This window comes from Numenius arquata, chromosome 8 (assembly GCF_964106895.1).
Source record: "Numenius arquata chromosome 8, bNumArq3.hap1.1, whole genome shotgun sequence".
In the NCBI taxonomy this organism is placed as follows: domain Eukaryota; kingdom Metazoa; phylum Chordata; class Aves; order Charadriiformes; family Scolopacidae; genus Numenius; species Numenius arquata.
In genome coordinates, this window is record NC_133583.1 from 21,661,075 (window position 1) to 21,895,706 (window position 234,632).

General features: G+C 39.5%; 5 protein-coding genes across 15 annotated transcripts; 3 read left to right on the top strand and 2 right to left on the bottom strand.

Moving 5' to 3' along the window:
• Positions 1-227: 227 nt before the first annotated feature.
• PPARG (peroxisome proliferator activated receptor gamma) lies at positions 228-60,293 on the top strand. The gene is made up of 7 exons (XM_074151307.1): positions 228-292; positions 34,129-34,356; positions 35,641-35,810; positions 36,359-36,497; positions 45,710-45,909; positions 49,708-50,158; positions 57,548-60,293. Exons 2-7 carry the CDS (start codon positions 34,137-34,139, stop codon positions 57,793-57,795), a joined length of 1,428 nt encoding a protein of 475 aa, XP_074007408.1. The 5' UTR covers positions 228-292; positions 34,129-34,136; the 3' UTR covers positions 57,796-60,293.
• A 34,339-nt stretch (positions 60,294-94,632) lies between these two features.
• TSEN2 (tRNA splicing endonuclease subunit 2) lies at positions 94,633-104,818 on the top strand. 4 transcript variants are annotated; one of them, XM_074151610.1, is made up of 13 exons: positions 94,643-94,757; positions 95,581-95,776; positions 96,011-96,092; positions 96,810-96,846; positions 98,695-98,995; positions 99,080-99,226; positions 99,344-99,421; positions 99,995-100,045; positions 100,699-100,837; positions 102,616-102,652; positions 103,288-103,399; positions 104,007-104,096; positions 104,523-104,818. In XM_074151610.1, exons 2-13 carry the CDS (start codon positions 95,603-95,605, stop codon positions 104,580-104,582), a joined length of 1,308 nt encoding a protein of 435 aa, XP_074007711.1. In that variant the 5' UTR covers positions 94,643-94,757; positions 95,581-95,602; the 3' UTR covers positions 104,583-104,818. The 4 variants fall into 4 exon arrangements, with proteins under 4 accessions (XP_074007708.1, XP_074007711.1, XP_074007712.1 ...); XM_074151611.1 differs by having other exon boundaries at positions 94,658-94,772; XM_074151607.1 differs by having other exon boundaries at positions 94,633-94,757; positions 98,695-99,226.
• A 2,600-nt stretch (positions 104,819-107,418) lies between these two features.
• MKRN2OS (MKRN2 opposite strand) lies at positions 107,419-112,491 on the bottom strand. 2 transcript variants are annotated; one of them, XM_074152385.1, is made up of 4 exons: positions 112,268-112,491; positions 111,919-111,968; positions 110,774-110,936; positions 107,419-108,115 (listed from the first exon to the last, which is right to left on the bottom strand). In XM_074152385.1, the coding sequence occupies exons 1-4, from the start codon at positions 112,471-112,473 to the stop codon at positions 107,950-107,952; spliced, it is 585 nt and encodes a 194-aa protein (XP_074008486.1). In that variant the 5' UTR covers positions 112,474-112,491; the 3' UTR covers positions 107,419-107,949. The 2 variants fall into 2 exon arrangements, with proteins under 2 accessions (XP_074008486.1, XP_074008485.1); XM_074152384.1 differs by having other exon boundaries at positions 107,419-108,169.
• Positions 112,492-112,550: 59 nt separating this feature from the next.
• Positions 112,551-124,368, top strand: MKRN2 (makorin ring finger protein 2). 2 transcript variants are annotated; one of them, XM_074151571.1, is made up of 8 exons: positions 112,551-112,665; positions 113,683-113,811; positions 115,704-115,882; positions 116,657-116,961; positions 118,428-118,642; positions 120,171-120,281; positions 121,947-122,091; positions 123,217-124,368. In XM_074151571.1, exons 1-8 carry the CDS (start codon positions 112,640-112,642, stop codon positions 123,358-123,360), a joined length of 1,254 nt encoding a protein of 417 aa, XP_074007672.1. In that variant the 5' UTR covers positions 112,551-112,639; the 3' UTR covers positions 123,361-124,368. The 2 variants fall into 2 exon arrangements, with proteins under 2 accessions (XP_074007672.1, XP_074007674.1); XM_074151573.1 differs by lacking the exon at positions 113,683-113,811 and having other exon boundaries at positions 112,640-112,665.
• Positions 124,369-126,316: 1,948 nt separating this feature from the next.
• RAF1 (Raf-1 proto-oncogene, serine/threonine kinase) lies at positions 126,317-206,978 on the bottom strand. 6 transcript variants are annotated; one of them, XM_074151565.1, is made up of 19 exons: positions 206,799-206,978; positions 161,137-161,192; positions 151,165-151,380; positions 150,475-150,587; positions 149,331-149,433; positions 147,698-147,855; positions 146,648-146,746; positions 145,027-145,180; positions 143,731-143,790; positions 141,863-141,890; positions 141,638-141,765; positions 140,697-140,814; positions 137,057-137,141; positions 136,115-136,291; positions 134,031-134,077; positions 132,474-132,592; positions 130,058-130,189; positions 128,478-128,612; positions 126,317-127,531 (listed from the first exon to the last, which is right to left on the bottom strand). In XM_074151565.1, the coding sequence occupies exons 3-19, from the start codon at positions 151,369-151,371 to the stop codon at positions 127,391-127,393; spliced, it is 2,004 nt and encodes a 667-aa protein (XP_074007666.1). In that variant the 5' UTR covers positions 151,372-151,380; positions 161,137-161,192; positions 206,799-206,978; the 3' UTR covers positions 126,317-127,390. The 6 variants fall into 6 exon arrangements, with proteins under 6 accessions (XP_074007666.1, XP_074007667.1, XP_074007668.1 ...); XM_074151566.1 differs by lacking the exons at positions 143,731-143,790; positions 206,799-206,978 and adding an exon at positions 171,729-171,874; XM_074151567.1 differs by lacking the exons at positions 146,648-146,746; positions 206,799-206,978 and adding an exon at positions 171,729-171,862.
• Between the last annotated feature and the right edge of the window lie 27,654 nt (positions 206,979-234,632).

The window sequence follows — 234,632 nt, forward strand, 5'->3', positions numbered from 1 at the left end:
ACCTCAGCGCCGGGTCCCGCCCTCCCCCCCCCCCCTCAAAGCCCGCCAACCGCTGCGGCGCGAGCCCCGCGGCGCGCGGCGCCCCCGACCCCCGGCTCGCGCCGCCCCCGACCCCCGGCTCGCGCCGCCGGTCCGGCTCGCCCCCCTCGGCGCCGGGCCGTGTGGGCCGGCGGGGAGGCGGTGCCCGGGCCGGGGGGGAGGCGGTGCCTGGTGGGGTAGGACGGGCCGAGCCGGGGGAGTTTATCCCACTAGAAGGGAAGAGTTTCTCCCGCTGAGACCTGACAGCGGCCAGGTCAGTGCGGGCTGCGGGGAAAGGCAGGGCGGGGGGGAACGGACCTTCGCCTGAGGTGAGGGGGGGACGCGGGAGGCGTGTGGAGAACAGCGGGCTGAGGGAGACGCGGGTCTGCGTGTGTGAGGGGGCGGTTTGTGAGGGGCGCTTCTGTCGGAGGAGCTCGGGGCTGAGGGGAAGGCTTGGGCGGTCGGGGAGGGCTGAGGTGCCGGGGGTGCTTGTGGGGGTTGGCTCGGCGGGGGCTTTTCCTGCAGCGGAGGGGAGAAGCTCCGGCGGGCGGCTTGTCCTGGCAGACCTCCTCCCCTCAGGGGCCATGCCTCGGTACCGGGCGGCTCGTCCTGGCGGACCTCCTCCCCTCAAGGGCCGTGCCTCGGGTACCGGGGGCATGGCCCTTGAGGGGAGGAGGTCCGCCAGGACGAGCCGCCCGGTGGCCGTGTGGCGAGAATCCCCCCCCTCGGTGAGGGCTGGAGGGCCGGGCAAGCGGCAGGCTGTGCCCGGTAGCCCGCTGGCAGGAGCGTGGGCGCTGTGTCCATGGTGCTGTACTCCGGGGCAGCAGGCCCTTCACAGAGGAGGATGCTGAGGGAGAGAAGGTGCCTACAGGGGTGGTCTCCTCCCCTACAGGAGGTGGAGGTGATGGGGATGGATGTCTCCAGAGGTAGACCTTCCCCCGCGTTAGGGGAAAGGAGCGGAGAGGGAAGCGTTGCTGCTCACCTGGCTAATTCCCTTAATGAATGAACAGACTTTTTTTTTTTTTCTTACGAATTTCTCAACCACAGAAAGTCGGGGAGCCCTTCTGAGCCTGCAACAACTGAGATGCTATGTTGAAATGTATTATGTCTTGATGGCATGCCTCAGGTTTGCAGGGGTGTTTTGTAATCTTCCTGGTGTCATTTCTCTCCAGGGTAGTCTACAACTGGAGAGTGTAAGTTCCTGTGGTGTTGTAACTTTGTGGCACTGTGTACACATGACAACACTATGCTGACTTAACAGTGATGTATTTATTAATATCAGTGACGTAAGCCTGGTATTTATTCTGATGAAAAGCTCAGGACATTATCAATTTCTTCATGTACTGTGGGCTCTAGGTTCCTTTAAATCAGCAGGATCAATTATAATTATCCTTGAAATAACTAGGATGGTGAGCTAGCTAGCCTTGTATTTGTGACTTGCTGCCCCATCTCTGGATAAGATTTGCTGTGGGACAGGATTGTAACATTCCATTTAAGAATCAGTATTCAAAACAACAAAAAAATATTTTTCTGGTACCAATTAGTCTGTAATTTAATCAGTAATTTACCTTTTAAAAGGTTACTATGATTTGTTACTAGTTAACTAAAAATTCCTAGTGTACACAAGTAACTATGGCATATAATACTCTGTGCTGTCCTTTGAAAAGAGGTTTTCTGTGTCGTGCTCCCATTAATATCAGAGTTTGTTGCATGAAGTTGCGTGTTTGACATCATTATTCCCTTTGGCTGTCACCAAAAAAAAAATGCCGCAAAAATTGCTTAGAGATTTAATTATGAGATTATAAGAAATCACTCTTAGTGCGTTAAGGCATGTGTTACAATATAAGACTTGTCAAGGGGAGAGAGAGCTGGAAAAATAGTTGGCATGGACTTTGAATGATAACCAATCAGAAATATAATTTAAAGGTATTTTTACACAGGCAGCTTTTGAATTTGAATATTCTTAGGCATCAGTTTTATAAAATACCTCATTAACAGTTAGTGCTTCAGAGATTATATATCTGTAAACAGCCTTAAGACTGTACATTTCTTAGAAATGCCTCAATGTCAAATTCCTGGATAATACAATTCATTAAATATCAGCATTCAATGAAATCTCCATTACAATATAGAACATACAAATAATTCTTTTTCTCCCGATATAAATTTATGTCATATAATAAATTATCACAAAAAATGAAGGTGGCAAAATATCAGAATTTAATTGAAGAATATGGAAGTATGCCTTTTAACCTTCCTTGTGATACTGATAAAAACCCCCACTGTCAACACTGCTTCTAAATCTGACTTTTCTGTAAACTTTTTTAAGTAACAGTAAGTCCATTTCTAAGTCAAATAAATTTAGGCCCAGCTTCAATTATTATCAGTATAATTTTCTACTTATAGCAATGGCTAGTAAAATGAAATTTGCAAAAAGTTATAATTTAAAAATAAGGAAAAGCTTAAAAGTAGAAGAAAAACTGTCTTGTACGAAGCTGGACTAACTAAATAATGAAAAAAATACTTAATGAGTTTTTTTCACCTTGATTGCTGAAGCCCTCTTTTGGTTTGTTTCATTTTTTTTTTACATATAGTCTCTTCAGAATGATGTTGAATATATTTACTAGCCATTTTTTGTAGCCTAATAGTGAATCGCTAGTCATGCGTAATTGATAGTCAGAATTTTCTTTAGTTTCTTTTACTAGCTTTTGTCACAAGGATTATTCCTGTATTCTCCTCTGGCATGCAGTAAAACAGTTTCCAGTGCAGTTGCTTAAGATAAATTAAAATACAATTGTAAATTATCCATGCTAGGTTCTTTTGAAGTCATGGATACAATACTTCCCGTTAATTATTGCTACTAGTTTCATTTTTTAGTCACTGATAGACTTACTGAACTTAGGATGATACTAGATGGTGAGTTCTAATTATTCCATGCTGTATTTCCATAATGATGTATATTGCTCTAACAGCAGGGATCTGTTTTTCAGGTGCTTCATACCAAATGTTCTCTGTGTGTCAGGTAACTTTTTTGCAAACTAACATAAGAAAAAGTTAGAAATAATCCAAAGCAAGAGAACATTGCTATACTCAAGTCCTACGTACCCATGCCACAAGCAGAAGTTGGGGGGTCCCATTAACAGGTCAGTTCTTAAGGATTTCATTTAACTGTTACAGAGTACTTGGAAAAAATCTCCCCTCACCTTTTTTTTTCCCCCTGTGAAGACCTTTCCAAGGCAGAATTAAAAATGAGCAAGCTATAAGATTTCTCTTCAGATATTTAGATTCCCAGGAATATGAAATGTAAATTGACTCCTGCATTAAGTGATAAATCTCTTACATTTTTTTTTTCTTTGTTCCTCCCCACGTCCCTACTTTTTTTTTTTTTTTTTTTTTTTTTTAATGAAGGATAGTCTGTCTTTTTTCTGTTGTGCTTCCTTTCAGGTTCCAGTGACAAAGTATGTAAAAACCACAGGTGCTAAGCAAATTGTCCCCCTAGTACTAGCACCTGTGGTGAGTGGGGCTTGGGATACCTTCAGATCTTGCAAGTTTAAGGAGATACGAAGGAGAAAATGTATGTGGCAACCATAGGAAAGACTAAGTTTCTACGTCAGCATCAGGTCTTCTACTGCAACATGGACTTCTTTTTTGCCTGTTGCTACAAAGATGTCATCTCTTCTCACACCACAAGGCAAATATACAACTAAATCCTTTGTAGGCTTTTATTCTTTTAATCTGGGAGGAGTGGGGGAAGAGGAGAGGAGAGGGGGGAGCAGCGAGGCCTGGTCTACATATCTGAAGACTTTCACAGAACTTAAATCAATTTGATCCAGCTCACATTTTTCTCCCACTCCACCCACACCTTCCTTTATATTATTTGGCCTGTTTGTCCTCTCCTAAACCACTTTATAGAATTGAACCAAACAGTTACATCATTCTCCAATTAAAATTCATGATATATGAACTATATAGATATTTTTAATTACCTGTATTGCAGTAGTACCTAGCAGCCTAGTCAAAACTGGGGCCATCTTGTTACTCACTCAAATGAAAAGGTTGTCCCTACCCTTAATACTATATGATCTATGGCATAAGAATGCAAATAGTTACTGATTTCCCAAGGGTCTCTTCCAACCTAGACGATTCTATGATTCTATGATTTACAACAGAGACACAATGTAGTAGTGAGATTGATGCAAAAATTTTAAATTAAAATGTCAGTGGTTTTATTTATGCTTACAATAGTAAGTAAAAAAAGTTAGGTGTATGTGTGATAACAAATCCCCAAATTTACAGCAAAAAACCCCCTCAATTTCTAAGCAGCACCCTATTGTCTAAATGCAGCTGATTTTACTTTGCAGTTTCGCTAGCTTTCACTCTAAATAGAAAAAATATCCTGCTTAGAAAGGGGAAGACAAGTAACTACCTCAAAAGCTGGGCTGTGAATTTCTGGAATCGACTAGCAGATGATGCTTTGTGGACTTGCATAAGCCACCCCTTTCCCTCGTGACTAAGCAGATCACCTCCATGCCATGCGGTCTGCACATTCAGGACAAAGTCTATGAATTCAAGTCTATGAATCCCAAAGTCTACTCTGCTGGTTGATAATTAGCAATTTAAAAAACACAAAGCTTACGTAGCTTTGTGTATGTATGTTCAGGCAGAAGTATGCTTGATGAATGCTAAGATGAACATATATGTATGGTTATATACATACTTGTAGGGAATACCTGTGTGTAGGTAATGTATTAACCCTATGTTATAGAATGATTTCCTACTTATTTCAGTAATGTTGAAAGGCTATATATAACATCTGATAACACAATATAATAAATATTGGATAATATCCCAACAGAGGAAGATACGGAACACTCCACGGTATCAAAAAAAGATGATGTTGGTTTATTGGAAGATGCATAGAGTCTAGAAAAAAAAAATCCCAGCTTCGTGCAGGTCAGTGGCGGTTCTGCTGTTTCAGTAGGGTCAGGTTTTCAATCTACATGCAGTGTTAGAAATGTTGTCCTATATACGGCTTGCTTCCACGCAATTACTGTTGAAGTCGGTCTGTGGCTTTAGCATGCTGAAAATATAGGGTCTGACTCTAAGTGAATTGCTGTTTGCTCACTGAGAGTAAATGCCTGCAATTAAACAGCCATGAATATATATTATAGCAAAAGTCCTACATGCTTTTCTTTACGTTATTGAAGAAATGCCAGTGTAACAAGAGTAGTGTATTTATTTGCCTTTTGTTCTGGAATTTATGTGATCAATTTCTTAAAGTATTTTAACTCGAAATGAAATACTAACATTTTGATACAGACATTGCAGTTGGTATTAGTTTATTCTAGACCTTCAAATTAGACACAAATTCTAGTTTTGGTCTTATAACAGCTGTTATGGGAGGAAAATATTATACTTCATGCTGGTTTACGGGTTATTGGAATTTCATGAGCTCCACGGGGACTCATGTCTTTCCTCTTTATCACAAATCCGATTGTGACATGTTTTAGATTCCCTTTTGCCAGAATCCTATACTTTTTTATAGGAGATCTCCAGCTGCAATTCCTCTGACTTACCTGTATGTATGTATAAAATTCTAAAGAAGTTATTTTCATACAAAGACTTTTAGCTGTGATGAAATAGGCATGGAGAATAAGCGAGAGTGGTGGAAGTTTTCTTACTGTGTTTTGTGTTTTTCCGCTGAGTTTAAGCAAATTACTTTCCAGAGAATTTCATATTTGCACAAAGTAGCCCTGCCCAGAATTATGATCTTGTCTTAAACTTTTTACACAACATGTGATTACATTGCATTGCATAAAATAGGATTTTATGTTATAATATTGCATTATAAGTCCATAGTACTTGTGTGTTTGTTTAGATTTATTGAACAGAGATGTTGTGTAACTGCTGTAACTACTCATGGTTGTGTAGCAGCAATTTTGAAGTTTGAGAGGCTTTGAACTTAGGTTGCTATCTATATACAAATAGAATGCTGTATTTTTTCAAAATTTATGCTAAGGGAATATTTTAATATTGCTGTGAAATAAGCTCTCAACCATGGTGGTTTGAAACATATGTCAGACTACCAAAGGAGTCACTCTGTTACACCAAAAAAGGGACTATGAAAAGAAAAATGTTAATTATAGGCCTTAACACTCACACCAAGATCTTCTAGTAGGGGTGGTCAGAAAAACAGGTTTTACTACCTAGACCTGGTGCTTTGTGGTGCTATCTAATATGGGGGCTTGTGGAAAAATGCGGCCACTTCTATTTACTGCCATTCATAATGTACATATTTCCTCATGATAGGTTTAGGTACTGACTTTTTATGTCTACAGTAAATAAAACTGAAGAGTTTATCCTTTCATCTTGAATATGTTTTACTTGGAGTTCACTGTTCCCTACAGTGGTATTTCAGCTACAAAATTTTATGCTGAATCTCAGTTTTTAAGCTTAATAGAAACATGTTATAATGTGGTATATTGCTAAATTAATTTTTAATCCTACATAAGAATGTAAAAAGGAAAAAAAAGTAAAACTTTATTTTCAGTTACACCCAGAGAAATCTGTAGATAAACAAGTACGTGAGGGCAAAAGGTTGCTTTATTTACAGAGAATTTTGTCTGCATTCTCTAACCTTATTCAGGACTGTATTTAATGGAATCTTGAGAAATTTTGAAGAGGCCGCAGGCTGAGGTTCTAATTCCCTCCAGGACAAGGAAAAATCATTTTATCTATTTGCTTTCTAGCTTGTAGTATGTTTGAAACAAAGTTCTTGCACTGACCTAGTGATGTAGCTATTCCTCCCATTCTGCTGAAGTTAACCACTGGTAGTGGATGAATTTACTTTGTTGAGTCACTAAAGTTCTGTGAGGATTTTACTGCATTTCTTCTCTGTCATCACCCCTAGATGCCATCACTTGCCCTTAAACTGCATATCTGAGATGCCTTATTTGTACATCAAGGCATGTTAGCGTATTTGGTTTTTTAAAATGATTAGAAATATTAAGAAAAGCAGGCTAGTGTTTTATTTCTTTTAAATATCCCATAGTAATTGTCAACGTAAGCAGAGTTTGACAAATGACTGTGTTTTGCAAGACACTCATGAAGGTATAGATTTTTTTTCTTTTGCCCAGAACACGATTAAAGAGTGTGGAAACAAAAGTTCTGCAAATATGCTTTCACTTTCAGAATTTCCAGCTGTTGCTGAAGATGGTTTGAGATGATAAACAAGATGAAACTTTAAGCTTTATTTAGAACAAAAGGATTTCACATTAAATCAGTTCTCTGAATGAAACAAGTGCTATTAAAAAGGCTTATTTTCCTGGATTATTTTTTTTACATTTACACTAGAGCTATTGCCGGAATTGCTGAACTGGCCTGCAGTAGGTTATTTAGTAAAGATCTCAGCTAAGTATGAGTAGTTACCATTAACTGCAGAGTAAGTTTCAAAGTTACTACTACAAAAGTTTATTATGACAGGTCCTGAATTTAAAGTAGGAAATAAGCGAACACTGAAGTATCACTTTGCAAGGTTCAGGTTTTTAACTGTGGTTTTAACGTATTTTTTGTTATCAAGGCAATGCAAAATAACTTCCAAAAATCCTATGGAAGCTTAATTAGTAATTCCTAGCTTTCTTTTTTTTTGTTGTTTTTTTTTTTTTTTAAATTATTTGGATGCTTGCACTTAAGAAACACTATTGCAAGCAAATTCTACACTTGCTTTCCATGATTAGCTTGCCAATTGATCTTGGTTCTGTTTTGCAAGCTTCTTGGAGTATTTGCTATGATGTGAGCTTGCCAATTGTCTTGAACTGGTTAATTGTTTTTCTGATGCAGAGAAGAACATTATGGCACGATGAATAAGAGACCCAAGAGGGTTCCTTACAGAGTTTCCTTTGGGCACTGCCCAAAGACTTGTTCTTTGGGTCTGCCTCATGTGATCAGGCTGGCTAACTTTACCCAGTTAAGTTGGGTGCGGCGGATATTTATTATGTTCACAATATCTTGTTTAGTTTGGGGCTTTTTTACAATAATCCAATACCCTATATATGGAATAAAATATACACTTGAAATCATCTCACTGGTTTAGGTTTTACTTGGGCTAGTTAAAATATCAGGTTATGCAAGTTACTTTCTGACATAGGTAGTGACACTTGAGGAATTATTTTCTTAAACCAGGATTACTAATTTATTAAGAAATAGTTATTGCAGCACGGTTAGCGTAGGCAGGAATTCTTGACAGTGCTTGAAGAAGTACTGGAAAACCCTTCAGTATCAAGAACCTATTTTTCCTCCACCAAAGATGTTTCCTTGTAGACATGTTGTCTTGAAAATTTTTGGCAATGAAAATCTTAATCCAGAAATAGAATATGAAAAATACATATTTTCCCACAAACATACCTTCATGTTTTAATTTGTATTAAAAAAACACTCAGCATGCTAATGTAATACTTCACAGTAACTGATCCCATTATGAAATGAGTCTGCGTCTAACGGTCTATCATTGTTTTCATTGTTCTGTGCATTGGAATATGGTATCTGTCAAATTTCTAATGAGTCACAGTTTTCTTAAGGCATTTTTTTTAATGTAAGAAAAGAGTTACAGTACAGCGGCCCTCTGAGTGGTACATAATATGCTGTTTCATCCTTCATGATGTAATACTGAGGATGTGGAAGTCATGTGCATTTCTTTCTATTCTTTTTTGGGTCACCAGGGTGCCAATTCTGAGTAGGTGAGAGATCAAATGAAAACCCAGAAAACTGCTTTCTGTATATTTTATCAATTCTGTTTTTAAAAGATAAAAATATTATCAATAGTGTTCATCATCATCTTTACAAACGAAAATACCCATAAGACAAAATTTGTACCAAATAGGTGGAGTAATGTGTAATGTTAAGATAGGCTCTGGCTTTAAAATATTGTGAAATAGATAGAATATCTTTAATCTTAACAGAGGCTACTGGTGTTCAGTATGATTAGATTAATTGCAGTGGTGGATTAAGACAGGGATCAAAGGCAAATGTGGGACTTTGGAGGCCCAGCAGAGAAGAGAGTTGGGAGAAGTGAAAAAGCTGTCCATAATGAGTATCAGGAAAGGTAATTAATTAATTAAAGGGAATTTCGAAGGAAGGCAGTGGGAAGATTGGCTAAGACTCCGTTGGTTTTCTTTATTTAATTAGCCCTTTTTGTGTTTGCCAAAGAAGATATTAAAAAGCAGGGAAAATCTTTACAAATACAGATGTTTGAATTTCTTTCTCAAAGTTTAAAGTTTATTGTTGGAACCTTCTTGATTTTGAATTCTTCTCTCTGGTCTCTTATGAGATTTTTCAGCTTTTCTTGGTTTAAGATATGCTGACAATGCCATAACGTGGTCTTTCACTGTATTTTGGCATTCCTACTCATTGTTCTTTTTCTGCCCAAGTTTGTTCTGTTTTTTAAATCTAGCCTTATTTATTACTCCTTTGAGAACAGGAACTGTCTGATACGCTAACAACAAGTGACAGCTTTCCTGTCACTAAGGACAGTAGAACAGGCAGTGAATATTGCTGAAGTCTGAGGTAAGTTTAGAATAACAATAACTTGTACATACACTGAATTTGATATACTGTAGTGTGACTACGTTCTCTGACGCAGGCTGTGCAACAGATTCCTGTCTCCTCCCCCGGCCACTAACAGGAAGGCACAGCACAATGTTATGCAGCATGTGGCGATTTTAAATTTCTGCTGAAGCTTGACCCATAGACAGGAGGGTGACTCTTTTGTTGTCACTGATGAAATAACTGTACTGTGAATCTCCTTACAATGTCAGAATGAATAGATTTAAATTAAAAAAACAACAAAACAAAACCACAAGAAATTGGTAGAGAGGAAAACAGTAAGACCATGTCTCCTTTTCCTCCCCAGATCTGCATTTTGAAGGGAAGAATAAAGGAAGGAAAAGGTTTGAGGGGAATAAGGTGAGATACCCAGTGTAAGGGGGAGAGATAAAGTAGAAAGTCTAATTTTCCTGGAAGGAAAGCAAAAAAAAAAAAAAGGCAAGGGGAAAGAAGAAATTGATGCAAGTATGGTTGCTGCTTTCCTGACAATTGCTCCAGGAAGGGCTAATGAATGCAGTAATTATACCTGGCAGTTACTCTGGGGGAGAAAGGAATTCTTTGGAGTTCAAAACAGTAAGAGTGATACGGTGCTTATTTAGTTATGAATATGGAAATCAAATAAAGACAATGTAGGCTAAATACTAAATAGCACTGTTTTCTGTTTCTGGTACACCATATAAACTGTTGTATACTCCTCAAGGAAAGCATCTTCTGAATAAGAATTTCTGAAATGAAATTGGAGAAAAAAAATTGGAATATCTACTGCAGAGATGAGTGCTGTATTGGGAAGAGATATTGAGAAACTCCGTAGGGTTTTCCTCCATCTTCTGTGAGTGGTTACTCAGAACAGGTTCCCTTATGCCCTTTGACACTGTACAGTCCGTCTGAAGAGTAGTCAGTTTTCTTCTACAACCATAGGGCATGTGGATTATTTAGTTCATAGAAGCTGGGAGTGATTTTGAGACACATACTGTATCCAGTATGTTGTTAGCTATTCTCAGAGCAGGAGATGAGGTAAATACTAAGCAAGCAGTTTCCGGTTTGCTATAGTATTGCCATCTTTATATTGTGGGCTTTCCAAGCAGCAAAATATTTCTTTTGTTTTCATATGACACAAAGGTAAGAGAGGTAAATGCCTCTGATAGATGTCAATTACAGGAATTTGATAATTTTACTTGCTTTGTCTGTCTGAGTATCAAGAATGTAACTTGTCTCAGAGTTTTCCATCTCTGGAGTTTCTTTTTGCACAGATACAATATTTCACTGAAATGAAGTGTGAGTTTGGGAAAAATAGTTTAGTACCTTTTGTTAGTGCTTAATAAAACAGTGTACAAAGGAAATGCAGATTTATGAGAGTTCTGGAGTCTTATTCACATTCACAGTGATGCTGAATGCCTTCAGAATTGCATGCTTCCCCTTCCTGAAAGCTAAGAATACCTACTATATGTATTGCCAGCTTGCAGGCAGAAAGTGGGACCACATTTAAGAAAAAAAAGCTGACACATAATTAAATAACTCAGGGAATTTGAAGAAAAACAAAACAAAACCCCAAAGCAATCATATTCCCTAGTCTCAGAGATGTCTAATTGAACTCAAACACTAGATCCATACTAGTAAATTAAAAAGTGCTGTAACTTGGGCACAGGCTCAGGAGCTGGATTGTTAAATGGTTAAATTCTTAGAATTGTCCCTGGTCCAGTTTTAGCTCAGCCAACTAACAGCCATTCACTTCCCAGAAATACTTTGGGAGTTAGCGTGGGCCATGGACCATTTACAACAGGCCATATAGGTATTGCCACCCAGTTCTCATGCCTAAGAGAGTTTGATAACGTGAGTGGAAGAAATACGACCAGAGTGAGAGTCCTCGTACTCTTTAGTTGATTAGTGTAGCTGAAACGGAATTAGTTTAAATGCCTCTCAGATTTGTTATAATTTCCTTTTAAGTTTCTTCCTGCCTACGGACCAAGATGAGCTGTGCTTAATGTTCCATTCGTAGATTTAAAAATCTAAAGCTAAAGCTCAAAAAAATTAATTTATAACTTGGGGATATTTGAAAGCTTGTGGCACACAAGAAAGAAATGGAAAGTGCATGGTTGGCGTTTTCTGAAAAGAAAAATTTGTAAGTCACTTTAGCCTACATTGTCTGTCCATTTGGCTTTCATATAAATAAATAAAAAGACATATAGTGTAAAACCCAAAATCTTTTAAAATATTCCGAATTTTTTTTTTTCTAACATCCGATGAAGGATCACATTGTTAGAAGAGCTTGTTTTCTGTGATGGCAAAATTCTCTGTTTATACATCTGTCCTGAGCAGATGTTAGTAAAATACTTGTATATGACATAGTCATTACTCTGAAAAATATGAAAAATATTTTGAAATTTTTACTGTCCTACTGTCTGTTCCAAGAACAATAGGTAACTGACATTGTAACTCACCTTTAAAGAATACATTACAACTTGTTTGCTCTGAAAATTCCTTTTGGCTCAAGTGAAAGTACACAGTGCAAACAAAGTTATGAAATGTGTACACAAGGTGTGAGAGTAGATGGTTATACTTGTGTATAACTTTACGGTTCTGATCCTTCAGGGTAGTCACTGCTCTCTCACCTTTATGCTCACCATCTCATTGATTTGAATGGGACTACACATGAGTATTAGTGCCAAATCAGGCTGACTGATTTTCCCCAAATAGTGTCAAGAAATAAGTCATGGATTTTTTTTATTTTTTGATTAAATAGAAAGCACAGAATTGTAAAATCTAAACATCTGTTTAGGTGGATGTATATTTTAAGACTTGACTGAAAGATTTGAGAGCTAAAATATTTGACAACGTGGCCACGATTTTAATCCTCATTTCTGTTGTAATGGTTGATAAATATTTTGACTTAAAATCCTTTCAGCTGTGTTACTATCAATTCAATTAAAGGAACAGAAAATACCTTGTTTTGTTAAAACTTAACAAAGATACGGCAAGAACCTACTATAGCTAATTAAACGGATGAAGCATTCAAGAAGAAATCTAGAGTAAGTTATAACATTTTTCAAGAGGGTGAGGTACTAACTAATAAAAATATGACAAAACACAATGTAAGGTGAAAATTTTAACTTCAGGTAATTGATTGGCAATCTCAGAAACAGCAAATAGAGAAGGAAGTTCTGTTTACCTTTGCAAGACATTGTCTTGAATATGGAAAACCAGAGATGGGGGAAAGCACTCCATGAAAATTATTTATACATGAAAAATACCCCAGGGCTCCTCAATCCTTTGCATTATTCTTCATTAAAGACTAATTTTTAAAGTATTTTTTTATAATCAAACCGGTGTCATTTTTAAGCCACCCCAAGCTGGATTAAGTTAGCCCCTTATTCCATGCAGTGTACGTAGCAGCACGACCACAGTCCAACTGGATCAGGAAGAGTAATCCAGAAATGCAAAGTTCCGTAAGATCATTTCCTGTTTTCCAGGCATATTTTTTCAAATTGCTCCACCTTGGAAAATCTTAGCTAAAACAGGAATGAAACCATAAAAAAAATGGATATCTGGTGTGCTTATGTCAAACCAAATCAAAATTTTCAAACCTAAATTGTTTGTAATGAGGGTAAGAGTAGCACAGAAGGACAAATAAAAGAAATAGTGTGTGTGTTATCTTGGCTGTTAAAAGTAATTATTCTGCCTTTATACGAATTGCTCTTTGAACAGTAGAACCAACTAAGTTACTTTCCTATGGATATGTCTCTTAGGAATTTTTCATTTGGATTTTCTGATATTTACTACAGGGTGAGCTCAAACTGTTGCTCTTTCAGTGGTGACACTAACAACAATTCGGGCATATTGTGTTAAAACTCCTCTACACGGTAGTTTGTTCTGGCTGAAACAAGCCAATGTTTTCCAAAGCTCTTGGGGATGAAGAGAAAGAGACCAACAAAGACACATAATAGGAAATAGGAAATATTACAAGCCTTGTTTCTTTAGGATTACATTTATCAAATGAAAAATTAATCTTTTAATGGTCATTGTTTGAATTAATCTGCTAAACAAATATTGATGGAACCATAATACGGTTCAAATTGCATTTGAGTCTGAATTTTAAAGTATTCTGTGTACCTGTGGGATGTACTGGCCATCTTTAGGAGCCACTGATGTATGGGTCTTCTTGGAAAGACCTTTCAGAATTAGGTTATATCTTAGTTCATATTATTACAAGGAACTAGAAGCACCAGAAATCCCACAGGCAAATATGTTCCCTCCTGGCAAATTAATCACAGCTTCCATAGGAGAAGGCACAGAAAAGCATCTAAACATTTTCAGTTTATTCTTAATTACTTTGTCAATCTTTTGAAATTTCCTTTCCTCTGTAGTTGAACCACCAACTGTTACTCAAATTTGTCCCAAATTATAAATTCATATAGCCTAAAACTTTTTCAAGAGAGTAAAAAAGCAGTTTGTGGCCTCCGGGAGAGTAAATTCCAGGGTTAATTTATAACTAAAGCAAATGTATCTATAAAAAGAAGAAAAGCTCCATAAGAAATATGCTAACAAATGACATGAAAAAAAAAAAGGCTTGATAAAGGATATCAGAACTTGTTTGGCACCAGTGATTTTACGACTGAGGAATTCAATTATAGGTGTGTTGGGAGTACCAAATCACAATTCTTTAAATTACTAATGGGAGACAAAGCTCTTTATCATGGTCTGAATGTGAACATGCAATGTTCAGTCCTGCCCTGTGTAAATAAACTTTTAGTGCTCACGGTATGCATCTGCATTGGGAGTCTATGGCACCAGAGTTGAAAATGATACACAATTTCTGTTGAATCACTTTTCAAACATGCCTGCTGATACTCTCTTCTATTAGAAATGCTGGTAGTCAACAGATCACTTCCTGTAAGGTTGTAGCGTTCAGCTTGTAATTTTTTCCTTCTATATCATTATCATTTTTCTAGAATCTTGGTAGATTTGTTTGCAGAAAAGTGAAGTGTATATATGTGTACTCTACAGAGATAGGCAGTAAATCACATCAGTTTGGATTTGTTTACTCCTTTGTTAGACACGTAAGTTTCATAGAGGTCTTTAACCTGTGATGTAGATAATGATTTTGTACTTACCCAAGAGAGGCAGATTAGCCTCTGATCAATTGCAAATTAACTCCTACAGTCAGCCTATAATCTAAATTGGTTTTAAGGCTGTCTGCTGCTTACTTGTTAGAGTAATAAACCCGTATCTTTTGTCAGTCATTGAAAGAGGAAGGGCTGTTTCTGGAAATGCAAATTTAACTAATAGGGACATCCCCCCGTTAACAGCTGTTGCAGGAAAACTTAAAGGACTGTGTTTTGTTTGCATGGCCAAATTACAGCAGACAATCTGCATCACTGCCATGAGAAGAACTGCCGACCAATGAAACTCATTAAGTTGACTGAAGTTGTTTTAGGAATCATTTGAATGTTTGTATTGTTTTGTTGGACGTGTCATTGCTGACATTCAAATATGATCATGCTGAATGCATATTATATTGCATTATTTTATATTATATTGTGGCATCATTATAAGAACATTATATGTACAATACCTACCCAAAGTACTAAGTCGACAGACTGCTTCTATGAAAAGCTAAAGAAATAAGTAGTTTATGTTATTTCATTATCAGTTTCTTTTCTTCTTTTGGTATCTGAGGAAAAGCTTTGTTTGCATAGCAAAGGCTTAATGTGTAAAACTTTTACTCTGAATATCCAAAAAGCAAATTATTTATCTTTATTGACCTACTGATTTTACTTTCAGTGAGAAAATTGTTCTCTCCTGAATAAAAACTTATTAAAAGTTGTTAGGTTTTGCAATCTTGGTCATTTTAAAAATTTGCAAATATAAGCAGCATCATTCACCTTCTAATTATTTAATTTATTATCTCTGTGGGCTTCATCGACCTAGAGAGGTAAGGGCTGAGAAATGTTGAACGTACCTGCCTTAAACTATTTAAAATGGTTATTATATATCAGTATTTAAACACTGTTATTGGTAGTTGGTAATCATCCCATGTCACAAAGGGAGACATCTCTCTACAGAATAATTTCAAGCAAGGAATTACTTTAGCTGTTCCGAATCGGCCTCTAGAGGAGCCTCTCTCACTGACCACCAAGCAACTGGAGATATTGTTCTTGTTAACCATTAGGAATACCTGCCACATAGGACAATTTTGAGAATGGATTTTTCAGCCGCCTCCTCTTAGATCAGCTTCATCAGATCCCAGGAAAAATTATGCTAATATAATAAGCACGGAAATGCTGAAGTGTGTGAATTTGTGAGACAAGATCTGTATCGTGGAGAAAAAAAAGAGTGCTGTGGAGGTAGTAATTGTTCACCCAAAGGAATATGAATATGTTCCAGAAACAAGCCATTACCTCACAGGCAGTGCTACCCTGATCCTCTGAATGCAAGGAGTCCATAGGCCTTAAAATTCCTCAAAGCTTCATCTCAAATGACACTGAAACAACAACAAAAAAAAAAAAAAAAAAAAAAAAGGGTGAAAGATTCAGGGAAATACCTTTGTTATGCTCCTGGTTTTTTCGTAGTTAATGTACCGCATGACTTTCCTCTCAACCTCTAGGAATGCATTGGATCTCTGTCAAGACCACAAAGTTGTCCGTACTGTAGAAATGTATGAAAGTTGTCTCTATACAGAGTTGCCATTGCTTTTTTCCTTATCTGTGAAGGAAACACAGCAACTCCCACTGGGGAAATTTCATGTTAACTTGATCTTAAAATAAAAAATCAAGGGAAAGGTCATATCCTAATAAGCTGTGCAAATCTAAATTCCCAGGGAGCTTCAGAATGACATTGTATGACTAGGGCATTAACAATTTTCCAACAATGTATTTTTGAACTGCTTCCAATAGTGTTTTTAACATCCGAGAACAAATAGTGAAATAGAGATACAACTGGCAAGATACAAGATCCAGTTGAGCTCTGTGATTCACAGGCCATAGCCCATTGATAATCCGGGGGCTTTGTATCTGACAAGCGTAATTGAATCGGCAACTTTTTTTGCTTTCATTGAGGTGTAATTCTTGTGAGGAAGCTATTAATTGATCAGTTCATGTATTATTGTGATCTGAGTATCAATAGTTTCTACTTCTTTCCCTGACCTAGGATTCTAGACCAATGATTTCCTCAGAATGTCTGAGAAAGAAGGAGGTTCAGTTTGAGAGCCTGCTTAGTTTGGTAGGTATGCTTGTGTTGGCAGAGATTTGAATATGTTATGTTCAGATATTGACCGAGAGGTGCAGAAAAACAGAAAAACATCTGTCTAAAAACAGATGCCCTTGTCATTGTCTCACAAAAGGTAAATTAGGTAACTGTTAGGAATCTTATGGTCACTTTTAAAGAGCCAGTATTTGACTCCCAATTATCTTGTCTGACTCAGCATATTATGTAGAGTTATACAAAATATTCTATAGCTCCAAACAATGAACCAAGTCTGGTATCAGTTATGGTAAACAGTTTAGGGATTCTTAAAGTACAGGAGAGACCATTGGCTAATTGTATTAGGTTTCTATAGTATGCCAGACATGTTTTATTAGCCCATCCTTTACTTTGGTAGGGTGTGCCTGTATAAAGCTGTGAGGTGAATACTGTCGTCTTGTAACCTAATGGAAACTAGTTTCTGCTTCACAAATAGCTTCATGTTTAACCTATTTTGTGATGGTATATCAATAGTAGAAAGTGAAGGTGAGAGATCAAAACCAGGTTTTTAATTCCCAAGCTCTCCCAGTTCAGATGGGTGTAATGGAACTAGATTATAGTTATCCTTATTTTCATCCTCATCATATCCCTCTAAACCCTGTTGGTGAAGGGTCACCTAAGCTGCCACAAAACAATTTCTTCTTTTGTACAGAGTATAGTAATAAGGTTCAAAACAGATGTTCACACCTTGTTACACAAAGGACAGGAAGCATAGGGTGTGGGAAGCAGTCTGCTACTGAAGACCCCTTCTGATCTTTTGGATTAGAGGTGGTTCAGAAGGTTTCAGTGGGAGTTTTGCGTGCACCGTGAATGCAAGAAGGGTCTCACCCTGATATTCCGCTCTCTATTACAGTACATAGCACTGGATGGGATCCAGATGGCCCTTAAGAATTTTTTTTTTTTTTGTGATAATCTCAATAGTATTTTAATATGATTCCTTTTAAATACAACTGAAGCTTTCAAGATATCGACCATCTGTCTTGTGATCAAGCTTCAAATTCAGCATTTGCAAACAATTTTTGTTTAGCAATTAAAAAAATAATTAGAACAGTAAATAGTCACAGTAACTTATCCTCAGTCTATACCAGAGCCACATGATATTTAGCTGTTCACAAGCCTGATGAGGGGTTATGAAAAGTCACAGCAATAACTTTTAGTTCCTCACACTAAACTTGCTTGTCTAGAAAAAGAAGCTCCTTAAAAGAATAACAGGGTATGACAATATAATTTATTGCAGGTTAACTATTGGTATTCTGGCTAAATTAAAGATGAATAGCTGATTTAAAACTAAAACAATCAAGTAATCAAGTATCCCAGAGTATATGGGCAAAATTCCAGTGTATGATTTGTGGTTTGTATGTGAAAATGACATGTATATTTAGACCAAAGAAATGTAGTTGCATGTAATTATTCAAAATAACACTTTCCAGAAAGTTAATTAATACGAATTTTTTTAGTATACTGACTTACTTAGTAAATGTTTTAGAAAAATATGCAAGAAGTTAGTTATAAATGTAATTATTTAAATACATGTTTTTGTCTTGAATTGTGGTATATACATCTATTTATCATGACATGAAACTGAAAGATTTGTTGTTAGCTGTCCACTTAGGTTACTTGCAGAAGAAATTCTTAAAGTATTTTAAATATAGAAAAACAAGATGATGACAAGAACACATGACAGAGAAGGGAACTGAAATTTTCTCAATCTCTTTCTTCCTCTCTTTTTTAATGCTGTTAAAATTTAACATAGCTGCTTTGCTCGTACCGCTATTGTTAGTGTTGCATAACCCTATAATTATTAATCTTACTGACACAGCGTTAGAACTTGATTATGCACTTTCCTCCTCGATTGAAACTAGCAAATGCTGTCAGAGATAGAAATGGGATGGCAGGTCATATTTTTAAAGAAAACAGGCAAGTTTACATGAACTGGGATCTCTATAGGCAATAGTCAGTCTCATATACAGAACTTCATAGAATCTGAAATCCACATGAACATAGATGGCTCACAGATTTTCTAGCTTAGAGGTAATAGGCACTTCATGCTCTCCACAATATTTATGTGCAGAATACAAAGTGCAGAGTCTTCACTGATCTAGTCAAGCATTGGCAGATTCTTTGTAGCTGAAAACAAAGAAATTGACAAAAATCACTGGTTAGCATTAGTTGTCAAAGATTAAAAAAAATTCTGAAAGTATAAATTAATACTTTTTCCTGACAGTATATTGTTCTTCGCTGTGGATACTCTACTTTCTGTTTGGTGTCCTAAAATGATGTCATTTTAACTCTTGAAAAATTATTGTCAAAAATAGCAATACCAGTTTCCATCTTCTTTTAATAGAATGATTTGTACAGTTATACAGTCACTCTGCAGACCAAAACTGCTGACTTTGAGTGTCCAAGTGTGTGACAAGAGTGAGACATGCTATGTGTGGACACTGGGTTAAAGATCACCAATATCAATAACTGAAGAATAACATCAAACACAATTTTTAAAATGTTAGTTTATTGCAGAAGCAAAGAACAGTAGATAAATTGCCAGGCATATATGTTTGCTTAAACAGTAATATAAATAAACCCTGCTTTCTGGATGAATGACAGGAAATGCAGGATTGATGTACAGATCACATGAAGCATCAGGTGGGTTGTGTGAAATAATTTTCTATACCTTGGCAGTAAAAATGTTTATTACTTCATGGGCAAAGCAAAGCAATTTCCATGAACAAACTGGAAACACTTTTACTTCAAAATAGAAAGGTTGACAAAAGTAGGGCCAAGTTGTAGTAGACGTATTCTTAGGATATTAATAAGACAGAGGAGAATAACCCAACAGAAAATTAGATGAAAGAAATTCTTTTCTTTTGGTTTTCAACCACATCCATTTCACTCCAAGCCTTGCCAGATCTCTTATTAGAAAATACAGTAAGTTTATGCATTAATAACAGTCAGACTTCGTAGAATTTTGCATTAATGTATCATTATCCAGGTTATATTTAAGTTCTTTTCAAAGTGTATTAATAATTTTGAAATGAAATGAAAGATGAAATCATGTTCTTTCCCCACAAATGTTTTGTCTACTTTTTCTTATCAAAAGGTTGCAGGGAGAGTATTCATCTTTTTGTTCTAGTTTAAAGGGCACTTACCCCTCATATTTTTAACAAGTTACTTCTATATCTTTAAAAGAAAGATATCTTCGGGTTTTTCCCCTTGAAAAGTACATTTGGAAAAGAGTCCCTGTCAAATTCTGTGCCACTCCCAGAAACTTGTGTTAGATTCTCAGAAAAATTTGTGATGGGGGGGAGCTTTTCTCAGAAAACCACTGAGGGTTGGGTGACAGAGGGTTTAAACAACTGAGCATGTACCCTTTTTTGAGTTATTATACACTGTCACCCTGATAATCCATTACCTGAATGCATGTATTATATTTTCTTTTTGAGTGGTAAAGGGAGTTTTGTTTATTAGTATTAGATGGTAGGAATGGAAATTACATAATTGAGTTATAGCTGATAGTTTAGTATTCTTTTTCTCATATTGCTATTATTTAATTGGGCTTTAAAATATTTCATATGTAGCTTTTATGAGAGCCAGTTTTGAATGCTAAATTTCCTTCAGAAATTTTTTCCTTATTTTTTATTCTGGAATAAAGTAGAGAGTGCAATGTTATATTATGTTGAATTTTATACTGACCCCAAAAAAAAACAAGAATGGGGAAGATTCTCTTCATGCTCTTGTCCTGTAGTCCAATAGAAGATTCAGAAGTGAAACTGTTGAAGGTAATAAATTTAGAGCACAATTCATAATGAACTTTCTGGTGTTCATTAAATACTTCTGACAGCGTTGCACAATGTTGCAATTTCAGTTACAAAAGCAACTTACCCTACTTATGACCTGGTTCTACACTCCCTGTGTAAGCAGCCTGAAGTCACCTTGATGGGGTAGTTTTAAAGCTATCTGGAAAAATTAATATTTAGAAAGATGGAGAACATGAGATGCAAAGAACATTGATCTAACTATGTGATAAGTATCCTACACTATTGAGAACAATAATTATTGAATCACATGTAAAAACATGTCAACATATTTTAGTTGGGAATATTTTGGAGGGTCAAAAGTACAGTAGTCAGATGACAAGAGATTACTCTATTGCTAAGAAGTGGCTGAGCAGGTTATATGCTTCTTGGTTCGTACAGTTGAGGAGGTTAATTTTTTTTTGCTCGTTTAAAAGATGAAAGATACATTTGTGCAACAGATGATACGTGTACAGAAGTTCATGTGTCTTTATTATTAAATTATTTTAGTTGAGCGCTCTTACTGTAGACTGGCACAAAGTCTGCTGTTCTATATAATCAAAGTGGGGTACCCATTTTTCTTTTCCCTGCTGTTTATCTCCTCAGAGTAATGGCAACAATTATGATGGAGTAGAGTGGGGTCCTTCAGCTCTGCGTTGGGCAATGTTGCCCTTTGAAGTGGTACGTGTATCCCTGGGAGTACCTTTCCAGCTTTAGAAATGTCTGATAGAAGAGTTTCAGGAGCTAATGAAAATACATTTCAATAACAGTGTATAAATATATTCCCCACAAAATCTGCACATATTTTTATGCTAGATTAATTTTGGGGGCATCTGGAAGAGGAGAATGCTAAATGTTAAGCCCTCTTTGGTACTATTTATCTGCTTTCTCAAGCTTTGATGTGTTCGAACCAGCTTGACATCAGAGTTTAGTGGCTGTACACACACATATACAGAGAGTACTATCTTATACTATATGGCATATATCAGAAACTATATATAATTATATACAAGGAAAAATATATATGTGAAAGTGTGTTCCCTGTCATGCTGAGATATTTTCTGTATTTAATACACAAATAGCACTAAGCACGTTTACATTAATGAATGAGTTTTGTGATGTGGTGCTTTTTAGCTTTAATGGCTTAGTGGTTGTTCAACAGGTTAAAAAGTGATACTAAATAAAAAATAGTGCTCAATCAAATTATATGGGCCCTACGTATAGTCTTACCATATTAAAATACATTTTACATTTTTAGTATTTTGGAAGATTACAGCTTTGTGATGAAAACAGCCCATCCTGATATGAGAGGAGCTTTTTTATGGATAATTTGCAACGTATTTGACTGCCAGGAAAAACTTTAAAAGTGGGATTTAATTCAAGGAATGAGTTTAAACTCATGTTGCATTTGTTCCTCCTCCTCCTCTTCCTGTGGGAGTATTCAGTATTCTGCCATGGCAGGGAAGTGCGTTTAGGGTATTAATGAGTATATTTTACCCTATTACAGTTGTATGCCTTATTAGCTCATCTCTTGGAAACAATACTTAAGTTGCCTGCTTTGTGAATGTTAAAAAGCACTGACATGACAGAGTCTGAGGGAAGCAAAAAATCCCAGGCTTCTTACCAACAGTGTTATGCATCCGTAAAAAGATCTTAACAAATTCTCTACTACTATTAAGTGGATTGAGAAAGCTTTATGTAGTTACTTAAGTATTAATATTATAAAAATTCTTCAGTGTTAGTATAAAATGCATTGCTTCTAAGATGTCTTAGAAGAAAGAAACTAACTGGATATTGTGCACATAATATGCAATGTTTACTATTAAAGTTATTAACATTTCAAAAAGAAATACAAACTTTGTATTCAGATTTGAATCCCATAATGGCATACACTTATTCTAAAATTTCATGCTAAATTGGTATTTTAGTTGATAATTACTGACTAAGCACCATTTTTAAAGAATAGTCTGTGATTAGTATATTAAAATACATTAAAAGACACAGTGATAATGACCTAATGATAGCAAATAAACAAGGGAGAGAAAGATTGTCTTGTAAATAGCTGCTTACACATCTCTTCTTGTATGTTTTGCCACAGTACATGCTTAAATCTTTGATAATCTCACAAAGGCTTATGGAGCCACAGAGGAATTTGCAAATTTTCCTGTAATTACTCCTGTGTGAGCAGAGTATAAATTAACGAGATAGGATTTCTACTATACCCAAATACTATGGGATAGTGCTGTTTTCTATTAAGCATACAGTAGGCATCTGGCTAAATATTGCACCCAGTGGTTCATGGTAGCTGTGAGTTTATTTTATAAACTCTGGGCACAGTGCTGTCACTGAGGTTAGTGAGAAACAGTAATTTTACATAGCAAATACGGCATTTTATGAGAACCTAATTCCTTATTGATCTGTGTTCCAACATACATTGATTTATATGTGTGTATACATGTCCATGATACATAATTTAATAATATACTCTGGCTAAACAAGTCCTTCCTTAGCCAGGAACTGAGCTTTTAAAAGTGCTTAACTTTAGGTTGTTTAGGTGTTTAAATACCACTATCAATAATACAATATAAAAATAAAGCATATAAATGAGTGCTTCATTCAATAGTGGCCTAAACACTGAATTTATTTTGAAGCTATAAAACTTTCTATTGACTTCAGAACAAGTTTGACATTTGAAACCACACTCACAGGTTATGCATAAGTCTGCATATGGAACTTCTGAATGTGGAGTTTTCTCTTAAAATACTTCTAATGGCATGCACTGAACTTATAAATCTGAATGATAAATTAGAGAATTAAAAGATTTCTTAACTCCTTGGTAATTTCTATTTTTGTTACTGTTAATAAAAAGAGTTTATATCCGTTATATAATGTGACATTTTATTTTTAAATTAGTTAAACGTTATATTATCTTGTTGTACATCTTTGAGGTATATGGAAGGATCTCTGGAACGCTTAGTCACCTTATTTAGCACAGCAAGAATTCAATTTCAAAGACTCTGAAGCAGATTGTTCTCTCATACTGAGAAAGTGGCAAAAAAGAAAGAATAATAATTTAAAAAATAGTGCAGGTTAATCTGCACAAATATGAAGTTTTTGAATTATATTAATTTCCTGTAGTTAGTAAAACTTTCACTAGACCTGAGTAATACAAAGTCTGCCCAGTATAAATAAGTGCCAGTTACAAAAGGTACATTGAGTCTCGGAGCCAAGCACAGTTCTGAGAACATTAAGACTTTCTCCATTGAATTATATTGTGACTTTCTAATTGGCAAAGCTTTGCTATCTTGTATACAACACAGCATGCTTTTGTATATTTTAAAACCAATGCCTTCCTTCAGTCTTGCATGACACATTTAGTTATTCCAATTTGCCACAGGGGGCAAAGGTCTCTCTCAAGAAGCCAGCTTTTTCTGATTACAAAATTGAACGTGATTCATTGCCTATCTATCAGTATCCTTTTTTAAATCACAGTGATTCATAGAGAGTAACGCCTACATTTTATATCATGAGATAGTTTTACAATGTTGCCAGTGCAAGTTAGAGGCATGTTGTTTGTTTCTGGTTTCCTCAAATCCGTCAAAACCACGACGATCCAGAATTGAGCTCTATTAATGCAAGTAGGCATATTGTAACTACCTTTACCCATTAGAATTCTGTAGAGGTTTATTCTGATTTTTATACTAGCAATCACATCATACCTTATTTTTCAGATTTTTATGCTTCTGGGTAATTTGGGTTTTTTTGTTAAATGGAACTAAATAATAATTTCTATTTTGATGATAAGGAGGTATTTTTAAGACACTTCTGAACAAAAAGCATTGGAATATAAGTCTTTCATCAGGATTTTAGTTTCAATATATGGCATCTCACAAAGCACAGATTGTAGCTGCCTGTAACCAGAAAACTGCAGTTTTTCTACTCAGATATTTCTAAGAACAATTTGAGGGTCCTGTCCCACAAACTTGGAATCTGAGTGAACAGGGCAGAAATCATTTCTACAGCTCAGTGTCCTGTCGGTCTTGTGACAGCAGCAGAACACTTTCATTTCTATCGTAGTCAGTCTTTTACCACCGGGAGGCCAACACCGTGTCATTGCCAGATTTTTGTAGTTATGTTCTCTCTGATTTTGAAGTGCTGTTCCTCTTAAATCTGAGCTACCTATTTGTCTATGAAGTTCTTCAGATATATAAATCAGTATTTCTTATACAGCTGTCTTCCATTATCCAATATTCTCAGTCTCTACTTACGCTATTATTTGAGCACAGCCTTGCAATTGATTACTTTCATATCCTGAAATAAAGTTTCATTGATATCTATCCAGTATCAGAATGCAACAGCCCCTACATTAAGTAATTTAAATAGGATGGTAGAATTTGTAGCATTTCTGAGTAGCCTGTGGCATTTTTGAGCTTGTTTCTCATTTGCATTTATATTTACAAGGGTTTATGTTGCTGCAAGGGTATAAAATGCTGCTATTTCGAATAAGAATCCAGGCCATTTACCATTTTGTGTGAACTCCATAGGTATGGAATAGAAAATATATTTTAAATTAAATAGCTCTATTATTCCCTGTATGGGCTTCTTTTTTCTGTTTCTATTAGCAGCTACCTCCTAAACATCGTAGTAAATTTTATGGACTGCATTTCTAGTGATCACAGCTTGTACTTATAATTCAGTTATAGGAATAAAATACATATCCTACTGATTTATGAGCTGCTTGCTTTTGGCCTTTTCAAGTGCTTGGATTTACACCGTTTCTCAAGTTTCTTCTGATGTTTTTTACCATGCAGCCTTGCTGAGAGGATGAACGGATTGACTTTTTATTTGGCTTTTTGAAGGCTCTCGGTGTCACTGTTCCCTGCAGCCCTTGCACAGAGCATCACTTGGATTTCTCAGCGTGGTTCTTAAGCCATCCACTCTTCAGCACTCCTCTGCGGTTTGCATTGTAGAGATGTGACACAAACTTGCATCTATCTGGTGGCAGTGTTTCAAGGTGTTCCTGGGAGTATCTGCTTTGTTGTCACACCCTTAACATTCCACTCAGCCGCAGCTTGCTTTTGTTTTTTTTCTTTTTGCTATCAGAATTTTGGTCCTGTGCTGGTTCTGCAGGTTAGTACAGCAGCCTGTAAAAGGAAATTTTCATAAGCTCATACCCCTCCCACTCAGCGATTAACCCTGAGATGTGCTTGTTGGCTGCAGCCTCCCACGGTGGGGATACATCCTTCCTCCTCTGCTTAAAGATGTGACAAAACCATTTTGTCTACAGCCACTAGGTTTGTTTTTGTATGGAATGTTTATTCCCATTCTTTCAAAAGTATCTTGTCTATGTTGCATCTTTTCAGCATTGTCAGGTACCTTTCCTCGTATTCATTTTGGGGCATGTTTAGGTGGCTTGAGGGTTGGATCTGAGGAACAGAGAAGAAAATGTCATCTATTGTCTTGATGTTGTCAGGGCTCATGCTAAAAGCAGTGCAGCAAATCATCTGTGAACTTACTTCTTCACTAAGTCTCTTGTTATCGTGGAGCTGATTTTGACACTCAACATTTGCTAGCGGACATTAGATATTTTCTTTGGTTTTGCAGGTAAATTAAGGGGAGCTTTAGTTTAGAGTTCTCTAATTGAAGCAAATCCATAAGAGTTCTGCAGTGAGCTCAGATTTCATTCCTGTAAATATTTTTGATAAATCCATACTTGGAAAAATAGGTCTCCTGAGGTGGTGGTACGAGCAGGAGTGTGCCTGAGTCCCAGGTGCATGCATAAGTACCTTTGTTCCTGCTGCAATGCACAGTTCTGGGGTAAGAATGCTGAAAACCAACACTGAGTTTTCCAAAACAGTTTGAATTTACAATACAAAAATTTGTCAATACTTACTCTATCAGTTGCCTGGGTCCTTTTCCCACAATCACAGTGGTTTCTGATGTGTAATTTACTTGGAAAAAGGCTACTTTGGGTAACTATTTTAAGACTTACCAATATAATGCTGTTCAGTGCATGTGTCATCACATAAATGAAACAAATTCTGCCCTGAATGATACCAGTGTTTTGAATATGTCCGTGGATAAAAAGAAAAATCCTTTTTTTCTCTGCTTCTTGGTAATGCAAACATAACAATACAAAATTCTATAATCAGATTTTTAAAGCAAGTCTTTTTAGCTTTTTGCTGTTACTTTGTTTTTTCTTGCTGCAGTTTGACGCTCATTGAGTTTGGCAACAAAAGCCTTCATGATTTTGTCAAACACTGAATTGGGGGTGTCAGCCAACAAGGCTCTTTTTATGTACTTTTTTTGCTTGTTTGTTTGTTTAAGAGCATCACTGATTGTGTCAGCAGAGTTCTTGGAAAGAGGGGTTTTTTAGTTATGTTGTGCTCCCTCTGCTGACTCTGCAGCAACAGAACATGAAGTAGTAGGGGTCCTTCCTTACAGAGCAGTTGTTAAATCTAAGAACCTGCAGACCATACAGTAGTTTTAATGTATTAAATGGGCTCTGTCCATGAGCTTTGATTCATTGTTTGGAATATAAAAAAAACGTACATACTCTGGTTTATCCAAAACCAAATTACCTTTATTTTATGCAAACGTTGTTAGATAAAGTCTGTTAAAATTTCAGATAATATGAATGAAAAATGGATCATTTTCATGACTGAAGAAGATATCTCCTAAAGGCTTAAACTAAGCTTAAAGCCTCATTGTATATACATAATCAGGAATATTAATTTGTAGAGTCCCTGCTGAAGAAAATTGCCGTTTTAACGATAGCACAGAGAATAGGCGGGGGGAGAAAGATAATATTCTTTCACTGAAGGGGAGAACTGAGACAAAAGTCTAAATGGTAGCATTTTTGAAATTATTTTTTTTCTCCAGGAAAAAGCAAATGCAGAAGGATGAGGTAATTTTCTCATAAGAACCAGAAGAACAATGAATAGGACAAAGTGCTACCATTTTTCCAAGTCTCACTGGAATCGATTGACCATCTACACCTTCCAGATACATCAGTTAATCACTCTCTGAACACGGGGTATCACCGGGCCCTGTGCCTCACAGCAGTGCCTGAAAACAGCACTGATGAAAATGTTGGCTTGAACCGCTTGTCCATTGCCACATAGAATTTCTGTGTCAGAGGCAACGAAAGAACTGAGTTATTGAAAGGGGGATGCAATTGTTTTATCACAAGACTGTCCTTTCTTTTTTTATAGTCCTTTTGTAGCATTCTCTTCTAAAAGATCAATGAAGGTCTTTAATTCAGTGGCTGTGGTTCCACCTTTTAGAGTAGACGTATTTTTGCAAGGCACACATATTGTTCATCTTAAGTTGTTTGTCTTAAATTAAATCTATGGGGATATCAATCTGACCTTTCACCATCTCTACATTTTTCTTAAAAGCTAGGAATGGTTGTGTGATCTTAACCAACTTATATATGTCATTATTTCAGACATTGTCTGAGCCTGCTTTAATTAAATTAATTCGCTAAAGTCCCATTAGGTTCTGTAGCGCTTGCATATGTGTTTACTTGACAAACTCTATACATATTTATACATGAGGTGAAATTCAAACTATTCCACGAAATATGTTTTTATTTAAAAAAACCCCAGTATTCACATCACGTATATATTTGTCCATACTTATACCTGTCCATGTAGTAAAATTGCACCATTGCCTTGATTTTAGTCATGTTTCAAAGCTGGGATTCTTTAACTATTTATTTTTTTTCTTCTGATTTTCTGTAACTTGTATGAGGTGAGGATGTTCCAGTTGCTTCATTAAATACCTCTAGGGTCATATTTTGGTAGTTTTGTCTGGAAAGAGCGTGTCTAGAATGTAGTGCAACAGGCCTTTCAGGTTAACTGAGCACAGGTAGTGTTTATGGTAAAGAGGAGCTTGTGATCCAAGATGTTTTTCATTCCATGGTAATCTCTTCTGTTATATTTTATGTTTTCCTAATATCAAAAATGCATTGAATAATTTTCTTAGGAATTGTAAATCAATTCGTTTTGCAGTTGCCACTGAATGAAGTAGCTTAATGATATGGTAGTTCTCCCAATCAGTCCTAGATTAAGTAACTGTAGGCAGTCACTGTGGCTGATAGTCAATACAGAAGTGTATCATTGAGTTTATGTGTCGTCTTTTACTTCCTTGTAGGCAATAGTTAGCAGTTGGCTACAGGAGATTAAACGCAAGTAAAAGGAGTTATAAGAACTAGTTTCATCTCTTAGTATTTACTGTTATCTCAACAGCATTCTCTTTCACTTCTGGTCTTTAATGATTAAATGTTAAAGCATATTGATCTGACTTGATGCGAATAACATCTCTGCTACTGTTCTGCACAGTCTCTTTTGCTGGCTGAGAATGACTTTTGCACATGAAAATCTTTTTAGCCAATGTTAGTTATGTTTTTATTACCTGGATCTCATATGAACACGTGTGATTTTTTTTTTTTTCTTTTTTTTATGAAAGAATCTTGGACTAGTCTGTTGATAGGACTTATGCTTTGGATGTTTTGGTTTGTTGGTTTTGTTTTTCTTAAAAAGGCATGAAAAGACCACAATTAAATATATTTTTGCAGAGGGAAGTGTTGGCATTCATCTTTTACGGGGAGGAAAAAAGACAAAATACACAGCAGAAACCAAGCATAGTTACATGCAAAATAGAAATATTTGTAAACTAACTATTAAACACAGGAACAGTTTTTACATTGTAGTTTTCAATATTGCAAGAATAAAACTAGCACATAAAAGGTTTTCTTCATTTTAGTATTTATAATATAAATTAAAACCGAGGAGTAAAATTCATTTTGTTTCCAGTATAATAGCAAATTTTATTAAATTGAACAGGATAGCCATAATTTGACTAAGACTTAGCAGTTATATGTGAAGACTCAAATTTTAAAACTGTAACAAAATGCTTTGAGCACACCTGAAAATTCTCATACTTCAAAAATGTTTATGAATAATATTAATGTGGGATCATTAAGGCCTAGCTGTTTTGTTGGATAAAGAAATGCTATAATATGCATCTAGTTATCCAGAAACAGAGAGAGGAAGCACAAAACAGCTGTCTTGTGATTGCTTTGACCTTAGATATTCTCAGAGTACAAAATCTGTCACACTGACATCTTCAAGATTCCTTTAGCAACTTTGAGTTTACTGGCATCTTGGAAAAATAGCTATTGATTGGCATATCTGTATAACAGGTCACATTTAACCAAACAAATCAGAAATATGTGCATGATGAGATCAAGTCAGATATTTTGGTCCTTTTGTTGTCCTGAAATATAATAATAATCCCTTACCGTCTCTTTGCATAGACGTTGTAGTAAGTAGCAGAAATATAGTCCTTACAGCTGGGAAAGCACAAAATTCCCTTTATTTTATACAGCAGTGAGGAAAGCCAAGATTAGGTAGAAGCCACACGTTCTCCATTTCTCCCCACGTAGACAGTCTTGTCCTGTCTTGTGGTGCTGCGGTGGGAGACGAGATGTACTTTCCTTAACTGTGAGGCTTGAGAGGCAGGACGTTCCTCAGCTGTGGTTGGATTCAACGTTCTGTGCTCAGGAGCCCTCCTAGGCTCATGCTAGACTGGGACTGGAAATGAAATCCATGTAAATTGTACAGACCTAAAGCCTTGTCAATTTCGATTTACAATATAACCAGAGTTAACTGTTTTCAGTGGAAGGAAAGCAGTTAAATATCTACATGCAAACCTTTTTTTTTTTTTTTTTTTTTTTTTCTCTTTTGTGTTGAGTAAATCCTATCTTAAGGCATTTTACCATGTCGGAACCTTATACTTTAACAAAAGAGTTCAGATACGCGCACCTATGTGTGAATCTATAATATCATTGCTAAGTACCTTCGTGGACATCTCACACGAAATGATAATATAGACAACAATTTTTTGAAACTAAAAGTAGACATTTTTTGTAGTGGAAAGATTTAGCAATGCCTTTTTACTTGCCTGAAGTTCAGAAGAACTGGTATTACTAGTCATGGGATGTTAACCTCTGGAAGGGGTGGAGTTTATAGGCTTTTGCTCAAAGAATTGTAAATGGCTGCTGATACCAGATTTTATTGCCTTAGAGCAGAAATATGAGTAGCATAAAATGGAATTACTTTGTGACCCGTAGTAGCTGATAGGTGCACCCACAATTCCCTGTTTTTCTCTTTAGTGTAGTCTTGGCATTTGTATTTCCTCTATTCCCAGCATACAGTGTGTGTGTGCGATATGAACAGATGCACCAAAAAAATCCCCCAAAAGTAAGAAAAAAGCGGCATGCATGGAACACAGTCCCTCATATTAAGTGGCTGTTAAAGTGACAGATTCCTTTTTATTCATTTATTTATTTTAATTTTGTTTCTTCTAAAACTTAATAAAAATCTAAATCATCACAGTTCTAGGCTAGAAATACTTTTACCATGAAGCTACTCTGGCATTATTGGTAGTCTTTGCTGAAACAAGTTAGTTTGTTGACTGTGAGAACAGAAAATTCCTGCTAAGGAATTACGATATCCTCTCAGCTTCTGGAGTTTGTGCCCAGCAGCCCACACCTCTGGACTTCCATGCTCGTTTGAGTCTTTCTAAGCTGTGGTATATCCGCACAGAGTGAATTTCATACACACAGTGATATAAAATGATTCAGGAGTCTCACAGAATTAATCACATTATACATAATCAAATTCTTCAGGACATGGCAGTCATTCACTGTGTTATAAAGTGAAATATAGATTAGCTTTAACTTGCTGTTCAGCTCAGTGGTTTGCAAACTGAATTTGTAAATTGATAATACAAAGTGATAGCACCTCAAGATTGTGAGAATATGGAGTTTTTATGGATGATGCAGGAAAACTGTTTAGTTTTACCATCTGCTTTGTATATAATAATCAATTGCCACTGATCTCATTTTTTTTAAAGTGTATCTCTATTCAGTGAGTGCCTTAAGCTTGCGCTTTCCCTGCAGCATGCACTCAAGCCTCTTCAGCAGCTTCTCTAGTGCGGGGGGGTGTCGTTGCAAGGGCAGGTGTCACTATGGGTGCTCCTGCCTTCTGGTGCCGTGGTCACCTGCACTTGTTTCTTGGCCAGACAGTGACCTCACGGGTGCACCTGCGCATACTGAGTCCTGTGGGCTCCTCACGATGAACTTGGGCTCCATGCTCTGGGAGTCCTTCTTCTGCATGCTTTCGGCAGCCCTCCAGGTACAAAGTGGACATAACTCTCAGTGTTACTTGCTTAAAGGAATGTAAGCCAATGTTTAAGTTCTAGATGTCTGTTGATTTTATTTTTTTTATGATGTGTCTCGTTAATTACAAAAATGGACCCTTAAAAAGGAGTCTATTCTATTTTATTGCCTTATTTCAAAATCTGTTTAAGGAAGACAGTTCCTGGTGTTGATGGCCAGGGATTTGCACTTCATGCTTACAGAAAAATTGACTATTTGGAAGATACTATATTACACCAAGCTACTCTGACAACCTCTTTTTGTCTCCTCTGACAACAACTTTTACTAGATAATTTTCACTTGTGGCTCTTAGAAATTCTGTTGTTTGCTCCAGGCAGATCTTACTTTCATTAAGGATAACATGAGTCTGTTCATCCCATCTAACGGCTGAAGGCTTTGGGAAGGCAGACGGCTGGCTGACCCTTAGGCTGACCTTGCAAAGAGTTCACCCTTAAACAATCTTTGCTTTACAGAACCCTACTTTATCAGGCATATCGTAATAGGAGTGGCAGGATGAAGGAGCTATGGGTTCCCCTTTTGCTCTACTAGGGGCAATGTGTGTTGTGCAGCGTGGGATACAGTAGCATCTCTTTTCTTCCCACTGCAGTGAGAATTTCTTATCTGAAATTTAAGAATAAGAAATGTATCTTACAACCTTTGTTGTCAGTGTTGAAGGCAGAAGAACTGGAGGATTGTGCTATGAGTCCTAAAAGGTGGAAGAACGATGGTGACATTCCTGAGGAAAGGTTAAGAGAACTGTAACCATTTCTAGCCATTACTACCTTAGCCCTTCAGCAGAGCTGATGGGGAGGAGAGTCACTGGTTTACTTACCTTAGGCCTGGCAGAACAAAGGATGACGTCAAAATTATAGAGCGGGTCTGTTCCATTATATTCATTTTGCAACAGCAGTTTTTGCAGTGTGACAGAGTAGTTTTGATTCAAAATAGATCAAATCAAAGTTCCCGTTATCTAGAGGTTAAAGGCTACTTACTTGATTGGGTCTAAAGTCCAAATTAAACAGCCAAAGTGACCAAGTTATTTTAGTTACATAAAATCTATTCTATTTTTAGATTAGAATGTTCTTTTTATAAATCATGGAAAATTAAAGACAGACCCTAGCTATAAAACAGTGAGTGTTTTACACTTGCTGTACTTACATTACTTACAGACTTTTTCATAGCTGAAATGTGTCTAAATCAAGGATTTCGGTTCAGCTAAGTGTCAGGAGAGGACTCAGAAAAACATGTCTCAGTCTAAATTCACTCGATTTGCTGAAGATTTTGCAGAACGAAGCTTTTTATTTGTTTACTACTTTCAAGATCTGCGTACACACATATGGAATTCGGAAAGTCATAGATTAAATTTCCTTGAGCCTTGGGTTTAAGACTCTGTGATAAAAATTTTTACATACTTGAATGAGTAAAGTTTTCAAATATTTCCAGTTATTTGGAGGAAACCACCACTATTTAATACCAAGTACTACTTTTTTCCCCTTAATATAAAAACCTTTATGATTCTCAGGCGTGTGGGAAGGATGATGATTAGAATTTGCAAAACTGAAAAATTGTGGCAGATTTCTAGTTCTAGTCACACACATGCTATTGAGAGGTGCAATTAAAGTAATGTTATCTGTCTGTTAAAAAAAAAAGTGATTTTTTTTTTTCCAGTTATGGCACTTTAATTTCACATCACTTGTTTGTTGGTTTTTTTAATGACTTGAATGCTTACTAAAGCACATAAATGTTCTATAAAATATACTATCAACGTGCAATTAGATCTCATCTGGCCACTCATAATTATTGAGAAGGTTATTTTTCCCATATATATTTTTGTCAGTCCTTCATCTACCCCTTGTTCTGTGAGATCTGTTTGAAGCACAGACAGGATCAGTTCAGTCTAGCAGCGTACCGAAGGCAGCCAGGATTCTGTTCCAAGGTTAGCCCCAGCCCTGGGCGCCAGCAGATCTCATTGATGTGAGACATCAAAGCCCTCCTAAGAGGAACCTGAAAGCTGGGTTTAACTGCCCAGTGTTACCCATGCAATGTTACTGTATAGCCTAATGCATTATATGGTGACAAACTCAAGCCAAATGATAGATGGGGTCTAAACGTTCCGCTAAAAACCTACACTTGATTACGAGTTTGCATCTCAGCCCTTTGGACATGAGACAACTGGACCTCAGCTGGGGCCTGAATTCATTACAGGGATAATGAGCTGCTTTTAAAATGTCTGTTTCTTTTTTTTTTTGTTTTCAGGGATTACAATGGTTGACACAGAAATGCCGTTTTGGCCCATTAATTTTGGAATTAGTCCAGTGGATCTGTCTGTGATGGATGACCATACACATTCCTTTGACATAAAGCCATTTACCACCGTTGATTTTTCAAGCATTTCTTCACCGCACTATGAAGATATTCCTCTTGCAAGAACTGATCAGACAAGCATTGATTATAAATATGATATCAAGCTCCAGGACTGCCAAAGTATGCTTTTAATTTTCCTTTTTTTTTTTTTAGTATTTCCTTCATGTTCATATTTGCTTCATTCTCTGGAAAGTGTACTATCAGCAAAAGAATTTAGAAGTATTCAGATGCTTAAATGCTGGTATCCTGTATCATCAGAGATGTCCACTAGATATTCTTACAGGGCAGACAGAAAAGATAGAATACATATAGCAGACCTTCACCTTTCCAGAGCAGTAGTTGGGGATTAGACAAGGTATCATAAAGTGTCTAAAATGACATTAAACTATTTTTATTAGAAACATGAACCCCACCATTTGTTTCCCAAACCTCCGGTCTCCTATTCATGTATCTTGTGTGTAAATTGTCCTTTGAAGCTCTGTGCACACAATGCAGGATAAATATCCTGGATGTTAAAAAATGCCCCAGCATAAATAGCATATTAATTATTAATATGAGTAGCTTTTAAATTCCAAACAGCCTAAGAAACTGATGGTGTAGAAATATTGGCTACATCTGAGTCACAATGTTGGTACCAGTGTTCCTAATGCAGGCATCACCTTGGAGCTTCATGGGCTGGTGTTACTGATGTACTATGACAAACGCTGCTCTTTCACCAGTTACAGTTTAAAAAAAGGCCACAGAACTCTCCTTGTAAGAAAGGAAGTGCCTATTCTTAACTAAGTCATTACTACATTCCTGCTCAAAGTAGGAACATGAGGATGCTGTGCCTGGAACTTTTTTAAAGATCTGCTTAGCCTACTGCGATCACTTTTGTTGGTAGTGATATGTACACGAATTCTTGCAGGGAATTCTTGCTAGGAAAATTGAGGTATTTAATTTTGGTTGTATAGGGAAGCAGGTGCTCTGTACCTCTGGGTTATTTATGAAATAAATTCAAAGACAGTTTTCCAGATAATAATTTATTTTTCTTTTGTTTAATTAGAAATGTCCATATTACTGTAATAACAAGCTAGAGCGTGCAGCAGAGTTTAGGTAGGATAAATCCTCTTTGTCTTTACCTAGATAATTTTCTACTTTTCTTTTTTGTTCCAAGTTTATATAGGAAAGAAAACTTTCTAGTTTGTAAAGTGTAGCCAGTCTGGAAAAGAAAAACATTCACCTTATTGTAGTACTATGTCTGTCACCGCTCCTGAGACGTGATCTGATGTAATGGTAAAGTGTCAAATGTCACAGCTTTCTTCTATGACCAGTAATGATTGATTTAAAGATACCAAGCCTGCTGCTGCTTCTATGTATTGTATTATAGTTTGAATTCATCATTTACATCTTTTCTATACACAGGTGCAATCAAATTGGAGCCTCCCTCCCCACCCTATTTTTCAGAAAAGGTTCAGTTGTACAATAAACCTCACGAGGAGTCTTCCAACTCCCTGATGGCTATCGAGTGCCGTGTGTGTGGGGACAAGGCCTCTGGATTCCATTACGGTGTGCACGCCTGTGAGGGCTGTAAGGTAGGTTGTCACAAACATGTTCTTTCTGAAGTAAGATTTGTTTCTATTTTCATCTGAATAATCACCTGGTAAAATAAGAGATCTGTGCTTTTTGAAAAAGTTTTGTGTCTTTAAATTGTTCCACATATTAAGTCAAAGTATATGCAGTATATGTGGGAGGCTTTTGAAATATAATTTGCCTTTTTTATAATGTTACTGATCTATTTGAATTTTTTCTGCATTTCTTCTACTTTTGTCAATTATGCAATTATATTTCATTCCTGCAAAATTAGTTCAGCACTTGGCAAAAACAAAGAAATAGAATAGATGAAAGAATGTAAATTCTCTTTAAGTACTCAGGCTCAAAAAGGAAAATAAATCTTTTGGAAATGGCACTAGGATCAGCACAGGAGCCCAGCGATAAGCAGAGAGTCTGATCCTTAAGGAATCTGTCAAAACCAAAGTTAGGCGCAGCGTGTATACAGAAAGGTGCTTTGTATGTATAGAGACGTGAGCCAATGGCACTGGCAGTTTCTTGCATCCTTTTGTATGCTTTTCTGTTACTCCAGGGCTTTTTTCGAAGAACGATCAGGTTAAAGCTAATTTATGACAGGTGTGATCTTAATTGCCGCATCCATAAGAAAAGCAGAAATAAATGTCAATACTGCAGATTTCAGAAATGCCTCGCTGTTGGAATGTCACATAATGGTAAGTGCACAAAGCATGTTTTAAAACAATCATGTTTCATCTGAAAAATAACATGGAACATTAATGTGATTACTGAATGTGCTGCTTTAACACCTAGAGTCCTCTGTTTCTTTACACCAGGCAGTTTAGAAATACATATTGGAGATTGCCTCTGAGTTTAGGAGATGATGTGTGTGGTTGGAGATTACTTTCAATGTTAAAATCAGAGAGGTAGAGATCTGCACTTATCGATATATACATAATATAACATAGGAGTTGGTTTTACTCTCCGTCATTCTTGCTCATTACACTGTTGGTTGTTCTTCCTGAACATATTCCTGGTGTAATTGTTAGTTTTCAGTTCATTGTCTTATTTTCTGACAAGACTGTTTTGCTCAATATCCCTTTCTTCTAAGTGGAAAACGGAATGATGAAAAACGGACTAGAGAATTTACTGGAAGTTTGTGAATAATAACAACTTGAATTTGATGCATGGGACACTTAGCGAGGACTGTTAGCATCCCTAAGTTACCACTTCCTCATACTTTAAGTGAACGGGCCAGACCCTGTACTGTTTTAAAAAAACCCTGTCCTCCTCCTCCTTCCTAGGCTACCCACTTCTGGGCCTAGCTGCCAATGTGTGGTAAGTAGGAGCGTAGCGTTTTTAGCATGTTCGTTCAGCTCTCGGCCTCTCATCGTACAGTGTGCGTAGCTGTGATTCCTGTGTCACACGCCCTGCCTGAGCTCTCCTCCATCCAGAGGTGCGTGTCCCCTCCCATCCATGACCCGCGAGCAGCGCTTCCGTGTTCAGTGTGCCCTAGTCTTAGAGCGCAGAGGTGTTTGTGACTGTGTACGGGCCTGCGATTGCCTTCTCTGCGGTAGGTGAGCAGACAGCGCTGCGCATATCACGGTGCCGCTCTCTTGAATTTAGAAGAAAGTCCCTCAGAACTTTAAAATTAACATATCAATTCATGTGGAAATACTTACTTACGAATGTTTGGACAGAAAGACATAATGAAGATTCTTTGCTGCCTTGCTTTGGCAAAGTTGAGTAAAAACAGGAATTAAATGTCATAACACAGAGACTTATGTAATTCTAAGGGTAAAGAATTGCAAACATGACTGGGAAAATAATTTCTCTGCGGTTTTTTTAGAACTTTCATTATTTTCAGTATAAAAAAAAAAATATGAGTGGACTGTCCCCAAGAGGAAAGCTTAACTGTGGTTTGCGAAGTTAATACATGCAGTGAATGTAAATTGGTATGGGAAATGTTTTGCTAATAGAAAATATGGTTTTCAAGTTCCTGGGATGCAACAGTAACACTTAAAAATAAATCTAATTTTGAAATGCTACTGTGGGTATTTTTATAGTAATTCAGGAGGTTTTATTATTATTATTTTCAAGGTGGATGCCAAATTCTCTCATAACCTAGCAACACGGCTTCCAATTATGTCAATGGGAACCATGTGCAGCTCTATCAAGAAGAGCAAGGCCAAGACCGTTCTCTCTGGCTTAGTAACATAACGGGCCCGAGAAATATTTTTAAAATGAACATTTCACCTGCCATTTTTTCCTGTTCAGCCTCCGCCAAGGCAGAAGCTGTGGCACCAGCAGGGGTCATGGGTACGGGTGTCCGGGGGAGGCACAGAAAGGAAGGGGAAAGGGCAAAGCCACTTGTCCCAGGGCTTGAAGGAGCGCTTTCATTCGCTCTCACTGTGAGTTCACCCATCAGCAAGGTAGTAGTCTCTGTATTCAAGTTTTGGCTTCTACATTTGCCTTTTTTTTGCCCACTCTGCTTACAGTACATTTCATGAAACAACACCCTCATTCCTCCATCATTTATAAATAAACAAATCTATAAAAATGGACCAAATTTTGCCTTTGAAGACACAGGGCTATATAAAGAAGCATGCAGAAACGCCACACTGGATGTTATCAGTGACACTGAGACACGCTTTTACGTTACATCTACAGATTAAAGTACATCCATTTGACTAGTGAAGTTCTCTGAATTTTAAATGCTTGGAATCAGAATGTGGATTATTTGTGCCCCAGAGTTCCAGTCTATGACTCTCTTTGCATAGACGGACTATTGCAAAATGAATAGGGCACTTAAAAAAAAACCCAACCAACCAAACAAACAAAAAAAAACACCAAATGGGGAATGCAAGGAGATACTTAGCAGCTACAGCCACATTTTTTCACGTATAAACGCTACATACCACTTGGCTGAAGGTTAAAAAAGACAGTAGTGTTCTCATGCTTTCAATATTGTTTTCCTTTCCTTCTCTAGCCACAGTGCTGCTCTGTGTTTAACCCTTAACTGCTCAGATTGTATTCTGAAGTACCACTAAGCAGAAGCTTGGTTCTTTCATTTTGGAAACTTCATTAATTTTTTTTTTCTCTTCTATTAGAAGTACTATTTATATAAAACCAACAACTGTAATGGGAAAAAGAGCGCACATGGCAATATATCTTTATTATCAGTTCTGGGAGTAGTGAATTATTCAATGCCTCCATTAAACTCAGCCAGGTATCCACCCTGGCTCTCTTGTGTTTTTTAGTGTAAGAAACTGTGTTTATAGTCTATCTAGGGACTCATTTATGCTCAGAAATAATCTAGACAATCAGAAGGGTAGAGAGCTATACACAATAGTCTGTAAGCGATTGTGGTGACTTCTCCAAGCCATAAAATGTGGTGTAAGGATAAATATCCTAGTTTTTCCACAAAAAGGCAAAGAATATAATGTATCATGTAGTGTCTTACTAGATCCACTATAGGTTTTACATCACTGACATTTGGAGAATACTGTAAATGCAAGTGAATAAATAACTGCCCCAGCAAAGAGAGAGAAAGATCGTACGTTCCAGCTGCAGGCACACGCCCAAACTTGCACAATCTTCTATTACTGTGAAAGAAATTGCCACCTGAAGCCCTTCCACCATTGCAGCCTTGAAGCCATGTTTCCACGTGTCTTCTGCCAGGGCACTGGCTTCTCCCTGCCCTTCCCACCCCAGTGCCACTTCCCAGGCTCCCAGGAGATCAGGAAGCTGGGCCTGCTGTGAGGGTAGGCGGAGGAGAGAGAAGACAGAGTAGCAAAGGAGGATAAATGCTCCAGGGAAATAGAAGATGAGGCCAGAGACACAGGAGGGATGTGGAGAGAGAAGCAGAAAAGGGGGAAGATCACGCCACCCATCCTTTAAATTTTCCCCAACCATCAGAAACACTGTGAACTCTCCTTTTTCCACTCTAACCTCTGTAAGTCTCACCAATCCCTCCTGCTTATCCTCTTGCCCAAAATCCCACTTTCCAAATATTTTCTGTAAACATCCCGGTGCCTGACTTCTTGCTGAATTTTGTCTCAGTCCCCTGAAAATGACAATGACTTATCCAAAAGGAAACTACTAGTACTACAAAATTGAATTTTACCCCAAATTTTGCCTGCAATGCTAATAAACATTGAACACAATCTGCTGCAACTATTATAATATTTAACAAATATATTCTTTAAAAAAAAATAAAATTGAAAACAATCCATTTGCCTATCAAATTATAAGATAGGAGTGTTTGACTCGCAACTCTCTAGCTTTATGTTGTTAGCAAATTGTTATATTCAAAATATATTTTTGGATCCTGATCACCTTATATTTAGGAAACTTCATTCTCATAATTAATGAATTGCATCAGAAATCTTCCAAAACATATTTTCATGAAATAAGGATCGTGTTTAAAAGTGGATCATGAAAGATCTAATGCTGTTAATCCATCCTAAAAACCACACCTTTAGAAAGAAACTAACACATGCAGGAATGATAGATTGCTAAGAAATGTACAATCCATACAAAAATAAAGATGCATAACAAACTTTACCCCAATTTTCACACACTAAACACGAGAAAATATTATGAGATTCCTGGGAGATTTCATTGCTGCCAGATTATTTTCTGTAAAAGTCTGATGTTGATGGTAGACAAGAAGATACACCTTAAGGTTTTGTATAGTCCAGAAACCTGTAAGATTTCACTGAATTTCACTGAATTTTTAGAGTTGGAAGGGACCATAAAGATCATCTAGTCCAACTCCCCTGCTGAAGCAGGATTGCCCAGAGCATGTCAGAGCAAGTGCCTGGATTTCATTTCCATTCTTAGTGAAGTCCGTTCGTGTATTTCAAAGACTTGGTCCTACTGGCTCAGCGCAAACTCTGCTGGTGTTGGTGGCTGTTTGGCTGCAGCGATGTGATCTGAGAGCTGGCAATCCTGCTCAAGCGGGTTGTTAAACCAACCAGGAGTGTTTTTAGGGCAGTCAGAGATAACCCTGCTGTACCCCTTTGATTAGTTAATCAGCTGGTGCATTCTTTGATAACAACATGAGTATTGAGCTGAGTTGCCGTTGATGCAATCGCTTTCCGTGCTAGGAGTAAGCTTTGTCTGTTAAACCTAACTCAGTTCTGAATGCAGGATACAAGCGGTCAAGGACGGAAATCTGCTTATAACCTAGTTTAATATATAACAACATATATGCTAAGTTTCTTTTGAAGTAATCTCAGCATTTTACCATGTTTGCATATAATTCAATGTTACCTATGGCAGTAGTGTTTATTTATTTTGCTTTCTGTGGGGTTTTCTTTCCCCCTTTTTCATTTACACAGGAGGAATTTAAAATAATCTCTTTTTAAAAGGAAACCAGGAATCTAATCTTCATAGAAAAATTAGCATCATGAGACCCTGTGCCAAACCTATGCCAAATATTCCTTAAAAATATATAGCAAATTCCTATGCAGCTTTAATCACGTACCATTTGACATAGACTTCTTCCATGTCTTTGGGCTGTAACTCCAAAACAGATTATGCATAAGGGTGCTCGCGTTCATAAAATTTAGCACAAATTCTCAAACACATGGAAACAAAAAATGAGATATGACTCCAACAAGGAAGAGCACTGAAACAAAGCAAAGTAGCAAAGTAATAAATAATATTTGGGGTTTATAGCATTTTTCATGCAGAGACCTCAAAGCATTTTTCAGGAAAATAAGCCTAACCATCACAAGCAAAATAAATGGTAACTTTAAGAAGGCACCTACTCTAGAACTATCAACTATCTAGAACTATCAACTATAGATAGAAACAGTTTTATATTATATTATTAATATTATTATTATATTTGTATTATTTACATTATATTTATAACACATGCCTGCTTTGCAAAGGGAATTTGGTATCCTTTTTGGGGGACAGATAAGCACACCAGAAACATGATTCTGGAACACCCTTAGTCAATCTTATTTTCTATTAAAAAATGAACACAAAGATAAACACATTTATTATAAATTCTATACCAGTGTTATTGTAAACTTTTAACAGAGAACTATCAAAAATACATTGTTTAGCAATACCAAATTTCTAGCACAAATACTGTAATTTTACATTCCAAGAGACTCTTGGACAGGAGACAAGAGAGCCTGCACAGGAATCAGGGTATAGAAGAAGGGGTGTATTTCGAAAACAGAGTATACACACTATGCTGTCATTTTGTACTCAAAACTAAAAGTAAGCTTATTTTATACCGGCACTATCAGTGCAACTGTAGATAGATACAGTTATGTTGAAAACTGCCACAAGTTTTTAAAAATAACCTATCCCCCGCTATTCTGGCAAAATTACTTGAAGGGAACAAGCAGCAGTCTATTCCCCCAGGTATGAATTTCTAGCAAGATGTTCCCAGTCTGGTTTCTGTTCTTTAAAAGAATACAATTGTATTAGTCAGTTATTCTCTAACGCCCAAACAATCTCTGTTTTGAAAATCCCTGATCTTTTCAATAAAATCTCTACATTAAACAATTCTATTTCAGTAATCAGTGTCATAGCTGGTATATACACTGTGGTATATTATTAAAAATGTTCTGGTAGATCCTTGATTAAAAGGCAGGGGAGAAGAAGGAAAAACAAAAGGAGTAGGGGGAGAGAGAAAACAAATTCCTATTGTTTTTTATGCCTTGGAGAAGTGTATAAACTATTTTAAAGCTAAGTTAATATTAAAACATAGGAAGGGGAAGCAATATACTGCCCCCTTTTTTTATCCCTCGCTTGTAAAAATAACCTCAATGAAAGGGAGCCTTATGCCAGTGAGATCCCTGATTATAAACTCGCTTCTGCAAACCGCAGCTCTCAAGGAAAGGCCCCCAACAGAACCATGTCTCAGATTGGTGTTCAGTCAAGCTCCATTTCCATAATGCTTAAAAAGTTACTATGCTTACAGAATGAGCTTACAGAATTCATATCAGGCCATTAGGGATGCACAATTTATTGTAAACATACTGTAAAGATATTATATATATAATGTTATAAATGTATTCCATATAAAATATCAAAGTAGGTTTGACCATAACAAAACATTTTTCTGGTCCAAAGCAACTGGTTCCTGATATGATTGTTAAAATCTCTCAAAGGACACGTTCCTTAGAGTTCCTAAGTGTTTCTTACTATGTGTGAAGAATTCTTCAGGTTGTAATAAATTGCGCTCCCCGTATTTCTGAAAGCAATCAACATTTTAGAGACATGGGCAACCCCCATCTCCCTTTCTTATTTACAGTCCTTTATATGAGGCTAATATTTGCCTTGCCTTCTTTCCAGATTAAAAGGTGCACTGTAATAGCCTGAGAAGTCTTGCTAGACTTCATTTAGCTCTTCAGTTTGCAAATTCTTCCTCAAAAAAAAAGCATTGAGGAGGAGTTGAATTTGTTGGCAGGAACCCAATCAGAAGCATCAAAGTATCACCAGATTTTTTCCATTGATGAAGTTATTGCAAAATACACATTTTCAAATTGGATAAATTAATCATAAAACATACTCCTATGAATGCCACACATTTAATATTTAATATTAAATCTGAAACCAAGTTTAGTGAAGAACATAATAGCTTTAAACAAAAATATGAATTTAATAAATATCTAGCCACACTGTTCAACATGGACTTCTAATTAACCTTTAACACTTCCATTAGCTGTATTACTTTAACACCTTCTGGACCCCACATTTTAGTTCTGCTTGCGGTCCCTGTAACAACTTCTTAGGATATCTGTGTAATAATATACTTTAGCTTTATTATGTTCACAAAAGTTTGATTCTTTTTGTTGAATCAGTCCTTAAGTATCACCAAAAAAAATATTTGTAAATGCTATAAGGTATTCTCAGTGGGTTTTCACCCTGTTTACTTCACTAATTACTTTACACTTCATTCATTTTACATCTCCAGGAGTGTCTAAAATGCAGGTATTATTATTGTAGGTTTAATATTATCAACATCCATACATGTTTTTTAAGAAAATCTCAAAGGATTAGCGTTAACTACAAATAAGAATTTTTAATAGTGAGAGAATCCATTTTAACTGCAAAATGAAAATACGAAAATGGTCTTGACTCCCAGTGTTCATGGAAGCCTCTGTAGCTGAATGAATTCCTTTGTAGTTATGCTGAATTTTCTCGTCGTTTTATTTAGGCTACGCTAAGTACAAATACGATCTCTCCTTTGGTTTGATAGCAATTTTTTATACATCACTATCATTACCATATGGTCATTCAGTCACATGACTTTACTGAACAGTGTTAGTCTCTCTGAGCCATTGTAGTGTGTCATATAAACTCATATCCAGTTAATAATTTTTCTTCAAATGTTTTGCTCTCAGAAATAAGGAGGGCTGGCAGCAATGTCTCCCTGAAAACCGTTGTTAGGAGCGGATTAAGAATACTTAGTGTTCCCCATGAGAGAGAAAAAAGTACATACGGTATGGTATATACGATCCAAAACTAATAGCAGTTGGCAATTATTCAAAATTTCCAATCTGAAAAATTAAGAGCATTTACAAACATTTTCAGGGAAAAAAAATAGAATATGTTAATTTGTACCTATTGATCTAGGTCTCCTTTCATGATGATTTTTATTTTTACCTATTTTGACACTAAGAATACCCAAGCAAATAAGAACTATACAGCACGCATCATTCAGAGACTGTTTGCTGAAAGAGAAATGTAGTACAGTTGTAACAAAAAAGAACCTTGTTTCAGCCATGAAAGAAGAGAACTGATCAATAAACATAGCGGATGATAAATGGATTTTATGTTTTGGACACATTTATTCTTGAAAAAAGTGTCATTTTTGTCCATCAGCACATTGCAAGCACCCTCATAAAAGGAAAGTGGCTGGTTGTTTCCAGAATAAATGTCCCTAAATAATCATTCATACATATGATCTTAACAGCGCTTTTACTTTATCCAAGGAAGACACTAACTGCTGAAAAAATAGTTATAATATTTCTATTTCCTCTTAAGGCCAAAATGCAAACCTTCATTTCTTCCTTCTGTTTTTTGTTTTGCTGCTCTTTTGTTCTGTTCTGGTTTTGTGAAACAAAATAAATTCTGTTTACTGAAATATCATCGGATAAATCAGTCTTGCTCTTGATGGCTCATTGGAAATATTTTCCAAGTCACTCCCCTCATGAATAAATAGCGTATTGGATAGTAAGTACATAAGTGTATAGGAGGAGGGTTGCACCCTGCCTTACCTTGCTATGGAGGAACTGTGAGACCATAGCACTATCTATATGACCCGCTCTTTCCATACTGAATCCACATAGAGCTACCAGGAACAACTCGGCCTTTTCTGGCTTTTTTTATTCCCTGCACAACCTTCTTTCTCGTTCCTTAATTCTTTCGGTACCATTTCATAGCACTTGCCACGTGAAGTTCTGTTGAACTATTTAGGAATTTATTCCTGCAAGGCATGTGAGTATTTTGTTTCTAAACAAATGAGGAATCCGAGATCCATATGGTGATTTGCCCAAAACAATACAAGGCGGAACGGTGGTTCCTCCCCTAAGCCAACAGAACTTTAATATCTTAAAGATTCTTTACATTTTATTTAGATTGGAGGTACAAGCAGTGGTTTTCACCATCAGGTGAGCTGACAATAGTTTTGCATTTCCAAGCAAGATACTGTAATCTTACTCTTGGGACACATAAATTATTTCCTCTTTGAGATTTGTTTGTTTACATTTCTTTAAAGCGCTTCAGCTGGTTTGCCTGTATTGCTGGAGAAAATCATCTTTCTCTTCCTTGCCCAAGTACTCTTGCAATAAAAATTTGAAGAGCTCATAACAAAAGGTGACACAAAAAGCTACTAAAATATGCTTTTTTAGGTGCAACTGTAGCTATAGTAATTGCTTGTCATCTTCTTCAGCCATCAGGTTTGGGCGAATGCCACAAGCGGAGAAGGAGAAGCTCTTGGCAGAGATTTCCAGCGACATCGACCAGTTAAACCCTGAATCTGCTGATCTACGAGCACTTGCCAAGCATTTGTATGACTCATACATAAAGTCCTTCCCTCTGACCAAAGCCAAGGCGAGGGCGATCTTGACAGGAAAGACGACAGACAAATCAGTTAGTTCCCTCTGTTTTGTTTTGTTGGTTTTTTTTTTTCCTTTCTTTTGAGTAAATGATTTACAACATTGACAACACATTTTTTTAAAAAAACCCAAAACTTTGCTGCTGGCAGTTACATATTTCAAGCTGCGTCTGAAACACAGGAAATGTTTTTAGATAGGATAAGTAAACATTATTTGAAAAAACTCCAAGTTCACCTAATAAAATACTTGAAACCAGTACAAGAATTTGAAGGTCATCTTAACTTTTTTGTATTCTCTGATCCGCTCTTCCCGTTTTCCTTCTCCTTCACCAAAGGTTATCTTCCCCACTATCTGTTGAAGGTGGCTATCGAGCTGTCGGGAGTTGGTTGCCGGACTGTTCAAGCCTCCGGATGGTAGCACATTATCACAGCAATTTATCAGGACTCGCTGGGACCCAAAGGAATATTCTTTTTCACAAATGTCAAATGGTTCCCAGTACCAACACCATTGTTAGCCTTAACGATGATGCTTATTCTCATGATACTCTGATGACTTCCTGCATTTAACTGGGTTATCTTGGATCAGATCAGTATCCTGTGCTGGTGCAATTTGAATTTTAGATTAATGTGCAAGACAATCTTTCAAAAGTTAGGTGTATAGATATGTGTATTTGTTGGTTGCTTTGGAAACTTCACTGATAATACATAACAATCTCCTGTATCAGTGAGAAGGAGGATAAATAAGATCTGACAATTATGGTACATTTTAAATTTTGTCACTATTCTAATACCTAAAAAGCAATACAGTTTTCCAAAACCAGTATCTCTTAATTTGGTATATTTTCTAGATCTGCAAAAATTTTATTGTCAGGATTACAACAGAAACTCTATTTTATTTTATTTAGTAATTTCAAAGACAAGAAAGAATTTAGAGGGGTTTTTAGGCTTTTCTTCTTTAAAGACAGTTTAAAGATAGATTGTACCCCTCACAGCAAAACTTGAGCTATGGTGGACACATGCAATTTGAGTAACTTTTCATCATGGAGTATATAAAGTTTGAGCCAGCGTAGTTTATTTATTCTGCAGAAAAATGATACACTAGGTCCAATGGAGGGTCATTGCTTTTTCCAAGTCTTCCTGCAGTTCCCTGTCTGTATCAGAAACATGGGGTACTGGGGAAGAATTAATACAGCAATTCAGGTTTTTGTAAGTGTGTTCTTAATGACTACGTACCTGCACTGGAAACAGAATAGAAGTGGGGGGTGTAATTATATATCTTGTTTCCTCCCCTTCATCCTAAAAACGTCCCCAGGAGACCTGCTCCTTTTTTTTCTGTAGCTGCCCGCTGTGCACGCTCTAGAGCATAACAGAAGTTTTGGCAGGGTCACCTGCAGTGCTCCCATCTGCCGTTTTTCCAGGCGCGTGTTTAGAAATCTGGGGAGTTTGTTTCTGGCATCCCAAGTGCATCCACAAATCCTGCTTTTGTTCTGTAAGGCTCTACAAAGCTGTCCTATAAACCCATTGGCGTGTGGGTTGCAGCTCAGCTGGGCTGCCATAGCTTGGTCAGGTCCGGAAGTTACACAAGTGCGACTCTTGTGCGGTAAATATAGAGTATGTTGTCAATGATATTCTACATTTTTATCCAAAGTTTTAAAACTTTGCCTGATTAGAATATAGCAATAAAACAACAGGATTCTGCTTTTCATTGCTACCAATTTTCAAGGTGTTTTTAAAAAATAACACTGAAAGAGTGATATTCAGTAGCTAATAGTTACAACTTTTAGGTTGATTGAACTGTAATGGACTTTGTGCTTTGGAATACCAAACTGCTTACTATGGGCATAGTTTAAATTTATATATATTTTTTAATTGCTCTATCATCTGCATTAACTGAAAATGATCGGATACGTTAAATAGCTGTGTCAAAACTAAAATGAGTAACTCATCCTCTTCTGGGATATCCAGTGTTCATTTGACATAAGATTCTACTCGCACAGTTCATCTGAATCTTTATATTAAAAATTTCTTTAGCTATTTTAAACTCTTGATTTTTGTCTTCTAATGTCAGTAGGCTGGTGACACAGTATAACCTTTCTAAAGTACATGTATGTGCACAGAATAGATGACTTTCTTGGTGCTCCCACTTAACATTTTCTAGAAAGAAAAGAAAGGAATGACCTACTAGTGGTAAAACATGCATTTTAAAAGCCTGCTCCACAGTCTTGTTATTGCACTGCTTTGCATATGTGTGCATATACATATGTATAGACGTGTATAAAATCTTTTTTCTGCTGCCAAAATAGCATTGCATTTTGAAAAATACCTTGTCCTCCTGGCTTTTCTCAGTGCGATGCATTTATTTTTTCAGTTTCACACTGAAATCCTAGAGCCAGAGGAAAAGCAGTGTCATACCTGACACTCTCTTGAGCTAAATCTCGTGGTCTGGTGTTGTGTTTGCCCGTGGGCACTGAGAAAGCGACAGCCCCAGTTCCATTGCCCTCATAAGCAGCAGAATATTGATTTAACTAAACCATTTTGGATAGACTTCAAAAGTGGTTCAATCAAATAGGAATAGAATTTTAGGAGTTTCCAGAGCTTGATGCTGTGGGAGGGAACCACTGACTACGGCTATGAAGGCTTGGGTCATCTCTGAATCTGCTCTGCAGCTTATAGTGAACATAAACCCACCAGAATGAGCACCCACCTGAATAAGGAATTAAAATCTGTAATCATAAAAGAGCTTAAATTTAAAATTGTATGTCTCTAGTCCTATTGTTGGTGTTATTTTAATTAATGAATCAAGTATGTTAACAAACCTATTAATATCAGGTGATATTTGTCCAGTGCAGCAATGAACTATTTAGTCATTTACCCTCTCAGGAGAAGATTCTTCAGACATATTCAAGAAATCCTCGCTTACCCCCTTCTTTAAAACCAGAAGCTTCTTCTGCATATACTGAAACAGATTGTTTCCAGATCCTAACGAAACTTTTCCTGGCACTACTTTTCCTAATCTGCTTTCAAAATTGATTTATTCCAGTCGAGTTTATTACACAGTCAGACCCATTCTTGTGTTCTGAATTGTGCTGCTGTCGTTTGCTTCGTGTTATTTGTGTTTTCTTTCCCATTGACAACTTGAGTTTAAATAGATCCTAACTTTGTTGTTTTAAAGGAATTAACAGCAAAAGGTTTTAAATTTATCAGCTAATGAATACCATAAAGTCGATATTACTTGCAGCACTTTACAGAGGGATAAAACTTGAAAAGTACATGACAGTGTGTGAAGTAATCAAAATATTCTGTCTTTCTACAAAAAAGAAGTTACGTCTCAGAAGTGCAGCCTTGTCACCGTGTGCTACATTCTGGTTTAGAGAAGCCAGTAAAATTTGGGTAAAAGGAGTAAGATTTTAATCTTTTGTTAATAAGCATTCCAGACTTTGAGTTCTGGTATTACAGAACTTCTGTAAAATAAAACAAAACAACCAACCAAAAATGGCAAAAAACACAGATAGTTGAAAATAGTGTTTCTTACTCCCCTCCCCTAATTATTAAAAAGTCCTATTTTTAGCATGTGGATTCACGGAACATGTGAGAAGTCCTTAGGAACGACTTGTCCTCTCTGTAAATCATTTTAACATTGTGAGGATATTTGCTTTAATAGTTTTATGAAGATTTAACCCTTTGGGGTCAACTGCCCTTGATATATTCCTTCTAGATTTCTGTGTTTTCTGATGAGTTACACCTCTGGATGTGGATGTTACTTCGGTTTCTCAGGAGTCAAATGTTCATAGAAAGGACGTTTGAAAGTAACTGGTCTTTTCCTTTTTTTTTAGCCATTTGTTATTTATGACATGAACTCTCTAATGATGGGAGAAGATCAGATCAAGTGCAAGCACGTGTCACCGCTGCAGGAGGAGAACAAAGAGGTAGCGATTCGCATTTTCCAGCGCTGCCAGTTTCGCTCCGTGGAGGCAGTGCAGGAGATTACAGAATTTGCCAAGAACATTCCAGGTTTTGTGAATCTTGACCTGAATGATCAAGTAACTCTCCTGAAATACGGGGTCCATGAGATCATATATACTCTCCTGGCTTCTCTGATGAATAAAGATGGAGTTCTTATATCTGATGGACAAGGATTCATGACACGGGAGTTTCTGAAGAGCCTGAGAAAACCTTTTTGTGACTTTATGGAGCCCAAGTTTGAGTTTGCTGTGAAGTTCAATGCACTGGAATTAGATGACAGTGACCTGGCAATATTTATAGCTGTCATTATACTAAGTGGAGGTAAGTGCTGTCTTATTTCATATATTTTATACAATAGAATTGACACTTTTAATTCCTGTCTAAACAGGAAAGTGCTCAGCACTATGGGATGGGGGTAAGTTTATTTGCATGTAGGGTTTTTTTATTAGTTTTGAATTTTCTTGACATTGTTTGCCTTTTTTTCAGTTTCAGGCAGAAACTGAAAATGCAAATGACCTGATATTAATGGTGGACCTGGAAATGCCTGCTGAATCAGCAGTTCGTTTAGTTAGAAAACAAAATCGGGACTATCTTTCTGAAAACAGGAAGGGTGGAATTTCACTGGCAAGAGCTTGTGAAAGTTAAAATTCTGCATGAGGATTTTTTAAACCTGCAATTAGATCATGTGGCTTGCTAATTGTACACAAACAGCTTCGACTCCAGAACAATTTCAAAATACATGTGGCATTTGGCTTACAGGATTTTATGGTGGGGTTTTGTGTTGTTGTTGTTGTTTTTTCATTCATGCAAGGTTTTGTTTGCCTTTAAAAGAGGGGGGGGGGGGGCAAAGAGTGCATTTCTCAGGAAAACGATGCACTCCCTAATGCCTGAGAAAAACAGGCACTGTGTGTCTGCTCTATATTAATGTTTTTGCATCATGCTTTGAGAAAAGCATGAATCTGAAAGCCCAGGTACCAGCCTCCATGCATTCTAACACCTGATTTAAGAAGCCACTGAATTTTCAGCTTTTTTGAAGACAGTCGGTGTGTTCTCTCTGGTTGTGAGGCGATGTAGCTATTGTCTTTCGTGAATTAGCGACGGCTCCCCAGGTTTAGTGCACTCAGAAACCTTTCCACCGAGAAGCTGAGATATCAGATATACATTTCAGGTCAGATTGAAGGTCTTTTACTTTGGCCAATACTATCAAATTAATGATGTCTCACAAAGGAAATTTTCCCCAACCGATTTGTGTGTATTTTGGCTTAGAACGGTACTGCAGATATCAATGGGAGGAATGTGCTGAATGTTCTGAATTCAGCTCCTCCACAGAGCAATGCAGAGTATGTTGTTATTAAACGATGTTTAAGCAATCAAACACCCCAAACCACATGCTATTGTTCTGAAAACAAACATTCTGTTGAGAGTGCATCGTTAGGTATAGCTTCATTTAAAATCACCTACAATTACTTCCGGCGTTGTGTTTCATTCAGTAAAAATGTGGTATCACAATATGGTTTATTAGACTAACTAAATCCACTTCAAACAAGTACCGTTCCCAGAAGACTTTTTCTTGTGCAAACCTTTGAACACAACAATCCCTGAGGACTCTGAATTAATTCAGAAAGGATAAATATGTTACTGGCGTATTTTTGGTTGGCTTTGATGGAGGAGGAGAAATTATACAAGCCTAGTAGGGCACTACACAAAACATGCCAATATTTTGCATTTTCCAATATAATGAAATTTGACAGATGAGAAACAGGCCTCTCAAAATCCACTCCTAATTGAAAAAAGGGAACTTGCAATCTGCCAAGCGAGGTCTGCCATGCTTCAGCGGTGTTCGCTTTACATTAGAGGAAATAGGTATGATGTAACTAATCGTACATTTTAGATCTCAGGAGGACAATGATTCACAGAAAAAAAATTGACTACGTTCCACCAGATTATCAACACGACTTTTTTTAAAGAATAATTTGTAAACAGAAATCTGTAAAGAACTACTTGAATTTTAATGGTTAGTTTTTAAATTACTCTGAAGAAAATCCATATAAATATGTGAATCCATATACATATACACGTCCATATAAATATATAAATCCATATAAATATAAACCAGTCCTTTCTAGAAAAACCCTTTAATTTCTCAGTAACAAAGATCTCTCAATAGCTTTATTCAGACCTTCTTTTTCTTCTCTTTTTCAAAAAAGCATGATAGTTATTTGTAAAAACTGAGTTTATATTTTGAAAACAATTAAGCCTTGCTGCCAATTAGAGAGTGGCTTTTATCGTGGAATTTACAGTCAGATACGATATATATTGAACTGTATGAAACCTGTGGGACTATAATATCTTATGTGGTATGGAACTGAAATCCTATTTCTCAGATGCTCTTGTTTCTGTAAGAGCTTTGCTCTTGCGGAACTTAATTTCTATGAATTTCTATATGAATATTGAACCAGGATGATTTCATTGAAAATAGGATTTCAAAACCAGCTCGTATAACTTCAAGGACTTTACTAGCGTACTGTAATGTTTAAGTCACTTTAAGAAATCCTGTGTACAAATGTCTTAAAAGAAAACCAGTTCGTGAAACAAAAAAGAAAAAAGAGCCCAGCCAAATGCTGTAATTCTAAGTGAATCTGTCATTGCCTTGCAAAATTATGGTAGTTGTGCTGGCTCCACGGCTGCTCTCTCTTATACAGCTCTAAAAAGAAGACAGAAGGGAAAGAGAAAGAGAAAGAGAATTCCAGCTGGAACGTTGCATGTAGAAAACTTTTCATTTTGAAGTGTTTGGAATTTGCCAGAAATCCTATAAACCAGTTCAGCCTCTTGATATTGAAAGAGTTGCTTTTGCATTATATGTGAAAAGGCAAAATGCCTATGTAACAGTAATAAGAAGCTGACAAATTAACGGTAATAGCAACAAAATGAAAGTCCTCCCCCTGCCACAGTCAATCATTTTGTTGTTTCTGAGCTGCTCGGTGCAGCCTCACTCTGTCTGTGTTTTACTCCGAACTCAGTATTACAAAGCTGAAGAGTCGTTCTTAATGTCGGTATATCATACTGTAAAATGATACTGTAAATGGCAAAGGAACTCTAGTGTTGTGAATTTAATGCTGAGGAAACAGAGGGCGTGTGGGCAGTAGGATATTACCTTGTTTTTACAAACACATCTTTACAAATATGATATATACCTGAGCTGAAAATGAAGTTTATCATAAGAAGGTTTAAGAACAAGTTGGGCAGGAAAGATGATAGTCCAAGCCTTATTGGGCTAATCCACTCTCATAAACAGAGCAAACTCACTCAAGCAGGTTGTTGTCAAATAGAGAAAAAGCTCAAAAGGTAATTTTGTAGCCTGTTTACGTATGGTGGATGGATTTGAACTTTTGTATATTATCTTCTGCGGCATTTAGGATATAGTGGTGTTTGGGAATTGTAGCAGGGTACACCTGAAAAGGCCCAGAATCTGTTAGTCAACATGAAGTCAAATTAGTATTTGAATTTAGAAATGTTGCTACATTCACTTTTTTTGTTCTCTGAGTGTGTTCTTAACAGTAACTTTTGCGCCGTGAATCGCTGCTGCTTGTTTAAACACTATATTCAAGAATTTTGCTACAATCTGAGATCAGCAAAATTTGAAGTTTCACCACTGAATAGTACCAAGAGATAGTTCCTATTTGCCTGCTACACAAATCCTGCTGTAGCAAACCTGTTACAACACAGAAATAGTTCCTCATCAGAGCAGGACCTGCAGATAATCACTGTGGGCTTTGAACCAAAATCCCCATGACTACAGTACATGTGACAGTCTCAGAAGAAAAACCTCAAACTGCTGAGTCATATCTGCCTCAGCAGAAGTAGCAGAAGTTCAGCCAGCCATATCTTTGCCTGTTTTATCATCATAAGATTTTAGAATGTGTATTTAAATGCAAAATGCACAGAACCGAATATATTAAAATATAAAGGTATGGGTAAAAGCTTGCAGATGGCAACTTGTGAGGAGTGAGCTAAAAATGTAATTTTTGTTAGGAACGTGAAAGAAACATCCAAATCTGTAAGTAAATAAACGAATGAAATATTTTTCCATGAGACAGTACAGAACATCAATTTATGCAAAGTCATACTGTTGACACTCCAGGCTAAGGGGCTATTAGCTTTTCCCAGTTACTGTCAAACAGCTTCCTGCAGAAGTTTCAAAGCAAATGCAACAGCCGTATGAAAATTAATGAAAACCTAAAGAAAAACTGAATACAGAAAAGTAATAGTGAAAAGAGGAATGTGTTCCTCTCTTGATATAGTCTGAATGGATAAGAGGCAGGTCGCAAATGGCACATTAAAAAAGCTGAACTTCAATTAACAATCTTCTTTATCGGAGAGGTTTAAAAGAGGTGTCCAATTCACTTTTAGTCATCTCTCCCCTTTAATCGTTGCAACTCTCTGCCTTTTGGCCTTCTCTAACCCAATTTCACTGTATCATAAGAATGTCCCGCTACAACTCATTTGTTTTTGTCTTGCACTTCCCTCAGCAGTTCCCTTTGAAGGTTTCTCTGAGAGTTTTCAAACGGTGGTTGCGTCTCTTGGAGCCTCTGCAAAGGCCCCCACCACAGTGTCATATCCAGTTTACTCCCGTGCTGTTTCTTCCTATTCTCTATCGAAATTTTTCTCAAGGTTTAGTTAATCATTTCCTTTGTATTTTTTTCCACAAGCCCTGTCTATCTGGAGCTCCTTACTGCACAAAATACACCTTTTGCTACAGTAACCCAATGAGTCTGGAGCATATATATTTAAGAGCACCTTAGCAACTTGAAACATACCATAGTACCTGTACGTTGAAGCTTTGGCCTCTTAATTTTTTTTTTTTTTTTATTTAGATACGTTTCTTGGAACAGAAACAACATTTTCCTCTGTAAGAAGTTTCTAGTGAGAAAGTACAGCAAACTGTCAACACCCAAAAAATAATGTCCATATCCTGAAATTCTCATTCATGAAAAATCTCTCTTGCCTTCAATGGGAATTTTCCTTCCTCTTGAATCGGCTTATTTAAAAATAACATCTGATGATCTCCTAGGCTTTTGTCATAGTCATCTTTCCTGACTCCAGTTCCACTGGGTCATTATAAAGCCATTAGACTGGGATTTTCAAAGGAGCTTAAGAATTTTAGACGCTTAAATCTCACTGAATGTCAATTGACCTCGGGCACCCAAATTTGGGGAGCTCCTTGGTAAGTTCCAGTCTCAGACCTGGTCTCCTGGGTTTGCTGCCAGGGCTCCAAAGTTGGGCTGGGGAGCGCAATGCTTCGATTGGGTTTGGCTTCTGAAAAACTCACACCCTAAAAATTCCCACCATAAAAGAAGCAGGGGGCAAATGGAGATTAATCTCAGAGGAAATCAAGGCTGCAGTCTTTGTGCTTTTTGATTTTTTTATATCGCTGTACACTGAGTCATACCCAGCTAGTTCAGAGTTCATCTGCAATGCAGGAGTAAAATTTAAAGCTATCGCAACCCAAAGCCAAAATTATTAACAAAGTTGAAGTACTGAAATTTGGGATGTTTCTGAACAATATAAAGAAAGCAGCTGGATTTTGCAGCGCATGTCGTGTATTTAGGTAATCTAAAAATATATAGCTACAATTTATCAAACATTCTCTAAGTATCTTTGAAAAATAACTTGATAATATAGCCAAAGGAAATGATAAACAGGAGCTGTTTATTTGGAGACAATTTTCTGCTTGCAGATATTTACTTACAGACTCTGAACCATATTTTATGGCATTGTCAGTTGAATGGTATAAATAAGTGACCTCTGCAAGACAAGAACAGCTTATTAGCATGAAATACAAATGGAAAGAGGCCAAATAGGTCACTGAGTCCCGTCACCCACACCTGAAAGCAGTCACTTCATAAAAGCACCGTCAAACAAATATCAAGCTCCATATTCAACCTTGCCGTTATTCCCGTTTCTGAAAACCTATTCCCAAACCTCACCTCTCTGGGAGTTAACTGCCCTGCCCTGATCAGTGACCTACATGTATTCACACCTTGTGTATGCTCATTTGTTTGCGTGCCAACTTTGCCTTTGCTACAATTTTTTTTCTCTGTGAAATAAAACCCCAATGTATTTATAAAGAGCTTTGTTTTCTCTCAGCCCTTTTTTTCTAGTGTATGACACAAGCCAAGCTGAGTTAGTAGAACTGGATGCACGGAAAGGTTACTAAGATCATAGGAAATAACAGCCTATTTTTCCGTTTTTAATATAGATCAATCTCTTGTCCATTTCAGAAAATGGCAATATTGCCTCGGGGAAGGAATTTAAGGCTAGCTATAGGCACTGCTTTTTATTGGTCAACCTATGAAATGAATTTCATAGCTACACAGCAAATGTTATTTAAATTATTGACTGTATTTTTCATGGAGTGTTCTGATAATCAGGATGCGTTACCCAGTACAAAGTAGTTTAGCAGTAACAAAGTACTGGTGGTCATTATTGTATGTGAGTATTTAATAATGTTAAGCAACTTTATTAACTTTCATGGCTGTAGAATTAAATAATTTATTACCTCAAGTTAGAAAGCAAATGTTACAAGTTATGTTAAATAATACTTGCAGCCACTTAAGAAGGTATTTGGGAGCAGAGAGAAATAACGGAACAGCTATTATTATGAAAGATAGTAATGGTTAAAAAAGAGAGCTTTTGCTGCTTGCCGAAGAATAAGATACGCCGAGGATAACCCTGGGCTCTGGCAGCTGTGGCAGCACAGGCAGCTGACTTTGGTTGTAAACATCCTTCCCAGATTCCTCCATATGAAGGAGAGATCTGTTGGCATGAGCCCAGAAAAGGCATTTTCTGTGCAAGCCACATCGAGCCGTCCTCCACTGCCATAAGCATCTGGGGCTCAGCTGAGGAGCTGACGCTAAAAGCTATCATCGGGCTTCTTAATAGCAACTGCAACTTGGCTGCGGAGAACTCAACCTGTGGTTTCTAAATCTCCCAGATTCAACTGCAGAAGTTGAATTAATGCCTTTATTTTGATAGGGTAGCATCCACCTTAGCAGCAAACATTCTTAACGGTAGCAACTACATTCAAGTCCATCTGAGTATATGTTGATTTTCCAAAAGTGAATTACCTGATACAGACTGTTCATCCCCCAACTATATCTTCCTTTCCACAAACACTCCCAGTTTAACTGTGGAAAATGCATTGTAATATTGCATGAACTTGTCTCTCTATCTGCACCACACAAATTTCACTGAATTCCACTGAATTTTTAGAGTTGGAAGGGACCATAAAGATCATCTAGTCCAACTCCCCTGCTGAAGCAGGATTGCCCAGAGCATGTCAGAGCACGTTACTCAGGACTGCATCCAGGCGGGTCTTGAAAATCTCCAAAGAAGGGGACTCCACAGCCTCCCTGGGCAGCCTGTTCCAGGGCTCTGCCACCCTCACTGTGAAGAAGTTTCTTCTCATATTTGAGTGGAACCTCCTATGTTCCAGCTCGAGCTCTTTCTAAGACTAGTTCTAAACCTTCTTTGAGCAAATTCTAGTAAAATCTTACAAATAAATACACTGAGAAATTGTCAAAGAGTTCTCAGGAAGTGCCATATGTAAATGCTTAACGTACTAAGTAGTCTTTAAGAAAATAATACTTGAGGTCGATGTTTCCGTATTTTTCATAACTTTACAACTCCCTTTTTTTTTTTATTCCCTAGACCGCCCAGGTTTGTTAAATGTGAAGCCCATTGAAGACATTCAAGACAATCTGTTGCAAGCTTTGGAGCTCCAGCTAAAGCTGAATCATCCAGAATCATCACAGCTGTTTGCAAAGTTGCTTCAGAAAATGACGGACCTCAGACAGATTGTAACGGAACACGTGCAGCTGTTGCAAATAATAAAGAAAACGGAGACAGATATGAGTCTTCATCCACTCCTACAAGAGATCTATAAAGACTTATATTAATGACCATAGTAGTTCTAATCCGCTGACATAATGTATGTTCTTCAGATTGCACTATTTCTTCAAGGGAAAACTTTGCATACCTAAGAAATTACTGTGAAACAGCATTTAAAAAGAGAGAGCTTAGTATAGTAGATCTATTTTATGCATATTGTTTATAAAGACACATTTACAATTTACTTTTAATATTAAAAATATCTATATCATTAAATTGTTGGCAGTATTTTCAGAATGAATTTTTTAAACTATCTTATTTCCTAAAATTGCTTGTCCAGTATGATTGATGCTTCACTGAAGTTGGTTAAGCATGCAGTTAAATTCTCAACTCAAAAATAAAAATCTTTCTCCTTCAACATTTCTAAGGAAACGTTTTAAGTATTATGTTTGATTTTGTGCTCCCAAGGCAGCAGCAAAATAACAATAATATGGAATCAGAGATTAGTGCCACTTCCGATGAGAGCTGAAAAGGCAAAGTTCCAAGTGTCAGGTCTGACACTAGTTGTGCCTGCAGTAACATCATTGCACACTGATAGAGCTCTGTAAAGAGGTCTTACTGTGAGGAAGAATTAGGCACATCATTGGCGGGCAAACCCCAAAACGAGGTGCCATTTCAAGAATTAATTAATTAAGGAACATCTACTGCTGGTCACTCTTAGGAAGCAGGGTGTTTTGGCTGACTCTGCTTACAATAGCGGGAGGCAGGTGGAGCAGCCAACTACGTGGGGGCTCTGTGGAGCTGCCCCCCCCCAGCTCCAAGACACACGCACAGCAGCTTTCAGTCACTCTGTTGGCTCTGTCCATGGAGTAGGTTTGTACAAACCACTTGGCCTGAGACCCTCCCAGATTATTTGATGAACTCTCGTTGAACAACATATTCAGTCAAAAAATGCTGTAGACAATTGGACTAGCGTGACTGCCCCTAAACAAAAGCAAGGTTTGGATCCGTTCTTTTAAACGTAAACCTGCAAGGGAAGCCCTACTGTGTTAGACTTGAGCTACCATTGCTTATCGCTGGCAACAAGGATGCTGTGAGATACTCACTGCTGTTAAGATTGTTCATTTTCTTATTTATGTTACCCTATAATGTCACACCAGAAGAGGGGACATTGGAAAAAAAAAAAGCCACTAACTGTAACATATGTAATGAAGTAAGGAGCGGTTCTCAACTGAGTATCCTCGGTTCCCTCACCAGGTCCACATTTTATTTATGTAGCAAAAAATGTGCCTTAAACTTAGTGAGACAAGTTCAGTGGTGATGTATCAGTGGACCAAGAGGTAATGGAAGTGTAGATGTGATTTTCAGGGAGCATAAATTGGCCTTACTCCCAATATAGGCCTTGAAAAATCTAAGTTGGTGCAAATTATGCAATAAAGAGCCTGACAGAGGCAAATATTCAAATAAATCCTTACGCTTGTGCCTTCTACACCTGAAAATGTTTCCTACGACTAATTCCAGATAACCTCTGGGCCTGTGGTCAGTAGTAAGCATTATGCCCGCCAGGAGGTTTGGAGAATTGGATCATTCAGCCTGGAGGTTTAAAACCCACAGATTAAATTGCACCAAGACGGGAGTCAGTGTGAAGCCGAAGCGAAAGACTTTGGTCTTCCCTCAGTTGGCAATGAGATCATTTCAGGTAACTCAGAAATGATTGCCCTAAAGCAAATGGAATATTGCACGTGAATGCTCAAGATTGCATGTTTCCTGCACGTTGTGCTCGCTGAGCATCGCGTTCCGACAGGAATTACACGCACGCATCATTTGTGGGTGTTACAGTTCAAAAGAAAATATACTCTCTCTTCTTGTTTTAAGTTGTTTTCCACTGGACACCGGCCATTTGAAATGTTGCCATCTATCACTTAGTGGGAGAACCTCTAATTAATTGCCGAGTTCATCCCCTCCGGTAGGAGGACATTTCAAAGATTCACTGGCGCTGAGATGGACCGCAGCTCCAGCACCGAATTCCTACAATAGCAACACGCAGCAGAAACTCTCAATCTCGTGTTTCAATCTGCATTTCTCGTACAATCCCATTTCACATTGGCTTCACTAGAAAGGAGAGTTCAGAATTACTTTCAAATGAAGAAGAATTCTAGTTCTTCTGTAAGTAATATTAAAACTTATTAGAAAAGGACAGTGGAAGAGATGAACTGACAGTGAAATCAAGTTCCTGACTTTGTCACAGGAAGAACTTCTGTGTAACCAAGAAGCAGGTTAACTCCAAGATCTTCATTCTACTTTATTGCCGGTGGTAATATTTTGGGAAGCTGCGGTTCAGCAGCGATGGTGTTTAAGCCGGTCAGTCCGATGCGGACCTACACAATCCATGTATTTTGAGAGCGGGAGCGTAATCAAAGCCATAATGGTCTAAAGGGTAGAAGAGAAGACAGTTTTGCTGGAACAGGTATTACCCTTTATTAGGGTGAAGGGACTGAATGCCCAAAAAGCCTCTCCTTTTCTTTCAACTGTGTAAGCTGCTCTAATAAAATACATTGTTCTCCATACGTCCTGTCTTCTCTTACATTTTCACAGTTATTCATCATGTTTTCCTCAAGCCATGGAAAATGTTAATTTTTTATGTGAATTACTAATCGCAGAAATGTTCTGATTCTAAACGGTTACATCATGGTTAGGAAGCTTTGCCTAAAATACTTTTCTACAAGAATCGGTCTTAAGGGAAAAATGTTCATTTAATGGACAATTGCTCTGTACTAATTTAGAACAAATGACTGTTATGAGGATATGAAAACATCTTCTCAAAAAATAGCATTTTCTCTTGTGAATTATATTCAGAATTTTGATCTAATTGTAAATACTTTCTGTTTCTATGGGACTTTTTTTATTAAAAACAAAAAACTTGCTAATGGGAGTTTATAAGTAGGTTGTAATATTTTCAGACTCTCTAGAGTTTTGGTTAGAACGGGCCATGCCATAAATGAGCAATTTGTTTTTTTGATCTTCAGTGCTACCAAAACCATTTAACAACTCAGAACCAGAAACAGCCAGCTGGTACATGCCTGCCTTTGAAGAACTGCGTTTCGCTTGTGTTTTACTGCCCTTCCTTAGTCATCTCTTCACTGCATCGTAACACCCTCAGAGATGCTGTGCTGAGTGGGACACCGGTGCGTTCCCATAGGTCTTAGGACTTGTGAGATTTCATTCTGGCTTGCATTTTACACTGATCTGCTTCTTCACTAGAAAAACACTGGGGGTAACTCAGGTCCAGAGGAAATAATCTGGTATCTCTATGCATCTCCAGCAGCTACTGCCTATTTCCCTCACCGCGTCAGCCATCAACCAGTCATCTAAATGTTTCATGTAGAAGCTCAAAGGTCTCTATTTAACAGGAAAAATGGCCTTCTCCAGACAAAGTTCATTGGTGACCATTTCTAGAGAAAATATCGCTCTGAGCAGCCTAAAATAAAAATTTGGATGAGAGAAAAACATTTCTAGCATCACCATTATTACAGCAAAGGCAGCTGGGACCGTTTTAAGCGCTGTTTCCATAGCAGCAATGAAAAACTGTTTATCCTGCTAATGCAGGTAACTAACTGCCTTTCAGCGCTGCATGAAAGGACGCGGCTGAGTAGTGCGTTCCTAACATAATCTTCTCCTAACACAGGCAGCCCTTCACTGCAGTACTGGAGCCCAGGAAATGGGCTTCCTGGTAGTTGTTGTCACAACTTGTGTTACAAAGCCTTGGAAGTGCCACAGACCTGCCCTGCCCTGTCCTCCTACTGCAGCGAACACCCGCTGGGCCCCGGTTCACCACCGGTACAGTTAAGCCCCGGGGGATCAGGATTTAATATTTGATTTATAATTGTAAACTCCATCTTGAAGTTGAGTGCATTTTAATGGGACCGTGTCCTTTTAAATAAGAGGTAATATTTCTCCCTTAAAGGGACGTTCCATCAACTTTGTAAACGTAAGCAATGCAAAGCTGCAGCTAGAGACGTCCAGAAGGAGGAAAACAAAAATGAGCGGAACAAAAGCCCCAACAAACCAGCCTCCTGCATCACCCGCTCGATCTTACACCCGTCAAATGCTTCAGGTTTTCATTCAAGCACTGGAAGAAAATTATGTGCTTCATGTTAAACCCCATTCCAGCTGCCTTGCCTATGGTGGTTAAAAATCAGCCGCATATGTGTGTCTCCAACTACATGAATACAGCAACAAACTTCTACACCTATCAGCCCTGAAAACGTTGATAATCGTAGGAAAAACAATTTCTGAATTTCTGATTTTTCATTTTGATACGCAGAGTATAGCTACGAAATTAGAGTGGGGAAGCAGCACAATTGCTCAATTAAATATTGCTCACTGGCTTCAAGAAAACAATCAGTAGCCAATGATTGACCCCACAACAAAAGGAAGTAAGGAAAAGATTCCAAGGCTCCCAATGCGATATAATATTATTATATATGTGTGTGGGCACATAAGCAAGGACACACGTAACATTCATTTCCAGTGTAGCTCCTAACCAGAAACCATTAGTAGTGATCTGTAGGTGGAAGAACTCCAGACAGTAAAAACCAGGTGCTACTTGTTACCTTTTCACTTACACATTCTGAGAGTTGTCTCAAAATACATACTGCTTATTTTCCAGTAGTTGAGATATAAGTATTTATGCTTCCGATCAACCAGCGTTGCCATCTGGCCCTCTATTTCACCAGTCCTCTTTTGCCACACCCCCTACTTTCAAGGCAACTAAATCCAGCTGGATTTCTCCTCAGTATGCGAGTTGCTGGTTGAGGTATGTATCCCATACCCTCAAGTTTCAGTGCTGGGTTGGAGACGGGTATGAGCAACTGGAACTCAGGATACGGAGCTCGGTGCGGTTTCACTCTCTCTGCCCGCTCCCCAGACCTGGCCATCACAGACCCTGTTTCAAGGGCTGTGCAGAGCATCGCTGGTTGGGGTACCCTCCTGGCTGGACCTTAGCGTTCTGTATAAAAGCTGCGAAGATACCAACTCTTCCTCCCAACATCTGCAGGATGTAATCTTGGAAACGGGTCCTAATCACACTTATTTGTATGCAAAGCGCCTAAAGTTCCTAAATGAGATTAGAGGGTCCTGCTCCACTGGGCCTTATGGACACCAGCAGCATTCCAAGTGACTCACACACCAAGACAAGGCAGAAAAAGGCAGGGAGCAGGCAGGGAGTTTTCTGCTGTCCTTTCAGGATCCATGAACAAGAAACACCAGAGGTGTTTACATTTACCACAGGTTTTTACATTTTACATACTTTGCAACAACCGATTTCCTTACCAGACTGTGTTTGCAAGAAGTTGTAGCATAACGAAGCCAGTAACCAGCGTCTGGACATTGATAGGGTCCCAAAGCACGAATGGTTAGTTCAATTCACAGTCTCTTTCATAACACAGGTCTTTACTGTTTGATGTATCGAAGCCCGTGCTAAATTATTGCAAGACCATCATCTCTACACTGTAGCTCATCTCGATCGTGAAGCGGGAATTCTCTGGGCAAGCCTTACTCTGAACCAGCCTTACTCAATGCAGTAACTCTTAGACCTTCAGGGTTAATTTCTTCGAGACTTCTTTTAAATGTGAAATTGATTTACTTCCATAGATTTTTGCAAACAGCTAGAATCAGTTCTCAGCTCTCTAATGGGGCCAGTTTCTAATTCTGATCTTGCTAACTGAATATAACTTTCAGCTCTGCTTTAGAAAGGGGCACGCATGGTAAAGCAGAAAAAAAGAGCTCTAGCTGCAAATGAAAATAACCCTTCTATTGAGACACATATTGTTTAAGGACTTTCTTTTTAATTGTTAAGCTTCCTTATTCTGCTGGAAATGGGCAGCATTTTCATAACGGCGTTGGCCAAGAGGAATATCCATTGCTCATTATATTATATGCTGTTACCCAACAAGGTTTTTTTAGTTCAGTGGAAACAGCAAGGGAAAACGGTACTCTCTAGAGGCAGGGGAGGGAAGGAGAAACACGCAGCACCATTGGTTCTCACACTGGGAAGAGCTGGCAGTGCAGGAGAAGATCTTGTCCTGCTTGCTGCAACGATGATTAAAGCATTCTGTTGTGTCAGCATATCCTCAGTTTGTTAGTGCTAACTCTCAGCTGGCCATATCCTGCCAGATTTGCAAGCAAAGCCTGCCAAGCCATCTCAACAAAAATGTAGCTTTAAATATTATAAATGATGCTGCATTTTGCTGTGGAAATGTTTCCTGAAAAGGCTGTTCCAAAACATCCTTTATTGTTGGGGGAGGGGAGCAAAAGGGGCCTGGGAGAGGGAGGAGGGAGGAAAAAGAGCTACTTTTAATAGACTTTTTTTTTTTTTTTTTTTGCTTTTGAGGCCAGAGATTCATTTCACATCATTCTGCAAGACCAAATGGATATTTTTTTTCCCAGTGACTATAAAACATTACAGTAATAATTTTGTATGTAAGTTTTGGCAACTAGGCTTGGGGTGGGAGGAAGGACAGAGGGCATCTTATTTTATAAAGGATTGCAGTGAGGGATTTTGCAATTGATCAGTTAGTAAAATCTTTTTGGTGGACATCTGCTCGCTGGCAAAGGAGCTATCCCTTCTTCCTGTCATATTAAATACAAAATCACAGCAGACCAAAAGAGGTGGCTCTCAAAGCAAGGACAAAGTTTGGGTTCTGGACCAAAAGAAGGATTTGGGTCTGTATTTGATAACAGGATGTTATGTTATGTTTGATAACACGGGCTGTTCGATGCAATCGCTCCGAATCATTAGGTATTTGTAGTCTATGCATTTTTACAATAAAATGTAAAGAAGGGTAATAAAACCAGCTTCAAAGAAAACTGGACTTTCAAGGCGCTTTGCCTTTGCAAGATCAATTTATGCAATAAAATTCCCTGAGTTTTATTATTAAGCTTGTACTTGCAGCCCAGTGGCAAAAGATACTGCAAATGACTATGAGAAACAGGGTTTTTATTCATTATTAAAAATAAAATATATTAAATGCTTAGTAAATTACTATCTTTTTTATTTTTCAGTTGTTATTGAGAAAAATTAAAATATATAAAGATAATGGAAAACAAAGTCACTGGGAGTTCTTTACCTTCCCTTCTGGGTGAACTCTCCAAGAAGTGAGCGTTGCATTTACCATTGTAACGCAAAGGTCCAGAGTCTGCTTGAAAGTATAACTCAAATCCAGTATAATGCTGTAAAAGCAATGGCATTATACCAAAATGAAATCATAGTGGATGAAATCATACTAAAAAATGGATTTTGAAAACATGACAGAGTTGCGAAGGTGGTATGTGGGAGTTATTTAGATAGTCTGAGTTCTGAAGAGGGTACTTTTGGCCCCTAGCAATAAAAATCCTGTGCTCATAAAGTGGGTATTTTCTGATGTAAGCTGGTTTTGGATCCCCATAAGCATAACCTTTAATTTGCTCTTTGTAGAAGATTGTGAGGTACTTACCTGCAAGGTACAATGCAAGTGCAGTGTACTTCTACCTTGTGCTACCATAATAAATTGTCATTACTGGAGATTATACAACTTAATACATATATTATGTGGGAGGAAACAATGGGCTGTAAAGTATCCGCTTATGGTGTTTATAGGTAATCTTTCATAGATGTTCGCTCTTCACTGCACTTCCGTTTGTACACAGTAAAGCTATATATGTTAACTAATACCGTGCCTGGAATGTAATTAACCAAGTTATGTAGAGTTTGACTGAAAAGCTTCTGAATCCAAGGAAAAATCTCCATATCTGGGTTCAAGCCTAGAATGCAGTAGTAGTAGTGCTCATGGTTTGGATTCTGGCAGCTCTCAATCAGGCAAGATACTGAGTTTAGTGGAATGGACACGGGCTGTTCTATGCCAGCTGGCTTCAATGCTTAAGAGCTGGGCACGGTCAGTTCACTTCTATAATGACACCTTCATTCTCGTTTGGATGTTTCCTTATCTCACATCCCATTCTGCATCTATTTTCTATCCAGATCAGCTCTCCTGTGAGAGAGATGCCTCCCAGATGCCTCCCAAATGCCTCCCACGCTGCACCACAGCATGCTGCAGACAGTCAGACGGCTCGCAAATGGCAATGCCCTAAATATATATATATATATATATAAACTCTATACTGTTTAGGGTGAGGAGTTTGGGCACTGTTAGTACCCAAAGTGAGCAGGATTCGATCCTAAATGGAATACTGAGGATACCTGTACCAAATATGCAGAAAAGACATTTGCAAAGAACAGTAAATGCTAAGTATTTTTTTAAGTAATTTAGACATTAAAAATAGTGAAAATGGATCGTCCGTGCCATTAGTCCCCACTTAGAAGCGATACATCCACGCTCAACAATAAGCCCAGTGTGAGTCTCTTGCCAGCACCCTGCCGTCTCTGGGCTAGGCTGAGGCCTGACTGATCTTCAGTGGCTGAGACATTTCCTTCTGCACCAGGAAGAATCCTCTAACTTCCACTTGCAGGAACATTCATATTCAGTTGTCGGCATTATTCAAACAACAGGGAGAGAGGGGACTTTGTTGTAGAAAGGAGCGTGTCTGTCTGGTTTTCCTAGTCCATATCTTTCCATAAAGAAGCAGCCACACGAGGAGCTGGCTCAGTGCAAACTAGAGGACAGCTCGTGGCCGCTGCTGCACCCCAGATTCTTCCCATTGTCCCCAGTTCCTGTTGCCTGCATCCGGCCTGTGCCCTCGCTGGGTGTGAGTGTCTGTCTTGCTCAGAGTTATGATAGCTTGGTTAGCAGCCAAGGGGCTGAGGATACAAATTATAATAGCATTTCCTTCCCCAGAACCCATTGTGCCAGGGGATGGGAGCTCTGCAGACCCAGCTGTTCTTGCCTTCTGCAGCCATCCTGAGGTCAATGGCAACCTTAAGGCATCTCGGGAAGGAGCATCTTGCCAATTCCATAAGGCAGCAAACCTTCTCCCCAACAGCTCCAATTGTGAAAGAACTAAGTGACAACTCACAGGTAGTTTTTCCTGCTGAAATGAGCAAGATTTTTTTAAATTATTGCAGTGGGGCTGAAAACAGGAGTGCACTTCTGCAAAAACAAATAGAAATGTAAGCCACAAAATGAGCTTCGAGTTTGCACCGGGACAAAAATGAGGCAGTTCAAAACTTCCATGACAGTATCAAGAAAAGCGCTTGTGAAATTCAGACTCTTACTCTTCTTGAGCTACCGTACTGGGTTCTGGTTTTCCTCAGCTCTGGCAGGTATCTCAGCCATTGCAGTCAGTTTCTCTTCCAGTTTGTTGGTTTTTTTTTCTGATGGAACTCTTCTACTTTGCATAAATAAACAGGCACGGAAAGCTACAGTACTCACGTGGGGGGCAGTGTCCCTCACATCACAGGTGAGCGCTCTAACTCCCTACCCTTTCCTTGTCCCTTCTTTGATCCTCCTCTGATCTGCATTTATTCAAATGAATACAAGGTCTGGTATTCAGAAGTGCTGAGCAACAAGCAACTCAACTCTGAATACTTAAATATAGATTTAAGAGCCTAACTTTAGGCACTGGTTTTGAAATTCTTGTGCAACTCACATTGTGAGATAGTGTAGGGACAGTAGCGTGTCTAGGAGACACAACAAACATTCTCCTTTACATTATAAACAAGCCTTAAATAAGTAGTAGTTGGAGCTATTACCCAATCTGTTGTGGTGTTTGGTTTTTTTGTTTTTTTAAAAAAAAGACATTCCAAAGTACCCTACAGATTTTTGAAAAAAATGGCTTGTGCACATTTTTTTTCTTTTCAGTAAAATGACAACAACAACAAAATGAATGAGTCCCATGTTACAGATCAGACAATGTTTCTTAACAGGGTTTTAAAGCTCGTTGTTACACAAATGCAATTCCCACTGCCAAGAGTAAGCTAATATATTCTTGGCATCCCTGGTAAGTCTTAAATCACAGGCAGTGGGTACATTCTGCTTGACATCCAGAGGAACAAAATTTCACTTTGATAGCTGCACGGTAAAGAACTTCTTATTCAAAATAAAGGCTATTCCACTCTGCTTAGACACACGAGACCTCCTCAAGCTCCATAGGCATTTTGCGTATGTTAGGACGGCAGGGCACAAGAATGTTGTCATACGATTTTATCTTCTGATTTTCTTAGAAATTACCCCAGCTGCGTTTTAATGCTGCTGCTGCTATAATTTGAAATGAGTAATTGCTCAATGGATTAAGAATCCAACATGTTTTATTGAGCGTTTTCATGTGTCTTTCAAATGTGGTTTCAAAGATAGAATCTCAGCCTCCAAATTACACCTTTACCAAAGAAAACATGTTGCTCTGCTCAGCCCATTCCCAGCTGTCTGCTTCTACAGCACTATGCATGACCAATCCAATGGAGAAGGTTAGTTCAGGAGTGGTCTTTCAGCAAATAGCTCAAAAAGCTTTATAAGAAGGCGTGTCAGATAGATTCATTTTACCAACGGGGGAAGCTGGAGCACTGGGGTTGCGGGTAAGTGATTAGCCTGAGATCATCCAGAAAGCCAGCTGCATACTAAGCCTCATTCTTAATCCCCCTGCTACAGCATCTTCTGCAGTATTCCTAAAAATGTTTATTTTTCAGAGGAAAAGTCCACTGGCTGTCTTACAAACCACCAGAAAGATTTTAATTTAAGAACAAGAAAGCAAAGCAAGGATTGTTCCTTTAAAATTTGATTTCCCTAATTGTGTGTTTGCTTGCAAGTGAGCAACTTTTCTTTTTTCTTCCCCTCCTAATGATTCTGTGTGCTACTTCCTCATGTCTCCTAGAAGAGCAGGGGCTCCTGGCTAACATGTGAAGAACCACTACTCTAGACAACCTCAGGTCAGTGTGGCTGTTTAATAAAGAGCAAATGAAAATGAAACTATCTGATGATATATTCTCTAACCAATGTAATGCAGCCAGTTACTGGGCTAAAGCGTATCACTGGAGCTGACTTTGATAGCGTAGCCTTTTCCCTGCTATACACTGGCTCTAAAATCTAGTGTTTGTTTTCTGCCGGTGCAGACTTATTAAAGCCACCCATGATGGGAAATATCCATTGGTGTTACAATATTAAAGTAGAAAACTGAAGTTTACAAGAGCTATTAAAAAGATGAGAAAAGATTCTGTACATTAAAATAAAAATAAGAGAAAGATAGAAACCGCAAGGGTCCAGTACTACCAAGGGAAGATGAGGAAATAACAGAAAACAAAGTAGAGATTAATAGTTCAATGTCTTCTGTGCTTAAGTCTTCACAGTAAAAGGTTAATTCCTACCAGATGCTTAGAATAATTAAAATTAGCCACAAGCCGGAGTATAGAGAATAGGAAAAGAAGAGGTTAAATATATTCAGCTGGGTTAGATATATTCAAATTAGCAAGCTGTAAGGAAATTTACCCTGGAGTATTTAAGGAAATAGCTGAAATAATCTGAACCATTAAATGATTATCTTTAAGAACTCATGGATCATGGAGAAGTGAGGTCTCAAAGGACTTAAGAATGACAAATTTCTTTCTTTCTTTTTTTTGTTTTCCTTCTTAAAGGAAAAAGAAAGGATGAGGAGAATTACAGATTAGCGTAGCTTCAAATACCCCATCGGTTACTGCCTTGTTCAAGTAACCATCCGTCTTAGAGCATCCAGCCAATAGCAAGATAAGAAGCAGTCTACATATTTTTGTCAAGATTAAAATCACACGGCGTTAATTTAATTTCCTTTTTTGACAGAATAATTGGCCTCGTGAACAAGGGGGAAAGCAGCAGATATGCTATGACATGACTTTGCACAACTGAATGTAACATTCATATAAACAAGCTAGTGAAGCATTGAAAGGTGAAGCTATTACAGGTGCAAAAATGGATGAAAAAGTCTTTCTCAATAGTTTCAGTGTGAGAAATCATACCAGCTGGGGTGCACAAGAATTTTTCTGCTTTGAAATTTGGCTTAATACCTAGGATAACAAAATATACGGTGCACTTAGAATGTTTCTAAATCACATCACAGAGACTTAAGCATTCTGGAGCAAAAGATTTTAATTCAACCTGATCTTGAGATATTGGAGTAAGTGTCTGGAAGCAATACCGTAAGGTTCAGCAAACGGACGTGTGAAGTTTTACCTGTACAAGAAAAAAAAACTCTGATATGCCATTACAAACTGTGGAATAATTGGCAACGTGACATTGCTGCATGACATGAGCATCTGGATAAAGCAAGTCATGATCCCAATACACAACAGTATTATGTTGCTGTTGCTAAAAAAGGCAGGGACTACTTGGTAGCCAAAACATCTGTTTGGCTGACAACTGACTCTGACCACCACTATCCACAATAGTTACATCCTCGCCTTGAGTTTGATGGCACAGCCCTAAGATGCCTGAAAAGGAGACAGGGAAGGAGAACTGGGAAATACCAAAAAAAAAAAGCACCTTATTTCATTTCTCGTGTAGGACATGTATTTCTTCCCTAGGAAGACCCTGGTTTTTGGTGAGGAAAGCCACCCTCCCAAGCCAGCAGTAAATGAGCCCTGTATTAAGACTAGTCTTTTCTTGATGGCATTTGAAATATATCTATGTCAACACTGGCTGACAATGCCTGCTTCAAATCCAGGGTATGCTTTAGAGACAGCAGCACTCTTTCCAAAGACATTTTGAAACCAGACGATTGTATTAATCTGTCTCTCCCTCTCTAATAGGCTTACACTAACCAGTCTCTCGTGCATAGTCTACTGTTCCCACGAATTGCTGGAGAGTGAGGACTTGATGTTCCCCAGTTCAAGAAAAAGGCTCAGGAAATTGCAAAAAGTCCTAAAAAGCCGCAGTTTGTTTTCATAACATTCTTTTCCTTTTAGAGAAGTAATAGATATATTTTTTTTTTTAACATTCTCTCTGATATTTCAGGAGTTAATGGACAGTAATGATCTAAAAACTGCAGAAAAAACTATGGCACAAGACACAGGAATGATAGCTTGGCTAATTATCAGGGCTTCGTTTGTGTATGAAAAAAAGGATGTGTAAGTTACACCAAAGAGTCTCAGATTATTTATTTTTTTTTGTCAGCCTCTGTTTCTGAATGGATTTCTAGGTTCCCTCTAGATCCTCTCCTCTAGCTATTTTACTACTTACAAGGCAAAAATATGCATGTATACTGTGGCTTGATTTCATATTATTTAAGACTGTCTAAAAGCCAAGCATCCAAGTAGTGTTGTTCTACAAAAGGGGGAGTTCAGCATGGCATTAATCTCCTGCAAAGATCGATGTTTCAGGCTCTGATAGGGATTGCACTCTGGAGACACTGCTCCTTCTAATGGCTCTGAATGTAACTTTTAGATGACTAAATAAAAATGAGACAAATCATAGCTTATAATACGCTCCACAATCATGTGACACCCTATATCTTCTTTCCAGTCATATACAGAAGGCTTCTTTCTCTCATGAAATATATGAAATTTCAAAGCAGTCTGCTACTATAACTGGATAATATCATATATCTGTGGAACCTAGCAAAGCTGATGTCATTAGTCTTCCTCTTCCTTCTCTGATCTGTTCTTTTCCGTCTCACCTTCACATTCATGAGACTTGTAAAATAACCAGGACACAATTATTTTGTGTCAGGCAAAGGAAACCTCAGGCACAAGAAATTTAGGGTCTGTCTGAAAAAAAAATCTACAGTTTTACTCTATTATATATCCCCTCCACCTGATATGATTGTATACACGTCTCCCCATACTGGGATGTGATTGGCGAGATCATTTCCAACTCTTCAGGGAGCCCCTATGCTCCCTGATTTCAGTTCTCTGAAGGCAGTTGTCACTGGCTTTTCCTGGGGACCTTGACACAGCCTGGCTGAAAGAGCTGAGAGATTTGCTTTACTGAGTATCTGCTCAGTCCTGCACAGTGCTGAGCTTCTTTGGGGGGAATCCGTGTCATTCATTTGCACTACATGCACAAGGAGAGGCTAAAGGACATTTAGTATTCTCAGAAAGAAAAAAAAATAATAATTGCAGGATCAAATTCTCGAAGACCGTCCTAAGTTTGAATTTAGAGCTACCTTTATGAATCCATTCACCTGGAAATCACTGTAAAAGGATCAGGTTGAGTTTGTAATAGAGGTGTGACCTGATGATAATATTTCTCTTAGTATTCAAGAAAAAAGGTTCAAATTTGCCTTTCCAAAAACGTGGTCCAGTCTTGCCTGGGAGCCCATTTCAAAATGCACTGTGCATGTTACTGGAGCTCCTCCCAAAATACTTAGAACTGTCTGTTCCGGGTGACAGTTCTCCTCCTTATTTTCAGCTGTTGCATTTATTATCAGAGGACAAGCAACAATACATTAAAAGCTTTCTTAATGTTTGTTTCTATTAGGCAATTGTACTTGCCATGGGGATAATATGCAATCCGGGCTGGAAGAAGCAGCAATGTTTGCCAACTATGGGTGAGTGAGGTGGAAATTTTTAGTGGGTGCATCCAAGAACAGAAGGAGAAGGGTCTACAAAGCAGACTTTTCATTTAAGTGTGGTCCAAGTATTCAAATATGGGGAATTGCTCCTTTAGCAGAAAGTATAAAATACCTTTAACAGGTTGAACTGAGCAACAGATACCACACGATCAGCTGCTGCTGCTAATGTAACTAGTGCTACTATGCTTATCCCTATAAATGAGCTATTTATTTATTACTTTCCAAGAGAGAAATTCTGATTCTATACGTATGTCCATACTGTTCTCATTAGCAAAGGTTTATCCACTGAAAGAAAGAGCTCACTATGTAAATGTCCAATGACCAATGTCCTGTGATAACAGGAGCTGCAAGTCAATTGTTTTTCATCAAAGCGTTTCCTTTATTTAGCTTAAATGTGCTGGGTTTTTTCCATTTCACTGTTAACAGCATTTTCAGATCTGGAGCTGCCAACAAAGCCTGCAAAACCCCACCTTTGAGAGAACAAACAGTCTAACTGTATGTTTAACTACCTGTGTGAATGTGCAATTCACAAATTTGCTCATAAAAGCAGGAGATTCTGCAGAAGCACAGGCTACACCTGCTATTGTACAACAGCATCTTGTTACACAAAGTTTTGTACATTTGACCCCAAATAAACCTCATTCAGAAAAAGGGAAACTAGAGACAAATGGTCCTCTACAGCAGTCACTCCTTCAGATACTTCTACCACCAATTTCTGTTTTTTCCCTTCACTCTATCAGGAATAGTCAAGACTCTCGGCTCCGGCCTTGGAACAACAGAATGCATTAGAAGATCTCTTGGCCCCTTCTAGAACTGCTCTTCTGTTTCTCTGTTTCAAACTGTGATATTTAAGTCCTCCTCCAACCTCTCCACCTCGCTTTCCTTAAATGGCAACATCTAACCTCAAGATCCCAAGTGCTCCTTACTGATTCTTCGAATTCCTGTTCTTCAGAGCAGAGAACAATTTGATTATTAATTTTATCTGGACTAAAAGTGGGCACCAATCAAAATACAGTCTTGCCTCAAATCCTTTATTTTACTGAGTTTTCTATGTCATTTCTGTTTTAAAGTAGCAAAAAAAATATGACAAAAAACACACACTGGACTAGTTTAGCAGAGGCTGAAGGTTTCAGCCCACTAATCACCACAGATTTTCTTTGATTTAGATGAGAGATTTCAACACTTAAGAGAAGAAAGAAAATACACGTATAAGAAAGAAATCTTTCTTCCGACTAGATGCTCTTGGAAATCTGTTCCTGAAGCAAATCAAAGAAATCAGTGTTTATCTGTTTTTCGGCATAGCTATTTTCCCTGTTAGCAGCTGGCTGAAAAATGTGTGCAATAACTTATAGCCCAAATGAGCCTCCAATCTTACCATCAGCTTTTGCAGTTGCTCCCAGAAAATATAATGATGTTTCATTATTGCTCCCACATTGCCCCGAGGCCTGTTACGGAATGTACTAAGACTACACACCGTTGGCCAAGGTATAATAGAAAGAAGCAGGTGGAAAAATAAAATACGATTTTAATTTCCTGCCATATACTAACTTTTTACGATACCCAAAGCAAAGAAGGATTATAAATAAGATCTTACTTTTTGTTTGTCACTTGATTGATGAACTGTTTAAGTAATTCTCACTAAATGTATTTAAAACATATTTTTCCCTGCCACAACGTGCTCTTGGATTTCTTCTCTGGGAACTTGTGTTTACAGAGCTTTGCAAAGCATAAGTGCTGTAGCTGAGTTAGCAAAATTCTTTGGCTTGCTTTTGTAGGATTGGGCATATAGACAAAATACTGGAGTGACAATCTGTAAGCAGAATACCACTGCTTCAATTTCTGCCGAATTGATAGCCGTGGTTCACTGCCAGATGATAAAGAAATGACGAAATTATCAGCAAGAGAACTTTGTGACTTACAGACTGTACCGATGTCTGATTATTACTCCGGTTGGGGAATACAGAATCGGGTAAATGTGTAACTACAGCAGAATCAAACCAAACCACTTGGCGCTAGCCTGGAGAAGCTAGCCATCTAGAAGGAGTCGGTGACTGATTAACTGAAGAGCAAATGCTGTGCTAAAGCAGACAGCATAGAGGGAATAGAATTCTATGGTTTTGAGTGCGCTGTGCAGCTCTCTATTTACTAAGCTCAGTCACGGTCCCCTGCCTAGTCTGAAATGGGCAATGCAGAAATGGGCCTTATAAAAAAACAACCAACAACAAACAAAACCAAACAAATAAAAACAAACAACCAAAAAAACAACCCAAAAAACTCCAGCCTAATGGTTGTTTCCAGTAGATGGTCCACTCTGTGCACACTCCTGTCAAGTACATGGCAACACACCTTCCCTCATCAGTAGTCTTACAGAAAACAAGGTGAACACTCAGAGCAAAACACTGCTTGGACCTTGTATCCCCACATGAGCATTTCGTCTCTGGTTAACTGACTGACAATTAACTGGAAGTAGATAATCCCCTTATAAAATCTAGTATGAACGCTCCCCAAACATTTGTTCCAGACTACAAATGTGTAAACTTTTCTCCTAGTTCTGGCCCTGTTTGGCAGTAGAATATCTACCCCACGTATATCTACTGTTAAAAATCTCAATCTGATTGTGTTTTTCACTTTTTTTCAGAAGTGCAAGATACAGGCAGCTTTTCACGGGCAAAACCGTTCTCTCTTTCTAGTCTGAGAAAGAACCAATACAGTGGTGTTTCATAGATTGCTTCCCTAAGCCAAACTCATGACGGAGAATTGCTCTCCATCAAAATACGAGTGTTCTTAGGACCGGAAAATACTAGTGAAACAGAAGCACTTTTAAGAAAAACAAATGCTGCTTTTATTCCCCATTAGAAAATTTTCTGCTCCTTGAAGGATGGAGTATTCTGTGACAAATGTTCTCATTCCTCTTTTATTTTTAATTCAAATTCCCAGCTGTAGTTGGCCTCGGGTCACATGCTATTTGTTCTGCCTGAACATCCTCAGATGATAGCAGAAGTCGTAGTGAGTCATTTTCTCAGAAGGAGAGGCCACATTGCATATTCTGTCTGTAAGCCAGTCAGAGTGGGGAAAAATGCTCTCAAATGCAGCAACACAAGATCATTCCTTTGATGCTTTCTATGTCCAGAGAGGTAATTTTGGTTTTTTTGCCCACCTCCTTTCCCCACACATTAGTCAGCGAAGATTAAAGGGGCAGTGGCCTTTGCCTGACATCAGAGGAAGGGACAGCAGGGCCTGAGCTGGCATACAGGAGAGGCGACAGGCAAGCCAACGGTGAGAAAGGCTTGGAAATCCCTTGTTCTGAAGTGGTTTAAGACAGATCTGTAAGCAGAATCACAGTGCGAAGAATTATTGCCATCCCTTCTGAAATCTCAGCAGTATTTGGATACTCCGGCTTTAAAAATACTGATTGAATGTTTAGACTCATTTCTGACCAACTCTCTGCAGCTACCTGTCTTGATTTTTGACTGTTTGTTTTCACTCTCAGTTGTTTCAGCAAGCAGCTAGATGACATCTAAACATCTTAAACGGGCTAAACTGCTCTGTTCCCTGGACTTCCATTCCTGCCTCCTTGTCTTGGAGGCCTACAAGTTTTCGGTGGCTGATCATTAAGACTCACTTTGTTTTATGGCTGCCTCTGAACAGGAAAAGCCTCTCCGGTTATTGAAAAGTGAGTACCATTGACTTTATGGCGATACGTCACCGTTCTGTTCATGAAGAACACGCATATCTAATATATCACATTTAATACCCTGACTATACCTCACAATCACCCAGTAGCTTGGGATATTAGATAGAAAGCATTTTTATTTTATTTTCACAAGTAGTAGCTCTATGAAATGTAATAGGTAGGATCAACAGCCCGTATCATCTGCTTCTGTCACATTCCTCCAAGGTTTTGAAAAGAATGGTTGGATTTATGGAATCCTACTAGGGTTTTGTTTTATCTACTTATCTCCTTCTCTGTTTATACATATGGGATGAATCAAATGTCTGGAGAATTAAGTCTATTCACCTACAGAATGGTACAATTCTGGCAGCAAGACTGTAAGTACCTGTTTGTGAAGTCACTCACGGCTACAGAGACTATCCTGGAAAGCCACGTCCACATTAATTTAACATTTGTAACCATCCATTCCTTATCTTTGCTGAGATAATTGACAACAGGGCTTACTAATCAACTAGGTCCTTTTCTATATGAACAGGACTAAAACCAATTTGTTTCCTGTGAAGTGCTATGCAAGATATATAGCTTCTGTCCATATTCCATTACCTTTGCACTCTTCAATAGTTTTGCTGATGTACAAAGAAGTTCTGCTGGTTTGCGCTCAATACAAAATATTTTTCAAGGAACAAAACATTTGTATAAAGTAAAAATAATGCTTGCTTCACGATGCAAGGTTAAACAGTGCTAGCATTACCATATTTTCTAACATTAGGATTAAGTTCTGGAATTACTGTAATTTAACACAGTACTATTTCTGAAATTTTTTTTGTAAATGAACACAGCCAGTATTGCATTTACCAGCTTACCAGACTCTCATGGGAACCATAGACATTTGCACTAGCACCAAATTTGGACCCTGAAATTTTGTATACTAGAAGCTGCAGATAATACCATAGCTGAGCTGCTGCTGATTATAGATAATTACATATTGGCCAGATAATTTCTATAGCAATTTTTAAGCTTTCACAGGAGAATAAATGGAATAATTTCTTGTCTGAACAATGATATCTATTTGTATGCAACTGTGTTAAGGGTAGCCTTGCATCCAAGTTAGTAACTTGAATACAGCCTGAACTATGAGGCAATGTGTGGGGATGGCAGGATGCTAACTGAGGGACCAAAATGACAAATCTCTTTCCGTTACATTTTACTCGGCAGTTTAAATACAGAGAAGTAAGTCATCTTATTCTTCTAAACAATACAGGCAAAGAAATTGCTGTATTCTGGTTAGCCATAGAAGAAGATTATCTTTTGCAACTGCTCCATGTCAAGTAGTGCACCTAGAAATTAAAATTAATGTTTTACAAGCACTTATGTAAGTCAAACCTGTTTATTAACAATATGCTGCATCTTGTCACCACATGGGTGACTCAGCATGACATCATCCATAGCATCAGTATGCAAAAGAGGAAGTGATAGGGGCAAAAAAAGATAAGAGATGTCAGATGACATACTTCTGTAGAAACACTTGCTTTTGGTCACACAAAATGTGTGGGTCAGCATGTGCTTAAACTTCTATGACAGAATATTTCTAGTATGCCATAACTTATTCTGAAATACGACACAGTCTGTATTAACACAGAATCATCCTCGATGAAGCTGAAGAGTTAGCACAGGAACAGTTTAAAATACCCAATACTGTTTTAAAAGATGACTAAGTTTCAGAAGAGATTGTGCATTAAATAATACCCAGGTTATATCCTATCTGCCTATGCCAAAATGGGAAAAAAGTTGTGGCAGAATGGTTCATTCCTCTCTGTCTGTGCTCCTTTGCGAGAGTGTGGCAAATACTGATGGCAGAGTGTTCTGGGAAGGAGCAGAGATGAGCAGGCGACCATGTGCTTCTGCTACATCTTGTTAGAAGATCTGGAAGGACCAGATCTGACTTCTGCTGCAGCCTTTAATTCAAATTCTTGGTGAATCCTGATCTCAGTAGCCAAAAAACTCTAGGGACACTCTTGGAATAATCCTCAGGCTGTAGAAAACTAAAGGATAATTCTTGGCAGCGTGCTAATGTATTTTAAGAGAGCCTTTCCAATATGCATAGTTTATTAAAGACAGTAAAATTGCTATATATTCCTCTTCCTTCAAATAATATACCTCCACATCTCTTTATAACAACTCCTTTATTCCCACAATGATGAGGCTGTCACATAAATCACACACATACAACAAATAGGATTAATTATAGCTCCAGAAATATGTTTGCCCACATTCCCACCCCTCCACAGCCCACAAACCCCTGTGGCAATTAAAATATGTGGATTACGGGTTGCTTCCCTAGGGTCACTGGAAAGCTAAGGACAGATGCTTGGAATCCTCTTGCTGTCAATAACGTTGCTACTCTCTTAGACATTAGTACCAAATAAATAAATAAATTATCCAGGGCCAAGTTGTTTTTACTATATTTTGAAACCTCACGTTGATGCAACAGGACCTCGCAGTGCTGCAATAGGCCTGTGTTTGAAAAACGCAACAGAAGTTTCACCTCATCTCAGTACCAGACAGAGCCACATGAAGTTCATGAATAGCAGACACTTGGCGCAGCTCCGGAATGGGAAGACCTGCTTGTTGTCTATTTGCCCTTCATGCCCTTCATGTGCCTTCCAAGTGAACGATCCCCACGGATGAAGTAGGATGACCAAATGTTCTATGTTAGAGAGCATTCATAATGAGAGGGATACAAGGTAGCGTAACTGGAAATAAGGGAACACCATTACGAAAAAGAACTGTGATTAAATAATTAAGGAAAACTGAAAGACCATAATGGAAGAATATTTTTACCATGGTAAGTTCCATTTCTTGGGATCTGAAGAGCAAATATACCCTAGTATTTAGGATTAACCTTAAAGTTACCTTAATCTTCCTGAGATGCCTCTTTCTCACTTATCTAAGAGTTTCTCAAAACAAGGGAAGACCCAAGTGATGGAGTAAGGAGTGGAGGAGTACAAATGTGGCAAAGTGCAGGGAAGTCCTGCCTTTTGTCCCTCTTCTTTCCCCCTGTTTTTTCTCTACCCATTTCTCTTCCCTCTGAAAACTCCTTTCTGGCAGCCATGTGAAGAGTAAATCAATGCCTCTGAGCTAGGAAGGGTAAAGGAGACCGAAGGCCGCAAGCTTAGACAATACACAGCACAGCCGTGACTGTCTGCCTGAGTCACACTATTACAGGGAAGAAGGGAACACATTCTAAAAAGCTCAAGAAACACTGAATTGTTGATTGCTTCTTTAAGACGAGGAGTTCTTCCAGGATTTATTTTACAGGTTATCATTTTTGCTTTATGGGAAGTTCAGCAATTCAGATCGAAGTTGCTGCTGTGGACTTTCTAGCCTTGAAAGAAGTTTAAAAACATTGTACGAAGGCAAACTGGGAGACGACATAGATGGCGTTTTCTTTCAAACCCAAAGTTTTCTCAGTTTTAATAGACGTCAGAAACTGAATGGAGGAATTTACTTTAGGATCATCAGAAAGGCCGAGGACATACTTAATATTAGTGATCAGTACCAACCTAAAGATAGATTAAATAAAATGCTGGCAATTTTACTGCAGAAAACAGTTGTGGGTAGGCTAACAGTCCATTTTACCCCTTTCACTTCTTTTTATGGTTGCAAACATTGAAGTACTGGTTTCATAAAATTAAGATTCTGGCCACTCGTTTGAAAAAAACCTCCTAGAATTAATGATATTAACATTGTCCCTACCCAGTTTTAAAATATTCATTCTACTGTGTCTGCCTTTATTTTCCATTGCAGCTGATGAAGTGGAGCTTCACTCCTTCTGAGAAGACTTTCTTTGTTTCATGGCCAATATGAACTGACTGCTACTGAAAATTCTTCTCCCAAAAGTGGCTGCAAACAGGTAGTAAATTATGAACCCTTTTAGCTTCCATAGAGTTACATGTCTTGATAATGTCACCAAAATATTGTATACTGCAGTCAGGCCCAAATGACATTGGATCCTTTTGTTCAATGGCACTAGACAGATAGCAGTGGAGTATCTCTGAAGCAAGCCAGTACTTTGGCACCTCCTTTTTGTTTTGGCTATACAGTGATAAGATATAGCAGACTCCCATTTTTCTTATGAAATAAGTTGATATCCACTACCTCCTTTCCTCACAGATAACTACAGTCTGCTAATTCTGAATACATACTGCCTCACAGAAACGTAATATAGATCACTCCTCTTAACTGTTCCCGTCAAATACCACATAGCAGTCTGAATTTAGCTATCCTGTGGTGCAAACAGAAGTTATTATATCATAAGTAATGAAGTACATATATTTAAGTTATTTATGTACATTGACCTTATTTAACTTTGAAGCAATGTGACAGAGACTAAACAGTTGAGTTTGCCTTGAGCTTCTGATATGTGGAAGAAACACTGATGAGCTTATCTACACAGATATTCTATGCAGAAGTCTAAATTACAATGAAGAGCTCCAGCTCCTTCCTAATCCTAAACCTCTTATTTAAAAAATGAGAAGTAGAAATAACCTGAATAACATTTAGCCTTTCAGCGGCTGTCATGTGTGTGGTTATTTTGCATGCCTCTGAAAAGATGGCATGTTTGTAATTAGCAGAGAAGCGGGGCTGGCACTGGGGGTCTCAGACCACAGATCCAAATCCATCTCACTTTGTGAGTCTGAAGGGAGCCATCGTACTGCTGCACCCATGGCTTCAGAGCTGCTAGCACGGGGAGGATTTATTTTCTCTGAACAGAACCTGGTTATTTCAGGTGTGTGTGTTGAGAAAGGGATTACTTCTTGAGAATGAGTTAAAACCCATGAAGTTTAGGTCTTCATTCAGCCTGCCACTTGTGTTTTTTCCACAACCATGGTTATCATTCCAGCAAAGACAGCAGCTTTTGCAGAAACACATTTTACATTTTTATCACTTCTTTCTTAGAAGCAGAAGGAAAGGTCACACACAGCAATATAGGCTACCAGGTTAGAAAGACCTGGGGACTGATACAATTTAGCAATTCCTAAATGTTCTTCTGGCACATTAGGGGATACTTATACTTAAATTTGCTGTTCCTTAAAAATATGTATGGATTTACACAGGAAGATTTTGGTTAACAGAGCATGGGTTTATTTCATCTCTCTGTTCTGATTCAGTGTCACTTGACTATGTAAAATTAGAAACAATAGAAGGCAGAAGCAAGGAATTAATTTTGTGTGAATACCTGTCATGTTTTAATTGATATAATAATTCCTCAGTGATGTAAACAAATGAGGGTCCTCAGAGCCTACAGAACGTTGCATGACCAACTATGAGACTGCCATTTTATCAGGTGTCATGGAGTGGGGGTCTCTATGGTTCAGAATCTGAACTTCTGCCATTACTGCTGGTTTGGAGTGGTAGGGGTGAAAGAACAGTTTCTGTCCCTAAGAGCAGTCTTACTTTAATCCACGTTTTCTGGGCCTTTCCAATTTGTGGCAACCTGCATACAGACCACAAGTGTGCGTTTAAAAGCCTTTTCAAATTCCTGCTGCTTACCTATGAGACCAGAATACTCCTTCTGGAGTAAGGAGGTTTATGGAGATTTTAAATATGCATTGTAGATACTTAATAGGATGAAGGAGTAAATTTGCATTTAGATAGATGCTACAATTCCTATGAATACATAATCATTTGTAAATGAATTTTTGTAAAAGAATTCCTTTTAAAGGATTTTTAAAAGGAATTATAAGAAATAATAAGTCTTAAATAACAGTACCATTCTCTATTAATATCAAAGCGATATGTAAATGGCTTTATTCTGTTTTGCAAATAGGGATACTGAGTAACGGAGCTGCTATTTGCCAAGTGCAGGTCAGAATGGGGAATAGGACCCAGGATTCATATTTGTAGTCTAGCATCCTGTCTGCCTAGGCCATGGTGCCTCTAAATAGCCTCCTGGAAAGGTGTCAGAAATGTGGCATTTTTGTGAAAATCTATGGGGAAAGTATATAGACCTTGCATAATAGTCAGTTGCTGTTTTATTTATTCCAAGTATTCAAATCCAGCCACAAGTCATTTTTTAATCAGACAGTGGTGACTCAAGGGATTCATACACCCATTGCAAGAATTGATGCAATCGTGCTACAGTCTTGCAACGAGTTGTGTTAATAGCTTGTAGTCCCAAGGCTTTCCGTTAATATACACTACTGACATCAGGCTGCCACTGGATAAGCATGCCATTAATAGATATAGTATCTAGCACTCTCAAATCCTGAGATTTTTGCAAGAATCCATGTGTATTTACTTTGTATGATTTCCGTAGCAAGCAAAAGGACTGATACATGCATACGACCTTATCGTGTGTTTGACAGACCCAGAGAATTATGTGTATATGAAGTTACACTGATTACAGTTGCTTAGATGGAGGACATTGCAGAAACATTTTTCTCCAACTACAAGCCTGGTAAATTCAGCTTGGGTTGTGGAACACAAGATTAGAGTCTTTCAGGTTCTGTGTGTGTGACCAAAAGTATGAAGTTCTAGAGATCAGGTCAGGCCTTCAAATTCATCCATGCTATGCCCATATCAGCAAAACATGCCCTCAGTGACCCACCTGTCATTTAGAATGACTTTGCATAGTGTAATCAATTGAAACTCAGTAAACAATTCTGTTTGAAGCTTCAGGAGATGAACTGTAATCAGCAGTTTACCCTCTTGGAGTTGTGTTAACTCTACAGGATGAGGAGTGAAAAAACCAAGTTTTTTAACTGGTCAGCTGCTATGAACAAAGTACAACTCTACTGAAGAAGCAGCACTGTGTGCACTCTGATTTTCAGAGTAGAGTTGCCCTTAATTTAAACCAAACAGCATATTTACCAGAGATTATGTATGGATCTCAGGATACTTCTCAAGCATCAATCAATGTAGTCTTTCAGCACTTCTGAAATCTAGATGACATGATAATGTTCTGTTCTTTAATAAGGTAACGAACACTTTACCCTGACTATATCAGAATTACTTTCTCTATTGAAATTTAGATTCAACAAGATAGGAACAGAAGGGAAAAGTAGTTGCTCAGCATAAACTATAGTTTGGTAACCAGCATTGGTGGACAAAATCACCTTCAAGATCACAGGAAAATTCTTCATTTAACAGCTGGATCTCTCAAGTTAGAATAAGGGCATAGCCTGCTCAGAAAAACTGCACAAACAGCCCAGAAGGCATCTAAAAAGATCTAATTCTGTCTTTTACCAGCTGGTTACCAGGTTGTCATCTGGTGATGCAAAACATTTGATGGGAGTCTTGTCTTGAACTATTTTATCTATCACACACAGAGACTGCTATATTTGTTTTAAAAGGGCAGGGTGGTTATAGTGCCCACCACTCATCAGACCTCCAAAGGGAATACTAGCTGCCAAACAGTCCTGCTTTTAGATTGACAGGCAAGTTTACAGACAAAAAGATTAAATTCCAGCTCCGCTCTGAGTCTCAAAGTACTACAAAATTCAACCCCAGTAAAATCAAAGGCGTGAAGCTTAAAAACTGAAAGATGCTTTCAGAAAGATAAGAACAGGGACTCAGATGTAAGGCAGCTTTATAGCCTTGACAGATGGCTACTGAGAAGTTGTTTCTAACAGAACGTTAAGCTGAGACACAGTGAGATGAATGAGTGGACACCAAGAGTTCAAGTGTGTGGTAGTTTATTTAGCATGCAGGCTTCTTGATTTTCAGCCTGCTGTCTTATTCTATACTGTTCTTGTGACTAAAAATAAACCTCCACCCACAGTAAAGAAAATCATTTACTGGCAGTTGGGCCTGATTTAAGAATTAAAAAAGAAGGAAACATTAGTTGCATTTCTGTAGAAAGCACTTAATCAGCAAACCAGAGTTCCTTTAAAACCTCAGTATGTTTAATTCTCCTTCCTTTTACTAAGCAGTCTTCCCCTTCAAGCCTCAATAATTTGTTTCCCAACAGAAGACAGAAATAGTCTTAGAACAGCTTTTACTAATGTTTACTGTGGCATATCATGCTTATAAAATCTTTTTAATATGTAACCATTTAACTTCTCTTGGCAAGATAAATTCATGGTGATACCGATATTTTGTAAATACCATACTAACTTAGCATCTGAGTCAGAACAGACTATAAAAGAAAATGGCATTTGAAATAGTCTTGGTTTTGCAGTGCAATAAGGTATATTAAGCAAAAATTTTAGGATGAACTAGAGCTGAGAGTTCAGTATGTTCTTTATGGTACAGATGGCAACTATGTGCCCTGAACTTCTGTGAGGGTATTTCTGAGGTCATCAGCTATCCCGTGGGGGAAATGAGTCAGCAAAAGCGTAAGTGATTTCAACACCTTTGTTATAAATTCCATAGATTAGTAATATGAACTTTCATAAAGTTTTGCTAATTTGGGACCCGTGAGACTTTCCACTGAGTAACTTCAGCTTTAAAAAACTATATGCACTGTTACAATATTTGCATTGAAGCAGTGTTAGTGATTCAAGCAGGAATGAGATTTTACTTTGCTGCTCTCTGGCTACATTTGAAAACAGTCCCTGCCCTAGAAAAGGTTAAGGCAAGACACAAGTAGCTATTATAAGATAAGTGAATGAAGAACAGTAAGAATGAAAACCCTTATCTTACTGAGACAGAAACATATAGCTATTTATACCACAATTCAAAAGTTATAGAAAAACATTTTTTACAAAGGTAGATATATCTAAAATGCTTGTATCACTAAGCAATACCAACTGGAAAACTTATACCTCAAGGTGAAAAGAAAGCTAAAGAAGTAGTTTTCAGGTATCACAGACCTCTAGGATCTGGTAAAAGAGCAAGGAAAGCATGCATGTTTAAACTGTAACATTCTTTAGAAGTAAGCACAGAAATTTATATCTGAAGGCTAAAGAGAATTACATTTTCAGCCATCGGGAATATAGGTAGTGAAGTTCAGTTGTCATTGCATGACTGTGGTCTGTTAAATGTAATAAATGTCTCTTTATATGACTGCAGAATTAGGGTCCAAAATTGCAGCTACCACCTGACAGCAGCTTGCATGTAATATGAACATATGCAAAATGTGAATATGAAAGACAAGTGTCTTGGAGGCTGTCTGTTCACAATATTATTCTATTACCATTCCCCATATGATTAAGTTCTATGTATCAGCACACAATGATTCTCTGTTCACCCTTGGGGGACGATGTGACAAACCAGGAAGCTTTATCCCATTGTTCTAGGCAGCCTATACATTAAACTCATACAATTCTATCTAGAACAATTTGAGTACATGTAAGTTGTTCCAGACCTTAAACACTTTAAAAAGCACACGTGAGCCTTCTCAGAGGTGTATTCATCAGGGTGCTCTCTGGTTACCAGTGATTTTCCTAATCCAAGATCCAAATACCCAATCCAGTGTCCAAAAGGCATTTTGCAGAACTGTGATTCTCCTATGGGAGTCTGTGGGTATAATACAATGAATGGAACATATTCATCTATAGATGGACTTTTCCATCTGTGACAAGTTGAAGGTGTTAAACAATTCAAATATCCCTTATTTTTCTCTATTTTTTCAGGATGGAAATCACTTATATGAAACATGATAAATGTTGAAAGCCAATACTTTTTAGATCAATAAATTATGTGTGTAATTTCTATCTGCTATTGTCAGGGAAAGGACATGAGAACTGGGGTGTTTGTGTATAGTTTCGCTGGGACATTCAATTATATGTGTGATTTGCATTTTTGTGTCTGTTGTTTTACAAATCTGAATACCAATATCTAGTAGTCATGTGACTGTTAATCAGCTTCTTCCCTTGTGATATGAAATCCAATCATATTATAAATTGTACAGTAGGTTTCATAACATGCTGCAATGCGATGACAAGATTGCTCGTATTCAAATACGGCCACCCATATTGCTTGGCCACATGCCTCCGTTCTGGATTTATATAAGAAGCAAAAGAATTGTAGCTTGTTGTAAATTTTATCATGTGCGAAAATAACCTTGCAGAAACACACAACTGACAGCTAAAAAAGCTATGATTTTTACTTTGTGGCAACTAATGCGCAGAAGCAATCCTGAGGCAAAATGACAGTGAAGACCAAGCACTTCAGTTTAGTCTTGAGTTGAACACCCCAAGGTCAGCTCCAAGTGTGGGCTTGGATAATAGCACAGTTACATCATGCCAAAAATAGTGCTTAGTCTTCTCTTTTTACTTCAGAATAGTTACAAGTTATTTATTCCAAGGTGTAAAAGCCTGCATTATGAGCAATGAAAACAAAGCCTTCTGTAATATGGTAGCTTCTGTATTAGTTCATCCATCCCCAATCAAGTGCCACACAGAATACCACTTTTTCAACAGGTTAGCGGAGGTCATTTTCAACCCACAATGCATCCTCTGAGATCGGACGCACTGTTGACTGGTTGTACTGCTCAGAAAAGTCCTGACTAACCAGTTCTGTCCTGTGCCAACCTCTTCAATTTGCTCATGTTATTAATATCTTTTTAATATGTCCTACTAACAGAGTCACTTCTTTCAGTGACCACGCTCATGATCAGGGTTACGTTTTTCAATTCTTAGCATAATGTAGAAAGTCTTTCTGGACCTTCTCCTTCTTTTTCGTCCCCAGATTTCCAAATCATGCCTTGCTTCCAGAGCCCTCACTACTAAATACTGTCTAAATTCCACTTGATGGACTTAGTATCTTGCTATAAAGACTTCCACTTTAGCTGAAGTAGCATGCTCATATTAGCATGCACTTTTAAAAGACCACGCTTGACACATTCTAGTTGTAATTGATCATAGCCATCTGAATTAAGAAAGGTGTTTCCTAGGTAAATAACTACTGGTAAACTACTTCAAACCAACAGCATTGCTGTTTTATTCAGTGGCTACGAGACCAGTCATTTTTAAAGGAGTGGTAAACGATCCTAGTTTTCTGCTGAATCTCATTTTAATTACAAAAATCAGGAGATTGATATGATCAATGAAGCCTGGGTCTCTGAGCCTGATGCATAGCTCTGAAACTTTGATCTCGGTGCCAGAGATCTGTTGTGTGTGCATCTTAACGAAGATGCAGAAAAAACAGGTCAAGATCACACATCCTTCTCCAACTTTTCCAAGTATATAAGATGTCCTCAAAGCCCAAGCCCCAGTAGCCTCCAAGGAACTAACCATTCTTACCAGTATGACTGTCCTTTACACAGCTTGACAGATGGAAACATGATTTCCCTACTGTTTGCACTTTCTTTTATGAGTTATTTACTTTTTTTTTTATCTGAAGCCTGGATTTCAAACACTACTGTGCCCACAGTTATAATCCTGGGGAATCCAGTCGCGAGCTGTTTGTACGTTAGTCATTGCTTAAACAAGCCCACATCATGTTACAACTATGTGAAAAGAACTAGCCCATTTGATATAGCTTGGCCTATCCTACAGTGGTAGAACTATCCTACTTTTTTAACATGATTAGGCCAAAATTTGCAGTTTCACTGAATTTTTAAAGTTGGAAGGGACCATAAAGATCATCTAGTCCAACTCCCCTGCTGAAGCAGGATTGCCCAGAGCACGTCAGAGCATGTTACTCAGGACTGCATCCAGGCGGGTCTTGAAAATCTCCAAAGAAGGGGACTCCACACCCTCCCTGGGCAGCCTGTTCCAGTGCTCTGTCACCCTCACCGTAAAGAAGTTTCTTTAGTTGCCACAATAGAACAGGTGAGGCGAAAATAAGTTACAGTACTTCTATAGGAAGTCTGATCTTTGAAAGCTATTTGTCAGACTTTCTTTCAGAGCCTAGTCTGAGGCCTATGTACTTAAAAAGCAGTCCTTCATTTTAGGATTCACTTTCTTGTGCTAGGGACAATCCCATGGATCCAGCACCAGATGTACAATGAACCTTTAGCCTGATGTTCATTATGGCTGAGACACCAAAAGAAGCAGACCCCAGAAAGTAATGGGGAAATGAAAAAAAGGGATTTAATCTACACTTGAGTTCAAAAGGTAGAGAGAGAGGTAATGAACGGAACACAGGAAGGGCAGGGACGAATGAGCCAAGGAACTATATAAAGAAGTACAAATGAGACACCAAGCCATTAGAAGTTGCTCCCTTCGTTTATGATAGGTAGTTGTTTGCCTTTGTGTGCTCATAAATGCATTTAAAACAAACAGAACATTTCCTAGTATAGGCCATGGCACTGTTTTTTTTCCTGGTAGAAGTTTTAAGAATACCATAGGAATATTAAGATGCTGACATGTAAAACTTAACAAAAGAGCTACAAACCTTTTCCTGTTATTAAACAAACGGAAAGTAAATATTCAAGACTGGGATATATTCCATAAGAGGATGTTCTGGGGGTTTTTTTGTATTTAAAAACGTATATACTTTTGGCAACAAATTGATTTATTTGCTTTATTTCGGTTCTTAGAATGTGATGATTTAGGGATTTATCTTAATTTGTTTGTTATTTTGTCCTTTTGTCAGTTATGACACATGAACCTAGACAGCATTTAGGATGAGCTTTGAGACACGTTTCAGATAATAGCTGAATCCAGTAGGATTGTTTGTGTGCTTAAAGGCCAACAGCCACATTAAAGCATATTCCTGGGATCAGGCATGGTCTAGATTAGATGGAGTGACACCAAATTTTCATTTTGTTATATAATAAAAATAACCTATTCTGTTTCCTTAATATTGTAAATGAGGTAAAAGTGTTGGAGACAAATTCAGTTTTAGATGTTATACTCATTTCTATGGGAATTATAAATCATCAGTGCCTAGTTTGCATCTGGTCCTGGAAGCTGTCTTAAAATGGTCTGGTACATAGCATTCTCTAAAATCTATTCGATCCTTACATTTAACAAAACTGAAAATGCCTGGGAAACCAGAATAAAAACAGTGAAAAAAAGTCTCTCTTCTGGGTTATTCCTAGAATGGAATTCAGCAATCTTAAATAAGGCCTTCATTTCAACTCCTTGGAATTCCCTACTATTTGAATTAAATTGCTGGTCTCTGACCTGTTATTAATGACTGGGTATGGAAATCACGAAAACATCACAGAGACATAAATTGGTATCTCTGTTTCCAGTATTACAGGTAATTAAGGAAGTGAGTAAGAATGTTACCAATTTGGCAAGACAAAGATGACTCTAGCTTTGCTGAGGCAAACGAGCAGAGCGATGAGAGAGACACTCTTCTGCCCGTGCGTACGAACAGATGTTTGAAGTTGTAGCTGGCACCTCCCATGCCATGACACTCACCACTTTGGCAGGAGAGGAGCACACGCTTAGAATGGAGTGCAAACCTTGCTCTTCGCAGTTGCCATAAGGTTCCCTCGCCCAGCCAAAGCAGTGAAAAGCCTCTTCAGCAAACGAACACCAAGGCCAAAAGGCTGTCTACATAAGGGCTTCTTTAAAATGAGCATAAAAAAGAACGTGTGCTCAGTTATCATACTTATGTGCACATGAGCATAACTGTGCTTTCCAACACCCGGCAGATACCCAGAAAAGTACGTAAATATTAGTCATCAATATTTGAAGAGCAATGTAATGAGCAAATAATTTAACAATTATGCTGGGGTATCTAAGAATCTGAGCCACTGGTTTAGGATTCTGCACACAGCTGAATGCAAAAAGAAAACTGTGCATAGAAACACTAGACAACAAACTGGAAAAAAAAAAACCCAACGCTAAAAAACCCGAAAGTTTTTCCCAGCTATTTACTCCTACACGTTAACACAAAGCACATAATAATTTGAAAAAGAATAAGAAAAGCAAGTTTGTAAACAACTAGAGATACAATATTCAGTATCTGAAAAGTCTGCCAGCCTTAAAGGACCTTTCTCTGAGAGTCTAAGATGTACAAAGCAAAAAGTGGTTTTTGAGTGTTTTGCACTAGACTCTGCCTTTTTACACAAAAAACCAGGTGCACAACTTCGCTAATATGAAAATCTATCTTGTATTTACATCTTTCAATGGAGCATAGCATTTTTTATGCATTTTGCACAGGGAAGCTACATTCATTGAAGTTAAAATTGAAAATTGCTGAAATATGGACATCTAGTGGAGACATCTATATATTACAGTTTTCTTTCCAGTGGAAATACAAAGAAAATGAAATGGACTTTTACTGATTATCTTGCTGGAGCCTGGAGTTTTGTCCTTGCTTTTCAGTACCTGGCTCATTGCTTAGTTGCACGAGGTGAAGGTGACAGAATTTGGCAAAACAGAAGCTGTGCGTCATTTAACCACTTACCCAGGTGATTGATGAAGCAGAAAAACTAATGACCCGTGAAGGAACAAATGTTTCTTCAACAAAAGGTAAATAAATCTGATAGGGGAGCTCAAGGGATGGGCAAAAATCTGAGGCTGTAAGTGCCCTTAATTTCCCCTGAAAGTGCAGGTTCAGATCTTTTGCATTAGTTTCCATGGGGAGAAGGAAAGCGATAATTTCAGGGGTGTTGAAAGCCTTGGTGCAGTGCAAATTAATGTTTCGATTTTCAAACACATATAGTTTGTAATACAAATTGAGAGCTAGCTATGAGAACAAAAAAGTGACACTGTGCACTGCAATGTCTGCAGAGAGCACTGATCTGATGGGACATCAGCCGGATCAAATGGTTCTATAAGAATTCCTCATCAAAGTGTGTTTAATCTCCAAGAACACAAAATCACTTTCCACGTCTGAAGTAAGTACGCTAACTACATACTCATTTTTAATGCTCTCTTTTCTCATGCTATTCACTTTATTGCCGTCCACCTTGGGATTTCTGCTATTATGGGATTTCTTACTGGGTTGATGCTTGGCCAATATTTGTCTGACTTCTCTTTTTTGGTCTCCTGTGAAAACCATCTGAAACTAAGCAGAAACTAACCTTGATTTATTTCTTTAATAAACAAAATGAAGATACTGCATATTAATAAAAATGAAAACTATTCCCTAGTTGTTCTTTTTAAAAGTTTCCAAAAACAGTCCTGTATCTCTGTCAAAGTTAATGTAACCAGAATTTCCATGGGAATTTCTGTCAGTCTGGGGAGAGTGGAATTGGCTAATGTAAATAACTACAGCCCATCCTCCAACTACTGTTCAAATCACCTTGTGAGAAAGGAATAGGCTTTATCGAAAACAAAGTGTCATCATGTTTCTTTTGTGGACTACAACTAGTATGTGGTGAGAAAACTACAGGAACATTCTGTGGAAACCAGAGACGAGAAAGAATCTAATGATGAATCATGACTTGAATTTCATAGGATTCTATGCAAAAACTTTTTTTTTTTTTGGTATGCAACCCAAAATTACCTAAAGACACTAGAAGAATAGGGCATTCTTTTAGGATTTTATGACTAACTTCCTTGAGAGTGCTACATAGGCAAATAATTTTACAGGTTGATGTTTCTGTTCCATTTAATAAGCATGAGAATGTAAAATATGTATTTAAAGAGTACCTGGCCTGTATGTTTTGGCTGAGATAGGGCTGGCAATTAACTTCCCATCTACCTATAAAAGTCCCCAAACATCCAGAAAACAACCACCTTGGATAACAAAACTCCTTAGCACTTTCCTGCATGCGGCAACTTAATTTTACTGTCAGCAGAACCTTCACAGCATGAAAATCAGTCAATATCAGTTAATTTAACATAAATAATGTTAAATATTAGTTAATATAATGTTAAATGAGCTCTTATTGTATAAACGGAATGCTTAATCTAAATTATTCCAGATGAACTTTGTAATATAAGCTATTGTGGAAGGACACAATACACCACAAAAGGGCTGAGAGTACATGATTGCGAACGCTTATATAGATTTAAAAATATATTACTGCGTACGTGGTCATAGAAGGAGTTTAATAAGCCTGATGGTAAAAGCATATTTTTCCATTGTAACTATATGTTAGTTCTACTCTTCTATCCCTGACTGAGGAATCCTGTAACACCACAGAGCAGAAGCTAGCAGCTTCCCCCTGGGAAGACATACTGCTAGTTCAGAGGCACTACTATGGGGGCACGAGTGTCCCCACATGGGACCATGCTGTAGGAAATTTTGGGGATGGCAATATAAACATCAGGACACTGGGAGTCAGGCAATGGACAACTGAAAACTGTGCAGCAGAGGCAACTGTGTCAAAGTTCAAGGCAATGAGTTTTTAGGAATGAAGAGTTACAACCAAGTTGTTCTCATCATGATTTGGAAAAGAGGGTCACATTAATTTTTTTCAGAACTCTGACATTGGTTTGGACCTTAATCTAATAAAGAGCAATGGAATGATTCAGCTGAGTATCAAGAAATAGTAAGCAATTGAGTACTCTGCATTAGAAGCAATGAATCAGCCAGAGACAACATGAAACAGTCTGTTCTCACAATGACATTTCTGAACCAAAGACTGCAAAACAGAACTGGAAAGCTGAAAGTCAATTTAACAAAAGCTGCAGGCTTTCAGCCTCTATAGGGCAGTATCGAGTATGGCATTTTCTGCCGCACTGCAGAGATCAGAAAACCTCCTGGAAGGTTAAATCCTGAAAACTCCTATGAAAGGGATCTTCAGTGCTTTTAGTGCAGTCCCTTGTCTCCAGGCAGGATCAACTTTACTTGAACTGTTCCTGACAGACATTTGTCTCACCTGCTCCTAAAATTTCCAGTGATGGACATAATACTATCCTCCCAGGTAACGACAGTGTCGTCCTCACCTCACAGGTACAATATTATTTTGCAAGATAATCTCCTTGCTCCTTCTGTTATTTTGTAGTGGTCATGCAGAACAATGCACATCTCCCTCTTTGCAAGGGTCTATTTTGCCCATTTTACCTTTTCTAGAGTGAGTTATTTCAGTCTTTCCTTATAGGTCACTCTTGTCACTCTCTTCTTGACTCTTGGCAGCAATACGACATTTCTGACTCATTCCCAGTTTGTGATTCACTGTCATCTTAAGGGTTTGCTTTTCAGAGCCGTGGCCTAGTCATTTAGCTGCCGCCTTGTCATTTGCTGTCTCATCATAAAAAGGGAGATCCAGATATTTGTGAACGTGTCTGTACAATTATTGATATTCTAAAAAAAAGTGGGCATGACTCATCTTAAAGACAGCTCGTCCTTCAGATAGCAAAATTTCTGGTTGAAGCACAATCTGGGCTTGTAATCAGAAACGGGAGCAGATATTTGGTTAAAGAAGTATGAGTGTGATTCAGTTAATTGACTGAATGGCGTATGCTGCGGTTTCCCTCTCAAGGCTGTATGAAGATAATGAGATGTGAAGGAAAGCAACTGACCTATAGTTTTTTTATGTTTTGTCTACTTCTCACTTCAATGTACGTCTCATCGTAATGTGTCTGCACAATGAGAAAATACAGATATATCTAGCACAGATGAACTCTACTTCCATTTAAAATCTACTCAATTTGACGAATTTAGATGGAATTTTGAAACAGACTGAGGTCTTTGATACTTACTTTCATGTCATTACCTAGATCACTTTAATTCACCACTATTTTAATGGTAGAGCTGCAAGAATGAACCTGAAGTTATCAGAGCACTGCTGTGTACTTTGTTGGCAGGAACACATTGGGGTCCTCTGTGGTTTAGCTTCAAGACTTTGTATGTCAACCAACATTCAAAATAAATTAACGCTCATAAGCTGGTATATAAAGTGGACCGCTGTAGGAAATAACTGTAAGAATATCAGCTTAGCACTCTCATGTTTGCGCTACATTCCCTGCATGGCATTATAACCATTACTGCCCTCCCTGTCTGTCCAGAAAATGAGAATAAGAGACAAAATACCTCCTAGGAACGATGTATTTTTACAACTTTTCATCACTGAATTCACTGATGTCTCTGTTGAAAATCCGATTTCTCTACTGAGAGTCTGTCTCCCTAGAGCCAAAATGTCTTGATCCTCTTCCTTTGATAGTGGCACCTCACAACAGAACCTCAATAGAAGAAAAAGTAATTGCATTGTAGTTATGAATTTGATGAGCAAGGCTCAAACCAGTAACAGGTTCAGTGCTTACCAAAACAGAAAAAAGGATGTTTGCTCCTCACTAACCAGTGAAAATGCTTTGCATTTCATTCAGGTACTTTTTTTTTTAAATTGCACCACCACGTCCTCCTGAATTCAGCTCTGGTAATAAGCTGCATGATCACAATTACCTCTGTTAACAAGTTGTGTAAGTAGCATTGCACTATCCCAGGCAGTTATATGAGTCACGGCCTTGTCAAGGGTTTGTTACAGAGCCAAAAACAATTGCTTCAAGCCAAAAATTATCTCTCTGCCTCACCTCCCACAGCTATAAAATTTCATCCACCCCTGTATCTCAAATGCCCCTCATTATGAAGCTCATCATTCATTTCAGGATGGGTGTTCCACACAAGATGTCACTTTTTTTTTTCCCTCTCACTTTATTACTTTTAAATCGCCAGCACGGGTTGGTCTGCAGTTCTGGTGACACGACTACAGCATCAAGGGCCGGCAGCAACCAGAAACACCGCGGAACCCTGCCCTTCTGCCACGGCAGCCACCTCCTCGCCCGAACCGGCAGCCCAGGGACGGCCCATCTCCCCACACACCGCCCTGCCTTGCCTCTGCTCGCACCTCGGGGCTGGCGACGCCGCCTCCCGCCACACCGGGAAGGGAGCTACCACAGAGATACCCACCGCCGGGAACGTTCCCTCACGGCTCTGAGGAGATGCCGCGCGCCCCGGGGCCGTGCGCAGACGCGGCCGCGCGCCCGCCCCCCCTTCGGCGGGCGGGCGCGCGCGCGGCCGCGTCTGCGCACGGCCCCGGGGCGCGCGGCGGCGGCGGGTGCGTGAGGTCGCTATGGCGACGGGGGAGCGGCGCCACCCGGCCTGTGGCCGCCCGGTAGCCGCGGTGTCGGGCCGGGTCGCCCCTGCTCCCCGGTACTTCGCCCCCGGGTGGGGTTGCCGGCGGCGGGTCGGGTTGGGTGTTGCGTGGGTGGGCGTGAGGCGCCGCGTTGCCGGGCCTGGGCCTAGGCCTCGGCCTGGGCCTGCTCTTGGGGCTGGGCCTAGTTCGGCGGGCGAGCGGGAGGAGCTGTGGGTTTCTGTTATCCCACCGAGGTCAGGCCCGGGCCTTTGCAGGGCTTATCTTCCTCTCTGCCTCTAGCTGGTCCGAGGCAGGGCTGTAGGTATGGAGATCGTAGCTGCAGCCAGAATACACCCCCCCCACCCTGGCTCCTCGGAGGGTCTGTCTGTGAAGGTTACTCAGCGCTTCCAGAGAGCCTTGGAGTCTGTCCGGTCTCCCTGTGGAAAGGGGTGCCCTGTTTAAAGCAGGCAAACCTGCCAAGCCACCTCTCTTTCTTCAAAATTTATTCCTGTAATTACTCAAAAACAGTTTATATTTAGGCACTTGTGCACTGTGGTTTCTGCTTTTCTACTAATTTCGTCTGTTTTATTCTTGAAATGTTTTCAGCAGTTTATGTGCTTGCCTTTCATCTTGATGTTTACTTTGTAAACTCTTGGCTACCAACTATCCTTATCTGGTCTTCAGGGGATACTGCAATGCCCAAGAGAAAAAGATTAACACATAACACCAGCAAATCGCTGCTTATGTTTGTCTGGTGTAATAGTTACAGAATTAAACTTGGATTGTGCTGTAGGATTTATTGCTAATTTACTATTGGGAAGGGAATATTGCTGAAACATGTAAAAATGGGTGAATTTGAGCTCCTGAACATTAAAAGTTTTGTTTCTACTTTTTTTTTAGGAGGAAACATTAATATTAGGAAATGGCAGAAGCAGTTTTTCATCCCCCAAGAAGGAAAAGAAGAGTTTTTGAGTCCTATGAGTCTCCCTTTCCTGTGGATGTAGGTGGGAAGGATTTCAGAATATGCCAGGCTGAAATCATTAACAACAATGTTATTGTGAGGAACCCTGAAGATATTGAGCAGCTTTACAACAAGGTGGTGTACACTGTTTGCATGTTAAATTTAGTGTTTTAAACATAGGTTTTGAACTAGTTATCAGAAGCGAAGCAGCAAGCTTTAGGCAAGGCTTAAATGCTGCAGAATTTCTGCAGAGAAATGCTGCAGAGTTTGATTTTTTTTTCAGCTGGTCTTGGCAGTAAACATTTTCTATTTAGAAAGAAGTTAATTTTTGCCAGATGATATAATAAGGACTTTTCCTTTTCTTTGAAGGGCTATTTTGGTAAAGGTATCCTTTCAAGAAGTCGACCAGTGTACAGCATTTCAGATCCTTCACTGGTTACTAAGTGGCAAGGTAAGTTGTGCCCATTTGTACTTCCATTACTATTGTACTTTTCACCTTTCTTCACTCATTTCAGATATATGTTTATAAATTACACACAGAAAAATAATATCTCTACTGGGTCAGATCAAGTAGAGATCTTGTCCCCCCATACCTGATGATGGGCAGTACAAGATGCCTAGGAAAAATACGAAAAAAGGAAACGTCAGTAGATCCTTAGTGCATTCTCCAGGCCTTCACTGATTTCTTGCTTAGGAAGTCTGTAAGCAAAGGTATCATCCTTGGACTTTTCTTCATAAAAATGTCCAGTTTTTCTTGGTTTTAATATGTAGATTTTAGTGTCCATAAAATCTTGAGGCAAGAATATGTGGAATTTCTAATCTGTATATAGCTGGTCTGCTCTTGGTTGTTTATAGATTGTCATTCTTTATTTGTCTTTTCCGTGGCAGTTAAATCTCAGTAGACATCGCTGGATTGTATCATATCCCTTGGTAATTGTCTTTTTATGGGCTGGAGAAAAGTAGTGCATTTAGTTGTTCCTCTTGTGCAGGCTGTTACCTCTGTACCTTTTGTAGTTCTGCTTTGTCCTTCGTGAATACAAGTGGGACCAACATGGCAGAGAACATTGACGATGGGGGTAATTACTAGGCTGCAGATTACCTCAATGATCAAAATCACATGAAAACATTTTCATATTGATGAAACAATGTATGATTTTTCTTTATACAGGTGCTAACGTAAACTTGCCTATCATTACATCCAAAAAGTAAGTTAATTTGCATTAATTTATTCTTGGTTTTTTTATGAAACAGATTATTCTATTTTATATTTTTTCTTACTGGTTTTTAGGTTGTGGGCTGTATAAATGCTGATGGCTTGCTTCTATTTCTTTTCTTTGTATTTAATTTATAAATAGCATTAGAAAAACTAGAAATAGAGTATGTGATATTCAGCATGGTTTTTCTTGTAAGCTTGCAGATATTAATTGCTGAAATGAAGCCAAGATTGAGTGCGTGCATGGTAGTATGGGTAATTAATCATAATATCAGGCATAATAAACTTGTTTCTCAGCTGAGGAGGAAAAAGAGAAGGTTCTGGGGCAGGCTGTTTAAAGTAACTCTTCCATTTCCTTGTTGAATTATTCTAATGTGGACTGAAGCAGTTCTTGACTTGTATAATGCATAAATGTTTTAGTTTTGTTTTTTTCATAGTCTCTATTAACGTTGCTAGTTTGTACATTTATCAAAACAGTGTTGGACAACATACTTCTTTTGTTCTACTTGAATAGTATATGAACTAACTGTAAGAGTGTGCAAGTTAGTTACTGTTTGCTTTAATCTGATGATAGTGCTAAAAATTTTACTTTATTTAAATTTTAAAGTTACGCGTCTTCAGTCCTCAACTATAGTTAAAGAGAAACAGTAGCAATATTACTACTGCTGCTACTACAGTTACTACTATTTGCAGAAACCTTTGTCATTCTCATTACTGTACTTTGTGACTGCTTGATATGCCAGCAAATACAGCTGAGCATCAATGAAAGTGCAGTTACATTGGTGCAGAAAATGCATCGTGATGTGTCTCAGCAGAGATCTGTAAGTGTAAATTATATGGTAATTAAATTGTAGGACAAAGAGGAGTATTTTTTATAACAAAAAGTACAGCATTGAATTATAGAGGGACTTATATTTTGTGTTGACACATGAAATCTGCATTTAATTGTCTTTGTAGTTCTTCATTACCTTGTCTGTAATTGCTGTGTTATGATTTTGCCTTGGGAAATAAAGAATATTGTACTAGAGCTGTCCAGGTTTGAGTAAGGACAGCTGTGCTCAGCTACCTGTAACTTTCACAGAATGCAAATCAGTGCCTTCAACTGGATATTCATGTTATCTTCCAAGGAGAAATAACTGAAGGGGCACTGAAAACTCCATCATACTTGAAAAATATTAGAAATATTTGTAGCTTGTAGCTAGTATCTTGCTGTTAGGATTATTGTTATTTCTCAGGGATGTGAGGGTTTTGGTCAAAACCGAAGGTAGTTTCTGCTTAAGATTTTTATGCTAGTGTTTTTGCTACGCCATTGCTGTTTCAAAGACGGTTAAGACTGTGTTTTGAAGATACTATTCTCAGTAATTAGCTGTATAACAGATGAAGTGTGCAAGAGCTCTGTGTGCAACATCTTGTTGCATATTTTATTCATGCAAGTTCTGAGACCAAGGTGTTTTTGCAGGGAATTCAGGCATAAGGCCTCAGTGGGAGGAGGAAATATTTGCCTGGTGAAGTTCTTGCTTCTTGAACCTGTGTAGTCCTCAATGCATGGTTCTTGTGCAACATTGGTAACAGTGTTTGTTGCCGCAGAAATTTAAAAGGCAAAACAAAGCCAAAGAAAGTAGCAGAATCTTGATGTTCAGTGATGTCATCTGCAGCTTCCTGATGACAGAGGCCTATTACATTGTGCATGTTGTATTTTGCATAGCAGTTACTGGGGGGGGTGTTCAGATTTGTTTTGAGAACTGTGCTGAATCTTTTGTTTTCAAGATGCTTGTTTTTAAGATGATAATTAAAGACTATAATGCCCTAGAACTTTTAATTTATTTTACTTGTTTACCAGGTACCGGCGTCATGTTCAGTGGGCTAAAAGTATTTTGCAAGAGCAAGGATTTGATGACTGCTCGGTTACCAAAATTCTTGAAAATTACACTAAACCTCTTGAGCTACCGTTTTTGGAAGAGGATGGAGCTGAACAAACTGGTAATAGTTGCAACAGAAAGGGCCCAAATACAGAAAATACAGAGCTTCCCAAGCAATCATCTACAGATACTGGAAATGCAGTAGCCCTAAGTTCTGAGAATCAGAACAACGGCTACAAGAAAGCCTGTTTAGGAGGAGATCCAGCGTTTGATTCTGTGGCTGTAAGTGGCTCTAAAGAACAGGAACAAACTGGCTTGAAAGAGATACCTGAAGTGTCTTGCCAGAAGCATGGTTTTCTCGTGCAGTGCAGCTGCAAGGCAAGGGAGAACACTGAGCCAAGATCTTGTGAGATGATCAAGTCAAAAGAATGTGCTCCAGAATATGTATTGGTACAAGAGGAAGAAGAAGGTAGCTTATGTCATGAAGATGATTCTGCTCGTGTGCAAGAAAATGTAAGGATAAAGAGTATCCTAATCTTTTAGAAAAACTGTATCATCAGTGCTATTTTCAGAATTCAGGTTTTTTTCCAGTTTAAAGTTTTAGTAATATAGTAATTTTTTTTCTTGTAGCTTGTCAAGAAGGAAAAACTAGTATGCAGAAGAAATCCATTCAGAATCTTTGAATATTTACAACTCAGCTTGGAAGAGGTATGTTTCAAGTGCAGTACAAGTTGTTTTACTTTTAATCTGAACATAAACATTAATCTATGTAATTGAATACCTGTTACTGAAATGCAGGGTTCTACCATGTCTCCTAAGTAATTGGATTCTCTTAGTCATTCAATTTATTTCTAATCACCTGCAATAATTACATGGTACAGTTTAAAAAAAAATATGTAGGGTCCAACCCCGTTTGCTTTAAATGGATAATTCCACTGACAAAGAGACCAGTGATAGGAGTTAAGTATAGAAATACGAGGAATATAACATTTATATAAATCCTGCTTCGATTGTTCTGCTTCTAAATATATTCATATGTGTGAGTTTTAATTTGGTGCCTTCGGGAGTCTACAGCACCTGCATAGATTTTTTTGTAGTGCTGTGTCAGTTGAAATTCAAAGGTCACGAAGACAAATCTCAAAGGAAACTTTCAGCAACTTGTTTGTCTATTTGACTTTAGGATTCTTGTATAAAATTAATTAGAGGCTTTGTTCTTGCATGGAATATAAACTACAGGAAGAGTCTAGCTATCAGTTAAATTTACTCTGTTTATTTTTTCAGGCTTTTTTCTTGGTGTATGCTCTGGGATGTTTAAGTATTTGTTATGGTGAGGTAAGAGATTTGGTTAATTTTGGATGACTGGGGATGCCATTAGTTTGGATATGTTTTGGTCTGAAATTTTTACCTACTATGGCAGTATTTTGTGTTGTTAATTCTGAAGGAGGAAACACCAGAGTAATTAGGAAGTATTTCTTAAAAGTAATCATATATCTGTTTATGAAATATTGGTCTGAAAGTTTTGTTTACCAAGGCAAATACAGCTATGTACAGCCTTTCTGCAAAGAAAGGTTTTTGTTGTAATTTAGGAAATATGGGGAAAGCAAGTATGGGAGGCATAACATGGTGAATACTCTCCCTTTCCTGAAACAGGAAAATTCCTTGGAGTTCTAAGCATTAATCTATATCAAGCTACTGTTAATGTAATGACAAAATAATTGAAACCTATGCTTCTAGTTGAAAATTTGTCAGATTTTCCTTTAAACAAGGGCATTATGGGACTGCTCGTGAAATGGGAAATCACTAAATGGACCAAGAGGTTTCTCTCTTTATATTTAGGGATTCCATATTTTATTGTCCAAAGTCCACGCTCTTTGCAGTGAACTGTGGTATTTGATATTTGGCTGTTACGGTCTGCTACACACAGTATTCTAGATCTGCTGTAATATTAATATAGTCACGTTAATGCCTTTGGTTGTGATTTTTAGGAGCCCGTAACTATTTTGAAGCTATGGGAAATCTTCAGTGAAGTGAAGCCCGATTTTAAAACTACTTACATGGCCTATCACTACTTCCGCAGTAAGGGTTGGGTCCCCAAAGTCGGACTGAAGTATGGAACGGATCTCTGTGAGTGGCTTCCTTAAAAAAAAAAAAAATGGAATCATTTGCATCTGACTTCTTTCCGGGCAGTACAGGACTCCAGTGCCAAAGCTGAATTCAGTAATGAGGAGCTACATGACGGGATCAGGCTTTGGTACTTGCAGTTGGCAAAAGGCATCTTTGGCTCCTCCGGGTTAGCAATAAAGTTAGGGGGAGTGGAGTACAACATCACATACCCAGTAGCTGAGGAGGTAGCTCAAAAGGCCCATTGTTTTGCTTCATGGGGTTAATAATTAATACAGGATTGCACTGAAATTCCCTTCCAAGTTTCTCTATCCCCTCTAAATACATCTGCAGTATTAATATGACAGTCTCTGGAGTAGCAGGTTTGCATCTAGATCCCCATGCACATCAAGGTCCGTGCGTCTCATTACTTATCTAATTTATCTCTCATTTAATCGAAGTTGGACTTCTGCTGAACTTACTGCTAAGACTGTTTTTCTGTATGGGTTATTTTGGGGAGGGGAGCAAGGGGAAGGGGCTTGCTAATGGTAAGGGTTTTAATCTTACAGAAATAATAGTTCATAGTGTCCATAATCCCTTGCTAAGTAATTCAAGAACTACGCTCAGCTCATGTCAACGTAAACAGTACAGTAATGCCTGTTGTTACAGGAAAATGTGCATAAAGGGAAATGTTTTTTTAATGGTACATGCAATCCAGCAGGTGTTTTAATACTGCTGCAGCAGTTTTAAAATATTGGGGTTTGTGCATTTAGGTATGTCAAGGTTGTGCTGAGCAAGTCCATTAGATCAGTGTGTAGGTTTGGCTGAATTCAGCGTCACTGATCTTAGCACTCTGGGTTGTAGATGGCATTTTGCTATTGATCACCTGATGTATATGTGAAATTGATGCTAGTCTGTTCACCATTCATGTTCTGTCCTGAATTTGTTGTTTAGCATATAACTGCTTTTGGATTTGTGCCAGGCAAAGGAAGTGGATTAGTTTAGGCTAATGGGCTTCTTACTCCTGAGCTCTTCTGGCTTCTTGTTCTTTGGCAGTACCTTCTTAGAATTGATATTACTGCAGTTGCTTGTAATAGATAATGTGCAAATCATGGTTGTTACTGGAACGAAGTACTGCTCGTCCTTTTCCTGACAGGGTCTATGCTAGCCAGCTGTATGAGAAAACCTGCACTAGTTAAAGACAGTCCCCTCTTACAAGCTCATGACAAAGGGGAGAGAGGAAATGTAACTCTTTAGGTCAGTTAGAACAGTCCAGCTGTGATGATTCTTGTGTACTCCTGTACAGAGAAGGTACTTTTAGTGGGTCTGGTGGGCAGTGTGGAAGAAGTTGTGCCCTGTGCCTCTCCTAAAACTTGTGGAAAATGTATGTTTGCTTGCTTGGAACAGAAACTCAATGGCTTATTTTGATCTTTTACATGTACTCCTGGCTCAACTTCTCTTGTGAATACAGTATTAAAAGCATGAGCCTATTGCAGAGAAATTAAATTCCATCCTAAATTTTTTCCCACAGCAATTGCTAACTGTCCTTTGGCGCTTCTACTTTATCTTTTACCTGCCACTCCTCTGCCCTTGTCACCCTGTTGCTCCTATGGGGGTTTTTTGTCTCTTCCCTCTCTCTCTCCACTTGCTGGGACAACTTAATTCTGAGCAGAATTCAAAAGTGTTGAGGTTCTGTCTTGTGTAATTAAACCTTACAAAACATTTGAAAATATTTATGGACCCCGGTATTAAACTCGGCAACTCTGTGATTGTCTAACTAAGGTGTTTCTCTTTCATTTCAGTGCTGTATCGAAAAGGCCCTCCCTTCTATCATGCAAGGTTTGAAGCTCATGTTCCTATCTAATTTCTTGTTTTCAAATTAGTAAATTTCTCTCACACGAATTTAGTATCTTCACTGGTTAAGCACATATTCTTCACTCAAAACACTTTGCCAGGTGCCTTCATACTGGGAATGCAAAAGCCTTTTTAGCAAAGGCACTAAATAACACAATTTCATTGAAGTCATATAACAGTGGTAAGATTAAAAATTAAAAGCTGCAATGAGCGTATTTGGCATTCATATGGTGAATGCACTCAGGAAAGTAATTTGACTTAGTAATACTGACTTTTAAAAATACACGATGTGGATAATTTATGTAATTTGGGAGAAAAATCTTTTAAGGGATGATAATTGTCTTTGTTCATTAGCTAGTCGGGTTGAACTGACTAGTTCATTCATAAGGGATGCTTGACATCAGCAGAAGGGTGGGGAGGGTAAGTGCCCGTAAGCATATTCACAACTTCACCCTTTCTCCTCTTTTCCTAGCAGAAAGAGACTTAAGTTTCACAACTTGCTTACTGCATACTGGCATATTGTTTAACACCAAGTTTTAGGTTCTAATTCTTAAGTTTCATGGTCTTCCTAAAGTGGTCATTTTCTTTCTCTGAATTGTCCCGTCTGCTTTGTTTTCCAGTTACTCCGTCATTGCTGAATTAGTTGATGATAATTTTGAAGGTTCTCTTCGCAGACCGCTCAGCTGGAAGTGCTTGTCTGGGTTGAACAGAACAACTGTTAATGCTTCTAAGGTAAGTGTAAGGTGCTATTTTTAAAACAGCTTTGTAACAATAAATGTACAGTTTAGTTCCAAAGAACAGGCAGTTGGAGTGAGGCTGGAAAGAGAATCCTCCTGTTTCTAGTCTGCTGAAGAACACGTTCAGTTGCCAGTAGGCAAACAAGAGTGTCCTTTGTCAATGTCCAGGTAATTCTGGAAGGAACTTACTAAAGTTCTGTTCACTGTAGGAATGTTAAAAGTTGTGTGAGGAATAGAAGAAAAACCCGAGGGACACTTCTTTCCTGCTTGCCGCTTGTTTTTAAAGCCCTCTCCATCTACCAGGATTTTCTTTTGAACAGTGAAACTGAAAGCTTCCAAAAGATGTTCTCTTTGATAGAGGCTCATACCTAGTGCTTCCGTACTCACAGCCACGCTGCTCAGGTGTTGTGTCACAATTCTACTTTATCTTATAGCAATATTATGCTTTGATAAGGAAAATGAGATATATGTGTTATACAGCTCTCCCCAACTTGGTTTGCAGAAGTAGCAAACTTGGTATCTGCATTTCTAATTGATCTAAAACGTGGTATAGAAAGAAATCAGTTGAAATTCATGTGTTCATGTTTTCTGTTTACCACCAGGAACTTATGTTGTGCTATTTGATTAGACCATCTGACATGACTGAAGAAGAGATGTCAACCCCAGAATGTATGAAAAAAATTAAGGTTCAGGTGAGTAATTATTTCTCGCTTTGTCTTGGGGCAGCTGGACAGCTAACTGTAAGAGTCTCTTTGAGCTGTTGCTTTGGGTTTTGTACTCTTAGCTGCAATAAAATAACAAGATTCCTTTCTGCCGCAAGGCATGAGAAGTGCATTGCAGGCTCTTTAAACACGTTAAGATCATCTAATCTAAATTTTTATATTGCTGCTACTGTGAATGTAAGCATTTGCATGGGGAAACAGGGATACCTGTGGAGACTGTAAGTCTCTCTTTTAAACTGTATGAAGGGAGAAAATTATGTGAGAGACCAGCTCACTTCAGGAACAAACATAGTAATTTACTAAAATTTCTCAATGGTCACATAATATACATCAGTTTGCTAAAGGCTTAATCCCTATCCCTTGCTGATTATCTGTACCTGCTGTTTTTTATTTCAGGAACTGATTGTAAGTCGTTGGGTTTCTTCCCGGGAGCGCAGTGAGCAAGATGAATTTTAACTGACTCTGTAGAAAAAACTTTTTATTTTTTTAAAATCATGTCTTGTTTGTTACCTCATCTTCTCATGATGAACCATTGCCTCAGAACAGTTTCTATCGACGTATTCAGTTGGTATGTATAAGTGCTATTTAAAATGAGATATATCATGTTTACTGGAGAGAATTTTTTATTGAAAAACTTAACTGAACTGTAATAATGCATAGGAAGGGGAAAAATTAAAGCTTTGTCCCAACTCAAAATACTTGTTTTGTTTCCTTAAAACTTCCAGATGTGTATCTTTGAATGGTGGCTAGACTGCAGTGATTAGTAATTAGTATTTTTAATATTCTGACAGATCCAGGCGTTAGTGCTGAGTAGGCACTACGGCCTGCAGAGCCATGAAGTCCAAAACCTGAGTGTCTGCCCGAAAGCCGAAGCGATGAGGTATCCAACAGTTTTCTGGGAATACCTCCCAGATTCTTTCGAGTCAAGGTTGGGAATTGTAAGGCTAAATTCGGTTTGTAGCTCAGCACAGGGTCCTACATTTCTTCAGAAACGAGGACTTAAACTTGATAGTCATCAAGTTTAATGCTGGTTTTTAACTAGTTAAAGCTAGTTAAACATCAGCAGTAATTACAGTGAGTCAATTAACCTTTTGGAATGCCTATGGTACCGTTTTTCAACCAAAACCTGACTTCATAGCCTTGATGAAGTTGCACCAACTTAGATTTGGGGAGAGATCTGGCTGTTGCAATATTGAGCAGCGTAACACATTAGGTGCCTGGGCCCTGGAATTTACTGGTCCTAAAAGTGGTTGTTTTTGCAAGCACTGCTCAGAATTGAGGAACTCTTCCCAGAATGTGTAAAGATTTTAATTAATTGTGGGGTCTAAGCAGCTAACAGCGATGTTAGGTGTGAGGCAGTAGGGAGTGCTGGGGCACCTCTCCCCATTTCAGTAACATGTCACGCTTCACTTGGGCTTTGCAGCACAAGATTCCTCCTTGGAAGGAAGGGCCTAATCTTGCCCCAGGACCCTGATGCCCTTTGCTTTTGTTGAGGATGGGTTGCTGTGTGGAAAATAATGGCAGATTTGCTGAGCTAGTGAGAGGAAGTCAGTCTCTGTAGCTTGGCAAGTATAATTCTCAGTTTCATCACTGCTTTTTTTCTCTTTTATCCAGCAACTACAGTAGTCCATACGTTGTGGGGTTTTTTTCCATAGTGCACTGGTAGCTCTTTTCGCCCTGACCTGTTGTAAAACAGACTGGGAGACCCCGCTGTGTGAGACACAGGACAGCGCTGAGCAGTTCTGCTTTGCTACACCAGGCGTCTCCTATTTTCTGTCTTTTTGTAAGATTTAATCGTGTAGATTGCAGGTTCCTAAATACAGTGTTTGCTATTGCTAAGCCATGTTTGGAAAACAAACAAAACCAACCCAGCAGGTATTCAGCTGGCTTTCAAGTGGAGCCAGGAGGTTTTAGTATCAGCTACGCTGCATTTTAAGTATTGCTGTTTTAGATTCAGGCATTTGAATTCCATCTTAGCCTTTGAACAACAGGCTTCCTTCCTTCACCACACTGTTAAGAGTTTTTTAGATTTATTTTTTTCCCCCCTGTTGTGAGAGAACACATTTGCTGCAACAGCAGGGATACATTATAGCTGGTGACAGTGACACTGTTTGGATTTTCTTTGTGCTGTTTTCATTCACTATAAAAGGGGGTTTACCTCCTGGTTGCAGGAAATTTTCTAGGGCTGGTAAAGATTCTGTCAACTCAGACTGTTCCCACCGAACACAAACCCACATTCTTGTTTACTTAGGCAGGTTAGAGTGTAAAGCCTTGGCAAGAATGCAGGAAACTACGTACAACTCAAAGGGGAAGATCTTTGCTTTCATTTAATACGCCTTGTACTGGGAAGATGCAAAATGAAAATGTTAATTGCATAACAGCATTTTCAAGCTGAACAGGTAGGTATGTGTTGATTGTACGTGGCAAGGTGTTCTATTTCTAGCTGCAGATGACTCTACTTCATGCTTCAGTAGCGTTGTATCAAATAACTTCCGTTAAATAGTTGTACCATAGCACTGATGCTCGCCATTGCATTTATATTTTACCAATTAAAATACAGTACTTAAATCAAGTATGGATTCTGGTTCACTCAGAAATAGCATACCATAATTTCTAGGAGTGGGTGGATCGGTCTCAAACAGCAGCTGAATTGTGCACTTCAAGCTGGTTGTTTTTATTGTTACTGTGTCTTTATTATTGTTTAATACGCTTTTAAAGGAGCTATAACTTAGAATTTAGGAAGAAGTGGAAGAACATGGAAGGGGGGGGAACGTGTGAAGTGTGGTGTGTGCAGCTTAGAGAGTACTGGGGGGCAGGGTTTATGCAGCTCGTGTACACAAAAGTGTAAACTAGATATGGACAAAACCCCAGTCATTTATGATTACTTCTCCACCTTTGAAAAAACAGGACTTGCATCTAGACTAAAATCAGCTTACTTTGCAGAAATTAGTAGAGTGGAAAAAAAGCTGAAATTATTTTCTTAAACCAGAATGTAAGTAAATAAAGTGAAATTGCACAAAATTATGGACTGCAGAATTTTGACCTCAGCATACACTTCTGTGTAATGTACAATAGGTAAAAGTGCTGTTGGAGGATCTTTTAAATTTCTTTTTGTTAAGTTCTAATGTTTTAACTCAGATAAATCCCGAGGAATCTGTTGCTTATTACAGATACTAACAGATACAGACACTAAATTATTATCTTTTAATACGAAGCATCTGTCTTGGTTTGAGGAGTAAATGTGCGAAATGTAAAGAAGAATTGGAAAAGAAATGTATCTGGCAAAGAGGCTGGATTTATTTGTTGGTATATTTATTAGTAATTAAAGTAAAGGAAAATAACTGTGCATGTAGTGAATCTGCATTAAGTCATTGACTTTGGATTTCAGCAGCACGCAAGCACAAATTCCCTTTTTTCACTCATCAGTAGACAAATGTGACAGGAGAAAAAAACATTTTGGTTTGCTATAGCTTAAGCTACCACAGTTCATTTGTTAAAACCCTTAATTACAGCAGTTACGATTTCTGGTATTAAGTGTCTTGACAGAACAGACCATATAAATGTGAATGTAAATAAATAGGAGAACATTTTTCTGTATGAATAGTTCCCATAGAGATTTTCTTTAGTGTGTACATTGTATGTTATTTCATTCAAATGCCCAAGTTTAGTTTCCTGATCCTTCCATGATGTGCAGCTTCACATATACAGTTAATTGTGTTTTTAAATACATCAAGTAGATCGGGCATCTGAAACCCTGAGATTTGGAGTCTTTAAGACTTCCTTTTCCTATTGCATGTTGTAGATGTTTTAATACTTGTCATTTTCAGCTCTGGTCCTCTTGATCAGGAAGGGGTACAATGTAGAACTCATTAGCTGTTAGCTCCTGATGCAGAGTAATGTATTTGGAAGCTTTCTTTGTCTGTGGGATCACAAATTTCTCTGTGAATTCACTTTTAGTCATTTGCCGTTTCCCTTGTGCGGTCAGTACCCTGTTAATGAATGCCAGTGCGTAAGTGTAGCAGTTATGATCGTGTTCTTCATACCTAGGAAAAACATCTTGTTAGTAAGAGTTAGTGCTGATCCATTAATTACTGCGCGTGGGGGGATATTTTACTGAGTGCAATAAGGAAGCACATGCTCTCCAAGAAATATTGCCACTTCCCTTTAATGCTGGTGCTTAAATATATTCTATTCATTGTAAAGTGTACTTTCCAGCCAGGGATACTAGAAACTGTAAAAAAAAAAAAAAAAAAAAAAAAAAAAAAGAGGGCTGCCAACTTTACAATAATGAGTTCTTATTTTTTAGACTTACTAGGCTTTTACCTTGTTAACCTTTGCTCTTCCATGTATTGTTATTCATTATCTTGAAAACGTCTTCCTGCAGCAGTAATGTTAATTGTGTGCCACCATGAGCACTTCTTTCAGTGTAGCGTTACCTTGGAAGCTTACTTAAAATCAAGTAAATTCTATGGCTAATACGTTGGTTGATACAGTTGCTATATAGTGTGCCAGTCAAACTCCCATTGGCAATAACTTGTGACAATTGTGCAAGGACAGAAATACTCACTGAATAAGAGAAGCCATTTAAAATGTTCTCTTTTCTTTATTTTTTTTTTTTTTTCATTACCCTGACCCAGGAGCACACGGCACTTACCTGTTCTTTTCACTCTCAGAATGTTTCTCAGATTCTCCCAAATGTATGATGTTGGCCACTAACCGCTTCACTAATTTATTCCATTCCCTCCCCCACATAGTGCTGCTTTTTCCACGGACCTGTGTTTGATATGGACCTGTTTGCCATCTGCCTAATCCTCAGCCTTCTTCCATAATTGCCTCATCCCGTGACATTTTTCCCTTTTTCTTCCTAGCCCTGTGACTCATTCCTTGCCTTCCACTGTCAGTGGCTCCATGGTCCCTGTTGCCACAGTGAATCTTCTGCGAGGTTTGCCTGTCAGCCCTGGGAATTTACAGGGTGTTTTTGCAAGATCTGAAGACTATGGCTGTCAAAAGCAACCCTGGGACCCTGAGCCCAGTTCCAGACAGGTCACGGTTTTCTTCAAATAATTGTTAAAGAAAAATAATCGAGTAACTTAAAGAATGGCCATCATCACTGTGCAATGCAAAATATCTGGAAATGACATTTGGGAAGTATGTCTTTATATCCTGACAAGTAAACCCAGTATCTCTCAGTAATTCAGTCATTTAAGATACTGTTGGTCGTGGCTGTGGCCGCTGTTCTTTGCTGCTGTTCTTTACCGTCCTTCCAGTAAATGAAAAGCAATCAAGAAAATTAGAATCAGGCTTGGCCTGAACCCAAAGGAGTTACAGGATTAGTTTAGCACAGTTCCTGTCCATTGAAAAAATAAACAGAGGAGTTAATTTAACATTTAAAAAAAAAAAAAAACAAGTTCAGTTTTCAGCAGTTTAGTGGTCATTGGTCTATTTGTGGAAAAAGTAGGTCACTTTGTCAGGAGGCTGCAGACTAAGGAAAACCAAATAAAAGTTTGTAGAAGAGATGCACACATCTCCCCACCTTCTACCAATGCTTTTTTGACATCAAGTTAATTTTAGTAGTAACGGTACGGCACTGGGAACTGTAAGAGTATTAGAGAGACACAAATACTGTTGCCCTTACAAGGTCATGGACATTTAAAAATTCTATTCTAGGTCAAATTCTTTCATCTCCTGGTACTGGGGAAATAACACATTATCACATTATCTCTGAAATTTTATAGTCGAGTGCATACAGAATTGCTAAAACCTGCTTTTGATTTGTTGTGGGATTTTTTTTCTTTTATATAAGATGGCATTTGTGTTCATTAACTTAAACGATTCACAGGCCTATGCTTGGATGGGCTGTCTGTTACATGTGCTGTTACTGAGGAGCAGGCCAAGGACTGGTGTTTCCTCGGAACAGGCTGCTTGGTCATCAGCAGGCTCCGTGACGTGGCAGCACATGTTTTAGCCGGGCTAGGCAACTCGTAACACTGTCATTGGGCATTAACCTCAAGGAAAGCTACAAAGAAGCGAGTGTTCTCATTCGAACATACTGATTTAATTCAAAATATGTGGAAGTCTTTCTGCATTTAACTATCCAAAGCAATGTTACGAACCAGCTGGAAGAGCTGGAAAAGAGCCTGAGTGTGTTTCCCATTTCTGATCACTGACAACAAAGAAGTCATCTGGATGTATGATCTGGGCAAGAATCCCACCAGGCTGGTCAGCCAGAAAATACACCTCAAACTACTGAGATCTAGAAGAAATAATTATAGAATTGCGCCTGGACTTTTCTACTTCTGTACTTGGCAGCGTACTCTTAAAGGTAATGTTTCACTGAACTGTTTTGGTTTTTTTTTCATGCAAAATTCTTTTATTGCTGAAGAAAACTTCCCTAAAATGATCACGTTTTAGAGCTTTCATATTCCATCAGATGAGTTTGTTACTTCCGACTTAAAATTACTCTTTCTCTGTTTAGGAAGGCCACTAAGTTTCAAGACAGCCTGACACTGTTGGGCTGTTAGAAATCCGTGTTCTAAAGGAGCAAGGCTCTGAATGAACCACAAGCCTCACAGGATCTGAAGCAGAATAGCCCCATTTATCATCCCAGACTAAAAACTCCTGTTGCACCCAGTTTTTAAACTACATACCTGTGAGGAAGCCAGGCCTCTCCCACAGAAAATTCCTCTAGGAGCTTATCCCACTCCTGAAGAAGCCCAAACATGTCTGGTTGTACTAGTGGGATACTAATGCACTGTTCCCATCCAGTTTCAGCTCTGTGAATGCCCTCTTCGTTGTAATTATACACCACCCCTGAAAATGAAGAGCAACAGATTGTCAAGGAATCTCCAACAGATTGGTGAATCACATCCATATCCTTTTTCTTAAGTGATAAAAGCTACTACTAGTTTTCCACACTGCCGTTCTTCCTTAGACTAGCTATCCCCTAGCTTCCCATCACTGGCCACAGAGTAGAAAATGCAGTGCTTGCTTTTAATCAAAAACCTGTTCTCCTTTTTATAATGTAATTTCAGATGTCTTTTGATAAGGAAAGCAACTTAAGGATGACCAGGCTTCTTTTTTAAACCCACAAATTAGACCACTTTTGTATTAAATAAACATCTCAAGTGCGATTTTACAAGGTGGGCCTACTCTTGGAGAACCCGATAGGATTTTTAATGTGGGGATTTATTTTTTTTATTGGGGTATTTTTAGAATTAGCAAAAAAATGTGTTTAAGTCAACATTTCCTGAAACTTCTTTTTAAAAGTAGGCTGCCTAACTTTTTTATTTCCCTGTGTCAGGAACAGAAGTCACCTGTCACTTCCATTCTGTGCAGCTCCTCAGCACGAGAGGTCTGTGGCTTTGATTTGAAGCTCTGTGTGCTCACTGCTGTGAGATGAGATAAATTCTTGTACTTGAGACTTTTTGATCTTTATGTGATGCTCTTTTGTAGCGAACAGCTAAGCTCCCGGTTCTGGTACCTGCAGCAGGCTGAGGAAGCACGTTCTTCAACAGCAAAGTGTCAGATACGTGGATGTTACAGCGTTTTTAACAGGTACCAGGTGCTGCCGCAGGAGCAGAGGTGGCTCTGAACTAACTGCCATGTAATTCAGATGATCCTGGGCAGACCTAAACTGGGCGTACAGCCTAAATACGAGGTATGGAAGATGGGTAGTGCTTTGAAAGGCAACTACAAAGTGGTTTTGGCAGTGTTAGGTTAGCGGTTGGACTCAGTGATGGTAAAGGTCCCCTCCACCCTGGACGATCCTATGATTCTACAAAGTGTTTTTTACCGTGACTGTTGGTTATGCCAACATGAAGGTCGGATTTTCCGTCGTATCCTCTGAAAGACAGACAGTGGCGTTGGTGATGGATGCCAGCATCGCTCGTCCCCCTCAGATAGGCCCCGTCTCTGTCCCAGAGCAGGTGCCACCACGGTGCTACCCGGGCCCGAGGTGTGGAGGGGGGAGGCAAAACCCTACTGAAAACCTGGAAAAGGCGGGTTTTATTTCCAGAGAGGGGTCTGGTCGGTCAGTTCCCGGGCCGGGCGAAGGCCCTTGGCAGGGGGGCGCAGCCGGGCCCACAGGCCCCGGGGAACACAAGGTGGAAGCCGCCTCCCCCCGGTCCCGCGGCGGGCCCTACCCGAGGAAGGTGCCGGCGGTGGGCCGCAGGAGGAAGGCGCGGGGCTGCCGGTGGCCGTGTCGGAAGGGGCTGGGCAGGCGGAGGGGGGCGGCGGACAGCCCGGCGCCGCGCAGGGGGCGGCCGCAGGCGGGGCAGCGCGGCGGCGGCCGGCGGCAGAAGATGTCGGCCCGGCAGTGCCTCACCCGCAGGATGGCGGCCTCCGCCATGGCGCCGCTCCGCCCCGCCGCCCCGCCTCTCCATGGCGGTGGCCGGGCGGTGCTCCGGCCCGCCCCGCCCCGCGGCCCGGCGGTGAATGGTGTCCGTGCGACGGAACCCCGCGGCGCGGCGCGGGGAGCGGCCGGGCCGGGGCGGCGGGGGCGGAGCGGGGCCAGGATGAGCACCAAGCAGGTGACCTGCAGGTGAGCGACCGCGGCCCGCCAGGCCCCGCCGGCCCCTCACGGCCAGGGCGAGGTGGCGGAGGCCTCTCCCCCGCCCGGGCCTACCCCTGGGCCCGGCCCGCCGCCGCCTCCTCGGGCTGGCGTGGCTACGGCCGCCCTGGCAACGAGCCCGGGCCTCGGCCCCGGGAGGCGGCGGCGGGCCGGTGCTGGCGGTGGGGCAAAAGAGGTGTCACGGCGCGGCTGGGCCGCCTCCAGCCGGGAGCCCCGCTCTGAGGGCCCAGCGCCGCCGCCTCGGGACGGGAAAGGCTTTCCAGAGCTGCCTCTGGGACGGAAACCCGTTCGTGTCCTCATCTTTGCTGAAGAGGCTTCTCTGAACAGCCTCTGGCCCATCTGTCCCGATCAGACACGGGACTGATTTCCCTTCTAACGCCTGGGAAAACTGGGCTTTTGGAAGACTCTAGCGTCTGAATTTGTGACAATATTTACTTTACAGCCAGCTCTGGTGTGGGGGATTCAAGGTCTCAGTGTTTTCGAGCTCTCCGGGTGCGGGGATGAGGAGGAGCGAGACCCAGGCACTTCACCCAAGCTGACAACAGCACAATAGCACATTCAATATAATTTAGAAAGTTTGCTAAGGAGTTCTCTCTCTCTCGATGGCACTGGTCCAGAGAACTCCTTGCCCTGGTGCTGGAGCCCTAAGCCCTTCCCTTCCCTTCCTCCCGAAGCCACAGCACTCATGATGTCCCACATTGGCTGTCCCTGCAGGGAGTACACGGCTCCCTGTGATGGAATGGGCTGGGGAAAGACCTTGTGTGTTTTATATTGGTATCAAGATCAATATTGGTGCTTTAGTATTATTAATGTTAATTATTTAGTGTTATTCTACTAGATCTGTTTGTATTTCAGCCCTCGGGTTTCCTTGTTTTTTCTGATCCCCTTTCCCAGGTGGGGAGAGGTCATGGGGTGAGAGAATAATTGTCCAAACGACAATAAATTGTTCTGGGTTCCTCAAGCCATAACGCCCCCCTTCTCCCCCAGGTACTACATGCAAGGAGTGTGTCGGGAGGGAAGCAAGTGTCTCTTCTCGCATGACTTATCTACAAGCAAATCCTCTACCATCTGCAAGTATTACCAGAAGGGACAGTGTGCCTATGGAACTCGGTGCAGGTAAAGACCCCACTCCTTTCGGAACAGCGCATTCGGAAGAACTGGGCATAATAATCACGTGCAGTCAGCTTTAAACCCCAGGGAATCAAAGATGGAGAAAAGATAAGACTTTTTTAACGACAAAGGAGGGAATGAAATAATGTGTTACATAGGAGTTTTTTCTCCCCTGACCAAAACCAGGTTGTGAACGCGATGTTGTAGTTTTACTCTGCCTTGGCTTCACCAGTTATTTTACTCTGTAGAAATTAAGCTTCAGGTTTTACATATTTTATTTTTTTTTATCCAGTTCTTATTATAGTAAAACCTATTATATACAAAAAATACCTGCAGCTTCACATGAAATAGCACTTGGCACCGTGGTTTGCTCTCTGTGTGACTGAAGTGCCTGGAGCCGGGTGGTGTTTCAGCAGCACCTCACTCAGGTCTCCTGATGTAGCCCATAGCCTCCCTGATGTGGATTCTAACACCCAGTTTTGAGGACTTTCAGTTCTGCCGTAAAGCAAAGCGTTTTTCTCATGCTCCCTAAAATTTGGCGTGAAAGCTGAACCAGTGCCACACCTTTTCCTGAAGTCTTCTGGTTAAAACTCCTTGAGAAACTCCTTGTGAATATTCTGCGTTAGTTACTGTTGTTACATTCCAACAGGGACGTGCCACAGGGCAGCATGGAAATTTTTTTTGGGGAAAAATTCTGGTCATGGATGAGAAGGCTGTGTTTGTACCTTCACCTGACAAGAATGGGGGATCTCATGGCGTTGCTGTGATTGCAGTGGCTTAGTTGTATTTCCTTTCCTTTGCTTAGTTCACGACACCAAATTTGGATCTTTACTGCACTGATTGCTTCTGCTCTGCTGCTGGAGTGTGTTTCTGTAGCTTCAACACGTTTCGAGTCCTTTCCTATCCGTATGCAAATACTGCATCTTCTGTGCTGGGGGAGCATCGAGTCTAAGTGCTGCTGCTTGCAGGGGGAGAACGAGATCACGAAAGGTTGCTCCTTCCTGATGTTGCTTCTCTGAGAAATGCCAGCAAACCCGTTTGTGTGAGGGGTTGACGAAGAACTAATTTAATATGCATATGAGTGATGTTCTTTCAGCAGTGCTGGCTGTCTCTGGAGAAGAAAATATAGGTGTGCTTTGAGAGGCACCCATTCTTTGAGGCTGGGAAACCTTTTACTGTGGCTTTGAAAGAGACTGTTCAGTCAACTTCAGAACAATCCTTTTTTTAAAGAAAAAAGGAGCTATTCAGTTGTATTTTGTTTAAATATTCATTTGGGCTGTGTACCTCCAGCATGCAAAATTTAGCCTTTTTATGGAATCATAGAATCATAGAATTGTCTAGGTTGGAAGGGACTTCTAAGATCAACCTAACTCTGATAAAACCTTTCACTAAACCATGTCTCTAAGCTCTGTGTCAGCTCTGTGTCTTAAATACCTCCAGGGATGGTGCCTCAACCCCTTCCCTGGGCAGCGTGTTCCAAGGCTTAAGAACCCTTTCGGTGTAAACATTTTTCCCAATATCCAATCTGAACCTCCCCTGGCGCAACTTGAGGCCCTTTCCTCTTGTCCCATCACCTGTTCCTTGGGAGAAGAGACCGGCCCCCCCTGGCTACACCCTCCTTTCAGGGAGTTGTAGAGAGCGAGAAGGTCTCCCCTCAGCCTCCTTTTCTCCAGGCTGAACACCCCCAGCTCCCTCAGCCGCTCCCCACAAGACTTGTGCTCCAGACCCCTCACCAGCTCCATTGTCCTTCTCTGGACACGCTCCAGCACCTCCGTGTCTTTTTTGTGGTAAGGGGCCCAAAACTGGACACAGCCCTCGAGGTGGGGCCTCACCAGTGCCCAGTACAGGGGCACCATCACCTCCCGAGTCCTACTCACCACATCTCTTTCCTTTTGCAGGTATGATCACACCAGACTCCCTGCCCCAGGGGGGGCAGCAGCCCCTGCGCCATCCCCCCGCTCCTCGGCCACGCTGCACAACCCTCGCCACCCTCCCGAGCAGAGCGCGCCCATCATCCGGAGCAAACTGCACGAGACGGGCAAGCGGGAGAAGAAAACGCTGGTGCTCAGGGACAGAAGTGAGTGGGAGTGGTGCTGTGCCTCCTCCTCCTTGCTGCTTGGTGGGAGTCAGGTCATTTTTTCTCCCTTTGTTACTTGAGTTTCATGGAGAGCTGGAGAGGCGCAGACAGACTTCATACCTGATGAAGCCTCTTTCCTGGAAATGCTTGTGCCCGTCAGTAGCTTTTAATGACCATGTCAAGCTTGACTGGCTTTTAGCCTGGCGTTCCCTAAAGGATGGTTGTTTTTTTGGGAGAATTTTTTGGGATGGTTTTTGGGTTTGATTTGGGGTTTTTTTGGTTAAAATATCTCTGCCCCTCGGATCTTTATGTGCATTTTGTTCTCAACATGAAGGCATTTGAAACGGTGAGAAACCTGGCTGCTTTGTGGCACGTGGAAGATTGTGGCAGCCCTTAGGAACACAAGCACGGAGCCATCTGTCCGTGCTTGGCAGTGGGGGCAGAGGAGCCGAGCCCCCCCTCCGCCTGCTCTCTGTTCTCACTGCGGCACCTTATGGACCAATTGCCCTCATCTGAAATGAGAGGGTTTTTTAGCCTATTTGTAAACAGAAAACAGGTGGAGAAATCTTGAAATCGAACTTTTCAGTAGGTAGTTTGTGAAAATTCTTGTGATTTGTGAGTAAAAGGGGCTTAGAGATGAGAGGAAAATTTTTTTATTTTTTTTTTTTTTAAAAAAACCCACCTGGTAATCATTGGAAACAAAGTACGTAGAGCTTCTTGTGTGGGTTTTGTGCAGTGTCTTGTATAGTTCATATTATGTTTCTGTTTCCTAAGATCTGTGTGGCTTGAATGAAGAAAAGCAGAAGCCCAGTGCCACGAGCGAGGTGGTGTGTTGCAGTGACCAAAACGATAACCTGGAAATGAAGCCCCACTCGTATTTGGAAGCTATTTGCAGCGGGCTGGAAGATCCGGTCGCCGGCAGTGCCTGTGCGGATGGCGAGCAGCTGTGTCCTTACGCGGCAGCGGGAGCCTGCCACTTCGGAGACCGCTGCCTGTACCTCCACGGGGACGTCTGTGAGATATGTGGCTTGCAAGTACTTCACCCTTTCGACCAAGAACAGAGGAAGGCTCACGAGATGGTAATATTAGCACGCAATCGGTGCGAGATTTGCTTTGCTCAGTGCAGGATCTGGTTTGTTTGCTCTAAAATCCAAAGATGTGTTTTGTAGAAGAGCCTGTTGTTCCGAAGAGCTTTTGTTTATCTAGCTGTAAAACGATCCTAAGAGAGATGTGTTCCAGTATCTAGGGCTTAATTGGTAGTGATGATGCAGGTAGCCTTTTACAGCAGCTTTTTTTCCCATTTCATCCTTATGGGAAACTTGCCGGCAGCCTTCTCCCAGAGCACCCTAAAACTCTACCAGGAAAATGTCTTTTGTAGCTTACACGATGTCTCAGTGGTACATTATGTGCAGTGGGAGAGAGGAGCTGTGGGCTGCTGGTGCATCCTGAGAGAGCACTCTGCTGAGGGACCCCTTCACACATCTCTTGGTCGTGGCTGATTTCAGGGCAGGGTCAAGTAGGGGCAGACTCAATGGAGTACGAAGGTTTTGGAGCTGAACTTGAAGCAGGATGGCTGGAGGGACCAGAGGAGGAATTAGCTGGGTAAAGACGTCCTTAAGGGGCTGCTTTTTTTCTCTGCCTGGCTACCAGATTTAGATCAGGTACAGAAGTTCTCAAGGCTGAGGAGGAGAAAGACCGGCAGCGTTAATGGTTACTGAATCATGAGTCTCTCCAGAGTCTGGAGTAGAATCCAAGGGGTTAAAAAACTCTGGTTTTGTGCGAGCAGCATATACTTGCAAAACACGCTGATGTAGGAGTTCCCACTTCTCCCGGGAGCTTTTTGGTATCTGGCACGGTGTCCTGTCACCACTGCTGCCAGGTGCTCAGCTCCAGAAGCAGAGGTGGGTTAGAGGAGAAGGTGCAGTAGTCAAAGTGCTGCTACTAATGCGGAATTATTTTATGTATTTTAAAGTCTTTAAATTTGTTTGTCAAGTCCTGAGAACTTTGAAAAGCAAGAGGTTAAACTATGCAGGTGTAACCACCAGCTCACCTTGTAGTGCTGAGAAACTTTCAGCTGTGAAGGTGGTTATTGACTGTCACTGCTGGGATGAGAAGTGCTGTAGGAAAAGCCTGTAGTAAGAGACAAGTAGTAAGACCCCCTGAACGAGGGTAAAGCTTGATATCCGGTCAGTGAGTGTGGCCTTAACGCTAAGGAGAGTAACATCTTGAGCATAGCACCCATCGTGGACCCAGAATTAGATGGTTTTAGAGGTATTTGTGCAATACCTGTTCCATGACAGAGATACAGAAAGGAGTAAATGCTCGGGCAGCCTTGTTTCTGATACTCCCGAAGCTGCAGAGGACGCTGAAGGGCTGAAATATGTGATTGGGTTTAATGTTCTTAAAATTAGTAAAGGGTAGGAATGGTGCTCTTAATGAGTGTACCTTGTTTTTCTGTAACAGATCCTTTTCATAGACACGTTTGTTTTACGAGGAGCGGGCTGTTATGTGGATGCAATAACCAGTGACATCTCTCCCGTGACAGATGTGCATGGCGACGTTCGAGCACGACATGGAGAAGGCCTTTGCCTTTCAGGCAAGTCAGGACAAAGTGTGCAGTATCTGCATGGAAGTGGTGTACGAGAAACCGTCGGCCTCCGAGAGGCGGTTTGGGATCCTTTCCAACTGCAACCACACCTACTGCTTGTCTTGCATCCGGCAGTGGAGATGTGCCAAGCAGTTTGAGAATCCCATCATCAAGTAAGTTCGTGGTCTCCAGAGTCCCTTCCCCGTGGCCTGTGTCAGTGAGGAGGGGTTCCGTAGCTGTAAATACTGACGTAGCCATTAATAAGATCTGAGCTCAGAAAATCCTGGTCCATGCACTGGCAAATTCCGGGATGTTGGAGTGTGGCTGTGAGAAGAACTACCTTCAGGACCAGTAGGGCACATCAGTTATCCTTTGGTAACAGTTTATTTATGGGCTGCAGTCCTGTATGGGAAGAGCTTGGCCCTTTGTGACTTTGCCCTCTCTCGTTGCGTTGACGGTGGGGCAGAGTGCACAGATGTGGACTCTGGGGCAGCTGAGTCAACCTCTGTCCTTCACAATAACCTGGGTGCAAAACCAGTGACTCCTTTTTTTCTGTCTATGTGCTTAATTACTGGATTTTTCTCTAAAGTATAGCTTACCCAAGCTAAATCTCCCACTAATCACACATCTGTCTGTATCGGAGTAAATGCCTTTATCTTCTAGCTCTTTAAAAAAAATGTATGCCAAACATGCTTCTTATTAGATGAGATTTTAGATGAGGATTTAAACCATCCGATTAGGGCAATCTCCTTTTTTGAGCATCTCTTTGAAAGCTTTCTCAAGTTACAAGCATTCTGAGGAAAAAGTGGGAAATATTTTCAATCTGCTGCCAAAGCAGGCTTTTCTGCACAGCTTTCATTATAAATTTCACTGAGGTGAATGTTAGCTCGTTAGGACGTAACTTGTATTGGAGTCGAGCTCTTGCTGGACAGGTACTGAGATATTCTGCCTACAGTGGGGCCTGTGAGGGTTTGGGGTTGGTTTTTTTTTTCAGAAACAGAGCCCTGGAATCCATTTTGAGCGTGGATTAAATACTAATACAAATCCTTCAAACGTGTTTTTTACATTTCTCCATAATGGTGAACATGCCGGTTGTTGCAAAGTGAATCTAAAGGAGGGACTTGGATTAGATCTAAAAGCCCTTCCTGCTGGGATCGGGGTGTTCTGTGGGACTTAGGGGCAGGGGGTGATAAAGCCTTTCCTGGGCCTGTTGAGGTACCTGGAGTTGTGTATTTGATTCTGGATCTTAGTTCCTCGTGTAGAAATCCATCTCGTAAACCCACCAAGTGAACAACTCGTCGCTGCTGGTAGAGGTCAGATTTCAAAAGGCTTAGAGACCTTCCTTTGTCTTTTTTGGAGGGGTTTGGCTTTCTGCAGCGTAATAGTCACGGTGTGTTTCTGCACATTGGGATCAGCAGATAGAGTTTCCCTCTGCGTATTGAGGAAATACCTGTTATGTTTGTTCAAGTCTAGAAAAAAATGCAAGGCAGCACAAGCCCTGACTGCCCTGAATCGGGTCATTTCAGTTCAAACGAGTAACAAAGGTGCCCGTGTGCTGTAGCGATGCGTGAGGAGGTGTCTATGCTTCGGGGTGACAAACCAGCTCCCTTTTCTATGGGACGCTGCTCTTTCTGGCAAATTTACTGAGGAGTATTGCTCTCAGAAGGTAACGGTGTTCCTTTTCTGTCTTGCTCGGTTCAGGTCCTGCCCGGAGTGCCGTGTGATATCCGAGTTCGTCATTCCCAGTGCCTACTGGGTGGAAGACCAGGAGAAGAAAAACGAGCTGATTGAAGCGTTTAAGCAGGGAGTGGGGTAAGTTCAGTAACCACGAACGCTGTGTGCGTTGTCCTTAGGACAGATACACCGAGGCTTAGTCAATCAAAATGCCAGTATTTTTAAACTATATCATTACAAACCATTCTACAGGGAACTCTTAATATCTGTTAGCGCTTTTATTCGGCTTTGTGACTGCCACGAAAAGGTCTGTTGTGTGATTCTAGATCAGAAATTATTCAGACTCACTGTGCTTTGAAATGTCGAAGCTATTTCCGTTTTCTGTTGATCCCTTAGATGTAATTAATTGCCTGGAAGGTTGTCAGTTACTGAGGAAAACAAATAGGGAAGGAAAGTGTAATAGTCTCTTGAAATACGGGATAAAAATTGATGGGGCCTTTGTATTGTCTACTGGAAACGGAAAATACTACATGACTGCATTCTTCAGCTACATTTTGTTTTCAGTACCCTGTTGCTGGCATGGGTTTTCATTTCACTTCTCAAGGACTTTGAATTGAGGGTAGAAAGTTGCCCTCAAAAGCCGGGCCTTCTTGCAGTTTGTAAATGGCCACGTCTCAGCGGGGTCAGCTTCTGTGTTACTGGAATAGAGGTGCCGGGTTGTGTCCCCAGCTGGGTTTGGCTCTTGGCAACCGGTTGTACAGAGGAGAACACAAAAAGGGGTTTTGCTTAAGAGCTCAGCTTGAGGCTAAGATACGGTGTTGGAGAGAGAATGTCTGTACCAAAGAGGTTTTTATGGATAGAGCTCTTGGTGGTCAGTTTAATTTGAGGATTTAGTATTGCGTGGAATGAAGAAATGCTAATAAAGGGGCATCTAAGGGAAGAGCAGGGGGTCACACCAGCACAAATCCATTCTGATTTATACACCAGCGCAGGGTGAAAAAAGTCCAACCTAGAAAGGTGCAAGTCACAGAGCACGTCAGTTCCAAACCAAGGCAAATTCATTCCGCTTCTAGTGCACTGCCTGGTTGGGGGGTTGGGTTGTTTGGGGTTTTTTTGGTTATTGTTGAGCTTTCTTCTCCATTTAGTTGCTGTTTGATAGGCTGTAGGTTTGATAGGTGTCTTAGGAATCAGTGCGTATTAAGGGGACAAGTTCAATGACATTTTCTCTGTAGTTTCCTCTGTAGATGTTTGTTTTTGTAGAACAACCCATCAACCCCCCGTGCCCGAGCACGGTTGTGCGCCCATTGTAAGGAACACCACCGTTAAAATTTGCTACACGGCTAGAACGGCTTGGTTGAACTACAAAGCTGACAGAAACCTGTGACAATACTTTGTTAATTTAAATCTTCCAAAGGAGATGGTGAGAGGAACTGGTTCATAAACACGTAGCGGCAGAAAATCCAGGGGAGGATCGTTGCTAGAAAAATAGCAACGTATTTGTTCATTATAATGGAAATGCACATGTAGGATCGGTGGTCTTTGAACATCCTTCGCTTTCCATGTCTTAAGATATAGTTTAATTTTTTTGACTTATGATGCTGGTCTTTTATGTATTTCTTTGTTCGCTTTTAATGCCATGTATTAATCTATTTTGATTGCTGTCAGGGGACGGGAGGCCACAGCTCTGCGTGGCGACGGCAGCAGAACTTTGCATCCCCAGCCCAGGGATTAGACCAGCAGCCAGGGAGCGTGAACTTCCTTACCAGCTGAAGGCAGTAACTCTCTCTCTTCTAATTAAATCAGGAAAAAGCCCTGCAAGTACTTTGAACAAGGGAAAGGAACTTGCCCCTTTGGAGGGAAGTGTCTCTACCTTCACGCTTATCCCGATGGGACACGAGCTGAACCGGAGAAACCACGGAAGCAGCTCAGCTCTGAGGGGACCGTGCGGGTAAGGGGATGCACCCGTCAAGGGTAATTAAAACCACGTTTTCCATGTAAAGTGTACGACTTACTTACTTAAATTTATGTTTCATACCCTGCATGGCCTTGGAGAAATGAACTTCCCTTGAGGCAGAGGTTTGTTATTAGGGAAAGGAGAAGGCACCTTTTATTTAATAGCAAAAATTTATTATCGGTTATCTTTTTCAACCAGTCCTTCTCATGGCAAACCTTTCTTCAAAGGAATTCTGCTGTTGAAGTATTAAAAACATCTCATGTCCCTGCAGATAGCTGGAAGTAAGACCAAAAAAGTTAAAGCCTTCTCAAAAAACTCATTATGGCTTGGCCTACTGATTTAATGGTGATACAGCTCGTTAGTACGGGGCAGTCAGAGCTCGCTGTGGCCATACTCTAGCGCTAAAGAGTGTTACAGTGTTTAAATTCAACTTCAATAAAAATAGTTTAATTTCTTTGTCTTATAATGCTGTTCTTTTATGTATTTCTTCGAATTTAACAGTGAATGTTGCTGAGAGTATTAGTAAATCATAGAATCAAAGAATCGTCCAGGTTGGAAGGGACATTTAAGATCATCTAGTCCAACCATCAACCTAACTCTGATAAACCATCACTAAACCGTGTCTCTAAGCTCTGTGTCAACCCGTCTCTCAAATCCCTCCAGGGATGGTGCCTCAACCCCTTCCCTGGGCAGCCCATTCCAAGGCTTAAGAACCCTTTCGGTGTAAACATTTTTCCCAATATCCAATCTGAACCTCCCCTGGCGCAATTTGGGGCCATTTCCTCTTGTCCCATCGCCTGTTCCTTGGGAGAAGAGACCGGCCCCCCCTGGCTACACCCTCCTTTCAGGGAGCTGTAGAGAGCGAGGTGGTCTCCCCTCAGCCTCCTTTTCTCCAGGCTGAACACCCCCAGCTCCCTCAGCCGCTCCTCACAAGACTTGTGCTCCAGACCCCTCACCAGCTCCGTTGCCCTTCTCTGGACCAAACCCAGCTTTTCAGTCTCTGACTCTTTTTTTTATTATTTTTTTTTTTAAATGCAGCAATAAGACTAATAAGGGGAAATACTGTGCTGGACCCGTGACAAGCACTGGTTCACGCTCAGGCACTTTCTTCTATTCCAGTTCTTCAATTCTGTTCGTCTGTGGGACTTCATCGAGGACAGAGAGAGTCGGACTGTGAGCAGCACAGAGGATGGAGTCACGGAACTTGGAGACCTTTTCATGCACCTTTCCGGGGCTGACGGGGATTCCGCCACTTCTCAATAAAGAGCCCCAAAGGCGATGTCTTCTCCGGCGAGCGAGCTGGTGGCGATTCAGCCGTGCTTTTACTCTCTGCGGCACGCTTAAGAGTGACCGTGCCCCGTGGTTTACTTGTGCAGTCCTGGTAAAGTTTTCAGATAGTTTTGGGGTTTGTTTTGTATGGCAACAAAAATCCTAAAATATATTTAAAAAAGGTTAAACTGATTGCATGGAAAAAAAAAAGTCCCTTAATCCCAAGAGGGTTTTCTCCCTCTTTGGCCTAACGTGCGCTGTCTCGTGAGCTGAGTGGTCATGTAAATACAGCTCCTCTCTTTACCATTTAAAGCTTAAGCTGTTCAAAACTTGCTACATCTATTTTGGGTGCTTTTTTTTTTTTTTTTTTCCCTTCCCCTCCACTAAATCAACTAAATGTATATCCACAAAAAGCCACTGGGAATAACCGTCAGTGGAGTGTTTTTTTTTTTTCTTCCTTAAAAAAGAGATTTAAGAACTAATACACTATACCTCAGAGTAGCGTTCAGAATCGAGTTTGCTGTGTTCTTACGATGAGTGTTGCAGTAGCGGGGCCTGGACCCTGCCCGGCTCTCAAATATTCTGCAAATCTTTAGGTTTTGACTGTGTTTTAAAATTATTTAAAGAAGTGTATATAGTGGCAGGAAGCGTCCCTCAGAGCATCCTTTGTAAGCAAATACAATACAGGCAGAGCAATAGAAATGACAGGATTTTGGAAACTGTATCATGAGAGCAAGTAGTTACTGTAATAGTAATAGTACATATAGTAATAATACTGCAACAGTAATAGTTGAATTTATTTTTTTTTTTCCAATTTAACTAGTTCAGATGTATTTAACAGGAAGGGAAACCTTGATTCGGTTAAATGAAGTAGCCAAAATTAAATGAAGTAACCAAGTAATTTTTCTGATCATCTTATGTCGGTGATCTTAGAGTTTGCAGCTCTACAACATTAATTGTTTCTTTTTGTAACTGAAAATTATTTAACTGCTGCTTTTCTTAAAAAAAAAAAAAAAAAAAAAAAAAAGAAAAAAGACATCTTAGGCTGTTCTATCTCCGTGTGGCTGTGGCATAGCCAGAGGTCCCTTTTTGACATGATAGTAGTTACAGAACAGCCCCGTTTCCAGGCTGCTGCCCTCCCTCAGCCGGGACACAACTGAGGAGGCTGCCGAGGAACAGCATCGAACAGCAGAGAGTATGAGCAGAATTAACCAGTGGCTTGAGGATAAGACTGCCTGCCCTTGGAAAGTTGCTCGTTTGCTTAAACAGTCGAGCATTGCAGAAAACTTTTCTGTTGAGGCAACAGAAATTACTCGTACTGTGAGGCAAAGCGTATTTAAAGACACTTGTGCAAACCCCTTAGGTCAGCAGAGCAAACGGGGCACTGCTGTGACAGAGAGAAACTAGGATGTGGGTCGCTGTCACAGAGCAAAGAGCAGGAACCGTGATCTAGGATTCAAACACTGTTCAATGGCACCAAATTAGTGACTGCAGGATTATCCCGCTTCGGCTCTTGGCTGGCATTTCTGGGTCAGAACTGAAGCCCAGAAACATTCCGGGTGGAAATACTGCATTTCTGGGAGGGTTCCATTAGAAGAGGGGAGCTCCCCAACGTGCCAATTCTGTTCTCTGTTCTGGCCTAGGAATGTCACTTTTCCACAATTATTTTCATCCTAAAGTTAATTTTTAACAATACTTCCTGCAAAGGCCTTAGCTTGTGGCTGTTCTATAACCACGTACTCGTCAGCCTCTTTTTAAAACTGGCATACGAAGGCACCAGTAAAGCTCTAAATCCAGTAAGTCATATTAGTGTAATTCTTCATCACTAATTACAAGGGTGAAGGAAGAAGCTTCCCTAAGAGAGATGCAAGTCCTACAAGAACAATGTTCAAGACATACTTTCTACCCCAAAATTGTGTCCCTGCTGCAGCTTGTCTCTAGCTGGTCTTGCACACCTTTTTTTTTTCCCCAGGGAGAAATATATTCAGTAATAAAATACACCCAAAAAAAGCCCACGGAGAGGGTGTTTGCCTCAAGACGACACAAACCAGGTAACAACAGTCTGAAATTAAAAAGATCACTTGTTTTTCAAAGCTACCTACAGACAACACGGAGAGAAGTTTTAATGTAAGAGCCGTAAGATTTAAACTCAGATCCCTTAAACTCTTCACGCAGCAGCTTTCATCTACTTTGACGTCAAATGCTGGTCAAAAAAAGCCTATTTATCAAAAATATTTTAATTTTTCAAGAGACACATAAACTGTTTTTAAAATCAGGAGTTAATGGTTTCTTTTTGGAAATCAGAACTAATGTAAAAGCAGCTTACCCTTTCTCCTTTCCCCCCCCTTCTTAAACTCTCTCTCTTACTACAGTGAAGGTTAAGAGGAAAGATAAAATAGTTAAAATACCAAGAATATTATGAAAAATAATGCAGAACTATATGGAACAGTTTCCTTCAACCCTCAATTTACTTTTTCAGCAAGCAAACTTTACGGTCGTGCTCAATTACCACCAAAGGATTAATATTCTCGTTGTATGATATTCTGAGGACAAACAGTCTAGATATTATATAAAAAAAATAAATTCTTGGATTAAACCACCTCTTTTTTGTCAGCTGTGGAGTTCAGCCAAGACGAAGCACTTGCTTCCACCCATGTAAACAACAGGTTCACAGAAGAGCAACACAAGACAGTGAAAGCACTTGGTAGTACCCGTGTGGGTTCTTAATACATAGATGCTGCTGAAAGATTATTACAGTAGAATAAAAACTATATTGTTAAGAATGTGATTGGAAACCTATAGGTCATCGTATCAAGTGTGTTTTTACTATATTATCTATCCCAGTAACTTTTTAAAATGACTCGGAATGTCATTTTCTGTGGGTTTTTTCAACTCTAGATGTATATGTCAGAACTATGGATTACTACATTAAATGATGACATTGAATCTTAAACCTAAAATTTAATTTATTTTATTAAAATAAGATAATCAGAGGAACCTTGGCTTACAATAAATGCATTTTCTCAGGAGCAATAAAAACAAAATTAAAACCCAAATCAGCAAGAAAAACTGTATATGCTCAGTTTCCTCTTGATAGTGCATCTCTCAGACGACAGCTTCAGATGGGATGAAGACTACGCTCGTTTTGCAGAAGTATACGCATAATGTTAATTAGCCTCTTCTCAGCCACAAAAGCCCGTCTTTCCCCACTTACCCCCTCCTCGGGCTGCGAGAAACAAGTCAATAGTACCAAAAAAAAAAAAAAAAAAAAAAAAAAGCTGCTGGAGTTACTGCAGGTGACCATAGCGAGCCTGGCCAGCTTCCTTCTCTGAGCAGAACAGTTCCCAATAGATTCCATTCTTTTGCAAGAGTTTTTCTTCTATGTGCAAAACTATTGCAAAAACTATTTTGTGTTGAATTAGCATTTTAACTTATTTCATTGGCTTGATGAAAGCTCTTAGGCAGGAGCTGATTTCCAGAAAGTTGTTTTTGTTTTTTGTTTGTGGGTTTGTTTTTTTTTTTTCCTCTTCCCTCAGTCTTGTTTGCAGATACCCATTTTGGGCAAAACTGCCCCAAAATGAAGTGGCGAATGGCAGGGGGCAATCAAAGAGCACCGTAACACGTCATCTTTCCTCACCGCCGAGGCAAGCCCTCCTTGCTGTAAAATACACCCATTTATCAACAGATTCAAATCAATCCAGAAACACTGCCAAAGAAACATCCATCGCTTCCGTGTATGGGGGAAAAATAAGGCTCAAGTGCATCTATTAAAAAAATAGTAATAGATCTCTTGATTTATAGTCTGTTAACTATCCCAGTAAAAGAAACTGTAGAAAAAGGCAATGTGGAGCTGTGTCCCTGCAGGGTAAGAACTGCAGAAACCCTTAGCAGCTTGTTCTTCCAACTGGGGCGCCGGTAAATCCTGCTGGCACTGATCCTGTACACCGAGGCCTTAAAAGCACAACTCGTGTCCCTTCCGTCCCTTCCCCGTCGCTGGAGAGGACGAGGGGAGGGGGTCAGGATCCTAGAACACGGGCAGTCTCGTGGACGTTAACGTGCATGAGTTTATGTCCTCCGTGTGGGCGGCGCGATGCAGAGAGGGCTCCGAAGCGCTCCGGTTGATCTTGGGTAAAGAATGTTGCAACAATTCAATGGATGACAGTATCTGGGAGAAACACACACAAAATGAAAAGAAGGGTTGTTAGAAAGAGCTGCTTGTCTTTGTAAGTCTTCAACCTTCACTTATTATGACTTTAGGCACATCCTTAAAAGCAACAACATACTCTGGGGAGACACTGAAACCCTCACTCTGGGAATACGCCAAACAGTTTCCTTGCTATGAGGAGTCTGAGTTTCAGAGGATTCATTAGTTCACAGACATTACCATCAATTAACAAGCATCTGCCCAACTCTCCAGCAGAGGAACAGGGAAAGAATTGCATCTTCTGCCTGACGCTCTGTTAAAAACCAACACTTAGAAAGAACTTTTTAAACAACAAAAGTTCTACTTGATTGTAACGGCAAGAAGTTACTTTTCCAAAACCTGCTGATAGTTAATCCCAGCTATTTAATGAGTATACGAAAGTACCTTCATCATCCTCACAGTGACAGGAAAAGGTAAAGTATCCTTTGTAAAAATGCCCAAAAAATTCGCTACATGAATTTAAATCCCCCGGGGGATTTTGTTTGCTTGTTCATGGCTGTGGGGAAGGAAAGGAGGAACAATCTCTCATTTCCCTCAAACCTACACCACAATGTAAATACAAAGACAGATTTGATTTTCACTAGGTTAGGGGTTTTTGTTCTTATCTTTTTCTCTTATTTCTAGGTCAACTGTTGAAAAGCCAATTGCTGCAGTGTTAGTCTAATGCTGTTTCAGTGCATAATATTATTTAATTACCTTTACAGGAATTATGTACAACCAGAATTAGGACCTGCTTAAGGGAGATGGGTTGTGACAGATGCACATATGAATAAAGACCAAAAATAGGCTGCACTTCATTCCTACCTCTACCTTCAGTTTCTCAGCCAAAGCCTGTATCCCTGGAGAACATTTTGTGCGCCAGTTTATAAAACGCTCTGAAGCTGCTACATGCAGAAAACACACTTACTTGTGGAAACAGAGGTCGTTCTTCCCTAACTTTCTTCAAACAATCAGCTACAAGCCTCTTCATCGCCTTGGGGCAGTTCTTGTACAGTTTGCTGAGGTCTGGCGACGCATACCCTCGGCCAACCATGAAAATGATCTGAAAAAGAAGCAGGAAACCAAAGTCATAGAAGTTGTTTGAGTGGTCGATAGCTTTAGCGTCCCAAAGTGATTAAACCTGAGGACCAGAAGCACACACACCCGCAGGTACTTGTAGATTTGTCCCAATCGGTTACCCGAAATATCACTAACGCAGCAAAAAAGGAAACGGGGTTTGGTTTGGGACAACAAAAGACACCATTAGTGTTGGAAAATACATTTTCTGGTTTAGTCCAAGTTAATCTGGTCATTGTTTAGGATTGTCATCAGGCTTCAGGAAACTTAATAGTTGACTACTTAGTATTGGTACAACTGTTACCTGGTAGAACGGTGGTAGGTTTGGTTGTTTGAGGGGATTTTGCTTGTTTGAGGGTTTTACTGGGGGGGAAATAACTCTGCTATTGATTCTTTTTCAACTAATGTTGTCTCAGAAAAAAAGCAAACCAAAACCAGACCAGAAAACAAAAACATCAATATAATGTTGCTAAAATAAGGCCTCAGTGTTGTTCTCCAGGAAGTATTCTATCCCTCCCCGGAAAACCTACTTGGGGGGCAAGTGTCACATGTTTTGTGACAGTAATAATTATTAAAGCTTATATTAATTTAATATAATATATATAATTTAAATATTATGAATTAAACCACATTCCAATATCCCAATTTGCAGACAACATTAAAAATAAGAAAAACTTCTGTAACAGAACTGGCCTCTGCTACTTGGAACACAGACTATATAACATAATATGGGCTAAAAATCTCAGTTAGTCCCCATACACATACACTGCTCATTATTACATCTTAATGTAAAAAAAACCCAACAAAACACACAAACCACCACTGAGGATCAGCAAAACGGAGATCTAAGATCTAACAGTCCTGAGATCGTGCCCCAACTGCACTTGCTAAGCCAGAAGATGATTCACGTGAAGAGAACAGTTGAGGTTTCTGGCCTTAATCTGCTTTCTAATTACTGGTTAACTGACATGGGGAGATCACACCTGAGTAACAACTAAATCACACAAATTAACACTCAATACTAAAAGGTTTGACAATAGACACTATTTTTTTTTCTCACTTTGTAAAAAGCACAGAATCCAAACTTGCTGATGTAAGAACAGCGCATTTCACATCAAAAGGGAAATTTCACATCACCGCAAAGATATTAATCAGGACTTTACTGATGTAGCAAGAGCTTTAACCCATTAATAAATTAACAGAGCACTTAAAATGTTTATAAAAAAGGATATTTTTATTTCCCTGAGTAACTGTCACTGTCAATATTTAAGTAAACATTAAATTACACAGATTTACTGCTGAAACAAATCATGTTGTAAACAACATTTCAATTCCTCGTTTGCATTTGCCTTTATATATTACGTTTCTTGAGGACAACAAGATGTCCTGTGCCCAGAAATAAAAGGCAGCGTTCTAAGGAATGGTCTGTACCTGATCGCGGTTGTTTATGTGGGAATATGGCAACTCTCCAGTCATTAGTTCATATAATACTATTCCGTAGGAGTAGACGTCTGACTGAAAGCTAAAGGGGTTACTGTCCTGCATCCGTATCACTTCTGGTGCCTGGAGGAGGAGGAAAAAAGAAACAAATTATGAGTAATATTAATAGAACTTAGAAACAGAGAGGACAAGAAAAGGGGAAAATGTTTGGAAAGCAGAGAGTGGGAGCTCAACCGAAAATTAGTGAGCAAAGGACACCTCAAAACCTTTGATGGAAAAGCTCTGGCAGTGCTATTCTACATCTTAGCACAAAAATTAATTCAACTGCGAGTGAACAAAAAAGCAACACTTTTAACTCAACAAGCATTTTACCATCAGAAAAATTATTATTATTTCAATTTGCAATATACATTGACTTTTGGAACATTTTTCATACAACTGAGTGAGTCTCTCACCATCACTTCTTAAACACATATCAATTTTAAAGGGGGAAAATATAAAATTCTAATAGAGACAATCTCTTGTAAAATAAGATACCAAAACATTTAAATGAAACGTGAAACCCAAATATGAAATAGCATATATTGAAGATTGGAGAAGAAATGCAAGAGCATCCTTGAATCTTTACAAAACAAAGCAAAATTATGAAGTTAAACAACTTAAACAATGTCGAATGATTTAATAGAACAAGATATAAACGATTAAAGCATCTTTCCTGTTGACTAAGATGTTTTTTCCCCTGAAGAAGTCACTCAGAATGACTGAGCAAAGTACTCGTTCAAGTACCACAACAAAGACTCAGGAAGAGATTCTATCAGATTTCAAGGGAACAGAACCAGCCTCCCCTTCTACCCGACAACAACTCAGCAAAGATGTCTATAAATGATTAAAATAAAAAAAAACTGCAAAGAGCAAAAATGCAGGTGTTTTTTTTTTCTAAGATCTGTTTCATGTATATAAGCACACAATTAGGTAGGTTAATGTTAAAACCTTTTACGGAAAGCTGTAAAAAGCTTTGGCTTTTTAAATTTTTTATCAAGAAAAAAACTGTTTCTGGGTTTGTAACATTGTTTCAGGTCATTTGTGTATTTCATATATCACAAAGCAATGTTGCCCAAGCACCCCCATATCTGCAATGAACCTTTCCTGACTTTTCTCAAAATACTTAAGTATCAATGAAGGCTTCAAGCCTAGTAATCAAGACTGATTTTTTTAAAAGGAAAACCTGTTTCAAGTAACTCCTGCAGCTCATTCGGTGCTAAATACTGAAAGATTTAGAATGTACTAATATGTAGCATTTGGCAAGTAATTTTTATTTGGTTACACTTCCCTGAACTACCTGCCACAAACATTGCTGCGTGCCCTACCCTGGGAGCTAGAAAATATCGGCGATGAGTCTACGTGCAGAATTGAAGTAAACTGCGGAGTATTAACAAAAACGGGTCAGGTGAAACTTCAGCAAAATATTTTATTTGAGTGCTGAATAAGCCATTCTTGCATAATTTTAATGGTGTTTTTTAACCTGGTAGAAGGCACTGCTCCACTTCTACTCACTCTACTGAAGTCGCACATTTGAAAAGTTACTAAATAGATTTTCTCCGGGTGATTTTTGGAAGGAAAATTGTGGAACTGCCTTTTAAGTTCTGCCAGAAGTTCAACACAAAGGCAATTGTTGGGATCGCCCTCTCAGACAAAGACTTTCAGTAACACTTCCAAAAGAAACTCTGTGAACCTTCCAGGAGAGCCTGAGAACTTCAGCACCTGAACTGAGGTTGACCTGTGACGGTTCCGAGGTGCCTCCAAACCTACCGGCACTGCCAGGCGCAGGGCAAGGAGCAGCAGAGCCCAACAGCAGGAGCTCGGTGCTTATCAAACCTCTCACCACAGCACCAAAGATGAATCCCACACCTCAAGAAGCCCTCCCTACCACCTCCCCGATTGCCTGCCAAGGCTGCTGAAGTGTGTGTGAGAAGGGACGTTGCCAAGCAGCGAGCAAGGGAGGAAGAGGCTGCAATGAAGAATCCCACAAAGCCACCATTAAGCAGATTAAAGCCTGCTCTTTAGCGAGACAAGCCCATTTGGGGAAAGGTATGATTACAGCAGGAGAAAGGCTCTCTTCTTCCCTTGGAACGGCTCCTGGCAATTCCACTGACAGCCCTCTCTCTGCCCTAAATATTTAAAATAACTCCAAAAATAAAAGAGAAGAATCTGTAGGTGACTGGTGTCTACTTTGGACAATCAAGCACTCCAGCACTTCATTCTTCACTTTTAACTTGTCCTACAACTGGAATAAAAGCCTACACAGTACTAACAGCGTTATGGTGGTTCCATTTTGGTTTACAGCTGTAAGGCAGTGTTGAACAGAATGAAAGCCAGCTAATTAAAAGCAGTGAAATGTTTTGCTCACCATCCACAAGATCGAGCCAGTAGGCTGCTCCACCTGCTGAGATCCACTCCACCTGGACTTCACAGTCGCCAGACCAAAGTCTCCTATTTTCACGGTGAGGCCTTCATGAAGAAATATATCTAAACATTTGTTAAAGAAACTCTGTAGAAAACTTGAGTAAACAATTCTGCATTTTCTGAGGTGATTACAAAGTGTCTGGTTGGTTATACCCAAGAATATTGCTATTTAAACCTGCTATGAGTTGTATCTTAAACAGAGGAAATGTAATTTTATGGCATCCAGATTTACAGAGTTAACAATTAAGACTAAACAAGACCAGATGTTTCAGTGTTATTTGTATATTTATCTTTGCGGTGAGTAAGGATATCAACTGTGTCAATTAACATCAATGACTGCAGGTAATTAAATAATTGGTGTCAAGACACACAAGGAAATGACATAGAAGTCCTCAACTCAAGAAAGAAAACTAAGGAAAACAATTCCAAGCAGAAAAAAAAAAATCAAAATATTTACATAAAGCTCTCTGGCAGGTCTCCTGAGATTTAACAATGATTTAACTATTTTAACTGGAAATACAAAAATTTGTAATATTTATAATCTACTTCATAGGTTTGTCTGTCAAGGCTAAATCTAGCGCTTCCTTTGCTGGGGTTATTTTAAGAAGATACCATTTTACAATTTCATTTAAGAATGGTTTAAGTTCAAAAAGATGATTCAGAAATATAAACATGACAGACTCCTTATTTCCATGCCAGGAAAAGAGATAATTTATTTCACAAAAATTATTATCACTGTCAGGAATCACAAATTCCTGACCTCCTATATACTAAAATGATTACTTTTCTTGTTTAACTGAAAATGGGAGCCCCCTGATGTTATGGAGCTACTGAATTTGGCCTATTTTTTTATGATGACATTTGCAAAACATTATGTTCACGTTTTATGACAGGAAGTCACAATTTAGGCTGCTAGCTCAATGGCTGCTCTCCTTGGCAATTTGGAAAACAGGCATTTTCAAAGACCAAAGACATCAGTTCACAACATTTTTAACTCCATGTGCATTACTAAATTTACACTTTTGCAGGAAATAGAGTGGTAAGAGGTTGCCTTGAGTTTACTTGGCTTCGTTTCTGCCAGTCATGTGAAGGTGGTTTAGATTTATTAAAAATATACGGTAAACATTAACAAACCCCCATGTGCACACACACATCGGCATCCACACGCACACGTATCTCCCATCAAGTAAAGAGTGCGGCTTCTCTCCGAGGCAGCATTTGGGTAACAGAGAATTGCATAAATGCCATTTATGTAAAGTAAGGCACTTTTGGAGCACAACTGTTGCACATCATTTTTCATCTTTATCACGCCAGTTTGGTAAGGAAGCACATGAGCTCTATCAAGGTTCTTTCTGAAAAGCAACTTCTTACTTGTCAATAGGAATTGCTCATTAGTAGTTATACGTATTTGAAACAGCTATTTCAACCACCCCAAAAACTCCATATTAACAACAAATCACTCTCGCATTAAAGGAAATACCATTCCTTTAGGAAAGGATACTATTGGATTTCATGTCTCTGTGGATGATATTCTTTGCATGTAAATAGCTGTGGAAAAAAAAAATAATGAAAAGTGCTATTATGAAGGCTGTTCACACAAACTTCACCTTTCCATTTACCGACAGACTCTGTGTTAGTTTATTATATACTTGATCATTTCACAGATGTCTTGATTTAGTCAATTTACAGGATGTCTACTTTGGGAAAAGAAAAACGTAACAAGCGCCTTGCACCACAGAAAGTGGAAGCAACGCAATAAATAAATCCCCGGCATTGTTAAAATCATAAAACTCTGGCATCATTATCATCTCACTGTATAATGCCCTAGAAAACTCCGTGCTGTCCTCATATGCATGAAATTTGTATGTTATGCAAAGGTTTACTTTTTACTAACTGCTTTACTTTGCAGTCACAATGTATGTTCCCAGTTTTCTGGGTGTCTGGCTGGAAACCCGAGTCCTGATCTACAAAATGAATGAGCCCTGACAGCGTCAGGCAACGTCAGCATCTTCTGCGCTAGGAACATTATAACATGTTTTGAGAGAAAAGTGAGGTAGGACTGTGTCAACTCAGACATCTGGAGAAGCTTCCAAAATACATCTGCATATGAGTCCTGTAGCTGTAGAACAGGAAGAGCCATCCCCTCATGTCACAGAAGCACCAGGAATATAAATTAGTGTTTGCCAATGTTATAGTAAGTAACACAGAGAAGGAAAAAAATTAATTCTATGTTTACAATAGATGAGGACCCATCTGGAGTACTGTGTCCAGTTCTAGGCTCCCCAGTTCAAGAAGGACAGGGAACTGCTGGAGATGGGACAGCAGAGGGCTACGAAGATGATGAGGGGACTAGAACATCTCTCTTACGAGGAAAGGCTGAGGGACTTGGGTCTTTTTAGTCTGGAGAAGAGAAGGCTGAGGGGGGATCTGATCAATGCCTATAAATACTTAAAGGGTGGGTGTCAGGAGGATGGGGCCGGTCTTTTTTCAGTGGTGCCCAGTGACAGGACAAGAGGAAATGGGCACAGACTTGAACATAAGAAGCTCCACCTAAACATGAGGAGGAACTTCTTCACTTTGAGGGTGGCAGAGCCCTGGAAGAGGCTGCCCAGAGAGGTGGTGGAGTCCCCATCTCTAGAGATGTTCAAACCCTGCCTGGACATGTTCCTGTGCAAGCTGCTCTAGGTTTGGCAGGGGTGTTGGACTAGATGATCTCCAGAGGTCCCTTCCAACCCCATATCATACTGTGATACTGTGATTACAGTAAGACCTCAAGCTACAAAAGAAGGTAACAGGCAGCTTTTCTGTACATTAAGTGACTAGTGGTCTATCATGAACTAAGGCAAGAATCCATGGAAAAAATAGTACTAAATTAAAGTATAATACACAGAACAGTGCTGAACTAAGGCTGCACAAAATCTTTACCTGCTATACCATTTTAACCCATCCCTGGAGGTGTTCAAGGCCAGGCTGGATGGGGCTTCGAGCAACCTGGTCTAGCGGGAGGTGTCCCTGCCCAGCGCAGGAGGTTGGAACTCGATGATCTTTAAGGTCCTTTCCAACTCTAACCATTCTATGATTCTATGATATGGGACTGTTTAGTATGAGGAAGAGGAGGCTGAGGGGAGACTTCATCACTCTCTACAACTACTTGAAAGGACACTGTAGAGAGGTTGGTGCTGGTCTCTTCTCACAGGTAATTAATGACAGAACGAGAGGGAATGGCTTCAAGCTCCAACAGGGTAGGTTTAGACTGAACATTAGGAAAGAATTTTTCACAGAAAGAGCGGTCGGGCATTGGAATGGGCTGCCCAGGGAGGTGGTTGAGTCACCATCCCTAGATGTGTTTAAGAGCCGTTTAGATGTGGTCTTGGGGGATATGGTATAGGGGAGAACTTTGTAGAGTAGGGTAGATGGTTGGACTCGATGATCCCAAGGGTCTCTTCCAACCTAGACGATTCTATGATTCTATGATTCCATGACCCCTTACTATTTTAGAGCAGTAACTCCATATTAGGGTTTGGGGAAGAGAAGGGAAAGACCATTCCAAGATGGAAAATAGCCAGCACTGTTTCTGGTACTCACTCCATGCCCTGTGCCGTCTGCCGAGCGATATCAATGAGCTGGAACATCTGGAACTTGGTCTCTTGAACATGTAGGTGTTTGTACAGGCTGCTCCCTTCACACCACTGCGTAACGATGGCCAGATTATCTTTAGTCATGTAGCCCATAAACAGCAAAATATTAACATGCCGAGTCTTCCTAATAGAAAGCAGCAGAAAGAGAAATTAGTATCTTTATGAAAAACTTTTTCCATTTCTTTTTAAAATGCATTCCTGGCTGAAGGAACGTATTTAAGCTTTGGAGTCCAAAAATGTAAGTTTCCTGCAAAATTTTTGCTAAGTGGATGCGTGCACAAAGTTTGGTTTTAAAAAGAATAAAAATATGCCACAGTTGCCAATTTATAATTTTTAAATTAAAAAAAATCTTTTCCTTTTTTTAGTCAAAATACTTCCTTTTGGTTCCAAGGAAGCTCTTTAAAATTAACCGTTAAGTAAAGATGTCATGAAAATTCAAGAGGTTTGTAATTATTAACCAACATTCACACTCTCAAGTGGTATTAGAAGTTATTGGAATAACAGAAATCACCCCGAAATGTTTGAAAAAGTGACAACTTCAGATAAAAGACTGAATCCCAATAGGAATCTAAAGGGTCATCACAAACTGTGAAGGAATTAACAGGTGAGAAGATAGTTCTCACGTACTCTGACTTTTCCAGTTTCAGGATTAACATTACAGAGAGTTAACTGGACACTACAAAACCAGTATTTGAAAGCAGAAAAGAGTTATGCAGATTAGAGCATTAAAAAAAAAAAATGGAAACATGCCGCAATTTTAAAAGGTACTGTTCAAGCATTCTGTCCAGTGATCAGAATTATGGCATAGAATATTGGGTTTAAAGGAGGGGTTGTAGTCAAATACAGTGCCTTGGAATAACAGAATTTAGCAACGAAACTACCAACTCACCTTAACACAGCCACTTCATTTCTAAATGCCTGGAACTGTTCTGGGGTTGGATCTACAACCTTTAGTATCTTCACTGCTACATCCCCTGAAAATACATTCACCAGAAGTTACTAAAAACATAGATTTTATTTTTTTTTTCCCCAAAAAAACATTAATACACAGTATACTTAAAATTCCTAATTTGTGCACAGCACACCTCTACTAATTTGTACATAGGTCAAGATTTTCCTGCAGACATCATGTTCCGTAGTATCAAGCAATTCATTTACCTGAATTTCAGTCTAATGAAAAGTCACTAATTATTCACATACTTCCCTTCTATTTTTTAACAGCTATGGCTGGCTAGAACTACACATATGCTTTTTGAAAGTTATGAAGCTACTAAAATCTCCAATAGTTGTTGAAAATGAAGGTATTCTAGTGGTTATTTCAAGCACAGTCATGTCAGAGTCTCTCAACTTCCAAACAGTATCCAAAGTTTCATCACTTTCCCTTTTCTATCCAACTTTAGCGCACATATATACACACCTTTGGATTTTTATACAATACAGTTTATATATTAAAGTTTTTTATATAATAGAAGTTATATACATATGTATATACACACATCCTTTTTTAATAGAAACTTTATTCAAAATACAAACTTCCTAGATTTAAATACCGCTAAAGTTCAAGAATGGGAGGGATAGATCTTCTGTCCAGGAAGAACAGATTCTGTTCTTTAAGCTGATACATTACAAAATTTCACTTAAAAGCTTTATTTTAATGGCTTTCAGTGTCAGTGCTTGCTTTAAATTTCAGTATCTGTTAAAGGGTAATACAGAGAGGAATTCACGATGATCCAGTGCTGTCTGTTTAGAGACTGCTTCCAGAGAATGAAATTGGAAAAACCTTTACATTGCACAGCCAGAAAACAGTCGAATTAAACTGATTCAGAAAAGGTACCCTAGTGGAACAAAGCCGACTGCTCTAAGCAAAGTAAAAGCACTAACAGCAAGACCCACCAACTCCTCAGAAGCATCACATTCATTTTAACTACAGAGGGACAGCATTTCAGAACTCAAGAGAGGGGTAAATTTGCCTTGACACTGTCACAGGAAGTAAAAGCAGCTTAAGAAAACTGAAACGTCAATCCTAGCCCACGTGCAGTAAAAAGATTTGATCAGTGCTATACTCCAACACAGGCTTATCCCATAGTTTAAAGGCTGCTGCTAATTAGCATTACAGAATCATTGCCTACATTAAAAAAAATCCCTAATGACAGATTTCTCTGCTACCATAAGCCCTAATTATTTTCTTCTTAATATGGTCTCTTTTCCAAGATATATATGAAATATATGTTGTGAAATATACGTTAGTATGTCTCTGGAGCATAATACTAACTGCTCAATTGGAAAAAAAAAAAAAAGGTTGCCAACAAAGTATGAGAAGGAAATGCAAACTGGTACTTGAAAGTTTCAGAGTGCCCCGAGTGAACTGCAGCATCTTCCACCGTAGGTACCAGCTGCCTAATTTGCTGTATAATTTGAAGTCACAAAGATGCACAAATATTGAATACATTTGTATCTTCTTCCTTTAACTTCAGCAAATGCAATATACTTCCCATTTCATCTTCTAGCACCTTCATAAAGAGAACCACCTCACGTTTGCAGTGTACATAGTGTTCTCTAACTTACAGATCTCTCTGCTTACACACCAGACCAGAACGTAACTGGTAGAAAGACTGCGTTTCCATATGACTACCAAAATCACAGGCTTTGGAGCAGCCAGTTCCTACTGCAACTCCTGTTGTACAATGCCAGACCAACGGATGATCTACCAATACTTGAATTATATTGTTATGAGCTATGCCAAGACAAGGATGCAGCATCCACTCATTTTTTTTTTTTTTCCCCAATATATTCTCCATTATGATCCTTGCTCCACAGACAAAAAGCGGTTTTTATCCTTACACTGTTCTTACTGAATCAGATGCCACGCTTCTTTTTTAAGGCTGGATGGCATTTCCCAAGCAGTTTTCTCTACATAAACAAATACACAGCAGCACTTGTTTTGTTCAGCAGCAAACTGAAGACAAATCAGCTTCCACCACCCCCCAACCACCAAAACCCTAGAACTGATTACCAGGGTCAAAGGGGAAATGTGTTTATGATAGGCAGGTCTTCCAACCAATTTAAACTGCCTTGGTTTTCTCTTTCCGCCTTTTAAATTTAGAAGCATGCTACAGGATACTACGCGATCCAAATGGGGTCTGTAACAGAAGTGGTGCAAATATGAAAATTAGCGCTTAACCATCGGAACAATCTGGAAAAATATGGAAGCACAAGATACCTGTTCAATGAGACAGTCAGAGCAGGACTGGCCTTGACACTTCAGTTTTATTTGGGAAGACTAAATCAGGGAAGCTTTTTGGAAACCTAATCCAGAGTCTTCCACAGGTGCTCTCCAGAGGTTCATGGCAAACAGCCCTTCATGGTCGGGCATGTCAGGAAACCCGACACCTCCAACAATCTAGAATTTCTACTTGCGACAGTCTTCCCACTTCAATTAATTTTATTTAGCTTCACCGAGACATTATTATTGCTGCATTTGTACTATTAGAATAGGTTACTACAAAAAAGTCTGCAGTTTCACCAATCTGTGTACCTTAAACTCCCAGTTTCATCTATTCTAAACAGAAAAGACTTGAAAGAAATATAAACCTTTTAAAGCCTTTAAGACCACACCACAAATGATGTGATGGTTACAAAAACACGAAATTCAAGTCTACTAACATGAAATTCACATTTATTACCTCATTTAGTGAAATCTTACTTAACCTACTTTTCCTCTTGATTTCTGCATTCCATTTCACTTAAATAATGAAAGTAAGTTTAACTGTTCAGGACTATTACTTTTACCATAAGAATAGGCCTTTCATTGATGTTGACAATATTTAGGCTTTAAGACATGCAAGTATTTATTATTTAAAAATAGAGGGTGGAAAATAAGTTCCCAGATTTTTTTGTCAGCTTATTTTACAACAATAACACTATTTAAATTAGGGCCTCGGGGGAAGTTGTGTTTCTTTTTAAATCACAAGTCCTGAATTTGGAAACTAATTCTGTAGTACTCGTAAAGTGCCTCTTTTCAAAGTATTCCAGCTAACTTCATATTAAAAACTCTCACATCTACCATTTTTTCCTTAGAAAAAACTCCACAGTAAAAGCAATTTAGGCTTATTTCCTTTCCCTGCCACCTTGAATATAAGTATGCTAATTAAACCACAGAGGGATTACAAAAAAAAGGTAACTATAACTTAACATCAGGCTGTAAAATTTCATTAGCAGAATTACCTGGGAAAACCAAAATCTTCTCAGAAAACAAGCTGTTCTAGAACATGGTAACAAAGAAAACACAGTTGGCTCAAACATAAGGAACAAGTAGATGGCAGTTGTGAGATTCAGATTTTGATGTCTGTTCTTTGCCTTAATTTCCCCACTGATAATATTAGGAAATTAATATTTCTCACCTAGTACCTTGGGTGGTAGATGAGCACACAGCACCATTAAAATGATTTTTTTTTTTTTTATCTTTTTCTGGATTGCTGTCCTACAGTATCAATATTTTGAGAAGACAGTAACACTTGTCAAGAACTTACCATGCCATTTGCCTTTGTAAACTGTTCCAAAAGAACCCGACCCTATTCTGGTAGAAAGCATGACTTCACTTGCTTCTATTTCCCAGTAATAACTGGAATCTCTCTGTCCACGAGGCCTCTGGAACACAAATTGATGTGGCTTTACTGTAAGTATTTAATCAAATATATATTATATACACAACTAGAATGAAATAACTTCCTACAAGTTTAAGATGCACTGAAACCTTGAGGGTTTTGTTCTGCAGTTTGGACTTTTTTGTCCTCAATTTGTGTGGGGTGGTGGGTTTTTTACCAAAAATAAAAAAGGACAAAAAATTTTCTTAGATGGCTTTAACTGCTTAAGAAGCTATCATTAAATTCTGCACCATAAACTTAAACCCTGATCTTAGATTTTAAGAGGAACAAGTATTTTATGATCAACTATTTAAAAACCTCTGAAATAGTTAAGAAATTTCTTGACTTTTTCAAAAGTACAATACTAAAATTCAGGAACTCATTTACATATTTGAAAGGAATAAAATAAAAAGATGAGAGCAAAATTCTCAAATGTCTGAGTGATTACCAACTGTGAGTCCTACTAAGCAACTGTACTTTCAGTTTTAAAATCTTATAAGCCTTCAAAAAATTTGAGATATTATTCATTATCCTCCTAACTTTTCTTTCTCTGCCGCTTGTAGTGAAAAATAATTTCACAATACTATCCGAAATTAATTTTCAATCCAAAACACTTTGTTTTGGGTATTGATAACACAAGGCAATAGTGCTATCTTTCCCAAGTTAGTCAAAATTAAATTGCTATTAAACACACACACATGGTGCGCAGCAATGCAAGATTACCATCAGCTTGTATTGCCTTTTGCGTACAGAAATTTATCCCAACATACGACTACTTCTTTAATATACTTAAAAAAAAAATAAAAATCAAATATTACCATACTTACAATTTTGTTTTTTTCTTGTGTATTGGATCCAGGGGCTCTCTCTCTTTGGGCTGGGACTGGGGTTTTGGGCTGAGACCAGCCAGTGGGGCTCATATTGTTAGGACTTCCAGACAGAGCAGAGGGTGAAGCTAAAATATAAAAATAAACACCAAAAAAAAATATATTACAAACCAGAAAATAAACACAAAATAATATTATATATTATTTCATTTTTGGAAACCATACCTGATTCGCTATGGCTTCGAATTGCATCCTGAAACAGAGGAGATAGATAACAAATAAATATATAAGAACATATAAAGGAACAAGCAGGAAAAGCGCTGAAATTGTTCCTGACACTTTTGGTCAAGTGTGATAGAGTATTGACCAACACCCTCCAAAAGGTGACAGCTTCGTTATTTTCTAGTTACAAGAATCCTATGTGCTAAAAAACATGCAATTTGTGAATTCTGACAAAACATTAAAAATATTCACAGCATATTGAAAGGTATTACTACCAAAAAAAAAAAAAAATTAAAAAAAAAAAAGAAAAAAGAGCCACAGAACAAGAAGAAACACCAGAAATACTGTCTGCATTCCCACCACTGGATTTTTGTACATGCTTGTATTTCAGATCTGAACATAGCTCCTGTGATAGTCCTGTATCTCTAGGGGACAAGCTCTCAAAAAGGTTTTGGATTACAAATAGCAAAACTTTTAAAAGCCCTTAAATAATCCAAGTCAATATACATATTGAAATATCTCCACCGTAGTATTTCAACTCAAAAAAAGGCCGTATCTTGTGCCCTAATACAAAAACATCTAATTTTCAAAACATTTTTCCACAGATTAAAAGTTGGATGCTATTTGAAAAGCAAGTTCTTACACAGTTCACTAGTTGGTACAGTGCAACAACTCTCACCTCATGCCACAGGCACTTGACAACACAATTCTACAGCCATGCACAAGAGAAACTAAGCTCTGACAAACATAACTTTACAACTTTTCTCACCTGCTACGTATTATCCCAAAGTACATACAGGAAAGGTAAAATATCCAGGTACTGTATAAGTACAAAGCAAGAACATGCACTACAGAAATGTTAAATACTGTCAAAGTTAATCGAAGTCAATTCAAACTTTCTAACTAATTAGTAGAATAATAAATGTAAGATTTTATAGGAGGACAGAACAAGCCTACATTCCACCATACAGTTTTCAAATTAACTCAGATTATCCTTAGTAAAGACTCATTTATGAAATACATCATTTCAGCTAGGTAGTTGTATTCTCCCAGGCTTGACTCTATGTACAGTATTCTCGCAGAGTACCTCTCTGCTCTGCACCTGAGTGGGTTGAAATCTGCATAAACTACCATTGAAGAACACTTGCAAGTTACTACTTTTGTCTGTTCTGAGGACAATAGAAATCTTTAAGAACCTGAATGACCAACAAGCGACGAGTTTTGTCAATCAGCCCGAGAATGTAACTGCTTTCAAGTAAGCTGGCAAAGGATAACTAAATGGTTTACAATTGTTCTCACACGTATACATAATTCTTATTTAATAAAAAAGTATTTTTGAATTTCCATCCTGATGTATTTTCTTTTTTGCATATTAATCCTACAGCAAATGAACCAAAACCAGTGTTCTTTACAGCTGTTCTTACAGCACAAATAATACCACACAGTGCTGTTTAGTCTGTCACCTTCACTTTGATGTGAAATAAAAATAGTACATCATGTGCATAATCTAAGGGGTTTGTACAGTTACATTAAACAAAAGTTTCCAGAGGAAAAAAGCCTCACAATAAATGTGTTTGAGAAGGTTTTACTTTAAAAACTGTGTGATCAAATGCATCTCTAATCCAAGCCTATTTAAATTCACACCAAATTTCATAGTAGTATGGACTCATCCAACTAAACTAAAAATGAAGCTCTTTTATCATTTTTCCTCTTCTAATTAGCATCCTCAATATTTAAGTATCAACATGCTATGAGGATTTCCATCAAATCAACTCCAGATTAAACACATCATGTGGACACTGCCATGGCTTACAAGTTATAGCAATCCTGTTAATCACAAGAAAACAAAAAGGCACCAAGAAAATACCTACTCTTCCCCTCAAACAAAATCGTCTGCACCAGGAACTGGGAGAAGCATTCAGGCTGTTATTCTAGGCCAACCCGGTAAGAGATAAAAGAAAAGAACAGAGGAAGTATAAAAAAAAAATTTAAAGAATTGAGTGTTAGGATAAATGAAAGAAAAGGTAACCTAATTTGTTTGATATGTAATAATTAAGTGCAGTAAAACTTTTAAGTAAGTATTCCTGTTCAAACCCCAAAGTTCACTAGCATCCATCCTTTGGTAAACCACTTTATTAAGGTGGTCTTTCTCGTGTCATACTAGAATGTCTCTACTACCTTTTTTGTGTTGTGGGTGTATTTTAAACTTTTTTTTTTAAAGCCTTTCGGAAAAGCAGCCATTGCCTTTAAGACATGACAACTGTTTTTATTCAGTCCCTATGACATTACGAAGAGCCAAAATAGAAAGCATTTCTGTCTTTACTGCTCTGCATAAAGGATAAAAAAAGCAATGTATCCTTAAAGGCTCATCACATTACAAAGTTGATAATTCCTCTTCTCTTGAGTTTTTAAACTATTCCAGAGCAGAAAAACAACAAACTGTTCTCTCTGAAGACCTGTAGTTCACCACTTTCTTTCTGCAAGTGTTTCCTGCATGGCACTCCCTTATTTTGTTAAGGTTATCACAAAACAAAACACAAAAAAACCCCGCTTTAGGCCTGACTTCAAATAGCTGTTTCTCACTACTGCCAGTCTAAAGTAGAAAAAAAAAAAGAAAAAGGTGCTTGAAAGCAAGTAAGAGCGGAAGTATTCTCAGATACAGATGGCTTTAGCATATGAGCCCAGAATCGCTGCCAATTCCGTGCAGGTGTAACACAAACCATGTTGCCAGTAAGCTTGGACTTGAGTATTCCAGCTCGGAGAACTATCTCTAGGCTTACAGCACCTGTACTCTGATTTAAAATAAACACCAGCCCCCTCAACAAATCCAGATTTTTAAGAACATTTTCAGACATGCCTAGGAAGTTTTTCTTCAGCAAAACTGAGCTTATTTTCTTTTCAGATTTGAGAAACTTGATTGTTAAGCTCCCCCACCTTACAGACACCAAAAATCTCCCTAGAACTTCACAAAATTGATAAGAGTCTGCAAGTATTAACTATTAACTTTTTATGCAAATGTGTGACCTCTATTCTTCATCACTCAGCCAGCTAAGGCAAAGAGTAAGTAAATGACAGAAAGCAAAGAAGAAAAACCAACCAGTGACTATTAGATAGCCAGTCACAATTTTAGTTTAGTTTTATTGCTATTCCCTCCCTACCAGTATTACCTCAATTATCCTGCTGTCTACAGGCATTGTAGTGCTAACCATATGGACGTTTGGTGTGGACGTAGAGCGCTGTCTTTGGGAAAGGGAGCCCTCAGAGGAAGGATTTGCCGTGTTGAACGTGAAGGCATGAGGTGTAGAATACCTGTGCTGGGAACTGAGAAGGAAAAAGAGAAAAAGGGACAGTTGTGGTTATTTTTTCCCCTCTAGTAACCAAAAAAATACTGTTCAATGTAACCTGTTCAAAAGCAATATAGACAGAATTCCAAACAGAAAAAGTTGGGACTTATATGCTAGCTAAACTATTTGGCCAGCCGATTCATTCCCAGTTTAACTTAGGAAATAAATGAAAAAACTTGAAGTGATCTTGTCAGGTCACACACTCATCTACTGTGTTTAATGTAAGTCCATGTCTACTATTATAAAATTTGCCACAGTTCACTTCAATCCCCATCAAATCACATTTAATATACTGCTAAAATATTGGCTCTGCTGGATTAATTCAGGTCTGTGAAGTTAAAAGACACAAACCACTCAGTTCAAGCCTGTTAAATGCCTAGCTTAAGAGCTACTTTTACTGCCAAGTCCTGAATTTGTAGAGGTTTGCAAGACTGTTCAATGGTTCGCACAGAACAGCCAGCAAGGAAGTCATGAAACCCAATACCAGTTAAAAGGAGGCCAACACTACAACTCAGTTCAACAAAGAGTTATAAATCACAGCTAAGGTCACTCAAACCCTATTTATCCCAAATCACACAAGTACCTTAACTGAAATCAGCCAGCCTTAGCAAAAAGCTTAAAAAACTATCAAGTTAATGAGTCGCTCAACAAAACTGGAAACAGAGTAAGATAGCAAAGAGAACATAAGATCAATTCCTGATGCAGTTCCCACTAAAATAAATAAATAAAGACATAGAACCATTTGTAAGTCAGCTTTGTGCTCTGTGCCTCACTCCTGAACAGGCCAAGATTTTTCAAAGGGGTGTAGAAACCCCAAAAGATGGCCTGCCCTCTTCAGCCTCTGGAATTCCAAGGAAAAGAACACAGGCACAAATTAGGATCAGAAGTCAGACCCCTTGGAAAGGAAAGCAATTTTTATTCTAGCACTTAAAACTACAGGAAGGTTCTCTTTAGGTCTCAGAATTTTCTTTAAGAGGAGCATATTTTCAATTTCCACTGTTCTCCCTTTAAACTCTTGTCATCATAACATGAGAACGTTACTTTAGTTTATGTATGCGAGTCATGCAAAACAAGTCACAAACCCTTACAAGTATACTACCTGACCAGATAAAATTCATTCACAAGATACCAAAGGGAGCCTTGAATTTTCTTAGACAGGGAAACAAAGGTCTCCAGAAAACCTTCAATACCCTCCCTTGAAATCTTAAGAGTAAAAATGAAAAATATAAAATCCCAAATCAATGTTTTGCTTGAATCTAAGAACAAGAAAGGACACTACATATGATCTACAATGAAGTGGTGCTGCCTTCTTGCACGTTTATCCCAACCTTCTATGAGATTGTTCTACTTTTCAGGAGTTGGGGGTGTTTTGGTTATTTTTTGTTTGTTTGTTTTTAAACATCTGTATTTCCCAAAACAGAAATGACAGGAAATACTAGCTTACCTAACAGGTATCCGGGAGACAGACTCCCGCATCCGTCTCATTGTCAAGGGAGGTAGTGCAGGGACACCACTGTCACTGATATTTGAATTTGGGAACAATCTGAAATATCAACAAAAACAATTACAATTTCAACTGCTACACTACCTCCTGTACAATGCTCTTTAAAGCTGAAAATTTAACGGGCTGTTTCTTTCTGGCATAATTAACTTCATGAACACATTCCTATCTTAACGTAGTATTTTTCCTCTGTGTATGGTATGACTAAAAACTAAGTCTTCAGACTCCCAAAGAAAATTTCCATGTGTTCTTCCTAAACTTAAGATACAAATCTTTTTAGATCAGACTTCAGATTTTCCTTGAAGTGTGTTCAACACCAAATTTTTTTAAGTTCTATAAAACCCAGGTAGCACCAAGTGGCTACATCCTGCACTCTAATGACTAGTCAATATAAAAAACTACATAACTATATGACCAAGTTTAGTCATAAAATAACTACAATCACTAAGACACATAAAATTAATTAGAAGTTTTAACACTTTTGCATAAAAGGACTTAATTATAACATAATGATTTTCAACTTTTTCTAATCAGTATTGGGAAAGTATTATCCTCCATCAGTTTTCTCACTCTTCCGTCCATTTTCAACAGGGTGTCAAAAGCTGTGGTAGTTCTGAACACTCGTGTTTCCAGTATCTAAAACCCAAATGAATCATGATCTTTTTTCTTCTAACAGAAGTGTTACGTGAGAAGAACTACTATTACTCTGTTGAAGCAGAGGGAATTCTAGCAACTGCCTGGTCATTCGAGACCTTTGCTTGTCCCAGAATATTAAAATTTACCGCAAGACCAAAAAAGCATTTAGTGTAAACGGCCTTCTTCACCTGGGAACAGACAATCATTGCTGGCTGTTTCATGAAATCAATACCCAAGTTCCGTATATTGACTACACTTCCCAACAATCCAAATTTATCTCTATGATAAGAGATTTAAGAAAAGGTGCTTGTCTGTCACAGCAAATTACTGTTACAATTAAAAAGGAACAGTCCTTACAAGAGCTGCCTGATATTGCTCCAGTCGACACACATGGTTGGAACTTTTGTGCTGCAGTGTTCGTGGAATTTATAACCACACGTCTGACACCGAAACCCATTTAGGAGGAACTTCTGGCAGATGTCACAGAAGGCAAGCTTTAGAAATGTCTTCCGAGCCTAGAAAACAAGTTAAATTATTAATCCAAGCTACTGGATTCTCTTCATTAGCTGAGATTAACAATTTCAGAGCTTGACATAAATAAATACCACATTAAAATGTTATCAGCGCCTCCAAACTGCTACTGAACATAAAACCATGCTCGAAGATTCCTGCCTATATTTCCAGTTTGACTGGAAACCTGGAAAGCTTACAAACATATAAGGCTTTGTTTACCAGACTATTAAAAAAAAAAAAAAAAATCCATCAAACTCAAAAGCACTATTTTGTGCTCAGTGAGGTGGGCCAGGGCCAAGAACTGGGGTTTTTGTTTGGTTTTAGTCTCACCAAAACAGAATCAGATCACAAGAACCACCTCATTATTTTTTTATTAGTCAAAATGCTTGTTGTGTGTTTATGACTAACCAGTAAAATAGTTTACGGAAATAATACTTTTTAAATGGCATCTAACAGTTTTTTAAAGCTTCTGGAAGATGAAAAAAAGATTAAAATGAACCAAAGGGTTTCTTCCTGCAGAGCACACTGTGGAAGAAGGCTCAAAGTTTGAGCTTCTTCCAGATCTGGAGAAAAAAATATTAGTTTTCTGGTGACCAACTGCAGAGTATTTTATTTCTAGTTTCCTAAAAACCTAAAGTAGCAGCAAAGCTACTTTCAGTTTCTCTATATATCAGTCCTAACCTTTCCAATGGATGTAAATGGCAATCCTTTAGTTTTGTCACTTGGCACAATATATTTCTGGGGCAAAACAACAAAAATGCTAGAATAGAGGAATAGAGTTCCTTCACAGGGAGAAGAAAATAATGTAAGGTCTAACTGTTAGAATTAGAGATATTACCTCTTTGTAAAAAAATCCCAACCAAACAACTCCATTTATTTGCTCTGTACTGAACAAATAACCCCTTTTTAGGAAGGAATTACAGATCTGAAGTCTTTCATTGCTGGAAAAAAATGCTCTGTCAAATTACAAGTTAGCATTAGCTCACAAAACAACGTCATGGCCTCACAGAATTAACAGCACCCCTGTACGCTCAGTACAACCACCAACAGTCCAATAAAGCTGCTGAACTTATGCAGCCTCTTTTGACTGATGAGGTACAGACTGAAAATGCAAGTTATCTCCCAGTTCTGGACTTAAAAGACATGATATCGTAATGTGACTGTTACAGAAATATATATTTATATAAAATAAAAATGGCAATCATCAGAATTTTGAAGAATATGCACAATGTGAGCTTTTAAAGTCTCTGACACCTGAAAATCAGTAAACACAAATATAATTCTGGCATTTCATTGAAAATTGATATGTAGCCAATCCAATTTGTGGGGAGCAGGGGTGAAGGAATCAAATCATCACTTCTGCAATACCCTCTCTGTTTAGAAATCCAAAAGGTACCTAACGCCTAAAACATTCTGTGATTGAATACTTGGTTCAACTGAGAAATTTACATCGAAATACAGATGAGGAAAAGCTTACAAAATTGTGTGTAGTGAGTGGAACATGATCAAGAAAGTCCACTTGCAGCTCCTCTCCAATCAAGGAGGCAGCATCTGTATTCCAATCCAAACGCACTTTTTTTCTGAAAGAGAAAATGGGGACAACAAAATTACTTAGGAGATAAGAAGTCTGGTCTAACCAATGATCTATGTTTTGTGAGTTTTCTTGAGTAAACTGAAAAAAAATACAAAAAAAGCGTGGCTAACCTCTTACAGTGAGCTATATTTCACTTAAAAAATTAGAAGTAACTTCAAAACCATAGTGATTCACCTCTTTTTCTGTTTATTTTTTAACGTGTAAGTCATGTATATACATAGATTATTTGAAATAAGAGACCTAGAAGCTGTAATGGAGTCACAGAAATACCCTTACAAACAAAACATAAGAAATTATGAATGGCAGACTTAGTGACATGAAAGCCGTATTACGTGCTTCGAGACTAAAGTTACTGGTGACCCCAGAATGGACTCAGTTACATAGAGATGCAAACCCACAAATGACCGCCTCATGATCGAGGCTTAAAAGAGCATTAAGCCCAAGCCTTACGAGGTGTGAAGTTAAATGTATTAACTCCATGAGATACCTTCACTCCCTCAGCTTGTAAAAGAATCATTTGGTATTTAATAGCAGCATCCCCGGTCCTACAAAAAATAAGGAATATCTGAAGTGAGATTGAAAATCCAAACATTGAAAAGTTGTAGAGGAATTTAGAGCCTTAAAACTGAGCACACAGAGGAGATGTTCATTTAAGTTGGCTAAAAATCACAAGCACAGAAGTTTACCAACTAGAAATGCACCTCAAATACGAAGGCATATCACATCATTTCATCTAGAGCATGACAAAAACCTCTGTAAGACGGTACAAGCACTTGAGGGTACCCCTCAATTATGAGCATTTTTAATATACAGCTTTAAAACAAAACTAACATTTTGAATACCCAGGTAGCCAAAGGAGTTCACCTAGAGGAGGGTAAAGAAAGCAACATGGAAGTGTTCACATCCAAACTGCAGTTTTAAAAGAAACTAATAAGAGAGAGGATGAAAGCATTACTGCTGCTATTTGAAAACAAGATTTTCACATTCTCTAGTTGAAAGTTTCACATACAACATTCCAGACTCTTACCCTTTTGGTTCAGTAAGAAGTCGAAAAACCGCACAGCATTCTGGCTGCAGCCCTCTTACTTTAAGTGCCTTCATAAGACAGTCATGTAAGGTCATCCCATTTCGCACATTTACCTGTGACCAAGAGAAAAAGACATTTTAGTCAGTGATTGCAGAATGCTTAAGCCTTTTTTTGGGGGGAGGGGGGGGGAAGTAATTTTTTCTCCTTTTCTTTAGAAGTTCCTATAAAACTGCACAGCTGTTCACTTTTGAAGTTAATAAATAGGTAAATAAAAATGACTTGTATGATGTAAGAACAGACTGCTGTGCCTTCTGATTTAACTCACTGCCTGTTCAGCCAACCTGTCAGGCAGCCACGTTTTCTGCCAAATACCTAGCTATTGTGTACTCAAAGGAACTTTTGAAGCCATTTTATAACTTTTCGATTTCTTACAAATATTAAGCTTCTCTGAAATAGGATTTCATACAGCACTCACAAAAGCAAGTAGCTTGTAAAAGTCACAGAAATGCAGGCAAATGGAGTGTAGAAAAAGGCTTAATTTAGGCTTCAGGGAACTTTGCGTAAGGCTATTATTAGCACACTAAGCTCCAAGAAAGTGTTACCTCAAGAAGTTTCACTTCAGCTTTAACTGTTTAACTATAGCAATGGGAACAGTAGGACATTTCTCACATAAAGGTAATCTAGACTTACCACTGTGCGCTGCTTGTTCGGCAAGAAAACACGAATAGTATTACTAGTTTTGGAAGTATCTGATATTTTGCCATCATCAGATGCTCGGCGTTGATAACCAAACTGCTGGACGATAGTAGGTGAAATACAGTTTGGGCCATCAAAGACAGAATCCTTGAGTCCAAAACCGTTACTGATAGTCTTCCAAGCTCCCTGAATGTGCTCCATTGATGCAGTCTAAGAAACAAAAATTGAGGGAGTCAGGGCAAATGACAATATCCTTCGTTATAAAGTGGTACTCTCTTACAACAGACCTCACAGCTTCTTTTGAAAGCATCTGAAAACTGCACTGCCTTCTCTCGTGACGTGATCAACCTACACATACATGGTTACAGTTCACCCACGTCTGCAAAATTAGCCTGCCTCTTGAAAGCATTTGACTTTCTGCACATAAAAAGATCATCAGTAATATATATGTAATTCCTCTCACTGCATCTCTGGTGTGACAGCAGCAGCTTACTATTGTCTTAATTTAGAAAATCAGTGCCTGAGGGGCCTTCAGCAAGGCGGCCAGATGCTAGCTGCAGGCCTAATGAATAGTCCTGCAAGCATTAGCACAGGCTGCGCTATTACAAAAAAGAGGCTCAATAGGAATTATAATAAAAAGCATTAATTGAAGAAATTCTATTTTTATCAGTGATTTCGGAGTTTGGGTTTTTTCGGCGGGGAGGTGTAGGTGGGTGGGGTGGGTGGGGGTGGTGTGTGTTTGGTTGTTGGTTTGTTTGTGGGGTGTTTTTAAAGTGTAGCAAGTTTAATGCTGGTAGTATACAACAAAATACATAACATTTTAATAGTATCACAATTTACATAGTATGAAACAACAAAAACCAAATTCTAAACCCCCCCCCCCCCCCACTATGCTCAATTACATTTCAGCATAAACGTCTCCTAGTGCAGGTACATGAACAACCCCCTATATACTTCCCAATCAGCACACAGTACCACTTTTGCACACTCAGGGACAAAGACGTGTCAGTGTATTTTTTTTCCCCAGCTACCACAACTCCAGCGCAGCTTGAAATCCAAGTTATATTCCAAATGCATCTTATACAAAACTAAGCAAAAAAAAAAAAAAAAAAGTCTGAAACATTTCTGAACAGTGAAATGTACTCCTTGCTGAATTTCCAAGTAGTCAGATTCATTACCAAGCTTTCAGAAAGAAAAAAAATAGTAATAAAAAAGGAAACTACTGTGCTTATTTTCACTGTTATTTCCCCCATAAAACTGCATCCTTCTATAAACATCTGAGAAATTAATGTTCAGAACTACACAGTGCAAGTGCAATTCTTTTGCCATGCTAGTAGATTATCTCCAAATTAATCTTCAGTGGCTGTACACCTATTCCTCATCACCTCCACGAAAGGGAAGGAAAGTGGTACTAAAGCTGCACAGTCAAAAAGCAAGTCAGTCAGGAAATGCAGAAATAAAGGTCTTCCAAGCAATCCTAATTCCGTCCCCTTGCGGTACTGCAAGACTTACATTGAAAGACCTACATTGTTTCCCTGAAACCACTAACGATTCAGCAGATAACACCAAACGCTCCTTTACTGAACACCTACCAGTCTCTATTATAAAGTCTCATTTCATGCGTAGTCCTGTGCCTCCCTTGCTGCAAATTATTTGAACCCTCCAATTCATTTCTTCATGCTGTTTTGTGTAGCGCCCATTAAAAACAGCAAGAGAGAGAGCACACAAGTTAAGAGGATATTATCCTAAATACTCACATGCTTATGTCAGAGAACAGAAGACGGTGTTTGTTACAGTTGAAGAGCTAAAGTAATGGAATTCACGGAAAAAACATCTCCACTAGTGTTGAGCGTCCATTTGGGGATGCCAGAAGGATAAACTTTGAATTTCAGTGTGTTTCACTCTCAGTGCAACTCCAAAAAGCCTTAGCTAGATCCCAGAGCACTCAACAGTGCTACAGCCCTAAACCCAGACCTGAAGAGTATCTAGAAAGGAAACGTGTAACAACAAACTTAAGGAAGAGGTTCGGTTTATATGAAGCACATGCCACCGCATGGAAACTCTACTGCAGAAGAGCTCTAGGACTCTCACACTTTGCTACAAAGGGATCTTTTTGGTCAGTTCGTGAACATTTCTTTCACTGACAACATACACAATGACAACGTAGACATCCTCTCCACCCCTCCTGCCATTGCTTGTCATTCCTGCATCAAAGCCACCGGCTGTGCAGGCCCAGTTGGTCAAAGGTTCAAAATATTTAAACACCAATAAGATTTAAAACTCGATACCCAGTCAAAATCTGGTAAGACTTAGATATTTCAAATTATTTTCTTTTTTAAATCTATGGCATACAAATGACAACAGTCTTACACCTGATGTAAAAAGGGAACAAGGAATGGGAAGATGAAGACATTGTGAAAGGGAAGATAAAATTGAGGAATACAACCGAGTTCAGCACACACAAACAACTACAACAACCTCACAATTCATTTGCATTGCCCTACAGTCAGAAATCAGAAAGGTGGGGGGGGGGGGAAAAGGTATGTACAGTTGCAACAACCGTATTATGCATAGAGACAGGTAAATGAGTAACTGGTTAGATGGTAACAATAAAGACAGTGGAGATAAACTGTAAGTTAAGAGGGGTAAGATGAAACCCAGTTAGTTTGTTCTTTCCTCCTCTTAGCTTACCCACTATGGGGAACCCTATTTTATTTCACCCTTCTAGGCAATATACGAGACAAGAAGAGGAGCTCAACTGAATTTCTCTACTAAGTTGAGATAAGGAATAGCAGGACAACCATCACAACCTCCTTGTTGTCACTGCTGACCTAAGTTGACAACACCCTGAAGTTACAGCCTTTATATTTACTGTTTTGACACGCTAGCAACATTTCCTGAAAAATTCAAGAGAAAACAGGAAATGACCAAAAATTAAAACTTGCACATACCAAAGTTTCATACCAAAAAAGGTACTTCCCTGCTCTAATGGTGCTCTCTTGTCTAAATATAAAAGTTCTACTGCATACTCAGAAGAGCCTGCTAGAGCACAGAAACTCATTTTGAGGTTGTTGTACATACAGTCAGAAGAACATATAGAACATACAAGAATAACATATAAGACAGCAACTGCTACCAGCCTAAACTGAAGGCTATGGGTTCTACTCACACACTTCAAGGAGCCACCACTGAAGAGAGAAGATGAGAACTTAGCTCAGATCTGGCCCGGAGTGGACAAAAACCTTCAAGTGGCCTGAGGGTAGGGGAGAAGAAAGGGAAGTTTAAAGGATATTTGCCGAGACGGGGAATCCATGACAAAAAGTTGCTAGGCCTGCTCTTGGCATCCACAGTACAAGGGCATGCAGTTGGTAAGGTGGAGCTTGTTGAAGAAACAACAGTAACCAATTGTCCTGCTGATGACTTTTGCAACTATTCAGAGACAACCCTCATGTGGGGATGACAGGGGCTCCACGTCCTCAGAAATAGTTCTTCGCTCAGGCCAAAAAGAGTCCAGTCAAGAATACTTCAATTCTGATATCGCATGGGCCACCACTGGATATGTTCACTTCCCAAACCTACTCACTGTTCTTATTCCAAATTATTATCTTGGAAGAATAGAGATAGTCATAAAAGATGCTTCTTAAGAAGCAATTTATTAATGAATTACACTTTTCCCCTGCCGTCTAGTGTAAAGAAAGCTAGCTTAAAAAAGTCATATGAATATATACAAAAACATGCACTTTGAACTCAAACAGCTCACTGTATACATAGATACAAAGCAAGAGAATTAGCACGGCACCTACTTGACCAGTTTTGAACTGACAAAAAAATATATGCATATAATCACACAACATAATATTGTATGTACACACGATTTCTAACTGATATCCTGAACACAGAACCAAGCACAACAGCAGAAGACAACAGACATACTATTTGACAGGGCACAGGCTAGTGTGTCCCCCTTCTGTTCTAAAGAGAAAGTCAATTCAAAATAAAGGAGGAAAGATTTTACAATTATGTCTTCATAAATACATAATTCTTAGTTCATCTTTTCCAGAAAAACTATCCTTTCTTCCTTTAAATGAGTTACAAGCATGTTTCTGAAACATAATTATTAACAGATATTAGATTTATGTTTATGCCACGCTCAAATAATCGATTGCCAGCTGAATGTTTTCATGCCTCTTTCTAAAATTTTTAAATTTTTTTCTTACTGCAACTCTTCACTTTCATGATAATGACTTCAAACAGCCTGTCTACAACTGAAAAACTGCAACAGCAGCATTTGGAGAATATTTTAAGATATTAAAGCATGAGTTTATCAGTCCCCTTGTAGCTCCATGACTGCTAGGAAACTGATATTGATTTGTTTCACATTAAACACTCAACGCGAGCAGAAAAAAAAAAAAAACATCACCTACTATTCCTCCACCTCCCACAGGTGTACTGCACACTGTGACCAAGACTGCACTTTCCATTAGTACTCTTTGCATAGATGACAGATTTTGATAATTAGTGAATTTGAGCAAGCATTAAAACCAAACGCACGGTACAGCTACGCAACCTGCACATTTGACAGTAACAAATTCCTAGAGATCATTCACTCATCTACACTCAGATCATTCATTCACATCCGAAAGATACTTCAAGTTACTTTAACTTCTTCCATGACTAGCAAAAAAAGCGTTTAGGTCTGAACTGTTAAAATTTTCAGTCTGTCTCTCTGAGGAATGTTGGAACTGGTAATGAGGAAGCCTGAAAGTTCACAGGATACAAAGCTGAACTCCTCTCAGTACAGAGTTTAGGTGTTTTGCCCTTTCCTTTATTTCTGAAACAAACACCAGAAGCTTTTAAAGAAAATGGAAATACAGTTCCCCCTCCCAACACACACACGCTGCCACTTTTATCCACACAAACAATTAAATAGTCACATTCGTGTTTAATTAAATACATACACAAAGGCAAACCACCACAGAACAAAACCCAGAATTCATTTCAAAATGAACACTGTTGTTAGAGAATATAAACTTTAGAAGTTGCTTACAAGAAAAATTTCCATCTCTGACACAAAAAGATTGAGAATACATTTAATTTTCTCAGTCTTTTCATAGAATCACAGAATCACAGAATGGTTAGAGTTGGAAGGGACCTTAAAGATCATGGAGTTCCAACCCCTCTGCCATGGGCAGGGACACCTCCCACCAGACCAGGTTGCTCAAAGCCCCATCCAGCCTGGCCTTGAACACCTCCAGGGATGGGGCAGCCACAACTTCCCTGGGCAACCTGTTCCAGTGCTTCACCACCCTCACAGGAAAGAATTTCTTTCTGGTATCTAATCTAAATCTCCCCTCTTCCAACTTAAAACCATTACCCCTTGCCCTGTCATTACACTTCCTGACAAAGAGTCCCTCTCCAGCTCTCCTGTAGGCTCCCTTCAGATATTGGAAGGCTGCTATGAGGTCTCCCCGGAGCCTTCTCTTCTCCAGGCTGAACAACCCCAGCTCTCTCAGTCTGTCTTCATAGGGGAGGTGCTCCATCCCCCTGATCATCTTCGTGGCCCTCCGCTGGACCCGTTCCAACAGGTCCATGTCCTTCCTGTTTTGAGTACTCCAAAGCTGGACACAGTATTCCAGGTGGGGTCTCACAAGCACAGAGAAGAGGGGTAGAATCACCTCCTGCAACCTGCTGGTCACACTTCTCTTGATGCAGCCCAGGATGCAGTTGGCATTCTGGGCTGCCAGTTCTCAGTTCCCCTCCCATACAGTAATTCTCGATTTATTGTATGGGTGAGCAGTTGCCTGGGGAAAAAAAAAGAAACCCACACCAAACAAGTATCTAGTGTGATATATAGCAGTAGTTTTTAAAAGTAGTTTTTCATAGCAGTAGAAGACAAATATGGACTCATTCCTATATGAATAAAGCTGTGATCCATGTAAACATGAATGCAGGGCATGAGTTAGGATCAGTTCAACAACCCAAGATGATCTCTCAAACATCTACAAGGCTGGCACTTTTCCTTCAAATGTCCTTCAAGAGATCAACACCAAAAAGCAAGCTCACCCCTAACAGAACTGAAAAAAAAAAAAAACCAAAAACAAAAACAACTAAAAATTAACTAGAGAAAATGTTCTTGTTCAGGTAAAAAAAAAAAACCACACACACACACAAAAAAAAAAAAACCCCAACCCCAAGCCCCAAAACCAACCAATACTGAAAGATCACACATATCATTTCTGCCTCAGTTGTTCTGATCTTGCAAGTATCTCTTCTCATCTTTTTCTCTACTTCTCTGAACCATTCATTTCTTAGTCGCTACCTCAGCCATTACGCTGCTAATGTAACTTTGAAGCATTTAAAGAAAAAAAAAAAAAATAACGTTGGTCTTCCAACAATTGGGCTCTACAAGTAAGGAGGGCACAAGCAATACAACTCTCAGTCTGACACACTTTCAGATTAATTAATCTTTTGCAAGAGTAACACCTTTTTGAAGGTGTTCAACTTCCAGAGTAAAACTTTGGTTAGTAAGCATAAAGCAAGTCATGCCCCTTGGCTGTGGTGGTTTGGGTTCTGGTTAGTAGGTATTTGTCACCAGAACTACCTGCCACCTTTGGCGGCTCTGTGCCCGCTCTCCTCTGCTGATGAGAACCGCTCCGGGCCACTTTGCCTAAACAAGTTTTAGGAAGATCTGTTTGGTGTGTCCTTTCCCCACACATCATTCCTATGTCAGTCACCCAGTTCTTTCTACGTGAAATTTCTATCAAGTTCAAATGCAGAGCTCTGTAAGTTTTGCTACAAAAGCTGAATTCCTTCATTAGAGAAACAGGAGCCCTGAACACTCTGCTTCTATCTAAAAGGGATAGAGAATCCAAATCCTTCGCTCTCCCAAAGCAAAAAAGCAATCCCAGGTAAAAAGAAAAACACAGCAGGTGTTTCCAACCACTCAATCAGAGCTTCTTTACATTTTAGTTAAATATTGCTGCTGAATTTATATAGATTCACAAAAAAGTTTATAAAACTGCTATTAAAACGGCTATGAAAGGAAAAGGCAAGCAAGGAAAGTGCACAAATTTTACGCGTACATTTTTAACAAGTTTTGCTAACAAAGCACCAGAACTCTATGCCATGGAGTAAAGCCTCCACTTTTTCAGTATAGTCATTTATAATTTTTATAGAATCATAGAATGGTTAGAGTTGGAATTGACCTTAAAGACCATCGAGTTCCAACCCCCCTGCCTTGGGCAGGGATACCTCCCACTAGACCAGGTTGCTCAGAGCCCCATCCAGCCTGGCCTTGAAGAGAATCATAGAATGGTTTGGGTTGGAAGGGACCTTAAAGATCAATTATATCAATTAAAGATTATCTTATAACAAAAATTGATAAAATTGAGAGGTGGTCACTCAATGTTTTAAATGTATTCTCTTAACCTTATGAAGACTATTAGCTGAGGTGGTATTTAAGACTTCCTCATTTTTTAATTTGGTGAATTCAAGCGCATTAGTAGAAATAAAAAGCATTCTGAACACTGCTTTCTTATATCTGATTGTATCGGAATCACATTCTATGACACTCTTGTCACACTTAGACTGGTTTCTTCACCATAACATTAAATTCTTCACAGCAGAATCCTCCAAAGATTTAGAAAGATAGATCTTTAAAGCAACTTGCATTGCTGAAGTGTGGCTGTGAGTTTGCATGTGCATTGACATTACACAGACAAGACGCTTTGGACAAGCATTTTTTTCCCCCAAGTCTTTCTGTACGTACATTCTCAGACACGTGCCTATTTGCATTCTGAACTTGCTCGTGCTTGAATTGTTTCAAGTACGGATGAAAGCCCCAAACTGTGTTTACTGTCGCCTGGAACTCATCCACTTTACAGCAACGATAAAAAAGTTACTCAAATGTCAGCAATCCCCCAAATGCCCTTCCCACATAAGTTCTCAAGGATTAAACAAAAGTGACCAAGAATCTCAGCACAAAGAACTACTGGCTCTGTCCTCCCTCAGACGCATGTAGTAACTGAAGTAACACTGAGGACATCACCACTGAGAGCATACCAGTCTTTAGACCAATCTCGGCTTTGCTGAAAAGGAACTCAGGCTGGGATTAGGTTATTCACAGAATCACAGAATGATATGGAGTTGGAAGGGACCTCTGGAGATCATCTAGTCCAACACCCCTGCCAAAGCAGGTCCACCTAGAGCAGGTTGCACAGGAACATGTCCAGGCAGGGTTTGAATGTCTCCAGAGACGGAGACTCCACCACCTCTCTGGGCAGCCTCTTCCAGGGCTCTGCCGCCCTCAAAGTGAAGAAGTTCCTCCTCATGTTTAGGTGGAACTTCTTATATTCAAGTCTGTGCTCATCTCCTCTTGTCCTGTCACTGGGCACCACTGAAAAAAGACCGGCCCCATCCTCCTGACACCCACCCTTTATGTATTTATAAGCAGTGATCAGATTCCGCCCTCAGCCTTCTCTTCTCCAGACTAAAAAGACCCAAGTCCCTCAGCCTTTCCTCCTCAGAGAGGTGCTCCAGGCCCCTCACCATCTGTACCCTCTCCAGCAGTTCCCTTTCTTGAACTGGGGAGCCCAGAACTGGACCCAGTGCTCCAGATGGGGCCTCACCAGGGCGGAGTAGAGGGGCAGGATAACCTCCCTCAACCTGCTGGTCACACTCTTCCTGATGCACCCCAGGATGCCACTGGCCTTCTTGGCCACAAGGGCACATTGCTGTAACTCTGGGAGCTGCTAGTTATGCAGGTTCACTGTACAGTTCAGACAGACAATAGCTACTGGTAAAACACCAGACAACACTAAATTACCTGTACAGTTAGACAGACTAGGATACAGTGATCCGTCTGATTCAAGAGTTAGGTGTCCTCTGCATTCACTCAAGGCAGCTTTCAACTAATAAATTCAGTTTATTAATGTGGGCTTTGGGCCAGAACCAGCAGAGCCAGTTCTAAGAGCCTGGGCATGGAAACAACGTATAGATCAGTGGGAGGGCAGGGAACAGGGGCAATAGCACCAAGAAAGTTTTAGAAGGGGCCTTGACGTATTTTTCTGTGAGAAGATAAAACATATTATTCTCCCTTATAGTTTATAATAAAGTGCATCTGGGAATAGTTGAACATATATTTCTGCAATATGAACTAAATCTAACATGATACTACTTCGCTATTTTAGGTACAAACTGCCTGTACAGCTCTAACTTTATTTTATTTTTTCCTATGCACTGGTATTTGCAAAGAAGCCTGCATAAAATGGCAAATAAAAACTGAATGTAATTAGAAATTACAGAGTGTACACAAGCAAAATTACTTAGACTATGTCAAACATTTACTGCCCTGAGTGCCTCCAAAAAAATTATGCTCCATTTTAATTCTATCTTACATTTTCTTAATAAATACATCCATGAAATTATAGTTCTGGTTTGGGTGGGTTTTTAATTATTTAACAAAGTGCCATGACAGACTTTTTGTTTCAGAGGCACAATCTCAGAGAAGAAAAAAATGAAAAAAAAAAAAAGCAGCCCCCCCGAGTTGTAAGATAACGTCACAGACATGATTTACATTAGGTCTGGATTATTCACAACAGACCTGTAGTTGTGTGGAAAGACAAATGCTCCTCAGAGGCGACAGGCAAATATCAAGATCTAAAGTTCTAAACTGAGAAAGGGCTTTCCCCCTGCAAAGTAAATATCCACAGAGACTCACTAAAGTAAGAGCTTAAGTTAAACATACACTTCTGATAAAGCAAACACTGGAACAACTGAAGGTATCATATCAATTTTGCGGAATTTTTCAAGAAACAAAAAGCAAATTTTAGTAGCAGTGAAGGAATACAAGCAGAGAGCTTGGTTGTGTTAAGCCTCCCCTCTCCGGGAAAGACCTAGTGACCTCGGAAGCAAGAATGGGGCAGGGTAAGGAGGAAGGGCAAGGTAACCAGGGAAAGTTATTTATACCTTTCGTTTTCCTTTCAGCGAATGAAGTCCTATGACAAAAGGACGAAGTACATCATCTGTGGGAGGTGACACAAAAACAGAAGATATTTACTATTTTAATAGATACACTTATACACATGCACAACATACCAATTAATAACCAAAACATTATTTTGTGGATTACATCAATAGTAGAGTTAACATATCATCCTTCTACTACTAAGAGTTTTCAGGGCCTTCTAGCCTTTCATTATTTTATGTAACACCGCGGTGTAACGAGATGCTCTGTGTAAGGCCAGACTGCGCCACAACCAAATGCTCTCCCAGCTCAACATAATCTCATAAAATTCTTTTACAGCTAAAAACTCACTAAAGTAAATACTAAGTATGAATTGAATGCTTTCTTCTCAAACACCAGTTTCACACTTGGACACAGAAACACCTTGCTGTCTCACAAATGTTATGACAAATCTTGGATTCAAAGCAAACAAACAAAAGTACTATGAAGCTGAGCCTCTGAAGGCTCTCTGTATCTTCCATATCAGCATGGATGGTAAGAGGAAGAATTCCTAGGGAAGCTGAAGAAGTGATGAAATTCCAGTCTTGATTAAAAGACTGGAAGCTCATGTTAGTTAAAGAAAAAGTGAGTCAAATATACAAAAATATTCACTAGACAGTGAATGGTAAAATGCCTTCTTACCCAAAGTTCTCAGCCTAATTAGCAATTATTAAAACAATCCCATGCAGAGATGATTAGAAAAGTCAAAGATGCAACACAGTCACAGGGTCACTGAAGCTGGAAGGGATCTCTTGAGATGGTTTAGTTCAACTCCCCTGCTCAAGGGCTGCCCAGCACCACATCAGCTGGGTTTTGAGCATCTCCACAAACACTCCACAGCCTCTCTGTTGACCTCCTCCAGTTTCTGACCACAATAAAATAGAAAAAAAAAAAAAAAGCATTTTCTTGTGTTCAGATGGAGATTCACGTGTGTTAGTTTCCACTCACTGCCTCCTGTGCTGTTACTGGGCACTAGTGAGAAGAGTCCAGTGTCCTCTTCATTCCCTCCCATCAGTGTATTTATACACATTGACAGGAGCCCCCACGAAGCTTTCTCTTCTCCGGGCTGAACCATCCCAGCTCCTTCATGTCTGTCTTTATATAAAATACAAGGAATTACAGATAAAAAAATTCAAGAAGAGGTCTTATCCTGCTTTTGATTAGAAGTGTCCTTCTCCTGGATAGAGCAGGTAGGAAAAAACAAAACCCCAAAAAAGCTGCAATGATTTTACCCAAGGCAGCAAACTCCCAAAGGCTACCAAGAAACCAGAAGAATGTTTAGGGATCTCCACCTTAAGCTACTTAATTTTAAAATTAAAACCTACTTAGAGTCTGAACTGTACGTTTACCTTGCTTACTAACTTGCACACCTCTCTATGGCAAACATTTAGGAATGTGACATATAAAATATTGTGAATACGGTTTCCAGCATGGAAAAAGATAAGCAGGGAGGCTGGGGAGGAGGGAGGAAGAAATTCTGTCTTTTGCACACCAGAGGAAAAGCTGAGAAACCTCAGTTCTAAGAGAAGAGAACCAGTCAGCAAAAATGACATATTTAGGAAATAATCCACACCAAAGCAAGGGGGAGGAGGTGGTGTTTGTTTATTTTTTAACAGATTACATTACTGAGAAATAAGGTGTGGAAAGTGATGTGGCCAGTAAGCAGGTGGGGGCCATAAGCAGAGAAAAATGGGGAAGATCAAGAACACCTTAAGAACCATAAAAATAAGCAGAGGATCCGAGATATCCTCATAGGAAACAGTATAGGTGAGGGGGAAGCGTTGGGATTTTTTTTTTTTTAAAGTAGCTAGGTTGACAATTAGCAAACTGATAAAAGCAAGTATACAGTTGTGATCCTCACATTTAGCTGTGAGGTCAAGAGGTCAAGAGAGCTGTGAAGACCGGTTCCTGAGGAAAACAAGAGCTAAAAGCTGAGCTGAAAAGAGTCTGGGACAAACTTTGAGAAAATTAATCCAGTCAGTATGATGGATAATGGTAGATGAGAAAGAGGACAGAAAACTGATGAGGAGGGATAGAGATTTTACAGACTGAAAACCCAAAGCATTCTTATTGCAAAATCAGCCAGAAGAAAAAGGAGTCTCATATACAAATCAAGAAGGCATAGCATAAAACAGGTGCGATGAGTTAAAGAAACAGCAGGTAAAATATTTCTACCTGCAACCAAACTAATAGCTGTAAAGGAGTAAAACTCATGTCTTTTTCTTGACAGATAAGAGATACATGAAAAACAAAAATCAGTAAGAACATTTGCTAACAGAACTGGCAACAAGGAGGGCTTAAGAAGCAAAAGAGTTGACAAAAATACCAGCTGTTATTGCAGATGTGAGACTCAACTAAACATGAGAAGTAGAATTGTTCACCTCAGACAATGGCATAGCCAAGGGAGAAGAAAATGACTCCAAGCTGGAGGAAGTTCGCCTGCTTGCAGGATTTCCACCTGAGATATTCCACCGCGCCAGAGACGGAGCAGGGGAAGCAGGTGTCCTGCAAGGGGAACGCTGACCTCGCACAAGTCGGTCCCAAACCACTGCTTTTGAAAAATTAAAAATTCTGCTACAGCTATACACCGAATTGCACAAATAGCCAGGGCAAGAGTTTGAAACAGTTTTAAAATGATAGCTTTGTGTTTTAGTGCTGTCAAGTCACTTTTGCACTAGATGCTGACGGTTTTAAAAAATACACCTGGACCATATTGTATTTAAGATCAGGTAATCACAGAAGTTAGACATTCCAGCACTGTGATTGAGACGGTCATACATCTGTGTATATGATATCCTATATGTGATACTTCTACCGCTGAACCCCAGCGTTATGCTGTTATGGCTTTCTTGATGCTTCCTCCAGCTTTCACTACAATCAGTTTGGTGGATACAGCACTTCGTCACTGGCAATGCTGAAAATCCAGTCCCAGAAAAAAATATTAAATGCATTTTCTATTGTGTGAAGGAGCCATCAACTTAAAATTTAAACAAAATCACCTAGGCTTTTTAGAAGTTATGACAAAACCCTCCTATTACACTTATTCCTGGTCCACACCGTTAATTCCGTCTTTAAAAATCACATTGTCTATTTAAATTCTCCACATGAGAACTGAGAAAGACAAAACAATCAATACACAAAGGAAACCAAAATTTAAAAAAAACCCCTCTGCCAGACATAAAATATGCAAACAAAACTGAAAGAATCTCTTACAATTAGAGCGGCAGTATTATTTGTGATGACAGAAGAAAAAAAATATTTTCAAATGTAGATTTTACTCACAATCTGCCTGACAATTTTATTGAAAATTTTCTTCAGAGCACACACAGCATTTTTGTAAAACAAAATAATTCCAGGTACTGTCCCGTAATTTAACATCACAAGGGCAGATCTTACTGGAATGGGTAAAAATAGCACTAGTGAACATGCCAAAGGGCAGTCTTTCCACTATATGGCCAGTGCTTAGATTGCAACATCAGCTGGCTCTCTTTTTATAACCTCCCCACTGCCAGTGGACGAGTTACACAGGCAACTTAAAAGGTTTGAGAAATCTAAGAGTAAGCCCTGGAACTCACTTTCAGCCGAAATCAATCCATGGTATCACTCTGACACGAGCACTTTGTTTCAGCATGCTATTATTGCCTGTCTAAGCTTTATACTTGCTTCTAAAGCATTTTACACAGAGGAATGATGTAATTCAGAATACGGTTTATTTTTTGTTAAATGTCAGCATAATATTAGAGGCTTGCACACTTTGTTGTTTCTTTTGGCTGTGACACACTCTGGAAGCTACTTTACTACATTCTCTTGCAGCTGCACATGTGCCAACCTCCAATATACCCATTTTGGCCCATTTTTGCAAATGCACCCCCTCAGCTCCAGAGTTTATTCCAGGGAATAACCATTCCCAGCACCCGGGCTCTAGATGAGGGTTTTACCGTGTTTCCACATAAAGATAATAAACTGAAAATGAACATTCAAAACTGTTAGACCAGTGATCAAACCGAGACAGAATTGTTTTGCTAGAAGAAATTCATGCTCCTTAGCCAGCAGCTTGACTTGGAGAGGGCTGAAATTGCTTAGCTTTCTAATTAGATACAAGGGAAACCAGTATCCTCCCATCTTCGACACCACAAACAGGTTTCGGCCTGCTCGTGCCTACAGATTTGTATTGATTGGGCACGGCTTTCAAAAGTTATTGGAGAGGGAGATAAGGAGGGAAAAGAAAGATATAAAAAAACCAAACAGGACATCACTTAGCTTGCACAGTTACCATTGCATTTTTTCCCTCATTTTAAGAAAAAGCGATCATCAACATCTTTAACTTTCTTTAAGTTTGAAAGCGCTGCCATAATCAAAAATATGTTTATTATTTGCACACAGCAGCCCCAGTACCATGTGTCTCCATGAAGACATATATGTAGGTCTCCCACAAATTCAAAAGTAGAGAGAGTTTAGACACATTTGCTAACCCTAATGCACGAGTTTTACAATCCCGGTTTTACCAAAAAAACCCCATAAAATTACAACAAGGGGTGCACAAATAAATAACTGATTAAAAAAAATATTTTAAAGGGATTACAAAATATATTAGACCTGAAGGAATTCAAATTCTATCCAAAATTATCAATACAAGGGAAATATTTACCTGGCAGTTATCTTGGAATTAACAATTGCTAGGTAAATTCTGAACTTCTGGAATTCTAAAAAAAGGTTTTCTAGAATCTGAAGCTGGAGTCACATCCTATGTCATAAATATGATCAATTTTCAGTGAAACTTAGATCACAGTTTCTAAAATAAGGTTAAAAAAACCATCCAAGTGTCACTGTGTATCAAAATACACCTTTCCAACTGGAAGCTAGAGGGGTAATTACAGGCTTTTTCATCTCCAAATTCAGTGACATTAAAATCCACCTTGCTTTTTCTTTTACAAGAAAATATTGTACTTTCCATGATAATGATTTGGCAATAACGTAACTAGCATTTTTTGCGTAGCAATAAATTAGGAGGTTTTAAAAATGGTTAAAATATTAACTAGTATTCCTTCTTCCCAGCAACATCGCCACCATTGAAGCTTCCAATCCAATGGTCCTCCCTACATCTACTCTAGTACTTTGCAGGACTATTTCTATGTGTTTCTACATTTCTGTCACGATTCCATGCAAACACAAGGGAGTATGCGTATCCTCATCTGTTTCACTACGCTCCCCTCATATGTAAAATCTCACATGCAGTTTCTTCTACGCAGGGAAAATTATAAAATAAAGCAAAAAGGATGATAATTTACTTATTTGTCCAACAAACAGTCACAGTGGGGGAGATATACTTCATCTCTTCCACAGGTAAAAGAGAGCAAAGAGAAAGCAGTGCCTTTTGTGGTATGCTAATAGAAAAAAACACTCTAGAAAACATTAAAAGCATGACCAGACTTTGAGCAAACACTGTTTGAGAATGGAACAAGAAAGTGGAATATGCAAAAACTAGCACAAATTACTGGTAGAGTTGAGAGGGTCATATAGTGGAAGCAAATGACTAGCAAAATAAAAGACATTAGAGAAAAATAAAAAGGAAGATTATTCATATATTAAAGCTTCTCAGTATAGACCTAAATGTTAGCCCTACAAAGACATTGAAGACTTCTGTCTGCTAGTTGCAGACTACTTCGCATCTCACTCTTGCTAGTCTCTCCAGCGAGGTGTTCCTAAAACTCATTTTCAAAACTCTATCTTGAAAAATTTATGTAACAGGAGACCGTAATGGGGGCTCTGAGCCATTTTTTAAAGTCTAAACCTCTGAGCCAGCTTTAATTAATATGGTTAACCCCATGCCACACCCAGCTGCAAGTTAGTGAAGCAACCTCCCTCTAGCTTGCGAACTAAAAATACACAAGATGTCTCAACTGCTCTTAACCGATACTACGTATTTCAATTGGAATGCAATATTAATTAACACCCTTTTGTCAGCTGTTTGTCAGAAATGAAGTATTTTTGGGTCAAACCAACAACAAGCATGCAACATAAGCTGAAATCTGAAATGAAGCCCTGGAACGCAGGAGTAAGAGAAAAGAGGCAGCACTACCGTAATCAGCCCAACATCTGCTGAGCCACAACACAGCAAGCGAAATGATTCCACAGAGCAACGAAACCCAGAGCAACAACAACAACAACATAAAAAGGGGATTATATCAGAAGAGCTGGAGATACAGGTCCCGTTTGCAGATTTTCAGATGAGTGCAAAAAAAAAAAAAAACAACCACCAAACCAAGGCAGAGTGACTTACACCCTCACCACACGCACCCGTCGTTTGCAAGGCAATTCTAAAACTCTTTTGCCTGAAGTTAAAGGCAACGAGCTTTGATTTGACCGTGCTGCCGCTCCTGCTTGGCTCACACCAGCGCGCTGGGTACCTTTGGAACACGCACAGGGGACACGGCAGAACATGGACACACCTGCAACCGCAAACAAATCCAACCACCTGCACTTGCTGCCCTATTGTCCTACACAAATCCACAGCTTTTCCCATCAAAATCTTAGCTATAAAAAAAAAAAACAACCCAACTTATAATTCCCCATAAGCAAGCAAAAACCTCTGGAAAATATATAATTCAATCATATTAACTTACATAACTTAAAACCCTGAAAAAAGAATACTCGCTTATGTAAACATTCTATTTATTAATTATCAGTTATAATTTGTAGCTTTGAAGTCTACCAAGAAAATTGCTTTACTCTTTTACAAATGACTCAAGAACTGCGCTTTGTTTACCCTCATCTACTGCATGCACCGCAGCATTTCAGTACATGAAATGACCATATTTGATTAAACTGTAAAAGGTCAGTCCACGCTGCTGCAATAAAATCAACTTTGTGTGAAAGAGATGACATTTCCAGCACAAACACAATATTCAAGTCACTAAAGGAATAAACGTGCACCAGCTGCTTTTCAAAGCAAAAGGGTTGGTTACAAAAAAGATAGCGTACGCAGCAACGGAGCACTGAGAATTAGTCACAGAAGTTTGTCCAAAACAGACTTTCTTTTCAAAAAAATTAGGAACATCACTAAATACCTATGTGGATTACCCATACAGAGTACCCTGTAACAAGGAAGCTGTATCTACTTCATGCTGTCTCCAAACTCTTGAACTCATGCTCAGTACTAAAATACCTTGTTAATTTCTCATAAAACCAGCATTTTTACCTGACTTCCTAGTGTTGTATCAACTCTTCTCTCAATTAATTTCTAAGCTGACAAGATGTTTCCACAATTTATTCAATACACAATGGATATATTTCACACCAGAAAATACTGAAGGCTTTTGCACAAGCAATTACACAAAACCAATCAAAATCCATATGATGCAGATGTAAACATCCTGCTTGGTTAAAATTAATCTTACGTGAAACTTACTGAAATTGTGTGTAAATTACCGTGCTTGAAATTTTAGTTAAATCACAAGGTCTAATCTTGCTTTGACTATGTTTGTTACTTCCCAAGTAAAGATAATTTTGACTTAGGAAATTTCATGGTTTTATGAGAAATAGAACGCTTGCTTCTATTTCTGTTCACAGTTACACAGGCTTTATATTTCTACCTTTTTAAGTCAGAAGATGGTCCAGGAACTTAGTTCTTAGAAAACAACCATCCTTCTCAATTATACATTTGTTTCAAGCTGAATTTGCATGGAAGTTTTGGAAATTCACCTGCACACACAAAAAAATGATGCTACCCTTGTTTCCCAGGCAACTGGTCCTAGGTGCAGATGCCACCCGGCTGTCCTTCTGCCTCTCCTCCAGCAACTCTTGGAAATATTACCTTATTTCAACAAAATGGTTAGAAAAAAGGCATCAAGATTATGAAATTCCCACAGGCTATGGAAATAGGAAGCTAGTGCATGGAAGAATGTATGGATGGTGTTTAAGGAAGGCAACAGCAAAGATGGGGAAGCAGTGGGTGCTAGAGGTATTGCAAAAGTGTGGCCAAGGAAACGACTCAAGGTGTCACAGAAGAGGAAACAGTACATTTGCAGCAGAGATGACCAGAGACCCAAACACAAATTGGTACCAAGCTAGACTTTGTTAGTTCATTTGCTCTCATTACATTATTTTTATATTCTCAATAAAGTTAACATTCTGTATCTATAGCACAAAAGTGAATTTATCAGCACAACTCCTGCATCTATACATAGTAATCTGAACTAACAGCTTTTGGGTCTCATTTCCTACAGAAGTTTTAGAACCAACAGCTCTCATCACCTCAATTTAACGTGTTTTCCAAGACAGAAAACAAGGAAAACTTGTTTTTTTTCTCAACTCCTGGTTTCCCAACAGTGAAGGAGCCAAATAAATAAAGTGGGGGGAGGAGGGGAGTATATGTCCCAGAAGAAACTAGTGCTGATTTAGCATACCAAGAAATGCTGACCAATGATTTCCGTGGGTCATGTTTGTGGTTTATGAAATATGAGTTATTTTAATAAGTTGTAGTAAGTTCAGGCCCTGAGACAGCAGTAACTTCACATGTAATTTGAATAGTCTTCATTGTTGTTAAAGAATAAAAAATGGAAAAATTTACGTACACAGCAAAGGCATTCAACTGAAAAAAAAAAATTATATATTTTTGGAAAAAAAAATAGGTATTTTCTCTGCTACTTCCAGATTTTCTTTCAAAGCAGGTTAGTCAGCAGTGTTGCACAATAAGTTGTCCAGTCCTGAAGATATTAAGTATGGCAACAAACCATATGAAAAACACATTCCAGATTTCTGAAAGCACCACTGCTCCAACCCAAGTAAGCAAGTTCACATCTGATTTAACAATCTAAGATTAAATTTCTTGCCATATTAATCAGCCATCCATTTCATGAACATATATATATAGATCCATGCCTTTTTTATGATTAATTGTAGCCTTAGGGTTTACCTGCAAAAAAATATTCATTAAGGCAAACTAAATTAAAGCCACTTTCATTCTGAATGGGTGTCCACAGAACAGATTTCACTGAACTGCCTGAAATTAACTCTCACATCCACCAATTCAATCTTTTCTTCTGCACCAGCACTGTAGACGTGTCCTAAAGGATAAGCACATCCATTCAAATTATATCCTAGTTTTACCCAATGCAGTGATCCTTTGGGCAATAACTGGAGCTGAGTTTTTCAGAACCATTACAATAAAAGACATTTTAAAAGTCTTTCATACAAAATTGTTTTCAGATATTTTAAGTGGGCTTCGGTTTTTGAAGAATCTTAGTTTTACTCCATTACAGTCCCTTCTTGTTTTGCATACCTACAACAACCTGCAATTGCATCTGGAATGCACGCTGTGCTGTAGCAATTCCACTACAACTGGTTTTGAGGTCTCACTGTCCCAGGTAAGGTCTCTGGATTTATGGATGTCACTTAAAGGCTAAGAAGGGGGAAAAAAAAAAAATTCTACCCGAATTATTTAGCCTGACATTGGCAAGACAAACAACGGGCAAGAGATGTGCTGCTGGGAGCATAGGCAGGTTTGTATTTATATAAAGCTAAAATATACTTTATCTTATATATTTATATAGGTGTGTATATTTAGACTGTATGTAAAAAGAGTCCAGAAAGTGCAATCTTTGAGCCGTGGCTCTGGAGTAACACCGTTTCCACATGGCAAAGTTGTAACAGTTTAGAAGACCTTGGGAAAGCAAAGAATCGTACTCCAGCTTTCAAATGCTTTTTTTTAAACTGAATCTAAGTCGAGGAACCAAAAAAAAAAAAAAAAAAAAAAAAAAAGAAGTCAAGCAAGCGGCTCCAACCGAAGAATGTCTAAGCAAAATGCACTCAGTTATGTTAATGGAACTTAAACGCATTTTCCGTCCCCGGCTCAGGGAGGGCAGACCACGGCTCCAGCACGGCCTGGGGGTTCCCGCTGGAAGAAGCCGAGGGCTGCCCGCGGAGGGGAGGAGCGGAGCCCCGCGGCGGCCGGGCCAGCGGAGCAGCGCCGGGTGCCCCTCCCGCCCCGGCCAGGGCACCGATCCAGGTGCTCGCTCCTGGATGCCCGCTGCTCATCCCGCCGCCGGCCGGGCGGTGCGGGGCCCCAGCCCCGGCCCCGGCCCACACGCGCCTCGGCCCCGGGGGGCGGCTGCGGCCGCGGGGCTCCGCGCTGGCGCTGACAGGCGGCGGCTACCGCGCACCCCCTCCCCTGCGGGACGCGGACACCCCCCACACCCCGCCCCAGGCTTTTTGGCCCCTTCTCCGCTCCCCGGCCCGGGCCACCGCGCAACCGCTCCTCCCGAGGAGGGAGCCCCGGCCCCAGCGGGCTCCGCGATGAGCCGCGACCCGCAGGTAGGGAGATGGCAGATTGCCCCGCTCCTTCTTCCACCGACTCCTGTCAGGCAGCCATCCCCCGCGCTGGTTTCCCTCACGGCCGAGGCGGCGGCCAGGTCAGCGCGCCCGGGGCTGAGGCGCCGCTGGGAGCAGCCGGCGCCGCTCCAGGCGCCAGCACTGAGGAAAAGGGAGCCGAAGAGAGAGGGGAGGCGGGGGAGCCCTTCTCTCCCCGGTCCCCTGCCTCGTCCCCCGCCGCTCCTACCTATGTCACTGCCCCCCGGCGGCTCTCTCCAGGCTCTCGCCCCGTTCGGCGCCGTTCGTTTCGTTCCTCATCTAAAATGGCGGCCTCACACTCAGCGAGACATTTATCCTCCGCCCATCGACCCGTCGGCGCTCGGCTCCTTCCCTTTCTCCTCTCTCCCCTTCTCTTCCCGTCCTCCTCCTCCTCCCCGCCTCTCGGCCTGCCGACGGAGCGCCGAGCTGCCGATCGACGCTGCTCCTCCCCTCCGCTGGCCGCCATTTGGGAGCGGCGGCGACGGCTGAGGCGCAGCGGGCTGCCCCCGCCCGGCCGCTGAGGGAAGGTGAGGCGTTCCCGCCGCCTCTCGCTCACCCCTTCTCGGTGAAACGATCCGGGGGTGGAGGGGGATGAGCTCTGCCTCTACGGGAGGGCTGGAACGGGCCTGCCGAGCCTCCCAGGCCACCCGAGCCCCTTCCTCTCAGGCCTCCTGAGGGACCCGGAGCGCTGCCTCCACATTCGCTTCCCTTCAGCCTTGCCTAGACTAAATCTCTCGGTTGTTTGGCCATTAATTTAGCGGGGTGCATCGGTAGGGAGTGAGCTGAGGGCGGTGGGCACAGCGGCGGGCCGGGCCGCCCCTTTCCCTCCGCTTCCCGGGCCACCCTCTGCCTCAGCCGCAGAGCGGGGCCCGTCCGTCTTACCTGTTGGAAAGCGAGCCCTGTTTCTGAAGGGAAGAGGCAGAAATTCCCAAGGGGCGGTACGTGCTGAGAGGGGTGGGGTGTGAACCGCTGGGAAAGGTATCTGGGGAGAAAGGAGAAGAAAAAAAAAAAAAAAGAAACAGCGTGCAGCCTCTTTTCCTGGAGGAGACAAGGAACAGCTGTCAGGCAGCAATCCTCTGTGTGTAAATCGGCCCAGTCTCCACGTAAGAAGAGTAAAGATACTGAAGGACTCTGCTGTTTCTTAAGGTACTGCCAGTGCAGCACGCACTAACCGATTTTAGGTCACGCTTTGAAAACGTACAGCGCTGCATATTGAAACAGTTAATTTATCATCCCAAACCAAAACTTCTAAGGATAGCCATTGCGAAGTAAAACATTTCTCCTAGAACTGTTTTTAAAGAGCATACATGGTTGCATTTACAGTCATATAAGTTACATTAATTGTTAATTAAAAAAGCATTTCTCTAAAAAGAGCCTCCAGCAAAATTCTCTCAGCCTTATTTGGGATTTCTCTACAGAAGAAGGTTTATTCTGATATTAACCAAGGCTTGAGTTCAGCTAAAGTCACATTAACCTCATAGAGGCATAGTAAGGGCAAGGGAAAAAAAAGCAGCACTGTTGGGCTTGCCTCTCCTAAGCACCGAATAAGAAAAAAAAAAACATACAAAGTCTTCAGCTTCTGGTGCCCTCCAGGAAGAGGTGTGGTTGCCAAGTAATCGGAGATTGAAATGGGAATGGCAACCAGCAGCTCTAGAAGGCTGAAACAGAAATTTCCGTGTCTCTAGAACACTGTGATTCAGTACTTTATTCCTGTATCTTCTAGAAGTTACCCACTTATTCCAGAGTGATAATGCTTTCCATTTAGAGGCCACTGCCAAAAGAAAGATTTAACTAAACTTTTGTAGCGCTCTCATAAGAAAAAACATAGGGAGATTTCAAACCTTCTATTAGGAAAAGTGTTTATTCTCTTATTTTTCTCTTCCCCATTGCCATGGGCTTGGACCTACCAAAAAAACCCAGAAAAACAAATGCAGACCAAGAAAGTATCTACCAAGGACATAAGTTATGAGTGTGAATCATTCTGTTCTAATTCTTACAGAATAGCTTTTGTCTTAAGTGTCACATAGGTGTCCTCTGGATGACTTGAATGGGAATTGTACCCACGTATCTGACTGCGAGAGTTGGCCCAGGGGAAACAAATAAATGGAAAGCAGCATGTACAATAAATATTCAGGTGGTTTAAGACTAAGCATAGCCATGTAATATGGTCGGCAGTAGTACAGATTTTGGCAAAATACACCAAAGGAGCTTAAAATATTGTATTGTAAAATACAAATAAGAACATGCTACAAGAAGCTTAAAAAGAAACAGGGAAAGAAAAGAGGGATAACCATGTCCAGAAGAGGTGGTTTTGACAGAAGGCAATTCATAACATTTTAAACTTCTATTAAAAGAGTAGAGGGATCAAGGATTGTAGTCATGGAACAAATGCACACAGATATGGAGGAAAGCAAGCCAAATTTCAGATAGTTAAACACCGTGGCACATGCAAAGAAATAAAATAATTACAAGAAAGAAAGAGAAAAGCAAACAAGGAAATGAAGCAAAGAAACCCAAACGTTACAGCACTAAAGTTGAAGGGAGGGGGGATTGAACAAACTTTCCAAAATAAACTGAAAGTTATTAGCATTCTTCTTGAGGTTGATCTGGTTTGTGTTTGTGTTTAGTGGTTGTGTTTACAATAGATTTAACATGTGAACGTCCGGGTATTTGACTTTCATTTGTCCAGGCATATAATCAAATCTTACATTTTCACCACGGCAGGTGTTTTCTGCCTCTATAAAAAGCAGCCTGAGGAGTGAAAAAGAGAATCAGAACCGCTGCCACCAGGGCTTAGAGCGGGCTGAGTTAGTGACAGTAACTATTATCTTGAGATATCAGACAAATCTGTCCAGTGGTTTTAGACTTGGGAACTCCCTTTCCTCCAGTGGGTACATCACACAGGCAAAGCCATCTCTGTTACATAGAATTCAGTTTCCTCATAGTTAAAAATGGGATGAATGATACTGAATGATCATCTTTTAGAAGAGTTTTAATAGCGACTGCTGAAAAGAAGTGTGTAAAAGTTAAACCTATCCTTTATTTGTTGCAGTTCACTTTGCCATGTGCAGTATTCAAGTGTTCCCAGTCTATTGAACTGTGATTACTTGGGGAGTCTCAAAGAGGATACAATGTTTTAAGTGGCATTGCATAACCTTAATTGTATCTTTAGCACCTGCAATACCTATAAGCCCCAGAACGAGTAGCAAGCATTAGGACAGTAATGCTGTCTGGAAAAGGAAGAAATGTATATATATACATTATTATGAATTTTGAGTATCAAAGATGATTTCCTTGCTCTTCAAGCCAAGGATTGCTATAGACAAACTTTGCCATTTTATCCAGGGTTATTCAACCTGAACCACATTCAAAGCATTGTGCTTCTGCATGTTATTTTTATATATGCTATAAATTATTCTCTTATTCCCCCCATAAGAATTTTTTTTTTTTAAGAGAACATTGCTTAGGAAAAATTTAAGTCAAGTTAGATACAAATGAAGTCCAACATACAGAGGCCATGAAGATAGTGGCCTTGAACAAATCAAACAATAGCAACCTAGAAGAGAAGTACTCCAAATAAGGAATATCTTATTTGTATGATGGTGCCTAAACTATTTATATTTTATATGTCAGCTGAAAGACTTTATTATCTCCCTGGGTCACTGAAGTGATTCGAGGGGTGGGAATGTAATTTATAGTTTGTTTGGGTTTTTTCATGCATTGTAGAATCTAAATTGCATACATTACAACAATAGGACATCTTATATATGAAGCTGTTAAAGCAGTAAACTTGTTTTGCTGGAGTGGAAACCATAGCACAGTTTGTTCACATTAATTATTTTTGTTGTTTTATCCTGAACAAACTCTTAACTTTTTATTTTATCCATATCCAACTAAATGTGGTTGATACAGAGCTGGCTACAGTGCATACCTTTCTCCACTCTGTTTAGCATCTCTTCAGCCAAATCGCGAACCTAGATCTTAGGAGTTTTTCTTTTCCTTGTGAAAACAGCACTTGACTCCCATAGGCACAACCCAGGAGACACCTCCTTCCGAAAGCTTCAGTCTTTATAATCAGTCATAGATTAAGCATGTAGTGACTTCATTACTTCCCTGGAAAGGCTGGATTCTGGAACCAGATCCATGTAACCAATTCCTGCACTCGGAGGACTCAGGGAAGTCAGTAAGGCTGAGACGGGGTGGTATAGGCTTGTGTATCTGCAGGTTCTAACCCACAGGGATCTTCTTCAGTAAATCTTTGTCTCAGTGTAAAGTCATGTACTTTATGATACAGAATGGACTGTGATACAAACCTCATATATGCTATTGTTACTACATGCTTCAGTATCTATTTTTAAACTTATTTTAATTTATTCACTTGCAGGGTCGAGCCAATTTAAGTGCTTTAAAGACAGTTACCAAGAGCTGTCATGCAAGGTTGCTTTTGTTATGTTTTACAGACACACACACAGGCGTGCACACCCCGTGAGACACACTGCCTGAGGTAAACACATGATGCCATGGTTGCCTCCACAGTACTGCAAACAAGTTTTGCCTTATCTGTTGACCACTTCATTCTGTATATAATTTTAAGTTATTCTTTCTATTTTTTTCCTTTCTTTCTTTTTTACTGTTTTAACGCTTTCATTTAAGAAACATGTTTATCTAAAAAACATATGCAATTCCTTGTAACGTCAAGGACTATAATCCTCTCCAGATTTGTATATTCTTCCAGAATCAATTCCATCTCTAATGCTATAATCCATCTACTAGGTACTCATATGGTTCTTGGGTTATCTTTATATAAACTTAACAATAAAAATATTTGATGAAAATGTCAGTTGCAATACATTTTTCAATACAAGTTTGTGTAGGAACACTTCAGAGTAAAATTGGAACAGATTTTCATTAAGCCTCATAGTATTAAGTAAATTATTCTGAGAGAGCAGCTCTATAAACAGCAAGCAATAATCTCTTACAAAAAAAAAAAAGTTATATTAGCCTTTCTTCACTGATAATCTTACATGAAACATTCTTAAAGTTTTCAAAAAACTCTGTACCAGTTTTCAGTCCTCCATATGCTGTGATATGCTCCTAGGTAATTTATGGTATTATAGATATCCAGTGTCTCTGGGCTCATTGCATGCAGCGCAGCAGGGAATTTCTGCTTCTCCAATTTCAGGGCAATGCAATTTGCTTCTAGGAAAATTCAGAGGCACTGCACTACCCCATCCAGTTCTCTCAGACTCTTCTCCAGACAGGAGGCGTTAAGTTGCTTTCCTGAATTTTAGATACTCATTTGCAGTACTTATTGCCAAGATTTAATTTTCTTCTAGTGTAAAAAGAAGTTGTGACACATAAGAATGCGGGTCATAACTTTGAAACCTGAGATGTCAAGCACAGGTCCTGCTGACAGACAATTGTCCCTGCTGCGTGACTCAGCCCATGTCTATTGACTCATTTGCTCTTATGGACCTTGGCTACCCGTTTGTTTGCAAACACAGTACAAGCAGACTGAAAAAAAAATAATACAATATAAATACCACTAAAGCCACATGGTTTTAAAGTGATGTCTGTTAAACTGTGTCTGACAGGTACACTTGTATTTTATTAGGTAGCCATAGCAGTGGTTTTTTTCCCCCTGTAGCTGGAAGTTTATTGGGAGGGATAGCAGTTAGATTCCCAATAGAAGGATTGAGAATCCGGGTAACATTCCTTTTGTCACAGGTGGAACTTAATAAGCTTCAAAGAGCAACATCAGACAAATGTACTAAGTCAATTAGTATACCACTGTGTACTGAGGATATCAAAGCATGAAAATCATTGTAGAATAAAGTTTTATACATTTAACGTGGAGATGCTGAACTGATGGGTGCCACCTGCACATTGAATAAACACTCAGTCTGAACAAGCATTATGGGAGCTCCAACAGGGAGAAAAAAAAAATAATCTAGGCTTTAATTTGTTGCTATTTGAACAGTCATTCCTCCTTCATAGGCAATAAATACAGCACTTTGATTTATACATGTGTTCTATTTTTGAAACCTAACCAAACTGGTTTATTGGGTTTATTTTGACTTTCTGAAAAAGTCTAACCACAATAAAATGTATTCAGAGCTAGGTACTACAGTTTAAAAATAACAAAGCATAAATAGCTCTTTTCTGACAAACATTTTTCAAACCTAGCCTGAATATATAATTGCTCAGCTGCAGAAGATTTTTTTTTTATTATTATTATACCTGATAGAGGGCTACGTAAAGAGATTGATCGTCTGATTTGGCATGATCTCAAGCTATGCATTATTTTTTCTGTGCATGGACAATTTCCAGTGTGTGGTAACTGAACTGCATTCAATATTTAGTTTCTCTGGAATTTATTAACTGTAATAAAGTACATTGGGATGACAGCAAAATTTCATTTTTCTATGAAGAATTACAAGTATTGAATCAGTAGCGATAGGGTAAAATAGAAAGGTGTGTGTACATACATGTGTATTTGACTATATCTGAGTGTGTATATATATGTTCAAAACATACGGAGGGATGATAGGCAGCAAAAGAAAAAATTATACTTCCCTTTGTCTTTTCATACATACTATTGGGATTCTTCATTATAAAAAAGCCATTTTTTTTCCTTTCAATAGTTTTGACAAGGAACCTATTCTTCTTGTCATATGTTTGTGTTGTGTACAGAAACACTCACATGTTCTTTTTTGATCTCACACTTGGCTTTTATCAAAGGTAGATTCTGAGAGACAAGGGAACCCAAAGCAGTCTAGCCAGCGTATCTATCCAAGCTGCTCCCCAGGACTGCTAGTCCCAGATAAAGCCAGACTAAATAGAATATAGGTATAAGGTTGTAAATACCTGGCATCATTCAGAAGGTTCAGTGTATCTGGCAAGAAGACAAATTAAAAGTCCATTTTAGCCGTGTGCATACATTGATGTACTAAGAGAAATGGAACTTCTGTTTACTGGATTCTGTTATAAAAAGCTATGCAAAGTAAGAAAAAAAAAAGAAGTATTTGGCTTTCAGCAGAAGCCTATTTATCCATTGTCTTTCAAGTTCATCTCAAACATTGAGATAAACAGAGATAGGTGATCAAAGGCATACATTATGTTTGGCAATATACCCGTGCTTTAGCTACCTTTGATACTTTGTACCTCAGTGTCCTATAGAGCACATTGTGCTTAGAAGGGTATGACGATTAAAAATTATGTTGTAAGCACATCACTTCAGAAACAACATACTAAGGAAAATAAGACAACAGTGAAAGATTTTTGTTATTAAGCTGATTAAGCTTGGTAGCCATAAAAATTCATAATATATCTGTATAAAGTATGCCGGTACGTAGTATTTCAGAGCTAGACTAAGGTGCACTGAGGAAAATTTCAGTATGTGCTAATGGACCCCGTCTCTGTTACAGGTATCAGCATTATTCTTGTCAGCAGCTGAATGCATCGGTAGATTTCAGCATGTGAAGCTCTGTAGGATGATACACCAGTGTAGGTATGCTATTTTAAAAAAATAATTGCATATGTATATGGCTAATTCAGTCTCTGATTAAAAAGGTGGGAGATGTTTTTGTCAGATGTTTGTAATATGTTAAGGCTTTTTTGTTGTTGCAAATTCATTTCTCTTAGACTGCACAGTGGTGATTGAACTGATTATATGCATCAGGAGATGCTTTTCCTCCAAGGGAAAAGTCAATTTAATTCTGTTTAAAACTTCTAATGCAAGAAGATGTTAATTTTAGTCTTATTTTTTAAGAACTTTTTAAATTTCTTTTTTGCAAGATAATAAAAACCCAAAACAATGCTATGAGCAAAACAACTAAATTACTTGAACAGTAATTAGCAAAGACATCAGGTCAAAGGAATGCAAACATACAAGTCTATTGCTGTGCCTCACTGCAAAACTCTAGTATGCTGTGTTAGTAGATTTGTTAAATCTCTCAGCAATTGCAGAGAAATGAGTATTGACATGTCTGGTTGTACCTGAGTATTTTTAATACTTTCAAGATGTTTATCTAATACTCAGTTGTATTCAGATTAATTTATGTAGACATTCCTTAACTTCAGACTTATTTCTGGTGGAGACAGAAGCTTTCTCATAGCAACAAATTATGTAAGCCTTTCTTCTGCATTTCACCGAAGCAGAACAGTGACATAACAGCTTAAGTAACTGCTGAAACATTATTGCTGAGACAGCCGTTTAATTGATAATAAAGCTGAATAAAAGAAAGCAGCAAAATCTTTTGGGGGGCACTAGAGCCCTGTTTTTCATACAGTAAGTGTTGCTAACATCTTTGTGAGTTGGGATATCCTGGTTCTATGTTCACATGCTAACTTTCAGATGGGAAATGAAAAAAAGGGTATTTTTTTTTTTCCCTAATTATATATAAAGTTGACAGAGGGAAAGGAATAGCAAATTCTTATTGCCAGCATATAATATATATTTACTTACAATTCCAACTTGTCAGTTGATGACTTCAACATACCACCATTTTAATTCTTTTATATATGTGCCATGCTATTACTTTAATTCTAAACGGAGTATTACTTAAAGCATTATAGGGTCAGTGGTGCTTTATGATAGTTCTGTAATTGAAGTAATGCTAAATCTTTCCTGAGGCGAGTAGGGTGAAACTCAAAAGCATATTGCTATCTAAGGAGGATCAATTGCTGAGACATCCCCCAGGACATACTTGACAGATGCACTTCTTTTAAGACTGTCTTTTAAAAACAAACTAAGGTGGATTTTTTTCCTTCTCTTTTGAAGGCCATGCAGCAAATAAGAAACAGTATGACCAAAGGTATCTTATGTTGGTGCATGCAGCCTTCAAAAGCTTTGACCTAGCACTCTCTGGGTAGATGGTCTGACTTTTTGTAGCTTTCAGGATCACAGACTTCAAAATTAGCTATTTTAACTAAACATTTGGGTGAAACATTCAGTACAGAGCAATAAAATTATTTCCCTAAGTAATGGATTTTGATTTATCACATTTTCAAGTAGGGTCATGCTCTTAGCTGACAAGAATGCAAGCAAAATGATTTGCCTTTTTTTTCCCCTAGACTTCTTTAGCATTTGATAACATACAGTCAACTACACTTATTCTTAGATATTGCATACTTTTATAACCAAGTTTCCAGAATATTTGAAATACAACATACCTTACTAGTATATAATATGTTTAATTTATCGTAATATATATATTTCTCACCTGGTTTGTTTAAATCTGGGAGAGTTCAGGCTATTTCCATTGAAACAAAGGTCTAACACCAGATTTTTAGTGCTATCATAGTAAAGCATATTACTGAGATTGTTTAGTTTTATAACTTTATGTATACTTACTGCCCTTCACCCTGTAATCTGTACAATTATGCTTTACTACCCATCTTCATGTAGCTCACAGAGATGTAGGAAGGCAGGATTTAGGATAGAATTTTGAGAAGGGGGGGTAAAAAAGCCCCAAACCACACAACAACAAAAAAACAAATCCAAAAGCAAACACAACCTTAGAACACAAGGCTTAAAAAAAACCCCAAAAAACAAAACACACCAACACACACATTACCTATCAGAGGACAGAATTTACTAAATTTAGTAAACTCCCTGTTAGTAAATTGACTATAAGAAAGAAAATGCATCTCTTCCAGATGCACCATTCCGCTTTGCTTCCGGATTCTCTCCAAGGTGGGCCATTACTTCTAAATGCACAAGTATGTAATGATATGTGCCAAGCCTTAGTGCAATTATATTTTCATTTGAATACACCTCAGAGCAGTCTAGACTATTTAAAGATCATCAATGCAAAGCTTTAGCACCATGCACTACCATAACTGCAACAATTTGCCCTTGCAATATTCAAAGTGGTGGAATCTGATATTATGGTGTATCCCAATTCCTCTGGTATCTGGAGGAGAGTAGTGAGTGTTACTACAGTAAACTAAGTTAAAGACATTGAGTTATTGTGCACATGTGTGAGCTAGTATTTTATATTTAAAACACGGGACTTAAGAAGCTTTTATTTATCAAAAGGAGTGAGAGATGGCAGTTAGTTCATATGTTTGAAAAACACAATGAAATCTCATGTCTAAGTGACCAAAAGATAAAACAGACCTATTCAAGAAGAATTTCCATTTCTGTAGCAATCCTAGGAAGTCTTTGAGTATGGGTAAGAAATAGGATCTATTCTCATATTTGACACAATATAGTTCATACAAGATCATAGACTTATTTAGTTTAATGTAAGCCATGTAATTTACTTGAGTATTTAAATGTGTGGAAAATCCTGGTTGCTCTTAGGAATAGGAAATAGACTCAAGTGATTAAAAAGTTACTTTTCCTGGTAGCTTTTTGTTCCTTGTTTTTGTAGGAAGTTAAGAATTCTCTAAGGAAAGCTTCAAGATGTTTGTATGGCTTTGTGCGCAATGGAAAGAATTTACAACAACATATACTACTGCTGCCTAGTGATATGGAACAATAAATGTTAAAATAGTCAAGAAGTAAGGATGGCTAAGACTCCCTTTCTATAAAATAGCTTTTCCTAGAGAAAACTGGAACTGCTGTAGAACAACTAGGATGAAACATTTGATCTGATGCTTGCTGAGGAAGCCTACCCTGGAATTTGGCAAAAAGCCAGTATGTTCTAATTACCTTTACTTTGTAGTTCAAGTTCCTGGTAAGAAAGCACTTCTTGGAAGTAGCTAGTACTGTAGAATTTGATAATCCTGCGTAAATTCAGTTCTTCTGCTGGGCCAGAAACCTAAGCAGTCTTTCAAAAAAATTGAGAACATACTGAAAATAATGTTTTATAAAAGAAGACTTGACAAGGCTATAAAATGCTAGGTAGCCAAATTTGAGCAGTATTATAAATAATTGTTTGTGTAGGATATGAGAAAAAACATTTATTTTCTTCTGAAAATAGGTAGTTTTCACATTGAATACTGCATTCCTCATTCAAGGAAAAGAAAGAATGTTTCAAGAAAACATGTTTCATAGGAGGAGAGAATATAGAGCTATTCTTTCCCAATAACTTCATGCAGGAGAAAACTTTCAAAGCAATACGCCATATAAATGCTATTCTTACCACAGCTATTTACTACAAGGCATGAACACCCTTGGTCTTCGTTAGCATTTCAGAATAACTGAATGTAATTATGAATATCAGTATGTCATACTGGAGCAGCTGTTGATACGCAGTATAGTTGCTTTCAGTTATGTTAGCATCTATCTTCAAACAGTCTGACCTGCTTTATTTTTATAAGCTTAACCTGAACCTGTTATTCCGATTTCCCATTGATATTACAGAAGTAAACAAACAGCAAAAAGGCTGCTGTTATCAGGCAGCCTTAATCACTATCTGCCTTCATACCTTTCTCTCCTCCCCCACCTTCACTCCTGCCATCAGCTCCAAAGTTGTTGCCTCACCCGCGCTGCATTACATGTGTGCCACCCAGTGTGCTTTCCCACTGAGAACGCCAGTTCCATTTACCTGTTTATAATTCAGAGGTTACAGAGGTCTTTTCAATTCATGGAAGTTACAGAATTAGGCTAAAAAAAGTTTTAAAAGTTATTCTTACTATGAATTAGGCACTATCAGACAGATTTAACTGAGTTGGTCCTTATATTTCATTAGAGAACTTTTCATTTTTTTGGCTTAATTTCCTGACACCAGCTTTCACTTTCAGCATAACCAGGATGAATTCTAACCTGCATAACAATCACAAGTGATGTGCTCAAAGCCAGTGACAGGTCTGATAATGCAGCCAAGCAGTTAACGATTTTTGTCTAGGGTTAAAGCTTCACACTGCATCAGAGCATTTGAGCTACATTCCTGACTGTCACATGGAGAAAGAGCATGGATTTGGTTAAGTTCTCTGCACCTCATGTTTCTCCTCTGTAAATGAAAAGTAGGAGCACTGCTTTGCTTTAGGGCTTAGGTGCCGTTTCAGAATACATGTAATACCGTCTAATTATACACTGCTGCCAAAGGGACAGTCCCTTTTTGCCCTTTCAGCCCCATCTGCACGTTCCTGCCCCTTGTCTCCCACTGGATCTGGCAGTCATGACACTGCACGGCGAGTCAGATTTCTGTGTTTTCATGACTAATCTCACAGCCCCAGCACTTCTTGATCAATGCAGGGGAAGGAGCAGGGAGGCTCAACTTGTGGATGAGATGAGCGGAGACTGGAATCTCCCCATTTGGCAACAGTCCACAGATCCAATTACTTGGTTGGCGAAACTGCTGCCTGAGTAGTTAGAAACTCTGTGATCCCAAGAAAGAGTATCTTTTTGCATATGCAAAGTGTATCTTAAAGGCTCTACCTTCTCGCTCATTTGTTTATCACGCTGACATAAGCAGCAATATTATTATATACAATCCGAGCTGAAGTTGCTGAATTATGTGGAATATATGAACAACAGACAAAACCCCCTTATGTTATAATTAATTTACCTTTTACACTATAGGTATTTTCTGGTTTGAAAAAAGCCCATATGACTTCTTCAAAGGATTATAAAAGATGAACAATAGGAGTAGACAAAAAGGCAAGAAAGTTTGCTGAGAAACACAATTTTTCAAGATAGTTGAGACTGAAACACAGACATTGAAAAAGCACCATATTAGATTATGAAATAGTAGATTAAACCTCATGCAAGTGAATTCAAAGCAACAGTCTAGGAAAAGACAGCCTACATCATATGTAAACAGTAAGGGGTTCTGGTTTAGCTCTTGTCAACCAGATAAAGAGATGCGGGATTTACTGTGAATAGCTCCCTAAAAATGCCAGCTCAGTGCTCAGCAATGGTTAAGACGAGAAACAATGTTAGGAATTCAGGATGGGAGCTGAGAACAAACCAGAAGAGAGTACTTCTTGCATTGTATAAATCAAGGATGTACCCACATTTTGAATGCAGATCTGTTCCTGTGCCAGAATGTATGTTTAATAAAATTAAATGAGGAACAGAAAAGGGCACAGGGATTTTTAGAGATGTAAACCAGCTTCTACGTGATAAGCAACTAACAAGATTAGGACTCTTCAGCTGGGAAAATAAAAGGATGACAGAGAAAAATAAAGTTATTTTTATAAGACAAGTACCTCTCATATGCTGATATAGTCACCTTGTAGGGACTAAAAAGATAGATTTGAATAAGAATCAGGCAAACTCGGAAGGTGGGTACTCTGGTGTGTATTTGTAGGCATTTCCTCTCCTAGCTTCTTACAGCACTTCACAAACCACAACAAATCCAGTGACAGTGCTGTAAACAAACAAAAAAATGTTTTTCCCATACTATGGCCTCCCATGTTATAGCAATCAATGGAAGGGTTTCCTGAATTAGAAGCCAATTTTCTATTTCTGTGCATTTGAAAGTCTTATAGTTTTATGCTTTCTGTAAGTTGCCTTTTGGGTTTTGTGTTCACCTTATGAGGATTTTATATTTAAAATACCAGAGCCAATCGTCTTTAAATTCTCATTTAGAAACAACTTCTGCAGTTTATCCTTCTTGGGTTTGGAGGGAACTTTCCCTTCAGCTCTTTATTTTTTTTTCTTTTAATTAATGTTAGTAGGTGATGTTGAGTCTTCAGAATAGCATCTTTAAACTCTAAACCACCTGCAAGCATTTTTTTATCCTTTTAGCTGTTACTTTAAAAAGAAAAGAGATTGTTTTGTGTAAGGGCACACGGGGAATAATGAGGGAGATGGGGAAGAAAATTGAGAGGCAAAGGCTGGCAATCCTTTGTTTCAATATCCAACTATTCAACTTCTCCCTGCCTATTTCTTATTTTATGACAAAAATCATCTTCACTTCTTGGCAACGGTTGTCCTGCAGTTTCACTGTACTGCCAAACACTTATGGCTACAGGAGGTATGCTGGAGTTGAACAATATTGAAATATTCTTGCACATCAACTTTGGGTTTTGTATTCTCTCAGTACAGACCACAGTGAAAGCAGAACATGTGCCCAATTGACAGGTACAACTGGGCAGTTCTAGAACTAATTTACAAAGCAAGTGTAATGGGACTTCTCACAATTTGACTACCCTTTAGAGACGACTTCTGTGAACTGCATTGACAGATTTCAACTTACATGCATCTCTGAAATATTGAAATACAGATCTTAGTGTTTTACTATATGTAGCAAGTACATGAAGTATGATAGAATTACACAGCAAATAAGGTGTATATAAAATTGTTTTGAAATTAATTTCTACTTACACAAAATGCAGCCAATATTATAAAAACATTATCAAAGTGTGTCACTTTTAAGTGACAGCATCTCAGTTAAGTAATTTCAAGACATTTTCATCCCTTTCCTATTTCTGATCTGTGCTGACCTCATGTTGCTCCTCAATTTCCATCCTGAATGGCTGGCAATTGCTTTACTTAGTCCAATTACTGAAATAACCAAATGGGCAGATTTTCTGTGTCCAAAATGTTCCTGAAGTACAGGATTCTGACTAGTCTCAGTTGGTCCAGGAAGAATAAGTAATCTATCTATTGATATACATTACTTATAGTTTAAATCATGCGCATTTCCCCATTTGAAAGGGATTCAGGATGCAAGATATAGATCTATTCTCCGAATGCTCCATGGTTGTTGGAATCTTGATCTGCTAATCCAGGACTGCCTAGGCTTTTTAGAAAAATTATGGCTCAGATCTAGTGATGCCCTTGTTCCTTCCAAAATCCTCACAAAATTCTGGACAGTGCATGTTTTGCCTTGCTTGACCTTTGTTTACTTAAGTAGGATAAACACACAGTTGTTTCTCCAACACACAGAGACTGAAGGGAAAAAAAAATAGCAATATGATATAAGAATACTTAGAAAAGTTTTTACAGTGAAGCAGAAATACCATCTGGCTTAATTTGAAGGGTTAAAAAGCTCTTCTGTATTTACAAAAATCTTTGACAGGTGTATCCTAAAGAAACAGCTGGGGTGTTAATTTCTGGAATAAAGACAAATAGAGTATATAAGGTGGTCTCAGAGTTTTTGTTTATACATGGCATTTTTTTTGGCAACACAAAAGAGCATTAAAGCGTGCAGCATGTTTTTTTTTTAAAAAATGCAAATTTAAAGTACACAGGATTGTCATCCAAGACTGCTCACAAAACAAACCCCAAGAAAAACACACACACCGCCCCAAAAAAAAGGGAGGGTGCGGAGAAGAAAGAGAAATAATTTCCCATGCAGGTATTCTGGGAAGTATAGCAGACTCCACCCAACATAGTAAACAGACAGTTTACAGAAAAGCCAGGCTCAAAGGAGAAGTAAGATGAGGAACTCTGCAGTCAAAAAAATACAGAAGCTTACTAACTAAATAGATGTTCAGTGGTAAAAATTATCATCCTGATTCTAGGAACTAAACGATATGACCACAGGCTACAAAAATAGCCACAGGAGGAGTCACATGGAGTGATGTAATGTGAACATGGAATAAATCCTTGCTTTTTTTAAACTGAAAAAAAAAACCAAAACCTTGCATTCAGTGAAAATCTAGGAAAAACACAAACCAACAAAAAGGTTAGCCCTAGTGCACTGAACCCAGGTCAAGGGCAGCGTTCATCTGTATGTGTTTGATGCTTACAACAGTACCCCATGGTAGAAAAATCTTACATTAACTTTGGCATAATAGCACAAAGCACTGCACAGAAGTCATGAATAAGACCTCATTTCTGGAAAAGTTACTCTGCATTAAATTCATCATCATGTAGCCACCTAATTTCTTCCGTTCAAGGACAGAACTAGATTTGGGAGTATTAAGCAACCCCATTATGAGGTTCTGTCCTTACGAAGGAAGTTCATGACTTCTCAAGATACGATGGATTTTTAGTCTGTTGCTTTTCTAGCATATGTTCTTGTAAATAAATGTACCCAGGAAATCTGCGATGCAGCAGAGGGCAGTGGATTGCATTTCGGTTTTGCCAGCCTGCGCTACCACTCCTATAGCAATACGCTCCAGGAAAAGGTTTTCCAAAGTCTGAAGTAGTTTGAAGAGCTCTTATTAAAAATGCAATCCAAAAACATTTCTAAGGAAGCCAGAAAAAGAAAATAAAACAGCTTTCAAGATTTCCTTTAGAATATATTGGAAAACACACACCACAGCGCTGAGCTGTGGATGGTTAGAGAAAATTAATAGCTGTATGCAGTGTGCTAATACACTAATGCAAGCAAAGAGCGTCATTCCATATGCCCTGGTGCATGAGATCATTGGCCCAGTGGCTGGGTATTTCAAACCACATGAGAGGAGCATTGCTCCTTCCAGCATGGAATATGGCCAGAAAAGAAAAAAAAAAAAAAAGCTTTAGAATCTCCTCTAAGAAAAAACAAAACAAAAAATTGGCCCTGCTGTGAGCTGCACATGATCTGCCAGGTCCGTCTTTTAGACCTGGTCTTGAATTTTAATTAGTCCATAAATAGATTCTGTGTTATCTTCTCTTTCTACATCATAACACCATTGATGAGTTCAGCAGCAGACTGATGTGGCTTTGGAGCTTGTCATAGCTCCTGGTTGTTGAAGTTACTGTTATTATCCAGCTCCATTAATTCCAGTTTTCTTTTCTTCCAGAGTACTTGAATATTCAAGTGTGATGCTTTATGCCATTTAATTCTCTTCATAGAACTAGGTGTTAGTAAGGAAATAATGTGGTTTTAAGATAAAATGCACAATAAAAATATATACAATATTATAACAAATTTTGGATTATAATGAGCAACAGCTACAAAGGCATTAGATTTAAAGCAGTGAAGGGGTCAAGTTGCGGCTTTACTAGAAACTACTTAGTCGAGTCACTCAGGCAAGTAATTGAAATATGTTTAAGCAGATGTTAAATGCTTTACTGGCTCCAAGACTAAGTTAAACACAAAAGAGATCTTCAAGAATGCCAAAATGGCTTTGTCAGTGAAAGTGCATCAGTTGGGAAAAATTGTGAAGTAGCAAGGCAGTAGCAGGGAATATACATTGTTAGCCACACCTGAGTAACTTCAACATCATTGAACCAAAACAAAAAAAAAAACCAGTCCTGCTTAAGGATTAAATCTGTCCCTTCGGGGGAGTTATTTATTACCACCACTCTCAAGTTTACTTGACCTCAAATTCAAGAGCTCTTTCACACACCCCCATGTCACTCTTGGGTCTAGCAGGGGGTTAGTTCTGCTTCCTGTTCTAGCCTTGCTGTTGCCACTAGCGGTACAGAAAGAAGGAAAGCAGCTTTTCAGAAGAGTTCTGTCCTGTGGAGGGTTGAAATCCACAGTGGGGCTGGAACTTCTCATATCCTCACAAGACTGCTACCAGTCCTCACCAGATCTGCATGATTCCAGGAAGTCACAGGACTTGGCGACACTGAACTAGAAAGACGAAGGTGAAAGCGTCAGCTCCGCTGTGAGTTTTGTGCATGTCTATCTACTTTGGCTTTGTCTAAAGGGCTCTGAAAGAGCCATCTCCGGAGCAGCTATACCTACTGCCCTTCTGCAGGCTGCTGACTTCTGCATGTTTACCAGAACATGCTCCAAGCAGTTGTGAGAGGTTTGAAGCCTCTGGAAGGTAGGTCATGCTGCAAAGGCAGTCTCAGAGATTGTTTCTGTGAGACCTTAGAGACAGCTTTAGCCTCCAATTTTCAGTCTAGCTCTTTGTTCTTAACTTTACACTTCCATACTTCAGTGAGGAAGGATGAAGCAAAGATAAGCGAAACATCACAAGATTCCTGAGTATTACTGTAATGAGACTCAGGTCTAATATTTTGGAACATATATGGAAAATGTTTTATTCAGTAGGGGTCCATAGCCTCCCAGTGCTTCAATTTTCTGTCCTTGAAAAGGGCATGCTTCCCTTGTTCTTTCAACACTTTCAACTGTTTATGAGGCATCGGCTTTGGTTATGTGAGGGTCATACTCATTCATAAGCCAGAATTCCTGCTAGCATTGGACTTAACTGGAATATTGACCAAAAAAAATATCTCTAATGCTTACTAACACTGGAAAGCTACAAAAAAAAAAAAAAAACCAAAACCCACCAAACCTAAAACCCAAACCAACAAATTGTATTGATGAAGAGTGAGGCATTGGAAAACAACAACAAAAAACTCTCTAAGACTTTGAACGGTAAGAAGGATTAAAGAGCATACTAGAATAGAAAATAGAACTATTTACTGTATAAAGTTCCCACTTCAGCTATGTAAGTGTTATTCCACTTCTGGTGGACAAGAGGCAAAGCGTACCGTGGAAGTCAGGCAGGAGTAAGCCTCACTGAGGTTCCTGCGCCAAGCAGATGTAGATGTCCATGCACAGTGAACTTCATACATGTAAGAGAAGGCCCCACCTGCAAATAATGTGCTGCTCCTTTATCCGAGGTATCTGCCTCCCTTCTTTCTATGGAACACGAGGATGAAGAGGGAAGACTCTCAGTAACCAGTAGAGAAACTCATCATACAAAGGTATGCTCTCCAAGAGCATATACATGCATATCCTTTTCCACTGGGAAAAACTGGTTCTGATTTAAGTAGCGTTGTTTCTTGATATTCTTATCCCTCATAGCATTTGTACATTTGTTCTAGACACCTGTAAAATCTCATATATATGTCTACCTAGAAAGAGTTTCGCTAGCACACTTGCAGCGTGAACAGTCTGCTTTTGCTGTCCAAACCAGAACAAACAGAATCTAAATGAAGAGTTACTCTCTTCTCAGCATACTGAGATGACATTATAATATTATGACTATTGCCTTTTTCTGGTTAGCAACCCTGTCTTCCCCATGGCCTATGAAATGAAGGAAGAAGCTCATGCTGCAGTAGCTGCAAAGATCCTTAATTTCTCTCTGACATAATTTTATAGAGGCTATTTGGTCCAAAATTGTGTCTGAGGAGTATGAAATGCAAATGCCATCACAAATGAGCAAGTTCCCTAAAGACTGGAGCTGATTGCCCCTTTGTTTCCAAGCTGTCTGGGGCATGCAGTTTTCTCTTACTTTGACTCATCTAATCATTAATGAAGAGGACAATTAAACACTGTTGAGATAAAACATTTCAGTAGTTCTGGAGAACAGCAGGTAGTATTGCTTACAAATCTTTTTTGAAAATGTATGCAGACTTCCAGTGGGAAGTTTGACATAAAAAGTTATGTGGCAACAACTTATCTTGAATTCTCTGGCCACGTACAAGTTTTTGTTTGCATTAAGCTCTGATCTCCTGAAGCCAGTTGTGTAACAACAACTCAGCGTTTAATCCTGCAAAGGGAAGTTCTTCCCCGTATCGTAAGTGGTGTGGCTCATCCATGATATAATCTTGGTCTGGCTTGAGGAACAGACTATAGACCCTGACCAGTCTCTTTGAACTTTGAGTATAGTGTTGTTACTTCTCATGACGCTACCAAGAGTAAAATTATCCCGTCCCGTGATCCAGCCAGGCTTTTGGAAATCCAGCAGCTCCAGCTCTCCCATCTTTTTCAACCCTGTCTGTGGAAATATCTTTTGATTATCTGCTGCTCCTGTCTCCTGGGATAAAACATGTAGGTCATTACTTCAGAAGGCTGATGGACCTTTTTTTCTCTCCTTCAGTACCCAACGTTTTTTCAGCTGAAGTTAAATGGGAAGTGGAATCATTACTGCAGCACTCATAGGAAGAAAAGAAGCAGAAAGTGTCCAGAAGTCCAGGCCAGCCCTCATCCCCTCTCCCTATCATTCCTTTGCTCTCCCTCTCAGCGTGGAGGTGGACTGGAGAACACTTGGGGTTTCCTCTGTTTGACTGGAGATCTCCAGTCTAGAAGCCAACTCAAGGCTGGGATAAAAGCAGGTGCACACAGCAACCCTCACGGAACAGAAGTGTAAATAAGGGCATCAAACCCGTGATTAAATAAGAGCAGGCTACCATAAGTATTGATGAGGGATGTTGTCCTTAGCTGGATCGCTAGCCGATGTAAGCAGATAGGATGGTGGGGCATTACTGGGAGCCTTTATTATCAGCCAGTTTCAAAAGTTCCCGCACCCCAAAGGCAAATTGCATTGTATGCATTTAGGAGAATTGGCAACATTACAGACCCAAGCTCAGAGCACTTGGGATAATCAAATAAATATACACACACACTCCATATGCTTTTCTTATTGCTGTTGTGAAAGTTTTCTTCCTCAGGGTATTTTAGGATCTAGCCTGTGCTTTTTGAGGTTAATTCTACAATACCAGCACCACATTTATAGTTGAAGATAATTCCCCAGCTATTCAACACTGAGAGCCTGTGCATAGCTAGTGTACCGAGTGCTGGCTGAAGGTTAAGTAATTGAAATACAGAAAGTGGCATGAAGGCGTAGACATAGAACTCAGCCATAGGAAAAGAATTTAGAAAACAATATGCATGTTGGGCCTGGTTTTTCTTCTCCCATCCCTCCCCCCGCCCCCCACCAAAAAAAAAAAAGAAAGGTTTAATCTCTCCTTTTTAGTGATGTCTCCAAGACTAGACTGTGAGGGGAAATAAGAAAATGAATTATGATCCATTGGTTTTCCCCATCACAAAGCATTCTGGAGAGGGAGGAATCTAGGCTTTTAGACTCTACTTAGTATGAAAGGGGGATGGTGCTAGGGGAGAAAGAGTTGGTTGCAAACCAACTTGAAAAATGAAGATTGGTGTGGTGCTGTATATGAAAGACTCAAGTAGGATCCTTCTGCTTTGAAGGAAGTTACTTAAGCTTACTGAATAATTCAACTACATAAACCTATTTAAGGTGCAAGATCTACATACAAGTATATTAGCTTTCTTCAGGTTTTACATTTTTTACTACTTTTATCTGAAGGGAGGAATCCAGGCTTATTTAAGCTGTACTGATTGCACATCTCCTGTTTCCTGGCTTGAGTCCCATAACAGGGCAACTGTATTTGGAAACTGCAAAACAATTCTTTCTGGCTTAGAAGTTACCTAATCACGGGATGGAATTGTTGTGGCAAGAGTCCCCTAGAAAGTTTTAGAGGCTAAAGCTAAGACCGTTTTTGAAGCTTTTCAATAAAACAGAACAAACATTAGGGGTGAAGTCTCTTATCTACATGTGAGGTCCTTAGGTTCTGCCATGACCAAATTAGATACCCAAACTCAGCTCTGGTGGCTGGGTTTCACTAGGTCTTTCAGTCTCTCCTGATGGAACCGGTTTACTTTGTATAAATACACTTGAATAGGAGCAAAATTCTGGAACTTACTGTGTTCCAAGCAGTTGGCCTACATTATTTGATAATTTGGAATGAAGGGGTGTCTCTCATCTAAACCAGAAACTTTGTCTTGGAACACTGAAACCTTTCCTGACAAAAGCTTCACCAAAATAAATTCATTTCCATGCAAAACTTCTGGCTTTGAATCTCATTTTCCAATGAAAAAGCATTTTGTTGAAAGATTCTTGATGAGTTCTCTTTCTGAACAGATACATTTTGAGTAATCACTGTGTAGGACAAGGAAATATTTGAAAGTCATGAGCTTCATCAGTGTCATCCAACAGATGCATTTTTGCATAAGTAATTAACTTGAAAGAAATATACATAAGCATTCTCTACTGGTTTGCAGTTATTTTCAGGGTATAGTGAGTAATCTAGCACTGCATCTCAAAGCAGCTGCAATTTATAGATGAGTAATCTTTGCATATGAATAGATTTTGATCTGTGTATGACTAATTTCTACTTCTTCTGAAACAGATTAAACATCTTTAGCTTCCTGTTAGAAAGCAATTACCATTTATGTGGACAATTGCCTTTTTTTCTTGAAAGAAATATTGCATTTGCAAGTATTGAACACTACAGTTTGATTGGAAGCTGTATTTCATTCTTAACTTGTTCAGTTGATTTTGACATTACCCAAAAAATTCCACTGGAGCAGAATCTTAAGGCCCTTCAAGTGAAAATTTATGGGGCTCTGAGCAGTTAAATTCTATGAACACAAGAGAATCTGAATGTTTTGAATTATCTTTGCGCTTACTTCAAACCAGATACATAATAAGTCTTCTTTCATTCAAGTGCTTATAATATATGCTACATTTCAAGAGAAGATGTGCTCACAATATATCCACGCCAGTTTTAGTACAGGTAGAACAAGTGAAAATAACAGCAAAGATAAGTTCTTACAGATGTCAACCTAGAAAGCAACTTTAATATATACATATTCCCTGGGCCTGCTACAAGTATTTATGCTTAAGATGACTCCAGTCAGTTTTATTGACCGTTAGACATGTAATAATATTTAAGAACAATACACTTACCAGTCCTCTAACACAACCTTCATGGGGTGTTGATGCACCCCTCTGTGCACTCACATGCAACATTTAGAGAGGTTTGAGGTTTATGATATAGGAACTATTCAAGAAGTTACTGCTAATAGAATTTATCACATATTTGAATCTCTGAGCGTAGTTACTGGCACTAAGATTTCTGAAATACATTTTTCTTGGATAGTCTCTGGTCACCATTTGCACAAAAGTTACTGTAAACAAGACAAGCATCACTGTAAATACCCACTTTCTCAAAAATTTTTCCTTCCTCTAGTGGAAAGACAGACTTGAATAATCTCTTATTACTACAGTATAGAAGAGGGACCACCACAGCTCTGTTAACATGGCCAGTATGGGGGATTTTTCCCCCCATCTGGCCTTTTTTAAAAAACAGCAAAACATGGATGTAAAAGCTACTGATACTGCATTAAGATTTCTGCAACTGTGTTGAAAAGAGCTGCGAAATACTGCATTTTGCTTGTTGAATAAGAAAAATAATTTTAATCCACTGGTGGTTGGAGACACTTGAGCAATGAGATCATATATCTTTTTATAATCTCAGGATTTAGTGTGTAATTGAAACCAGGAGGAAAAAACCCCACACAAATCAAACTGTCTTCTGAAGACAAAATGTCTCTATTGAGTATGCTTCGACTCATATTTGGAGGTTCAGGGTACAGAAAGGTGGGACTTGGTGCAGTTTGGCATAATCGAATGGGCAGGGTGCAGTAGTATAAGTGACATTTTTCATATAAATTGATAGTTAATAATATAAAGGCATGGTGGGCGTGGGAAATAAGACAAGAGACAAACACTGGATAAGAAGGGCGAGCGTGAAGGATTAGTGCGAAGGCTACACTGGTACTTCAGGCACAAAGCATTCATTTCACCAAACTCTGTGTCGAAGAACGATGGTCCTGGTGGCTCCATGGTTCATCCCTAGTACCTCTGTCCATAAATAAATGCTTTTGTCAGTAATCTCTTTCATTTACAGTGATCCTGATCAGAATATAAGTCCTTATTAAGTACCATGCCATCTCTTTAGACTTAAGAAAAGTGCTATAACAACCAAATTTTAATCTGGACAATTATGTAAACAACATTGCACAAGTTTCTGATGAAGACCCGGATGTGTAAATCTTGCCTCTGGTTTATGTAGCTGTTCTTCTTCATTAGCCCAAACTCAAGAATTTGCATAATTCTTTGGTGAAATAATTTTTCCACAAGCCTTTGTTAGCAAATAAACTGACCAGAAGTAGCATATGCTCATCTGAGTTAGAAATTCAGATGCATCAGCTCTTTAAACAATATTAATTGCTTGCATACTCCTGAAGGAAATTAGGCTGTCAGAGCATTCTTTCAGCTTTGTGTTTTAAGGAGAATTGGGTCAAAGAAAGAACCAGAAGGAGGTAGGCAGAGCATTTATTTTGAGTTTTGAGACTTTGAAGCAAGGACTGTGAGCTTTTGGCAATATGCAAAGGAATCCAAGCGCAAAGCCTGTGAAAGAAAGCAGATTCAGAAAGGTGCTGGAAAACCCTTTGTGGGAGGCATTCGCTCGCATGATCGGAGAGAGCAATTACATCCAGGAAGCTGGCAGGGAGACCCAGGTGGGTGGGTTGGGTGGAATTGAACCAGGTTTTGGTTTGTTTTCCACAGCACTACACTAAGCTAGTTCTTACAGCTTCATTCTGGCGAATGGATATGTCATTCATCAACAAGACAAGATACTGTAAACTTGATTTTGAAATTGAGGGCTGCCTATCTGCAAAAAGGTAGCTATTATCATCCCTCGCTTTTGTAGCCAGAGGAAACGGTTCCTTTACATTGCAGCCACTTTCTACAATAGATGTTCAAGTCACATCTGGTTCAGTTACTCTTTTACATCCCTTGGCTACTCTTTCGTTCTGTACAGTAGAAAGTAGCAGCAATGTGAAAAACAACATAAGGGCAGGATACTTTTAACTATCCTAACGTCATCTCAGAGGTCTGTGTATTAGAATGTGCTCAGAGAAAGATTTTTTTATTGATAGACTAGCGATTCATTCACATATACAAAACTACACTAATTTGGGTATTCTAGACAGTTTTGAGCTCCTCTTAAAGAACTGAATCTTGTGTAAATCTAATAATAATAATTTAGTAATAGTGAAGTAGCATATAATTAATTTGAGCATTCTTACTAGTCTTTCAGATACAGGTTCCTTCAGTTACATTAGGAGAAAGGAATGATTATTAAATCTTTAAATTTGTTGTTTTTTTAAATCTCAGTACATAGGATCATCGGTTCTGTAATGAAATCCAGTAGTATTTTCTCAGGAAGAAAATGACTTCAAGAATCCCCTCCTCTCCACACCCATACACTCCCAAAGCATCTTCTGCCACTCACAGCACAGGGGTGGAAACTTTAATGGGAAAGGGTTAATCTGAGCAGAGGAAGAGAAAACAGCCAGTTAGGCTGCACATCCACTAGTTTGTAAACTAACTGCAGGGATTGTGTAAATTCCTGAGTTCTGGTTGCTTGAGTCAGCGTTGCCACATAGGTTTCAAGATCTGCATACTTATAAAGTATTTCTAAACAGTATTATTTAATGTATGAGCTGAATATGTTCAAACAGGGCACAAAATTATCACAAGGGTCTCTTACATACTTTGTGGGGAAAAAAGAATTAGAACTGTCTCCAGTCTGTGTGTAAAATTAGTTATGGTATTTAAATGCTTTTCACAACTAACATAATACCAATTATATTAAATGCTTAACTCTCTCAGGATGGTAACCATATATTTTTTTTACTTAGTGAGCATTATGTGATACACTATTCAAAGTACAACCATATCCACAATTTGAAATCCTTGCTCATGACAAAACAAGATTTATAAATGTGTAGCCAGCTTTAATATATAATCTGAAGAAGACCAGAGCTGCTTCTGCACCTTGAAAACATTATCTTTGATTAAATAGTGATTACAATCTTCCCTCAGATAAAAATAAATAGTATATGTGTGTATATATATATATTTATGTATATAATTTCAAAATCAAAGCCTTGTACTTACTGCATCTCCTTCTGCATGTCATCTGATGGCATTGGGAACAGATCCCAACATCCCAGAATGCAGCTTGGCAGGTATTAATCTCCTGCTTATAACAGGCTCTCTAATTGCAATGCATTTTTTTCCCTTTTGAACTAGCTAACTAACCTGTAATTTTTCTTGGTATCTGCCCAAAGCTAAATGAAGTACCTGATACACCCAAGGAGTTCCTCATCTGCTACAGGTGACTTCAGATTGGGAGTTGCCATCACCAAATAAGAATGAATCTACATGTAACCAGGTTTCAATAATATCCCCAGGCAAGACAGACCGCTCATACTTCCATTTTTATACTGTTTATTAGTTCTTACAAGAAGAACTATGAAGCCTGCATGCAAGTCTCCTCCCCTGAGCTCCAACACAAGACTGAAGCTGAGAGAGATTCTGATCATGGAGCAAGTATTGACTTGATTTAATAAGACAAGAAGAACCTCAACGAGCGATTGCAATTGCTGCTGCTACCCACTAGCTTCAGGTGCTTAGCGATTCAGCAAATCAGCAGCAGGTATGCTGAAGCTTGACCCACTTTTTCTTCCCCATTTTGCAAAATCAGGGTTATTCTTGTTATTTCGCATTTGGGGATTTGCACTCAGGCAAATGCATTGCAATAAAAGACACAATTTGAAAAGATTCTGCTCTTAATGTGTCTAGCTGTTAGTAGTCAGTGGATATGTAAAAGTGGGGAGGAGGCTGCAGAATTAGATGCAAATTAGCATCCAGTGATAATGGTGATAAAAAAAAGGGGGGGGGGGGGAGACCTTAAACTGAAATACTAACTCTTCTTCCCTTTTCCTTATTTTGAGAAACTGAATTTGCCCTGCCTGCTGTTCCTTCAGCTGCTCCTATAGCCTCTTCCTGCTGCTGGCACCCCGAGTAGATCAGAGCCTTACTGTCCTTATCAGCTGTCTCTTTTCTCCAGATGAAGACAGTGGTTACTGGGCTGCCCCCTAGTCTGTCCCTGGACAGAAGTCTGCCCTCTCACTTTGGGGGTAAATACGCAACTTCTCAAGAAGTGGAACCACTGTGACCAGTATAGTACTCTTTCTTCAGCTGTTTCCTCTCTTGAAGATCTATGTTCTGCGCTGCAGCAACTTCATGGACTTCTCCTTTCTGCAAGAGCACAGAGGGAAGGCAAAGAGGTTGCTGCCTTTCTTTCTTTTTTTTATTCTCATGCCCTTTCTTTCATTGTGGCCTCTGCCTTGTTCCACGTGAGAGAAGGTAGACAAGAATCCTGAGAATAGCATAGGACAAAGACAAACCAGGCTTTTCACTCAATAGTCATGAGCATTGCGTAGAAAGAAAGTCAATTCTCTTGTGTCGATTCTCAAATGTTTCCCATCTGCCCCTACTGGGCAAGCCAATATTGTGCTAGAAACACACAGCCTTCCCCCAGTAAACCATTTCCTTTTATTTGTAGTCAGCCATTGGATAGGCTCTGGGTATGGCATGGCATAGCATTGTTCTGCTTCTGGACAATCCTTTTTTTGTACTACTGCCAAGTCTCCATTTACCACTGCAGGTGTATATCCATGCAAAATCATCTATAAAATAACACATTACACATAAGCTGAATGCAAAATCATGTAGTGAAGAAACTATATTCAGAAATCAGATGTACAATCTAGACAATGCAGAATGAACATTGCAAAACCTGCTAAGATAATGTCTGCCAATATCCTTGCCTTTCTCTGAAGCATGAAGCCTTTTCAACGTGCAGGTAAACTTAATGAATTTTTTCTTACTTATTTCTGGTAAAACATTCACCTTCCTAACTATGATTCTCATCTAGAGATCGACAACTTTTACTTACATCTTTAAGTAGGTTTTTTTTTTTAAAAAAAAAGGCTGAGCTAGACACTTAAATAAACCAGAAAAATAATCAGTCCCACATATTTTAAGTTTGGCTTTTGGAAGGCACAGAAAGTACAGGATTTATAATAGAAAGTCTAGGATAGCTTTTACTCTGCTTTCTCTGCCTGAACTTTCAAGCTTCTGTGTCCAAGACTCTTTCATGTCATTTAGTTCTCATAACTACAAGATTCATTTCAAATCCCCTACAGATTTCCTAACAAAAAAGGTTAAAGAATTTTCCATCTGAAAGTTGGGGAAGTTTAGCCAGCCTTTCTGGGTACCAGTGAATTGGTAGACAAACAGATTACATTCCAGTTTCCTAATAAAAACAGTAAAATTATTCCCATGTATGTGATAAGAAGTAAAGTAACTCAAGTAAAAGTGAGAAAAAATAAGCTGGTAGTTGGGAAGACTTAACTTCAGTTCAGCTTAAGAAAATATTGCCCTGGTGTCCATAAATTCATGTTTTTAGTTCAAGTTTAGTTTTTCTCCATTTCAGTTCACACTTGGATTATAAATGATGCACCAGGTGTGAACAGTGGTTCAGTAACAGTGTCTGATGTAAGATGCCAGGCTTGGAAGAGCTTTCAACACTAGTTCATGTGTTTGGGACCTCTGCTTAGAACCAACTTCAGTCCTGCATTGTCCACCTGCTGGTTCCCCTTTTTCAGAAAGAGAAAAGGATATTGTAGATCTCGTGGATATCAGAAAGCAGAATCATCTGTTTCAGATAGCTTGTTGGCGAGGATCTCCATGAGATGATTCTCTATGTGTATGGTGCTGCTTTGATCGGCACGTGGAGAGAGTGGAAAAGTTTAAAAGATTGTAGGGATATGTGTAAACATTTTACAAAAGCAAAAACAACCTACAGGTGCAGCTAAAAATACCTCTGCATAAAATTCAGTCAACTAGTTAAAAATGCTAGTAAAGTCCCAGTGTCAGAGGATGTGAATCTGTCATCATTTAGCAAAAATATTTATTTTGCTTTTCCCTTTAATACAATTACTTTAAACTATCACTATTTCAGTAATGACTTACTGTAACAGATGGAGATTTGGGGCTTGGCTTCTGTAGTATGGTTCAGCTTTTAGATTTGTTTTCCAGACTTGTGTGTACACAGTTGTATTTGTCTGCAAACAATACTTGTGCAGGTGTCTACCTGGTGTTTGGGGCATGCAAAACCAGGGCTTGCCAAAACTTTGATTCTTTTTTTTAATTTTTTTTTTTTCCCCTAACCAATCATTTCACACACCAGAGAGTTTGGGCACTAGAGAGATATGTTCTTCCATTTTAATACAAGTCCTTATTTTTTATGGAACTAGTTAACGCTTTCTTCGTGTAAATGAACACAGGTACAAGATAGAGTAGAATAAAACCTTGGGACAAAATTCTGGAATCTTTCTCTGCTGCCTCCATAGTAAGAAGGTTTCTGTCCTAACCCTCTGACACTTACTGCTACCTGATACAATCCAGGGTAACAAAAGCTGATTCTTGCCAAATTTGAGGCAGGAAGAAAGAGTAATTCCCAGTTGGAAATATTCAAAGGAGGGAATGAGCTACAGACCCTCAGACATGAGATTCTTTAAGCAGGGACTTCTGTACACATTCTGGAATCAAAATGAACAAGTATTAAATTTGAGTATCAAACTCAATCTAATTGTGTGCAATTGATTGTAAAAGTTAATATGATTCTGAGTATCAAAATGAACAGGTATTCAATTAAACTTCCAGTGTAGTATGATTAAAAATGAAATAAAACCAAAGCATATCTTTTGTGGGAGAACTGTGTAAATATAATAGGGTTTTGTGCGAGGATCAGTTCAGTGGTGAAGAGAATATAGTTCATTTTCTTGCAAATGCTGGTCCGTCTTCTGGCTTTGCGTGCAGCTACTGCTCTTGTTTATAGGCATGGCACCGCTACCCTCATTTGGCCGTCCTATTAGGAGTGATATAGTATCTTTGTGCTTAGGAGGAAAATACAGTCATTATTCAGTTCCCCCACCTAGAGAGAGGTACAGGAAGGAGCACAGAGCACCCCATGGTACACAATCCATAGTATAGGAACATGCAAAAACCAGGAAAAAAAAATAGTATTCAGGCTTCAAAAATGAAGTAGGTAGCAACCCCATCAACTACAACAGAATCCAGACTAGCTAGCAGCTGGGGGAGCGCTGAATTAACCACACCACGCAGAGTAGATAGCCAACAGTATTAATCTAACATACTATAAATGCCCAGAATACTCATCCCAATCTTTTTGCTTCAGATTTTGATGAAGTATGGGTTATCTGCCAATGAAATGAAATACAGTGTGTCTTTGGAGCTTAGAGGAAAAAAGTACGGTAACCTAACATTCTGGAAAAAAAATCTTAACTACATTTCCATTTTGTTATTCTTTCTCCTGCAGCCTGATTAATGGTAATCTATTAATGGTTTGGATTTGGATAACTAGACATGACTTGTAAATTGCTTCTTCAAAGCAGATGACAAACAATATGTGCTTCATTGTCACACACAAGTGTGTATCACTGCCAAGAAAAAGGACACTGGGCAAAGGGGCCCAGCGATGGCTATTGTTTGGCATAAGTCTATGTTTGTAAAAAAAAGGCACTTCCAGTCATTTGGGTGTGGGGCTTTCCATGGAACAATCCTGATTAGCTTGCTTTCCTAAGGAGAGGAAGCTTGTGTAATGGTTCAATCTATCTCTTGCTCCAAATTTCAGACATATTTGACACATGAGCCAAGGTCTCAAAAATAATTACATTTCTACAAGTTTCTTGGAAGTTGGCAACTGGAGACAGGAAAAGGAACCATATTCATTCCCCAGAAAGAAAGAACTCAGAAGCCAACCATTGCATATTGTACTGTTTACTATCGCAGGCTGGCCAGTCACCAGTTGCCTAAAGCTGAATTAGCCCCAGTTGGTGAGGTTTTTTCCCTGTGGGGGTGACACTGAAAGGAGAAACACTGTTAAGATATCCTTATTTATTATAGCAGGGAGCAAAGGTGCTTTTTGGATGAGACCATATAAATCTGTAGTGAAGCTGCTTTAGTTGTGCTGCTCATAGAGCAAAGTTGGGTTTTTTTTCCTTGAAATGTACTCTAACATTCAGAACACAGTAAGCATAGTCTTCTGGTCCTTAAAGATGTATGAAACAATACTCAACGAATTATAGCATAGCTGAGGCACCAAATAATTAAAATACTGGGTGGAAGTATACACAACGTTTTGGTCCTTGGCTGGAGGACCACAGTTTGTCTCCCACATGCATGAGCAAGGGTGGGTAATAACTTTGGATCCATCTCTCTAAGATCATTTTGATTCACCCAGGTTGCCAGAGAATGAGAATCTGAACGTAGCTGCTGAGGTGGCAGTATGTTAACTCAGATTTTTCTGTGGAATAAAAGCAATGTAGTGATATAACTGTGCAGGAAACTTTGTTCAAAATCATAAAATGCTTAACTTTTTTTTTTTCCTCATAGCACACCCCTATCTGTGTCATTCCTTTTTCATTTGTTGTTCTCGGCCTGGATTCCTTAGATAACTTTGCTAGAGACTCAAGTTTTATTGTAGATACGGAAAACTGCCTAGAAGTTTTGCTCCTTGGTTGCTCTGGCTGCAGTCCAGCCGCAATAATACTCAAGACGCAACACATTCAACTTGCTGCAGCAATCATTCTTTAAAATATGGCAAAAAAATAAAGGGCACCGTACACAATGAACTCTGCTGCTACCTTAATTAGTGACTTCAGAAACCAGGAAAAGTGAGTTGTGACCCGGATCTTCGGAGGGCTAGTTCTAACTCTGCTGCACTGGTTATGTGAGCCTAAAGTACAGCTACAAGTAAAGGTGGCAGGGTTAGGATAGAGGCCAATAAACACTGCTCAGGGCTAGTATAGAGGTCAATAAAAGTTGTTCTCAGTGCCAGTCTGGCTAGCACCTGCTGCTGACAAGGGAAAATGCATACAGAGACACCTGGGTTATATTAGACAGCTCTTAACAAAACCCTTGCTGACTTCTGTGCAACATTTCTGGTTACATACAACCAAAATAAAAAGTACAGAATAATAGATGGAGTTACATAAAGCATATAAAGACAGTAAGCTAGATTTTAAAGCTGTCTGTGAATATGACATATAATAGACACTATACATCCAAGTGGTATAGATAACAGAATAATCATGTCCACTTGACATTTCCAAACATAAAATCCTGATTTCTCTTGGTTATTAGTTTGGCAACAGATTATTTGGACTGTGAATTTTCATGCTGTGTCTCTGCTCTAAGGTGATATTGTGTGTGTGTGTGTCCATATGGACAAAGTAGCACCAACCAACTGGAAAAATCATAAACTTTACTCTGTTAAGCTTTTTCCAGCTATTTCTTCGAAGCTGTAGTATGCCCAGCCTTGCAAGCAAGTGCTTCAAATTTGGTGAGTTAGGTGCTTTGGTTAAGGATGTGTCTATTGACATCTTGTGGACTGATGGAGCTCTCCTTGCTCCAGCCCCTGGTTTTATTTACGGGCGAAATCACTTGTTCATTTACAGTCCCTACCAACCTGAAATAATTAACAGCATGGGCATCTACTTGGGCTGCAAGGGGCCAAGACTGTGCCTGTTATCATTTCTCTAGTGGAGAGAGAGTTTAAGTGTTGAAGCCCTGAAATTTAAACCACCCACATCAAACCTGTCAAGAAACTGTTGCGTGTTCCCCAGAGCGTACCCCGTGATCGCTGTTTGTGCGGTTGGAGACAGGCAATAAAGGCAGAACCCAACTCCCAGACTTCGCATGAGACTTCTGACACATTTACTCTTAAAAGGTACATCAGGAAGAAGATAAGATGAAGGAAGAAGATAAATGATATTCCTATCACTTGGTTTCCTCGCTACAGTGAAACAGAACTGGGACTGTGCTAAGTGTCCTTCAGGTCTCTACAATTCTTTTTTGCTAATCTTGACCTTCCTTCAGAACTGTATCTTTCTGCTGCTCCTAAACATCAGTTTATTTTGACATCGTTCTGCCCTACAGTTACACTGGATCTTTCTGGTCCAGAAGCCTGCTTGTCCCTTCCTCCACGCTACCCATAGCTTCCTCTGAGCTTCACTGAGCCTGTTTAGGTCCCCTCACCACTAGTGGAAACCGTGTGTCCTTAAGCAAATTGCTGAGCCTCTGCTTCAGTTCCCCACTGTGGAAAAGAGGAATTGGTACTTCATGTCCCCTACCACGTCTTGACCTCTCTTTCAGTCATAAGAAAAGGTAGGGTAGGGTTTCATACAACACTTATTTTTACTGAGTGGTGAGAGGAAGGATTTCAAAAGAACGTGGACACACAGAGGGAGAGAACCTGGACACACGCAAGACTGAGGGAGTTAAGAGAAGTTACGATTCTGAGGCAGCTGAAGAATTTAAGAGTTAGGCAGCAACTCCAGGCCTTCCTGTGTGCTGAATGTTCTGGCTGACATAGGCTCTGATAAAGGAGGATATTATTGCTTTTCTTGCGACTTCTGAGCTGCTGCCAGATATTGTCCAACTGTGGGCAGTCATCAAAAAGGTCGGATTATTTTTTTCTATCAGAGGATATGAATGACTGTTATTTCCTTAAAATAAATTCCAAATAAATAGCTGAAATCTATTAAACTTCAGACTATCTAGGAAAAAAAAAAAGTAAAATCAAATCTTTGGGGGGGGGGAGTTTGACAGTTTTAATGAGAAATTCAGCCTATTCACTCATCTTTATTAAATAGAGGCTTCAAAGGCTTTGCTCTATAGCTGGAACAACAGTTAGATGAGGCGTCACCGGAGCCCATGAGGGCTGAACAGCAAGAAGGAGAACCGCTGCTATCCGGGCACGGTGCCTGGCTCAGGGGTTCGGACCCTGCCAGTTCAGAGCAACTGTGAATCCTCACACAAACTCTGCTGCGAGTTTCTCTAAACCAGACGCACCAACTCGGCGAGTTACTTGGGATAATGGAGAGAACCAAATAGGTGTTTGGTTCCTTTCTACTCTCAGAATCTCTCACTGCAAGGTGTGCTTAATTGGCTGTTAAGCTGCAAACTTGATGTGCTGCAAAACTGTAAAGGAATCTGCCATGTTCACATACATAAGTAACAGGTATTTTGCATATTTACTTTTAGGGGGGTTTTGTTTAGAGCACACGCAGCCTGAGACACAATGAAACAGCTTGAAATGCCCGCCAGATGGTTCCATTAGCTGTTCCTCTGCTGTAAATTAAAATATATAGGTCCAAATTTCTTCTACAGAGCTAATGAGGGAAATGGAGAAATGTAAATTAGCAGTACAGCTTTTAAAATATTTGGATTGTGTCTTTTAAATTGTTATATGTTATTATAATATTTCATTTTAGCTATACTACTAAAAAAAATTAACTTGCATAAAATGCTGCATGTGAACTATTTTCAAGGTCACATAGTTGGCACAACAGAGGTTTTGTCTTAGAGTATTAGAAGGGACCCCAACAAAAATACCCATGGATTTTTAAACATCCACTTAATTCTGGCCGGAGATGACATCATGGAGATGCTGGGAGGGCTGGAGCCCCTCTGCTGTGAGGACAGGTTGAGAGAGTTGGGGGGGTTCAGCCCGGAGAAGAGAAGGCTCCAGGGAGACCTTAGAGCCCCTTCCAGTCCCTAAAGGGGCTCCAGGAGAGATGGGGAGGGATGCTTGATCAGGGAGGGGAGCCCTAGGAGGAGGGGGAAGGGTTTGACACTGAAAGAGGGGAGATGATTGAGATGAGATCTCAGGAAGAACTTCTTTGCTGTGAGGGTGGTGAGAGCCTGGCCCAGGTTGCCCAGAGAAGCTGTGGCTGCCCCATCCCTGGAGGGGTTCAAGGCCAGGCTGGATGGGGCTTTGAGCAACCTGGTCTGGTGGGAGGTGTCCCTGCCCAGGGCAGGGGGTGAGACTGGGTGGTCTTTAAGGTCCCTTCCAACTCTAATCATTCTGTGATTCTGTGACTTCTGGGTTTCTTTAGAAAGCACAGTGGGAGTTACTGCACTTAAGATCAAGAACCAAAGGAAATCGAAAAATTGCATAAGGCACAAGGCCAAGGAAGTGAGGTGTTGAGACCTGTTGCTTCATCTGCTGCAATAGGCTCCGTTGCAGCGGTGCATTAAGAAACCGAAGCGAGAGGTACGACGAGGCAATGCAATATCCCAGCAACATGAACCAGGGCTGGTTCAGGTACACGGGGCTGAACTTGCAGCTTGGTGTGAAACAACTTCACAGCTCTCACAAATACTAATGAGTCCCATGACTAAACTATGGCATACTTGGAAAATGCAATCCATAATACGGAATCACAGAATGATATGAGGTTGGAAGGGACCTCTGGAGATCATCTAGTCCAACCCCCCTGCCAAAGCAGGTCCTCCTAGAGCAGGTTGCACAGGCTCATTTGGAAACTTCTGACCTATATGCAGACTCCTGGGGAGCTCCCGCTGCAGATACACTATCGCTGCAATGACGGGTAGCCATGGAGCTCCAGTATTGTGTATATATTATACATTGTTATGCAAACACACAGCTACTTTTAAACCCCAGTTTCATAGTCACCGTGGTTTTAATTTCAAAGCATCAAAAAAGAAGGCAGAAATAAAATCTCCTGCAAATAGACCTTGATTAAATCTAGAAAGAATTTTTACAAACAATTCAAACATGAGCAGTCTGAAACCCTGAAATGGAACCACGCTGGTCAGCGGAGGACAGTCACACCAAATGTTTCACTTTAAAATGCCACTTTGTACTTGGTAGAACTTAATTTTTGTGCTGGTTTCATATTTAAATAGGAAAAGACAATTTCAAAGATTATTAGATTTTTTCCTCAGCATATGAGGAAAATTCCCGCCCAATTCTTTGTATGATATACATAAAGTACCCCTTAGAAACAGCACTTGGGCTTTTCTGTCAGGTTGGAGACTAATTAATTTAACCTTGGGAAGCAGGTCCAGCAAGTATTTAATCCTGACTCTTTAGCCTGGATTCACAGATTCACTAATCTTCCATATGTCACCATACAATTAAGAGCACTACAAAAGCTGTGAAAATAATATTCCACCCACCCACCCATTTACCCCTGAGACTCACCAGAGCCTGAATCTTCTCCCCAGGCCCAGCGAGCCCCCTGGCACCATCGGCGGCGAAATCCCAAGGCGGAGGATGTGTGGAAGCAGACACCGAGCCCACCTTGGGGTAACGGTCCTTGGGGAGAGCAGAGGGGAGATGCCGAGACAGCCCCAACGATCCGCCTCTCCACAAGGCTCTGGTACGTCCTCTGTGCTCGCAGAAATACCTGGACCCACAGCCTGAACTCCAGTGTCACATGGGTGACGGAGCTAAAAACAGCAAACCCATGGGCTTCATTTAAACTCCCCCAATATATCAGTCTTCTCCCCCGAGGCTGCTTATGTGCCTCTCCCAAACTTTTCTACAGTTTTCCTGGAATTTTAATATCCCGCTCTCTTTGGTTTCGTGCTTTTGCACTCTTTTATTTTTAGCCTCAGTATTTCACAGTGGTCTGTAGAGTCTGCTTGACGCCAGCAAATGTAACTGGATCCCTGGTCCCCGCAAGCCAGGAATTGCAGCCACGATCAGCACGCTGCCCAGAGCAAAAACCTTGGCACTGGCCAAAACCAAATAGTCGGAATCCTCTATTTATCTTACGGCAGGGCTTGGGAAAGGAGGCAAGAAGAGTTCATCAAAATGTAAAGAATAGCTGGGAAAGGGTTAGGGGTAAGTAAATAGAAATCAAAGATGCAAGTAGGTCTGTTCAACAACAGATTTGTGTGACCAGACTTCCAGAAGCAAGAACAGGGATTTACAAAAAAAATATTTCATCCTCTAGTAACCTAGTAACAGGACAGGCATGCACAAAGCAGATTGCCTTTAGAAAAGGCTTGTGTCAGCAAGGTTGACTTTAGTGGAATAAATAAGAATAGGCTGCTTGGCAGCAGGTCGCTGCTGACAATAATCTCGCAGGTCAGATTTTCCAAGTTATGATGGCTCATTTAATACACACACAACTGCAACTACCAGTGCTGGTTAGGATTAATATGGGCCACCATCGTCCACCCCGCCTGTGGTGTGTAGGTGTCAGGCTTTTACCTGACTATTCCACGGTATGTAACTGGAATAAGCCTCGTCTCTGATACTAAGGAGCTGAATTACCTTGCTTGACCTCACTTTTTAATTTTCTATCACTTCTGGCCCTTTCTTCCTGTAGCAGAGAACAAAATGAAGAATTGCCAGTTTATCTGATTGGGAAATTGTTCATCCTAACTATTCTAGGATTTATAACTATGGTAACTAGTGTCTACAACGGAGCGTGACCACTTCACGGAAGAAAAAACAAGTGTATGGAGGCAGTTATTTCCCAAAGGTGACGTGATGAGTCAGCAGCGGAGCCCGGATTAGAATCCAGCGCTCAGACCGCCCATCCCGTGTGCAGCTCACTAAACCACTGCTCCTCCTGCAGCCTCCAGGGAATAAAGTTCATTCAGCTGGGTGGTAAATGCTCAACTCCTGCCCTTGCACTTCACCTTGTTATTTATCTACGGTTTGGCAGGCTTGATTGTTTGTTGCCAAGAAAGAGTGCAAATCGGGAGAAACGGAGAAAGCATTGGTCTGAGCATGGAGCAAAGGACACTGCAACAGCAAAACTCCACTGGGAGAGAACGAGAGCACTGGTCTGTCAATGCACTGAGTATATAGATTATATGTAACACCAGAGTTGCTTGAAAATGAATTTTTTACAGGACAGCTTCTCTGTCTCTTCGTAAGCAACAAACACAGAGTAAAAGAACTGTCAGTATTCTCCATTGCATAAAGAAAGTTCTCTCTTTTTTTTTTGTTTCCCTGGCACGTTTGCTTAACTAATTTGAAATGTGGACAGCCAGTCTGAAGTCATTCTGCCAGCTGTGAGTGATGCCACTGTGCACAGGCACAGGAAGGGTTTTGCCCTCACTGGTCTGCTGTGGCATGAACTGGCAAGAGATGGTAAAGATGTGCCCTGTGTAATCTCCTGCTCTGTTCTCATCCTATCATTTTTCAGTTACTCTTTGTATCACTGCTCCTCTTGGTTCTTGATCCTCCTGGTTCATGGTTAACCCTTCATTCTCATTGTCCCAATTAGCAAACTCTTAAAAGGAAACACAAGAAGACAGATATTCTTTACCCCTGACACTGAATATCACAGTTTAGGAACTGCTGTTGCCACTGTGATGCTTCAGAGTCTCATCATGTTGAGCACAGCTAAAGTGGAAAACTTGCTAGTCTCCCATATTGATGCAACTTTTCCACAGAGTTGTTCTTCTCATCAAGATTTTTTCTTAAATGACCCAAAACCTTAGCTTTCTTTTCCTGCTGCTGCCTAGCAGCCTCATACACCTACTTGAAAGTGCTTCACATCACGGCTTAGTGATGAGACAAAGATGCTTGCAGTTTGTCCATTGGCAATTTGCCTGGTGACTTACTCTTTTTCTCCCTTCCCTTCCCTTCCCTTCCCTTCCCTTCCCTTCCCTTCCCTTCCCTTCCCTTCCCTTCCCTTCCCTTCCCTTCCCTTCCCTTCCCTTCCCTTCCCTTCCCTTCCCTTCCCTTCCCTTCCCTTCCCTTCCCTTCCCTTCCCTTCCCTTCCCTTCCCTTCCCTTCCCTTCCCTTCCCTTCCCTTCCCTTCCCTTCCCTTCCCTTCCCTTCCCTTCCCTTCCCTTCCCTTCCCATTGGTAAACCAGTAATGTTGATCTGTTAAGGGGATGTCTGATCTGCTCTTCTTTTTTTTTCTGTTCAGGATTGAACATTCAGGATGAACACAGATTATGTTGGACAGTGTGAGCTTACACAGCACTTGTCAGAGAGCTCACAAATATTAAGACTGTCTCAGAAAACTCTGCTTGGTCCACAGGGCTTGCAGAAGGCGCTCAAGGTAGAGAGTCCAATGGGCTGGTCTCCGGGGAACTGGGAGGTGCTATGGACTATCCACCACCAAGGAGCCTCTTGAGGCTAGCACAACCCAAGGTGTAATTAGCATTGAAAAGCAGGAGTGACCACCAGGACAGAAAATGTGTGGCACCCCACTGGGCTCTGTCAATGTCTTCCCTGCTGGGGAAGAACCCTCCATCAGAAAGCATGGGTGGCCGCAATAATGTTGAGACCCAAAGCATCATTTTGGGCTATATATTACATCCTATTTAATAAGTTACCTCACTAAAAGTGACTTTAAGTGCGGTGTGTGTTTGTATACAGCTTTGAATGTACGTGGCAGTGCTTTTTCTATGATGGGTGATGCAGAAAGGTTTGTGCTGGGCAGGAAATGCAGCCAGATATTGTAGGAAGCCCATATGGTAGCCTGAGGCAGTTAGAAAAAGAAAATGGGGTGCTGCTTAGATGACCTAACAGTAAGAACCGGCTTACCTCTGCTGGGCACGATTCATCCACTTTTTGCATTTCTGTCACCAAGAAATATAGGAGTGAGTCCATGAGAGCAGGACACACAAGAAGCCTTAAGCTCTTAGCACATAAATATTTGTAAAGCAGACAGTGAGTCCTATGCATTAGGGTAAACATAAATTCTTCTGTTTTATTCTCAAATGAAAGTGTATTTTATTCAAACCCTAATCTGTGTGCTGTGTGGCTGCCGCTAATAAACAGTTTCTCTTCAACTAATCTCTAAAGAAGGATTGCTTCCTACCTACCCTGACGTGTTTCTTGCAGGCACATTGCTCTTTAACTCACTGACTTATTCTTTCTTTTTTTTGGACATGTTAAAAACCATTAATCTAGGAATTTCTATTGTGGAGAAGACAGATTTTGGAACCAATGATATGGAGATAATTGTGGAAGGCATAGACAATTTAAGTTCAGATCCAAAGGTTTTTATTCAGTCCCGTAACTTTAAAGAGAGCAACCTTAATGATGTTTCCGAGCAGGGATGAGAGCACCCTCACAGTGTAACCTGCAGGATCTAGATTTGGGGTGGAAAGAAGTGGACTCTCATTTTTCATTTGAGTTACTTCAAGTACAGAACCTGCCAGGATTCACAGAGCCAAACCATTTTACATTCATTCCTTCAATGTGAGGATTTTGCTTTAGTCTGAGAAGGATGTGACCTCCTCTCCCTCTTCTTTCACGGGGAGTGAAAACTGTCAAATGTAAACCAGATTCAGATCTCTGAGCTAAAGTGCTGTTTTGCTCAATACATGGGTTTCGTTGACACATTTTTTAAATGCAGTTCCAAATCACAGCTGATTCTGCCTGTTGTATATGCCATCAGCCAAAAACCTTAAATATCTACTTTCCTAGGCATTTCCTTCACATAGGGAAATAACTTCTCATTTCTTATGTATCGTGATCTGAACTTATCAATAGACTGAATATTCATTTATAACATATACCTTGTACTTCCTTTGACTTAATTGTTTGTGCGTAAGGAAATTATCTGAATTAGCTGTAACAGGTTCAGTGATGGAAAAACATTACATATGCAAAGACATTTTCAAGGAGCTCTGGTTCCTAGCAATACCATTCTGTTACTGACTTGTCTTGCTCCTTCAGTGTTGTTAAAGTATTTTTACTTGGTTTCTTTCTCACTATTTTTGGATATGATTTATGATTGCTTATCCATATCAGAAACCCAAGCCCGAAGGAGGCAAGTGCTTTCAAAACTGCCGGTGTACAGACGCAGGCAGGGCAGGCAAGCAGATGCCTGGCTGTCTGTAGCAAATAAGAATCCTGGCTACAGTTAAATACATCACTACTAAAAAGAGCAAATATGTTATTCCAAATACATTAATTGTTAAATGATACAATTTAGTACAATGCTTAAAGGTTATTTTTCTTTTTCAGAATCAAAGTAGGCTACCCTATCTGGTATCTTTTTACATCACTGTTACCTCCTGATAGGCTTAACTGAATTCTCCCTATTGACTCAAATACGTCTTATGCCCTCATTCTTGTTGTTTAATACTCAAAAAATTAAAAGCAAAATAACATTAACAAAATCCTGGCTTTCTTAGATAAATTTCTGTACCTGGCCACTTTGATATTCTAAGATGATATAGTAGTTAACATTTGTTTGCTTTTCTTACACAGGCTCTCAACGCCCTTGAAATTTCCACGTAATAATATATTGCTTTATAGATGAGACATTGAAAACCAGGAACCAAATCTGAGCAGGGGAGTGAACTCCCATATGACTGTTACATCATTTAGGTGTATCACTAGCCTCTCTCTTTCTTAGAAAGACAGTCACACCATATTACTAAATAGCAAACTAGATTTTTTGTACATCTGGGACAGGGCTGAGTCTAAAAATGATAGCCTAAAACAATGCAGAACTAATATCATTTTGGAGAAAAAGAACTCTCATTTTGTTTACCTCATAAAACTGATGACCAGAATAGTACTGATGATTCTGATAATTCTGGGTGGCCTGGGGTGTCATGAGTTCATTCGTGAGTGCAGAAGGAAGCAGTAAATTGTTTGGCTTCATAAACTGCCCTAATAGCAATTCAGCATCTCAGCAGAGGCAAAACGGGGAAAAGGATGCTGGAGTCCTCCAAGTCAACAGTTACAACTGAGTTATGGTAAGGATTTGTGGGAGAGGATTCTGGGGTTTAGTCTCAGACCTCCACCATCACGTAACCATGGATGAATTCGCTGTGATGTCCTTCGTAACATAATCAAATAATATAGTATTGGACGTTATACTATCAACATGGTCAATACACCATCCAAACTGCATGGAGCAGCAGTAAAGATACCTAGACAATTAGGATTTTGAAAAATGTGTACTTGCTGTATATGTATGGTAGATGTAAAATATCACCATTATAAGTAAGTAAGCAAGAGTTTCATTAAAGCCAATGTTGCATAAAGAGTGGCAAACATCTTTAGATCAGACCAGGATTTCAGCTGTAATTGTGGGAACAAAGTCTTTAGACTTCCATGGCTGCTCATTCTTGCTTATCCCATGCAATAGACACACAGAGGAAAAAGCATATTTACCTTTGTGATGCAGGTCAAGAGCCAGGATGAGAACAAAGACACTCCTTGGTGCTGATAAGGACTGTTTTGTGGCTGAAACTGCATCCTTGATGCTCAGTGCCCTGTTTTATGTGGTAGGGTGGGAGGAGTCCCTGGGCTCCAGGTTCCCCTCTTATCAGCTGGGAGCAAGCGCTTGGGTTTCTTTCCTCGTGGAGACTGACTCCTGATGGGGCTCCCTCTAATTCGTACGGAGGGCTAAGACAGCTTCTTGAGTAAGTTTGCTTTGTCCAGTAGCTTGGATACAGCGTCCTAATTTTAGGAAGAAGGAAAAACTATAAAAATCAAGTCAATGAAAACAGCTTTTCGGTTCTTTACATATACATATATATATACATAAGCAAATACACACACATTTGTGTATAAAACCAAACACATACATATATATTTATGTATATATAGGTCCTACATTATTTGCAAACCAAACTGAACTGGGCAGAGGTATTAGTAAGTGGAAACTCAGTAGATATGAGTTCTGTTAGTCTATCAAGTTTCCCTCTCTAGAAAGAAAGCGAGATTATGGAAACTCTAGTCCAAATTAAAATAGCAGTTAAATTTCAGTTCCAATCATTTAACTACTTAGTAACAATAAGAACCTTATTTTTCAGAATCATATATTTAATTATACAGCCACAGACAGACCCTTGTTTGCATAATGAGACAATCGGGGCCACCACTGACATGCAGATTCATGGCCAGAGAATCCAGTGCAAAGCCACAGACCCTTTATTTTTTTTAGTGTGATTTTAACAAAGTTCTGTGTCTTGCCCAGTACTTCCCTTAAAGACCCCAGAAGGTGGGAATTGAGGCCTTTCAGTAATGAAAAATTGTGGGGGAGTGGGTTGTACAGCCGCTGCAAGAGTAGGACATGGACAAGAAAAGGAACATTTTGCAGCTTTTGAGTTCAGATGAGCAACAGCCAGAACTTCCTCTGGTCAGTCCTGGCTATTTACCATATAAAAAGCAGAAGATGCTGGAAAATAATGTAATAATAAGAAATAATGAGAAATACTAGTTAGAATGAGCTTTCTTTAAGCTCAAAGAAGAACAGAAAAACAACTTGTGATGTGAAAAGCCTCTAATAATTTTTAATGTGGGGATTATTTTATGCTAGTGACAGCTTGATATTGCTAACGGTGACTGCGAAACCCGTCTGTGCTCTAATTGTGATGCTTCGAATCTCTCTGCAGGATTTCGGCTAAGTCACCTCAGACCATTCCTGACGTTCTGCCGACAGAAGAAGGGTACCCAGGAAGCAGCCACAGTGTGTTCAGCCATGCTGCTTACTTTCTAGTAAGGAAAGTACCGCTGAGCCAATGGTTTCCGTCACGGGTAGGGTTAAATGAGTTTCACTTACACATCTTCAGTTGCTGTCTATGAAGCATGAGTCAGGAGGAGCCCTGCTTGGCTTTAGCCTCCCCGGGGAGCAGGCAGACTTGGCAGTTCAAGGAAAAACTTATTTATAAAATGAACAAAAGACAGACAAACTGAAGCGGTCTCCTCCACAATGTCACTTTTAGAGTCGCTTTTAAGATTAGAAATGTGCTTTAGCCGAGCCTGTCACCTGCTCTCAAGTCTGTTTACTGTCCACATTGCTAAGCGGGGTTATTATTGCTTGCTCTCCTTCTCAGATCTGGGTGTACCTTTCCAAAAGACCTTATGGAAAATGCCTAATGTAAACCTAAGCTTGCTCCTCGGAAAGTCCGTCAGCTTTCTATCTATTGTTCAGCAGAGCACTGGTTATCTGACACTGCATACCAGGGAGGTGAAGTGAATGTCAGCTCCTTTAAAGGCACAGGTACCTGGAGCACTGAAGAGTGAGTCTGCCCTTCATATGTGGTTACATGAGGTCTTTTTCAAAGTCATTATCCATGACTCATTATATTGCCTAAACGGTTGGGTCTAAATTCCAAATGACACCTACCCCTAAGGCTTTTTATATAAAGGTAACTGGGCTCTTGCATATATATGGTAAAACATGCTGATTTGCTTTGCATATTTTTCTGCTCTTCAGCCCGGCCAAAGGCATGCTGCTGACTCAGGCCCAGCATCTCGCACAGTTTGTAGGAGTTCTGTGTCTTCAGCCAAGCATCCAGAGGAGACACAGGGTAATTCATTGCTGAAAGAGCCACTGCAAAGTACTGAGGGCAACTGCCAAACCAGAAGTGAAAATTTAACTTCAGTTCAGTATTACATCGGAAAACTCTTTAACTAAGAGGTGTTCCTGCATCTCTGGATCTTCCGCGTATCATATCCTGTATGCTTTATGGTATATGCAAAGAGCAAATAACAGTAACAGTTGAGGTTTACCTTGCAAAGGGAAATGCATAGCCAGAGCCAAGTCAGCATGAGAGCAACGGGACTTTTAGAAACTCACCCGTTTTTGGGTGCTCAGTCTGTTTGGTTTAGGAGGCATTCATATTTCTCCCACACCTTCTTCACTCAACTGTAGAGATACTCAGACGGGAGAGCGTTTGCACCATCTTGAGGAAGGAGCTATTCGGTTTCTCTATCCGGATTCACTTTTCTGCAGATAAGCTTAGTGCAGGAGTGCTGACTGTGCAAAATCCAACCTCCAGTTTTTTGTGGCATGTTTGCACCCACCCCAATAAAGCTACCAGAATCTCCAAAGAGAATCTCCCAGAGCAACCTTCACCAGTCAGGGCGATTGAGAGGCACTGAGAGTTCATTCTCCTCCGTCCAAACAGACTTCTGAAAAGATGGCTGAAGCTGATCAGAAATTGTTAGTGACCAGAGGGTGACATTTTTTATCACGACATTAAAGTCTCTTTCCTTCCTACTCTCACTTTTGAATAATTCACAGCTGAAAACTCATTTCACTTGGTCTTTCAAACATGAAAGTTGGCCTTTGATCTAGAACTAAGCATGGAGAGCTTTGACCCAAGAGGAATGTATTTATTAAAGCTAGAAACAATAGAAGCAAAGGTGTTAAACTGACTACCAACAATGTGTTTTCAAAGGCTACTGCCTGAGTTTGCTAAGGTTGTGTATAAAGCTTCAACTTACGGATAAAGGATAAAATACTATATTTATTGGAGCTGTTTCTTCTGTGCAGTTCCTCCCCAAATCAAGAGTTAGAAATTTTAATTGTTTTCATTTATTAACAGCTTTTGAGCCCCTTTGCTCCCCTTGCCAGTGGGAGTTCTGTAGCCGGCTAAGAAGTGTCCTAGGACACAGGTGGCCAAGGTCTGAAACTGAGGAAGCTTCCAGCCCCTGCATTGTGTTGGTCGCCTTTGAACTCCTTCCCAGAAGACAGGGTCTCCTTTACAGAGGGAGATGCTGAAACGCTTCAACGGAACAGTCTGAGATACAAATATGCAGATTATCGTTCCTACATCATTAAAGTCCACTGAAGATTCAGTGATGTGAATGTACAAATTCCATGTGGCTCAACTGCTGGTTCATCTGAGAGCCCATCAGGTTAATTTACTTCTGGGTTTCCTTCTAGAATTGAAAGGAAACCAGGGACATTTTCAACTTTGAAAGATGGACATGAACTATACCGACTTTGTTCTAACACTAGTGGTTCTTACGTCTTTAGATGCCTAAAGGCAGGAGATCTATACCTCTATGGCGTCATCCTATAAAGACCCAACTGGGGTAGGCTGCAACACAGCCAACAATTATTTCATGCATTTCCAGCTGAGGAAAAAAAAAGAAACAACAATCACAGTCATCTTGGGACAAGCACACGGGGCCCAGAGCCACGCAGTGCAGGCTTGAGCCAGTCTGCGCCAGCTGGTCAAGGAACTCGCATTCTTTTCCTGGTATGGGACATAAGGGCAGCATCTCCACCAGCTGGAAGCAGTCTGGAACAATCTATTGAAGTTTCTACGCTACCATCACAGCCGTTCCCATCTTCCTGCAGGAATGCGGAGCAGCGCCGCACATGGTGCTGCACTCGGCAGGAATCAGGTTCAGAGAGGGCTTGTGTTGCTTGGTTTTACAGCCCCATGTGAAACTGGCGTCTTGCTACAAGTCCATTTTTTAATGGATTGGCTGGTCTAAGGGATTTCTGTCCTTCACCCACACTCCCCGAATGTACAGAGAGCCAGAAAAATCAGTGACAGACACCCTGAAACAACAGGCTCCCTGAAGTTGTTGTCTCCATTCTCCTGATTGAGTCTGCTGTCCCCCTAGTTCCTCGTGGTTTTGTAGAACATCATAAGCAATCAGCAAGTGTAGGACAGTGCTGCACAGAATGAGATAAAACTAAACTGTCTGACTTGTAAAGCTGTGCTAGTTTAGCCTTAGTTAGTGGAAACATTTTTTGGCTAAGGACTTTGGTCTTGATAAAACTTCCAGTTTCCTGGCTGTGAAGCCTGACCCATGGCCAAACTCAGAGCCCCAAATATCCAGGTTCTTAAGTTTTAAATCTTAAGATTTAAAGAATCATTCTACGTATGCATCACTGTGACAAAGCACTACAATGGAAAACACTGAAAAAACTGCTTTTCCAGAGTTCTGCAAGGAAGATTATGGAGGAGATGATTCCTTGTGGGGACTAATGAAAGAAGCCCGCTGAGCCCATCATGCTCCCCTTACCCAAAAACTCCCGCTGCTGGGCAATAACCAGAGCATGTCCCAACCACCACCAAGTGACTCTGGGCATATGATGGCAGTTCTGTTGAACATTCTTTCCCTACTGAAACAGGATGAGTGACGTGAGCCTGCAAATACAGCATATGGGGGATGAGAATACTGCGCAGCCAGATGTGACTCATGGGGTATCCCCAGAAAACAGAAGGAGCCTCCCCAAAATAGGTTGTGGGGTGTACGCTCAATGACAGTAATACGGGTAGCTACCCACACTCTCTTCAGTTTCCTTCTTACTTTGCCTTTTAGCTGTAACAGAACAAGCAAATATCTTTAACAGATAAATTATGCATTTGGGGACACTGACCTACTTGGATTTACGTGGGATTGGGGGTAACAGCTTTGTGTTATTCTTCGTTGTTTGATAAAGGTTTGAAGCCTATCTACGGTAATGTGCTTAGCAGCGAATGGGTACTTTTGATACTCAGAATAAGCATTAGAAATCAGAAATAGTAACTGAAAAAGACCTTCCCATCACAAGGATCCAATATGGATGAACTTGAGATTTTTTTAGAGAGTCGTTGCTGAGAAAGAGAAACATACATCTGTGTAAGCGCAGATGACTTTAATGAGGCTCTACAGCTAATAATAGATTGCCTTCTGCTAATTGCAAAGCTATAATAAAGCTAAAATACAAATGTTGCTATTTTCTTGTCCAACAAAAGATTTAAGATGCTGTACTGATATGTCAGTACCACCCAATACACTCAAATCTCTTCCAAGATTATTTTTATAGATATTTCTCTGACTGTTTCTCTGGTGAACAGACTCTTAAAGTTTTTCTCCCTTGGGAAGTCTGAACAAGGCTTTAATTTCTGTCAACGACAGAACAAGTCAGTCTGGGATCTTGCATAGTATTCTCATGGTTCCCGTATTTCCTTTCCTGGGCACATCAGCAGCAATCTGAAAATATTAGTTAAAGTGTCCACAAGTTGAGCTCCACAAGAGGACCAGCGAGACTAAATCCTGCCTTCTCTCCTCATGACTCGAAGCAAGTGGCAACTTCCTGTGGGTTCTTTCACACTCAGAAGCCAAGAGCCTTGTTTGATGCCACGGGCCTACAATGTGATTTTGGTTGCCAGGAGCTCCTAAACAAAACACTGACATTCTTGTATTAATCCAAGGTTTCTGGCTCACTTTTAGATTACAGACTGGCCTGGAAAGAGTTAAGAATAATTTCCCTGCTGCCCTGCAGCAAATTCTCCTGGAAAATATCTGCAGGTAGCTGGAAACAAATACCTACTGAGGCACAGGAGCATGGGGGCATCTGGAAACCTCTTCTGCAGCAAACAGACAAGCAGTAACAAGTATCTCCTCTGATGGCTATATGTAAAGTTAATAATGGTTGCGGCAGTGTCGGATGGAGAAAAAGGGTTAAGGGGTTTAAAATCTGAAGCCACTCTTTCAGATTATTCAAATTTTGGATCACAAAGGTTCGTTAAGGCTTAAATCTTTCGCAGAACATTTGAAAAAAAAAAAAAAGCAAACTAATACTAGAGTCTCAGTGCTATGTTCCCTGATAGTATGGGAGTGCTGGAGCTGGCATGTCGTGGCTCTAGACTAAAAAATTCCAGCTACAAGGATATAAAGAACATGTGGAATCTTCTGCAGCCAACTGCTTGCAATCCCTAAACCACACAGACTGTATCTGGGCTTGTGCAGTTGAGAAGCCCTGCAACTCATTAGTGAGCGCAGCTGCACATGGCGATAGAGGACTCTGTATTTTATAGAGATGTTTTTGGAGCCCCTGTGACTGTATCATGCAGGAGCCACTGCCATGGTCCAACCGGCTGAGCTGTTTTGAGGGTCATAGATGCTGTTCAAAGACAGTCATAGTTATTCTTACTGAGCTGTAGAGTCCATGACACAAAGTTATGTGTAGTTGTAACGAACTGTGAGATGAGGCCTGGAAAACAAGCACAAAGATTTATGCCTTTATACCTGTTCCTCAGACAGGGTAGAAAGTAGGAGAAAAAAAAAGTCACTATGAAAAAATGATCTGCATTTCATGTTCAGCTGCAGGGAGTCACGCCTGACAGAGCTGCTGGTTGTGAAACAACGAAGCAAAATAAATACCTGGTCAAAACAAAAGTACTACCAGTAAGCGGTTAACATCTAATTGTAAATTAGAGCTTCACTTCTTGGAAGTCATCTGTGAACTGTCCCCTCAGCAGAAGGTTACAGAGTGCCCGTTATGTGATGTAATTGTTCTGGCACTAACAACCTGCTGTGAACTAACTCCACTGGGATTATTTCATTCACAGTAACTGAGTTACGGAGTTAATCTATAGCGTTGTCCAAATTAGGGCATAGAACTAGAAAGAAATTCCTTGGACCTCAGGTCCAGTCCTCATCCTATTATAAAAACATTGCTCCTTACCAGTTGGGTGATGACCTGCCATCCCAAATTCATTCTTTTTTGAATCCTGCCTGACTCAGTGGGGAAGCCTGACCGATAACCTAGAACTAGTTATATGAATAAGGCTATCACCATTTTCTCTGTCAGCGGATAAGAGATTTGTTTGCTTATGAATATCGCCCAGTTGAAAATATAAAATTTGACTAATTCCATTTTTTTTGCTTTTTAGGCTCTCCTCTTGAATATTCTGATGGAAACACATTAATTCAGCTGGTGGTGTGTCAAAGAAAGATAGTGAATATGCAGAGTACAACCAAGTTGTGGTGACTTTAGTTTGAATTACCTGCACAGTGGTTAAGTATTTGAAAACAAAATTTGACTGTATTTTTGTAACGGGAGACTCCATGAAGTGTATGCTGAATAGAATAATTCTAATACCAAAATCTCCTAAGTTTTGTCCATTTACATTTTCTGTCATTTGGTCTGTTCCAATGAGTCACACGGCATAATCATATTTAGAATTACATTAAACTTGAAAAGCCAGCGATCATGAGCACTTGGTATTTATAGAATGGAGAAGTGATAACCAGTACTTTTAACGTAACAATTTAAGTTTGCTGAAACTTTTCCAGCCAGGACAGTTTTCCATCAGAAAATGTTGATTCAGTGGAAACTTATTGGGCTATTTCTGGATGATCCTTAATCTTAGCATCTCTCTTTATGCTGATGTTGAAATGTATCCTGCTTAATTGATACTGTGGATGCCTCCTTCTTGCTTATTTTCTCCTTTAGCTCAGACGCCATAAAACGGTAGGTCCATCTTTGACACTCCAGTGCTGGTAAACATGTAGGTACAACTGTTTTTAAACAGTAGTTTCAAGTACTGAAGTTCTTTTTTTACTCAAAAGAAACTTACAGATATGAACATGCGGTTGTCGCTGCTACATCCCTTCTCAGTCTCCATTATTTCCCTCCTCCATTTACTGTCAGCTGACATGACCCACGCTGTATAAATTGGATTATCGCCACTTATATCACTAGTCTCCCACTATTCTGTGACTCCTGTGCAATCCAGGAATACCACTACCTATCCTTTTCCTTCCAGGGCAACCTCTCTCTGTATTTTGCACTGCTCAGAGGAACTCCTAAGCATGCCTAATGCTGCTGCCTGACTTGTGAATCCGGGCAAGGCCACGTCGCTCTTGTCTTCAGACTTTCCCAGCTTTTATGTCTGCCTAATGCTGTAGTTGAAACTTCCCTTCTCGCTTTTAAAATTGCTTCATCTTGCTTCAGAATGTCTGAAACTTTACTTTGCCTCGCTAATTACTCCCGCTGCAGCGCTGGTGGCTTTTGTCTCTCTTTATAATCACATTGTATGGGATACAATAGCTGCCTCCTCTGCAGCTTTCCTGGGCCTCATTAACTCATGCTGAAGTTTCATATTTCAGATGCCAGTTTAAGGCTTTGGTCATAATCTTCAAAGTAGTTAATGGATCAAGCCTTAGCTACATTAAAGGCTGAATTTTGATCTGTGAACCATCATGACAGCTGCGTTTCCTTGGGGCAATGTCGATTACAAAGCCTTGGAGGAAGTGTAAGGGAGGAAGGAGGCAATCTTAACCGAGAGAAAGCAAGTGATGGAAAAAGCGTCCAGAAGGTATTCTACAGACCCAGAGCTTTCAGAATCGAATCACTCCAAACATTGATTTCCCCCTCTATCCTAGAAAACAAACAAACCAGCAACACCTCGGCAACATCATAACAAATTCTGAATAATTTTTTTCTAGAGAGCTCACAGAAGGTCCGCTACAAATATCCAAGTGCTAGAACATCTTTTCTCCCTTGTCTTCAGCTGTGTCGCTGCATTCACAGGCTGCCCCAGCATTAAGAGATTGTTCGTATGAGGCAGAATCAACAACAAAAATTAAAGCAAAATATTCAAATAGAAACAGTCAAATACCAGTAAGTAGTCTCTTTTTCAAGAGGGACTTTCTGTGAAGCTGATGAGGAATATAGCACGCAGTTTACTTTTGAAGTTAAACCAGACTTTTTCATTCCTGTTCTAAGCTAAATTAGTGTATTTCAAGCTTAGTGTTTATCCAAACACAAAAGTCCCGCTGGTTAACCTTCCGTGGAGGTTTCAACCAACGCAGTTAAACTGGCATAAACACTTCTGTAAAGACTCTTTAGTTTAGTTTATGCCAATTTGGAATCTGTTTATGGCAACCCAAAAAAAGCTATTCTTAAACTCGACGACAAATGTCAGCCAACTTCTTGCACCGATTTTGACTAAACTGATTTAAAATAGAATCTTAACGTAAACTAGTGAAACTTTCCTGTAAACTGGAAACTTCTTTGGCAAACTGGAGTCTTCAGTGTACCGCATGTCGCGTCCTCCCTCTTGTGGCTGACGTGAAGATTCGCAGTGTTGGGGAACGCAGATTAAAGCCCTAAAATGGATTAGACTGTCCTTAGCCATGACCTAGCAACAGGGACAGTAAACTGGCAGCTGTGTTGGTGTTCAAAGATATATAAACACAGCTTAATAAAAAGAGAATAACAACAGACTTGAAGCTGTTAATTTGAAAAACAGAATTTATAATTATTTTGGAATATAGTAACTACTTAATTATCAGTAAACATTCCTCTTAAAATGAGTATACTATTAGTAATATACTATATTATTAGTGTAGTATACTAATATAGTATATTACTATTAGTATACTACTAACGCTAGTATAGCTTGTGCTCTGGGAGAGTAGTAGGAAAGGAAAGTTGGCAAGGATGGATAACCAGGAATTGGGGGTGGCTCATTCGAGGTAGGGACAAGGAGAGAAGCTCCTGAGGACAGCCCAGAGGAATAAGGCGTGCAGATCTGAGAGAAGGTCCAGAAACTACATTTCTAAACTGAGCATCCGCTGGGGGTAGACACATGGCTGAAAAGCTGGATGCAAAGGGGAAACCGAGTATCCGCATCTTTGTATCCATGGGGAGTGGTGGCCATGCTGGCCTTCCTAACCCCCTCTGCCCATTCGGGTACCACAGATGGAGATACAAACCAGTGTGACTGGGGGTGGGAGGAGCTGTGCCTCTCTCAGATGAGAAATACCTGCCTAAGGCTTCAACAGAAGCACAGCTAAATTATATAAAATAGACACCTGCCTTTATTTGGTTCTTGCCTGATTGATTACCTGACATAACTAAGCAACCATTAGGTGATTGTCAACATGCTTAGGGGAGGCTTGAAGTTGCCATAAGGATCTCAGACCTGCATTCGCAGATTAATGTAATTGTTGCGATGACTTCACTGACACTATTGTAAGGTTTTCTCATTTGAAATTTTGCCTAAAAAGGCTCGGTGCCAGAAAAGTCTTCTGTTCTCTTAGAATCATAGAATGGTTTGAGTTGCAAGGGACCTTAAAGATCATCTAGCTTGCTCCACCCTGCCAAGGTAAAGCTGTCTCTTGGATTCAGGCACAGCCTTTGCCCACTGCATATTTACCGTGCTCATTTGAAAGTCCAGTCTGAAAGCTGGCATCTCTCAATGTCTTCTCATTAGAGATGCAACAAACCTACCTTGGTAGGATCCACCTCTTCTGTGAGAGCACCAGGGCTGAGGAATGTAATAATGTTCATCTAGAGGCAGGGAGGTTCAGGACATGGGAAGCAAAGAGGAAAAGCACCACGTAACACTTTTGCAGCGGGGAGGAAGTCCTCCTCTGGCCCTAAGCATCTCAGGTCATCCACAAAAAAGGTATTTGGGGAAAAGACAAAGGTGGTGGCACAGGAAGCAGTTCTCAAGGAGAGGATGGCACTATTAAATTCCCCACTTTGCTATGCCAGCGGTACACACGAGGAACTCATCCACCTCGCCTGTCTGACAGGGAGTGAGGCAGCTTGTGCCAGAGGCAGAAGCTGTGTGAGAGCTCCTGTGCCCAACAGGAGACATCCCGCACCCATGAGCAACCATGGGACAACACAAGCATTGATGGGAGGGGCTACTTTATGAGCTATGCTAATGAGTCAGCAGTTAGCTGTCATTTATTTCCTATGCCGCTAAAATCCGAGGTAATTTAGAAGTGAACACTCAGAGTAGCCTGGATTTTCTTCAGTTGCTTGGTTTTCGAAATGCCGACCAACTCTGGCCAATATTAAGGACTTTGAAGGTCACTGATGCTCTTTACAAACATCACCAGATCAACCGGTGCACTGCACAGGTCAGAAATAGAGTAGAGCAGAGTCATCTTCTAGCAGTCAACAGAATTCACCACACCAATCAAGCTGAGCATTCATGGGTTAATGCAAAATCGTCAATGCAGAATAAAGTGCTTCTGGTTTGCAGCAGGATTACTGGGATAATCAGAGTTCTGAAATCATTATTACTCAAGATTTTCTCCAAGTCTATTTTTAATTATGTTGTCATCAAATTTTGGATTTTCTGAACTCACCAAGGTGAGCAGGCCAGACCCAAAGGTGGTGGCCAAGTTCAACCACGAGTCCAGATCACCCCACAGAGTCACACTGGTGAGGCAGGACCGACAGTTCAGTCGGACTGTTCAGTCCACAAGTCAGGGCCGGGATCACATCTCCTGGGGGCATAGTCCAGCGATTGCTGGGCAGGTCCGTAGTTAAGAGACAGATCCAAGGCCAAGCTGGGAGGTCGGTCCAGAGCTCAGGATCAATGGGGTCCACGACCAGGTACAGCTGTGGATGAGCAGTACTCCTGCAGCACAGCTTGGGCCAAGATTGAAGGGCCAGGGCTGTACTTCAGTGGAGGGAGCATGGGTGGAGGTACCAGTCGAGGCTGATCGAGGCCAATAAGGCCTATTAATGTCCCCAGGGCCAAGAGACCCAGTGTGAAGACTGCAGGTGACTTCTGGAATGCCCTCAAAGAAAATGCATAGAGAAAAATAAAAAATCCACATGGGAAAGATAACTGGACGGGACCCTGAGGAATCTGGAGAGATAACGCGTGTATTGGCAAAACTTTTTGTAGCACGTTTTGGAGAGTCATGGTCCGGAGAGAGTTTATGCTCGTTAAATATGTAAGGAGACAGTTTGGCTGCAATCTGCTCAGGCTGCTGAAAACTCTGGGCTTCCATTAGGCAGAACCAGTATTTGCCTGGTCACCCAGTGGTGACTCATTATAGGATTCAGCCCTGAGAGGAAGAGAGAGGGACACTGAATTCAAAGTGATCCCGAGTTCCCTTTGTCACAGTTACTCCCTTTGCTTACTAAATTGAAATGCAGGGTGGGAAAGGACTTCAAGAGAACAGCTAGGCAAAGGATGAAGCACCTCTTCCATACTGGAGGCCAAAGTGGTCTTTGATGACCCACGGTAACAAATTCTTACTGTTGTTCAGCAACAAGATGGAAAAAAATCATGTGGCTCTTTAGTGCGTGCCGGAGGTGTACATCTGGCTTCAGGATCGGGCTCCTTCTCTCTGCTCTTGGTTATTCCTCCGTGTTCAGGAGCAGCGAAGTGACAAGCGTCAGGCAAGGAAAGGTAACAGTGCAGAAGTTATCCATGCTGAACGGCAGCGCTTTAAGGTATTTATTGACTGGACATAATGAAAACAGGACAAAACTATTGCAAAGTTTGTCTTTTTTAGATGTGTTAATTCATCCCACTGACACAGACATTTTGGACATCCTGCTCACATGGTTTGCATTAAAGCCTTATGAAATCCCAAATTCTGGTGCCAGATGGTTTTGGATTACTTTGCTTGTATAAAGGGTTTAATTTGGGTGCACAGAAAATGCAAAATATTCCGGTAATAGCTTTAGCAGGACTGCATAGTCCGCATTTGCCTTGTGTACCAACTGTGCTTTCTGCCTTCCGCACGTTATATTCCCAATCATGATAAAACTGCAAAACATGAATTCAAATGTACCGACTTCCCAGAACAGACTACGCTCTGTAAAATGCTTAAAGGGATTGACGTGAAAGGAAATATTCCTAAAGACCTGCTATGCTGAGAAACCACATGGTGAATAAAAATAGCCCTCTCTTTCCGACTACATGCCTCCTAAGAATGCGTCGAGCCTGGTCCTGAATGCGAAGTGAGAAAAGGGAGAATGGGTAAAGGTCAAGCCAGCAGCTGTTGTTCCTGCCAGCAAGAGTTTTGCTTGCTTTACTTGATGAGCCGAACGAGCTTTTTAGCTGCTACTAGCAGGGATCACATTTTTCAGATGATCTTTTCTCAGTGCGACAGATGAGCACCGGGGAGTATAAATACGGAGTTAACTTGAAATCAGATCTGTTGGAATTCACACATCCCATTCTGCGTGGTATGAACAGGGTGAAACGGCCCTTGCGCTTTCTGAATTTCATCCCGCACGCAGCACCCTCCCATCACGTACTGTGGGGCTTCTGCCTCGTCCTTATTCAAATATAGAATTACTTCCCCGATCCGGTCACACTCCTAAGTGCAAGTGCAAAACGTTGACCTGGTTCAACCAGTAGCTTTCTAGGATATAGTAATAAAAATAAACTGGATTGTATTTTAGGAGAACACTTTAAAGTTACTTCTTTAACTGGCTGTGCTTTTAGTTTGTTTGCTTAAACTTACTCTGGATGGGGAAGCCAGTGAGTAGCTAGAGACGGTCTTTCTCTCAATATCCTCTTTTCTAGTTTTTCAGAAATAGATCGCTCATTTTCAGGGGCAGCAGAAAAGTGAGTGTGTGACCTATGAACAGTGGTCTTGTTCTGGGAGACATAAGGGGAGGTACAGAGGGGTTCCCCTGGCTCTGCTCAACCTCTTCTAGCAGTTGTCACTCCCCCGTTTTCCACAAGTATTTTTTTCCTGAGTTTCGGTGTAAAGCCCAGAGAGGTGTGAAAGAAAAACAAACCAGAAGTTTCAGTTTAGTATTGCCAAGGAGTCTGTGTTCCCAGCTGAACCGCGATAAATAGAAAACCATCAACTTGCATAACATTTCATCTGTCTTAGAGTACTCTGGAATAATTACTTGGGAATCATTTTTCTATCAAGTTATTCTCTAAAAAGGAAGTGAAACAAAGCAAAACTTAGAGGAGTCTTGTGAGCTGTCACTAAAACCTGTGAGCGCCACATCAGATCTACACGGAACAGGGGGCAAGTACGAGATTATGGAGGAATCAGGGCTCTGTGAACACCGATCCCTATTACACAGTCTCAGGCGAGGTCCCTCACTGCATGATCCTTACCAATGCAACCCAAAGTACCTGCTGATGTCAGCTCAGACTGTACTAAGACCTAGAATTTTTGAGAGAGGTGGAGGTGGGGAGGAGTAAGAATAATATCAACAAGCACATCAGGCAATAACGAGGCAGCGGGATCCTGCTGAGCTCAGCATCACACCCAGGACTCAGCAAGGCTGACTCCAAGGGATTAAGTCATAACCCTGGAGCTGAGAGTGTGCCGATTGGTTTGCACAACTCCTCTCCCAGCTGCGGGCTGGGGTGAATGTCAGAAAGGAGTTTTTAGAATTAAAGAGTTGGTAGACTGAGACATAACGGTAGGATGAGGAAGTGGCTCCGCTGTCTATCTAGAGGTGATCCAAAGAGGGACAGAGTGCCATGAATTATTTACCAGTGTTCTCCTTTGGAAGACTGGTGGGTTGCTTTTGACTCTACCAAATTTTAACCATTTTCCTACATTTTTTAAGCCAAATGTCTTCCCCCACCTGGTTAGACACACACTCAGTTTATATTGGGACAACTTAATAAAATTGATTCAAAAATTTCCAAGGATGACCCTTGGCTTAGAAGTTTCTGTGACCTCTTTTCTGACAACGTCACTGCTCCCATGCTTCAGGGTTAGGACTTGCCTACAGCTGTGGTCATTCCTCACTTCTGAGTGTCTCAAATACAGAACTTTTGAAAATAAAGCATATACACTTAGTCACCACCCGTGAAAAGCTGAGTTTACGTGACCTGTCTGGTACGACACAGGTGATCTGTGACACAAACATGGACAGAATTCAGTTCTCCAGGACAACGCTCGGCTCTCTGAGCCATGAGACTGTCCTTTGCCTTTCCTGTAGTCTCCAGTCTCATTGTGCATCTCCCAGCTCTTCCAACCAGGTCAACGTTCCATCAGCACGCAACCCCGATTCACTCCAAGGAGGCTGGGAAAAAATGGCATGGAATTATTTCATTAAAGGCTATTTCAATTCTGTCCACAAGATTCCTAAACTAAGGTTGTACAAGCAAACTTCACCCTAGCATGTCCTGGTTTTGAAGTGCCCGGTCTGCAGCCTTTTGCATGTATTTTAATAACTGGCTTTGTTTGCTGGATGAATTTTGTCACCATCAACATTCTGCAGTTACTGTTTCTAGCAGTCTCAGTGCTCAGATATGAGGGCCTGAAGAATTAACAATTATATTCACCAATACTAATGGACTGTCCAAAAGGCACTTTGCTGGCTTAGCAGAGGGAGGTTTCCTTTCAATAAATGAAAATATAACGGAAGAGCCCACTTAGACCTTCCCCCACAAGGGGAAGAGATCTCTGTGTCCACCAGACAGGGAACGATGAGCTGTTTGATTAATATGCCTCCCCGTTCTTCCCTCACACTGAAAACCTGCCCAGACTTGCTGGACCCATCGCCTTTAGGGAGCCCAGATTCTCACAGATTCCATGCAGAAACTGCCTGGCTGTCAGTCATGGTATTGCTAAGAGATTCCAGTCATCAGGACCCTCCACAACACAACCTGCGGATGTAAAAAAGGAGTAAATTACAGTTGGTAATACAATGGAGGTCCTGCATTTCAGGTCTCTCGTTTCAAACCAGATGCGCGGAGCTTTTAATTAGGCATGTAGGCTGGCAGGAGTTTCACGACCACAAACCTGTTCATCAAGTTGACTAATTAACGTGTTTGTTTCTGAATGTTCCAGTGTCAACGTTAGTCACTGTATGAATGTGGGTAACAATAGAAGGATCAGGCAACACCCAAGGTCATTCCCAACTCAAAATATGAGAATACATTCTTTGTGTACTTTCCATTTGCTGTCACTTTTATCACTTTTCCCACTTTGAAGCTGACTGAGAGCTGCTTCCAGGAAAGTGATCATGACCCAAGCAGATAATGTGTTTCATCCTGGTACACACTAAAGAGAAAAATGCGATAATTTCTGAAAAATAATGTCTCCCTTCTTCAAAGGCAAAAATCCAGTAATTCTATTTATTCTTCAGTTTTCGGGGGCTTCTGATTTTTCTCTTGATTTCACATACAACCTCCTTTTTCCTATCTTTTGTTAAATACCAGTATTGTGCCATTTTCAGGCTCACATGGATAAAACATCCTTCAAGATGACTCGTTTTGTTAATATGGCCAACCTTGGAGACGGATGTTTATGATGTAATTATGCCTAGACTTTCAGTTGCCTGAATCTTAAAGGAAGATTTTTTTTTAAAGAAGACTTTAATAGGAAGTGGAATTATTAAAGCTGGTGATAATAATAACAATCTGAGGTTGAGTTCTTGCATATTTAATTACTATAATATGATGTTATCAAGTAGGACACCAGTGTAGGAAAAACAAATCATACTTTCGAGCAAAGAGAGCCTTTTTACTCCATTTTATTGAATAACAAATGCTGCAAACAAATATCATTTCTGCATAATTTTCTTAGGTGGCTCTATCTACTTTTATAGCGTTTGTATAACAGTCATCATATAGAGTGTATGTTGTACCATCAACTTGGAATTAGAGGTGTCTTGAAAACCATGTGTCTGCAGTTCTGAAAGCCATATGCACAATTTGATATAATTTGCCAAATCAACCAGTGATGCTTAAATCACTCAGGTAGTTCGCTGGGAATCCCCTTCTGGAGTATAAACAAACTCTTTATTCCACCCTTCTGTATCTGACACTAAAAAAAGAAACTTTGCCTACAGCTCTCTTAAAAATTACATTACAGGCGGTGTATTCCTGCATTTTACTCTTCTTGTAAATTCTTCCTAAAAGAACTAGAATCAAAATACTGCCCAAATCTAATTAACAGAGCTTTTAAGCAGTTCCTGTTTTCTACCCAAGAGACTATACTTCAGTAGTGATCCCGTTTATCTTCTTCCATTCCCAAGATGGTGTAAAGTTGGGCTAATAGTCGTGAACCACTGAGGGGGAAAAAAAAAATGCCTTAAAAGTGTCAAGGCTCATTGCTTGTGCAGTGGGGTAAGAAATTCAAATAGCATTTCCGTATGTTCTAAAAGACTTGGATTTTTTCTGACTCTTCCATCAGTCTTAAGACTAAGATCTTCAAAAAACCATTTATTTTGCATTAAGCAGTCATCTAGTATTTAACCCATACTTCAGGCAGACTTGTTCCTGCTGTCTTCCAAATGGCTATTCCTTTTTATTGGGCACTATTTTCTTTCCCTCACTATGAGTGAGCTCTCCTTATAATGCAGCTTGGTCAAGCTACAGAACATGCCAGAAGGAGTATCTTTCTTTTTTCGGCCAGTTTGGGATATAGCAGTGCTTAATCCTGTAATTTTAATAATAGCATTTTCCCGTTATGAGCCACATAAGCTGCTTTTCTGAAGTAAAGGACTAGTGATACGTTTTCCTGTTGTGGCATTGATAAAGCAAGGTAGGAGTTTAGTTACAGGTCACAAAACAGAAATAACTGGCTTCTCTATAGGCCTGATGCTTGGAAACCTAGCTCAGTTCCCACTGAATACAGATGTAAGGAATTCCAGCGTTAGGTGTGGATATAACGGCGGCTGATGAGATAAGCCTATGGAAATCCAGGGCTGTCCTTCTCCACATGCTGCACTAAGAGTCTCTTTGCTTTCACACATACAGATACTGATTTAAGAGATGCCCAAACACTGAGATCATGAAAGGTCAGAGAAATGTAGCATGTGTTCAACCTGTGCATATCACAGGAACAGAAGTTCTTAACTCTATCATCAGGTTTCGCATTATCCCCTACAGAATCGGGAATAAGAAGCCCTACTTCTCCCCAGGCCAGGTGTATTGTGCAACGGATGGCTCCTGTCCAGCCTTTATTTGCTCTACACTAGTACATCTCCACCAACCTTCTGCACCCGTGTCCCTACACACATCTAACCGTGATTCCAAACGGTTTTCAAGTTGAGTAGCAGGACAATGTATTCAGTGTGAGAAGGAAGGTCTTCTAAGAAGTCCATCCACTGGCAAACATATTTTAAAAGGTCGAATGTTAAATGGAAGCCCTTTCTACGTTCATACCAGAGACGCATTTACGTAAAAGTATTAAGGTAAACTGTACGTTCCAGAGAGAGCTATTCCTAGATTCCCTAAGACTAATGCACCATGAGACTTTATGAATAACCAATTCAAAAAGCTGGAAAAAAGAAGAAAGTTAGTTATTTATACAGAGCAGATGACACCTATTGTGAATTATGAACTATAAATTTACATGGCAGACCATATGTGCTCACGAGTAAATCCTGCTCTGAAACTTCAGACTTAGGCAGCTGTCTACTAAGTTAAATTTTACACACCTTAACGAGAAGAAGCCTAGGAAGTGAAGTGAAGGAAGTGAAGGAAGTGAAGATAGTTCCTTCCTAAGTAAAAGTCTTGCTTAAAACAGTGAAATGCGCTGGCAGGAAATGAAAACAGCCCCAACCACAGTGCGAAAGCAGAGCTGAGCCTTCGTGAGAAGCTTCCACAGGGCCTGGCTGACAAAAATCAGCGTCACAGTCCCAAGGGAGGGACACAGGGCCATTCCCTGCCTCCTGATGGCCAGCAAACCCCAGCACCTCGGCATTCCCGGGACTGAAATCCTTCAAACAACTCGAGAATATCCCAAGAGGAGACGAGCAGAACCTGGCCCTATGCATTGAGGAGAAGAAAAAGATGCTTCATGGTTTGAGGATGATGTCACTAAAAGCTTACATTGCAGCTGATGATTTTTTTTGTTTGGTTGAAGCAAACAATTAGATCTGCGAATTTAGCTTTCTTGTTACAAACAGCTGGAAGATTATGTTATTATAGAATTATGAGGAGAATATTGTTTCATTTCTATCCAATTTACACGGAATTGACATGAAAAGCATGGAAGTCAGGATGACTTACAAGAGTTTGTATCTATAAATCTTCACCTTTACCATTCCAAATGCAGTGTGTTTGCACTGCTGGTCAACCCCACAGAATCGGGGCTTTTTTTAACCTTTAACATTGCCTCCCCTGTATTACCGTTCTAACTTCTAGCTTATGACATAATTAAAGCAACTCTAATAACTCAGCCCTGCAGAATATCTAACATACACATCTTTATCATAACTTTTAATTCTGATATGTCTGCTCTGATGCTTTTTTCTACCTTCAAGCCAACCACCTTTTCATGACCTTTTACTCATCCTCAGCTCGTAGTTTCTCATGCAATTAAAGTGATACATGCCTATTTTTAGCACACAAAAATATTCTAGGAACTACACAACTGTTTGTCGTCTCTGTTGGTAGAGCCTGATTGTTTTCATTTGTTAGTTGGTAGAAATTACCGTGGAATTCTGTTATCTTTTTGTTGTTGGTAATGTTTACATTTTTTAGATTAATTTCTGTCTTGGCTGTGAGCTATTCACGCTGCTTCCTCCTGACAGACATACGCTCTGACCCTGCTTTGAACAGCTTTCAGTGAACATCTTTTAGTTATCAAAAGAAGTATTTGTGACAATTAGGTTTGTACTTCCACTTAATGTTTAACGAACCTGAAAGGATGCTGTAATTTTTATACTCACATTTCGAGAAGAGGTGGGATAACTTCCCTTAGTTCGCTCTCATATACGCTCTGCGCTATTTCAGGTAAATCACCACACTGGGAAAAACAACAAAGCAGATAAATCTCTGTAGTATTAACACAAACTTTTTTCCCATTAGATGTTTGTCTTCCTACAGAGAATTTATGTCTGAAAGGAATGTGGCTATAATATTTTCCATTAAATTATCATGCTGCTACGTCTTTCTTGGCAAAGATTGTGATAAGGTGAAACAACTCAATTGCTTGCTTGACAGATTATTCCAGTAATAATGTAGGGGGACAAAAAAAAAAGTTCTACTCATTATTTCAGTAATGAGATGTAGTGTGGGGGGGAAGTTTTAATCCCTTTTGCTTTGGCAGGCTGCAGACAGGACACCAAATTGGATATATTTAATAAATAAACACTGCAAAGCCTCTCATCCACCTACAGCCAAGTCCTTACTCAGCCTCCTCTTACTGAAATCACTTGGAGCCCAGTCAAGTACAGATAAAGAGCTCGTTTCAGTTTTGGATCCAAGCTGAGTATTGCTGCATCCAAACTAGGTTGGGAGCCTGAGGCTGGGGAGAGGTGGGAGTGCGGAAGGACAAAGCAGCTTTGCTTCTGCACTTCTCCGTTAGGCTCTGGCAGTCCAGTCAAGTTACAACAGTCTCTTTTCTCTGCATACAGTTGCCTCTTGAAAACTTAAAAAAGCTGTTCTAGCACCTGGATATCTCTGGGCTGCCGCTGCACTCTTGACATACTTTTTTCCTAAAAATCTTCTTTTTCCCCACACAGGGATGCCCTCTAGAGAAGGTACAATCCCTGGTGTCCAGTGACAGTTGCTTGACAGCAAACATGCTGATGTAAGATGGGCTGATTATCAATCTCAAATGAATCTTCATAATTCAATCTATGCAGCTCCGTATGACCGCCCAGCAAAGAAAGATTTTAGCTATTGGATGTGATACTCTCTGGAGTCACAGATGGGGAGGGACCCTGCTGAAGTAAACAGAATTGCACAAGCACTTGACTGATAGACACATCATGGAAGACTCAGGCTCATATATCTTAAATTAATAATTAGTATTTTTAGTCGTATATGGAATAAAACACTACATAGAGATATTCTGTCACTGGTTCCCAGTCAGCAAAACTTAAATTTTGGAATCGCTTGTGTAAAGTGACTTGTGAGAAGCGAGAAAAGCATTTGGAAGCCAGCAAGCAAGCCCCCAGGGCTACAGATTGACTGCGGCAGATGCCCGGGGCTCAGACAGCTGATAATAGGCTGCAGCACGGTCCCTGGTACAGTCCAGGGCACCTCCTGACCTTGGCTTTACATTGTCACGCTTTAACCTTAGGGCACCGCGCAGAAATAGAACCAGCAGCACTACAAAATCCGACCCTTTGGCCGAATATCCCATTTTAGAGGGAGACCAGAACTCCATCAAGGCTGTGTACACATAAACATCCACTATTATTATCACGGTATAGCACCTATGCTACTTTACACTTCAGATTATATAAATCATTCTTCAGTTTTTCTTATGTGTGTGATCTTACGGACATCCTTCAGTGAGGACTGCTCCCTCATGCACTATATATAGTTCTCTGACGTGTCATACAGACCACCAAATATTAGTGTAATTTTTAACGCTGTAGTCAGCTTAACAGGTGAAAAAATTGCTCAACAGTACAATCACTGGTGTGATAAAATGAAATAATGGCTTGAAGATGGACATAGCGCAAAATATTAAAAGTATACTGAGCAGCTGGGGGACAACAGGTTATTCCATAGGTTGTTTTAAAAATAAGAGAACAGCAAAAATAGGTTTGGGTGTTTTTTTCATGTCAAAGAACATGCTTTAGGGAATACTTTATTGAGACATTTTCTCGCTGTAGCTCAGTCTTGTGCCTTGGCCATTGGTTATGTTGGATACGACCTCATGGTGTACAACCTCATGCAGGTTGTATCTTCCCATCTTCACGTGACACCACCCTGCTGCTTCACACATTTGACACTGTTGAATCCTGACGACTTCTGCCCTCCTTCATACCACGTCAGCTCTAGCTTTTTATTCCCCAGGACATTCTGAGTAACCAATTTCATGTAATTTATAAACTTTGTCGCACGCTAGAAAACCTGTCTGGCTAATGAAGTCGTCTGTATCATCCGTGAAAAATCAATGGAGTAACTCACTTAA

Coding starts and splice junctions, on each gene's coding strand:
- PPARG (XM_074151307.1), top strand. CDS start 34,137: ATGGTTGACACAGAAATGCCGTTTTGGCCCATTAATTTTGGAATTAGT. Junction 36,498..45,709: donor TGTTGGAATGTCACATAATG/GTAAGTGCACAA, acceptor CATCTTCTTCAG/CCATCAGGTTTGGGCGAATG. Junction 45,910..49,707: donor GAAAGACGACAGACAAATCA/GTTAGTTCCCTC, acceptor CTTTTTTTTTAG/CCATTTGTTATTTATGACAT.
- TSEN2 (XM_074151607.1), top strand. CDS start 95,603: ATGGCAGAAGCAGTTTTTCATCCCCCAAGAAGGAAAAGAAGAGTTTTT. Junction 96,093..96,809: donor ACTGGTTACTAAGTGGCAAG/GTAAGTTGTGCC, acceptor TTCTTTATACAG/GTGCTAACGTAAACTTGCCT. Junction 100,838..102,615: donor GAAGTATGGAACGGATCTCT/GTGAGTGGCTTC, acceptor CTTTCATTTCAG/TGCTGTATCGAAAAGGCCCT.
- MKRN2OS (XM_074152384.1), bottom strand. CDS start 112,473: ATGGCGGAGGCCGCCATCCTGCGGGTGAGGCACTGCCGGGCCGACATC. Junction 111,969..112,267: donor ACCGCCGGCACCTTCCTCGG/GTAGGGCCCGCC, acceptor TCTGTCTTTCAG/AGGATACGACGGAAAATCCG. Junction 110,937..111,918: donor TGGCATAACCAACAGTCACG/GTAAAAAACACT, acceptor CTTCATTTTCAG/GGGTGGTGTATAATTACAAC.
- MKRN2 (XM_074151571.1), top strand. CDS start 112,640: ATGAGCACCAAGCAGGTGACCTGCAG. Junction 113,812..115,703: donor GCCTATGGAACTCGGTGCAG/GTAAAGACCCCA, acceptor TTCCTTTTGCAG/GTATGATCACACCAGACTCC. Junction 118,643..120,170: donor TTTGAGAATCCCATCATCAA/GTAAGTTCGTGG, acceptor TGCTCGGTTCAG/GTCCTGCCCGGAGTGCCGTG.
- RAF1 (XM_074151565.1), bottom strand. CDS start 151,371: ATGGAGCACATTCAGGGAGCTTGGAAGACTATCAGTAACGGTTTTGGA. Junction 150,588..151,164: donor CGAACAAGCAGCGCACAGTG/GTAAGTCTAGAT, acceptor TCTTGGTCACAG/GTAAATGTGCGAAATGGGAT. Junction 141,891..143,730: donor GATTTTGTTTGAGGGGAAGA/GTAGGTATTTTC, acceptor CCTCTGTTTCAG/GATGCAATTCGAAGCCATAG.